The sequence below is a fragment of the Aquila chrysaetos genome, chromosome Z, assembly GCF_900496995.4.
Source record: "Aquila chrysaetos chrysaetos chromosome Z, bAquChr1.4, whole genome shotgun sequence".
NCBI classification, from domain to species: domain Eukaryota; kingdom Metazoa; phylum Chordata; class Aves; order Accipitriformes; family Accipitridae; genus Aquila; species Aquila chrysaetos.
This window is the reverse complement of record NC_044030.1, coordinates 24,950,786-25,194,578: the sequence shown is the minus strand read 5'-3', so window position 1 is coordinate 25,194,578 and position 243,793 is coordinate 24,950,786. Positions and strand designations below refer to the sequence as shown.

The following is a 243,793-nucleotide window of genomic DNA, read 5'->3' as shown; positions in this document are numbered from 1 at the left end:
ATGTTTCTTTAGCAATAAATTTCCTTTTTCTTATTATCAAAAAAAGTCTTTAGAAGGGGGAAGAGATATTCTCAAGGTCTCTGCAGAACAAACAGATATAGGGAAGTATTTTCGATGAATTTTTCCTACATTTCTAAAATTTATCCTCAGTTTTGCAGAATACTGTTTTTTTTACAAAAATATAAACCTGGAATGTCACTTTTCCCACACAGTACTTAACAATCTTAATATTTTGTAATTTCTCATACCTATGAAACAAAAAGCAAAGGCAAAGAAGGCTAAATTACTAGTTTATTAGATAAAAGTACCTCTAGAGTAGTTTCACAGTTTTGTGTGTAACTTCATTTCACAGTGAAGGGGAATTGATAAGGTGTGAACTAGATCAAGCTTAATAGTGGTAAAGTATATTTTAATATCTATATTTGAGTCTTTTAGGCTTCATTTCTATTTAGATATGGGTTTACAGGTTAAAAGTTAGAAATACTTTAAATATGATTACAGGGAAAGTGAATTTAATTGATCCACCTTAAAAACTACTTGGAGTTCATGAATATGAATAGTTAGTTAGTAAATATAATGAATACTTCTGTAGTTGGCATTGGGTGGCTGCTGAGCTTAGTGCTCTTCCATTTTTATGTTTTTCACACATTGACAGGACTCATGTGAACACCAAATATTACTGTAACCTAGGAAGAACAAAATTATAGGTGTCAAAACTGTAACAGATTTTCTAAGTTATGCAAATGCAGATAGTGGTAAAGTTAAGTAAGTCTGTCTCACTTCACTGGAGAAATGTTCCATTTTTAAAAGATACCAAGCAGTATTCCTAATTTATATTAACTTTACCTGAATCACTGGGCATCTTTCCAGAAGCAAGGCTAGAATGAGACAGACATAAGATGAGCTGTAATTGTAAAGCTTGAGAGAAGAAAGAGACTGTGTGGAACCAAATGATGAATTGTCTGAATTCATCATCCATGCCAAGTACAAACAGATGGGTCTAAGAAGACACCGTGTGACAGTATACAGCACATCATTTAGTGTTCAAGGCACCAATCGCTGCAGTAGAGTTGGAAGTTCTCATAATTTATCTTCATTGCCCTGATAATGGGTTTTAGATTTCCAAAGAATTTTAGAAATCCTCTGCTTTAGATAAATTTAAATGCTTTAGAGAGGTAGACAGAAATTTCAGCCACTGGCAGATGTTTGCTAAGAAGCTTCAAGAAGTTGCCACACACCATGGATGAGCTTCAGCATGCCTGAGTACTGCAGAAATCTCTATTGGTCAGTTAAGTGTAACAAAAGGCTTAATCCTTTTTAATATAATTCTGTAGCAACTATTCAGATCTGATTTTTCACCTTGGGCAAAGGTGATGAGGAGGTTCAAGAGACCTCAGCAGAAGCCCTAATCTCTAGCATAATACAAATTCTTGTGGGTTTTAAGCCACAAGCTTCACCAGTAATACCTGCTGTACTTACTGTAATTGTTCTGTATATTCTGATATTTGGAAAACAATGAATAGGATGTCTAAAAATATCTTGTCAATATCTCTTTTTCAGGTAGATCTCACATTCCTGCTGGTAGAAACTACCTGCTTTTTCAAAAAAAGATGACTAAGCCCATTCGTCAAACAAAAATGCCATCGTGATGAGGTGTAGGATAGGTTTCAAGATAAAAGAATGGAATATTAGAAAATAAACTGATCATCTAAATCACAGTGATGCAGCATTCCTGACTTTCTTTAACATCCTCCTTAATGTGTGTATAAATATCAAGAGATCATGTTTTGCTGAAACCATGTGTTCCTTCAAAATTGGAGAATTCACACACCTGAGTCTCAGAAACAGGCAACTCACCATGTATGGATCCAATTTTTAACTCCTGTTTTGCTACACTTTTAATCGACAGCCAGTCTTACAAGTAGACTTTACATTTAAAAAATGTACCCTGAATTTATAAGCCTTGGTGAGCTCTTCAGTATCCTAGCCCTGTTTAGCAACCAGTAAATAACTACCATGAATGAAAGTAGTCTTAGTTGTGTCTAAGCTTATACTTAGCCAAACTGACAAAGTGGCCTGGCTGGCCTTAACAGAGAAAACAAGCACCAAAAAGGCATAATACTGGACATTTACTCTTACCCCAGAAAATGTGAACAGCAGGTCAAATGAAAGAGAGCGGGGAAAGTTCAGTTTGCCAGTGCCCTTGTTTTCCCAGGTCTGAAGATAAATAAAAACTACTCCATGTAACTCAGTCCTCTTGTCTACTAGTAGGTTTGAGCAATCATTTGATAAATGTTTAAAACCAAAAAGCATGCAAACATAAGTTCATGTTCTTTCACTCCTTCCTCTCAGCTCCATCTCTAAATGTTATCTGAAGGTGAATAGAAAAGCTGTATCTTTTTAGGATCCTGTCACTAATGCCCTGCAATCCCTATTCTACATTGCAGTAAAATAAATCTTACTATATTTTAAATAAAGTTATATAAAGTTTTTCACGAACCTTGTATAAAAGAGCTCACTATTAAGGTGTGGCACACAACTGTTATTAAGGTTGAGTCTACATTTTGTACATAAAATGAAGATCTGGTCTTTTAACTGCCTGTTGCCTAGAGCATATAATCTCCAGCCTCATAGCACCTGCCCTTTGAAATCAGAAAAATTTGGACTGAGATAGGACAAAGAAATCAATGTATTAGATTTATTTTAAGTAAGTTAAAGGGACACTTGTAGTTTATCTGTATCAAATCTTTCTTTGTCCTATTATTCCATAAAAATGGAACAACACAAGCTTTAAAAAACTGACTCATAATTAAAGTGTTGTAAGATTTATGCACAGATGATATACAAAGAAATTCAGTGGTAAGTCTGCTAATGCAGAATTTGATATTTACGAACAACTAAGTCATAGACCAGGCAATTCTTACAGGAAGTCATTATGATAAAGACAATGTGGCCAACTGCATCCTCCTTCCCTCCAATGCTTCTGCAGATTATTTGCATGTTGGTGTTCTGTAATTTTGCATGATATTCCTTCAGTGAGTCAGTGATCTAAAGGAGACCAGACATAACAAATTTTTTTCATTGATATTTTTCTTCATCTAATTGTCCTTGCTTTGTAAAGATTCTGTGACCATGGACACTTTTGGGTACCGTGGGCACGCCTGAAAGGGGATCTCGATGGCATTACTGAGGTTCTTAATGAATATGGATTCAAGGACTGGATTCTCTCTTCATAAAGCAATAAACTTACTAAAAGTCACAGAAACAAATAAAAGCTAGATTTTCTAGCATCCCCTGGACACTGATCTCACATACATTATATAGCTTCAAAAAATCCAGTAGCATACAGGTTTTCAAATGGGCTTATGTCTTGCAAGTTCATTCAAACACCTTGTAAGTTGTAGTTTGATTGTGTGAAATTTAAAGCTATTATACTCACTTTTTGTTTTAAAATTCCCCATTTTAAGATAGATAGAAAGTTTCTTGGTCAGAATTCTTGTATGCGAGGTTCTTGTACAGCACGTTACAAGAATAAGCATTGTACATTGGTGAAGCAGATCATACATAATGTTTCATAGCAAAATTTCTTCCTGATATTTCTAATGCTTACAAAAGCTGTCATAAGATGCAGCATCTTATTTGTATGCTGGATCTGTGGAACCAGCACACAGATTATATATTTATTCCAGTAGGATGCATCCCTTCACAGAGATCAACAATAGCAGCTATCTAAATCTGTCAGATAACAGGTGCTATCCAAGGAAAAATTTTATAATTTTATTTCTGAAGTGTAACATGAGGTATACTGTCCTGAATCTATCAATCAGAGAAATATAAGTTTTGCAAACACACGTCTAGAAAAACAGTACAAATTCTGATAACAGTGGATGAAAAGTACTATTCTTTAAAAAAAAAAAGTTCAGGAGTGGCAGGAAATCTAAAAATTCTCTAGCTACCATAAAATACTGCTAGTTACAGTAAGACAGTGAACCAATAACATCATTAGAGTGCAAGCAAAAAAAAAAAAATTCAGTGGGAATTTAGTACAAATATCAAGCTTGGAAGAAGTGAAGCAAAAGGTAAAAAAAATCCAATAAAGTAGAAAATTAAGCAGAAGTAAGATTTCCATAGAATGATACTTCCATGATATGTCAGTGGCTGGAAAGTTATATTAGCAAAAACCAACAGCATAGGTCTGGGTGTGTTATGCCATCAGCCTGCATGGCCAAACAGCAGATAAATTACAGGAGAAAAATACTCTTATATCATTAACTCTTGGTAATTCTTTGTTCTTCCTTACTTTTCCAATTTATCTTAAAATATTCTTATTTTGTATCAGAATTTGTATTGTAATATGATATTCCTTGCTGGAATTGGCTGTGTGAGAAACCAGAAGGGTTCTTCTTATCTTCAGGGATAAGAGGAATAAAATGAGTATGAAATGAAATGGTATCAGAGACTTTGGCAGTGACATTTTGTCTAATATATTTCCGGTCATGTGCTGTAGTGCAAATTTCAAAGGGAGAATCTGTTCAAGGGTACCATTTTTAAAATGGGGCACAACAATTTGGCCTGACAGCTTATTGTCATTAAAGAATCCCTGACACTTTTTCAAGAGATCCAGTATTAAAAAACACACTAACGAGCTTCCAATTTGGAATACTTGTTACAATCAGATACTCTTTACAATTTTGAATAAACCTATGCAAATTCTTCACTTTTCTTGAAGCATTACTGCTACGTGTAACTCAGCTGTTTATTTTGTTTAAAAGCAGCCACATGCAAGAATTGTCTAAATAATTCATAACTACAGACCTCATTCCCTCAAGTGTAACACAAGAAAAACTTCTGGAATCAGATCCTACTCTGTTAAGGTGGTCTTGGCTAATCTGGTAGCATAAAGAAATCTTAAATTTCCCCTAACCAGACATTTCCAGTGCTATGACACCTTTCTTAACAGTCCCAGTATGTGGCCATGGGAAAAGAGTATTTATGTAGTTCAGCCACTGGCTGCTGGAGCAGTCCATTGGGACTGTGACCCAGAAGTGTCACTGACAAATGAAGGATAGAGGGTAAACCCTGCTGACTCAGCTTTGTCCAGGCAAAACAGCTTATGATCAACTCTGTCTTCGCTGTTAGTATTAGCTGCCCACATTAGAAAGACTGTAACACATCAGAGATCCTGAGCATCATACAGTTTGTGCATGGGTAATGTTTTATGTAATAATTAATATATCAGTATGCAGTCGACATTGGACAAGATGATTTCTGCTGTCTGAGTGATGCTGACATGCTGAAGTTCTTCAGCGGCTGCAGTGTCAGCAAATAATGACAGAGGGCAATGTAGTTAAATCTTAAGGGACTCACAGCCTGGGATATATTTAGGGAATTAGTAGTTTGAAAGTGCTTTTATATTACTCTGCAGAGATCATTCTGACAAGCGGTAAGTTTTAGGTCACTTCATCATGCACAAATCGGTGTCCCTTTTAGAAGAAACATGTGAATGAGAATCCCTCTTCCCTTTCTCCTGCCCTACAGATGAGAATGCACCCTGAAACACCATAGAGGGCTACTGCAGCTGATGCCAAGTATACTCACAGGCTTCATCCACACCAGTAAATTAAATGTGCCAGGGAAGTGTTCCTGAAAATCAACGCTGACTGGCATAAAATGACTGCAGCTATTCTAGTAAAGTCTCTAGGTGGATCTCCAAAAGAGGGGCTGCAAGCAAACTACGTGTCAGAGGGGGAAAGGCCCCCATAAATACTGACTCCCAAATCACACCCGAGGATAATTTTGGGCAATGTTAGGTACAGGACAAAAATATGCCAGGGAATATACTAGGATAGGCATATCCAAAGAGTTTAGTCACCTTAGGATTTAACAGCTGTGAAAGTAACCTTCGTGGATTATCACAGATGACTTCACCCACACATCTGGACTGCATTGCTATTACTGTGAGTTAGGAATAGAAGACTGAGTGCACAGTTTGTATAGCATTTTTTGTTTCTGGGGGATAATCAGTGCTACATAATTTTTGGAGATTTTATTAGTAGGCATTCCAATCCTAAAAGTATTCTAGAAAGCATTACATGATTTATGTAGTCTTAATCAGAGATTTATGCCTGAATTCATAGCTATCACCTAGGAGCTTGAGAAGAAAGTTTAAAAATTTAAAACACAGCTGGAATGTGGGGCATTTATCCTACTAAAATAAGAGGTGAATTCTAAGCTAAATTTCATCGTCTCTTTTCTCAGTAAAAGTGCAGGTGATTTTATGTGAAAATTAAAAGAACTGCTACCAACTAAATGAAAAGAAGCAATTTAGTAGGTGAACAGCTGGACTGTGATGGTCACCTAAGTTGGTAACCATTTTACAGTTTCATGATCTTATTGCCCATTACATCTATACTTACTCTCAATTTGTTAAGTTACAGTTAGGAAAAACACTTATGAGTCTGATGATTATTTTTAATCCAGCTCACAAGATAATAATTTTCAGTTGTAGCCATCTACCAGTTTCTTCCAGGGATAGCATAAGAAAGATAAAACAAAACTCAAATGAATATACCACAAACCTTTGCAGGTCTGCTGGAGAAATTTACAACTTTTACAACAGAGAACGAACTTTTCGGCTTGCTCACTGGTGAGACTCAACATCCATTATCTACGGAAGCCAATTTGTGCCAAGTAAGCAATGAGATTCAAGATGAAAGCAACAAAGGATTTATTCCTGGACTTGACGATAGCTACATCTCTAAGCTATCAAGTGAATTTAGACTTAGGGATGGATATGACTCTGTAGCTTACGCCAAAGTAATACCGGATTCTCTGTAGTGCCATCCTGTGACAGCTGGCCATATGCAGATTTGAAACTGGACTATTAAATATTCATATGGCATTTCAAGATGAATGTGAGAAACATTTTTAGATACTGCTATTGTTTTAAAAAGCTGAAGAGTGGGAAAAAAACCAGAAAAGACACAGCTATTACTACTTATATATAAAATTACAAAATTATTTCTGTACTGCATGAAAAACAATTGCAGGGAAGAGAAGAACTTAGTGAACTTAGTAAAATTTTGTTTAATTGCCTATAAAGACCTATCTTAAAATAAACTCATTAAAGTTGACACATCAAGTACTCTAAGACAAGGAACCAGTCAGTACTGGGGCTGGTACTGTTTAATATCTTCATCAGCAACACAGACATCGAGCACACCCTCAGCAAGTTTGCAGACAACACCAACCTGAGTGGTGCAGTTGACATGCCTGAGGAATGGGATGCCATCCAGAGGGACCTGGACAAGCTCAAGAAGTGGGGCCATGTGAACCTCATGACGTTCAACAAGGCCAAGTGCAAGGTCCTGCACCTGGGTCGGGATAACCCCTCGTGTCAATACAGGCTGAGGGATGAAGGGATTGAGAGCAGCCCTGCAGAGAAGGACTTGGGGGTACCGGTGGATGAAAAGCTGGACATGAGCCGGCAATGTGCGCTCACAGCCCAGAAAGCCAATTGTATCCTGGGCTGCATCAAAAGAAGCTTGGCCAGCAGGTCGAGGAAGGTGATTCTGCCCCTCTACTCCGCTCTGGTGAGACCCCACCTGAGTACTGTGTCCAGCTCTGGAGTCCTCAGTACAAGAAAGACATGGACCTGTTGGAGCGGGTCCAGAGGAGGGCCACAAAAATTATCAGAGTCGGGGTTGTTTAGCCTGGAGAAGAGAAGGCTCTAGGGAGATTTTCAATACTTAAAGGGGGCTTATAAGAAAGATGGGGACAGACATTTTATTAGGGCCTGTAGCGATAGGACAAGGGGTAATGGTTTTAAACTGAAAGAGGGTAGATTCAGACTAGATATAAGGAAGAAATTTTTTATGATGAGGGTGGTGAAACACTGGAACAGGCTGCCAAGAGAGGCGGTAGATGCCCCATCCCTGGAAACTCTCAAGGTCAGGCTGGACAGGGCTCTGAGCAACCTGATCTAGTTGAAGACATCCCTGCTCATTGCAGGGGGGGGTTGACTAGATGACCTTTAAAGGTGCCTTCCAACCCAAATCATTCCATGATTCTATGAAATATCAAGTTCATGATTCTCAGAACTGCTACTTACATGCAAACACAACGTAAGGTCTGCACAACAAAGGCAGGGACAGAATTCAACTCCCTTGAGCAACATTCATTTGTCTTAACCTTTGAATTTTTGAGCTACTTTTTTCTTTTGCAGTTTGCAGCTTTATTCACTGACTATATTGCAAGTCTGGCAAGGTTTTGAACACCCTCTCCTGCAATATTCTTGTATCCAGGTTAGGATGTTACAAATGCAACAACTAACAAACTGGGGAGCAGCTCTGCTGGAAAAGAGCTGGAGGTCCTGGTGTACAGCAAGCTGAGCATGAGTTAGCTGTGTGCCCTGGCAGCGAAGAAGGCCAACAGCATCCTGGTCTGTACTAACACAAGCACAGATTAAGGGAAGTCATTATCCTGCCTTATGCAGCACTGCTAGAGCACCAGTTTTGGATACGCAGTACAAGAAATGTTGACAAACTGGAGCAAGCCAAACAGAAGGCCACTAAGACAGTCTCCATCTTCCTCAAATATCCCTTCTTGGTAATCTCCTGGTAGGGCACTAATCGACCTTAGTGGCCCTAATCAGCCTCATATGGGATCCTTACCCATGTGATGGACTGCCACCCTCCCCCATGGGCACAGGGGCTCCATTTAAGCTCAGCCCTGGGCCTTTGGCCCCTACCTAGGAGTGCTGGTCTCCAGCCACATCTGCCCACAGACCCTACCAATGATGACCTGTGGGCTGACTTCCTGGCTTGATTTTGGACCTGCCCCATCCTCATAGATTTGTGAAAGGCCCTGGACTTGGGGCTGCCCTTGCTTCACCACCACCCCCACCCCAGCACCTGCCTGGCTCCCTTCCTGGGATGGTGAGACTGCTGGTGAGGTCCCTGCCCTGCCCGCCCTGGGGCTTCCCTTGACTCCCTCGGTCTGGAGAGATACCGGTCCTTAGGAAGCAGCTGGCCCTCACTGTGCTCTGGCACCTGGCTAGTCTTGATTACCTTTTGAGGTGGCTAGTTCTCTGCTCTCACTTACAACTCAAATGCTTAAATACAGGTGCCTGGGAACAAGGCATCTAACCTTGTCACATGGTGACAAATACTTCTGGGGTTCACAGTTCTCCTTATTATTATAGAGGGGGTTCAAGACAACAATGCTGCCATGTCTTGCTTGAACTGAGACAGAATAATGTGAGACATTGATACTTACAATTATTTATTTGGGTAATCTATAGAAAAGGTGCCAATGGAATTTTTGGACTATATACTTTATTTGAAGATCTATTTAGTCTTCTGTAAAGGTAAACTCACCATAATGCAGCAAGACCAGTCTTGCTACATTCACTCTTTTCAAGGTTAGGCATGTTGTTGCATTTATAAATTATATAAAAAGAGACTCAGATGAAACAAACAGAATGTGTCTTTAAATGTGCTAGCCTCACTATCTAAAAGGATCGTAATAAATCAGATCAAAACAATATTTCCTACAGTTGAAAAAGATTATTTTTTAGGTAAGCACAAACACTGTTCCAGATATTTAATATAAACTAGCCAAGCAATTTCTGCAATTTGATATTTAACAGTAAGTGAGAAATGCTGATAAGCTGCAGCATTTTATTTTCTTCACTTACATCAACAATTTTAGTGCAGTTTCTACTAAAATATTATTAACATAATCCTAGAATATCTATTAGAGGAGGGAAAAAATCTTGTGTTTTACAAGAAACACTATTTATAATTACATACAATATGAATAAAATAGAGATGGGGTTAACATTTATGAAACAAAGCAAACTGTTTTGATAAACCTTTCCTTTAAAATATCTTTTGCTGACTTTCATATTTAAATAATGAAATTGAATCAAGTCAGAAGCTTCTCTTATCCTCCTTTGGATTCTAGAAGGCACAGGCACAACTGATTTACTGTAGCTGATTAGACAAGGGCAAAAAAGTAAAAACCACTAATCAGCTTGTTACAGCTTCATCTGCAGGTGTTCAAAGATGGAAGATGGATATCTGCCTGTTTTTCAATTGGTGTATATTGCTGCAAGCTGTGGAATTCATAGTCTTGGCTGTTGGATGTGCTCCCACTCCATTGATGTTGATCTACGTTGGCTTCAAGATGTGGGGTATCAGTACCTTACAGGAAAAGCTTCCTGCTATGTGGAATAATGATCGCTGTTGCATAAAACTCTTGTTTGCAAATCCTACTGCTGGTTTCAGTGTGATTCACTGACCAAAGGTCTCATGAAAAAGTGTGCGAGTACTCACCCATCCTTAAAAGATTGTGTAGGCTTGCCAAGGGCTATCTAAACTGTATAAATGTGGTACAATCTGCTAAATACTCATTGAATGTCCAGTGGCACAACATGTTAGATATGGCAGGAAGCACAAGCTTAATTTCCAGGGCTATGAGCTAACCAACTTGCTATAATTTTACCCGTAGTGTGTAGAAGAGTTTGTACTGAAATCTGAGAAAGCTATTGATCCTCTTTCTCTCTCTTTTTATTCCCCAATTCACTTTCTGAGACAATCTACTTGTTAATGTATGTGTGCTTATTCACAGACCTGACTAGCTGGTCTTTCCAGGCAATGATGTGTGAGCTCTTACATAGTTGGAAGAGGTTTGGGATGAACTCTGAGAGACAGAAATTGTGTGGCAGGTAGCTCTGTACCCAGTTATTATTGCTGTGCTGTGTAATACTTAAAAGACAATTTTAGTTGTGAACTAAACTCTGTTTCAAGAAGTCTAAATCTAAATCAATTTCTGATAAGAAGAAATTCCATTTTACAGACCTTCTAAAGAAAGTTCCTCTGTCTCTCCATAAAAGCATCAAAGTAAATAATGACAAAATTGACATTTTTTGCCTTGGGAAGTTCAGTGTTGTCTCTTCCTATATTCTCCTGCTCTGTAGTTTGCAATGACAGGGTGTCCCTCCAGGTACTCTTACTATAGGTGCTGAAAAATTTTGCCAGACAGTACACTTTTGTTATGAAAAGACACGGGATTTTGATAAGATGCTTCTGACATCAGGGCAACAATAATACTTTGGCTCTTTCCTTGAGCTCTATCTAGGTAGCAAAACCAAAATTTTAAGACAAGGGGCAACTCATACCCTACTCAGAAAAAAACCTCTGAAGTATGGAAATGAGAAAGTGAGGAAAAGATTTATACAGGTTTTAATACTGAAATTACCCTAGGCACCAGACAAAGGTTAAAATAAAAGTAGAGTAATTTAATTCCAAAACCAGGTGTGCGCAACTTGTTTGTTAGGTCTAGGGAGAGATTTAGAGGAAGAGTTACATCTGTTGGTACACTAACTCTGAAAAACACCTCTCTTCATCATTCACCTATAAAGATGTCAAGTCACTTATCCAACCATGGTGCTGTGGATACCAATTATACAAACTCTTAATCCTAAAAGCTTTTTCTTAAAGGAAGAACACCACAGAAATGTGTAATCTTATAAACTTTCCCTTCTGTTTCCTGTCTGTCTTCTTGGGAATTTTCAAGTTCATCAAGATGTTGACCTTTATCTTCTGCTGTTGCTTACATTTTAGAAAGACGACTGTCCTTCACCATAGTAGGTATAATCATAACCTGTTCAGATGGATTAAATAATCAACCTGTTCTAAATAACATGCTGATGTCTCAAGGCAAAGGCTGAACTTCTAGATCATGGATTAATAAGTCCTGTCCTAAAGATTTTTTTGTTTGCAGGATTTTATTTATGCTTACCAGTTTTGTTCACAATGTAATCCTACCAACAGTTGTGTCAGCACAGTCTAGGGTAGTAGCATATTGCAGCATGGGAGAAGGAATGTGCGTTGTGGGAGAGTGGCAGGAATGCCTTAAATTGGAATTTGTCCTCAAGGTGTGTTTTTTTTAATAGACTGAGAACTGTTTCATACAAATGTATGCACAGTGAAGGCCATGATTTATTTAAGCATATAAACTAGATTAACATGTGCATTACACTACTGTCTCCTCCTTAAAGTAGACAAGGCAGTGACCAAATGACTGAAAAAGAGGTGGATTTCCTATCCCAGGCTTGGAGGGCTAGTATGACGCCACCAAAGAGGTAATCTCAGCCTGCCGCTTTAGGAATTGTACTCTTTAGGATCAAAGGTAGACTGAGGTATTGCCACAGTCATCGCCCTTCCCTGACTGCTCATACCTGGCCTTGTGTGGCTGAATTGTGCTGGCCCAACCAGTTGTCTGGCTGTGGTGTTACCCAGATTGAGAACATGTCTGGTTTAAAAAAGCATAACAAGACTTACATAAAAAAATAATGTATATTTAAAAATAATAGCAAGACTATTTTTTAAGCTGGGTCATCTCCCTTATCTACTTTGCAGAACAGTTGCATAAACACTTCTGGGGGCAGAAGTTAGGGAATGGCATGCTGAATACCGAGGAGGGGAATACATGATGGCGGAAGGGTGGCAGAGTGAGCAATACAGACTTATGGTATTGCATCCAAAGATGGCACATCATGAATCTACAGTCAGAGAGAAAATATCAACAGAAAGCTCAGTGTACTTTTACTTAGGTAGACCAATGTATGGCTGTCACTCTTTCTTGCAGTTGGAAAATTAGTTTGCCTTAACACTGATGAACCCTTTTAAGGTGGCTTCTGTACCGCGTGAATCGTAAACATTCACAGCTTTCTGCAATTCAGGTAAGTAAGCAGCAAGATACAAATCCCTTGACTTTCAAGGAGAGACATTTAGCTGAGACATTATTATTCCTCAAGCTTAAGAGTAATAACTAGCTCTTCAGTCAGCAACTGAAGGGGAATTGGAAACAAATTTTCACAGAAGATTGCACTTTTTTTTTTACTAGTCAGGAGCATAATATGGATTATATATGGATTAGCAATGCTTGCTCCATAGACCTAGAGGTAAGAAAATGAAAAGTGTGTCAGTCTGTAATGCCATCTGATGTACAGGATAAAACCAGGGCTTGTCCTATTAGGAGTGGGGGCCCAGTGTTTGTAAGGACTTTGCATAAACTCTGTAATTATTTTTTAAATGGGTCTAAGTGCTCAGGAATTTATCTATGGGTCTTCTGTCCCCTCCCTTATCACTAGTTGATGCAGTGCATTGTTTAGATCCAACATTTAGATTACAGTGTGTCTGTTCCAGTACTTGAGCAGCCTGTCCGTGACCACCTATTAGGTTGCAGCCTATGACTTTAATTAATGATAACAGCAGTAAATTTATCAGGAATTTAAATAGTCTTAGGAAATCAGAGATTTGAACGCTTGTACTTAGATTTGGATTATGAGTGGATCCTCCATTACATGCCTGGTTTTTGTATTCAGGCATTAGCAAGTATCAGTAGCTCCTTTTAAGAATGAAACCATGACCTGAATTCCCTCACATCATTGGTAATCTTTCCTTATGTCCGCTGAGTTTTAATTCATTATTTTAAAATTAAATAGGACTCGCTGGCTTCTTTTACTTCTCTAAGAAGTTCTGTGGCACATTCCAGCTTGCAGACAGCTGAAAAACAAATTGTGTATGTGCACATGAACATTTGCCTGCCTATTTGTATCTGTATATACATATATACGTGTGTATATATATATTTTTATATATGGAAAGGCTGACAAATATGCTTCCTTCTGTTAATCCCACCATCTTCTGTTTAGTCACCATGCCCTAGAGAGGCAATTTTTCAAAGTAATGTGAACGGGGATAGAAAAGCAATGGCAGGTACTAGGATTTAGGAATGCCTATCTGCACCATAGCTTATGATTGGGAAAACCCTATCACGTTATTCTAAGGAAATCTCCAGGCACCTTAAACACAAAATGTGTAGTTTTAAATAGCACAGCATAGATCTGAAAATGGTCTGAAGGCAGCACTAGTCAGATCGTGGTGTTGTCATAGCAACAGACATTGAAATTCAAAATATGAAGTACAAAATGGGGGTGGGAGAAAAAGAAGGGTAGAGAAGAGAAAAATAGCAAGTAATAATGAAAATCTGTAAAAAGAATATAAAAATTAGACTTTTATAACCAATGATAGAATAACTAAAATATCCTTACTCTGCATACTATTATTTGCATTTTTTTACCTTTTCCATACAACAATTTGAAAATGCTTTATAAATATTAACAATCTACACCTTCTAACATCCCTCAAAGAAAGTATTGATGTTGCCATTTATAGATAGAAATACTGAGGCAGAGAGAGCTTTGCGTAAGTAGAATGTCTATGGCAGAGGTGAACAGAGAGTTCAGCTGTTTGCTCAGCTCTGTACTTACATGTTCTTTGTTTCATTGCTTTAACATGCCTGAGTTTTATGATGTTATTATCTAGATGTGTAACAGAAGAACCAGAGTAATTTTCATAATAGTGGTAGTAACGGTATTCTGTTTCTGACACAAAAGCTCCAGTGCTTTAATACACAGTTTGTGTAGTTATTTAAACTTTTTACTGTATTTCTTTGCAGTAATGGTGATAGTAAATAGGGAAAGAATGAGTAAAACGGTAAACTGCAATTTTTTTTCCAAAGATGTACAATAGTTTAGAATAAGATACTCATTCTTGCCTAGCTCATCAAGGAACTGCAGTAAATCTGACTCAACAGGCAGGAATTAATATGCCCTTGTTGGGGATCAAGGAACCATACTGTTTGGTCAAAAGCCCGAGATTACTGGGGAATTTTTTTCTCAATTTATTATTTTTATCCCTCACAGACATCTCTTTGCAATCTTTTATTCTGAGTATACCTCTATAATAACTTCTCTATATTACGAACTTGTGTATAATAGAATTCTTTACTATATCCAGGAGATTTTTTTTTTTTTATGTTGGATTTTGCAATGACTCCCATTTTACTTCAGCATTTTGAAGGATTGATAATAAGGAACTTTCCCTCTCTCTCTTTCCTACATTTATATTTCCCCTCCAGGCATGTTATTTAATTTAAAGTTGTTATCATTCTTGAAGTAATATAATGCTACAGTATCTGTCCCCTAAGAATAACTAAGGTTTTTCAACATGAGTGTCAGCAGTATAAAGCAGATAACATGCATGGCACATCCAGGTATTTTAGGCAACGAGCCATAAACAAAGAAATTAGATAAAGGTAGAAAAGAAGCATTCAAAATTATGAAAATGTGCTGACTGAATTATAGACTGGCCGTGTACCAGAAGAATTGCAGCAAACAGAAGAACAAAAAGAAAAGGATTCTTGAAACGTAGAGCTTAAATGAATAGGACAAGAGTTTTACTATTTAAGGAGCAAATCCTCTGGTATTTCCAGGGTCACAATGGTGGGCAAATAGATTATGATAGAAAAATGGAAAATTCTCTGGTAGTTGGGAAGCCAGCAGAAATTAAAGCATGAGCTTACAGAAGACGAGTTATGTGAGAGGACAGACCCAGGATACTAAACTGAATTTTTCAGGTATTTTACTAGACGGCTGCTATTGTTTCAGTTTGTTGAGCCATGAAATGCTCTGCCTGGTAGGTGCTGATGTGTTCCACCACAGAACTTGGCATGTGTCCAGGTGCTTGCTGAGTTCCTTGCAAGGCAATTTTGCAATAACATCTGAAGCAATGCTTAAGTGCCACCGTTGTCCAAACCAGCAGGTTTAAAGTACTGATGTTGATCAGCTTTGGTTTATGATGAAGCTATAGAGTTAATGTGTAGGATTTAATACATAGAGGCAAAGGGGAGAGGCTAGAAGAAAATATGTACAGGGATTGACAGAACGTGCTGAAGCAAAAGCATGTTCATTTTCCTGATCCTTTTTTTCTCCTTTGGATACTTTCAGGACTCAGCCTCTCCATTTCTGGAGTTAAGACGGTGGGCCCTGGGTCAGGCCAGGTAGGAATGGGGCAGAGGAAATCATGTATGGGGCTGAGTGGAGGAATGTGTGCAGAATCGGAAGGCTGGGATAGGGAAGAGATAAAAGGATTAGCACCTGCAGCCTGGTAGAAATAAAGTTGTTAATTTGGCTTTTAGTTGTGCTAACATGCTTTTAAAGCTTTTCATATTCAATTAATAATTGCACTTTCTAAATGAAATTAACAATTTGGTTTTCAAAATAGTTTGCATATGTCTAGCCCATACTGCAGTGACTACAGTATAGGCCAACCCCTTTTTCATCTTTATTTAACAAATATCTGAAAGCTTTGGGAAAAAAACTTACTACAAAGAAGAACAAGGAATCCTTTCTTCCTCAAAAGTCGAGCAGGTTCTTCAGTAAAGTTTAAATTCTAATCAGAAAATGAACAAAGAGAGATTTTTCTACCCTCATACCATTGTCTACCAGTTTTCATCAGGTTCAAGGGTCTCAAGGCCAGCTAAATTGCCAAACCATAGACATAATCATAAAAGATCTTCTTTAGGCATGTGAGCAGCTTGACTGACAAGATATCTGCCCAACAAAATATCTTATGTTTGAATATAGCTGAACCAAGACTGAATCAGGCTGTTTGCACCTGCATTTGTCGTAAAACCCTGTCATTGATGATTTCTTATACTGAATTCAGTATTTGCATCTAAATTAAGTTTTTTTATCCAAAATATAACATTGTTGAAAAGTATCCAAATGTAAATTACATCTTAAAAACCCCCTTTCTACTACAATTAAACAGCTTTTTTAGTAGTATTATGCAAACATGCTTGTAACTGTATATAGGTCTCACCTTGCCACAAGGTGCATATAGATGAGGTACAAAAGAATCTAATTCTTTCTCATCGCATAAACAGGTAAATAAAGGAAATTATTTCTATAAGAAGTTTTGGAAGAAAAAGGCATAAATAGCTTAAATAGAGGTAGAAAACTGCACACAGCAAAGTTTCACTAGTGCTTTTTAAACACCCTGGTCTAAACAATCTGGCCATCGATTGGAATATGATTGATTGCTCTGTATACATCCTGTTTTTTAGACTCCCTCCTAAATACTAGTGAGTGGCAACCCCTTGAGAAAGGGTATTTGTCTGTAACCTGTTATGGGGTTTTTATGTTCTTCTGTATGTACGAAATACATCGTGGTATCAGACTTTGTTATCACTACTTAATTAAATTTAATTTTTAATTTGGTTTAAACATGATCTGTTACAAAAGACAATATAAACCACTTTAATATTCATGAAGTTTCCCCAAACCTGTCAACTTAGTGTCACAATTTTTTCTTGCTTTTTCTTCTCTCTTTTTTTTTCTTTTTCTCCCCCTTAATTTTCCTTTTCTTTTTTTTTTTCCTGCTTCTGACTGCCTGTACCTGACACTGAGTTTGCGAGGTACCAAAATATTCAGACTCCTTGCCTATCTGTCCATAAGCTGCGACGCCTAGCAGTTATTTTCTCAGGATTTGCCATCTTTTGGTCTCATACATTTCTTCTATGTTCGCACCTATGTTTCCATGATCAAGTAATAAACAGCACAGAAATCACACAAATATTTTAAACCCGGTGTACATTGTATCGTAGTGTTGCAATGATGCAAATATTCCTTACCAGTTATTAAACCTTGAATCTAATCCTCTGTGCCCACTCTCCACTAACCCTAAGGTATTTCTAGGCGTGTCTTTTAAAACAAGAAGTTGTGAGGAAAATCGTTGCTGGGAAACGGACTCACCGCGCGCCGGAGGCGGAGCGGGGAGGGGCAGCCTCGCCCCGCCGCGGAGCGCCACGGCTTCCTTCCAATCGCGCCGTCTCTCCGAGCCGGGAGGCGGCAGCGGAGGCGCACCTTCCTTCGCTGACTGGCCTCCAGCTGCAGCGCGTCACCAGGAGGCGGGGAGCGCTCGGATTGGCTGGGAGGGAGCTGGGAGCCTGGCGGCGATTGGCCCGCGCCGGTCACGTGGCGCTGGTGGGGCCGTGACGCCCGCGGTGGCGGAGGGGCTCGGCTTGTCAGGTAGGTAGGTGCCGTGCGCGGCGCGGCGGCGCCGCCCCTGGTGCCCGCGCCCCGGTAGCGGCGCCCGGGCCGGAGGGCGGCCGCCCCCACCCCCTGCCGTGCCCTGCCCTCCCGCCCGCCCAGCAGGCAGCCGGTGCAGGGGAGCGGGTAGGCCCCGCGCGGGGGTTTACCTGCGGGCGGGCAGGGCGGGGCCGGGCCGGGCCGGCAGCACCGGCGCCGCTCGCGCGCTCCTCTGAGGGGGCGGCGGCGGCGGCATCCGGTCGCCGGCGGCGGCGCGGGGAGGCGTCAGGGGCGCCTCTCGCCCAGCGGCGGCTCCGCCCCGGCGGGGCAGGCAGCGCGGCGGGTGCCGATCCCCGCCCCCGGGGCCGCCGTCGGGCCGGGGGCGCGGGGCCCTGCGCGGGGTCGGGGCGGGCCCCTGGGCCGGCGGCGTCCGGGCTGGGGGGGCGAAGGGAGGGAAAGGGCTGACCGGGTCCCGTTCCTGCGGCGCCTCTCCCCGCCGGTGCCCGGCATGTCTGATCCCCTCCTGTGCTCCGGCTGCGCCACGGCACGCTGGCCGGGCTGTAGCTGCTGCGAATAACGGGAGGACGCGCCAGCTGCCGCTTGAAACTCTGCGGTGTGTGCCCGCCCCCCTCCCCAAGAAATGCAGCGCCCCTGGTTTTGTTTAGGTTTTTTTCTCCTGGCCCCCTCCTGTGAGAATGCTGTACAACTGAGCGGCTGCCTTCACTTAAGCATTAGATTTAGAGCCTGCGTTGGTCGGGCCTTGGTGCTCCTGCCCTGGCTTTTTTCTTGTGAGTGTTTACGCTTTGTGTGTTTGTGCGTTTCATGTCTGCGGGGGTCCTGAGTGCTCGCATATTTGGTATTGGAGAATGAAATGTATGGAAGGGCATTAAACATCCCTTTTCATGTTGGCGTATGTTTCTGTTTTGTTTGAATTTACATGAGCGTACAGCCTTGGAAGTGACACATCCTGTGTGAACGGCTAGGGTTTTGTTATGCTTTTAAAAAAGCCAGCTCGTCATCTTTTTCCAAGAAAGCAGCAGTGCTTTCCAAGTAGTTGACATAACTTCTCTCCACTTTGTAACAAACCTGCACAAAGTGACTTTGATGCTCTGCTGTATTTTAATGCAGCTTCTTCTAATAAGTTGCAGTGTAAGAAAAAACTGGATGACATCTGCAACTTTTTGACCAAAATAACTTACTGGGTATTATTTTCAGTTAATTGTACCTACTAAATAATGGGTAATAAAGAGATGACTGATACAGTTTACTACATGTATGTGCTAGTCTTCTGAAGACTCAAGGAGGTGGGACGTTCATACTTTTAATCTGCTCACAATCAGTTGCAAATGATGGACATGTTATAGTTTGAGTTACTGTAGGGATTATTGATGAGACAAAGGTGTGTTCTCTTCTTTTATATATTCCTTTTTAATGCATTGAAGCAAATTGTCAGTGCTGTTGCAACTTTAAAATATACATGCATGGAACGTTAACCCCGGCAGAGTTGAGCTTTGGGGAATTGCTTTGAAGCAGAAGATCAAGTCTCCTGTGTACAATGTTACTTTTTAACTGAGCAAAAGCTCTGTTAACCATCATCAAGATCCTTTCCTGCTTTCCTAGAACTATTAACTTCATGTCACAACTGAATCTTTCAAAAGGAACGTTCTTCTTCAGTTGGTATTTGGATTGCCAGTGCCTAATGTGATCATGTAGAATCATTCTGAGGAGACACTTGAAAATAAAGACAGGCCGAAGAAGGGGCGGGAGGATTTTAAAGTAGAGTGATACAAAGGAAGATGAGACAGGTCTTCTTTAAGAGAGGGGGGGGGAGAGGTAACATTTGCTTCACTGGAATAAAGAGATTTAACATGGGGAAGCAAGATTCAGCTACATGGGGTTGTACCGCAGTTAGGTCACGTAGGATGTATTTCCATACTTTAAAATGTTCAGAGTTCAGTTTAGTTCTTCGTGCAATGGAGAGGAGAGGTGCTTTGCTGATACGAAGTAAGTTTATGCTAGACGCGAGTCGGCCGGTGTGTTCTTTCTCCATGCGGAGACCCCCTCTTCCTGCCCGGCTTGTGCCCTCTGCTCGCTGCCGCTGCTCGGTGTTCTTTCAGCTGGGAAGCAGAGGGATGAAGGAAGGTATGTTGCCGTGTCAGCCTGAAGGCGGAGAAAGCTGGCAGCAAGCCCGGAGTTGCTCAGTACAAGGAGATGGGCTAGCAGCATGAGGTCATAACTTCACAGGGAGGGGTTTTTTTGCAGTGTGTGGGAAGTGGGTCTAGGAAAAGGAAAGGGGATTCTTTTGCTTGGGGGGGAGGAGAAGCAGCAAAGAGAAGAGAGGAAAGCCTAAGTTCATTCCAGCAGGAAATAAACTGCATATATGCTCCTATCGTAAGATAAAACTCTCCACATAGCACTGTCTTAATTATAGTGTTGATGTATTTGCCTTATAAAAATGGATTTTGAAAACTTAGTGGAGGTTTTTTTTATACAGTAGAGAGAGTCTTGGAACTGTTGAGGAGTCACCATTTTGTTAGGGAGTTAAAGGGTTTAAAATACTGTGCATGTAAATACACAGCAGGATTCTGCTGTATAACATTTGTGTTATGTAACTGTAGCATTTCTTTGGACAGATTTATTTTGGAAACTTTTTTTAGTAGTGAATCAGTGGAATTCGTAGCTTTGTTTCCGAAGTTTGAGAGAAGATAGTTACCCTTCTTTTTAAGAGCTACGTGTGTGGTTGCATACAGCGCATAGGAAGTTTTGGAAACGGTTCTTACAATGCAGCAAGGGTGCTTCTAAAATTTTTTTTTGGGGGGGGGGGGGGGTTCTTTTAGGACAACTTCATGGCATGGAGGATTTTGATACCTGTCATCTTGTAGCATGAAATCATATTTGAGAGCATGACTGTAATCTTTTCTAATTCCTCTTGCAAGTTTAAATGTAGAGTTCAGGTTGGTTTTGAGTGTTATGAGTCTGAAGAAATAGGGATTTTTTCAGTCCTATGTGTTTCCCTGATGATGATAAAAATAAATTCCCAATAAATTAAGACTTAATGCCGATATTAATCTGAGTGAATTGTACTTCATAACATCATTGTACTTTGGATCTCAGATTACCATTTGCTCTATAGTCACCAGCGTCCTTTTCATTGCTGCCTTTCTACACTAGAAGGAAAAAGCCAAATGGTTTAACCACATACAATTTCAAACTTTCTTTCCCACATCTGAGCTTGTTACTAACCTGCTTATGACCCACAGATGATGAGTGTCATAGCAGTGTGTAGAGACAGCTCTCCATACTCAGAGTTGTACTGTAGTTCAGTGACTGTTTTCTGGCCAGTTGTACAGGTTTGTCAGAATTCCCAGTCTTTGAAATGTATTAACTGGCTTGTTAGAACACAGCTCTGGCTGCTTAATCTTGCCTGTGTTGTGAACTTGCACCTTGAGCAGCGAGGGTATTTCATTAGGCTTTCTGGTATGGTTGCTCTTATTTTCTGCTGAGGGGAGGGTTACTACTTGGGCCAAATCTTGCCCTTAGGTTGTTGATAGGGTGAATGTGGAATAGCAGCAGTAGTTGTGTTCTGTCAGACATTTCTGTGACGTAGCTCTGTATTAAGAGAATCACATGAAACTTTCGACTATTAAGGGAGAAATAAAAACATTGCATTTGTACCCTTAATCTGTCCTTTAGGTATGCTTTACAGTGTTGCATGCACAATACTGTAGTCCATTTGGAATGCTGTCTTATTAAGTGCTAGTAATGAAAATACTTAATGAATAACTACTTAATAGTTTATAATGTATTAAGCATTTTTCTACATGGTATTCAAATCTTGGTCTCAGGACAGTCCTTTCACAAGCTCCCTTGTAATTGATCTTAGAGTCTCACAACCTTTTTTTCATACTATGGTTTTGGAAGCGATTTATTTTAACATGAGGAGCTGAGACATGAAGAAATTAAGCTTAAGCATCAAAATAAATTACCATAATTAAGACCTAATGAAAAATCAATTACCTTTTAAGTAGGGGCAACCTGTGAAAAGTTTGTGAATTGTTGCATATTATGTAAGCACTCTTTGCCAGAAGCATAAATAGAATCCAAAATAGTGTTAAAGTGTATTAAGCATGAGCCCTTTGTTCCCTGAAATTGCCTGTTTAGAAACTGGGAGGCATACAGTTACAGCAATGAGCATGATAGAGAGGCTTATCTTCATGACTCTGACAGAATGCTGACTCATCCCCAGAGCACTCCATCCTCTGTAATAACTGAGTTAGGCATTTATGGAGAAAAGCACTGTGGAAGTAATTACATGATCACATAATGCATATTCCAAAGAGGGTGGCATTTAGGTTTTCATCCTAAATTTGTGAATCTCTTAATTTCAGTACTTGATATGTCAGCTTTGCTGCTTTTCTCCAACTCTGTTTATGCTTAACTTTTTGCTTTAGGAAAATTGGAAAGTCTTATTCCATACATTGACAGCATATTGTAACTTACATTGTTCATCATCACATTTATACTGTTTGCTGTTTGAACTGAGAATGGCAGTAATAAATTGTTTTTCTCAGTACAAAACAGACTGGAGTGGGAAAGGGCATAGATTTAATGGTTATTTAATAAAGGCAGGAATAACTTTATTGAATATTTGGTGCTGTAATGCTCAGACAAATAATGTATTAATAATGGCCCAGCTGGTGGAGGTTGTTAGCCTCTGGGCTAGAAAAATCACAAAATTCACCCTTGGTGAACCTATAAACCAGTCAGAGTAAGGTCTTAGGATAAACTTTAATCTTTGAATACCTAAAGCTTGTCCTATCTGCTATTAAATTGTATAAGTTTGTTCAAAATCTGTTTACTGTAGCGTACTGCCACTGTGTCTGTTAAAATACAGCTTTTGTGAATTATGCTAAAGCTTTCTTTAATGTTTTGGGTTTCTTTCAGATAGCATCTGTCTTCCTAGTTGTGGCTTCTGCTTTGAAATGTTCATGAATGTAAAATAGTACCCCACAGTATTTGTATCCCAAGTAAGTTTCAGGAATTCCAGATAGGGGTGCAGTCAAGTGAAGTGGCTAAGTTTTAAAAATGTGACAGCTTAAACACTGTAAATAGTGGTATACTAAAACAATTGTGCTATCCCTTCAGCAAAATGTTGTGAGAATTGCTTTTGTAGCCAATTTTAACGAAAATCGTATGACTTTGCAGCATCTTTTTACTAATTAAAAGATACAAAGCATCAAGTCAGAAAAACACACTTGTTTATTGTTGATGTGAGTATATTTCTTGTATATTGATGCTGTGAATTGTGTGTTTTCTCCCAAGGAGAATATCTTTTGCATAATTTTTGTAATACAGTTGTTTACCAGTTCAGCAGATGTGGTAACTGTAGTTCACCAGATAAAAGGAAATTCCTGATTCGCCAAATACAGGAAAATGTTAGCAGTTGAAGTGCGCAGTCAAAAAAGCAAAGAATTGTAAAGAGTTAAAAGGTCTGTAACAAAGGTACAGGAAGGCCTTTTAATACCCAGTTCTGCCTTTTGGATTAGGTGGATGTTGAAATTGGAGTGGGAAATCTGTCATCAGTGAATGTGTTAAGTAAATCTGAAGCTACTATTTTAACAAATTTAAGTGGCATCTAGATCATGTAATTTACCTAAATGATTCTTTTTTATGTGAGGAGGTAATTACACACATCCTTATTGAGGTCAAAATCTCAGTTTGATTCAATCCTTGTCTTCCTCCACAGCCTCTTAGTTTTCCATGCTGCATGCTTTCTAGCTCTGCTTTTCTGGGGCCAGCTGGTATCCTCTGAAAGAAAACCTGCCCACAGCTGACAGGATTGCTTTCTCCAGGCTCTGCTCCAGCCACAATGTGGATGCACACTGCATCAGATTTGTGTCCTATGCAGAACAGTCTTGTGGAGGTATCCTATCCCTGTATGCCTTGTGTCCTCAGACCTAAGGCTTCATGTTTCCACTAAGCATGCAGTGCATACCCTGCATATCATGCTGCTAAAATATGATGCTGATGGGCTGTGATCATGGTGATCTCTTGTGCTCTGGTATTTCACCACCAGAGTCCCCAGAGGCAGACCTGGGAAGCCTAGTAGAGATCTAGGGATTTCCAGTGTGGATGTGGCTAGTCTGCTTTCAGCAGGTGGGAGCTGCTATTTCCAAAGCAGTGATTAAGCAGGTGGTTGTTAACATTTGACTATTCCAATAGGATGGCTTGTGTCCTTCTACAGAATTTTTCTCAGATTAGGTTGGGATTTCAGGTATAAAGATGCAGTCAGTCAAATTCCCTTCAACTGTCTCAGAGTACAGTACAGCAAGAATTCTCAGGGACCTAAATAACCCTTGCCTACAATACAAACATTAATATCATGTCTAATTTTTTTTTTCCCTAAAGAATATGCATGAGTTGTGCTACATCCTGAAGTATATTGGACTCATAAATGAAAAGTTAGCTGCTTGGTATGATTTCTGGAAAGAATACTTTTGATATGCAGAATGAAAAACTTGGGATTAAAAAAAAATTCTGTTGCAATAAAGATCAGTTAGGATGAATTTTATGTATGCAAATAAATTTCCATGTGAAGAGTCCAAGCATACGTTTTTTTGGCTCACGTGCACTTCAGTACCGTTTTCCCAGAGGTCCGGGACGTTAAACATCCACAACTTTTAACTGTTTGTTACAACATCTGTTAATTAAAGCTTGATCCATTTATACATTTTCAAATGAGAATAATACCCTTCAGAGCGAGTGTTCTTTATAATCGGGAAGGCTGATGATACCCAAGCAAAACTGACTGGATCTAAAAAGATAGGGTAGGTTTCTTCATGTATCTTGAAAAGTTAATCCTGGTGTGTATTTGTAAAATGTATGTATTAAAATTTGTTACGTGCTTCAAGTGTTTAAGAAAGTGCAAATGCATAGTTCAGTCATCTGTCTTTCTGGTGACTCTACCTTTATAGTGAGAGTTACTGTATCACATTTAACAGAGGGAGTTACCACAGTGAGTATCTTTTAGGATGTGGAGCATACAAAGGAAAAGTCATTCAGCTCAGGAACAGCAAACAAAGACTTGAGGCAACACGTTTCTGTGAGCCACAAGATATGTTATATTTCCTGCAGTGTAGCAGTCTGGAGTATCAACTGTTGGGAAGAGATAGGACTCCCTTCCTCATGGACCTGTGTTCCTCATGGGCTGGTTTTCTGTACAGAGTACTGTGTAATCATACTACATTAAATGTGATACAGTGGTGCCAAGGAAACAAGTGACCTCAAGAAGACTGAATGAACAGTGAGCTAAGTAGAAGGTTTAATGAACCAGAAGGCTGTAGTTAGTTTAATGAAGGACAGAAGCAGCAACACCCTGATTGCTCTTTGAATTTCTTTTCAAAGAGTGATAAATACTTGGAACTAGATTATGTTTCTTCTGAGGAGACCAGTATTGTCGTATATTACAGACTAAGGGCAGATTTTTAATCTAATTGGTTTTGGCTGCAGCAAGAAATTCTGGCTGATGTTGGGCCATAGGAAGAAATTAAACTGCCTTTACACTTCTAAAAGTATTTCATATCCTGTGGATTTCTGTTTTTCTATGGCAGTCCACAAATCTCAAGAGGTAATACAGTGCTTCTGGAAGAAGCTCCTAGCACTGTTCTGGATTTCTAAGTTGGAACATGCAATGGCAGCAGCTAGAAGAGTTTTGGGACCTGAAATCTTTCCAAGGAGGAATCTTACGTGGTGTATTGTGGTGATGAGAGACCCTCAGTACTGTGTCAGAATTCTTCCCTGCTCTGTCTTCCCCAAAGAGGTATTTCAGTAGATGGCCTTTGGATTGAGGGTTTGTGCTGACTCTTGCTGCCACTTTTCCTAGCAGTTGTTTCCATCTTCCGTATTCATCTAAGACAAATCTCCTGAAGATGCAGTACTTTTGTTGTCTTTCATTGCTCTTGTTTGTTCACAAGTTTCCTTAATACACTATATAATATACACTTTAAATGAGCCTGAGTCACTGAAGTGTGTATTATTTTTTTTTTTTTCAATTTGTGGTCAACTTTTGGTCTCTTTAGCATTATATGTTTCTTTGTAATTCTAGAACGGTCCTGTCCTTTAGCTGGTAGAACTTGTAACAGGGTTGAGATGCTGGAGCACAGTGCCTGCCACATGAGAATAATTTTTACCAGCCTCATCCTTCTCAATCTGTTTTTCTGTTAAGATCTAGTGTGGAAATAAATGTTGCAACACTGCAGAATTGAGAGTTTGGTGAAAATTTATTGGTCAGATACTCTCTATAAAGGCTGTGCTTTTCTTTGGCTTTCCTTGCAGCCTGGAACTTAATATAAGGAAAGTTTAATCCCTGGAAAAGTACAGGAAGGAAAGCTTTCTTTACTTGTAAGCTCGTGGAGGGTAATGGGAAACTAGGTGCATTTACCCTTTGAAAGCAAGGGTGATGTGTGTCTGTTATTTTCTAAGTGGCACTGCCTCTTTCAGAGTTAATAAGAGCACAGCACTGAGTCCTGAGACACAGTGCCAGAGTGTGACTTGTGGCAGCCAGCCTTAGCTCTGCTCTTCCTAACCTGTAGCTGCCTTCAGCTTTTTGTACTTTTCTGCCTGGTCTGCAGCATCTGCCTTGCTATTTATCTGTGACTGTGAGGTAGAAACTTCTACAGGAGGGAAGCAAAACTGGTTGAGTAACAGCACCTAAAGAGCACTTACCACATGGTTCACTAACAAATGGCAGCTCTTCCTGTGGCACATTTTTCACCGGAGGCCTGAGATGATAAAGGGCATGCTGACGAAGTTTTCAGGTCATGGGGAGCTGGGAACAACTGCAGGTGTGGTGGAGAATGAGATTACTATTTAGAGTAATCTTGGCAAATGGGAGACATCATCTAGAACAAAGCAGGGTGTCAGCGAGCACAAAAGCAATGTGCTGTCTGTAGGCTGCGCTGCATGGGTACGATGTGATGGGGGAAGAAAAAGGGTACAGTGCAGTTCTGTGGAAGAGGACCTGGAATTTTTGGATCACAAGCAAAGAAGGACACAGTATCATGCTGTTGGGAAGAGGTTAAAGCAGTTGGGCAGGAGCTCAAAAGTAATTTGAAGTAATCTTTCTGCTCTTTTCACAGTTGGTGGGTCCAACAGTACCCCACTGTTCTAGATTCTGAAATCTGAGTGAGATGGGGACCGACTGGAGGGTGTTCAGAGGACAGCAGTGGCCTAGAAAATTATTTAAAATGAAAGATTGAAAGGATTAGAGTTGCTTAGTCAAAAAACAGGATATTCAGGTTGCAAAGAAGTGGCTATTATCTTCTCTTTATTCCTCAGTCATGGGGTGGGGAAGGTGAGATTTGGTCATTGAGAAACTTTTTCCTCAGGCAAAGGGCAGGGGAATACTGAATCAGATAGCCTGAGAAGACCGAGACTTGACAAAAATCTTTCTGCCATAGGTAGGTATCTGTGGTTCTTTGGTGGAAGGGGAAATAATTATATGGTGTCTTTAGATTATAAGCCTTACACCTACATGTCAGTGACTTTACTTCCATCATGTCTGTTACTACCATTTGCACGTGTGAAAAGAATTCCAACAAGTAAATGAAAACTTTGTTTATCCAAAAAAGGAAGTGTGTCTTGTAATTCTAGGCAGAGGGTCTTAGAGTTGTTTTTTGGGGTTTTCTCTGTTTTGTTTGTTTGTTTGTTTGTTTTGGGTTTTTTTACTACTGACAAATGTAAATCCTATTCTTTGATGGAGATCAATGCTTCTTGTTTGCATGTATTTTTAATAAGGTCACAGCTGCAAGAGCTGCTAGGGAAAATTATGGTCTTCATACAGCTGCAGCGCTAAGAGAGTGAGAGTGCACTGTGTGAGGATGTTTGTATGCAATCAAGTACAGTCCCTCTAGCCCAGTACTTGCTACTGTCAGATAAGAAGGGGCTGCTGGCACAAACGTAGAATAATAGTTCCTGTCCTGCTTTTGCAATTTAGAGACATCTTGAGATGGTCTGCTGTTCAACAGATCTGTTTTTTTCATGAATTTTTATAATAATTTTTGAACCTGTTTGTTTCTTGGTCTCAAAAATGTCTTTAGGCATTGAATTCCCTCATTTAATTATTTACTAGGCAAAGAAGTACTTAAGAGCAACTTTTTAAAATTTCATTTGATGTTCCCATGTTCTTCTGGGAAACACTTCAGGCATCTGACATACCATGTCTCTTTGTGCTATCATGATTTTTTTTTTTTTTTGTACTTTGATCTTGTTACCGAAAAGCTCGGAATGAAGAACCTATCAACACCAATTTAGTGTAGATAAGCAGACACTTCTTTATTGACGGCCGGGTGCGCGGGCGAGTCCTCTCACGAACCACGCACACCTGTCACCAAAACAATAGACCTTATATTAAGACTTATTGATACATATTCATTAGATTTCCAAGAAAAGTTATACATATTCATTAGACTTCCGGAAAATCATTAGCATATGTAAATGTCCTTTACGCAGGCGCAGTGAAGGTCTCTGGTGGTCCTCAGGAGTCCTCTGGTGGTCTTTCATAGTCTTCCTCACTCGTCCGCTTCTTGACCTCTCAGGTGTCTCAAAGCAACAAACTGGTGTCCATAACGGTTTCCTTAGTTTCTAAAACAAACACTACAAGACTACCAATCTTTGTCAAAACTTCTGTGGTTAAATGATTTTGAACAATACTTAAATTCTCATGGTTACACATTATACATTTTCTAAGCTCCTAAGTTCCTAAGGCTACATTTCAAACTTAACACTCCCATACTTATGCTTCACAATTTTCTACTTTTTAGTCAAACCAAACTCTTTTATAATCAGATTTTAATTTCTTTATCTTGTTATCTAAGTTCTGAATGTTCCTACTAGATGATTTTAGCCAATTTCTCCGGCCTTGGTACTGGGCTATACAGGGGATTTCACAGCAGGTACTGGTTGGTGGTTAAATGTATAAAATGCAACATACATATGATCTTGCTAAAATATTAAAATTAAATATGATTAATTCTAACTAATAACAAATCAATGACAAATCAATAACAATCTGACACCCCATCATACTTACCTGTTCTGTGAGCTAAAAAATTCTCTTTACTTTCTTTGTGTAGAAGCTGCTCCATACTCTGATCAATATTACCTATACTTTTTTGATGCTTTACATTTGTCATGAGATAGAATAATTTGAGGGTATAGGCACACCATGAATGCATCAGCAGCATAAGAATATGTTATTTTCTCTCTTCATTAGAAAAAAGTCTGATATTCTGGATGGTTCCTAACCTGCCCAGTTCAAAGCACTGAAAAAATGTTTTTGAAGATGTATGTTCAGAGGCTACCAGACCTTCTTCTGGTAGTGGCATTAAATAACCTGGAGTTCTCTCTCCTAGTGTGTTACATTGGATTTACTGACACGTGACTTCATCTCCTGTTTTATATGCTTGCTCAGTATTCTGGGGTTCTGCAAATTTTTTAATCATGGGTTGGTTTTGGTTGCTCATAATAATTTTGTATAACTTGCAAACTTTAGCACAGGTGATACGTGAAATGACAGATATGCAGGTTACCGTTCTGAACAGCAGTCCAAGTCCTGGCACAGATTCTGGTGAGGCTTCTGACTCTCTCCCCTGTGAGTCTTTCTCTCTTAAATAGTACCCTGGAAGGTCTTCATTTCTGTAACAGCTTCCTGTGAGAGACATCAGCAGAAAATTTTTGGAAGTCTTCTGTTCACTACCACTTCCAGCACCTTTATCCACAGGATCCTTGATTCCTTCAAAGAACTCTTCAAGTTGCGAAGCATCACGTTCCTCTACAAAAGCTGTGGTGTTGTTTTTCTTCCCATTATTCCAGTCTACAGATTCTTCAGTATGGTTTTAACCACCTTGCCTGGTATGGAAGTCAGACTGTCTTTGCTGTGCTTTTCCTGATTGCCTTGTCAAGCTCTGAAAAAATTTGATGTATTTTCCACTCCCCATTCCTCTTTACTTAGGTCACCTTAAGCCTGAGTTTTTGCAGAATTAATAGTTTGGCAGTTTCATATTTGATGCTTTAACACTTCAGCTGAATAGTATCTAGCTCTGGTGAATTCTTACTATTAATTTGATATTTTTAAATGCTCCTCTGATGCTTCATTTAGAGAGATTGCCTTATGTATCCCCAGTCTAAAGAAGACATGGTGTGGGACTGGCTTTGACTGTCTCAGAAGTAATTTCAGAAAACAACAGATCATCTAGGTTTTCTGCTTTATCCATATCTTCTTCTAATTCTTTTATATCTTCATTTTCTAGTGGTTTATTGCATTGAGGTAGCAAGCTGTATCAAATTCTACTATATTTGAGCTCAGAAATAGCAATGGGAATTTTGTAACATTTTATTGCTCTCTTACAGATGGCTGTGTAGTTCACTGGCAAGCTTTTATTATACTTCTGTGTACTAGCTAGCATATGCCTATCAGTTAGACCAGTACTGGATTTGTATTACCAGTTTTAAATTCTACTAATGACCTGTATGCAGATGAAAATATGCATATAGATAAAAATTCAGTAGTAATTGGAATTCTGAAGAAAAGTTGGGTTTGCATTTTATTTTTATATTGACAAACAAAATTCTCCATTTTAACATATGTGATAGAGTAGTTCTTTAAAAAAAAAGGTGTGCTTTTTGTCTGTGTGCAGAGAGCAGAAGACATAGCTTGTCTGTATTTAAGTGGCTCCAGTCTGTTGCTTCATTTAATAAATGGAATTTTCAGAAGGGGTTCGTTTTACCACATGCAATTCTTTAACATCTGCTTGAAATCTGAATGTGCCCAGGTGGTGGTGGTAGCATGTGTTTTACTTTCGTGAGTCCCATTTGAACCAGGAAAGGGGTTAAAAATAATGTTTATGTCCAGTGGTATTCTGGTGTTTCCAACTGGTTTGTATTTGTGATGGGAGGACTGGAGCCAGATTTACTACACTGTTTTGCTCTTGCTTGTAATTTTTTGCTGCTGAAGACTTTCTCTTGGGCTTTGCAACTTTGCAACAAGTATTTTTTGTATCTGTTATTAAAAATGTGGTGAATTTTGTAATGCTTCTAGCCTGCTGCATTTTTTTGCTCCTTTTGTATCTGCTTGCACAGCTGCTGTTTCTTTGCAGTGACTGAATGTAAGCATCATTTGCAGTCTTTTCTATTTTTGGTCATGGAGAATGGAAGTTTTGTATTTATATTAGGCAGCACTTTGTTTCTGGAATGTCACTAAATAACCAGAAAGGAATACCAAATAACATCTGCTTGAATATCAACTAAAACTATCCCTTCATAAGATTTTATAAAAGTGTCCATGATTAGTGCTTTGTTTTAAATAATGGAGATCTTGAAAAAAGTTCTCATTTTTTTACCGTTATACACTGTGTCTGTCTTTCAGTTTTGCTTAATGTGTCTCTTCTTACAAGGGCATTGCTAAACTGATGCTGAATGTTTCATCTAAAGATTTAACTTTAGATGAGACATTCTGCTATGGGATTGTGAGTGAATACTTCACATAGGTCCGGATGTAGCTTATACAGTATACCTTACACTTGTAAGCTATATGCAAAGCCTGTTTCTTCTTATTTTTTGGAGTTTATGTACTTTTTTCTTAATATAAAACCTCAAAGATCCAGCCTAGACTGCAGTCCAGAGTTACAATTTGAAATTTTAGTGCTGCAGTCATCTTAACTTTCTGACCTTTTACTATTCTAGATATTGGAGTAATTAGAGCCATATAAGCAATTTCTGTGTCTTGATTGGTTGCTTTCTCATGTTGCCACTTGTTTTCTTACAGTCTAGTGAAAATACCGCTATGAAGTTTATCTTTCATATAATGAATTTTGGTTTTCATGCTTTCATTTTCCTTACTAATGGGCTTCCTTTTTGTTTTATCAAGGGCAAAGTTCAGAAATAAATTAATTATCTAGTTTTCTGGCTACAGTACACTGCGTCATAAGAAGTTCCAAGAACTTAAAAAAAATAAAAATCTTTGGTCACGTGTAGAGACAAAATTATTTCTTCCCTCAAAATTGTGTGTATGAAGTGATAGCATGCTACTACTTGCAGTTATTTGAGAAGTCTGCTCTTCTGTTTTCTTGAACTCTGTGTCTTATTAAAAAAAAATATCTGTCTTCTGGTAATAATCTGAAACTGCAAAGCAAATTACCTAAGTTTAAGTTTTGCAATGTAGTTTGAAATGCTGAAATAATAATAATAAAAAATGTTTTATCTGTTTTTATTTTACAGAGTCCCCAGAAAATAAAAGTATATTTTAGAAAGTGAGAATCAGAAGAAGTAGCTGCTGACATAAAGGGAAATGTATTAAGGATCATTTCTTAGGGAAAATTTTTTAAGGTATGTGAGCTATGTTTTGCAGAAAAGCTGCTCATTTGGCCTTGAGTGGACTAATATTTCAGACCAGTTTTGAAACAATCAGGCTAGTTTTAGATTACCACTTTGGATGTTTATTGAATGCAGTAGCTCTATGGAAGCATTAATTCAGCTAGTTCGTGTTCCATACATTTCACATCAAATGCATATGTAGATAATATTCTGAATATGTGGTTAGTGTAAACAAATGGTAAATAAAGCATGTGTTTTGTGTTTCATGGTCTTGCACATTCCAGGAATGGATCCTACACTAACAGAAATGTCAGTTGTTTTAACAGTCTATTTTTTATTTAAGGTGTGGATGGAGGGCTGAGAATGATTTATTTCATTGTTTTAATGGAATATAACTACTGTAAGCCTCACATTCAGAAATTGAGATGGACTGTCTAACAAATTGATCACTTGATATACAATTTCTTTTAAATCAGTACAGAAGCCTTGAATTTGAGGATTTGTTTCCTGAATCCAAGTCCTCTTCCTTTTCTGATTTTGCATGATTCTTAATGTTTCTAGAAAGGGTCTGTAAAATATAAGCCATGCTAAGTGATTTGTAGCCCACACAGATTTAGGAGCAAGGGAATTGACAGCAGATCAGGAGTGAGTGTGGTGTTGTCTGCATACTGTGCGCATTCCATATTCCTCCTTCTGGAGGGGCCAGATGTGTGCTGTGCTTTCCTGTTCTGAATTTAACTGGGAGCAGGTGTGCTTCTGGTTTGTGGTTTATCAGTTGCCTGCCTTGTCATTGATATTATGAAACCGCAAGTTCCAACTGATGCATGTGGATCCATCATTATTTTGAGATCAGCAGTTACAGTCTTGGATATATTTCCTGGCAGTATATAACAGAAGACACCAGTTGTTATAAGGGTAGGAGAGCATCCTGGGAAAGTACTGCTATACACATGCTCTGTTCTTCCCCGCTCGTTTGATTTCAGTCCTGTGTAAGACACACAGGACCTTTGATCTGACATGGTATGGCCACTCTTGTGTCAGGGACAGATTGCAATCTTTAAATTAATTGCAGATTGGCTGTGAAAACTACTTTCTTCAGAGTTGTTACTGGAATCCAGGAAGACTACTAATGCTGGAATATGGGCTTTATTTGCTGAGGGGAGTGTTACAGTATTGAGGAATGATGTGACTGTCATTGAAGTTTCTCACTGTCATGCTGACAAAATTTAACATTGATTCATTTGGAATCTGACTGCGCTGCTGTGGTGGTGGTGGCGGAGACAATTCATAAACTGTCTTCAGTAACTATGCTTAAATTTAGAACTGTTCAAGGCCTGGTTGCTCATTCACAGTATATTATTAAATGTACATTGAGTGTTTACTTCCTGTCAGTGATTAGTTATTTTGAGAGTGACTGTAAAAAGAAAGTAAGTCATATTTTCTTGGCATTGGCTCTGAGACATATTTTAACCGTTAAAGCTTACCAAATATTGATTGGCTAATTTGCATATGCAGTAATTTTTATAGTAACATATATCTATCACATTTCAAATAAAAAAATAAACTAGCTGAAACTTATTTGTCCTATTTGATGCCACTAGGATTTTACTACTTTTACAAAACATGCTAGAATTCAGTTTGCGACTTCACTGGCATGTCAAATTATGCAAGCATTGTTCATGTGTGGAAAAAGAGATGAACCTCATGGGTATCTGCCAGAAGTAGGAAAGATCTCTTCACAGTAAGAGTAAGCAATTCCTGAAGGTTTTTTTTTCTGTGTGAATTGAGCATATCATGTGTTTCTTGTCATCAGTTCTCCATCTAGCTACTTTAAAATGTGATGCCATCTCTGTTTTTTTCCTTTGAGATAAAATGTTCTCCCATATTTTTTTTGAGAAAGATCCCCCCCACCCCCCCGCCCCGAATACCTCTCACACTATATTTCCATCTTTTCAACATTGGAGTAGAAAGCATGTTTCTGTCTCAAACTCCCCATGTCTCCTACTGGTTCCACAGTGAATCTTTTCTGGGTTCAGATTTTGTTGCACTACTCAATTTTGCCAGTAGTCTGTGGTTGAAAAATCTGGGTGGGAATCTGTCTTTGTCTTATGTGTTCAGTGTGAGCATTGCAGTGTTGTATGGTAAAGCCAAAAAATGGGACTATTAGTATTTTTTCCTTAATCCAGTAGGTGTGAATATGGGGAAGCACAAGGAGGATCACGCCACAAATAGCAGCCCAACTTGTTTGCTGTCCTTAAATAGCATCTCCTGGTGCCATGGTTGGAGACGGAGTGCTGATCTATATGGATGATTGTGCCCAGATGATCATTGTAGGTCCCTTCCAGCTGAAATATTCTATTCTATTGGTCTGACCCTGTAGGGTCAACTCTTCTGTGCACGCTAAGCAGAGGGATAACCAAACCTGTCTGTATTGGTGCCAGATATTGTCTCTTTGAACGCGAGCCTTTTGAAATGCACTTGTGCTTTTTAAGAGTATTTGAAATACAGATTGCATAGAACACATCTATTCATGTGTTTGGTAATTCTTACAGTTTTGACTTCAAGTAAGCAACTGTGTGATCTGTACTGTTTTCAGTTGTTTGAAGTGTTAAAAAATTGAAAGTGGTTTTAGTTGAAAGTATTATTTTTTAGCTTATTGACAGTTAAGTGGCTTAGGTCTTGGATACTTGTTTACCACTTCTTTGCCTCCACAATATTGGAGCATTTGAGTTTTGCTGAATGTCTTGATTGAACATTTTCTTAATCTACAAGGAAGGTGTACGTAGACTGGCTTACCCAGTTGGGAATCATCAACTCTGAGACTTTATGCTTGTTAGTCTTACTGAATCAGAATTTTATCACTTTTGCAAACCAAATTTTTGCTGTGCTGCATCTGTCATGGTGAATGGAATAAATTAAAACAAAGACCAGAGTCCAGTATGTGCACAATTTTTGCCTACGTACCCAGGGATCTAATAGTGTAATCAGAAAAAAATCTGATTACTACTTAGCAAAAGCAGGCTTAGCAGGCTGGAGTGAGATGTTGTTGGATCTTCTGTTCTGTTGATCTTTGTAATCTTATGGCTCCACAGTGAGTCAGTAGAAGCAGACTGAAATATCATATGCTGAGAATATTTCCTCCCTTCCTTGCCTTCCTGCCTCTCAGTAAAAAGCAAGCAATCCAGCACTTTACTCATAGCACAAGGCCAGACTTCATTCTGAGATTCAGTTCCCGTCTCTTCTGAATCTGGAATGTAAGAAAATAAAAGATACTGTCTTTTCTCATAGCTATGTGCTAGGATATTTAGGTAATGTACTAAAATGTGCTAGGAGAAAAATTAGCTTTGTCACAGAAGTGGATATAGGTCTAAAGGGTGTAAAATAATCATCAATGCAGCTCCAGTCATGTTAATAAGTAGGTGCTCTAAGATTTTTTCTTTCGCTCATCTTACTAAAATACTAGTGGTTTTGCAAGACTGTTTTTAAAACTTAGCTGTGAAAATATTATCAGTAATACAACTAATGACATAGTCCATCCTTTATAAATACAGCCAGCGTGAATTATTTACTGTTCCTCTTTATGATTGAGCTCCTAGCCATCAGCAAGAATTCTGACTAAAATATACAGCTTCAAATTAAAGAGCATATGAAAGCTTGCGGTATTTATGGTTACTCATACAACCTTGACTAGTCTCTATTGTGTAGATGCATAGTAACACAGCACTGTTCTTTCTTTATAGGATCTTTGTTTCTTTCATTACGTAGCATGGTTTGTGTTATGAGAATAACCACATAGTGGATGAGGCTTATTTCCGTAATTTACTGGAAGAGCTAATGGAGGCAGGGAACTGCAGGAAGAGACCTGGGAGTCAGGCTACCCTGGAGATCATGCTATGTTCTGATTTGCAAAACCTTCTGAAATTTTGTGTGGTAACTGAAACCAATAACATCTTTCTTTTTTTTTTTTTTTTTTCCCCTGGGTACTTAATATGCTAAAAATGCTAGGCACTCTGAAAAGTCTGTCTTTAAGACTTGTACATACCAGTATTAGCTAGTACAATGTTGACATTAGTTTATGTGTCTCAGTTCTCAGTGTAAAATATGATTATTAGTCCTGCTTTGCCCCATGGGCTGTGAGGAAGATAAATGTGTTAATGTTTGTAAAACACTCTGCTAATTTAAGTGGCAATTTAAAGCCTATGAACAAATTGGTACTTCTGTGTTCAAAAGAGTTAAGACTTGGCTGGAGTGCAGGAATTGGTGAATAAGCAGTACATAGGCAGTATCTGCACTGCAGTCCGGAACTATAATTGCCATTTATGTAAGTTTATCTTACCTAGTTTGAAGCTGATTAGTATAGGCATAGGTTTTTGGTGTATACACAGAAAAGAGGGTTCAGCCTGCATTACAAAATCTATGCAAGTCTGTGGAAATTACTCCTATGTGTGGGTTCAGGTCTTCCATGATGTGGCCTCGTGCTTATCAGTATCAGATGCTGGTGTTTTAGAGCTAGCTCAAACAGGTGTCTTTGACCTGCAGTTGTGTTATAGGATTTCATAAGGCAGCATTTCTTATCTGTTTATCAAATGATGTCCATTTGGTACGGTAAGACTGGACTGCCTTAGGGGAAGATTGTGTGAAGAAGGACTGCCCTAATTTGTGTCCCAGGGGAGCAATGGACGGTTGCATGGGGAACCTGATTTGGGATATTTTCTGATTTTGGGGACGTTAAATCTGCAAGTTTAATGGCCTGCTAACACAGTGTTTAGGAGCAAACAAGCTTCTAAGTAGTTATCCATTTCCCACAGATGCTGTGCCTGAGACCTGATGTTTTATTTGGATTTTTCTGTGCTCTTAGGACAGTAAACACGACAAACAAATGTTTCGGGTCACCAGGAGTAAAACAGTGTAGTTGGTGGTTCTTGTCTGGAGATACAGTCAGCTATCCTTATTTGATTAAATATGTGGATTGGTCTTTAGTGTCTTTCTTAGATGCTTTTATGTATTCCCTCGTAACTCCAGTTTAAGTTAGGGAGGTTTTTTCCATTTTGCATGTGGAAACTGGAGGACAGTTCTGGGCCTGAGATCTCTACCAGTCATAGATGGGTGTTTGAAAGAGTGCTCTGACCCTCCTTTTGGTTTATTTTGAGGAGGTATATGTAAGTGGTTAATCCCATGGTTAAGTTATTTCAGGGTTTAGACATTAATAGTTGCTCTTTGTCACACGAAGTTTTTCTTTTGATACATGTCTCATTAACCTTGTTCTGCTTTCAGATGTGGTGAAGAGCCTGTATTTTCCCCTGTGTAGTATATAGTGCCTTAAAAAATGGGGTTTGGAGGTGACCTGAAGTATTCTCATGATGCTTTATTAAAACTGCAAGACTGGGAACTACGACTGCTGGAAACGGTGAAGAAATTTATGGTAATGCGAGTAAAAAGTGATAAGGAGTATGCGTCCACTTTACAGAATCTTTGTAATCAAGTAGATAAAGAGAGCACTTGTCAATTGGATTATATCAGCAACGTGTCCAAGGTAAGACTGAAATATTTTGAGTTTGGAATATCCTTGGAAATAACAGTGCTGGGTTTGTTTTTGTTTGGTTTAGTTTAAGTTGGATTCCCGTTCTTTCAGCTTCTTGAGAGTTAATGTTGCCAAAGTATTTTAAATGGGCTCCTTTTAGTTTCTGCATGGAATATGCAGAAGTTGAGGTCCAATCTTGCTTTGAAAATAATAACTGAGCTAGAATCAATCCTGAATTCTGAAATTCAGTATTTTAGGATCCTGGGTTGAGCCTGCTGCTTTGTTTAGTGATGAAAATAGAGTATGCTATAGTAAGCTTTTCTTTTAAGACAGTTAAATAGGAACTATTGTTTATGTTATATAGAATTTGTGACAGAAATAGAAAAATGCCAGGAAACCAAGGCAAAGCCTGGCATTCCAGCTGTTACTCACACTGCAGCATGTATTGTAAAACCAGAACATTAATTCAGGATGTTTCTCATAATTGTGAAGTTATTTTGTATCCAATTTAAAATAGTTTTTATAAAGGTAAGGCTGTCCTTCCCCCAAATTATTAATTTTCAGATTTAAAGCAAGTCCAGTAGAGGTACTGATGAAGCAAACTTCTGTATTTCACTTGTTTGTAAGCTTCACTCCTGACTTGGATTCCTTCCTGACTAGAGAAAACTATTTATTCTGTTTTAATGGCTTATTCAATTCTTGGCCCTTCTGCTGTAGCAGTGGTTACGCAGTCCCTTCAGTCTGGCATGAGTCCTGATCTCCTCTGTGCAGGAAAACACCCTTTTTGGGTCAAGTTAAATTTTAGACAAAGCAGTTTTTATGTAGTGAGTTTATGGGGTGGCTGCTTGAATACTAGCTATGGCATAGCACTAGGAACATGACTGCTCTTTGTGCAGCAGTCTGGATTTATACTAGATTAAAGTGGCAGTGTGTGTGAAAGCTTTGGTGCTATATCTAGCCTGCTTCAGCTGCCCCAAAAGTAGCACTGCACAGTGTTTATCTATAAGAAATTCTGTTGTTGCTTCCTTCCTCCACAATAATTCTTGTCTTGTAAATTGACATACTACCTTTTTTTTTTTTTCATCTGTGTGTTTTGGTGGTGTATTTGAAATGCTTTGCACCCAATTATATGTCTTACACACAGTTCGTTACGGATTTTGCTATTTAAGTTGTAATGATTTCTGTAAATAAACATTAAAGCATTGTCATTAGCCTAAGATTGGCAGAAGTCAGGTATTTTTTTCAGGCTTTCTACTATTGGATCTCAAAGTTTTGTATAGAATTATTGGTGATATGACTAATAATTCTTACTATGCTTGCCCCACTAGAATTGCCCTTATGTGCTAGCTAAACTGTTTTCCAATTCTTTAAGGTGATGAAATGGAGCGGATTAGGGCTAGAGTAGTAAGGGAACATTGGCAATCAGAACATTTAGCATTATAAGGTATAAGCAACCCTTAACCTTCATGTAACTAGTTCAGTCTAGGATGGTTCATGTCAGTGACACAGGCACTTCCTGTGAGCAAATCAATTTTACAAAGCTGAAGATCTGACTTAAGTCATGTTCTTTTGGGGTTGAAGGCAGGCATGTGTGTCACATTTTGAAATCTTCTTTTGGACATAGGCACTCAAGTTGTTCTTTCAGGATTTTTTTTTTTTTTTTTTTTTTTTTCTTTCAAGGAGATGCCATTTTTCTCTCAAGCCCCATCCCTGATCCCTACATCTTTGTATAACAGCAAAAATACTCATATGCTACTGACAGATCTTTTGTGTGGGCTTGTCTTGAAATTTCACTGTGACCTTGGATTTTAAAGTTGTGTAGTGACACATTGTCATATTGGTTTTGGCAGTTAAAATGTCTGAATTATTGATTACTTTACTCACTTCATTCTAATTTACTTTATTATTTCATGATACTTTTTCTCTCTTCCTGACATGTTACAGAATCAAAGTATGAGCCAAATACTATGGGACATAAATCCAGTATCTTACATCTTCTAAGATTTGGAATACCGGCGTATTAAATTTTTGTTATTATGTGGCATCAGAACCAAATACCAAGCTGTCTAATCTTTTATGTTTGTTTGTTTGATTTTCTTGTATGTTTACAGCAAGAGTGAGCACTTTGAGAGAAACGGTGTTTGGGAAAATCTGTCCTATGTTTTTTTCATGCAGAGGCAGCAAACTTGCTGGAAAGCATAGTGGCAGCAGCTGCTAATGCTAGAAAAGCAGTATTTTTAAGTGTTTCCCAACAGCTCTTTTGTGTGTGTATACATCTAAAAAATACTGTTAAAGCAAACAATACTGTATTTTATTGCTTTTGATGGATTGTGGTTATTTTCTGTGAAAGGAAATGCTTTGCCTTTTCTACTATCCCCACCCAGCTGCTTTTCTGTCCCATATAAATCCCAATTTTTGAAGCCTTTCCTCAAGTATAGCTTTTAACTTTAGGTTTTCCTATATAAAATAATAAAATATAATCATAAAAATCACAGAAATCCTGTTTAACTGATGTTATATCAATATGGAAAGAGGGATGTAAAGAACAGGAAAATGTGCAAATTGGTTTTTTTAATAAAAAGGGAAGTTTTTGCTATGTTTCTGGCTTACTCAGGTTCATTTGGTGAATTGTGAGCGAAGTATTTCTTTAGAGTACTTGTCCTGCTGAAAAATGCTTTTGCTGTGATTTTCAGGGTTGACTGAAACAGTACTGCCTCATCAGTAATAAATCAGCCTTAAAGAAAATGGAGAACTCTGACTACATTTTCACCTCTGAGACCACTCTTATAAACTCTTCTATAACCACAAGACCCACTCTTCTCAGACAGATGTTTAATGGTGTTTTTGTCCTGTGCAGCTTTGCATTATGGCTTCTGATGTCATTGGAAAGTGTTCTGTAATGGAGAGGTGAAACAGTTTGCAGCCATACCGGGAAGCTTTAGGCTGTGACCTTTTACACCACCACACTAAGCAGTCTGAGATAGCTCTGTGCCAGTCTGTGGGATATTTATGAACTAAATGAAATGTTGAAGATGGTTTAATATATACAGGAGTTAACTGTCTTTTGTTTCTTTCTCTAGAATCCAGTTTGCATTGCAGCATTATCATGTAGAGATGGAAATATTATGATACATGTTCATATATGAGATGTAAGGAAACCCCAAAGCTACCAAACAAATTAATTTTCTAAGTTGTGATGATCTAAGGTGGATTTCCGTTTTTAGTAAGAGTAAGATAAATGCTAGTAAAACTAGCATACTAGCTGCCTTCAAAACCTGATAATTGTATGGCATGTAGCCATTCTGAAATTTTAGATAGAGCATAGCATTCAATATCAGGGAGTTATCTCTAAGGAATCCAATACTGTTGCCACCAAGAAAGTGTGACAAGGATCTTTAGGTTAACAAAAGCTTTTATTTGAATTGAACTTTAATTGCATGTTCATATCTGTGGTGCATTGGAAGTCTCTCTGTTCATATTACAGTTATTAATCAAAATTCAAAGCACAAATGGCACATTAAGCTGTCCTGAAAACTGACTGACAGAATGGCCAAGGAAGTTATTAAAGTAGGATACAGAAATATGTTGGGTTACTATGACAGACAAGTAACTGCTTGTGTCTCTTAACCTGTTAGCACCTTATGCTTTGATACTGGTGGCCTGACTGATGCTGTCAGTTATGTGAAGCAGCTGACGAATGGTATCCTTTTAAACTGTAACCACTTAAATGCATATTACTGTGAGGTATTTAGACAAGGCCAGAGAAGTCAGCTTGAACAGAGTAACTGTGGCTGGGAAACAGGACAGCAAAGGACACGGGAACATGCTTGACAGGGGTTTTGGGGATGTATTCCAAAAAAGGTTGTAAAGCCTTCATCGGTGTTCAGAAGTACTAGGACAGTGCTGAAGGCTGAACATACAATATTGTATTTTTGTCTCTGGTGCTTTTTTATGATTTTATAAGTAAGTGTGAGGCATGATTCTGCTGTAGCAGGAAGAACTTTATTTTAGAGAATCTCAAGTGCATTTGGGTAAGTTTAAAATACTTTTTTGACTGAATTTTTTTAACAGTGATGTATCTTTTCCCAAAGTTCATGTTCATCATTTGGTTATTTGTAAGCCAGAATAAGTAAGTGCTTTTCTGTTCTGACTTTTTTTTATAGTCTTGGTTGCTTGTGGTACAGCAAACAGAACAGCTGAGCAAAATAATGAAGACACATGCAGAGGATCTTAATTCTGGGCCTTTGCATCGGCTTACAATGATGATCAAAGATAAGCAGCAAGTTAAGAAGAGTTACGTAGGTGTTCATCAACAAATTGAAGCAGAGATGTACAAGGTATTTTATTCAATGGTGCTTTATAAATTTATTATAGTTTTGTATGTTTAAAAAGTAATATATTGAGAGTGGATTATTTTAGTTCCTCTGTTTTTGTTTGTGCTATGGTAAAAGTAGTGATTTGTCGTATGTAGAATGCCTAGTATAAATTTTAGGTATTTGTTCCACATTTTCTCTCCGCTGCTAGCTGACAAGGCAGAGATGGAAACCGTTCTTCTATATGAATTTCTATGGACAGATAGCACTGGAAATGCTCTTGTTCCAGTAAAGGATGATTCTGTGTGACACTTCTCTATTCCATCTCTCTTCCTGTTCTCATTCCACTCTAGACTTCCCTGGGACTAGGGCACTGAAAACTTTTGTTAATGAATGCTCTTGACAGTCCAGACTGTTTTGGGTGGGAACAGGATTCAAGTCCCTGTTCTAAAATATAAATCAAGTGTAAACAAACATTAAGGCTGCAGATGGAGCTCTTCAGGGCCTTTTCTGTTACATGTCGGTTGTCCTGCTTATGTTGAAAACACTGTATTTAGTCAGTAAAGCTGACAGAAATCGCACTTTTATTCAGGTGCTCTGGGGGAAGTTTAACTGCAAGTATCAAAAAAAAGATTGATAGTCTGAAAGGTCTACTGAGAGAAGGAAAAGCACTGTTTCTTCTTTCTTCCAGCAGAGACTTTGAGATTTGGAGTAGTGTAATTAAAATGTAACATCTAAGTAGTACAATACAAAAGTCATGGACTGCCAAGTGGAAGATTCTTGGGCTGGTTATGAGAAGAACTTTAAACTAGTACTATACATATATTAAGTTAAAAATGTTGTCTCTAATAGGACTGCTTCCATAATATGCTAGGATCTTGGCATCTTCCCCAGGTATTGACTATGGGGAGTACATCCTTTTTGATGCATGCTCACTAGGCTGTCTTATCTGATAAAATTTCCAAGCCAAATACTCACTCACAACCACTTATGGATTGTTGTATCTGAAAATAGTCAGGATGGAAGAAGAAGAAAAACTGATAGCGTATGTTAGAAATAATAGAGGTTAAATATAGAGAAAATTGGACAAATGGAGAAAGAAAGAAAGAAACATAAGAAAGAGATGCTAGGTGAAACAAGGCTGCTGGAAGTTCAGGTATACTTTTAAAGACGGTACAAAACATGTTTTTTTCTGTTAATAAGTTAACTCTAATAAAACCGTCTTTTAAAATAAGGCTTTTTCAAAAAATATAGTGCATATTGAGCATTCCCCAAATGATTAATTACAAACCATATTGATTTTAATTAATTATGGGCTGCATAGCCACGCAAATATTTTGCATCCTGATGAATAAGCTTGCATTGTTATTTGGATTTTTTTTTTCCCCCTTCCTGATTTTCCTAAGAAGCATTTGAATAGCATTCTGGCTAGATATGATATGTTCTTTCATTGTTAGCTGACATTGTTTGTTCAAAGGTTTGTGTCACTGGAGCACTTACAGAATGGTTCCCAGAAATCTAAAATACTTCTCATGTTCTGTGGTATTATTTCTGCTTTTGTTACACACAGAAGCAGAATACTTATTATTTCCCAGGACATTATCCAAACCTTGTGAAGATCAGTGTCTGTGCAGTTCATATCTTTAGGATACACTGGCAAAAAAAAGTGTTTTTGTCTAGGTGAAATGCATATATGTCATCCTTTCTTATTCTAGACACCTCTACAGTGAGGAATCTTTTTGAAAAAATCCTAAAGGACAGTGAAATACCATGTCTTTTACACAAATATAGTAAAACTTGTATCTTGTAGATTTATTCCAATTCCCATTAAGATGTTGGATATTTTTTCTTCATGAAATTTGAGGAAAAAAAGTACAATACTATGCTAGTTAGGTGGGCAAGACTTTTTGATATAAAAACTGGCTTTAAGATAATCCTTGACCATCTTAGTTCCTTAATTGTTTGAGGACAGAGGTGCTGTTGGTTTTGTTCTTGTCTATTGGAAGAACACAGTCAGAATCAGTAAAATACATTTTACAATTATTACAAAGGTTTCTTAATACTAGTGGCCGGCTTACCTTTTGTTTTCCAGTTTTCTGTAAGAGAAGCCGTTCCTTGTTATTTATGTCTTAATTGTGTTCACTGCTTCCTAATTTCATCTTTTTCTCCATTTCTTGTGGTGTCTATAATACAAGTTTGTCATGAAGTTATTTTTTCCTGTATCACCTCTATTAGTCTATAATAACAACAGTTGTGAGTATAATTTACAATGTGTAGGAATAGGAGATGAGAATATGGGACTGATGTGGAGAAAAGTTCCTGCCTTTAAATCTTTGCAAATTTGGCCCAGAAATAGAAACTGTAGATAGCACCTTGTTGGCTCTTTGAGGAATTCCATTAAGTTTCCAGATGTTGTTACTGAGGGTGAAAGTAGTGGTATCTGGGCCTTGCCTCATGACAAAAAGGAGAATTGTGAACTCCAGCCTTCCTCATGCCAGCTGCAAGAGGAATGGACTTCCTTTTGTGCACATTCATCGAGGGGAGCACTTCCATTAAATTAAATTCCTCTTCCATGATTTCCCATTGTAAGTGTATTTTTCTTTTTGTCAGTTTTTACTTTTTCTTACTGTATATGCCACCTTTTTGGTATTGTAGGGGCTGGTTTGTTATCAGCTTTTGCTTGCAAATTCATGATTTGTGATTATTTCTGAACAGTGCACTAATTTTTTCACACAATGAATCAAAGTTGGGGATAGAAGAGACTTTTCCTTTTTAGGGATTTAAGTCTTACAACAGATAGATTGGTTCATGCACAGTTGCTGTTTCTAAGCTGTTTGTACAAACTGTAATATCTAAAAATTCTTCTATTTTGGCTTTTTTTTTTTTTTTTTTTTTTTTTTTGGTTCTAAAAGGTTTCTTTCCAATGCATAGAACTTTTTCATCTAGTATGATTTATTAAGCATCTTTTTGGTGCTTTTTTTCCTTTGTCACTGAAATTAAATAGTGTCTGTGATTAGCTGGATTTCCTAAATGTATTTTTCATTACACTGGTGTGGATGGGGATCACTGTTTTAGCCTCTTATTTCATTCCACACATTTATTGATTTTGATTGTTACACCATGTAATATCCTATTAAGATTATCTCAAGGCAATGGAAAGTGGTAGTAACATCCTTATTTTGGAAAATAATCCTGTTAATTCTCTTTCACTGATGCTATGAGGTTTTTTATATGTTGAGGGTAAGTATTTTTAATACTTTTTATATTTCTGTTTTCTTAAAGGTCACAAAGACAGAACTAGAGAAACTAAAATCTAGCTATAGACAACTAATAAAAGAAGTAAATTCTGCCAAAGAAAAGTATAAAGAAGCTGTGGCTAAAGGTATGACTGACTTGTGTTAATTTCGTCTATTTGTTAGTGCCATTTTCAAACTTGCTAAAACTCATACAGTGAAACAGGATAATGTTTTTATTTTGAGCAACTCTATTAAATACAAAAGCTTATTTAGTATCTTAAGTAAGACAGGCTAATTGTCATCATGTGTACTTGGTGGTACTCTTTTTAAAAAATCATAAAATAAGGCATAGCCCTTCTTTTAATATAAATGGTAATCCTTTTAAGTTCTTCTATTATTCCTTCAGTGGATGTATTTGAAATGTAAAATTGCTTAAATGAACTGTTAATATTGGTAAGTGGGTTGCAACTCCATCTCATCCACATTGTAGCTGCAGCCTCCTTGTATCCTGTGACCTACGGTTGCTGCAGTAGCATCAGCATCAGTTCTTGACAGTTAGTATAAAGGATCTGACCTTTGTCAACCTTAAGCAAAAGAGGAAAAGAATTCATTTGCACACTGTGATATTTTTAAGAATTTTGGGGAATGATGTGTCCAAACTGCATGGATTTTGATTCCTGTTCATTTGTGCTAATGATTAGATAAAGGAGAGCCTTTGGTCTATGATGTATTGAAGTATCTTGGTAATAATTGTCCTTATGTGCCTTTCTAAGATTTTTTTCTTTCTTTAGAGAAACTTAATTGGATGGCAGTATGTAAATATAATTCCAAGATTCATCTTCAAGTTTTTGTATGCCTGCCTAAAATGACAGTTATTGTCCTTGGTTCTGTTGAACTATAATTCACAGTGCAATATAGTAGCTATCAGTATCATATAGTAGCTGAGATAAAGATTGTTTCTTTCCAAATTTGTCTAAAATTTGGAGCGGTAGCTGATATGTGAATGACAGAAGAGCATGGGATAAGAGAAGTTATGCTTAGCACTGTTTAGCTTCAGCTTTTTTTTTCTTTTACTGATGTTCGTATTCACTTAAAAATGTAAATACATACTCAGTTGTTCATTTCATCCAGTTCCCCCGCTGTTTTCTACATATAACTTTAATTCTGTTGCTTGGTTTATCCCCAAGTAACTACTTAACATGGGAACATATAGTATGTAACGTGGAAAACAGGAATAGAATGCAAGTCACACAAAGGAATGACTATAGAAATTTCTCTGTTTTGGAAGTGTAGTGATTTTGAAATTTAGTGACTTTGTTTTGTTTTGTTTTGGAATAGCAAAGCCATCTTCTAGTGAGAGAGTAAGTTTACTAGAGCTCTTACTGGAAGAGGTACAAGTGGCTCTCTAGTTTGGGAGGAGAATTATTTCCCTGGTTTTTGGTTGAGTTGTTAAAACTGATATTAAAGTCTGGGCTAAACACACACAGTAGAGGATATTAACTGAAAAGGGTAAAGCCTGGCAAAGTTACAAACAGTGGAAAGTGATCTTCTGCAGTAGTAGTTGTTTTTATGCTTTTCTGCAGTCACAAAGTATTCTCAGGTAAACTGGAATTACTGTGTGTCATACTTTCCACCAGCTAACGGGACAGTCACGTTGAATCAGCATGTTGATGCCCTAATGCAGGGTTACAGCTGTTTTCACTTTTTTCTGAAAACACCAAGAGGGCCTGTGGAAAGAGGAATAAGAGTAAGGGTTAAGCACTGAATAATGATACTTGTTAGTTACAGGTTTTATTTGTGTTAGGGCAATGTGAAGGCAGCTGGTAGGAATTTTTTGATAGTTTCGTAGTGAGGAAAAGGGAACTGCTTTCTAAAGGATGCAGGAGCTTCATCATGGAAGGCTTTGTGCTCTCCAGATCTGAAGAAAGGTGAAAGCGTCTGAGATACTGGCTCAGGAGCTGTGCTGGGGAACCCTCTGCTAGCACTGCTTCTGCTTGGGCATAAGGTAAGCAGTGGGACAGTTGTGTTGCAGAGGGTGCACCAACTAAGCTTTGGCTGCCACTTGGTCCTTAGGCTGGATTGCACTGCCCTGTTGTGGCCACTATTGACTGCATGCTGTCTCAGTCAGAAGTGACTGATTCATCTCGTTTGTTCTAGCCCTTACCCCATTTAGTCATTTGTTGCTGCTCCTTTCTGGACCAGTGATTACCATGGGAATCACAAATGCAGCCTGGTTGCTTGTTCTTGGGCGTGGAGACCCCAGGTGTCAGGCAGTCTGGTTGGTGTTACTTGATTGATAGTTTTTTGCTTTTTTTTCAGTCCTTAATTCTTAGTTTTTTTAATGTATGGTGAGAGAAAGCAAGCTGAGAGGGGATGAAGTCAGCAAGCTGAACTACCCCACTGCATCTCTAATGAGGCATACTTCAGCAACTGGGACTATGGACAAATTGATTCCAATAGTCTCTTCTAGATTGGTAAACTTCAGGGGAAAAAAAAAAAGTAGTATATACTGGGAATGCACAGCATGTTCCTTTGCAGAATTGGGGCATCAGGGTGTGCTGGGTCATAGTGCATACTGCGGTCATTGGAGCAAAATACAAGATAAAAACTTATTAGATAATGAAATGGACAGCCCATTGAAATCTTTTGGATGTGTGATATTGACAAAAATGGTGTAGACTTCTTACAACAGGGGTCCAAAACAACACTCACAGATTGTGTACAACTCTGAGCCTACGATGCTGTGCTGACATCAGTGATGCTGAGTAACAAGGTAAATAGAGTGTGGGATGTTGATGTTGCTGCTGCAGGAAAACACATCAAAACAAAATTTATGCCAAATGAGAAAGACATTGTTTGGCTAAAGAACAAGTCACAAAGCTTCTAAAAAAAAGTTTCATAAATAATGGGTAAAGAACACAAAATAGAAACTGTAGAACAGTTGTAGATATCAAGTGTGATAGCTCATTACAGTTTGAATCTCATTTGGTTGGATAAGTAACTGCTTCTGCTTAAGTTTGCTATTTCCACAATTATTTTTGTTTCTGCAGAATTGTGCATCTTTATTAAATGCAGTTCAGAATGTGTCTGGGGGGGTTGCTGATGTTTTCATCCTCGAGTTTTTTGATTAAATGCTACTTATTGCTATATAAAAAAAGCTTAAATAAGGAAATGATGAGTACATGGAATCATAAACAATAATTTTCTCTTTGCGTTTTTTATAAAAAATTTGAAAAGTATTATTAATTCTTAACAATTTAACAAATAGTAAATATTAAAGCAAAAATATATTGATTCTAAGTATTTAATTTCATAAATTCATTTTATGCTGCTACAGATTTCCCTAGGCTGGCTTGTGTTCCCTGACAACGTTGTGATTTAGAGACTAGAAATACTAATAGTACACCTAGCACATTATACAACATTGCATCTGCTGGAAGAATGTTTTCTGATCCCTGCAACTCTTGTGATTTAGTACTTCAGAACTGATGTGACTTCTGTGGTACATATTGAAGTTGCACGACAGCATAGGCTGTATCTATGATAAATATGGGACCTGTTGAAAAAGCTTTCATTGAATAAAATTATTATCCTACTATTTGTAATAGCTGAGTGGCAGAAAATACTTTTATTAGGTGGCTGGTGCATTCATTCTAAGATGCCTGTAAAATTGTGATTATACTACTACATTTCCTGGTGGCATGTATTGCCTTTAGTTGTTCCTGAGATCAGGGAAACTCCTAGTAGGGTATTTTTTGAGTTTATTTTTAACTGAAACTCTCACATTGTTAAGACAAAACAAGTAACACTGGCTGAACTGGTCGGTCTTACAGACGTCAGCAGGCTGGCTGGATTTCAAATTAATACGCTATTGTAAGCATTTCAACTCATAGACACCACCAATGCTTGTAATGGCTAAGGTTGTTTCTTGTGTGTAAAATATAGCTTCTAGAGCAGGAAACCCTGGGGAGTGCAGAGCCAAAAGATCTTGGTGACTTCTTGTGGAGTGTGGGACCAGCTTGGGCATATTGCTCCCACTCAACATGGACATGCAGCCCCAGGATGTGTTCTTCTCAATCCTCACAGACCAGCACTGAGGTCTGAGAGAATTTACTAGTGGTGCTTATTAGCTCAAACATCTGACAGCAGTTCAAAAGATTGCACTTTAATTTTTGCTATTTTTATACTATATTATTTGTTAATCTTAATAAAGTTATCTGCTTAATGTTGAACTAATTCTTAAATCAGAAGTTTAGGTCTTGTATTTTGTAAATTTGAAGTCTCTAAGTATATACAAATAGTTTTTTCCCATTAGAAAACTATTTGTTATTTGCAGTCATTAATTTGTTGAATAAAGTTTGGGAAAAACTTCTTATCCTCTTCTCAGAAATAAGTTGAGTGGAGGAGGGAGTGGGTGTTTTTATTTGTTGAAGAAACACGTTCATGTAAGCCTCTTCCAAGACATAAAGGGAAAAAAGCCCTTAGAGATTAAAAGCCAAGATCCTATCTTCTTTATGTCTGTCTTTGTGATTTTGGTCTTGTGAAACCTGTGTTAATTAAGAGCACTGCATTTGCATCTCTTGGAGAGTCATGATAAGGCTGGTCACTCGCTAAATTTCAGAGTTTGCTTCCTGAGACATAACTAACATTCAAAGCCATCCTAGTTTAGTTGCAGCAGTTTCTATAAAAAGTACTTTGTAGATCGGTATAAATTGTTTTTAAAGTCTCCTAACTTCTGGACACAAGTGTAACTTGGGAGAGGAGTGGCTGTGGAGCAGCCCTGCAGAAAGGGATCTGGGGTGGTGGTTGACAGCAGGCTCAGCATGAGTCAGCAGTGTGCCCTGGCAGCCAAGAGGGCAAACCACATCTGGGGGAGCATCAAACACAGGATAACCAGCTGTTCAAAAGAGGTGATTATCCTGCTTTATTTACCATTGGTGCGGCCTCACCTTGAATACCGTGTGCAGTTCTGGGCCCCACAATTTAAGGAGGGTGTGAAGGTCCTTGAATGCATCCAGAGGAGGGCAACCAAATTGGTGAAAGGGCTGGAAGGCATGTCCTGTGAGGAGTGGCTGAGGACTTCAGGTTTGTCTAATTTGGAGAAAAGGAGGCTGAGGGGTGACCCCATTGTTCTCTACAGCTTCTGAAGGAGGGGAAGTGGAGAGGGAGGTGCTGAGCTCTTCTCCCTGGGATCCTGTGACAGAACACCTGGGAATGGCTCAAAGCTGCGCCAGGGGAGGTTTAGACTGGATGTGAGGAAGCATTTCTTTACCGAGAGGGTGGTCAAGCACTGGAACAGGCTTCCTAGAGAGGTGGTTGATGCCCCAAGCCTGTCAGTGTTCAGGAGGCATTTGGACAATGCCCTTCAAAATATGCTTTAACTTTTGGTCAGCCCCGAAGTAGTCAGACAGTTGGACTAGGTGATGGTTGTAGGTCCCTTCCAACTGAAATATTCTAGTCTAGTCTAGTCTTAGGGAAGTGAAGCCAGGCTCAGCATGGGAAACAGAATGCTTCAAAAATTGTATCACTGGGTAAAAGTTGTGTCACTGGTGGTTTTCTTGGCATCAATAAGAACTATCATGTGAGGAAATAATTTTCATAATCATCTGTGGTATTTAGACATGCCTAGCATTATATGAAATACTGAGTTCAAGCAGATAACTTGGGTCAGGAAGGTCCCAAAATAATTTAAATGGGTAATACAGAATAATCAGTTATAAAGCAAGTTCTACAAGCTATGTGTTTTCTATTCAGTGACGATGACTTGGGGAATTGAACAAACTATGAGGAAATGCTTAATAGAAGAAATGGAGAAGTTAGAGGGTTGCCTCCAAAAGCAGGGGGCAAGAAATTTTTCTCAAGAATTCACTGTAAATTGTGTAACATATTCTTCAGTTTAGGAATCAATTACCTTGAATATACATAGTTACAGTGGCTTGATATATCACTGTAAGGGTAGTCTTTTTTTCTGTCATATCTAGGTTTTAAAATTACTTGCTTTAATTTAAGAAGTGCTTAGTCCTTATCAAAATTTGCTTAAGACAAAGATAGTGCTGGGGTCCCACTAGTATACCCTCCACTTACCAGTCTGTGGAAGCAGATTTAAGTCGAGCTTTAGGTTTCTTTAATGTAAAAATATTTTATTGCTTTAAAAAAAACATTGTTAGAAGATCTGTTTGAAAGCTTTGGTCATCTCATTCAGGACTACAAAGGATGTGTTCAGTAGAATAGTGCAAAAAAAATAATATAAAGGAATATTCTTTTCTAGGCAAAACGAAATAATGGTCTGTGAAAATGTGTGTCTCCAGAGTTGAAATAAATAAGGAAGTGACTATATGGGAGGTTTGTTATTGATAAACAAACGTGGAGACAGCAAAATGTTCAGAAATTGCCTCTGTTATTGAAAATGCTGAAAAATATGTAGATGAAAAGATAAATGCAGTTCTGGGAAATTATTTGAAAAACTGCTATCATAAACATTGGGAAATGTCTAATAGATCACTATATGCATTGACAACTTTATACTTTAGTACTGAGATTTACAAAAATAAAAGATTCTAAAGCAAACCAAGGAAGAAATGTTTTTTCTGTCTGAAACATTACTATATGCTGGAGAGTTGCATGTTTTCTCAGAGGAGGATTATTGCTTCATTTGGAAAAAAAAATAGAAAAGCGAAAGCCCTGGTACTCCCCCCTTTTTTTTTTCCATTTTAAAATTTCCTGAAATCAAATGCTGTAATACTCTAGTGAGGTTATAATACAGGAAATTATAACACCTCTGAAGCCAAGCTTCTTGGCTTTTCCTGGGACCTTGCATGTCCTCTCTTTAATCCCAACCTATAAGCTCTCTGTTGACTCCTCATCTATCCCCAGGCAGAGCTCCATGCTCTCCAGCTGCTCTGTCATATAAAGGGGAACTCCCTCTGGCTGTCTTCTTGGTCTGTCTTTCCCTAAGAGCCTGTATCTCTCCATTGCAACACTCCAGTCATGGGAGCCATCCCACCATGCCCGACAAGATCATAACCCTGCAACTGCACACAGATCTCTAACTCACCATGCGTATTCCCTATGCTGCATGCAGTAGTATACAGGCACTTAAGCATGGCACCCCAGCATGTTGAGTTCCTGGAGAGGATTTCGGGGGATTTTTCCACAGAGGTGCCTTGTAGGAACCTCCTTGCCCACATGCAGGTGCTGGAGGTGATCCCAGCCAACCCCATTTTGTTTACTTTGTGATCCCTTCTCGTCACACTACGCCATGCCCTTTACTCGGCAATCTCATCCATTGCGCTCTCAGGACTGCGGGTCACCCTCTTCCTCCCCCATGTTTCCTAGTTTAAAGCCTTTCCAATGAGGTCAGCCATCCTATTGGCAAAAATAGTTTTACCATGCTTAGTAAGGTGCTTCCCATCTCCCAAGCAGACAGTGGTCTGCAAACAGGGTCCCATGGTTGTAGAACCCAGAACCCTGTCACCAACACCAGCTCCACAGCTACTTATTGATCTGTACTGTCAGTGCCCTCCTCGCACCCTTTCCCCTCACTGACAGGATTGAGAAGGACACCACCTGGACCTCCATGACCTTGATGGCTGCATTCAAGAGCTCTGTAGTCACTTTTGATACTGTCCAGGTTTCCCCTGGCAGTGTCATTGGTACTCACATTTATTATAACATTGCTTCTGGTGTTTTTCCCTGTATTTACCCATGCTCAGAAATTTGTGTGGTTTTGCTTCTTGCACTTCCTGAACTACAGAGGCAGTTATGTGATTTATTGACATATGTTCTAGTCCTCCAAGTTTCTCTGGCATTGTTAGTCATAGTTTTATTTATGTATGAGGATTTTCTTCCCCCCTATTACTCATGTGTAGATCTTTAGATTGCCACTCTAATTTTCATTTTGTTTGTCCTGTAATTCTGCTGCTTTTCTGTTTCCACAGTTGTAGCATATTTAAGGCTTCTCACTGTTTCTATTGGCAGTCAGGTGTGTCTCTGCCTGCTTTTTAAACTAAATTAAATTCATTGTCAAAACCTGAACTTTCATTATAGAATGATATTCTCCTTTGTCAGATGGACGTTATCTTCATTTGTGTTTCTTCATGGGACAGCATTCTCTGTGCACTGAAGCCAAAGGTCACGTTTCAATGCCAGGAGTTATAAATCCAGAAAGTTAATTCATCTGTTGTGAGCTAAGCCTTTATAACGATCTCTATTCGCTTTTTTATGAACACTTTGTCATAACTTCTTAATGGCTGAATGTCATACCTATCGGTATCACTGAAGTTACCAAGAGTGAGAGGCAGGGGGCAGTCCTTCATGAAATATCTTAACATCGGACTCCAGACAGACTTTTTCCGATATTTCTGAAAATTGGACAAGAAATTCTTTCTACTTGTAAACATTCCAAAATATGCCTAACTCTGACAGATTTATGTTGTTTTCACAAACTATTCAGTATTTCAGTTATGCCTCCTCAAAAAGCAATTATGATACTGTCTTTTAAGAGCAAACACTTAAAAATGCAAAAATTTGAGAGTGCATCTCAGGCATGAATACATGCTTAGACGTTGGCAAGTTTTTAGCTTTCTGTGTCTTCTCAAGTTTTTATTCTTTAATTTTTTTTTCTTCTTTCATGTCCTCAAAGGTCCCAAAGAAACAAATCAAATAAAACCAAAGCAAACTTAAGAACAAAGAGCTTAATAACTGATACTTCCGGGAGGTCTTCTAGACAGTTTTTCTTACCATTGTTGCAAAGCAACACTGAGAGGAAAAAATACAATCTTTCTGTAGAGCAGGATGTCATTGGTATAGGGTTTTGTCTGAGTTGAAAGGCTGATTGTTACATTTGCAATGAAATAAGTTCAGGGCTTATGGTAGCATGTATCCATTGAAGTATACTGTTGAGCTTTTTTGCTAGCAGCTGATTTACAATGTAGACACAAAAAAGTAATTTCTTACTGCATTCAGTGTCAAATTCTTTGTAACATCTTTCTGTAGTTAACCAATCCATAATGTTTGTTTTGATTTTGACGGGAAAGCTTTGTATTTCATTTTAGTCAAACCTGAGATTTTTACTGTATGTTGTTTCTCTTTGAAAAGAATAGATCTTTAAGAAAATTATTTTGTCCTTTGGGCATTTCCTTGCCCATAAGATTTAGCTGAAGGGCTGTAACTAAAGCAGCTTAACTGGAATTTGCAGAAACAACAACAGTGGATGTAGGCCTCAGTCATTAGTGTAACCTATGCTATCGTGAAGCTGGGTTTGAAATCTGAACGGCTAAGCTTGTACCAAATCTTGGCTTGAGTCTTAAATGTCACACTACAGGTAACCTTCAGGAGGTGGTTCCTTGTCCTGTGTGAATTAGTGTGTGCTTTACGCTGTATTCCACAGAGGCAGAATTTTGTTGTTTGAATAGTACATCAAAATCTATAATGCCAATTTGAAGACCTCACAAGTGTTAAATTTTATTGAAATCAGTGATAACTAAATGTAGTGAACAATATAAGGGGATATGAGCCTTGACTTACAATTTTTGACCAACCAGGAGAAGTTGTATGGAGGTAGGTACCTGAACTCTTCAGTATGGTTATTTCTTTTTAATCCAAAATATGTATGAAAATTTTCCGTATTTGTAATACTTATTTTCTGAAAGTCAGTTTCTTTGAGGCAATTGCACTGTACATAGAATCATAGAATGGTTTGGGTTGGAAGGGACCTTAAAGACCATCTAGCTCCAACCCCCCTGCCATGGGCAGGGACACCTTCCACTAGACCAGGTTGCTCAAAGCCCCATCCAACCTGGCCTTGAAGCCTTCCAGGGATGGGGCATCCACAACCTCTCTGAGCAGCCTGTTCCAGTGCCTCACCACTCTCACAGTCAAGAACTTCTTGCTTACATCTAATCTAAATCTACCCTCTTTCAGTTTAAAGCCATTACCCCTTCTCCTATCACTCATGTCCTTGTAAAAAGTTCCTCTCGGGCTTTCTTGTAGGCCCCCTTTAGGTGCTGGAAGGCTGCTGTAAGGTGTCCCCGGAGCCTTCTCTTCTCCAGGCTGAACAACCCCAACTCTCTTGGCCTGTCTTCATAGGAGAGGTGCTCAGCCCTCTGAGTAGAGGGGGAGAATCGCCTCCCTTGACCTGCTAGTCACACTTCTTTTGAGGCAGCCCGGGATACGGTTGGCTTTCTGGGCTGCAGACGCACACTGCAGGGTCGTGTTGAACTCCTTGTCAACGAACACCCCCAAGTCCTGCTCAGGACTGCCCTCAATCCACTCTTTGTCCAGCCTGTATTTGTGCTTGGGATTGCCCTGACCCATGTGCAAGACCTTGCACTTGGCCTTGTTGAACTTCATGATGTTCGGAGGGGCCCACCTCTCAAGCTGGTCAAGGTCCCTCTGAATGGCATCCCTTCCCTCCAGCATGTCAACTGCACCATGCAGCTTGGTGTTGTCGGCAAAGTTGCTGAGGGAGCACTCTATCCCACTGTCCATGTCCCCGACAAAGATGTTAAACAGCGCTGGTCCCAGTACTGACCCCTGAGGAATGCCACTTGTCACTGGTCTCCACTTGGACATTGAGCCATTGACTGCAACTCTTTGAGTGCGACTGTCCAGCCAATTCCTTATCCAGTAAGTGGTCCATCTGTCAAATACATGTCTCTCTCTTAAATAAGCATCATACTGATGCTTATTTAAAAAAAGATGAAGTGAACACTATGACCTGAAATTTTTCTCAGTTGCTCTCAGCTGGTTGTCCTGTCCAGTTTCTGTTCTTCCATTCTAGGTGAATGTTAGGCTACAAGAGACTAATACTTACGATTGTAAGAACTTTGGAGTTTCAAATCTGCCTTTTTAATAGAAAATACCCTAAAACATTTTTTTTTGGATGGCTCTGTTGTACTCTATGTAATAAAATCTTAAAAGAGTTTTTATTAGAAATTGAAGTACTTGACTCTAGAATGTTTTAAAAGGAATGCCAGCCTTTACTTTGCAAATGTCAAACTTTCATAATTGAATTTTGCAAGCTTCATAATACTGTCTATGGCATGACATATTGTATACACAGTCAGGTTCTATAAACATGAAACAGTTTTGTCAACAACTGATGGCAGTAGAATTATAATTAGATCTATTTATGAAATTCATTATACAGATAAAGAAAATTGGATGTTTTCCTCTGTGCTAATTGATATGTAGAACAACTGTGTACTCTGCCTCACTGCATTTTGCTGCTTTAAAAAATAGATTACAATATGGAAATAATACTCTAGCTGTGTTGTATTAATTATAGATCCAAAGGCTGTATTTAAAAGTTGAGTGTATGTGATAATTTGATTTATTTTGCAATTAGTTGAGGTGTTCTGCTGAGGAATAATGTATAGCAAAGGAATTTAGTCCTCAAGGCAGATGGGAAAATGGGATAGTTTAGCCATGAATGAGGTTTCTGAAAGAGAGATAGCATTGATAAGTGTCTAGTTATGTATCATTTTTAATGTAAATTTTCGGTTTAGTTTAACCGCTGAAGGCTGTTTGTTGTCCATAGGTCAGAAGCCTATACTGATGGTACATGGTATAATTTGACATACGCTGATTTTTGCTAAGCTGAAAGCTGATAGGGGATGTATTTTCAAGACATGCATGGACAAGTTGTAGGTTTTAAGATCTTAAATGATGACATATGGATATAATTTTGGATTATGTAATCTAGGGCATGCTTGAGTAGGAGTGGCCAAACATACAATAAACCCAAGAAATAATCCAGCATTTCTGCCTCTGCTAGCACCTTGTCTCCCTCTTCCTGTTTCCCTGGCCATTGTATCTCCCAAGGGAATGGGCCAGGGCAAACAAAACTTGGCGCTTCTAGCTCTGACTTCCAGCTGCCTCGTCCTCTCCTCTTTCATCCGGTCCCTAGACTGTAACTACTACTTGACCTCTTCCCCTCCAAACCTTCTTCAGTCACCTTCTGTTATTTCCCTATGTTCACATTCTCCAGAAAGACCTTATAGTGTATATGTCCTGGTCTGCAGGCGACCAGGTTGACACTGTAGCCTACTGTATTTAGAAACTAAGCATGTATGATACTTCAATTTATTCTGAAATTAGTTGAGGTGTTCTGCTGAAGAATAATGTATGTAGAGAATGAATTTAGTCCTTGAGGCAGATGTGAAAATGGGATTGTATATCATCCCATTATATTGGTACACTGCTGTCAGACATGCATATGTTTGGTGGTATCGTAACTTCTGGGATGTTATTTTGGGCGTGATGTGTTGGATTTTTATTTTTCCTCCAGATGATCTATATTTAATTTAGAAATAAATAATGCAATGTTTTTATGTTAGGGGGAAATAAAAAAAATTAGTCTTCCCATGAAGTTTTGATTGTTTGCCAAAGGTAAAACCTGTTATGTCTGACAAAAGTTTTAGAGAGAGTTGACATTGTTGTATCTCCAAAACAGTTTTACAGAAATTTTGAGAGTGGATTGTTTCATTCATACCTAAATGAAAAATACTTCTCTGGTGACAGCTGTGGAGATGTGTTTTGTCTTTGTTGTGCAGAATAACTTTGTTCATTTAGCTAAACTATAGTGTAAGAAGTCGGTTCCTTCCACATATAAAATTAGGTCAGCAGTTAATTGTTTTCAGTTAAATGACAGACATAATACCCTTTTAAAGTAATTTTTATTACTCTGTGTTTAAAATGTAGCTGATGGTGGTGAGGTAGCAAATGTCTAGAGAGCCCTATGAGGAGAAGCAAATAGGCAGCTGTCTCAACTTCATGGTAATTTGTTACCTAGGGAGTTCCTAAGTCAGAAGTGCTGTCTCTCTTAGTTCTTAGTAGCTCTTCAAGATTTTTTTTTGTGTACACATGTCCATTCACTATTAAACCACATAAGTTTTTCATGCTTACGATAACTTTGACCAAAAGATTGCATAGGTTACCTACAAGCTAGTTGAAGAAGAATGTCCTTTGTTTCTAACAAAGTATATACTATTTCTATATAATGCCTTACAGTGATTACATTGAAAGAGGTTGGGAAGAGGTTGTTAACTGTGTGTCCCGTCTCACATGTTGCTCCTCAGTTTCCTGGTGCTTCAGGAGTTCTCATTTTAGTCAGTCCTTCTGGATTCCTTGTGTTTCTTACCTTTCTGATGCTTGATGCCTTCTCTAAACCTTTTTCATTTCAAGTATGTCCTCCCTGAGGTTAAAGAACTGCATACTGTTTCATGTGGATTTAATCAGTGGCATAATAACGCTGTGTAGTCCTTTGCTAATTAACATCTTTGTTCAACAGCTGCTGAACACTGAGTTAAGATTTCCATCAATCTTTCTGTACTAACCCCAAGATCTCATTCCCGAGTGCATTCAGTAAGCTTACAACAGATTACTAAGCTTGAACAGTTTTTTCCCCGTATGCATCTCTATAAATATTCACACTATAATTTACCATTTTGTAATTTAATCAGTACATCTTAAGGTTTTTTCCCAGTTCTTCACATTTGGTTCCCCTATTTGCTTCCCTCGGACACTGTCTTCATCATCATCACCTCATGTATCAGGACCCAACTGATATTCCTGGGGCACTCCATTGAGTGCCTACTTCCTCCTGTAAAAACTAGTCATAATATTTCAGCTAAAACGTTCTGAAGTTCCTTTAAAGTTCCAAAGCCAAACACCATCCAGTCCTCATAGTTTCTTTTTATTTCATTTATTCTCTAACCTCTCCTTCTGACACCTCAGAAGAGAGAGACTCATTGACTCTTTCACAGAGACATTTCAGCCTGGAAATCTCTGAAGGTCTTTCATAGTGAACACAGATGCAAAAAAATCTTGTTTTCTTTTCCTACCAGCTCCTTTTATATAGTGACTGTCTTTTCCATCTTCTGACAAGCTTGCTGACTCCAATGTATATGAAAGAGGGTTTGTTACTGTTTTACAAGTTTTTCCCTCAGCTTTTTTTGGATGTGCTTTTAACATGTTTCTGTACTTTAATTTATTGGAGTTCACTGTCCTTTGTGTATTCCTCATATGACACAATTTCAGCTTTTCAAGGTCTGCTGTCAAGCTTCTGTTCTGCCACTTAGCTACGAATGCTTCCTTTTTCTTTTTTTTTCAACTACTTTGTTATAAGTGGTAGAAATGTTAAAATACAAATTCTTTTTATCGCTTAAATTATATTAAGACTATAAGAAATGTAGCAATCTGAATGAGACTGCGTTAGTGTATGTTTATCTGTGCAAGTAATTGTGAATCTACACTTGGTAATTGCAGATATAGGATTCATTTAAAATGCCTTTATTTCCTGAAAAAGTAATGAGACAATTCATAAATATCAAGACCATAACATGGATATGAATAAGAGCTTATGTGTCTCAACAAGGAATCATGTCAAAATAATATCATATCCTTTTATGACAAGGGCAGTGTATGACCAAGATGAAAATATTCTAGTAGAGGTACAAAAGTGTTTGCGTAAAGCTGCTTGGAAAAAGGTTGTTAATGATGTCCTGTCAGAATAATGTATCCTGTGGGACATTGCAGGATATATGTTGAGATTAGGTTTGAGTCATCTTTCAGTGTTTCATTACTTTTTTTCAGAGTTTGTTTATTAAATTCCCGGACATCTCTATGCTTTGAAGAGTTTGAAAGTGCAGTGGAGGGGAGCTTGTAGTGTTAAAAATAATTTGATAAACTGAGAGATGAATCTCAAAAAAGTAGTGTTACTTGGCAGGATCAGATGCCAAAGTAAAAGTAATCAGTGATGCCATGTTTGTATGGTATTCAAAAAAGACATGTCCTTCCCTTCCTTGCCCTTGCCCTTGCCCTTGCCCTTCCTCTTCCCCTTCTCCTTCTTTCCCCTTTCCTGTCTTAGCTAGAAGTATCTAGACTGTAAGTTATTCTTTGGCTTTGAGCCTTGACTGAAGTTGCACTTGTGTAAGACTGTGAACCAGTCAACTGCAAAAAGACAACAGGACTTGTAAGGGAAGACCTGTAGGTCCGTTAGTATGAAGTTTAGAAGATTGGGCAGAAGAGGAGAGTATGGAATTTAATGTATAAAAGATAGATTGCAGAGGATGGTAGAATCTGTTTTTCATAGCCATGGCACATAAGAAGTAAGTAGGGGTTTAAATTAAAGCAATAAATATTTACATTGGAGAGTGAAGAGGCAGGGACAATGCTTTCAGCTAGCGTAGCACTAGACCTGAACGGTACTAGGAAGTTGCAAAGTTATCTGTCATTGGAGATCTTGGGAAATCATAAAAACATATGCCACATAGTTGTGCAATTACTGTGGCAAAGAACAGAATAGGTGACTTCTTGATGTACCTTGTAGCTCTCACCTTCAGCACTGAACTGGTCTTGTCAGCATGAAATTGACGACTTCTAGTCTCTAACAGTGTAGAGCTGAGATTCTAGAGCCAACCTCCAGATCATGATACTGACAGTGCTAAGGAAATGTTAAGTTGTAGTAGAGAAGCTGCCCATTTTGGACAGGAGTAGTGTGAGAGTTCAGCTAGTCACATATAGACTGCACCATTGCTTTATTGGGAAGAGATGCAGTAAATTTTTGCTCACAATAAATGACAGATTTTTAATGAATCATGGATCTGACCTAGTAGGACATCTCTTACTTTCTCCATTAAAAACTGTATTTGCTCTGAGGCAAATAAAAGATTAACTTTGTGATAGTCATGTGTATGAGTTTTGTTCTTTATTCTTCATAGTTATTTTTATGCCTGTGTAGATAGTGGTTTTCAAATACTTTTAGGTAAAGGATTCTCACATTTCTGCTCAAAGAAAATACAGCAGTTTTTTCTTACTTAGTCTTTTAATTAGAAAACCAAGACATTTGGTCTTACTAATGACCTTAAAACGGTCAGATTTTACCTTCTTCAGAGAAGTACCTTGAAAAGACTACTGTAGAAAAAGGTGCAAACTTGTAAATCTACTAGATTCATGTCATCTACGAGTTTGTATACTTTTAAATCACCATGTGCATTTTTCTTTTTTTGTTTTCTCTTAGGAAAGGAGACTGAGAAAGCCAAAGATCGGTGTGATAAAGCCACTATGAAGCTTCATATGTTGCATAATCAGTATGTGTTGGCACTGAAAGGAGCACAGTTGCATCAGCACCAATATTATGATACCACGCTTCCTCTGTTACTTGATTCACTACAGAAAATGCAAGAAGAAATGATTAAAGCCCTGTAAGATATATTCTTATGTAGTTTTAACTTGCGGAATTTTATACATGTAGTATTCTAATGAATTTTTAGGATTATTTGAACATAATAAACTGTGATTAATTAATTGTATATCAAGGGATAACGAAAAAAGATGTTTTTGACAACAATTGTGCATAGAAAAGCCTATCCAAATAATGCAGACAGTAGTTTTGAGTGGTTACTTAAACATTCTAGCAAGACACCATCTTCTCATAAAACTGTAAAATCTTACAGATGAACTACAGTGTTTATAGCTGAGCTTGTGCTTTGTCCTTCAGCTGCTATGCTACGGCAAGTTTGTTGCCTCTCTGGTAGCTTTCTACCAGCAACAAATTTGGTTTAAACTGGCCAACTGTCTTGAAAGTCATTGTGGAGGAGGGACAAGCAGATGCATGGTTAATCATATGTGTGGGAGAAGTAACAGGATCATATAAACCTGATCTCACTGTAAGGAATACAACCTTAAAAATACAATTACCTTTTTCCTGAAAGGTCATTTTTTACATCATTACAGATGTACAAACTGATGATCTCTGAGAACAGACAATGAGAAATTTAAGCCCTCTTTTCTGGTTTGTAACCACCATGCTGCCTCTTTGTCTTTCCTGAAGAACAGGAATTGGTTAGGGAGTCCATTCTGTAGGTCTTTTTCTGGGGTGTTATTTAAGTCACTTAGCCTAAAAGAAAGGCCAGTTATTTTTTTTTGTAGGTATTGTTCATTTAGATGTGAGGCACTCTTTAACTCATTGTCGTGGTTTAACCCCAGCCAGCAGCTAAGCACCACGCAGCTGCTCACTGACTCCCCCCCCCACCCAGTGGGATGGGGGAGAAAATCGGGAAAAAGAAGCAGAACTCACAGGTTGAGATAGGAACGGTTTAATAGAACAGAAAAGAAGAAACGAATAATGATAATGATAACACTAATAAAATGACAACAGCAATAATGAAAGGATTGGAATGTACAAATGATGCGCAGTGCAATTGCTCACCACCCACCGACCGGCACCCAGCTAGTCCCCCGAGGGGCGATTCCCCGCCCCCACTTCCCAGTTCCTATACTGGATGGGACGTCACATGGTATGGAATACCCTGTTGGCCAGTTTGGGTCAGGTGCCCTGGCTGTGTCCTGTGCCAACTTCTTGTGCCCCTCCAGCTTTCTCGCTGGCTGGGCATGAGAAGCTGAAAAATCCTTGACATTAGTCTAAACGTTACTTAGCAACAACTGAAAACATCGGTGTTATCAACATTCTTCACATACTGAACTCAAAACATAGCACCGTACCAGCTACTAGGAAGACAGTTAACTCTATCCCAGCTGAAACTAGGACACTCATTTTCTTACCTTCTCTGAAGTCTACGTTCATCTTGACTTCAGCACACAGGAAGTGAGGGAGAGTTGGGGATTTCATGCTTTACATGCTTACGTGGTGCAGACACCATTAACTGCCCTATGCAGAATCATATTAATTCCTTTGATTCTGGTGCAGGTATTGAAATGAAGTAGACCTTTGTAGTAGTCTCTGTACAGTCCTTTTAATCTTAGTTTTGTATGTAAAATCACAGCAAAAGGCTACAGTTAAATTTGTGTGCTGTAATTAAGGTGATTTTTCAGAATTGTAAGCTATGATAATTCACTGAAGAATTTTATGATTGAACAAGAAGCTATTGAACCTGCTCACCTTTGCTATGTCTGGAGTAAAAACCTGTAAAAAAATATTTTTGTCACTACATAGACATTTTTTGTGAGATCTGAATGTATTGGAAAAATTAGTCCTTTCTAGTATCTTTGCTATACAAAAAGATGTGGTGACTTCAGGTGTAGAGCTTGGTGTGGCCATCTCTGTGAAACATTCTTTATAATCCTGATTTTGCAGATGAACTAGTTCGGTAAACTTGAAGAAGTGTAGATTAACATTGCTAATGGTTGGGAGGGGTGTTGGTGGGTTTTGTTTGTTTGTTTGTTTGGTTTTTTTGGAATTGACATAGATTCCCTTTCTCTTCAATATGGCATTGCTGTAGTTGATATTCACCTATCTTTTCACCACACTCTTTGAACTATTTCCTGGAACCTTTTCACACATGTTGTTCATGGGCAAGGCAAGATTCAATGCCTTCCCTTGTCTGTTTTCTCCTCAGAAAAAGCATTGAAAAAATCCAATCACATCACTTTTTTTACAGAGTAAACATAACTTGAGATCTTATCCAGGAAAAATCTATTGATGCCTTTTTTTTTTTTTCATGTTCCTCTGGGCTGGGCAAAATTCATCAGTATTTTAAGAAAGCTGACCATGCTTCAGAGCCTGGCAAGCTATCAAGTTTGTCAAAGATAAAAATGAAATAGGAAATGGTTATGAGGGTTCATTTGTGGAAAGCTAAAAGTTAAAGAGAATAGGAGGGTGTTCTAAGGATGTGTCACTGGATGCTATTAAGAGTAGTGGCACAATATCACCTATTCTTTTACCATTCGCTATTCACTTGGTTTTTCCCACTCTCGGAAGCAGGTAAAGACAAGGCTGGATGGCTTGTACTTTATTACAGGAAATTCATGCTTGATTTTGTTTCTTCTTGTAAATATATGCTAACTTGTGATTTATGCTTGTCTTTGTCTGAATGACAAATCATAAAATAAATATATGAAAGAAGATAGTTAAAACAATAAAGAAAACCAGTTTTTAAAGGAAGTGCACACTATTTTGTGACTTGTTTTGCCTTATACCAGAATATAATTGTTTTGTCAGTCAGAACATAAAAAGCTTTAGTGTAGGCTATAACAAACATGATAAGTCCTTTGTGAAGAAGAACATTATCAATGAGCTGTATACATTCCTTTTCCTTGTAATCTCTACAGTTTTTAGTTTAGCTAAGCTGTGTGTAGATGCACTGAAATCAATACAAGCAGCATGGTCTTAGAGACTTCTCACTCATAGCCAATCTGTAAAGAAAAGGCCACAGTTGATCCGTTACTTCTTTGAGTAACATACTGTCTTATTTTTCCCTTTTTAGCCAGTTGCAACAAGAGTTTGTAGAAACAGCAAATTGAAAGTTTGAAGCATCTTCAATGCCATCTATGCCTTCAGTGCCATGTTATACACTAGAATTTTTTTTCCTCTCTAGAAAAGGAATCTTGGATGAGTATAGCCAGATCACCAGTCTTGTAACAGAAGAGATTGTGAATGTCCATAAAGAGATCCAGACCTCAGTTGAACAGATAGACCCTAACTCTGAGTATAATGACTTCATAGATACTCACAGGTATACATTTTAATCTTAGTGTGCATGTTCATGTTTCTTCTTTGAGAAAACCCTGCATTAAACTGCAACACTGCTTAAGTGATCAGAGTTGAATTTGTTTCTGTTTGGTTCCTTTTACATTGTTACTTGTAAAGCTTTATCCTAGTTTGAAAATTGTTCTACTTGCATGTACGGAAAGCTGGCTGAAAGTCAGGTTTTTAACCTGACTGTTTCTTTAACCATCCATCCATCTTTTTGGCTGGGTCTAGAAAAACAAAATTCCAGTTACTGTTATTACATATGAAGACCCGTAACTTTGGTGCCGACAGCAGACTATACATGACAGTCCAGATTCAGTGTGAGCTAATTTACTGTTTATTTGGATGCAGTCTGCATTCTGGGCTAAATTAAGTTTCTCTGCTTTACTTCTCTTATTGTCCAAATTCTAGTTTAAAGTGAATTCTAGGTATCTCTGTATACTCTGCAGTTATTGCAGGTTGAGCAGTGCCTGAGACTACAGAGTATGCAGATAATGCAAGAAGGTTTTTTACTTCAAAAATGAACTGTATTTGCCATTTATTGAACTGTAACTCTGTATTAGTATGTGCAGAAAAAGACCTAAGACTTCTTGCATTACCTTTTTTGTTGTTGTTTTGTGTGAATTGATAATTGTCACGTGCAGGTTTATAACAGGATTGGCTAAGAGTGGACCCATTCACATTGATACCCCTTGAGAACCTTGGTTATGCTGTGATCTTGATTCAAAGAATTGTATGCCATTTTATTATCTGGTATGATTTTAAGACTATGTTTTTTATTCAAAGGAAAAAGAATACGTATCCAGTCGCTACCTTTCCTTTTATTTCATATGTAATTTTAACTATATATTCCAGTTATTAAAATAATTCAAAACATAATAATTTGCTTTATGATCTACTCAAAGATACATGTTAATTTTGAAAATATAACATTTATTTACTAAATTAGGTCATCAGAAGTTGTTGAACAAGAAATAGAGTTTGATACGTCTTTACTAGAAGAAAATGAAAACCTTCAAGCTAATGAGATCATGTGGAATAATCTAACAGCAGAAAGTTTACAAGTCACGTAAGTCTTTCTTTACAAACGTTTCATCCTTTGGAAGCGCTGTTATACATTGTATCTAGGTTCACTCAGATCATCGCATAGCTGTGTCCTCATTTTTAAGGTCCAGTTTCTAAAAATAATATTTTCACGCTATAGCCTCTTTCCCATTCTGGTTTTGTTGTTCCTTTGCACAAAATACTCCTCCCCAGTTCCCCCAAACACTTGCCAGCATTTTCAATATATGTTCCTCTCCTTGTCATTTAATTTATACAATGCCCCAAATCCATCATGAATCCTCCTTGGAAACATACTGATTCATCTTCCCAAAAGTGTTTCCCCATTCAGTACTCTAGGAAAAATACTGAAATCTTTTGATGAAACTACTCAGTACAGTGGTATAGTCAGTGATTTAAATTGCCATGCAGAAAATTTTCATGAATATATTAATTTTTGCTTGTTTTGTAAGTGTTTGCTTTCATTTTCCAAAGGAAATTCTTATGCATTATTATAACCTTTAAAATACATTAATTTACTAACACAGGTGTAGCTGTTGTATTGCATTTCATGGAGCTTTTAGCTATTCAAGGTGATAAACAACGTCTCTATGTATTTTGTTAATATATTGCCTGGTTAAATCTTTTCATTACTTTTACCAACTTCACCTTTAATAATTTGTTACTGGGGAACAAATCTCCTGCTGAGTTTATTATGTTCTTGTTATATTATCAGCCTCAACTTTTGACATAAAGTGGTCCGAAGCAGTCACTTGTGAGATTGCAACTATTAATTGTACATTTAAATTTTCTTGTATTGATCATAGCAATTTAAAATGGAAAATTCAGAATTTTATTGGTTGATGATGTTTTTGTTGTCTCTACTGTATTTCAGCCTGTGTTTGACTTATTTGAAGTTTTTTTCCTTTAGAAAGCATAACTAATCCAAATACGATATCAGTGGTGTGTTGTGGGTTTTTTTTAAGCTTTTTAAAAATTTTCATCTGTTTAATCAAACTAGGATCCTTATTTCTTGTATGTTTTTCTGAAACCAAAATTGTAGTGAGTCCTAATAGCAGTGAGGTATTTTAAACGTAAACACATTGCAGTGACTTCTGCAGATTATTCTAATCCCTGTGTTTTCTCAACATGACAGAGTCTCCAGATTAATTCCTTTTCAAGGTCATTAATCATCCTCTCTTTTTTCCTGTGCAATCTGATTACTTTTTGTAAATTTATTCCTTAATAGGTATTGAAATAACCTTTTTCATATGAAGTTTCAGCTTCCTTTGTCAGACTCCTTTGTCCTGAAGCAGTTTCATCTTTCTTATGAAAAGATCTCTCGATAATTAAAGGCCCTCCCTTCCCTTTAAACATGTTTCTATTTATAATACATTCTGCATCATTACTAAATTGAGATTAGTCCTGCTTAAACTGTGTAAACGTTGTACATCTAGATATACTTCAGCATGGTAACAGGAAAAATATATATACCAAATCTCCCTTTTCAATAAAGTATTACAATTTTTCAAAGATTCTGCCTTCCATAGTTCAACAAGAGAAATAACTTCTTGTTTGGCTTGTCTTCTGTATCCCATTGTTTAGAAATAAGACATCAGCATGTCCAAGTGAAAGAGATGAAATACTGCTTTTCTAGTAAATTATTCTGATGAAATACATATTTGTGTTTAGAAATGTGTGTCTGCATATTTGCCTACATATATACATTTTCAATACGATTTCGAGTGTGTCATGTTACAAATCTTATATTCACCCACTTTAAATTCCTCTGTGAATTTCAGCGTGAAATTTTATGGTGTGATGTTATTTTTGGAACAGCAATCAAATAGCTCTTTTAAGTGTTGCTGTCTTTGAGGTGTTTGGTTGCTGGTATAGATTTAGGACTCTGAGTGTCCTTTTAAAAAAAGCTTAAGTGTATTAGGTCAGACCAAAGATTGACCTAATAAACTTTCTTCTCTCTTATATTAGCCAACAGAGAAAAGTCTAGGGAGAAGAACAAGAATAGGATGATCATGCAGTGCTGTTTCCTCAGAATGATCTCTCAACCTCCCGTAATTTTCAGCTTAGAAATGTTTTGAGACAGGTGTGGTATTTGTTTATAGTAGCCTTAGAGGTATTTTATCATATTCTTAGAGATATTTTTCTTTTGTGAATTTGTCCAGTCAGTTTCAGTATGTACAAGTTTCTGTTGTCCACAGAATTTTTGGTCAAGGAGTTCCAGAGTTTAACTTCATATTATGTGAACCTGCTGCTACTTAGTTTCATTTTATGGCTCTTAAAGTCTTGTTTTGAAAGAGAATAGGAGCAATCTATTCCCTACCACCTATGATATTGTAAACTTCTGTCATACTCCTACTCTGTGATCTCTTTTTCAGAGCCATCTTTAGCTTTAGTCTGTCCTTCCACAAAACTTACTCATATCCATTATCAAGCTTGTCATCTTTATTTGAATGTTTTCAAGGTTACTGTATTGGTATTGAGATGAATGACCAGAATTGCACAGGTAATCCAGATGCATAGTTTAGAGAGAGGCGTACTGAGGTTTCCTGTGTTCTTGTTCTGCTTTATTTTTAAAAAATCCTAGACAATCATTCTGTTTGATTTTCTGACCACTGCAGTGTTTCAAGCCAGTGTTTTCATGGAATCATCTACTTTAATTCCAAGATGTCATTTCTGAGTGGTAATGGTCAGCTTAGAGCCATTCACTACATAAATAAAGCTTTGGATTGTTTTTCCTCCTGTGTATTTGGCTATTTCAACATGCATTGAAATTAGTTTTCTAAATGACAGTCCAGTTATTGAGTATCATAAGGTCCAGAGTAATCCTTTTGTATTCTTCACGTTCAGACCCTTTGCCCTACCTCAAGTAACATTGTACAGTCAGCATTGTTTTTCACTTTTTAAACCGTCCTTTTATTTGGATTATTATGAACATATTAAGCAATGCAGATTTTTGTGAAGCTCTACTAGCTCCTGGCACTGTAAAAACTGTTTACTTTTATCTTCTTTGTCCTTTTTTTTAAATTGCTTTTTAGCGTGAGTGAGAACCCTTCCTTTTAGGAGTGCTTAGTTCTCTGTAACTGCCTTTGCTCATATACCTTGTTAACTGCATTTTAGGTATATTTTGTTACAGTCTTGCTTTAAAACCACTACAGCGAAAAAAAGCCCACAAGTATTTGCATCAACTTACTATGTATGACTAGAAATTTGCAGATAACATAAGTATATTATATCCTTTATCCATAGATGATGACCTTTTAAAAATCCATTCTGTATGTGCTGAAACAACAGAAATTTGGCTGTTGATCTTTAGTATTGAGATCATGGCCTTGCATCTTCAAAGTACTACGTCATTATGTTTCTGCAGAGGAGAACTACCTTCAGTATCTACCAAATATAATAAATCTAGTACACATAGTGGATTTATTTCACAGACTTTTAATAGATTCAAAGATATATATTGATTCAGAATCAATAATTTTTGGTTGAATCAGTTGTTTTATTGAGTATGTGAGGGAAAAATGACAGCTTTACATACATTACTGTTTAAAGGTTTTCATAAAATATATTTTAAGGAAATACAATGAGAAATCTGGCTCACTTTTACATTTTTAAGTAAGTTTACATTTATGAATAAAGTTTTGACAGAGGGACATACTTAAAAGTCAGTGTTGACTAGATAACCTTTCTAAGTAATGAGAGAGGTATGGTGTCTCCTGATAAATGTTGATGACTGTCACTAGCATTGAGATACTCTGAAAAGCATAACAGAATAAAAGTTTATACTTTGAAGGTGCATGCATTAAAAACTCAGAAGAGGCAACCAGAATGAAGTAAATGTTGATCAGTGGGCATATGAATTAATATCCAAATTAATTTAACAAATCTTCTGAAATATAAGTTCTGTAAGCACAAGCATTTATTTTTACTGATATTTGAGGCAGAATGGTGCTAATGGCTAAAGAAATATGAAAGGCAGCTTTCCAGGTAGCCAGAACCTAGTTTGAAGATGTTTGCTTTCTAGGTTGTTTTTGGTCTCATTTTATGTGTTCTCACACCATTGAAACCTGACAACTTGGGATTGTGTGGTGGTTAAAGCTAATAAGGATTATAGTGACTAACTGGTTAGTAACAAAAACCCTTTTGTAAACTAATTTTATCCAGGAGGCAAATACAAGGCCATAAGAAACTTCCTTTGACAAACCACAACCAGGATGATACAAGGCAGATGCAGAGATGTCAGTTCTAGCCAGTTTGAATGAAAATTATTGTTTAAAAGAAAAAATAGAGCTTGAATACAAGGAGACAAGCCAGTTCAGTGTGTATATGGTTGCTTTGTTTTGTTTTCTCTAAGATAAATACAAACATCCTGAAGTATCTCAGATGTTTTAAAGAACTACATCAACTTTCTGTTTCAATCTGGTGCTGCAATATAAAACCTGATATTTTTGAAATCTGGTGCTGCAATATAAAATGTGATATTTTTGAAATGGTGAAATAGTTTAATATGTTGTTTCTACATGTATACACTCATACCTTCCAGTGATGAACAATCTTATTAATTTGGTTTTAATTTCTTGAATGTTGGTGCTTGATCATTACATGTAATATCTGCTTCTTGTAAATCAATTGTTAAGCCAATACAATGTTGATTAAAATTTTGATTAGAAAGCTGATCAAAAAAGCAGTATCTGCAGTTACAAAATTGGTAATTACTTTTTTAGCAAGGTATGAAAAGAAAAAAAGTTAGTTGATATTAAATTGGAGACGCAGTTTAAGAAAATTGTCATTTCTGAGAAGTTCGGCATACAGATTGTGATAACCTAAAAACAATAAAAATGTTTATTAAAAAGGGAGCTGTGGGGATATTACTTTGAGAGAAATGTTTTAAGTATTTCCCTTATCTCAAAATAAACACATGCAAATGCTTGTTCATTTGGGAAATAAACTTTTATTGTTCACTATATGGCTTTTTTATAGTAATTTAAGTCTTCCAAGATAGGATCCAGGACTGTCTGAGTAAAGAATATATTTAATCAACATTGTATAAAATATATCAGAAGGAGAGAGAACTATTCAATGTTTAGAATCAAATAATTCAGTTTGATATATATGGACATGGAATGTGGCTCCCAGATAATCTACAGTCCATGTAAATTACTCTCAGTTGACCTTCTGTGCCACTCCCCAGTGTGGAATGGTTTTGGGCAATACATCTGTGCGGTGATAAGTACTATATATATTTCGCCTTTGTTCCACTCTTCAATAACTTTTTAGTTGAAATTGGGCTTGAAAATACAGGGGAAACAGAGTAAGGTAGTTAAAGGATAGATGAATGCTGAGAAGGAAGTGAGGTATGCTTATTTATTTATTTATTTATTTATTTAAACAAGTTTTTCTACGTTGTTCACAGTGCAAATGTTATTGTACATTTGTTGACTTTTTGGTTACTAGAATGTTTGCCAGCATAATTGCAGTGTCAGTAATGGTTTTAATATGCAATAAGCTCTTCTCTGTTAGTATTGAGTGTTATTGTACAAGTTTTATCTTTCCTTTGAATTAACCATTACCAAAAGTTGTGAGGCTTTAAAAAAGTTAATTGTAGAGACAAATATACAGATCACTCTTGTAAAAGAAGTGTCAATTTGTATTTTTGTTATTTCTAGAAATGAATACAGCCCAGCTACTGATTCTGTGTGTTTATTTAACATGTACTTCAGGAGTTGGAAGGCTTTTGTCTTTCATAAAGCATCTCATAAATTAGCATTATATTAGGAAGGCATTAATTCACAGAACTCATCACATGTTCTAGAAAAAATTTTCTTGATAGGAGAGCCTGTAGGCAGCAGATCATTCTGTAACCTTGTGTGTAGACAGAGCCTAGTATGGGATCTGTAATAATATGGGTTAATAACATAATATAAAGGTATATCTACAAAAAAAAAGATCACCAAGCACTGAGTAAGATAATTTAAAGAGTAATGCTCCTTTTCATCTTCAGGAGAAAAATTACAATGTTCCGATTGTGTATTCACAACATGGGTTTCTGAAATCTATGTCTTACAGGTTAAAAACAGTAATAGAAGAACTGATTCAGACACAGCAAACCCTTTTGAGCAAAGAGGAACTTGTGTTGGAACTGGAGAAAAAAATAGAAGAGTCGTCTAAGACTTGTGAAAAGAAGTCTGAGTAAGTCAAAATGAAATTTCAAAATATAATAATTTGAGGGAAAAGCATCTATAATGCAATTCCTAAGACTTACATAGGAAATAACCTCCACTAATCTTGTTCTGCTTTTGTGAGAAGTGATTGTTTTGAAAAACAAGAAGTTAGTTTTCCATCTCTAAAATAACCCCTTACCCACTGCAGACCCTAATTCATTGGAGAACTAAGCAGCTCTGTTAGTTTAATATAATTGTCATAGTGTTGGGATGGCTCATGAAGTGGACCTTTGATTAGTATTATAACTCAGATTGGTGGAAGAAGAGGAGTCAGTTCAGATTGCCTCTCTGTTTGACCGAGTTCATTGTGTAGATATAATTTTGTGAAAGACTTTTTCAGAGTCATGTGCAAGACGTACTCTTTCTTGTGAAATAATATGTTTGGAACTCATCAGGTTAAGTTAATTTTTCATTGCATTTTCTTTACAAAACTGAATGTAGTCCTGATACCCTGTAGTACTGCATAGTAAATAATGAAGGTGAGGGATTAATGAGTGTTTTACAGTGCCATAAATAAAACATTATAATAAAGAATCATTCTTGGGCAAGATCTTTAGGTTTTTTTCTGCCTCTGATAAGAAAACTTTTCTTCGGTTATCTCTCTCTGAAAATAGTTCAGACCATCTCTGTGGTTCTTACTGTGGGTAGGCTCCTTTGACTGAGCCCGTAGCAGGTGTTTGTGGTGTTCAGGAGATGATTTCAGTTCAGAGTGCACCAGTACCTGTAGGGTCTTATTGAAAGGCATGAAATCTCGCTTAGATTTCTAGTTGTAAGATAAAAGTTTCCTTGAAATCACTCCAGTTCTGATTTGTCATTGGTCATGGTTCCTCCAACAGACACCGTTTTCACCTTTTTACTGCAGTGCAGAGTGATCAGGATGTTTTTGCATGTACTTATGGTCCCTAGAAGATCTCATCCAACTGTTGCATGTTCTTGACTGCTGTCATAGCATATGGCACTGGCCTCAGTGCTGAAAGACCAGGTGAAGGGTAAAGGTAGTTGAGCAATAAATGAAACCATGCCTGTTGAGCCAGAGGTCATTCTGTTGATGCAATGCAAATCAATTGTCAGGAAAGAAAATGAGGAGGTCCACTCCAGATGCAAGAGCTCTAGACCCTATGTTACTGTTGAGCCTCACCCAAGGTGCTGAGCTTCGTCCTTCAGTGCTGAGGAAATCTACTTGTCTGCTTTATCTGGGCAAAAATGATGGTAAAAGTCTGCAAAACCGTTTTCTGTCTCTTCACTTGAATCAGTTTGGACTTCAGCTCTCTCACTACTTCTTTCTGACACAGCTTCAGTATCACAAGTTCTGAGCTGTTTACTGACTTTGCAGTGGCAGTCTGAGTTGGGGCGTGAAATCATTTCTTGGTGTCTAATTCTGGCAACACTACAAATTGATCTTTGCACTTACTGTATTTTTCATTAGGGCATGTGCAAAAGTGTATCTCCAGGCCTCTGATTTTGTGTTCCTCCTCAATATTTAGCTGTATTGGTACTATTATCCTGGCACCAATATCCCTTCCCACCTTCAAATGATGGTATTTTTTTACTGTCTCTCATGGTATGCTCCTTGAGAAGCTGGCGTCTCATGGCTTAGACAGATGTACTCTTTGCTGGGTGAAAAACTGGCTGGATGGACGAGCCCAAAGGGTTGTGGTGAATGGAGTTAAATCCAGTTGGTGGCCGGTCACAAGTGGTGTTCCCCAGGGCTCAGTATTGGGGCCGGTTCTGTTTTATATCTTTATCAATGATCTGGATGAGGGGATCGAGTGCACCCTCAGCAAGTTTGCAGATGACACCAATTTGGGAGGCAGGGTTGATCTGCTCGAGGGTAGGAAGGCTCTACAGAGGGATCTGGACAGGCTGGATCAATGGGCCGAGGCCAATCCTATGAAGTTCAATAAGGCCAAGTGCCGGGTCCTGCACTTGGGTCACAACAACCCCATGCAGCGCTACAGGCTTGGGGAAGAGTGGCTGGAAAACTGCCCAGCAGAGAAAGACCTGGGTGTGCTGGTTGACAGCTGGCTGAATATGAGCCAGCAGTGTGCCCAGGTGGCCAAGAAGGCCAACGGCATCCTGGCCTGCATCAGAAATAGTGTGGCCAGCAGGAGTGGGGAAGTGATTGTTCCCCTGTACTCAGCACTGGTGAGGCTGCACCTTGAGTGCTGTGTTCAGTTTTGGGCCCCTCACTCCAGGAAGGACATTGAGGTGCTGGAGTGTGTCCAGAGAAGGGCAACCAAGTTGGTGAGGGGCCTGGAGCACAAGTCTTATGAGGAGCGGCTGAGGGAACTGGGGCTGTTCAGTCTGGAGAAAAGGAGGCTGAGGGGAGACCTTATAGGTCTCTACAACTACCTGAAAGGAGGTTGTAGTGAGGTGGGTGTTGGTCTCTTCTGTCAGGTGGCTGGAGATAGGATGAGAGGAAATGGCCTCAAGTTGCAGCAGGGGAGGTTTAGATTGGATATTAGGAAAAATTTCTTTACTGAAAGGGTTGTCAGGCATTGGAACAGGCTGCCCAGGGAAGTGGTGGAGTCACCATCCCTGGAGGTATTCAAAAAGTGCGTAGACAAGGCATGAATGATCATTCTGCTGATTGTATGGAGTTCTGTTCTTTGGTGACTTAGTACAATGCTCATCTATAGGGATACGATTTTTATCTTTTCCTACCAATGAGGATTTTATGACAGATGGTTCCCTTATCACTTTGGAACCTGTTTGATTAGTCATTTGTCTCAGCATAGGTTTGTGAGGGAACAGTCTCAGTATCAATGACTTTTAAATTTCTTTTTTTCTCCAAGGGTAAGGCTTGCAGGAGGGTCTGTCTTCCAGGGATTGTCCTGAAGATACACAGTGACAGAATACTGTGATTTTTCTTTATACTGTCCTCATTCTTCGTAGTTCTGGTCCCTCTACCTCCTTCATCTGTTCTTGCAGACTGTGAGGACTCTGCATCTCATTATAGACTACATGTCACTGGGCTCCAATTAAGTGTTTTTAAGGGTGTCTGTATTGTACTGTGGATGATTCTGTCTCTTAGGCAGCTTCTGTCCATCTTTGGTATTGGCAGCTCCTGGGGATAATAGAGTCATCTAGGTGCCTGTAGATGTTCTAAGTGGTCTGCTTGTCCTTCAGTAATGATTGAATTATGTCTGTCTTGCAATATTCAGGGGTATGAGGGATATTCCGAGGAGAGCCATAAAAATACTCAGAAGGCAAGAAAAAACTGCTTTTAGCTCCTTGTAGAGTTCAATTTCTTTAGCTTCATAAGAATGTTAGACTGCAGTCCAGAAATACTTACTCAGTAGAGGACCTTTCAGTCTAGAATAGACAACAGATATCTCTAACTTGAGACCAGACAAATTTATACTGGATGTAAGGTGAGTTTAACAGTGCAAATTATTATTTCAACAATTATGTGATTTGCAGTGGATTTCTCATCACTGGTAATCATAACCTAAAAGTGTATTTCTTCTCTAAAGGATGGGGAACCTTAGTGTTTTTAACTTCAATCAGAAGTGGATGAAAATAGTAGTTTCATCTATATTTATTACAACATGATTTTTGTGATAGACTGAGAAAAGAGAATGACAAAGTAGGTGTTTGCTTGCCTTGTCTTGTAGCTTTGAAATGAAACAAAGTATGTATTTTAAATCATGTATATTTTTTGATTGAATGCTGTTTTTCTCTGCAGTATTGTACTCTTGCTGAGCCAAAAGCAAGCGCTGGAAGAACTTAAACAAACAGTTCAGCAATTGAGGTGCTCTGAGGCAAAATTTGCAGCCCAGAAAGAACTCCTGGAACAAAAGGTTCAAGAGAATGATGGGAAAGAGCCACCACCTGTAGTGAATTACGAAGAAGATGCCAGATCAGTGACTTCTATGGTAAGTTTCACATCTGTTTTACTGAATTGTGCAGCCTTGCTATTGTACTTTAGTCCTGGGATCAGAGTCTCAAGGTATTCACAGGGATTACTGAAGTGAATAAACTTCACTTTGCATTTGTAGAGATTTGTTTTGAAAAAGAGTTCAATTGTGTGATTTTTTTTTTTTTTTTTTTGGGTTGCAATAACTTGTAACGCCCTATGTATATCTGTGGATTTGGTTGGTCTTCTGGACACTTGATGCTTAGATTCTTATTAGACTGTTTTATAATCAAAAGTGTAAATCCTTAAATAGATTTAATAAACATGACTGAGTATATTGCTAATTTCATTGGCTGTGTTGAAGAAATACATTCACAGTTGTAGATAGAAAACTAACAGTAAAAGCTGTTGGAATCACTGCACACATTGTGTAATTGAGAAATTAATTTTATGTACTGTAACTACTCTTTTCTTTAAACAGAAACAAACACTGGTTTCACTGCAACTATTTTTAAATGTTTACATGCTCTTAATAATCAAAAAGAACTTTTTGTGCTGTGATGAGACCCCATGTAATTTAAATAAGTACTTTGCTAATATTTTGTGTGACTTCTTTTCTCAATTGTATGCAGCTATGTGTAGAGATAGTAGGCCACATAAAAAAGCAAACAAACAGTACCTGTGTACTAAAGGGGCAAGCAGTAGTGTTTGCTTTTATGGATCAGGTTTGAAATACACAAGATGCTTGTGACTTGTTTTCTTTAGAGGTTTAGCCTACCATTTCTTCTGGCCCACAGAGCAGTAGCTCAGTGAAATGGTAATGAAATTGTTGTTTCTGAGAGGAATGCTTTTGTTTTCTTTATCTATTTGTGGAACCAAGTTTGTTTTTTTCCATTCCCATTCTACAGTTACACTTAATTGTCAGTATTCTCTTGCTTCCACTACTGCCGTTTAAAGTTTACGAGGCACTAGCAGGTGGTTGCCATTTTCAGTGGTAGAAAACATTATTTTACAAAGCTTGTGTGCTTGTCATGATCTAGGAGGAGTTGATAAAGCACAAAAAGATGGAGAAGGAGAAAGGACGGATCAGGATAATGATTGTGAAAGATTAGGAGGCTTGGAATCTTTTGGGGGTAGGCTATCTTGTTTGTTATTTCATGTAATATCCTGTAGTAGTGTTAGTGAATATTGTCTGTAAGGGTTAGTTGAGATGATGAGTCTAATCAAGAGATTAGACTCAATTAGATTGTTTCTTCCACCTCAGTTCAAGATTCTGAAAGTCTGTCTTCTGGTGTCCAAATGTCTCTTTCAATGGGTGGGAGAAAATAATCCTTGCGTCTATGTACAATGCACAGTGAAGAACTCTGACCTCTTGATTTCTTTGGAATAAAAGGTATCCATGATAATTTATCTTTTTTTTGCCAGAGAAAGTACATGCTGAGATTTCTACAACGATGCAAGAAATGCATTTTTACATACTTTAAATGTGCTGAGAGTAAGAAAAATGTTGCTGTTTAGGCTTCAGAGGATTTAGTCTTATAATTTATATGCACCACGAAAAATAACAGAATATGTCTTAAGTGCTGGGTGATTTCCCTTGAGTAAGTTATTTAAGACAGGCAAATACCACTTAAGTCTTGCTTAACTATTAAGTTGATATCCTGTTCTAGTAAAATTGACTCAAAAGCAGTAGATACAACTGCAGTCTAAATTAAACTTTTTTCAAGTTGCTGTACCTTGAGAGAGCAGCCTTGACTGTATCTCAGGATGAAAAAATAATACACTGAAGGGCTGTTTGTATAAATAAGCATTCCGGTGATTTTTATAATGGGATTTTTTTTAGTGAAACTCCTTAAAATTACGCAGCTGCTAAATGATCAGAAAAGAAATGTTCTTGCTGCTAGTTGTTCATCCTGGTATCATTCAAGAGGATCATTGTTTCTTCAGCTATAAATCTGTTTAGGCTTCTCCTCTGTATCTAAAAGCAGTTCATCTAAATGTTGTCTGATACTACATTTGAATGTGGTTATTTACCTCTCTTCAGAAATACATCATAAACACTTGTTTTACAAATTCTTCTCCTAAGAATGACAAAATCATAATTGGCTTATGTTGTGAGCATGCACATGAAGTAAATTCACATGTATTCAGTCACAAGTGGATTTTTTTTTGGTAATTTAAAATAAAAAAATATGATATACAAAAGAACTTTGTCAGGTTTCATGTCTCTAAGTATTTATATGGTATCATAAATATAGACAATTTCATAGTGGAATAGTTCTCAAATTGTTTTGTTTTCCATCTCTTACATCAGGTAACAGTAGAATAGAATACTTACAAGGAATGAAATTCTGGAATGCCATTTGGTGTGTTTTTATAGACAGTGTTATGTTACATGTATGTTATAATTTCCTTTGTTTCCATGTTCTTTTTGCCTTTGTTAACTGTAGGAAGTTTCATATTTTGTTAGTGTGTTCAATATAGTTTGGTTTGGTCAATATATTTTACTGTTTGTAAAATGTTAGCTGTGTATTGGTGCTTATGTACACATTTTAAGAAAGAAAGGAAATTGCTGAATGGTTCTGTTCTGTTCAATCATGATAGCATAGCAAAGAATTAAAAAATTCTATTTTTGGCCATTTCTGAACATTGCGTTTAACAATTTTGGCATCATATGTGGAAAAATAAAGTGTATTTTCCTGTTTCTAGCATTTATACCATTCTACTGAGATAACCATGCAAGACAGAGATAATTTTAATGCTGAAGGTGCTACAAGTTTAAAATAATGTCTTTGAGCCCCTTAGAGTTATGCAGTTATGATACTACACGCTGTGCAATTGGGAGAATCATAGTTAACTTTTTTCTTCCATACTTAAAGTAAGGAGATAGATACTAAGAAAAAGCTGGTTATTCCTTGTAAACATCTGTTTTTTTGCCAAAATGTTGTAGTATCCGAAATATATATTATGTTACTTTACAAAAATTAACCAGTAACTGGAAGCTTGAAGTAACTTTTCAGTGTTTAGATGTTCAGTCAATGGATGTATGGCTTGTCATCTGTCCTAAGATACATATGTTATTCTTGCTATTAATATGATCAACAGAGCATGGCAGTAGTCCACCATAATTAAAATAAAGAAAACAACAACAACAAAACTTTTGTATGTCTAATGATCTGATTAGAAATAAAAACATCAGGAATATTTGGAATATTGCAGTGCCAGTTAACCATTTACTCAGGTAATTAAGTACAATGATGCTGGTCTGCATTTCATAGTAAGACTTTAAAATCACAGCATCAGTATTGGCTTGGATATTGTTACAGAATAGGAAAACTTCAGAGAGTGCTTAAGCCTGGCAATAGATTTTGTTAATATAAAATAGTAATTCATTTTGTTTAGCAGTAATACAGTGAAATCTGTATGCCACTTTTAATATGCCTTCTCCTTTTTCCTTACATGGTAAAAACAAATATTATAAAGTTGCAAACCCATTATTTGTAAGAATATGTATTTAAAACTATATGGTTTTCTCGCTATAGAAATGTTTCATATACATTTATTTTGCATACTGCAGCATTGTACTGGAACCACTGTTAAAACTGAGACTTGGTATGCAGGCTCTGCAATACTTGAAAGACTTGTCAGGTGGAGCTCAGTGCCAGATGACTAGTTATGACTGTATAATCAAAATTTTTCATCATTACATATGTTTAAAAATGGCATATGAGACACAGAAATGGGAGGAAAAAATGTGTGTTCTCATCTATCTAACATCTAAATAATCTGAAATGGTGGTTTGGTTTGGTTTTGTCCTGATCTTTTTAAGGCTTTTTTACAAATAATAAAATGCAACTGTAACGTAGAAAGACCCTAATGCGTGGTCTTCAACAGCATGTAAGCCAACTAAAATAACTGTGCAGCTATACTGCTGATGGAGCAACAGTACAAAGTCACTGTTCTTTCTCCATATGCTCCTTAAAGGACTTCCAGTCCAGCTTGGTTGTCAGGATGGAAGGCTCTGGAGTGCAGATGTGTCAGGAAGGAGACCGTAATGTTTCTCGTAACATGAACTCATGAAAGGTACACAGGACAGAAGAAAGCTGGAGCGTCATGGTATCATGATACAGCCAGTGGGATGGATCTAACTATTAACGCACCATTCCAGGAGAGTCCGATGCTTAAAACTGTACACATTTGGGTATTAATAAGAGATTTTACATTTCTGAATTCCAGTTTTATTCTGTGGTAGCAGAATTATCTGAAAGGAAAAATATAAAAGCTCACTGCATATCTAATTGTTTTTACTATTTGTCATTCCTTTCTAAAAGGCTTCAGAGATCCTATTCTCAGTGATTGCTTTAAAAGTAAGATAAGCCAGCTTTTGGTGAAGTTTGTGGTAAATAAGAAAAAAAAGTTCTCAGTGGTTTTGGAAGAAAAAATATTAAGTGCCTGAAACAGTGCTAAAGTGCTAGTTTCATTTTTTGTAAATTATTCTAAAAGTACCTTTTTATTTTCCTAATGTGAATGCTTTATATTTCCATCCCTGCTTTCTAGAATCCATGTACTCAGTGCTTCTTCTAATAGCGTGATCAACAAACCAATAGTCTTAGAGTCTTCCTCTGCAGGTTTCAGTCAAATGTTGTCAGGATTCTCACTAAAATCATAATTGACAAATTTAATCAATTTGTACGTTTCAAATTTTTTAAAGTCAGTTACATAGGTATGAAAGAGCATTTACAGGAGTTGGTTCTGTGATTAAAGATGCTTCATTAAATGCATTTTAGATGATGTATCATAAGGCCCTGAAACATAATCTTCTGAGAGATGTACTTAGACTCTAGGGGGTGTCCTTTTCCCATACTGTCTCAGGCTATATAGGATCTTTATTTTCAAAGAGATGCAGGGAACAGCTTCTGTGACAGCCCATTGCAGCAGTAGCAGAAAGCTTGATGGTAGAGACAAAACTGTTATTTTTTTTCTTACTGACTCAGAAGAATTGAGGCATTGCTATGCTTTGTAATGCATTGCCAAATAGCTCCCTTGTTTATCTGTCCATGTAAGTAATTCTCTACTAATTTGTGGCTCATGACATTTATTTAAAACTAAGATTATATGAGGTCATGTATTATATAGTGGTAGGGGAGCCCTTCACAGTTATTTGATTTATATATTTATAAACCCATCACAGTTATTTGATTTATATATTTATAAACCTGTAGACTTTCATTGTGCTATTCCAAGATTTTAAGTTTCTCGTCAATAGAAACAGGGCCAAAGTAAGTCTGTGCAGCATTGATATCCTTATCCTTTCTCTTATTTTTGTCTCAGCACAGGAAACACTGCCAGTGCAGTCATGTTGTAGAAATTGTGCCTATTAATTCATAACAGACTTGGAAATAAACAGTTGTATTTGTTGGATGCCTGGACAGCTGAAGTTCAACTAAGTGATCTTTGCTTTGGGCCACTTTCCAAGCTTGCTGGCTGGGACCTGTGTTTCTGGCTTACAGCCAAACCTTAACATGGAGCAAAATTGCTTCAAATGTCAGATGCTTCTAGGAGGCGTTGAGGGTGAACTCTGTTTGACTTGCTCTCAGAGTATGTTCTAGCTTCTGTTTCTTCTCTTTGTAAATCTTACTTGCATGACAAGAATATATCAGAGGAAGAACTATCCAAAAGGAGATACTAAGGTAACAGACAGATAAACTCAGTCATACTTTGTCCTGCATGGGTATTACTGACTGGTCCAGAATTTACAAGATGGGAGGTCAATGGAGCTGTCAAGCCTCTTTCCAGTGAACATGCTTAAAAACTTCTGAAGTAAAAGATTAACCTGACAGTAATCTTTTCATAGACTAAGGCTCAGAATTATGTATTTCTTAAGGGTAGCATATTATCTATCAAAAAGTGTTGAGCAATAACCTAGTCTTGGGGAAAGGTGAAATTAGAAGTGTGAGCAAACTTTGAGAGGAATTGAGGGAGGTGGCTCGTTCAGAGTAAACAAAACTCTCAGAATATTTTAAGTGCAGAATTAGTTTACCCTCTGCGTATGAAGGATAAGTATGTATACTTCTCTTGAACTGACAAAAATATTTCAAGAGCTTTCAGTTTTCCTTGAGGAAGAAAGCTTCATCATAGTAGTGTTGCCGCATTGCATACCCACTAGGGATTTGTTATTTCAGTGAAAATCTTCTCTGTGAATTAGGAAAGCTTCACTCAGAAGTTTCCCTTTGAACAGAAATCACACACTGATATCCAGCCTATGTTTCAATATGTGTTGGAATGTTTCTCTGTGTGCTGGGAGGAAAGTAGTAATTCTCTTCCAGAATTATCGCCATTGGCTTCTTGCATCTTTTTCATAGCAATGGGACCAAATTAGTGTGATTATTAACTTCTCATAGCCTCTAGGCAACACACAGGAAATAATGTAATAGAATTTGGCTGCTCTAAATCATCTCTCTCCTTTTCTTTTTTTCTTTTTTAAGTGGCTGGTTAAAAATACCCTTGTTCTTAAAGGCAATTATTATCCTTCTAAAAGTCTTAAAATCAATGGTCTTAAAATTTATGGTTTTAATCTAGTGCCACTGGTAGTTTATCGCCAGATTTGAAGTGTATCATTTATGCTTTGCTTTGTGGCTTCTGCTATTTTCTGCCATGTGGGGAAGCTCTTACCTGCTACAGACTGAGAAACCAGAATGGCAATCTAAGCCATTTTTCAGAGCACTACGCTTAAGATACAGAACAGATCATTTTTTGTTCTCCTTTTTACTTTTCGGTATTTGTGATCTTTAACAGTGGGGTAAATGAAACAGCATATTTCAGATATCACTGATTTTTTTTACTTTGGGTCATCCTGCAGTAAGATAGATGCACAACATTTCTGGTCAACTTGGGATCCAGGTGCCTGAACATCAACACTAATGCCATTTTTAGATTCCTTAAGGTATCCTGCCTGACATCAAGCTGTGACTCATGTCTGCCAGTCCCATGTAGATGTCTTGGATAATGTAACCCATACAGAGTACTAGATATTAATATCCAAACAGGTGAAGCCCACTTTCCAACAGACACTTTGAAGTATTTGTCTTGAAAAAGTCTTTAATGGTAGGAAAAGTGAAAGTCCCATGTGAGGTTTGATAGTCACTATAATCTAGTCAAAAAAATTCCAGGATTACTTATCTCAAATTCTTTTTAGGTAGATACAGAAACAGGCCACAAGAAAGTTATCTTTATTGGGCTGTAGTGTTAGGGTAGTGTGAGAAAGACAATGACATTTGCATCAAGATAATAGATATCCAGGAGTTTCTGAAACTAATGTCCTCATCCTAAGAAGAAGGAAAGCTTGCTGTATCACAGCCAAGATACATGGAAATGTGTCATTCTTGAAAAATGATTGAAGGCCTTTACTTTTGGGGCACTACTGAACTCTGATGAATTACTTCTATTTTTAATCAAATAACATTCCTGATCTGTAAGATTGTGTGCGTCAAAAGCAGGTTTGTCTTCTGGAAGTTACTGCAGAATTTTTCTGCAAGCAAAGTAATGTTTTTAATTGCAGAAAGCAAGAGTTCATTGTCGGGAAACTAGGTTATAGATCTGTACAACTGAAAAAAAAAAAGAAACAAAAAACCTAAATTAAGGATAGAGTAGCTAAGAATGACTTGCTTGCCTCTAAGTTTTCCTTAGTCTCACTTTAATAAAAGACACCTACTAAAAAAAAAAAAAAAAAAAAAAAAAAAAAAAAAAAAGAAAAGATACGTCCTCTTCCAGAATGTGTTATGATTCTTTTGGCTGGAGAGAAAGCAGAGGAGGTTGTTCTGGGGAAAAAAGTTCAAATCTAACATCTGTGAGATGCTGAATTTAGATCATCTCTTTACCAGGTGCTCCTAACATGCCCTTTGGTTCCTAATCAGCATTTACTTGAGCAAGTAAAGTTCTTAGTCAAATAATTTCTTTTTTATTAACCCTTTTAGGGAGTTATTAAAACCAGTTGGAACAGGTATTTCATTTGACTTCTTACTAACATTTGGCAGCTTTATTAAGTTTCATAAACATGACATTTTGAGAGAAATGAGATGACAGGTATTTCCTGTCTCAGTGTATCACAGGAACTTGTCATATACGTGAATCAAATTACAGGGAAAAAGTCTCAATATCTTTCTTTGAGATTTGATTGCACTTTAAGATCTCCTTGCGTAGGCAGTATCCAGAGATATGGTAGGAGACAAGTCCTGAGTGGTTGTTAGGGTGCAGCAAGAGCCAGCTGGCCGAAGAGGATGGGTGATCTAGGAGATGAGGGTGACCCCAGGCTGGGCAGTGCCCTCACTAATGGGGTGCCATCCCACGGGGTCAGAGCACAGTGGCAGAACCAGATGTTAACAGTGTCCATGGGCTGCTCCAGAGACAGCAGAGCAATGAATCATGTTCAGAGTCCAGCTGGGAGTCCAGTCAGGAGCAAAAGGAAAAGGGGTCAGAGACGGGGCTGAAGACAAGGCTGTAACATGGGTCCAAGGTCTGTCTAGGATACAGGACCAAACATAGGACTGGAGAAAGCTACAACATATGTATGAAGGATCCATCCCGGAGGCAGGGCTGGAGACAAAGCTGGAGACGGGTACCTATGATACAGCTCAGGCCAGGAATTGGTGTCCAGGGGTGAGCTGAAATGGGGCTGGTGGGCACATGGGCAGGGGTAGTGTGAATCTCCAAGTGAGACTGGTCAGGGCCACTGAAGCCTATCGGTGCCCTCAGGACACTAATATTCTGATAGGCACTTGCTTGCCTAATGAAAGGACTGCTTTAATTTGTTGATCTGTAGATCAGTTGAATGAGAGGCTGAGCAAATGGAGCCAACTTGACAATTTCAAGATGCATGTGCTATTTTACAGGTTGTCAGTATAATTCTGTCAGAGAGATTTCCATGAGACTGTGGCTTTGCCTTTATCAACACAGATTGCCACAGTGACATGTTGGGTGCTAAATCAAAGCATAAATAGTATAATCAAGAAAAATACAGGATACAAGTGATATAGCCTGCGAATTTAAAGAATTAGGAGCTATATCTGCTAATGTTTGGTTTTGATGTGCTTCAGAATTACTTGTTTTATTTCCAGATCTTGGCTTCAAGTACTAAGATGAAATAAAATCCCTCAATGTTTGGGTTTATAAGTAATATAAACTTCTGTCATTCCCCCTTTAGATTAAATTTACCAAGTTTTGCCAAAACTTTGTGACAGTGCGGACTTTCACAAAGGCTAACGTAACTGACATTTTCTCACTTTGGAAACCTGTATTTAGCATTTACTTAGTGACTGGTAAAAATGAAAACAAAGAACTGTAGGTAGGAGAGAGAGAAATTGAAAACTTGCATACATTGGTGCAGGAGGGCTAAAGGGAGATGCTTTATAGTCTTGACAATTTCTGTATTGTGGTAGCCTGAAGTTTTCATCTTCTGTGCTAGCAGCTGTCTAGAGCAGTTGAACTTGTTAATTGTTACACTGAATTCATTCTGGATGAGCAGAGAATGTTGCAATATAGAAGAAGCTGATGTGACTGAGCAGGCATTACACTGAGGTGACCGTATACCATTGTACTAAAACAGGATGTGAATTTTGTATTATTTTTAAGTGAGGAAAGATACATTCAGAGAGTTCTGCTAAAAAGAAAAAGTTTAAAAGTAACTTCTGTGTTCAAAAAAAACCCAACAACTTTTAGCTGCACAAGTCTCTGGTTAGTCTGAAAGAGAAGTCCCAGTCCTCAAGAGCAATGAAGATTCAGAACAGTTGATATAAATTCAATTTTCTTAGGTTAACTAGTTTGCTGTAAAAGTTAGCTGCTATTATAGCATAAAGGGGAGATGTTGTTACCTCTATGGGGGGGCACAAAAAGACAAACTTGGAGATGGGAATTGTGAGCATTTCCTAACTAATAGGATCTTGTTACAGTGTAATTGTGCTTGTTTAGTGATCGTTGATTCAAGTTCCAGGCTGCAGTAATATGTGACAACTCCATAAGTACCATTAATGGAGGGATGATTTGTCTTCAAGTAATTTTTGTATGGGGCAATGAAGTAGCTTTTTGAAAAATGTGACTGTTTTCTTCTAAGGCCGTTCTTGTTGGGGGAACATCCTCTTTAAAGTCACTAATGTGGTTAGGAAAGCTCTACTGAGAGCCACTGTGGTAGTATCCAAAGCTGTGTCTGTGTATTAGAAGGTGTTGGTCCACTTCAGGTGCTTGCTGCTTTTGTGTAGTTGATCTGTTCAGTCTGTGGGATTTATATATATCATTTGTAAATTAACACTGTTTATATGGAGCATTGTATCTATACTTTGATCTTGGCATTAAAGTGTGTCAGGAACAGTGTGATAATGAAATGTAGCTTTATAATATGTGATGAAAATTAGTGAGGAAATAAGGATTTTCAACCGAGATGACTGAAGTATCATTGCAGTTACCTTCTTCTGTATACTTATTAAGAATTTGATGCAGTGAGTCATATATAACTATACCCATAATCTGTAGAAATTATTGATTCTTTTGGGGCGGTGTGTGTGAAAGAAATTTCTTCTGTAACAGAGAAGGTGGGTCTTTGATTTGACAAGCAGCTTGAGGATGCTTAATTGGTACTACTGCTGAACTTTGAGGAGAGAGGAGAGACCCCTTGGTTGGACAGTCCCCTTTTAATGAGTAATGGCTGAAACATGTGGAAGACTCCTGTTGACTACTGAGCATAATAATTGGAAGTCTTTTTGTAATTCTGCAGGAGAAATGCTACCTAATTTATTTTGCCTCATTGTACTGGATACAATTTATGAGCTTCACCTTGGATAGGATTGAAATCTGTTACTCTCTGGTACCATTACTGAGACTTGCACACTAAGTCTTTTCTCCTTGATATCTGTTTTTTCAGAATAGTCTTGTTTGTATTTATGATTTATACAGCTGTGATCTGAGGTATGACATGAGTTCAGTGAACCATAGGCTTTACTCAGAGTAGAATTTGAACACTGCCTATTTTCTGGGTTTGCATTTTTGTTCTTCTGTTGTTTAAATTGGCAGATACTTGTGGCGTTGTTTACTTAAAGTGTAAAAACATCTAACACTATGTTGGTTTGCTGTTTTCCCTTATTTGAGAAAGTAGTGGGTACTTGTGTATTATGCATGGCTGTTCTGAACAAAAATGTTAGTATATTTCCAGTAGTTATGCCAGTATATATTATTTATAGAAATAAAAGCTTAATTTTAAATTGGCACTCTACAAATATTACTCATTAAGCCTACCTTAGATATGCTGCCAAAGTTATGTGTTGCATCTCTTACAAAGTTGCTCTATCATTTTATCTATTAATATGCAAGCTCATTTTGTTAATAAACTCATCCAGGGATCTGTGAAAACCAAAAGCAAACATCACATTCTGACAGTGCTAGCTGTCAAACAGAAATACCTCATCAAATTTGAATCTAGTTGTACTACAAAATATTTCTGGTTATAAAAGGATCAGTTTTATTCTTTAATACAGCTAGCGTAAATGTGGATCTGGCTAAGAACCTGTTGTGTGCCGTCTGACTGAAGCTGTTCAGGGTTAACTCCGTGAAGCTTCGTTTTACTGTAATAAAACAAATGCATCTTCTCACAACATGATTTTCAGAACAGGATACACTTGCCAGTCCATATTTAATAATGCTATTTATTGGGGGAAGAAAAAGGCTTTACATCCCGTCAGATCACATAACAGTGCATTTCATGTCGCTTGGTGTAGCATTTCCCAGGGTGGCTTCATTAAAGCCAGTCAATGAGTCATAAAAGGGATCTTCATTGGTAGGTGCTAGTTTTTGGGTGGCGGCAGTGTGGAGAGGGCAGAATCCAACAAATATTACCTTAATCCAGTCAGAACAGTATGATAATAAACTTATGCACCTCTGGTGAGTTCATATAGTGGGTGGCTGGGGAGACCAGATTCTTCACAGGCCTCTAGGAACTTCCTTTACGGTTAGGGGAAAACTTGGGGGTTCCCCCCCACCAATAGAGTACTGTCTTCTGTAGGTTGTCTTCTGCTACAGCTGGGTTGCAAGTCCCTGCCTACAGCCTGGGAGTTTGCAGCTGTCAAATATTTAGTTCTTGGTGTTTTCTGAACCCTGGAAGGACTTACAGTTACTTGTGGATTTCAAGGTCATGCAATATAAAGAGGATGTTCTTGTCCTCTGCTCCTTCCTCACATGTTGACTTCTAGCCACTGTTCCCCTAGCAGCTGTTGGCACTTCATGGTATAACTGCTTCAATGCCTCTAATCCTTTTCCAGGGACCAGACTTTCTTGAGCTTATATGCCTCAGATCTGGACTCCACCACTACATTTGTCAGACACATTTCTTTAGCAGGCATTACTGTGTGTATCTGTGACTAAAAAGCAACCAAATCCAAACTACAGCTTTTTAAATATATATTTAGTGAGATCTGGAAAGACTGTTTATCATTCCTTCTGTTACTGAGTAATGCATTCTAATTAAAGTAATTGACCTGTATGCTAAGTGCAGTCACTAACAGCATGCTGTATTCAGTTCATGCTATGTTTATAAATACTGTATTTGATATCTTTTGGGCTGCATAACCCCCAGTTGGCACAGTGCTCTGTTTTGTTAGGTGATGCACAGACTACTTGCTCCCGTTGCTTCAGTTTTCACTTTATGCAGCTGGTACAGCATCCAGTTAGTTGCTTCAGTTGTCTGTCCTTGTCTTCTCCTTTGGATACAAAATGCTGAACTCTAAAGAGATGCAGTCCTCCTTAGAAAATCTCCTTTTGGAGGGAACCTTTGCTTGTGTTGAGGACAGGTGAAACTTTGTTTTCAGTATCTCTAGGAGGAAACCCCAAACTGTTCTCACTGACCCCTTACCTTTGCTCTGTATTCCCTGTATTTTTCTGGAATGTCTTTTGACTAGCCTCCATGGCAGCAATAATTAACCTGCTTGTAGCTCATAGCTGTAATTTTTCTCTTTGCTGCCTTCTAATCACCCCCCTACAAACTGCCAGACAGATTTGCTGTATGAGATCATGTTTCATCAGGATACTGATCCTGTTGTAGTCAGTGGGACCAGAGGAGCTTTGCCTGTGCAGATCAGGAATAAGGATTGAAAACAGTTCATGCTTTGTGCCTTGCTGAAATGTGGCTTGGCTTCCTATCTGGAATTTTTGAGGTTTAAAATAACCAGAAGACAGGTTTTTGCTAGTAATGAGAAAAGAAGAACAGTTTGTGTTTCTCAGTGTGCAGGGTATGTAAGTATACATAGATTTGTGGCAAGCCTATTACTGTTATTTTTAATTTGTATTTAGTAAAGATAATTTCCAGTTTCAGGTGGCATTCTTTGGCATGTACACTGCTCTCCAGGGATTCACCAGCATGCTTCTGGTAGCTGTGGGTGATCTTCATCGTTTCCTTCCTTTAGATACTGACCATTGCAGAGACCGTTAGGAACTGAGGTTTTTTTGCCATTTTGTGCAACACTTTTTATGTTCAACATTCCAGGTCCTCACATAAAAATGCCTGGAAGTTGTGTTTATATCTGCTTAATCTGCTGCGTTCATTGTGTGGTGCACTGTATGTGTAGTTTGGTGCTTCAGCCACCTGCACTGTGAAATTGTTCATGCTTTGTGTGAAATGTAGCCTAGAGGTTCTTCACCTGTGGCTTTGTATTATTAGCCCATATAGACAACTTTCACCAAATTTTGTCTCTGTTAAAACTGCTCTGTTTTGATGGCTCTCGAACGTGGGTCAGCGGGGATAACTCTACCTCTTTTTATTAGGTCAGTGGTTGAAATGAAGTTCTATTAGTCCTTAAGTAATATGTATTAGTTTGAAGAGTTATATGTTAACTTCTTTAAAAGTTAAGCTATCTACTGGCCACCTAAAACTTTAACATTCAATTGAGGAAATGCTATTACAGAATATTGTCATTTGTTAACAAGTGCCAAAACTACTGTCTGCCATTATACTTTTTGTGGAAAAATGAGTGTATGAAAACTTCAGGGCGAAGAATTTATTTTCTACACTAATGTCCAGCTTTGGTGGAGGAAAACTGAGCAGTTGATGTTTTATCACAATTTAGTCAAATAGAGATGAAGTTTTCCAAATACTAGTAATGCAGCATAACACGTGTATTTAAAAGAAATCCATTTCTTCCATTACTTTATCAAGAATTTTCTTTCTAGCTCAGGTTTCAGGTTTTGGTTTTTAACTTGAAAGGGGGATGGCAAGATCAATCTGTGTGTATCTGTGTGTATGCATGTATATAACCAGTTTTAAAACATATTTCACATTGAAGACTTCATCGCTTCAAATGAGAGCTATAGGGTTGATCTTGATTACAACTGTGGGGCAGCAGTTCTAGCGTTACAGGATGTCTCTGTTCTTCCGTAGAATTTGGGTCATGCAGGCCTGAAACTATTTCAGCTGGATGTATACAGTAGTAAAGTACAGAATAAAACTAGCCTCTTTGCATCAAAAATGCTCATAAGAATTGTTAACTTTAAATGATTTGTGGATGCACGTGTATTTCTAGCTAATAAAGCATGTGCTTTTCATAGCCACCTGACAAACTGTAATGTTTAGATGATGGAAATATAAAATTCCCTCACAGTTGGTTTGCTTTGCATGTTTTGTGATCTCTTAACATTTTTTCTCTAACGTATTTTGAGCTTTTTGTTGTTTTTAAATTTATGGTTATATTATTGAATTTCAAGTCACATTCATGAAATCTCACTGATTCACTGATTGCTTGTTCTGATGTTGCTAGTATATGTAACTGCCAAACAATAAATGCTGGTTTCTAGGCTAAAAATTATATCTGGCTTAGGAAGATGAAAATGTTTGGAAACAGGGAGATTATCTGAAGAAATGTAATACATTCCCATTTGATTTGCATACTCTTACCTCACATCCATCCTTGACTGTAGTTCAGGTTGTTTTGGTCACTCCTTGCCTGGAACAGCAGCAGTAGTTCATTCACTGCTCTTTGACTTGCTATGTTCTTGGTTTTCTCAAACAGCAGCAGGGCTTGAATGTTGAGCAAGATGTTGTCCTGGCAGATGGTTACTTTGACTGGTAGCTAGTTCATCATCTTGGTTTTTTTGATGATGAACTGCCAGAGAATGTGAGAAGATGTAGGTTTTCTTGCTTTTGTGAACATTAGGTACTGCAGTACAACTAGGAGCACTCAGTGTAGTCTGTTTTATATTCTTCTGTTGCAACGTCATGAGCTTACACAGAATTATAGCAACAGAGGCCTTGTGTGTATATTTGGGGATCTCTTACTGTGATGTGGCAATAACAACCAAGGAGGAGAAGAATCATGTTATGACCAGGTACTTCCCTTTCAGCTGTAGCAAGTGCTATACAAGAAATCTGATAATTTTTGATTACTTGAAACTAGTAAAGTGATAGTGTAAAAATTAATAAAATATTTGTACATTCATTTAATAATAGTATTATTGATTAATAACAGTGCTCTTGTAATCGATGAAACAATTCATATCTGAACCAGCCTGAGCTTTTTGTAGGTCGGAAGCCTTCTTTTTCCCTATTACATGTTTCCCCAGTTATATAACATAATGGCATTTAAACTTAATTTTTAAAAAATATGTATTCATTCTAAATTTGGCTCTAAGCATTCAGAATTCTGAACTGATTTCTTAAATTGCCTTTATTGAAATCAATTCTCCTTTATTTTGCATCACTTTGCAATCAGTGGATTGAGGTGTGTTAGGATTTAGTGGTGTACAGATATATTCATTTAGCAAAGAAGAAATTCCTTACTGAATTTCAGGGGCCTCTCTATCTGCCTTGCAAAAGCCTTTGTCTGGCTACTTTTTCCTTCCACAAAAATAGCTATTGGACAGGATCTCAGTGCCTCAGCTTAGGTGCAGTACATTAGTCATCTTCTCTAGAGCACAGTTGACATTCTTGATGATAATTAGGTGAAATCAAAATCCTATCTTTTTTAAAAATAAAAAGGCTGTTTAGTATATAATAATTAAAATGTACCATGTCGCTGGAAACATTATTGCTAGCCCCCATTAAGAGGTACTTTACTTCCTTAAAGACCTCTAATACATATTTGTGTGTTTGGAAGATTTACTAATCATTTCAAAGATGAAGGTGACATTTCCCTGACATTTCATATGTAGCTTGAAAAACTGGTCCTCTGAAATTTTAATTAAAACAGAAAACATAGTGCAGACAACTTAACTGTACATTTTGTTCTGATAATCATTCGAAAAGAAAGCAAAGGGTCAATCACAGTATTCATGCTCCTTTTTTGAAAATTAATTTATTTCCACAGAGTGTTTGCTGACATCTGAGGCTTTCCTAAGTCTGCCAAAGGCTTTCAGGTTTTTGTCTCCAAATAGTTCACCAATCTCTTGTTTAATGCTCGCTCTTGCTGCTGTTTCCCTGAGCAAAAAAATTATTTTCCAACCTGTGTTGCACCTTCAAGTTTCTGGAATATAAGTAATCATAGGCACATAAGTAATCACAAGAGCAGAAAACTGTATTTGGAAATAAAATAAATATTTTTTGATAGTAAGCTGAGTGAATTCCTTGACTTATTATAAATTATACATATTATTTCTAACGTTCTTTTTTTTAATGTTAGCGTCATATTGTGTAATTACATTCCTGCAGACCAGATTGTAGTAACAGTACTTGATTTCACATACACCAGTAATGAACTCTCAGTCAAATAAGGTCTAAATGTTCCTGAAGATACCAGGTCACTATTTACTTAGTGATCAAAAGCAAAAAATATGCTAGAAATTTTCAGGAAAGGAACAAAGAATTGACAAAAAAACATCACATCACCGCATAAATTGATGTGCACCTGCTTCCCAAATGCCACAGAACTGCAGAATAATTTAAACTGGAAGAGATCTCAGGGAGGCCATCTGGTCCCACTTCTCGCTCAGAGCAGGGTCATCTTTGATGTTTTATCAGGCTGCACAGTGCCTTGTTGCAGTTGAGGTTCTAGCAGCTCCAGTGACGGAAGTGCTCTGGGCAACCTGTTTCAGTGTTTGATCACCGTCCTCCTTGAGATTTTTTTTTTTTTTTTGTTATGTAACTGGCATTTTTTGCGATGCAAATTGTCTGTTGCTGCTTGTTCTTTTGCTGTGTACCACCTAGAAGAGACTGGCTCTGTGTAACCACTTTTATTTTCAGCTCCCTAAATTACAAAATTGGTGTAGGAGAATTCAGAAAGGCAAAATAATTCTCAGATATGTGGAGGAGCTTCTGTAGAATTAGTGAATAAGTTGATTGGGCTTTTCAGACTTGAAGAAGCACACTAAAGGGAAATGTGATAAGGATGTATACAATGTGTTGGGTGTTGAGTGGCGTGGAGAAAGTGAATAGGGAATAATGGTTGTTCACTCTCTCTTCAGAAGCAAGAAGTAGGGGCCATCAAATAACTATAGTAGACAGATGATTCAAAGCAAGCAGATAAACATGTTGTTCAAAAACATGTAATTGAGTTGTGCGACTCATTGCTACAGCAGTGGGTTGCCATAGTTCACATAGATACAGAAAGCAGCTGAAAAAATTTATGGAAGGAAAATCCTTCCATGACTGTTACATGTAGAAACATTGCATCTTACACTACTAAGGCAGATTGTGTACCCCAGGTCTTCAGAGGACAAAGATAGGCTCTGAAGAATTACCATTCTCCTTTTCTTACAGGCCATTAGGCCACTGGCATGGCCTGGGAGGTGTCTTCGGTCTGAGACAAAATAGATGTTCTTAAATTTCACACCAGTAAATCTTGTTTTTCATGCTACCCCCTGCAATTCAGAAGGTGGAACATTAATTTACATCCAGTGTAGTGTTTACAATATCTGTACGTCAATTATGTGTCATTTCTTCTGCTCTAGAAGGTGTTACTTGTGTTTAAAACAGAAAATGTTACCTTATCAGAAAATGATTTGTGAATAGCTGTGACATTTAACTGGTTTCACAGTGTACTTGAGATATTTCTAATTTGTTTTGAATGTTTTAATTTTTAATAACTCTATGTTACATCTTCATGACTCTGCACAGTGCTGCTCCCAATTCTAGATATCTACAATAGCAAACTAAGAAAATGCATATTATAATTCCTGGGAGGGTGCTCTGAAGGTAGGTGATCTGCTCAGCTCAAACAGTCAGCTCATATTCAGCTGGCAACTCGTTCCGTGTGTGAGTGCCATGTTAATAATTTAAAATACCCTGGGTTTTTTGGTAGATAGCATGATTCTTTATCTGGTTTTCTACGTGTGGTCTTTCTGAGATACCCAGTTCTGTCATGGATGAGGAAAAAAAAAAAAAGCCTTTTACGGTATGAGATCAGTCTTATTTCTGAAATCAAATCATAGACTTCAGGGACATCAGGCATGTTCTACTGTATGTTCAGGCTTTAATATACATCAGCATTTACATCTCCTTTAGTATGTGCTAATACCTATAAAACAGACACACGGAAGATTTTGTGGTTAGTATATCCACTCATCAATAGGCAGGCCAGACTTACTATCATAGTCTAAGTTTATTACATGTTTTTGGGGCCTCTCCTAAATAAGTTTTAATCTCCACTGCTGAAGTGACTAATGCAGAGGATCATTTTCAGAAAATTATTTTCTCTAAAGCTTGTTTGAAGAATTCTTGCTTATGAATCACAAAACTCCATTCTCATGCCAGACATCTATAGCTTTCTAAAAGCAAAAATTTTCCTTGTTCTCCCCATTATCTAAATTTGAAGTCTTAAGATGAATGTCGTTCTTGCACCTTTTTCATCAGGGGAATCATATCTTCAAACCCAAAATGAAGCTAGCATTCACTTTATGAAAAGGAGAGCATCTTAATTGCTCTGGCAGACACTGTCTGGTATGGGTTTTTTTATCTGTAGGTTCATATCATTTGCAATAACTACCAGGAATTCCTCCCTTCTGGTTTTATATTGGAGCTCTTGTACTGTACTGAAATAGTTTTCATCAAAATCTCTGAGGACTAGTTCCCTAGCCAAATCTCAGAAACAGTACTATCATGCTCATCATTTAGATATCACTGATTATGTTCTTCTAACTGAAATCTCCTTTTCTTCTGACAGTGTTTTCTCTTTCAGTTGGAGAGTCTTCATCATATTTCTTCTAAATTTCCTGTGAAGGTTCTCTAATTTCATTTGCCAGCCCACATTCAACTTCTGTGTCGATGCTGATGGTTTGTATCTGACTCATTAGACAGTGTTTCTTTGAATGGAATAATATTAATTTATTGGCCTATTTATATCGCCTATATCTACATGTCTGGCTAGTGTTTTTAGCACTATTCAATATGAGCTGCATTGTCCATTGTCCCTCTTATTGCTAATCTTCTACTGTTTGATCAGTGTTTGATAGTGTTACTATTTGCCTGTCCCTCAGAATCATTAATTCTGTTTTATCTTTGATCTCTTTCTAGTTTCTTGCTTCCTTGCTTTTCTAAAAAGAGTACAGATTATTTTTCTTTTGTAATAACTTCTAAGATACAGCCTTTTTTCTACATTTATACAGCTAATAAGCTCTTCTGGCTTTTACATTATGCAGTTCAATTTAAGCAAAATCTCTTGCCCTGTTGCTTTGTCTTGCTCACATTCATTCAAAATTCCATTGTGAATATGATTGTTAGGCCTGTCATTTTGATTGTGTCACACTTCTGTGTTTGCTGTATTATTTTTCATGTACTCTAAGATCTGTGGTTATTTTGCCCAGTGACAAACTGTATGTCTGGCTGTCCTGGTTTCTGCTGGGATAGAGTTAATTTTCTTCTAGTAGCTGGTATAGTGTTATGTTCTGGGTTCCGTATGATAATAATGTTGATAACACACTGATGTTTTCAGTTGTTGCTAAGTAGCATTTATACTAAGTCAAGGATTTTTCAGCATCTCATGCTCAGCCATGAAGAAGCCTGGAGGGGCAGAAGAAGTTGGGAGGGGACACAGCCAGGAAGGCTGACCCAAACTGGCTGAAGGGGTATTCCATACCATGAGACATCATGCCCAGTATATAAACTGGGAGGAGTTGGCCAGGGTGGGGCAGATCGCTGCTCAGGAACTAACTGGGCATTGGTCGGCAAGTGGTGAGCAGTTGCATTGTGCATCGCTTGTCTTGTATATTCCAATTCTTTTATTATTGTTGTTATTGTTGTTGTCATATTATTATTATCATCATCATCATCATAATTTTCTTCCTTTCTGTCCTATTAAACTGTCCTTATGTCAACCTGTGGCGGAAAAAGACTTAACTGCAAGGTTCAAGCAAACAACTTGAACTTCACTCACAGACTTAACTGCAAGGTTCAGGCAAATGATTTATTTGAACTTCACTCACAGACTTAACTGCAAGGTTCAGGCAAATGGTTTATTTGAACTTCACTTACAGAGTTAACACGCCACTATTGCAGGTTTTACAGATACAATGGAGGAATGCACTATTGCAGTTTTTAAGGCAAGAGTAGTACACTATTACAACCACAAGCAATTCACAGACAACCACCAGCACACACGTGTTTACAAACTTAAAGCATAAACAATATTCACTTACCCCTCCAGGTAAGGGTTCTCAATCCCAGGGAAGCTACCTTGACCGGCGTCCCGATCAGAGGGGGGAAGGGTTTCGTTCACAAGCCAACTGTATAGTTGGAGAAGTGACTCCCCCATTTCCAACCTGAATCTTACCGTTTTTGTCCCCTGACTCGTAGAATGGTGTGTATGACTATGTCTTAGTGGATTATGATATATGCCTAAACGTATTATGTATATCTGAGTGGAGTTTCCCCTTATCTTTCCTTTGCTGGTCTGTGATTGTTTAAATACACCAGGTTGTCACTTGAAACTGAAGCTGAAACCCTCCAGTTCTTTTTGTTTTTTATCTTGCTTCCTCAGGCAACTGAATAGTGGTTGGACTGAGACTCAGGGCACACTATTTGTTAAGGGATTTCAAAGCTCAGTTTGGTTCTTTGAATGGTGCAGCCACCGCCCTGTTTAGTTTAGGGTTTATCAGACAACCCAGGGCTAAGCTGTCTGCCCAGCTCCCCAAGAGTCATCTCTGCAGAGAGACAGGGCCTGAAGGCAATCCAAGGCTGGGTCGCTTTTGTAACCCCGCCATGTGTCCCCTGTGTGCACTAGACATGGTGAAACTTGTTTGTGAACTATGAGCTGGACAATCCACACACAACCCACGAGTTTTACTTTTTTTTTTTCCTGATTCTCTACCCCATCCCACTGTGCGGGGGAGTGAGTGAGTGGCTGCATGGGGCTTTGTTGCCAGTTGGGGTTAAACCATGACACTGGCGAAAGGGAGGTTTTCGTCCACAAGACCCTGACAGTTGTAGTGCATGACATAGAATGTAAATTCTAGTGGAAAATCCATTAAAATGGACAGGAACTCATGTTGTACAAGATCCCCCAAAGTGAACGTACAAAACACAGAACCGTGGCTTTCTGTGTATCATATATAAAGATGCACCCGAGGGAATCCTCAAGCAAAACAGGGAGTACTTCACTTGCGTTTTTCAAGTGGCCTGAATCCTGTGCTTCTTTTGGGGTTTTTTTGCTTTATTTTTCCTCTCTGCATCTTGTCAGAAGAGAAAAATGGAAAGTAAAATTAAGAGTGCCAGAGTGGTTGTCTTCTGCTGTGACGTGTCTTGAAAAGAGCTGAGGTAATTGTTTCAAGTATTAAAAAGGAAAAAGAGAACTGGAACGAAAAGGCTGGCTAGGTGTATACAACTGGGAACAGGGTTTCAGCATTCCTTGTTTTGTGGCAGAAGGGTTATAACACTGCTGCATCCAAAACCGGTTGCTTGTAAAATATGACAGAGCACTCTAATCTGTTGGTTACAAGTAGTTGCTGTCAAATAGTTTCTCAATAAAAGAGTTATTTGTCTTAGTAAATCCTTTCTATATTATTTGGAAATAAAAGCATTAGTGCTTTGCATTATTTACCAAAGAGGATAATGACAAGAAGTCCCACCCATAAAACAGCTGTTTGTATTCCATATAGAAGTTCATCAGTCTTGTATCATTCTCGGGTACATAGTTGGATTTTCAGCAGTTTGCTAGGTGTAATTGTCCAATGGATAGAAAATTTATGACCTATTCTAAGTGTCAGTCCCAAGTCTGGTGGAGATTCATTTTAATGTATTCTGGAAAGTGATTAGAAATATGGCTAGTCCCAAAAGGGAAATATCAGTCAATGCATTTTTCATAATTCCTTGTATGATGTGCTCTCGTGCCACAGGTACATTTAAACACAGTAAAAGAAGTAGATTAAAAATGTTCTCTAATGACAGTATATATTTTCATACATATATAGCTTCTTAATGGTAAACTACAATTTATTCTGCAGTAATTGAGTTACTGCATAAAATATTATAGCCCACAGAGAGTTTGTTTTTTTTTTCTCTAATGAAATTGGTGTAGTATAAAATAAAGGAAGTGACAAATCATGCTACCATTTTGCTAATATCTCTGGAAGTAATTAATTTAAACCAAAATGAAACTGAATCAGCTAATATGTTTTAGTAGCTGCATCGTGTATGCTAGCAAGCATACTACTCCATAATGCTCTCTACAGCATCCCTGATGCAGAACTCCTAATTCCTTTCCAGTGTTCTGCGCAAGTTTGTTAGTCAAATAGTAACATGTCTTACAAGTTTGTCTGAAGTGTATGTGGTAATTACATAGCCAGCATGGTTGTGCTGCTTGGTCAGATGTCTGATGTTTATTAGAATGAGTATTGTGTGAAATTATAATGAACTTTTCTTCCTGAGGGCACAGAGAGTCTCTGCTCTCTGTTAGCTTTCTTCAGAAATTTTAAATAACGTAATAACCTGAGATAATCCTTTAATCTGCTAAGTCCTTTGCTAAATTGTGAGCGCCTTGGCTGAGAGATACAAAATTTAATGTGGCTAGGGTGGAGATCACTGAAAGACAGCTCTGATGTGGATTTCCTCTTGGTTTGGAAAGCAAACTTAAAATAATACCCTTATTTAGCTAGTAAGACTGTACACATACATACATACATACATCTATCTATCTATCTATCTATCTATCTATCTAAAAAAGAGTGGATGGGCTGTTCTGGGTTGTATTCTTATATTAGTTTAGGTAAACATTTATACCTAATATGCATAAAAAAACCTCTTCACACTGGTGAATATACTATTCCCAGTGAGAACTGGTTTCCTGCAAGATTTAATGGGTCCTTCTAAGGTGGTCTGCAGCTGGGCAGTGGCAAAAAAATTTCTGTAAAAGACCACTGTTGCTGGTCTTCAGTTATTCAGGTTGCCCTAAAAATACTTAGCATAAATAAACTCAGTACAGGCTACAGTTGTGTTTGTTATTTGTTTGATAATGCCTGCTCTGCATACTTATGAGTCTTCATTGCTGTAAGATACAGAGTAGTTTCAGTATGTCAGAGAGAAAGTGCTATGTAAATACTAAGCAGTGTTTATAAATGTATTGCAATTTGAATAGGGCATGCAGTACATTTGGAACAAAGCCGAAGTTTATCCCTTAAATCTGCATTTTAATACTCATGCTATTTAATGTGACTGTTAGCCTCTCTATAATATTTGGTGGTACTTATCAAAGTCCTCTGATGGCCCAGTCCCTGAGTCTTTTTTCTGGTACTTCAAGTCAAAAGAATCTCCTCTTGTTAAAAACATTTTTCAATAAGGAGAAACTGGTGAATGTAGAACCTTACTTGTAGTTTGATGTTGTCATTAGATAAGCACACTATTAGTGTAAAATAGAAAGAAAACTCCTGAATTTCTTTACGGGAAGCACAGTGGAATTCATGCATCTTTTGGTAACTTGTTTTTTCCTGTCATATAAGAAGTGGATATTGAATTGCAGGTAAATCTCATGGCTCACTTCTGAAGAGATATGTGAAATAAGTGGATCACTCCACACCCAGCATGCAAGCAAAATGAGACTCTGTGTCCCCCTATTCTTAATGAGTTGGGATTTTTTTTGTTTGTAGCCAGTTTAATTAATCAATATTATAAAAATAAAAATCAGGACTCTGCACAGAGTTTTTTATTGTAAGAAAATTAGTTGGCATACGATATTACTTGAGTCTGATAAAAGGAATAAAGGAAGCGGGCACATAGTTAATGAGTATTTCAGTGACTAATAAACTCCCTATTAGTGTTTTGACTATTTGACTGGTTTTTGCATTCTTTTGTCACAGCATACAAATTAAAGCACATTGCAGAATTTTGCTACCAAATAAATAAATTTATTTTACTAAGACAATGTTTAACCTATATCCTGCAAACTAAATTGTATTTAGGAGTCATTTTCAAACACTGGTATACTCTGTATACAGAATGAATAGATTTTGTTGCTTATTCAGAAGTCCTGGAATAAACCGAAGCTGCATTTATTAGATTATCAGATTTTCAGTTTCTTCAGTCAAGGGTGTACGTCCAAAACTTGGAAGCAGTTTTTCTTTGTAAGACTAGCAAACAGTTGTAGTCTGTCTCCATTATCAGTTTCTTACAGTTTAGGTAAGCTATAGCTAATTAGAATGAGATTGTTAATGTGTGGTCTTGCTGCTTCAGGTTTAATTACTTTGCAAATACTCATTAAAATATCTTGGCTGTTTCTGAGGGTGATTTACAAGAAATAAACTCAGTTTGTCAGTGTTAAAAATACATTTTTTGTATTTTTTTAAAGATTCTTTGATATTACATTTGAGAGCTGATGATAAGTCAGAGATTAAGAACTATACAGTCTTTGGACTAAGTCAAGTTATGAGCACCTTGGAATTTACATTGACTTATGTTGAACTAGAGATGCGTAAAGGCTGTTTCAGTGTTCCAGTTAGAGCCCTCTTCTTAAAGAATTTAAAATCCAGATGCTGGCTGCACCTACGGTTTATGGTAGTGCCAGAAAACGAATGGATCTTGTAACTCGCACTGGTTGGTACTAGTATTTACAAGTCATGTATTGTTAGAGAAGAACATGTTAATAAAAGGAAAAAAAACACAAAACATGTATTAAGTAAGGATAATGTACATATGTATTTTTGTTTTACTGTGTGGGCTTTTTTTTTATTATATGGTTCCAAATCAATGTCCTTTTAAAATAATAGGTATTTCAGGAGAACTGAGAATTATGTCTTTTGTTTTTAAGGTGCAAAAGAATTTCAGTTCTCTTTACAGTTAACAAGAGTGTTACTTAAACTAATTGTATGAAATATTTAAGGAATTACAGAATTTGTCAGCAGTTAAATTGATATGAGGTAGCTCAATCCCACTGATGTTGACACTTACTGTTTTTTTCAGTAGAGGCTCAGCCCCTATCTTTTATTTAAATAAAATCCAGGAGTCTACATTCCACATTCTCTGGTAATTCAATTATCCTACCAATTTGCTAGTTTTCACTGGAGATATTACTTTTTCTCCTAGGACAAGAAGGACAAAGTCTCAAGATTTGACACTATACGTCATTCCATCGCTGGAATTATAAGGTCTCCAAAATCCATGTTGGGCTCATCGTCGGTAAGTAGTATAAATACTGTAGTGTTGTACTACATACTGTAATTTTTACAGCATAAATAGGAATTTTTTTCTGAAGCATCATGCATTTCCATCTACATGGATAAAAATTACATTAAGATAATGTTACAAAAATGCTGTTCTGATTGATAAGCAGGCATGGTAATATCGTGGCATAATAGTATTGTCAGTACAACTTGTTGCACTTCAGGGAAAAAAAGAATTTGTATGTTCTTTGCAGGTCCCAGGCTCGTGCTATACTTTTAAGAGTACTCTTCCCAGTGAGTCTGATTTACTGAAAATGCAGTGTAGTATGATATTCTGTAGTAGGTCAGATGGTCATGCATGTTTTGCCCATTGTTGCAATAATTATATTCCCCATATCTGTTACAAAGGCACCAGTATATAAGCATATTAGTATTATTAGTATTATTATTACTACTAATGCTACTACTTCCTCAATAACTGGTACTATTTTAAGTAATCAGGTATTATACATCTTGCTTCAATCCCCACTGAAAATGGTTGTTGAGAATCTCTTACTTTTAGTTGGCTTTTGTTCAGGTTCCTTAATGGATGGAGAAACTTTTGTTTCTTTTGCTTTTGTATTACCTCTGATTGATTTCATATAGAAGCTTGCAAGACTAATTAGAATTCTTGAGCACCTACTTAGGGAGGTGTCAGATTTTACTTGAAAACCTTCCTCCTGAAGTGGAACGTGTGATCATACTAACCCTCCCAACAACAAAAAAACCATAAAACCCAACACTCCCCCTGCAAAACCCAAACAAACAAAAAACCCAACTTCCCCCACCCCCCCCCCAAACCCCCCAAAATAAGCCCCCAAAAGCTGGACAGAATTTTTAAAGCTTTTTAAAACTGCCTTTTAATTGTGATCTTGTCACTGAAACATTAGGTCAGAATAGCATTTTTGGAAAAACTTTAGAATGAGTGGGACTTCTAGACTTCTATTTTATGCTGCAGGATTGCATCCAAAGACCCATTAAAGAAACTTTAAGCTAAACAATATTCAAAATGTGTGGAAGAGATTAAAATTGCATATATTTGTATACATACATATGTATACATATATGTTTATATACATGTGTATACATAGGAAAATTGTATATAGTGATAAAGGAATGGAATAATACATATGATAATGAGATAAAATTAGGACAGGAAGGCTTTTCTTATGAAAAATGTGGAAGTTGCATGACATATTTGAAAAGTAGTAGGAAAAACCCTGCTAAAATATTAAACTATCCCTGGAGATAAACAAAATCTCCACATTATCATGATCTTTGGTTTATAAAACTTCTAATTGATGTAAAAATGCAACATTTCATAATAAAAGCATATTAAAATGTAAATTGCTATGACCTCTGTTCTTTGTGTAGGTGAGACATAGCCTTCAACTTTGTCTATTTAAATATGTTATACAACTTGCTATGATTCTTTTTAAAAAATAACAACACTACCTAAAACTGCTTCAGAGAAAAATTGGAAGAGAAAAAATTTTCAAGAGGAGGATCAAGATAAAATATTGAAGATGAAATCAGGGAAAGTCAATGTCAAAATTTTCATTGGCTTTAATTAAAGTGTCATGTTAAGTAACCAATGTGCCTCATTTGATTTTCATTACAATCCATATCACTATTAATTCCATGGAAGTTGGTGTAAACCTGGCTGTAGATACATGGTGGGTAGGCTTGCTGAAGCCTTGGAATATGTTTGGGAGAAGTAAGATCGAAACTGGGTCACCTGAGGCAGGAAGTAAAATCTGAGTAACAAGTGTACTCTTGATTACCTGTCATTTAAATAAGCTTCAAAGTCAGAATATATAAACCTATCAATTTTCAGTTTTGCTTTGTGTTTTGATTTAGCAATTTCTTGTGTGTTAGAAAAGCTAACCGTGCATATACAGCTAAAATTTGCTTCCCAAATTCGTAATTAGCTCTTAATGTGGTCAGCTGCTCAACTTTTTCCTGCTGACAGTTACATAACCATGCTTATTGCTAAATATATAAACTGGCATTTAAAACTTATTATCCATCAATGAAGTACGCTAAGTGATTATTGAAGTTGTATTATAAAATAATAATAACATACATAAAAGAATTTGCTATTTTTTTAAATAGACCAATACAAAAAAGGGTCTTGAAGCAGAGCAGGAAAAGGACCGGTACTGATCCTCTGATGGAGTATAGTCTAAAAATGTGATGTTAACTACGTGTTTTTATATTATATGTTTTAAGTATATTGAAGCTTTAAAAGGAGAGCCATATCTTGGTTTAAATGTAGAGCTATTCTAAAAACACCGTCCCATATTTAATTGGTGGGAGAAGTTTTTTGTGTGTAATTAGAGAAAACAAATTTTTTTTGTGTCATCTGAAGAAAGTCAGAGAGAAACCCTGTACTTCCAAAAGCAGCCGGGACTTTAACTGTTACTTATGTGTTGGGACTTAAATGCTTTACATGTTCTCAGAATGAGAAGGTAAAGGGTAATATAGGGAAAAAGTATATAGTTTGAAAAGAAAACAACAGGGTTAGGGATTCAGGTGGCTTCTCCTGGACAAAATGCAAGCCAGTTTTCTATAATAGCAAGAGACATAAGTTTAATCGAATGAGGAGAGAAAATACAAGAAAAGGGGCAACTTTCGTGTACCTGTAATGCAGTGCTATGAATGAACTGAATGAAGAGTCTGAATGAATTGCATCATGAATGCCAGCTTCTGCCCTTCTGCCTATTTTTTTTGCCACTGAGGCATTTGAACTTGTTACAGATATCTGTTAATGTTTATAGGATAACCTTTTTATTGTTTGTAGGATAATAAGTGGAATTGATGTTGGTTTCATATGGTATATTAGCATGTGGGAATGAGTCAGGTACACTTAGGCTAAGGGCGGGATATTCCACAGGGAATTGTCTCAAATTATCAACCTACATTTATTGCTTTACTTTCTTATCTGTGTCTGTGCCCCTCTTTTACACTGGGAGAGAAAAAATGTCTTGACAAAATGTTTTTTTTTGCTTGAAGATGGAAAATAAGGAAGTATGCAAAGTTTGAGCTCAGAATACATGTGAAAATACAATATTGAGTAAGCTATTAGTGCAATAAAATATCATTCCCATTATTATTTTCTTTTCATTGACAGCATAAGTACAGGAATAATATGTCATCTTTTGGAATTAGAAGTAATACATTTCTGTTTGCTCAGTTTTTCTCTTGAATAAGGGCAGCAGCTGGGGACTGCTTCATTCTACTGTTGGAGGAAAACTGCTGTCTCAATGGATTGTTAAATAGGGAGAGAGAAGGGGGCTCAGACTAAGTAACGAGGACAGTACTACGTCGATGAGGAGCATGATGAAGTATATGAGGGCATTTCCCTCCTCTCAGAAGGAAAAGTGTGATGAAATTTATAAAGGCACACACCCTCCCACCTGCCCCGCCTCCAAATAACCCATGAGCAAAATATGGCAATAAATGGAAATCTTGAAGGAAAAAGAAAAGGAAAAAAAAAAAAAAGAGAGGGCTTGGGAGGGAGAGCAGAAATTCAACAGTATGAGTTCCTTCTGTTTGATTTTGTTAATTGTTTATTTTTAGCTTCCACTCCAATTAAGAACAAAAATCTTAGAAAAATATTTCTTCATTTAAGCTGTTGAATCACTAAGTGCCTCTGTAAGTGTGTACATACAAATGAGCAACAGATCTCATCCCCCAAGTGAAACTGTAAAACATTGAATTGCATCTTGTTCTTTCAGGTATCTTAATAGTCATATTAAGTTGCTTAATGATATTTAAACTCAGTAGAGTTTAAAGAAAAAAGATGGGAATTTAATTTTGTGCTGGTAGCTTTTTTTCCTCTACCTTCCTTAAAGACTAACCTTTCTTGTGTTTAAACCATTTAATTCTAACTGTGAAATGCCATAGAAACATTAGTACTAAGTGATGTAAACTGAGTTGAAATCTATATTAAAATGAATGCATATCTTGCACTTGTACTGTTCTTTCTTGGCTTTCGGCTATTTTTTCTTTCAAAGCCAGTGAGAGTGAAAATTGTATCATACAGAAAATACATTGAAGTCAGAAGACTTGTTCATAAAAATAATGCAATTTTAATAACAATCAAAATGTGAATAATTACCACTTTTTTCATCAGAGAAACCACCTTGATTATGATTGCCCCACAGTATATGATAAAAGTAGAGGTATGTGTAAGGTAGGAGACAATCAGCAGAGGATACTTTGTGGAATTTTCATTGTTTCCTTCACTAGGTTAACCAAATTCAAAAGAAAGTGGAAGATTGCTGTTAGTGGCATAAACAATGCCATAGTTGGCAGTGTCTAAAATGCTCTGTTGTTCTTCCATAAGCTCTTTCTCTGTCATAAAGGCTTTTAAGATGTTTTATTCTGGGATGTGATCATCGTTCTCTGAACAGTGACTCAGACTTGACGCAGTTCAAACATAAGCAGGAGTTATTATCTGGTGGCTTCCTCTTCAGTAAGCTATAAAATGAGTCTCATGTCATATTTTTTATTTTTTTTTAACCTTCCTTTGTGAAGACCATGAACTAGTTTATTGACCCTGAACTGTCCTTTTATGCTTAGAAACATTTCCTCTCAAGTAGAAATGTGTTTCGGTAGCAAAGGCTTTGCTGCTCTGAACCCTTTAACATTTCTTGATAGCATAGCAGAGGTCTGGGTTTTCTGTTGAGTCAAACTTGGCATCTTTGAACAATAAATGTTCAAGTAAATAACATTGTCTAACATCCTGAAAGCTATTTTTTCTTTTAGGAATTTCTGAAAGAGAATGACTTAGTGTCGTTTAACAGTGGTAGACAGCTCTGATCTCAGATGTATTTAACTGTTGATGAAATTGAAATATATGACTGCCTTCTTGGCCAAACAATATCTTGGGCTTTTAGTAGTTCACTGTGCTGATAAACACAGTACCTTGCAGTACATCTTTTGCTTCTAAAAACTCTGACTGTGCACTTTATTTTCAAGCTGTTGTTATTTCTTACATAGTCCTTCCTAGCTCTGAATCTGTAATAGAGCAAAATCTGTAATAGAGCATACTTGCTCTTTCTAGTGATGAGTCTATTGGTTACAGTGTTGGCCTCAAATCTCATGTCTGAAATTATCCTTGATACAGGCCCAGGGCTCTAGATCCCAGTGTTGTTGTCTGAGAATATGAGGCTCTGTCAGGCTCTTAAATACGTCCTCCAGTTTTCCATCAGAATCCTGGACTAAACTAGACCTTTTGAGGTATAACTTAGAAAGGCAGCCAGGAACCCACAGACAAAGGCATTTTTTATACCAGAAACTTTACTGTGAAAGTGCTAAAGAATTACAGATATTTGGAAACAGGAAGTTCTGAGTAGATTCCCTTTCTTGGGTCTACTCATTCCCACTCTGAGAGTCTGAGGTTATTCCTAGTTTTTTTTGGCTAGGTAAGTCATCTTAACCTAAATATCTCCCCAGGAAGACCTTAAATGTGCAGATAGCCTCCACCACGCCCATAGCTGCACCATGTCAAATTTTTCCCTTGCATGCACCAATTGAGTGTTTACGTTCTCTTTCTCCATCCTCATAGGGGAAATATCGTATCATCCTTGATGATACAAAGAAAAACCTGGTTTTTATCAGGGCGGAGTGGTAGGAGAGGTTAATTCAGAATTGCATGCTTTGTTTGTATTTATTGGATTGTGCTTAACTGAGGTGTGGGTCTTCATGCTGTAATCTAAAAGGCAGTTCAGCAGGCTTGCCTGGGACACATGCACCTATCTGTTCAACTCATGATACACTATGCACTGTGTTATTTTGTTCAGAGCTTTAACCACTCTGGCAGTAAGAATTTCTATGAGCTCTGGCACTAACGATTTTGAATGACATACAGCTTAAGTAAGGGCTTGTTTGTCTAGACATAACAAATAAATCTGAAGTGGTCATTAAACAAAATACAAAGTTTTCCTCAGTGTTTTCGTAAACAATGTAAGCTTGTTAAAATTAATATGTGAAAATGTAGGTTAAAACTCATTAAATTCCTTTTATGGCCAGCGAAAATAATTTCTTACAATCTTTGTGCCTTCAGAAACTCTATGCTAAAGTTCATACTTTATACCCAGGTGTATATATTGTGCTACAGTGTAAATGCTAGGAAAAATGTCTCATAGAGCTATTAATTGATTTAGGATACAATTGGTACATTCTGTGAAAACAATTTATCCAATTCAAATGCTTTGTATAAATCAATTTCTTATGTTCTTCTGTCTGAGAAGTTTCTGTCTGTATAAAAAATGGTTCATTTTGAGTTGTTGTTAATAGCACGTCAGAATGTGTGAGAAAGTTTGTCGATATGGCTTAGGAAAAGTAGCAGGCCAAATGAAAAATATTACATACTTTTGTGGACATTTCCATAAACTTCTGCTTTTTATATATTAATTTTTTAGGTAATAGAAAAGAAGGTGATCAGTATGTCTTTTGTGTAAATGTAAAAGCGTTGATTTTGTGTCTTAATAGAAACACATAATTTAGATACAGAAATAGAAATTATTGTTACCATGCTTTTTGTGTAAAAGTAAACTCTAAAAATGTACTATTATAGTAACATTTTTCTTCAATATTTTTCCCAAGTTCTTTGATGTAATTTCAACCACTGAGAAACCATTGGCTGAGCAAGACTGGTATCATGGTGCAATTCCAAGAATAGAAGCCCAGGAGCTGTTAAAACAGCAAGGAGACTTCTTGGTGCGAGAGAGCCACGGGAAACCTGGTGAATATGTCCTTTCTGTGTTTTCAGATGGACAACGGAGACACTTTATCATACAATATGCTGATGTACGTCTCTGATATAGTACTGAATATTCAATGTTAGGAAGTTTATAATTTCAGCTAAACAAATAGGATCTACATAATTTGCTATGGTAAATCCCTTTAGCCTTTATATGAAAATGTGAAAGTTGTTGGCAATATTTCCATCAGTGCTGAAATCAGGGGAAAAGGTCATTTGGGGAAACAAAAGAAAAATATGAAGTGTGACATTATTCAACATCTTTTATCTTGTATTGAAAAGCCAAGATATTTCTGTAAATGTTTTGAAATCCAGAACTTGTTACTACTAATTTATGCACATACATTTTTTTATTTTTAAATCCATTTTCATAGTTGGTGCTAATTAGGCAGGCTACTCTTAATTTAGACTGTAAAGATTCCATTGAATCTTCCTGAAAAATGGAAACATTCACAGAGAAGAAAATAATCTGTGTTGGTTTCTATACAGTTGGGAATTGAAGTCCCTGCTGCACTACAGATGCTTATGTTCTTTTTAGCCCTATGGATATTGTTTTGTTCAGTATAATACAAACACTTCTGGATGTTGCACAGCATATATGCTTCTAAGGACCAGAATTGATCCCCTTGTTGCTCTAACTTAGGAAAAATTGGTCATTTAAAACAATATGTTAATTTTCATGTGCCTTTATCCAATGTATTTCTTTTTATTTTTCTTAATGCATTACTTGGGTTTTTTAATGTATGTATTTTTCTTTTTAACTTTCAGAATTTCAAACTCATTAAAAATATGACAGTTCTCATAACATTACTAGAAATTCTTCTTGAAGTATGACATAGCAGCAAATCATTCTCACTTTTGATTCAGTAATGCTGCCAAAACATATTTCAGTCTCTTGTAATAAAATCTCCCACATACAGAAAAATACACAAATTTAATCGCATAACGATGTTCACACTGAGGGAATTTCCTTGTCTAAATCCCCAGCTGATGTAGCATGCCTGGGGGAAGTCAATATTGTGTACCAGGTTTATGTCTTTTTAATGAGAGGCAGTGATATTTTTCAGACTTCATAGATGTTGGAAGGCTTCTGCGTGATCAGTGATTATGGACACTTGTCCAGCTGCAGTTTTCATTAATTCTCACCTAGAGTTTTCCTTGTACAAGGGAACCTTACACAAAGTCAGTGTTTATTTTATTTTGATTTTATGACCTTAAAGTATTTTGATTTGTCAGAGTGCTGAATGAGAAAATAAGATCAATAAAATTACCTGTACCTGGACACACAGAGTCTTACAAGATGCTTTGGGCTCTCTGATCTGACCCCGCAGAAATAAATGCACATTGTATACTTGGTGTGGCTGAAATAATTTTGTGTAAATCATTGTATGTGGCAAGTAGATCTTCAAAAAATGTAGATTGGACTTTCAAGTCAGTTAAAATAGAGGGTTTTTTTCCTAAGTATTACTGTGAGGCCTACCTGTAAGCTGACTCTTCTTTGTATTGTTTTTTCCACAAAAAAAAAATTCAAAAAGCTATCTTTACTTTCATAATTTCACTACTTTCTCTTAGGAATTACATTTGAAATGTAAGACTGATATTGATTAATATTGCATAGCTTGGACAGTCCGAACATCTTCAGGTCACTAGTTCTGTCTGCTTGTACATTTAGTAATCGGGCATTATGTTCATCTGCTCTTGGGATTCATTTGTGGCAGATTTTCTTGACAATCGTGGAAGTTAAAACTTACTTTCTTAAAGAAATGCAGGACTTCTTATATACTTCTGTGGGGTGAATTTTCTGCATTTATTGTGGAAAAAGCATTGATTGTAAAAAGACAAAAAGCTTTTTAAGCTCTAAAAGGAGTTAGTAGATGGTGGGACTGTTATGGTCATATAACAAGAGGGATTGTATTCATGAACTTTTTGGTAAGGAAGTTTGAGGAGCGTTTGGTGCAAGGGATTTGTTTGTTTGTTTACATTGGTATGAACAATGTGGAATCAGGTCTCTGACTGGTCAAATCACACTCTTGGATCACTGACAGGTCCCCACTTGGTCTCCATATAAAGATTTTCTTCTGAATGAAATAATGGAAGGGCAGAGTGGGACATACACCTGTTTTAACAGTGGTCCTTAAATTGCATAAGTGTTCTCTCTCTGGTTTTACCATTATTTTAAAGGCTAATCTTATAAAACTATGTGTGCGATAAATGAGTTCACCATTCAGCTTTAAGCATCCAAATTAACTGCTGCCATTCAAGGCTACTGTTGTTTCTCACTGCTGCTTATTTGAGGCTGTGCTATTTTCAAATTGTTGTTTGTTAGTGATCTTAATGGTCAGGGTCCTGTGTAAATGCACAGAATCAAAGAAGACTGTCTGCCCTGAAGGTCTTGCATAGATGGCAGCAGATGGGTGCGCAGCTGGGTCTGGGATGAGGACATATAATAGGCAATACTGGTTGTTGTGCTAGGGAGACTCCGGGGACATCAGGTTTTTTGGATCATCGGCACAGAAAGGAGGTTATTTTAAAGGAATGGGAACTAGTGTTACTGGTCAAAGCTGAGTCACTACTTAATAAGTGAATGAAGTTAACCAACAAAATAAACAACAAAAAGTATTCAGAGTATGAAAACGTTTTTATGATAGCCAGGAATGTTAAAAATGTGACATGCGCAAGCTGTCTTTACCAGCAGCGATAACAGATTTCAGGAAGTTAATGCTTTAACCCGTAAGGAAATTCACAATGCATTGTACAAGGAATTTAACCCTGGGGGCTAGAAAGACAAAAGTCTGCATGCCAGTGGTAGAGGTTTTCATTGCCCAGTTGTGTAAATGAGCTTGAATCACCGTCTGTGCTTTGAGCTTTTTTAATTGCAGTACTTTTTTACTGTTGCCATTGTCAGGCTGGCTTATGGCAGTTCTCTCTTGTGGGAAGAATTCACTAACTGTAGATGCTGAGTCTTGTATAGGCACAAGACTTTATCCTGTTTCCCAATCAGCTGCAGTGTATAATTTAAGACATTCAGGAGGAATGAAGACAGAATGTCTTCTTTATTATTTTTTTTTCCCCGTCAAGTGTATGGGCAAAGATAAGTAATGAAAATACATTTTCCCCCCTTAACACCTGAAAGAATGATATGTCATAGCAGTCATTGCTGAGAAAATGTTATGTGCTACTAAGAAAATATTCAGATATGTAATTGTTTCTATTGTGTTCAATTATGTATATAAAATGAAATAAATTCATGAAGTGGGGCCGGGGTGGGGGAGGGGAAATTTTGTCTTGCCCAGCTTCTGTATGAATTATACACATGACCTGCCTTTAGTTTTAGCCACTGTAGAAACTTCTGGTATTAAAGACCAATCATGCATCTTATACTCTGTGCCAGAGATTTATTAATGTTATCAAACGTTGTAAATGGAGTAAGATCTGAGTATGATAATGTTACTTATCTCCTGTTTATTTTATTGTGAGATGTTTATTTTTTAGTTTGTTTCTGTAATTCTTAGAACTTTAAGTAATTAGGAAGTTAGTGTTGTTTTTTCTGGTTTTGAATATTTTTATTTCACTCTGTCAGAGTTTTGAATTTAACTGTCCTATCTTTTTAAATTAAGAGTTTAAAGAAATAGTTTATCATGTTGCCTTAAATGAGTGATGCGGTAATTTTACATTTATTAATTTATCATATTCCTAACTATAATTCCATTTAATTCAGTAGAAATGCTATTAAGTACATCAGGAAAGAAATCTAATTCTGTAAAAGCAAACCTTTCTTTGTTTTGTTACTAGTGAAGGAAGCTTGGTGATGCACTTTTGTAGTTTCTTGTTCAAAATATTCTTATAGAGAAACAATTATTTCCTTTTACCTCCATACAGAATCAGTATCGTTTTGAAGGAACTGGGTTTCCAACTATTCCTCAGCTCATAGAACATCATTACACAACAAAGCAAGTTATTACAAAGAAATCAGGTGTTGTTCTGCTGAATCCTGTTGTGAAGGTAATGCATACATTCCAAGAACTCTATTTAACTGAAAAGAATTGGGGGGAGGATATTGTTTGTTATTTAAAATAGTTCCTACGCAACTTCTCAGAAGATTTTTCATTCTTGTTTTGTGGCTCTCTTTTTCTGAGCTTTTTTGACCTTCTCTGCTCTATGCAACATATTCCTTTAAAATAATGCTCCATCCTGATTCTTGTAATAAATCTTTGCTATCTTAAAAGAATGGCGTTCAACATCTCACAAAATATCCTCCTACTTTTCTTTTTGGTTTCCCATTTGGATTTCACTACTAAGTAATTGAAAGTAGTAGTTCATTGCCCATAAAATTGTGATGAAGAAATTCTTTTCATAAAATGGTGTTCTTTAAGTGGTAAACTTCTCATGAAATTTGGAAGAGTTATGACAACTCCATTTTTGTCTCTATTTTATATCTCAGAAATAAGTTATACAGACATGGAAAAAGGTACTGTCATTCCAGCATCATTGCAAATTTGAAATAAAACTTCCCTTTTTAATGAGTAAGCTATTGCAGAGTCTGTCAGGAGGGAAAGGAAAAGGGATGGAAGTATTAAACTATATCGCTGTTTAGAAAGCTTAAGAGTCTCCTTGGCTTCTTCCAGTAGTTTTGCAGTTAGTATCTACTGAGTTGATACTTCATTCATAAGCCAACTCTTTTCCACTTAAATCTTTGCATTTTAACTATGGGTAAGCCATTTGTTCCTGATTTTTTTTTTTAAAAAGACTAGTTTCAAGCATGTGTAAAGCACCTTCTGTGTTCTACAAAATTTTAGGAAGCATAACAATTTATATTTCAGAGTTAGATTCCTACTCCAAGGTCCTAGTTCTTTTCTTCTAATAATCCAAAGAAATTAAAGTATGTTCCCTATCTCAAAATTAATGTGATTTTTTCCCACTTATCTGTGCTTACCTGTTTTATGTGATTTTTAAATGTAAAGAATGGGTCTTTGTAATTACATCTTATAGGTTAATGTCTTGCTGATTACCAAATTGACACTTTATTGAACATAAAATATTGCTTAAATTCATTTCAGAACATATGAGACAGCTTAGGACATTATTTTTGATGTGTGAATAATTGCATTTTGATATATACTGTTTAAGGTAAAAATAAAGGGCTGTCAAACTCAAAATGAAAACTTTTTGTAGCTGTTTGCAAATTTTTGTCTTTTATAATACCCTACTTGTTTTAAATGTTTAATGCTCTTTCTGTTTTCTGGCTTTTTTTCTGTATAATGTACATACTGTGAGAGCAGCCCTGTTTTAGCAAATGTAAAATTATAGTGCACTATGTTACTATATACCGAATGATAACAGAACTTAAGGTTGAACAGGAAAACATCAACTAGAAAGCATCATCTTTTCATTCTCTGTTGTTTACATTGAAGACAGGGAGTTCCCATATTCCTGACATTTTTGTTTCATTTTGCTATCTTTTTTTAAATAAAGTTTTAATTTATGCATAGTTTTGTGTAACTATGTATAGTCAAATAATTTTTCCAGTACCTATACTATGGAAGAGATATGGTCCCAAATTACTTTCCTGATCATTTCTCCGTTACTGTACTTCATCTCATGGCCTTTGAGGTGTAAATGCACATATGGATAGTCTAATCATCATCCCTTGATGATAAGCATGCAGACATGTATGACTTTGTGGTGGGTCTTTCCAGGACTTGAATCCATACCACTATCGCTACATTCAGATGTGTCATAACCTCCTTACAAAGTGATGGAGGACAATTTTAAAGACAGACTTTTTCGCTTTTCTACTGCCACTGGGTGCAATGTCATGGGCCCACTCCTTTCTGGAGTTCTTGATTTGAGTTAGTCTTAGTATTAACTAAAATTAGTGGAAATATTAGTATTTCCTCTAGGATCATGCTAGTTTTATGACCAGTTGGTAGTTGATTTGAGCTGCAGTGCAAAAGTACTTTGCCTACTCAGGCTTCCCAAAGTACTGCAAATAATCACCATCTATCCATAAAATCCAATCACAGAGGTTCCATTTATTTCGTCGTATGACTGACTTTGTGCTAGTGTGTGTCAGTCTTAATATTCAAGAATATTTCCTTTAGGGTTGATTAACTTTTCAGCTTTCATTCTGATAGGTTACGTAAGGTAATGGAAAGGATGCCCATTAACTGACTGTTAGTGCTAAGAAGAGTATTGGGTGACAGGAAACTTTACTTGTATAGGTTTTTTTAAATATACGTATTACATATACTGTATGTAGGCTTTCAAGAATGTATGAAATACGACCTGAGTGTCTGATAGCTACTTATACTTTGTGTAAGCTAAAACCAATGTGTAGTATACTTTTTGAACCAAGTAAGACAGCATTGAAAAGGGTGTTAGCTAGATGATTTAAATTGCTTCAGAGCAATTTAACAAATATTTAAATTGTTTTGTTTTGTAATACCTTTTCGTCTGAGCTACGATTTTATGATTATTTTAGTTCTCCCATCTGATAAAAACTGGTTGGAAAAAAGTATTTCAGAACTGAGAAAAAGAGCTTTCCTTTTTAATTTGCATGGAGCTCTGGCTTTGATATGGGGAAGTGCAGATATTTTAAGTTATTTTCAGAAATAGCATATGCACTCTGACACCTAGTGTTGGGGGTATTTTATGCATCATGTGCTATTATCAGAATATCTTTGATAATTTCCTTAAAATTCATTTGACATCTGCAAAGACTGCTTTTTCTTTGTTTGTATTATAGCTGCAAAGCTGTCTTTGACGTTTCATGCAATCTGTAATCTTTTTATGCAAATTGTTGTCCCTGTAATAACCTGTTTAGAAAGTGAAAGTTAAATATGACAGAGAAATTCACAGAAAAAAAATTATGCTACGTCGTTTGTTTTTGCTTTCCTTCCTTCCCACAGTCATTCATCCCCCTTTACCACATTAGTAAAATTAGCGTTCACCTTCTGTGTCGATGCCCTTGAAAGGAACAGTCTTAATTGAGTCACAAAAGGCCTGTCCCACATCCCATTTCATGTAGACCAAATCTGCCTGCTTGGAATTTTAATGATACTGTAGTAATAGAATTTAAATTAGAAAAACCTGAGGGCATTAAAAAGATATCTGCAAGTGATTTCTTTAATGGAAAAGTCTCTCATATTTATTTATAATCTTTTAGAAAAAATGCACATTATGTTCTTCAATTTATTATTGATGGAATGACTGGTACGTAAAGCCCCTGAGTAACTTCAATGCATACCCAAGGACTTTATTAGTAGAAATGCCATTTTAACAGTGTTCTTTGACCTCATGTTGTGGAGGTTTTTAAATTTTCTGAAATATATTTTTTACATTTAAGAAATCTGTATTAAGTTGTGGATATGCTTCAGTTTGACTACTAGAAAAGAGAATCATTGAGGAAATAAGGAATACCGTTTTTATTTGGATATATCTGCATTAATGTTTTCACTTGGATCAGAAATACACCTTTGAAGCAAATCTGCCCAGTGCCACTTAGGATGCTATGCTTCCATCATTGAGCAGTCTCCTAGGATTCAAACTTCACTCCTTTCAGCTGAAACAAAATAGGAAGATGCACAACTGCTGATGGGAGGGATTTCAGTCTTCAAAACCAGGAGACATCTAGTCTGAAGCAATGCTTTTCCCCCCAGATGTATTTTTCCGGTCCTCAGCACCAACTGTTTCACTCTGGAGATCTGCTACTTTTTCACTAGTGCTAGTGTAGTCCTAGTCTTTGGATCCTCTGTAGTAAATTCAAATTCTGAGCTCATGAACAAAAATTAACTGCTACTTTGTCAGATGAGTTAGGCTATGTATTTGTTGCCAGTAACTTTCATTTTAAAATTCTGGATCTATTTTGATGAGATATGGCCTCAAACATTCTCTGTATGTGGAAAAATGATGAACTATAAATCATGTTGAGTGAGATGAATGAAAAGTGTTAAAAGAAAAAAAGATGTCTTTTGTAGTAGTGACGTGCGGAAACAGACTCCACAATCAGTGAGATTGTAAAGTAGGTATGTTCATTCAGCGCTGGGCAGCACGGGGGGTAGTCCCACCAAAGTCATGCGTGCCTGACTTGGCAGTTCACTTTAAATTTATACAGTCAAGTGTTACATATACATAGAGTTTCGCAATACGCCTATACATAGGCATTACCTATCCCGCTTCATATTAAAATTAGCTCTAGGAAGTCATTTCCATAGTCTCCTCTCAACTGCGCCTGCGCAGTGCCTCCTTATGGTGGTCGTCGGGTGGTCGTGAAGATGAAGGCTGTATGTCTTCTTCACGGTGAACTCTTAACGTTCTGTCCCTGCGCAGACTCAGTTGTCCCTTGGCATTTGTCCAAATCACAAGGTCGGTCTTGGCTGGTTCTTGGAGTCACTGCTGCTTCTTATCAGGGACTATCTCCTGTCCCAGTCAGCCTCAACAATGCAAACGTTAAACATCACTTCTCATCCCCTTGGGCCATGTCTACCTCTATTGAAACTTCTTTAACTTCATTATAAGCTAGATAATTATTAAACAAGTCCTATCTACATTCATATATCTACTATATCTACTAAGGTTCTTTTGGTTCCCCGTCTCAGTAGTGGTTCTAATGTTGATGAATAAGTTTGCAAATGACATGAGAGTTCTGTGTGGATCTGATGCTGTCTTGCAAGATACGAGTATGTTAATGAGTAAGACATAGAAAGAAATGATGAAGAAATATAAATTTAAGTGAGAACATAAAGGTAGAGAGATTCTTTACAAGAAAATGCACTTTTAAAAATCTGACATGACCCTAATTTTTCAGTCACTGAACCAATTTGAGCTATAGTTTGTATTTAGAAGTCTTTGAGCTCATCTTTCAAAGACGGAAAGCATAACCAATCTATCTGCTCCATGTCGCAGCTTCCTAGCAGTATCACAGAACTAATACTGTCTCCTTTAGCAATTAGTTAACATACACTTAGCCATGCAAAACTAATCAAAAGTTGTTCTCCTGTTTTTTGGCTCCCCTTAGTGTTGACTGGTTTTGCAGGCGTTTGGTTTGGTTTTGCTTTATTTTGGAAAAACAAGCTGAAGTTCACTGTTGTAGACAACATATGTGCTCATGGTGCAGGTGGTGTGTATTTCTCAGGCTGGCAAGAATGGCATGGAGGAATTGAAGGAGGTTGCTAAACAGCCTCACTTTCAGACAAGCCTTCTTAGGCCTGTCACGTCCCAATTCCTCAGGATGATGCCTCAGGTTTGCTGATTCCCAGGTCAGGATTAAGGTGAAACAACACCAGGGATCCTTGAAGTCACAAAATTCAATTTTTATTTGCTCACAACAAGAATTGGCATGGTCACCACCAAAATTGGTATGCTCACCGCAAACCATGAAACCGTGTCAGTAAGCGATGTCACGTGTGCTAACCATGCATCACCAAACATATACTACAGGCCTTGCTTATCTGGGAATCAGTTCAGGGAGGACCATAAGGAGAGCCCTCCCGTTGAGTCAGGAGGTTCAGAGCGGACCCCCTTGCTTTCTCGACTCCGTCTCAGAGAGGAGCCCAGGGGCGGCTGGATCTGCTCCTAGTCCCAGACTTGGTCAACGGTTTATGCCTGAAGGGATGAGGTGTAGGGATTATGGAAAAGGAAAAGGGAGGGGGAGAGAAGAGAAAGATTTCACCGGCCCTGGGTCCAGCGTTGGTCTAGTCGGCCTGCGGCCGTGGGCACGTGGGGCTTCAGTCTGTGTCCTTTTTACCATCTTTTCCCCTCCTTAGGGCGGGCACCCGAACTCATCAGGCCAGTTAGGTGTCCTGATCAGTTTGTGAGCCTTTGGGCTTGGGGGTCGCCTGGGGAGCAACCTCCCCCTCCCTGGAGAAGCGCTCTTTTGCCATGCACGGTGAGCTGCCCTGCTCAGCCTACCCAAAGCGGCGTTCTCGGAACAGGGAGCTGCGCACCCTCCGGCACGGCCTCCCCCTCCTGTTGCTGATGCCCGGTGCTCATCGGCTTCTTCTCACCTGCGGCTCCTTGCTAGGCTGAGTTCCTTGTTATGCAGAGTGAGTCGTTAAGCTTGCCCCTCCACAGTGTTTGAGACATTACCTCTTTCAGTCTCTCACAAGGCCTGCTGAGAGAAGTTGAAGAGAAGCACAAACTTAGCAAGGAGACTTGCAAGTTTGTCACAAAGTAGTCCCATCGCTCAATTAGAGATTCTTATCTTGTGGCAGGAAAGAATTAAGATGCTGAAAAGGGGAGACAACTGCAGTAATGGTGCTGCCTTTTAGGAAGATCATCTTGCATTTATTTGACCTGAGGACAGGTCTTTAGGAGCAGAAATCTCAGCTGAAAGGAAGAAGCAAGCTATAGCAGTGAGCCATTCAGTTACCGCGATTTGTAGGTTTGTAGCTCCAGAAAGGATCCCACTGTGAATTACCTGCATGGTACCCAGGCATCTGGCCAGGCTTGTAGGAATGCTGAGAAGCACCTGGTGGTTGTGGTCTCTGTGTGTTAATTTTTGACCCAAAGCTGTAATTCTCATGAGCATGATTAAAGTCTTGATACATGCATTTTTAAGTGTTAAAATACATCTTTTATTTTCTTTAAGGAAATTAAATCCACAATGAGAAGTGAGGATCTGTAATACGTAAAAGATGTACTTACAGAAAATGACTATATTTATTGCATAAGCATGAAATGAATCTTTTGCCACTTATTTGCCATTCAGTATTATTATGATCACACAGAAGGCCTGATTCATATGTCAGTGAAATTAGCAGTATTTTTTTTAGGATATTTTAGGCAGATTTTTGGTAGGTTCTTTAGTTTAATTCTGGAATCTAAAGAAAAGCCTGCAGCTATTGATATTTTATAAGAGACTTTTGTATCTTAATACTAGAGATGCATTTCAGTTATGTTCCTATTTCCTCAGAGTTTAGACGTGTTACAGGATTTGCTTTCAAGTTTTTTTTAGCAGAGGGGGTGTTGCGTTAAAGCATAACAAAGTTTGGCAGAAAATAAACTCCCTTGCATTCCAGCTTGTCCTCAGATGTCAGAGTGGCTGGGGGTGGCTAGGTTTAAATTCTGAGTGATGTCCAATTCAACGCTGTAAGTCCCGTTGCGTTCAATATGTTGAGCTATCATGATGACGGATGCACTAATAGCGTACTGCACTCTCAGCTTAGTCGCATTCAACACATGAGAATTACCAGACTTGGGGAGTTTGGTTGCGTTAACAAACTATCATGGCTAGATTAATGAGCAGCGCAGTTCATTAAAGCAACAGTACAGGTTCTTTTGGATTGCCGGTGATAAATACACTGTCTGCAGAGCACATGCAAATAATAATACAGTCGACTGTAAGCACACTAAATTATGGCAAAACTCTCTAGAGATTTCTAAGTTTCCTGGGGAAGCACTCGGTATAACCAAGGGTTTGAATCTTACCCAACAGGCGTCCCTATGGCGTGGAAGAGAGGTTCAGCCCGTCAACTGATCCCAGGAGTCAGCGATGTCCTCCCGACTTGTCTATGATGGTGTCTTCCTTAGCATTCCTCCTCTCTTAAGCCCTTTTATATTTCCTTATTTTTTAGGTGGAGCTTGACTGACTCTAGTCATACATACCTTTATTATGATTGCTGTAAAATCTCCTCGCTTTACTTTTAAAGGTATATGCTAAAGAAAATTCTGAGTGCATGCTCAGTGAGGGGTGGTTGCACCTTGCAGGTGGGTAGCTTTTGGGATGGAGGTGTGTTTTGGTATGTTAATGAGATTATAATGAGCAAAGTTCCGTGTCAGTACTCCAGAACAGGGCACTTATGATATAAATCAGAAGTAGGGCAGTAGGTGGACAGAGCCCCCCATTATTTCGCCTCCTCGCTTCAGTGGATTCAGTGCGGGGACCTTCCATTCTTGTTCCTATCGTTCCAGTTCCCCACCCCTGTGATGATATCACAGAGCCTGGCCATGGTGTCTCCACTCCGCTCCACCCTCCGTGTTGTTTCTCTTAGAGTCAGCACACCAAGCTCCCCTGGTGTTGCTAACATCTAAGGTTGCAGGTTATGTTGCTTAGGGAATTATTATGGAACAGATTTTGTGTACATCCACTGCATTCCACCCTGGAGATTTAACTTCCCTTAAGAGGAGGACACACAATAAGTCACCTCCAGCAATCGTTCCGCAGAGGGTTGCAATATTTCTGTCAGGTAACAAAAAGAATACATCCTCCATAATCATGGCCTGTACTTGTCAAGGCGTTGCATCCCGATGAGAAAAGGGAAAAAGGAGAGTAATTTTCTCTTTGTGCTAACAAAGTACTAAACCAAATTTATGTATAATTTCAGTTATCATGACGACTTTTAAAATCTAGAGGATTTTTTTCTCAAAAAATCTCTTAAAAATATGTTGTAATAATGGAGGCACATAAGGCTACCAGAACAGAGAGTAACAAAGATTGTTTTATATCCAGTGATCAAAGTCTTCTGTAACTTTTCTCTAAAGGCCATGGCATTAAAAATCTGCTCTAGTGAATGTTTCTGGTTTAGTCTTGTCTTTATGGTATTTTTTCCACGATCAGGTTTAGAATAAAATTGGAAGATAACACTCTTAAAGCATGTAAGCATTAGCTACACTCAAACCTAGAGAAAAGTGTATTTTATCAACTATATGAATTTCATTTTAGCAAACATAGTGTCATTTTTAAGAAAAATCCCTGTCCTAGAAATATTAAATGTGCACCTCAGCTGCATGTGCATTCCTGCTTTCCGTACATTCATATAAAAAATTAGAGAATGCCATATTACTATGTGGGGTGCAAACTGAGCAAAAGGAATTATCTCAAACACAACTGAAAGAGTAGGAAGTAGGAAAAAGAACTCAAATTTATGAAGCAGGAGATGGCAGTAAGCCATTCTTACTAAAAAGTATGTTGTTAGGAGGAAAAAAAAGTATTAAATGGAAGATTTCAGAGGAAGGGGTTTTTGACAAAAACTGATAAACAGGAGAATAAACTACTTCAAATGAAGCATCCTTCAGCAAAGATTTTTTGGATTTACCAGATTTTATTGCTAACATTTTGTATATACATGTGAAAATCAAATGATCGACTGTGTTCTGTAGTATTCTGGGTGTAAGTCATACCTTTATGTTGTAAAGCCCCACTTGTAAAAACTGGGGCTTTGCACTGCGGCTTTTCAGTGTCTTTATCAGATGTTAATGTAGCATGGTAATAAAATTTTATAAAAATAGGGTAGGATTGCAGTAGTAAATTCCTTTTCTGCTGAAGTAACATCCTGTTTTTTTTATGGATTCTGACTGTTTCACCAGATTTGGAATTCCAGTGTTCTATAATAATTATTTTTTATAAACTTGTGAGTTACAAACTTTGTGTAGGTATCTAATTATATTCTTCTTGTTGTTTTCACTAGTGCAGTCACTGTGACTTTAATACAAATAATGTTTTGATTTTACAGTATTTTTGTAGGATGTGGCTGACAAGTATAAAACCTTACTTGAACATAGGCTCTGCCAGGTCAAAAAATACAGCACAGATTAAGAGTAAGTCTGTGCGCTTAAATAACTGTGTAGAATTAGAGTTGCGCACAATGACGTACTGTGAAGTAGGTTGTGATTGCCTCCAACTATTTTAGCCTCCGCCAGCTTAAGTAGAATAAAATGTTAAAAAGGAATGAAATGTTGTAAAGAGGAACCAGGGAGAGTGGACCTCTATTGGTTATCAGTGAATTAAAAGTCAAAGCTACTGTAAATTTTAAATAGTCATGAGATTGTAACTTTTTCCACAATGATACTGCAGCAGAAATTCATAGAGCATTTTTCCTCTCTCTAAGGAAAATAAGATAATTGGTGTGTTATCTTTATATGTGTTTTACCAGAGGTGAATAATAGCAGCATATGGTCCATGCACATATTGTCCACACCGTGCAAATTATTCTGGAAGAAAGAAGAGACATTATTCCTTAGTGTTTTGAAACAACTTTTTATTTAGAGGCTCAAAAGAATGGCCAAGAAATGTTTCTAATTCTGATGATGAAGAGATGATTAATATGGACAAATTCTTTCTACAGATCAGCTGAAGACATACATAGTATGCAAGCTAGGCTTTTTGCTTTTCTTTTCCTTTTATAATGTGAATGGAACATACCAGGAAAGCACAGGATTGTTGGCAAAGGTGCTAGTAAGAAATACAACATGCGTTTTGATTCCATTTTATTTTTTCAGACTGTTTTGTCATTAAGTATTTGCCTTTCTTATCTGTTCTTTTTTGGTACCAGATGCCTTCATCTTTGTATCTGACGTTGTAGAGGTACTTAAACTTACTAAAAGAAAAGCAGTCTTAATTTAGCTACAGATTTTAAATGCAGGTTTGTGGTTTGGCATGGGTTTTTGTTGTTGTTGTTAATTAGGAATGTAATTTTATATAGGTTTTATCAATAAGTAAATATTTATGTTGAAGTAGCTTACGCCGTGTGTGACATAAAAATCTGCCAGATGCTTAAGCAATGTGTCATTGTGTTTCTACCTGGGCAGAGGAAAAGCCCTGAGCAGTTGTTTTTCCTGCCACTAGAGCTGTTAAAGTTGTTTCTTATAGTAAATTTATGCTTAGGTTGACATTGTTAAAGTTGAACCATTTTGGTATTAAATGCTTACTACCTCCCTACATGAAAGTAGATTAGTTTGTGTGGAGCTTCATGTGATTTCAGCAAATCAGGTGTCTGCTATAGTAGGTGGCTCCTTTGGAATTTGTACTGATTTACATACATGTATCTTCACAGATTATCTCAGAAGCACCAGAGGTTTCCACCAGTATATATTGGAAGAATAGAATAATGATAGTTACATGGTTTGCAAACTAAAAATGCTGGATATAAATTGGACCAGCAATTCCAGTATCTATATCACAAACATAACACGTTATTCAGAGCAAGTACGTTTTCTCTCGGGAAGATCACCCTAACCTAACATAAAAAGATCCTGCAGTAAAAAGAACACGTGCAGAAGCCAGCACGTGTTCCTGTGGAATGATAGGAAGTGCATGTGGTTCATGGATTCCCATCAAAGTCGTTTCCAAGAAACTTGCATGGAAATTGGTGGCATCACAGCAAACTTCTTTTTCTTGTGGATTTCCTGAGTAGGAGAGAATAAGAGAATAGATGTCTGTTCTTTCTGTAGCTGCAAACTTTAGTGTACCTACACCTTCCATGGAGTTACTAGAAAATATGTACCACTGCCCTGTGGCATGTCATTGTGTTCTTTAGATGCAAACTGTCTTCTCTATTGACATATATGGAAGGAAACCTCATGAATATGTAGTTTTTACTTTTATATGTGTGTGGGGGGGGGGGGCGTGTAGAAGGGAGGTGGACTTACGGCTTGTCTGTTTTAAGCATTATGAAGCATCTTACTATTGAGTTAGATTTCATACACGGACCACCAAGAATAAACGTATCTAAAGCTTACTACTAAAATAAACATTATGGTGATCAAAACATGTTTAGCAGTGTATGTTAAGACTGGAAGGTGTTTTCTCTATGTGTACCATATACGTCTGTTTGCTTCCATAATGGGCAGCCTAATGTTAAGGTTTAAACGTGGAGCATGCAAGTAGGTCAAGTTGAAACTGAGTTTTGAAGTGAAGGGGTGTGTCCTGTTATTAACCACTCCAGACGTGGAATGATCTTGTGTAAATGTGGAAAACATCATAAAAATAATTGATTCTTTATTGACATGTCACAGCAGTAATTTTGTATTCATTTTTAATGGTCCATTTAGTTTTGGGCTTCATTTTCCAGCAGAACTTTAAAGAACAGATTGATTCCTTTAGATGTTTATGTGCATGTGTTTTATTTATTTTATTAAGAAAAGATAGTTGGATAATACAAACTGCAGGACAGACTTTTTAATTAAAGAGTAGGAGTTTAAGGGTGTGAGTTATGCACAAATCTCTAGTGCATGTTGGTTTTTGGCATAGGGCAGATCATTTTTGGTAGAAGATTCCCTTGAGCTGGATTCCTATCTACAGTATTTTTCAGTAAGTGGAGCAAGTCATGGATGTACATGAAATACTTTAGGAGTCCTCCAACAGAAACCTCTAGAAGCACAATTTATTCTTATCACAGCTATTCTGATTACGGTATGTATATGCTAAAATGTGCATATGTTACCATAGATTTCAAAAGGCTGTTTTAAAGAAACAGTCTTAACAAGCTTTGGAAGTTAAAGGTTATTGTATCTGATCCTGAGAGAAATTATTTGCTAGTAACTGGGGCTGTTGTCAGTGTACTGTCCATTGTGTGTCCTTAAGGTTCCTCAGATGGTTGAGCTGTGGGGTTTTTTTGTCCTAGCCTTCTGTACATAGTCTGTGTGCATGTCACCTTCCTCACATTCTTTGCTCAGGGAATACTGGGTACATATGCTTTCCTTTCTTTGGTGTTCTTTCCCAACCTTTGGTTGCTGGAGTCTCCAACAGAGCAAAAAGTAAGCGGCAAGTAATATGAGTATAAGGATGCGAGAGCCCCCAAAAAACTACCAGTAAATGTTGTTGTATAGTGTTTATTTTTATACCTGTTGCACTGCAAGTGATTTCAAAGTGAGCAGTTCAGTTGGAAATAGCTCTTGAATTCCTAAATAAATAGCTACTGTTTATCAAACAAAACAAGCTCTTCCATAAGTATCTACAATGGCATATGGCTTGTTACAGATGCATGTGGATCTCCAGGAGCTATCTTGTAGTTGCTGCCAAAAATACAATTACTCTTTCAGAATTGCTTGCACTTAAGTTTCTTGGCAGCTCATCACAGAGATATTATATTATTCTACAAGATCAAGCCACAAAAGAATTAAACTTATTTGGTGAAGCCCATTGTCTTCTGACATTTCAGCTGTGAAGAAGCTACATGCTAAGAAGGGTAGGGCTTTTCTTGCATCAGGTGTGTGCTTCAGGTATGTGTAATAGTGCCTGAATTCTCAAGAAGATAGATCTGTTTGAGAGAGGTATTTAAATGTTGATTAAGGAGGAATTAAGCAGCCAAATTAGGTAGCACTTCAGAATGCCTTATTTACATAGTAAATACTGTATTTAGTGTACTATTTAGGGTAGTGCATGGATCTCATCATCAGTTCATAATGAAGTAACTGCTGTTACTAGCTCTGTCTTTCAGTCAGTTGGAATCCTAAAATGGTTGCCAATGATTTACATAGTGTGTCCACTGTGATTACTAAGCTAAAGATCACCCCCAGAGGGTGGTGATCAGTGGCACAAGTCTAGCTGGAGGCCAATGACTACTGGTGTACCCCAGGGGTCAATACTGGGTGCAATCCTGTTTAACATCTTCATTAATGAACTGGATGTTGGGGCAGAGTGCACCCAACTTTGCTGATGACATGGAACTGGGAGGAGGGGCTGATAGACCAGAGGGTCCTCCTGCTGTCCAGAGGGACCTGGGCAGGTTGGAGAAATGGGCTGACAGGAACCTCATGAAGTTCGACAAGGGGAAGTGCAAAGTGCTGCACCTGGGGAGGAACAACCCCAGGCACCAGTACATGCTGGGGACTGCCCAGCTGGAAAGCAGCTTTTCAGAAAAGGCCTTGGGAGTCCTGGTGGACACCAAATTGAACACACAGCAGCAACATGCCCTTGCGGCAAAGAAGGAAGAATCCTGGACTGCGTTAAACAAAGTACTGCCAGCAAGTCAAGGGAGATGATCTGTCCCCTCTGCTCAGTGCTGGTGAGGCCACACCTGGAGTACTGTGTCCAGTGCTGGGCTTTCCAGTACAAGAGAGACATGGACGGACTGGAGAGAATCCCATGAAGGGCCAGCAAGATGATGAAGGGACTGGAGCAGCTCTCACATGAGGACAGGCTGAGGGAGCTGGGACTGTTCAGCCTGGAGAAGAGAAGGCTCAGGGGGATCTCATCAATGCATATAAATACCTGCAGGGAGGGTGCCAAGAGGACGGAGCCAGGCTCTTGTCAGTGGTGCCCAGTGACAGGACCAGAGGCAATGGGCACAGACTGTGAGGGTGACTGAGCGCTGCCATAGGTTTCCCAGAGAGGTGGTGGAGTCTCCCTCCTTGGAAGTATTCACGAGCCACCTGGACATGGCCCTGGGCACCCAGCTCCAGGTGGCCCTGCTTGAGCAGAGGCTTGGACCAGATGACCTCCAGAGGTCCTTGCGGACCTCAGCCATTCTGTGATTCTGTGAAAGCACATTGAAGGACTAGATCTGTGTGAGGGTAACGTGCTTGTGAAATTTTAAACACTGCTTTCAATGGATTTCTCTCTACAAATGAACGAAGTAAAAAGGGGTGATTCTTTCTAAGTTAGGGTGTTTCACAGAATGGCCGGCAGAAAAACTTGTAGACTTACAATACTTTTCAAGTAACAAAAGCAAGGTAAAGAAGTTAAATGGCAGACATAGATGTTTTTCCCCTATCTCACTGTGTTCATGTTTTAAATTAAAAAGTATGAATAGTAAGTTTGTTTGCTTAATTATAGGCCTGTTTGTTCAAAAGGAGTTCTGAGACATTGAGGAGGACACTGCATGATTAATTCTCAGACTTTTGCATTTTAGAAAAAGATAAAAAAGATACAGTAGGGTGCAAGAAAGAGTAGATTGCCGTAGACCACATAGGAAGATTTTGGTAAGCTAAAGTCATTAATATTGGAGAAAAAAAATATTTGCTGAATACAGCATTCAGAAGAGTACATGAGTAATAATAGAAGCTCCTAACATTTAGCAGAGCCACTTGGTATGTGTGTACATTTTCCCTCTGTGTGTCCTTCATTGACTGGCTCTTTTTCTGCCACCGGAGATTTCCCAGCGCTTTTGCTATTCTGAATAATGAGTTAGTGGTATGTGAGAAGCTAGCAATGTCTTGTTAAAGAGCAATGTGTATCTGATGTAAAAAACTTAATGCAACATGCTTCATTTAAACTACTGGCATTTATGTAATATTGTATGACTTCTGATTCAGAGCCATCATCTGTCTCGCTTGGAAAGCAGGCGGAGTTTAGTGGTACTCACACTGAAAAAAAATCTCATAAATTCATAAATTAAGGCTGCAGTTTCATCTTATAGCTGAGTCAAGTGAACAGGTTGCTGGTGCCAGAAAGGTGTGTATGTGTGGGAGGGGTGGGTGTTCTCACTTCCTTTTCCTTTCTATGTGGCTTTGCCTTTTTCCTGCTCTTTCCCAATCACAAATTAAGCTAATAGTTTAATTCAGATTTTGCCCAGTTAATTCTATTCCATTTCAGTGGTTTTAACATGTTATCTGAAGATTATGAAAGCCACTGCAAGATGAGCAGATGTGGCTAGGAAGGGGTAGGATGAAGGATCTTAGGCTTTTGTTTTGAACAGAATAGTAACTTGGTGGAAGCTCTAATGTGGAACTGCAGCTCTGTGAAAGGTATTGCATACTAACCACTATAATTTAGAAATTTTTTTGGAAGGACTGTTGGATATATAAAGGAACATTCATGCAGAGAGTATACTGTAGTGTGTGGATGTTGCCAAAAGAATGAGTTAAATGTTTTATTTCCTGGGGAAAAGAAACCATCTAACTAGAAATGGCTGGATGTTTTGAAGTTAAGTCAGGATGGGACTAACTAAGTATGTGGCTAAGTATCTCACATAGTTCAAGGAGACTCTCTTGGACATTTTTATATTAATCTGTAGTCCCCCAACCCCAGCTGTACATACCTCTTCATGCACATGGGTGGAAGTAAAAATGTGTTTGTGCATATGTGAAAATATTTTAGCCTATTTTAAGCATTTGAGTGTATTTATTTATGCATGCATAATATGACTGTGCTTGTATATTCCTCTCTCTGAATCATACAGAATGTTTAAAAGAAAAACTACGTTATCACACAGTTTTGTTTGCCTTTGAGCGTACAGAAGACTGTCACTGTTTTAGATGGTGTATCTGATAAAGGACAGATAATTTCTCTGTTTGCATGTATTTGGTTAATAGCTGATTCAGAGTACTTTGGTTTGGGAGCTGAATTTACTGTATTAAGTAGAGAGGAATGCTATAAGTTTCCTTAATGTGTTTGAAATATAATGGTTTTGACATAAACTTGACTTTCCTGTTCTGGTGTTTAAGGATTTCACATTCTATGTCTTGTTCCTTCTCAGTTTTGTTTTTTTTTTCTCCTTTATTTTTCTTTATTTCCTGTATTTTTCCTGAAAGATCCTTAGCATCTTTCTAGTCCTTTGATGAATAAGAGAATATAAACTTAGGGAAATACTGCACATCCTTCTCAAAAAAAGTGAAGAAAACTGGTTTTGTATGTTGACTTCTACAGTCATTTTGTCTATTGATCTTCAAGAAAGAATGCTCAAACAAAAGCCATGCAGTTAATCTGAGGTCACTTTTGCAGTTTATATGCTGCACAGTAGCTTTTGCAAATCTCAATTCAACCCTCTTGGTTTATGGCCATTTAGAATTTGGTTTAGCAGAAAGGTTGAACTTCACAGTGGGTTTTTATGGAACAATAACAAGTCAGATGAAATAGTACTTTTTCCAAGGAGGTAAACCTATCTGCACTATTATTCTGTTTTACAACTCACATTGAGTTTCATCCGGGTGGATTAATACAGTGGTGATAATAATGCAAAACAGCTTCTATAACAATTTTTACAGCTCATGAATCTTTATTCTGAAACAGTTTTAAAGAAGTTGTCAGTGGCATTTTTCAAAACCCTTCTTGTAAAACTCGCTTGTTCTTATGAAAAATCTTTTCCACTAGCTACCTTTATTTCTGTACTTAATCTGAAGGCCTTGAAACACATAATTTATGATTCATGAAATTGATATGCATGTTAGGTCTACTGGCATAGGTGGTGTCAAAAATAGTACTTCTCTAAGAAGATCGTTTCTCATTTCCACATTGATAGACCATTCCACATGTACACAACTGTTAACTTTCTTGTTTTTTCTTTGGTTCATCAAGTTCTGATAAGTGATATTTTAATACACCTGTGATGAAAAATTATCTGCAATTATGATTTTCTTAGCCATTAAAAAGAATCTTAGTCTATTTATCCTTAATACTGAAAATGAAAGATTGACTTTCCATTTTTGTTGTTGTAGAACGTACTATTGATATTTTCTATTTCATTTGGAAGAAGGAGAGCAAATACTACTTTCCAAGATACTTTTCTGAATACAACATAAAAACACAGGCATAATGCATGTTTATGCACCGTACTCATGAGATGCTGACAATATCCCTCTATTTTATGGGGGGTGTTAGAGGAATGTTAATGAAAAATTTACTGGGCTGGGGGAAAGGGGAGGGATATTTAGCCTTTTGGTAAATTCCCCATGCTGTGTTCAGATAGATTCTTAGGTTGGGAAGTCTTATGTTTTCAGTTCTCTTCAAGCAATATGTTTTGCTTCTGATTGAGTCATTTTGGTGTTCCCTAAATCAACTAAGATTTCCAATTTCTAGAGGGTTTTAGCCTTTTTGCTTTCATTACATCTACTGTTAAGATGAAAGCAGTGGCAGACTTTGCTATAGATCCTACTTTCGTTAGTGTGATGGCATCTAGCTTTATGATTTTAATGTGGTCTCAACTAGCCAGAGTAAGTAATGTGACAGAGAACATGAGGTAAGTAGATAACAGTGATGATAACATAGAAGTCTTATTTATTCATACTGCGATGGAACCTTATCAGGATTTGCTCACTCTTCCTCTTTTACAAGTCTTGCTTTGGAGTCTGGGTAAGAATCTTGTTTTTGTTTGATCATACTCTGACACTGAATACAAGGACAGGTGGCATTTTCATTTTATCCCTTTTTCTCTCTCCTATTAGAAATGGTAACATCTTTAAAACCAAGTGTTTAAGCTGAGGCTCATAAATTCTTATCTAATTCCCCAAATGTCTGTTTTTAAAATGTTTAGTATCTAATTGCCTTACTGCTGGTTGTTAATTTGAAACAGTACCATTTTAGAGTTCTTCATGATTGAAATTGTTAACGAAAATTATAGAAAAATAATGCTAGGGGAATTTGAGCACCAAGTATTCGTTCTGGGTTATGTTTTCCATTTTATTGAAAGCTGTTATAATTTACTGCAACTAATTTGTGAGCCTTCTTCCTGGCATAATAATTTGTGATTTCTTTGATGTGGTTTCTGCTAATGAAGGGAGATAGGCAGGAGGAAAACTGCACTTCAGACTTGAGCTTACATGCTTGGAAGAAATTTAGGGTAATAGTGATAACATTTCAGTCTCATAGCTCTGAAAAAATAAAATGAGGTTGCATCTTGTACAGTGACCATCTGCTGTTCATACTGTGGCCTCAGTGGCCTTGCATACAACTCCAGTACCTGCATCTCCACTGAAGAAAGGACCGATGCACAATTGATTCCTTGCTGATTGCTCAAGGCTGGAAACTTATCATGGTCCAGGGAACCATGAAACTTACTAACATCTTCTCATGTCTGGAATACTTTATTTTACAAATAAAAAGAGAAATTTCTGATTATTTTTGAAGTATTCTTTTTCTCAGTTGAAGGTTTTATTTGTTTAATTACTGGTTTGTTGGGGGGGGGGAGAGTGTAAGTTACAGTTAACTCTTGAAATAACTCTCCTCTTTGAAAATGCTTATCTTTGTTGAAAACAAACAAGTATTGTGGATAGCTGCAGAAAGTCTGCAAAGGTACTCATTACCAAACTGTTTTTTATATAAAGCTTCAGTATGGTGACTGTTGGCTAGTACCTGACCATTGGGGAATGGCAGCAGTGTCGAGGCTGACCAAGTTCTCCACTGTGTGAACTGCCTAGCTGACAACTTTTTTCTCAGTGTTTGGCCAACTGATCTAGCAATATCTCCAAAGGTTAGATACAGTGATAGGACTCCAAACGTGTTATTAATAAACAGCTAGCTCAGTAAGGGCCCTGAGAGCATGCTCCCTCCTGGCCAGGGCTCTGGACCATCACGGGATAATGCAGCTGCTGCCCCTTCCAGCCAGTGACTTTGGGGTGAGGGCCCCAGGCAGGGCCGAACCCTGTCCCACGGGAGCCGCTTTCGGCTGAGGCTTTACTGCTCAGCCCCAGCCAAGCCCCGGCTCCTGCCGCCTCGCAGCCCTGCCTGTGCCTGGCCACGCACCCTGTTCGCCCGGTCCTGGACCCTGACCCCGGGCCGGCTTGTCACTACGAACCTGCCCACCGGTCGTGGGGCTGTGTCTGATGGTGGTTCCCCTCGCTGGCCTTCACCCTGACCCCGATCAGCAGGCTGACTTCCCAGCTTGACCCTGGACCTGCTTTATCTCTGCAGACTTGGCTGATCTGAACTTGGGGCTGCCCCCCTGGCCTGCCCTGCTCCCTCGTGAAGGGCAGCAGGGGGCGTCCTGGCTGGTGAGCCTCAGCCCTGCTGGCCAGGGGTCCCCTGCGGCTGCTCAGCCCCAGGGAGCAACCAGCCCTCACTACACGGTGTTGCTCCAGCTGCCCAATAACTAACGAGGAAGAATAAGCAGGGAACAGTAACACCATTGAACAAAATAGGTGGGAGGATGTGGCTTCAGAAGACGGTAATGCCTTTCCCAGCCAGGGAACAAGGAACCCCTTTCCCTGGTGTGGAAACAACTGTGTACTAACCAGAGCAGTCTCAGTAGGGTTCTTGCTCGTCTTTCATTTTCCTCCCAAGAAGTGTCCACCTTGAGGCGTTTCCTTCCTATCCTTTACGTATCTTGTAATTTCCCTGGTATTCTTCCATAGAGAATCTTGAGAGCATGCTTTTGCCAAGTAGCTCCTCATGTCTGATAAAGGGTTATCTCCCAAGAGGCACTGAAGCTCTATCTGAGCTGAGCTAAGTTAGTTACTGTGCTTGGCTAAGAAGTATGGCATTGATACAATTCAGTTTCCCCTCCTGGGGGAAACCAGAGGACATAAATAAAGTAGAACGTGGTAAAGTTTTTGGATTTCATAAGTAATTCCATTTGGAAATAAGGTATATCATTAAGATAACAAACACATGTGCTCAAGCACTAATTTCTGTAAGTGGATTTGTCTAAAGTGCTTAGTCTGTGGTCCAAGATTAACGATAGAAAAATCTGAACAAGCATGAGGTAAAGAGAAATTTGTAGTGGTGTTACAAGAAGATGGCTACATCATAAGCAGGTTCCTTCTGGGGGGAATAGTAATGGCATTAATAATCTCAAGAGTTCCGTCCTTCTGTCTCGTTCAGATTAGTTTATGATTAGGTACAGAAATGTGGTGGATTTGCTCTATTTGATTTAGAAGCAACTCTGTTGAAATGAAAATTTCTGAGACTTGGACTGATGGGCATTGCAGTGTCTTTACCTACACTAAAGATTATTTTTTATTTCCCATTTTGCTGTCACATTTCTTCTGTAACTTTCAGTATCTTTTGCATGCATGATTAATCTGTAGAGTAATAACATTTAACAACTGGAGAAATACTTGCATTCTATTCACAATCAGAATTAAGCACTTACAGAAGATCATGAAGTTTATGATCACACAGAAAAAAGACATGACTTTATTTCTAACTTTTGTTTATGATATGCTGCTATGCATCCATTCCTTTGTGTGCTTAATTGATTTATTTAATTATTGGCAGCTATCCAAAAATATTGAATGATGACATATGCAACTCAGTGCAATTTGAACAAAATTAGTGAGACGACATACTTGCAGTAGAAACAGTCTTGTCCTTGTTACTGTCCACCTTGCAGTGCTGTTCAGATTATAGTTTATTAATTAAAGGTAATTATCTGAACAGTGACACTGTGATTTGAAACAGTATTTAAATGGATATCTAACACTTTTCAAATTAGAAAATTGGGTTTGTTTCTTTTTTAATGCCAGAATTGTACACTGGTATGATATAGATGACAGCATCTCTTCCTTTAGATTCTTTTTTACTATCTGCTGAAGAACCTACTTTGGTGCAGTTTAACAGGGGTTATATCACTCCACAAGTGCCTTAAGATACTAGATAAAACAGTAATGCATGTGAAGGTCCAGCCTTTTTTAACTTAATAGTTCTACCTGAAATGCTTTCTTCAACTTGACTAGTGCTGTGGGACAGAGGGATCATGTGCAGCTTCAGAGTTGAATTCACAGACGGACTTAGGGACCATAGTTGGAAGAGCTTCACTACCATCACAGAACACAAAGCCCTGAGTTGGGTTTCTAGCCTCTCTTCTCAGTGCATGAGGAGTTATGTACTTTAGGAGGAAATTACACTCTTAGGAGAAAATTACAGGCTTAGCTAGTGGTAGGGCTTAGGCACTTTGCTCTGCATAGGGTTTACAGTGTTAAATGTGTCCTGCAGCACCTGAACTTTGTCTCCTCTTTCAAAAAGTAATCTCAGGTGAATTCATTTCCTTTTCAAATAGAGGAATGGAATGTAGTATGAAGGCTGCCATCTTTTTGTCCAGAAGCTCAATGATAACACACAAAGTGAAGGCTATATAAGAGGCATGGTAAGGAGGGGAGGAAAGTTGTGTTTTGATACTTCCTAGTGTGAAAAAAATTACTGTTTTCATAGTCCTTAAGGCTTTCACTAAACCTGAGAGAGAGAAACCAGGAGGAAGGAGTGTAACAGAAAAGCTTATGGGTGAGGGAAGAGAAATTAGATAGATAGAGGTTCTGGGTTACAATTTCTGTTCTTTTAGTAGTGTTACAGTATGTATCTTCTGCTAATCTCACATGGATTGTCTGACAAATATTCCTGGTGTCAGGTTCCATTGTAACTGCACAAGTTAAAAGACTAAATAAATGATGAGAAGTACAATCAAAAAGAATACAGTATGCCAAGGGTTGCCTCATTTTCTTTAGCTGTCTGCTTTTGAGGTCTGTGCAGGTGGTGCCTGATGAGTAGGGAAAGAACAGTTTTGAAGAGATTCCAGCTAGAAGCAGAAAGAATCACTGAAGCAGCACCTGCCTCCTTTTCAGTCTGCTGGCTTAGCCAAATAGCCACAGGAGTGACACATATGATGAGTCTTCTAAATTTAAGATGTATTTTGTATACCTACAAAAGTAATTAAATATTTCCATTCATAGGAAACTCTCATAACAGCAAACTGTCAATTTGTGTACCATTGAGATGAATATTCACTTATTGATACCTTGTGAAGCTGATATTAGTGGGGCAGCACAATTTGCATATGCTCATCAATAAAGATTTCTTTTCTAAACCAACAACAAGAACTTCAGTAACAAAGCTGATCAGACTTTGAATAATCCTTCGGTTGTGAAAAACCTGGCAGAACCATGATAATTTAATGAACGGGTTACACTAGTTTAATAAATGACCGAAAGTTTTCATAAAGAGAAGAGTACAGGCAGTGATTAATGTATTGATACAGTGATAACAAATACTTCAACAGATCATTTGATTCCAGTTTATGGTGCCTTTTTCTTTAATTAGTCCTCTGAAGGATTATGCATCAGATTTTGTCTTCATAAACAAGCCTCTGAAATGCCATGTTGTCAATATTTTCAAAAAGTCATTCACTGAAGTACTGAATCCTTGGAATTAAGTGGTAAAAAATCCATTAAATTTTAATTCTATAACTTTTTGGCTTTTACAGCACTTATTTCAATGTTTAAAACCATTATGTTAATAACTCCAAGTAGTCATTTTTGTGGGTTTTTTCTTTACAGCTTTCTTTGCAAATTGTTTTCTCAAACTTGAGTTTTACTGGTAGGGAAAGTGTGCAGTTTGATGGCACTACAAACTACCTGTTTGTAGTGTAACAGCTTCTGAATGAGGCATCCCATCAACAAAAAATATCTAGAAAATCTTCAATGAACAGAACATTTACAATTTTTAGGAAAATCAAAAGGAGGAGATGAAGGACGTATGTTACTTATGATGTCTGATCAGTGAGGCAGTAGTTTTAGTCAAGAATCTTGTTTGTAGGAGAAGAATCAATTGATGGTTATTGAGAATTTCCTCACAAGTCTCCCAGTGCCCCACCCAGGGAAGAGGAATGGCAAAGCATGGATCCCATCACACATCATGGTGGTGTGGTACAGGAATTCAAGTGATGGGGCTGACCGGAGTTGTGTGCTGGAAGTTTGGTTGAATAGAGGCATTCAGAGAGTCTCTAGAATGTGCATTGAGCACAGCTTGCAAGAGCAATGGTCTGTGTGATATTTGTGACATTATATATGAGAAAAAAAGCATGAAAATGGCACCACCACCCCTTTTTTTTCTGTGCTGAATTCATGTCAGTCAAAAAATGTGGAGGATAGTAATGAGTAGACACCTTCCCAGCAAGGTGCACTGTGCAGCATAATTCTCCTGTAGTCTTTTCATTCTTCCAGTTACCCAGCACGTCTCTGGATTACCTGCTGAATGGTTTTCTGCTTGTAAAAAGAGGGAGACATAGTCAGTACAAGCCTCCACCTTCCTTAGGAGTTGACAGCAGACTTTACTGGTTGTGTAGGTGAAATGAAATAGTGCTGATTCACAGTGCTGCCTGTTAAAGATTTAGCCCCCATCTGAAGAAGAAAAATTTTCACAGTTTGGAAAATATATATATGTATTTCACCTTCTTTTAAGATGATCTCAAGCTTTATGTTACAAAAAGGTCATTCATGAAGCATTGTACTCAGGTTGTACTCATTGTTCTGTACTAGAGACATAGAATTCAGTCATAGCAGGGGGCAGATAGATATGATTTTTAAAATGGCTTTCTTACCTAGGGAGTCAAAATTTCCCTTTTTTATTATCTTTATCACTAATAACTAAAAAAATAATACTATATATTCTATATATTCTTTTAAATATGAAAATGCGTTAAAGGCAGTGATGACTGTTGCAATGGAATGTTAGGAATCACTCTTCGGCAGAAAATTTTTTCATGTAATACCTGGTTCTCGGCCGTTAACATGGCTTGACCTGGCAAATTTCAGGCAAGTTGCTCCTATAACAAGAGAGCAAATTCCCAGCACAACATCCTTGTTGCTAAATTGGAGAGAGATGGGTTTGATGGATAGGGAATAGGCTGGATGGATAAATCCAACGAATTATAGTCAATGGCTCGATGCCCAAATGGAGATCAGTAACAAGTGGTGTCCCCTCAGGGTTCTGTATTGGGGCTGGTAGTGTTTGATATCGTTATTAATGACATAGTGGGATTGAGTGCCCTCAGCAAGTTTGCAGATGACACCAAACTGAGTGGTGCAGTTGATACTCTAGACAGAAGGTATGCCATCTAGAGGGACCTTAACAGGCTTGAGGAGAAGGCCCATGTAAACCTCATGAAGGTCAACAAGACCAAGTGCAAGGTCCTGTGCCTGCGTTGGGGCAATGCGCAGTATCAAGACAGACTGGGGGATGAAGGGATTGAGAGCAGCCCTGTGGAGAAGGACTTGGGGGTACTGGTGGATGAAAAATTGGGCATGAGCCAGCAAGGTGTGTTTGCAGCCCAGAAAGCCAACTGTATCCTGGGTTGCATCAAAAGAAGTGTGGCCAGCAGGGTGAGCGAGGTGATTCTGCCCCTCTACTCTGCTTTCATGAGACCCCACCTGGAGCACTGTGTCCATGTCTGGTATCCCCAGTGCAAGACAGACATGGCCCTGTTAGAACGGGTCCAGAGGAGGGCCACAAAAATTATCAGAGGGCTGGCACACCTCTGCTATGAAGACAGGCTGAGAGAGTTGGGGTTGTTCACCCTGAAGAAGTGAAAGCCTCAGGGAGACCTTATTGTAGCCTTTCACTATTTAAAGGGGACTTACAAGAAAGACGGAGAGAGGCTTCTTGCCACGGCCTGTAGTGAAAGGACAAGGGGAAACAGTTTTAAACTGAATTAGGGTAGGTTTAGATGGGATACAAGGAAGAAATTTTTTAGAGTGTGGGTGGCAAGACCCTGGACAGGTTGCCCAGGGAAGTTGTGGATACCCCATCATTGGAAGTGTTCAAGGTCAGGATGGATGGGGCTTTGAGCAACCTGGTCTAGTGAAAGATGTCCCTGCCCATGGCAGGAGAGTTGGACTAGATGATCTTTAAAGGTCCCTTCTAACCCAAACCATTCTCTGAGTCTATGGTCTATTTCCATACAGAAGGTTTTTCTCTTTTTTTGAATCACAGTCTCATTTAGGTTGGAGGGGTATTCTTGAGATTCTCTAGTGCAACCCCCCTACTCAGGCAGGTTCAACTACTGTGGGTTTCCCAGGACTGTGTCCAGTTGAGGTTTGAATGTCTCCACAGATGAAGACTCCAAAATCTCTCTGGGTAGTCTGTTCTGGTGTTTGACTACCCCCTCACTAAAAATGTGTTTCCTCATGTTCAGAACAAATTTCCTGTTTTCTGATTTGTGCCCATTGCCTCTTGTCCTGTCACTGAGCACCACTGAGAAAACTCTGGCTCCCTTTTCTTCATTCCCTGCCACGAGCTATTTCTACACATTGTAAAGATCCCATTTTGCACCAGGAGGTGCTCTTATGATCCCAGTATGAAAGGCACTCAGATTCTGTAAGGTATCATTTAAAATACTATCTATTAGAGCTAACACTGTAAGGAGAGAATAGTACAGGCAGTCTTGCATCCCTTTAGACAGTGGGAGCCCCAGGTGGTGTAGCATTGAATGGGCCACTGATCCACATGCAGCATGCTGGGCAGTCCCTGCCTGTAGCAGAGATTCTCACATTTTGGTCATTTGAGCTATAACAGAACTTTCTTCCGAGGAAACAACTCTGTTCATTATTTCTGCTGGCAAACAGAAAGGATGTCCACATGAGAACTTCTCGGAGCACTTATAGATAAAGGCAAGGCCACGCAAGTGGCGTAATTGCTGGTACCCCGTGGGAGCTGCCTGCGGGTTCTGTTGCCATGTGCTGGCTGAGTTCATCCTGCGGCCAAGGGAGTTTTGCCACGCAACCCAGGCTTGGGCTCACTCCAGTTAGCTGTTGTGTGGATCACTAACACTTTGAGGTACAACAGTCTTCCATTGAGGATCACTGCAGGTCCTCCATGGTCCAGAAAACCTGGTAATCTGATTTATTAGGTGTACTTCAAAGCCAGCGTGCTTGGCTTGGTTTTCTGTGAGCTTTAATGAGAAATTATTTAATGCATTGGCATATGCTTGTTTAGATATTTGCCTTTTTTATTTAGTAATAAACAATGCTTAGGACCTTACCACTAACATGAGGAGCAGTAATAGTGTTTGTGAGGTAAAAAATAGATGAGGTGCTAACAGAGAAATGGGAAAATAGTAAATATGGGTTAGACATGAAGTATCCTACTTGTAACATTTTAGCTAAGTATTTATTAAATATGTCTGTGTAGCAAGGAGTTTATAATTATTTTTTATATGTCTTTAGGCTGTCACGCAGTATTCATAGTGTCGGTCATCAACACTGAACAGATACTTTAACTGGCGTTTGTTACTTTTTTTTTTCAAGTAGATGCTTGTAATATTTTAAAGTACCACACAAGATATAAAAGATGCAAATATGTGTCTTGTTAATAAGTAGAAAAATCAGTTCTTTTTCATGTACACTGAGGAGAAAAATGGTTTTTTTGATCTAGCAATAAGTTATTTCATATAGTAAAATTAAGTTTTCTTATCTGATTTTGACTCAGGTAATTGTTAAAAACAGGGTGCTAGATATCATTTCCAGAGCTTGTGTGAAAATTTGCATAGTCCTCTATTTACATACATACTGTCATGTTGTAGGCTTAATCTTCTGATGGAAATTTGCTATATGGTATATTCAATATTTTATTATATAGAAAGTCTTTTAAACTCTGTTTTATAAACACTTAGATTTAAAACTTCGTGGCATGCTTTTGATTGAGCGATCTGAATATAATGCTTCTTTAGCTCCATTTCTGCTGAAATGTATCTTAATAGAAACTGTATCTTACATATTTGCACAGACTGACAATTCTTTTTTCCTTTCCTTTCCATAGGATAAGAAATGGGTTCTCAATCATGAAGATGTCACACTGGGAGAATTACTGGGCAAAGTAAGTAATCAAGTGAGCTAAATAACATTTAAATAAGTATATATTAATCATTAAGCCTATATATTTCCTGTTTGCCTTATTGTTTAAATTACTGTGGCATGTGATTTTTATATCTATTATTTTACTTTAATACACAAGACAGCATTGTGCTTTAAATAAATGTAAATCACATTTACTAGTAAATTATATAACATGAGTGCTGAAAGTCTTTAACTAGCATTTTCTCTTTTGGAAGGCTTTTTAAGCTAACTAGATTTCTATAAAGCATGATGTGGCTGGTTTACTTTGTGTGGCCTTACAAAAAATGTTGCAAAATATAAATAAAAACATAAACATTTATATTTATGTATTTATATAAAAATTATGTATAAAATTTAATATAAGATTATTAAATCAGTGTTGAAACAAATGTTTGTTGCTTTTGTATGATTTACTGAATGTTAGGTAACTTCACAATCATATATGTAATAAATTAATTCTTGTATAGTGTAGTTTATACTACAAATTCTACTTAGGAGCTGTAAGTCTTTAAAATCAGGTAAGCCCTGTACCTCACTTACATTTTTAGCACCTTTGTACCTACAAAAACAGTTGCAAGTGGCACTCTGGACACAATGTTCCAAAGGATTTCCCAAACCCCCAAAATAGGCTTAAATTGGGAGGAGACAAAGGAAAGCAATAGTTGCCTTCTTACTATGATACACACTAAAAGAATTGATAAACTGTTCAAGAAATGGTGGAATTAAATACTGACAGAAAATACTGTTACCCAGGATAAAATCTCTTTGGCAGCATAAGACGACAAAAAGTATTATCTACTGGTAGGCAGAGCTGTGTCTGCATAAAATACAGGTACTGTGACAGCTTCACATTCTTAAAGAGAATAGTTTCAAGGGAGAAAAATAAAGATGTTTCAGGCTGTGATGGGTTGACCCTGGCTGGACGCCAGGTGCCCACCAAAGCCGTTCTATCACTCCCCCTCCTCAACTGGACAGGGGAGAGAAAATATAACAAAGAGCTTGTGGGTCGAGATAAGGACAGGAGAGAGATCACTCACCACTTACTGTCACGGGCAAAACAGACTCAAACTTGGGGAAAATTAACTCACTTTATTACAAATCAACCAGAGTAGGGTAATGAGAAATAAAACCAAATCTCAGAACACCTTCCCTCCACCCCTCCCTTCTTCCCGGGCACAACTTCACTCCCAGATTCTCTACTAACCCCCGCAGCGGCACAGGGGGACGGGGAATGGGGTTTACGGTCAGTCCATCACACGTTATTTTCTGCTGCTTCATCCTCCTCAGGGGCAGGACTCATCACACTCTTCCCTGCTCCAGCGTGGGGTCCCACCCACAGGAGACAGTCCTCCACGAACTTTTCCAATGTGGGCCATTCCCACGGGCTGCAGTTCTTCACGAACTGCTCCAGCATGGGTCCTTTCCACGGCGTGCAGTCCTTCAGGAGCACGCTGCTCCAGCGTGGGTCCCCCACGGGGTCACAAGTCCTGCCAGAAAACCTGCTCCGTGGGCTCCTCTCTCCACAGATCCGCAGGTCCTGCCGGGAGCCTGCTCCAGCGTGGGGTTCCCACGGGGTCACAGCCTCCTTCAGGAACCCACCTGCTCCGGCGTGGGGTCCTCCATGGGCTACAGGTGGATATCTGCTCCAGCGTGGACCTCCATGGGCTGCAGGGGGACAGCCTGCCTCACCATGGTCTTCCCCACGGGCTGCAGGGGAATCTCTGCTCCGGAAGACAAAAATGCCTCCCCTTCCATCTCCCTTTACTTAGCTTTTATATCTGAGCTGACGTCATATGGTATGGAATATCTGTTTGGTTAGTTTAGGTCAGCTGTCCTGGCTATGTCCCCTCCCAAGATCTTGCCCTGCCCCAGCCTGCCATTGAGGGAGGGGGCAAAAATGTGTGGGAGACAGCCTTGATGCTGTGCCAGCGCTGCTCAGCAGTAGCCAAAACACTGGTGTGTTATCAACACCTTTCTAGCTACTGATGCAGAGCACAGTTCTGTGAGGGCTGCTATGGGGACTATTAACTCCATCTCAGCCAGACCCAATACACAGGCATTAAAAAAGCTCTGTCATGCTAAAAAATAAATATGAATTAGCCTTGATGAGTAAAGACAGTTAAAGCAATCTGAAAATTTATTAATTTAGTAAACTGAATTTACAAGTGCATTGCGTGTTTTTGGCACAAAGCATTTTTAACATTCAGTAAAGACAACTTAGTTCTTAAAAGTGATTATAGAAGGATATGTTCTTTAAAAAATACAGGTTAAAAACTTTCTTGGAACACAGTATAAATCTGTTACGCATCCAACTCTAAAAAGGTATAGTCAAACTAGAAAAGGTAAGAGTGACAGGACCATCAGCATCTGTATGACAAAATTAAATAAACTACAGCTGTTCACCATGGAAGTGAGGAGTCTGAGGGTCTATAAAATCTTGAGTGGCCTGGAAAAAAAGAGGACGAAAATAATGAAAGCTTAATGCATAAAGGGATGCAGACTTTAGAAAAGAGAAAGATTTTCCTTCACCTCAGGAGTGAATGGTCTGTTTATTTACTCAGTATTAATTCTATAATACCCCACAAAATGCAAGTGATATGAAAGGAACATGTTATATTAAAAATCATGTCTCTAATAATAATTGAATATTTTAAATAAAGAAAAAAAGCTTTTTCAATACTTAAATAGTCCTTAAGGTGGGTTCAGCTTTCACTGTTAAATACTTGTGACCAGAAGACTAGAGGAAAAGTGTGTTGGGAGTGACTCAGCTTCTTACCATTGGGTACCTCGTGCCATTTTAGATATTGGAGGTAGTGTCCTGGCTTTAGAAGTGCTCTTTTAGAAGGGCAGATTGCTGTCACAGATCCTATGCCTTGCTTGCCAGCTATATTTTCCTTACCCTAGGATATGTAAAATAATACTGGAAACCTGTGTTTAGGCCTAAATTTCTTCCCTTGTTACTAGCAGCACATTACTATTTTCCATCTTTTTTCCCTTTTCTGTCTTCTTCCTTTGGCAATACTGTATTCAAATGCATGATGTAATGAAATCTTCATCACACAGGAAAGAAAAGAAAACATTTCCAGCAGAGTTTGTTGGTTTTTGAAGTCACGTGCAGCCCCAGATACCAGGACACAGAAGTGGAATTCATGTGGAAATTTATCAGACATAGATTTAAAACTGAGTTGTATTTATTCTTTGGAAAATACAAAACTTAACTAAAAGTACAAAATCTTCAGTTTTCATTCTTTCTCTTCTCTTGGTTTTTTTCACTGATACCAGTGTTTTGTTATATACCCCACAATTTCCTTCTTCCTTCAATTTGTGTCCTAATTAATTTTTCTTTGTTTTTATTTAAGTAAAAAATACATCTGATGGAGATTATTTTATGGTCTTTATTATTTCAGTTTTCTTCTATGAAAGGTAAAAAAATAAACAACTTACCCTGGGGGTTTGTTGTTGAAGACCTAAAAAATCTGATTGTATAAGGAGCTGCTTCCTAAAGTCTTGTCCAAATGTGAGGCCTTACATACTTGCCTCTATAGAGCAGCACTGAGCTTAGCTTTTAAAAATATTGCAGATCACATAACTTTTTCAGGGCAGACATGACCATACCTTTTTTTGCTGTGGTTTTAATTTATTATCAAAATTAATATTAAGTGTTTTCATTTTTCTTATTTTGCATATTTTCTTTATGTGAGAATGTTTATGTTATTTTGATATGTTTTCTCCTAGTTTCAAAGATCATCTTTTGGTCTCTTACAGACTGCAAGTTAAAAGTTACTGATAAAATACAATAGTGTGAAAATGAAAGAGTACAGTAGTAAGAATAAGAAAAAAAGTACTACTATCAGTGTCTGACTTTACTAAGAGGTTTTATGAGAAAATTATAATTACACAATTAATGTTTTTTTTTCTCTTTCAGTAAGGTTAAAGTAGAACTCATATGCTGTGTCTGTATATTAGATGTACTATGTCTGTGTGAACTACATTGTGTTGGGGCAGATACTGGAAGAAAACCTCATTTGGCTTCATAAAAACATTTCAAATTTCTGTTCCAGTTACATTAGCTGTCTGCATTATTTTTCTGGGGATTTGTGAAGATTTTGTTTACTTAGACTATTTTTTTCCCCGATTCAGGGTAATTTTGGTGAGGTGTATAAGGGAACATTAAAGGATAAAACTCCTGTTGCTGTAAAAACTTGTAAAGAAGATCTTCCTCAGGAACTGAAAATAAAATTCCTGTCAGAAGCCAGGTAGGTTCTCTAAATTTAATTGAAAGATATACTTGTTGTGGGGGTTTTTTTGAGTTTTATTATTAGATGGATTTACAAAATCTGACCTTCAGAAAAATTCAAATAAGCAGTAGTCAAACTTTTTCCTTCTTTTCTCTCCCTCAGTCCATTCCACAACTGTTGCCCTAACTAAACGTAGGCATTTTTAATGTGTGAATGCAATAGCATCTGCACTTGCTGAAACTACCTCTTTGTCAAAGCAAGCTATGCCTATGAAACACAACTTTGTTGTTGTAAGTGCTTCCATTTAGAACTTCTTCTGAGATGTGCCATGAGGATTGGGTTAAGAAGACTGGAAGATGCTGTTAATTTAAATGTGATTATAGCAGTTGTAAATCCTATCTTACATGCATGACTAATAGAGCTGATCAAACGTGGCTAGGTTACTGTATAGACCCGGTTTAGTAATTTTCTCTTTGTAAGAAGAGTTTACTCCAATAGAGATATTTTATGCTGTGTCAGGCAGCATGTGATTGCACACTTATTTTTCAAATGACAATCACGCCACAATATGCTACATATTCTGAATGTAGGCTGATGTAGATAGGTCGATTCTGAGACCTCAGGGTAGAGGGATGTATTGAGATAATTTCACAGTTGTTTAAATTAACTTGCTGCCTCTTGCTAAGAAGCTTCATGTGTTTTCATTTTCACTCCCAAACTAGTATGATCAATATGGAGAAGTAAAAGATACTATCTACATTTAGAGAATGAAAATCAGCCACCGTTATCTTTTGAATAATTTTAAACAGCTCGTAACTTGGCAACTGCAGAGATGTTTCATTTGTTAAGCAGCCTGCCACTAATGGAGTAGTGTTAGTCTGGAAAAAAAAAAAAAGTGTTCTCACTAAATATGTATGTACCAGGTAGGTTAGTATTTTATTCTTGATCCTAGGAGAAAAAGGAGAAGGAGGAGATCCTTTAAGTCAGCAAATAGTAGAAGAAACATTTAAGTTACAGTGTCTCTGTAGAATTCTTCCTTGCCCTTCATTTCACTTACAAATCATAGCGTGCTGGTTTAGGCTGCAAATATTCTTATTAAAGTACTATGTAAGAAGATGTAAATGTTTTCATTTAATTCCCAAAATTAAAATTGCTGTCTTTATATTCGTCTAAAACTTATTGTATTAATTAATCTCTTAAAGTAAAATTGGAATGAGTGTGCTTTTGAGAAGTGCAGCAGGGAAGTGTAGAGGCATGCTGTGCATGCTTTTTTGATGTAAGTCTGCTTCAGGTCCACCACTGAAATGCTGTTTAATTACAAGAGTTCTTGAGAAACTGCGAACCTGTCAGGCCATTTTTCAGTTATATAAACAAATGTTATGTAGACAAATGGTAAAATTATGGTAAGAATAATATAGTGTTCAATCTTGATTTATTAGTGAATTGGTATGCCCTTCGTTTCAAACAATGATGATTGATGTGTTACATTGATTTTTTTTCTTTATGATAACAGTAATGACATGTTCCATTAAAATAACAGTAAGGGTTTAAGATATTTTCATACAATATTTAATCAGTTTGTAAATAAAGTTTATTAATATAATAAACTTACTGTGTGTTTTGCAGAATACTCAAACAGTATGATCATCCTAATATTGTAAAACTTATAGGAGTTTGCACACAACGACAACCTATTTATATTGTTATGGAACTTGTTCCAGGTAATTTTTTTCCTTTTTTTGCAGCATGCTTTCATAGGTATTGTTTCCATAATGTAAAATGTATTGTTTTCTATTTGTCTTTATCTGTATTCTTATGACTGATCTCAAAAGTCACCCGTGTTGTGAATCTTTGGAAATATTAGGTTCTGCTAGCTTTGGAATGGAGTGAGCTCCACAAATCTGTTGTTTTTCTGTAGCCATTCAAGACAACAGAATTTGCTGAACTTAGCTCTATCTTCATTTACCTCCTGACAAGATATTACATGGTACGTCCTTTAACAACAGAGTTATATAGTGAATGTTAAGATGCTTGTATTTAAAGTAATTTCACACCCGGGTAATGTTTCAATTTTAATAACTCGGATTTTGGTCATCTTTGGTAATATAAGAGGTTTTTTCTTTACCAGAATATATCATTTAGTTTATGGGTTGCTATTAATTTATTTTTGGAATCTTGAACTGATGTTATTCATCAATGGCTGGAGAGAATTTCAGATTGTTGGGATGATATCAGCTTTTGGGCAATTTTACCTTTTTGTTGGTTTTCTCAGCAGCTGGAAAATGTGGCGGTTTGGTAGCCTCCAGTACTGCTTAATATGAAACAGTGTATTTGTTTTATATACCACTGGATTTGTCTTCAAAATTATACAGCAAGCTGTTTTAAGAGCTGTTTTATTCATGAAGACTTAGATTGTTTGTAGCTCTTGAGTACTGGCTTTAGTACAAGAGCACTGATGAAATCTTTGACCTATTGGAATTTTCTGCCTTTATTCAATTAGATTATATTAGATTATTTTATTTGTACGTATGATTAACTTTATTAAAATGAAGGCTAAAAGCAGTGTCCTGGGTTTTAAGGCATACTTTGGTAATCAACTTCTCCAGACATCTCTGAAGATAAAAATAAATCCTGATCTTTTAACACCTTTATCATTCTGGTTCAGGGTTTTCAGAGCCTAGGACAAGTTGTTGAAACATACTAATACAATTCAAGGAGGAATTAGTGAGAACCTTTCTCTGATTCTCATACCTATTTTGCAGTCCAAGTCTATCCAAAAATTCTTCTGTCTCCTGGCTTTGAATTTGCAAGAAACTTCTTCATTCTTATCCTGTTTTGCTGCTCTGTAAATTCTCTGGCTAGCTTCCGTGCCTGCCTGCCTGCCCTCATAAACACTGTAGTATGCTCAAGCCATCACATTTTTCCGTATTCTTTTACACCTTGGCTAACACACCATGAGACTGACCAAATCAGCTAGAAATGATGAGGATGGCAACTCTGAAGAAGTTGGCAGAGGAAAGACAAAACACTTACTTAGATCAGTTCAGAGAAGCTGTGATTCTGATGTTACTGGTTTTCTGTTTTCTAATGGCAAGTTTGGATGAGATTACCTAAAATAAGAATTAGTGCTCTGATTTGGTATTTAATGCTGCTGTTTGAAGAATGGAGTAGTGGTAGGCTTGTTGATGTGCACTCAACACTTAACTTTCTCAGTACCTGCTTTGTCTGTGTTTTGTCTTAAATGGGTTCATGCTTGAAGGTGTTTAAGCAGTTTAACTCTGACATTCTTTTTAATAACTAAAAATGACATGTTTTAGCTTAGAATTGTATCCTGTAAATGTATGGCTGAGAAGGCATATAATTAATAAATGTCTGACAGGTTTTTCCCTGAGGAAAAAATTAGAAACATCTCCATAAAATATGGAATTTCTCCTGTGTTTTCTGAGTTCTGTTTAATGTTTGCACTTTTTCTACTGGTTTTATATCCCAAATACATGTAAGCTGTACACTTGCTATGTCTTTTGAGACCACTACGGTGTGGCTCAGTAGCAGCTAGTTCTGCTTTTCATTCCAGATTCAGATTTCAATTCAGATTCTTAATTTGTTCAGGTATTAAAAATGTATTTTGAAACTTAGCACTTTATGTGGAAAGGTGCTACTCTGTTAGTGATTCTGTCATAAACTGTCTCTGCAGAGAAATCTTTTTCCTCTGTTGCAAATGTAAATGGGATTAAAAACTATGCAACTGGATAAAGTAATCAGTGAAAACAATAGAGAAGGTGGCAGATGCATATTTAAGCATCTGTGCATCCATTGTTACATGCAAAAATAACCCAGATGTTGCCAAGAGATAACAAGGAAATAAAGCAAGTTGTCAAAGACAATTATCCTTGGTAGGTAGATCCCTCTTCTTGGTGTGTATGTTAACATAACAAGTGACACATGTCCTAAAGTAAGAATCACACTGATAAAGAAATTTCAAGATGGGTGATGTAGCAAGGATTAACTGAAATAATAAATAAGGTAGCAGAGCATGTTGCAGATTCATAGGCAAAGTGAAAAGGTAGATGAGAAATTATATATGTTAATGAAAAAGAACCGTCATTTACTTTCTATTCACTTATTTGCTGTTGGTCATACTGATCTCACTGTCTATGTCCACCCAGTGTCAATCCATCATAGATTACTCCAGTACAGAAAGACTTGATTATCTTTTTCACAATTCACCACCTGTCAAAAAATGAGGGAAACATCTTAATGTAATGCGTATCTGTATGATACAAATCCTCTTTAAGGGTTGCATATGTGGAAAAATACATCCTATCTCCCTGCCATTGGCTGGGTTGCTAGGGGCCCAGTCTCTTCTCTTCTCAGTCTTGTCCTACAGGTCTTTCTGCAGGAACCTCTACAGGTGGGAAGGGGAGGAACGTCCTGTAAGCAGAATGTGGCATCTTTTTCTAGAGTTAGTTGGGACAAGGTTACTCCAGTCCTTCTAGCTTCTTGGACAACATCTAATGAGAAAAACAGTCCTTTAAACTGAGAAAGGAGAAGGCTTGAAAAGACAGACCTTGTCTTAAACGTGTTCATGCTTGAACACAAAAACTTACAGTTTTTGTTACTGTAACCGTATTTTTATGATGATAGCATTGATGATGACGAACTTAGGATGCTTTATCCACCAGATTGAAAAAATAGGAGTAAGAGTCTTAATGATTTTTAAAAATTAAGCTGCGCACGATTCTTATATTTTAACAAAGATGTGTTTTACAGTTGTCTAACGAAATATGCCCAGTGACCATCACAACATAAGCTTCTTTCTTGCATTTTAAAGAACATTTATCAGGCAACTTGCATTTTAATATAGTAAAAAAGCTACTGGAATATTTTTTAAAGAGCTGAGTGCTCCTGTTTTACAGGTAAGCAACTGGTACTATTGCTCAAGACATTTAATAAATAATTTCTCTGAATACAGAGGAGCTTATTCTGCTAACTGTTTATTCTTTGTGACACACATACCACAAATAAAAATCTCAGTAAGTTGTGGTGGCTACCTCCTAATAAGAAACCCCAATCAGTGTTCTAAAGCGCATTATTTGGGAGGTATGTGCTTCTGTTTTGTGTAGGACAGTATTTATTTACTGTATAATTTAGATTTATTATTGCTTCCTAAAAGCTATTATTCTAATTGATAAAAAACAAACTAATTAAAATATTCTCTGTCATATATAAACAGAAGCTAAAATGCATGCAGCAACAATATCCTTCATATATATATGGAAAGTTACATGTATAGAAGGGATGTGACATAAAACTGCCATTCAGGAATTTAGAATCAGAGTTACCAAAAAATAAAATTAATGATTTTTGAAATCCTAAGCAAATTGTTCTGCCTCTGCTCCCCTCAACTTCCCAAAATTGCTAAGATAGCCATTGAAATTGAGTCAATGAGTCCTTAATTTTTTTTCTTATAAATATTTTATATATTTGAAAGTTAACAGAGTTCTATAGAAAAATCTTACTTGCAGGCTTAAGTTATGCTAGCTAGCTGCTGTGAAAAAGCAATTTAGCAAAGTAGGTGGTTTCAAAATGTTGATTTGTGATTGCATAATGGATAAATTTGTAATAAACTTTAAAGCACTCTTGCAAATAATTAATTTTATTCTTTTTTACCTAAATGACACTGAAATATTAACTAAAAATAATTAGTGCCCAGATCCTTACAAGGGCCCAATGCTGAAATTGCTGTGTGGCTTCTCAACTACCATGTAATAAAAATTAACCTGAATTTTACAGTGGCAAAGTTTTTTTTCTGTGAATTTTTTAGTAGACTAGGAACAGAGAAAACAACTCTCTTTGGAAATGATCTTTGTTACAACATTTTGTTAATGGAGAACTTCTCACAGAGATTTCCTCTTCTTGTTTGGTAGTTATGACTTTTTCTCTGTGACAACTGTAGTTACCAGTTTGAAAATATTAAGACTGCTAGAAAGATAGAAAATTTGAGGAGCGCAATACTGATGCATTTATATGCTGATTTTTTGCATGCATTTTGTGTTCCTGATAGAAATTGGACTTCTATTTCTTTTTTGCTGTACACTTACCTTTGCTCATATTTTCCGATTTCATGTTGCTAGCTTCTACTCTTCACATTCTATTAGGACTCTTTATTTAGGATGGGCCTGAACAATGTATATGCGCATGCCTTCTGCACTCATGTGGTAAGTCAGATGTGCTGGTTTCTAGGTACAGACCCTCAAGTAATCTCAGCTCCCTAGGCACGTGGTCTTGAGCCAGAGAGCACATGGTATGACATCCAGAATTAGTGTAATTTCGTGTAGAGTTCTCTGCACAGTGAGCCACACCATCTAATTTGTTGAGCATTTGCTGATCTTCTGCGTAGCATATGCACAGTAAGTAGGATGCATCCAGTGGAAGACTGTGTTCTAATAGTAAGCTGTTATTCAGATAAGGAGCCTGTAAACTTGGTTTATGACCCCGGGCTTTACCTTGCAGCAATACTTGGAGAGAATACAGCATGTAAAGTCTCCCTACTGATTCTGACTCCAGTGAGGCTACTGAATAAAGAAAAAGAGTATTTGACTGCCAGTTTCTTCTTCTGTCTCCACTGCCCAGGAGCAAATTTCAGATGCTGTGTTAGCACATGGCTGATGAGAACTCCATGCCAAAAAGGCATGTTTTATTTTACAATACAGTGAAGTAAATCTTACTGTAATTGCAGTAAATGCAGGGAGTTTTAAATCCTGCATTGAAGGAATAGAAATTATTCAGATCAGCTCCAGGAGAAGCAGAGTACAACTCTCAACCAGATGTATACTGCCCAAGTACTTTCAAAAGTTCTGCTTAGAAAAATTATACTATTGGAACCTGTTAGTATTATGAAGAACTCTGATAATCGTATAGGTTGCTATTCTTCCTTTTTTTCGTACTACTTTATATTGAAATTTTGGCTAAGATGGTTTGATAAGGTTTGTTGCAAAGGTGGTATTTGATGGAGTTTTTTTTTCTGGTATCTTCTGATCTAAAAATATGAATACTGCATTATTTCATGACATAATACAGTAACTTTTTAATAATCTGCTGTGATACATTTAGAGTGTTCAGGTTATCCTAAGAAAGACAGAAGAAGTTAAAGTGAGAATTGCTAATGAATTGCAGGAAAAGAAACCCCATATGTTGTGATTTGAAAAATGCTTGATGTTAGTATAGAGCCATGAGTTTGTATTGTCATATGGACTTGACCAACCTGATGGAAAAGTAATGCGGTAAAGGTGGGATACTGGTCTTAAAATTGTTCGGTGAGGGTTGCTGCATATTCGAGACTGTGAATGCAGTCCTTCACCACAGGAATTTGGTAAAGCAGATAAGCCTTTGTCAGGGATGGTTGCCAAAAGGAGGAACAGCAGAACTTTGTGTAAAAGTATGGTTTGTAGTACAGTGTAAGGAAGCATGTAACTTTCTGTGATGCCACATCAATCTAAAAAACTGAGCATTTTACTCATCTTTTCTGGGTTAATTTATTCATTTTTCTTTGCTCTGTGCCTCTTTTCCCAGTGGATTTTTTGTGCTTTATCCTGTGTTGTTGACCTTAAAACTGAAGAAACGGAGGTAATTATGAGGAGCTGCTTTGGTATTCAGAACAGGAAAAGAACAATTTGCTGGTGTCTCTTAAGGCCACACAAGGCATAAAGGAGTTTTCATAACAGTTCTTTTTTAGCAAATTTAGATGATGATCAGAGAGACTGCCTGGAACACTGCTAGCATTATCTGTAAGCTGGCCAGAGCCCAGACTGATAACCTGAGACAAATGGATGCTGGATTTTGATAGGGTGTAGAGAAGATTATCAGGAAAATGGTGAAGGCCTTGACAAAACCTGCTTCCTGTTCTTTTCTCCTTTCAGAGTGAGCTCAGCATCTTTTCATGGAAAAAGACAGGAAAAGAAGAAACTAGAATACCCTTCTCTTTTACCCTTCCTCACTATATCTTTCTGGTCCCAACTTCTCTCTTAGTGATCATGGATCTTATTATCATATTTCTATTTTGAGAATAAGGGATTTTAATTCACTGAAACACTCCGGATCACTTAACTGTGTTTTCATCTGCTCTTAATTTATCATGCAGTCTCCCATGTAGTCAAAAACAAATTGCGGGAGTCCCTTTAAACTTTGAATGTTTTTTTCTCATGCTAGGTTTAGGGGAAAAAACAAATCAAAATCAAATGTAATCTGTAAGATGCAAAAAGCAATCCCAAGCCACAAAATACTTTCTTCTTCTTTATGTTCATTTCAATCAACTTGAATTTTAGCTTGCCCTGAAAGGAGAATTTAATCTAGATGTAGGAACTTGGCATGTTCATGAACTGTGTGTTCTATAGTGGGGCGTTTTGAAGATAGATGTGTAATCCTGTGGTGCAGTTACCACTTCATGCAACTATTTCAGCAGTTTATCTTGTAGAACCTTCAAAGGTACCTGTGTCCCTCCAGCAGAAAGAGTCTGCACAGGTTGTCAAGATAAGCACCATCATCACGCCTGCACCACATCTCTCGGGAAGGATTTGTCCAATTGACAGTAGATGCAAAAATCTGTAGATGTTCCAATGATTGATTCAAGGTAGTAGAAGGAAACTTGTAGTCACATTTTTTGTGACCTAATCCTTTTAGCTGTTGGACTTTTTATTCACAAGCTGATAGCCTACTTTCTGTTTCAGGTTTCTATATATTTAAACATTTTTATAATCAACATAATTAAAAATACATCTCCAGAAATATTTTGAAATCATTTTCTTTTTGCTAAGTCAGGCATTCAAAAATAAGCAATTAGAGAATCTGGCTTATCTGTTGAGTCTTAATTTAGCTTCCTCTAGCATATATGTTATGATAATATAATAAATTATGAGGATATTACATATTACAATATTATGAAAACTAGATCTCCTTTCTGTACCAGATCCTTACTTCATAGAGTTCTGAACAGTTTTCCAGGAGTTGTTTCTTGTTTCCAAATCCATTCTGTGGCCATAGACCTTATTTAGTCTATTCTATCAGTGATCTGCTCTGAGTGTGGTTCCCACACCCCCTCCCCAGTAGGCATTTCTGGACATTTTTTATTCTAATACTAAATTTGATAATGGATACATGGTTGCAAAAAAAGCAACTCCCTACTTAATTGGACACAGTTTGTGTTCCTTGTTTTATTTAGGCTTATGCTGACATACTTTAGAGTAGATTTGCTGAACACTTGCAGCTGGAAACAGGTTGAGCTATGCTTGTACATATAAGCAGCTATGAAACATCCAGTAATCTAATAGTATGGGAAGGTTGTCTGAATTAGGTTTCAACTATGTATGTTTGGCTTCATATGTCACATCTAGACATATGTAGCTACCTTTCAGAGTGGAGTTCAGCAAGGTCGTAATATCCATCTTTGCAACTGGATAAGGTAACCTGTTCAGATTTGTGCTGAATCATTTGGGATGCAAATTGCCTATGCCATTGATGCAGAAACAATTCAGAGGTGACAGGTTTTATTAGCTCAGGTGCAGCACTGCTTGATTTCAGCCACACTGGCTCCCAGGCACGTTCAGAAAGAGTATAGCCATTTCTGTAGTGCCTGTAACAGGATCTGATAAGCCATTCTTAACCCAAGCTCTGGGGTTACCTCTGCATCCTGTTCATGCTATCCTGCCTGCAGTTGGGTTTGGTCCAGCTTGGCTTACTCACGCCATCTCTTCTGAAATTAAGGTGACTCCATTGCTACTTTCTGTATGCTACAGCACTTTTTACTTCCACAGGGCATATTAGATCAGAAGCATTTGCCAATAAAGCCCAGTATTGTGCCTGACCTATCAGGCCCTCTTTTTGGCCTTTGTTGGAAAAGATGGCTACACAGCATGAAGTGGAGGAACACCTACAGATCCGTTATAGCTGGTGCTAAGGTAGAGCTGGTACAACCTTCTGTATCTTAACTGACTTTTATGGAATTACTCTTATTTTCTGTATGTAGTGATACTTTAGGGTATAGCACCAAACCACAGCTGACTCCATGTACTTCTGCTGTTAGTTGCACCAAAGCCAACAAGCACATTTATAACCAAAGTCTCAGTGCTGAGACTGAGGTATGTATAATTTTTTTTTTGATGTGATGTATGATATCCATATTATCTGAACTTTTCTGCTAAATGAATTATCATCTTGAATAAAGGAGAGTTGATGCTAAGACTAGCTGAAGTATGTGTATGCTATGGCTTACCTGAGCCTAAGGTTAGCCCTGCTGTCTCTGAGGTGCAGCTGTTTTCATACACAGTCCTGGAATGCTGATCGATGCTGAAAAAAATGTTAACTTTTAGTTTCACATTATGGGATTCAGCTGCTGTGTTTTCTACTTTGTATCATGGGTTTTTTTCTGTTTCCTTCTTCTAGAGGTAGTGAGATCTCTACAGAGACCATTCAGGTTTTTTTCCAATTGCTTCTCTTCAGAGATGCCTTAAAACTTTATTAAAGTTTTGCATGATCTGCCGCATTGGTTGTATTGTGCATCCTCAGTAGCTGACTTTTGCCAGCAAATTTCAGACCTGTGTCCTATCTTATAGTCACATCCTGAATGTTTACTGCATGCTGTCAAAAGTCAGTGCAACCAAAAAAAAACCAGTCAGTCACATTATAGACAAATTCAAATTAGAGATAAGGTGCAGATTTTTAACAGTGATAGTGACTGTCTGGCTTTGTGTTCCATTCAATTCTTCTTTTTTTGTCTAGTCAGATAAGTTATCTGGCTCAATACCCAGCTGTTGCTAAAGCCACCTTCTGTCTACCCTACTGTTTCTCTTCAAACAAATATGTCCCCTGTCTGTTTCTCTAGTTTTTGTCTTTTACTTTATCCTTTCCTCTTGCATTCAGCTAAGCTTCCAGCTTCCATTTTTCTTTGTCTCTGCTTCTCTGCAATGTGCCATGCTTCTGCCTCTGCCACCTCTCTCTTGTTGGGCACATCACCTTATGAACCCGATAGACACCATCCCATGGATTCCTTCTCTCCATATATATGTCCAGCTTCACCCTCTCCCTCCCAGCCCTCTTGTAGTACACATGCACATGCACACATACAGACCCCATTTCTTCTTCCCCTCTTCCCTTCTTCTTAGTCTTGTACATTCATGTGTGCCTCTGCTGCCCTATTTGCTACGTGGTTCCCAGCTGTGAGGATATTGGGAGAAGAGGGGGAACTGTCAGATTCTTTCGTTGGGGTGCGGGTGGTGGTGATTAAAAATTCCTTTTACCTTAGAGCTTCTCTATTTGATAAAACAAGACCAAAGCTCCACTATACATTTTTCTTTTATTGTAACATTTGATTTTATCTTTTCAAATATTTTAGGCTTTGATGATACTGTATTTTGTATCAAAATTGTACAAAAATAAATCAGCAAGTAGATGGAACTAGAAAATCTGTTTGAAAACTGAATAAAAACAACCAAACATAAAAAGTCAGCAAAGTGTTTTGGTAGCTGCAAGAACTTCTGTATGCATCTTACTTCTTTAGTTTTATTTGTTCATATTCCTTCACATTATTATTTTTGCTTTACCTAGAACAACTTTCAAGTTAAATATCTATTATTTAATGTGTCTGCATTTAAAAAATGTTCATTGTTTTTCTTTAGATTAAAAAACCCGTATTCTTTATGTATGTTCTGTTTCACATGGGCTATCACGACTTTGGAATCCTTTTCAAGGCTAGTGATTATTGTTTTTTAAGCATAGTACAATTATAGGATTTAATGAAACAAAACTGAATGGAAGACTTCCTGGGGGAAGATGATTCTCCTTTTAGTTAATTTCTGAAGTAGGTTGTATCTATCCACTCATAATCCTATGTCCTCATAGCCACAATACCAAAACAGAGTCCAAGTAGTCTGGGCAGGATTATTTTGTGCAGCACACAGGACAAGGGATGCTGGCTATTGATGTCTCGCTATGATTTCTGGTTTCTTCTTGAGAGATCATAGAATCATAGAATCATAGAATCATTTAGGTTGGAAAAGACCTTCAAGATCATCGAGTCCAACCATCAACCATGCCCACTAAACCATGTCCTGAAGTACCCCATCTGCTCGCTTTTTTATTACCTCCAGGGATGGTGACTCAACCATCCCTTGTCTCAACTTGAGGCCATTTCCTGTCGTCCTATCTCCAGCCACCTGACAGAAGAGACCAACACCCACCTCACTACAACCCCCCCTTCAGGTAGTTGTAGAGAGAGATAAGGTCTCCCCTCAGCCTCCTCTTCTCTAGACTAAACACGCCCAGCTCCCTCAGCTGCTCCTCATAAGACTTATGCTCCAGGCCCCTCACCAACTTGGTTGCCCTGATGATCACAGACTTGATTTTGGACAGGCTTTTATGCCATTTGGGAATAAGTAGTTAATGTGGTAGGATCACTGACTGCACACTCTAGCTTGTTTGATCCACCTTAAATCTAAGGCGAAGTTGCTAACCATTGTCAGTATTTTCCTCATGTTGAATATCACGTCCATAGTCTGCCATCCCGTTAAAAGGAGGTGAAATAGTACATATAATGTGTTGTAACCTTCATCTCAACTTCATTTTATAGTAGTTATTGTGCTAGTGAGTCATCTCCATTGTGGTCTACTCACAGGTCTTCTGCTAAAAAGTCATCTGCATTGCAGTCCCAGTGCAAGCAACATCTTCTCTGTGTTTACCTGTTTGTTGCTGTTTATCATGTCCTTGGCTGTCAATGCACGCCATTCTTTTAACTCTTGGGTTTTTCTTTGATCTTTTGTTTTCAAATACATGCATTTCCACTGATACTTCATTACTACCTTTGTTAATATTACTATAGCAAAACTTTGCATGATTATAGCAACTTTTGTTTGCTTTGCTTAACAGAAATAATGAAGTTCTAACTGGATTTCACATTAGTACTCTGTAGGCAGTTGAAAAACCTTGGGCTTACTTACAGTTTCTGTTACTACCTATATAAAATTAAAAAAAAATAAAAAAGTGAAAGCTCTGCATTGCATACATACAAATGATCCATTAGTTGAAAAGTGAAGGCACACTATTTTAAGGAAAATGAGTGCTTCAGCATTTCTAAACCCTTACATTTTTAATAGTTTGTCAAATAGCTGCTTACTTTCTTAAAAAACTATCTTCTAGAATTGCTACAAAGGCATGTTTACTATTTTAAATTCATAGTTTTAAGTAGATGTCTTTGGGTTCATTTTGTTGATAATGTATATGGGATTGAGATACTGGGCAAGAAAGAAACTCTAAATTTCTTTCTGTATGTTAGTCAAAAGACTGACCATATGAATCCTCAAATTTATAAATACTTAAATACAGGTGCAGATAAAGGTCATTTAAATAATATTATAATAGCTTGTAAAATAATTATGAATATTGAATCATGGAGCTCATCTCTGTTAGGTGACCATTAAGTGGTGTGGCCAGAAGCATGCTGCATCTGCATGATTAATATGTGTATAAATATAAGAACAATTAAGTGGACTCTTTAAACAAACTGCTACCTAACAAGACTGTTTAGTAAAGGAAATTCTCCCACTTTATTAAAACTTGTATGTAAATAATAATATATATAATTCCATATCATTCTTAATAATTGCTATTATGTTAACACATTTATTAATATTTGTATGATTATTGTTTATAACATTAAAATGGTGTGATACTATATAGATATAATATATAAATAACGTGTGTCTATATATGTAGATTTCAATAAGGGGGAGATTTCCCACCATAATTTCAAAACTATATTTTAGTTATGTTCAGTGTCAATACTTATTATCAAAATAATGCCAAGAGTGCCTAGAACAAGTAGGTAGGTACCATTTTGGGCACCAGCTCAGGAGAACACTGAAGTATGTACTCACAGTTGATTGTAAATGCCATTAAAGTCAGAGATTGCCATAATTAAATATTTTGTAAATGGATTTAACATATTTCATTGCTATTTCTTCTATTCTGATTTCTTCTCATAGATCACAGATAGTTGTTTTTTCTCTTGCAAAACATTAGCTTACTTTGTGTGTGCCATTAAGTGAACTGTTATATTGCCATAAGATACTACTTAACATACAGCATAAAGTTTATGCTATAAAATATGGCCAACACTAGGAGATGCTGCTATGTGGTATTTTCGCCCTCTTAAAACTTCTGCATGTAATGAGAAATAGTTCACATTCACATGAAGGACTGTTTTCAGGAATCCAATTATAGCAGGCTACTCTCATAGAGCTTCTGCTTATGTATACATTTTATCATCTACTTAGTAAAATAATTCCATCATATTAGGCAGACACTCCAGTACTGTTATTTATCCTCCTGTAAACCCAAAACAGGGAGTCGATTTCTGCTTGGTGATAATACTATAATGGTCTAATTATTTCTGTAGTACTTAGAGTGGTTGGACCAAACCTCATTTCCTGCTGCTGTTGTGTGCCATTAACTGGAGTAACAAGTAGCCCTGTAGAACACAATGGAAATTCCACATATAAGAGAAAGCATTACTTACTATTGTGTACTCATCTAGTTTTGTTTCAGTTGTTTCATAGCCTTAATTGGTCTGTTTATTTCATTTCTATCAACAGCTATTATATTGGAGATAATGCTCTGACACTATATGCTGCAAATAGTAAATTAGGGTGTTTTATATTTAAACTTGTTTTAAGAAGCACATTAAAATATTATGTAGCCCCAGTTCTATGCTGAAGGGTTTGTAGTGAAATCCTCTTTAACTCAGCTTTGAAGGTATTCATGTGGATTCTTTCCTGTGAAGATGAATAGCTGGAACATTGGCCACAGTAGACAGTAAAAGTCAGAATTTACTAGTAATTCTGTTAGTTAAAGGACAGACACTTAAGCCTATGTTGGTATCACAATGATGAGGATAATCAGATTTAACCTGAAGTTACATATCTTGCACAGAATGAGATGTATATCACTATGCTCTTGTATTTTGTCTGCAACTAACAGTGCTTTCAAATCAATGTTGAACAGAGTATTTAAAAGACTTTTTTGTCATCTCTATGCAAAGACAGATACAAGAAAACAGAACTGCTAGTGAAAACATATCTTTGCTGACTTTTTTCACTATTGAGACTCTGAGACAGATTAAGATAATTTTAATAAAACTGTGTTTTGATGACAGGCATAAAATACACTGTATACAGCTCGAGTATACTGTGCTGGTTTTGCTCAAAACTCTAGAAGTTCATACCGTACATGCCAAACACTGAAAATTAGCAGGTCTAAATCACTTCCTGATGGTATGATTGCATTGGGAAGTTACAGGCTTGTGCTCTGCGAGTTTCACATACTCTGATGTAAGGAACTGAGCAGCTTTTAATCCTGTCCAGAAATGAACTGATGAAAATTAGGATCTTAATCTGATTGCCTGAGCGTATTAGAAACACATTTATAACATGTATTGTTTCTAAATTTTTTAATGGATATGGTTAGCTTTTCTTTTGATACCTTGTTATCTTTAGTGGCTTGTTATTTGAGAACAGATTTTTTACTCTTGATTGTGGAGAGCAGTAACTCATTTGTAGAAAGAGTTTATACAAATTGTGAGGAATATGAATTTAGACTCACACCGATGTTGTTATAACGCTTTCTATAAATAGACCTTTCTTATTTAGAACTTGTTCCTTCACTTTTAGTATGGCTGCATGAGAAGGTATCTTGGTGGGTTTTTTTTTAATGTATCAAACTGAGCTTATCTGTCTTTTCAGTTCTTCCTGCAGTAAGTTGTTAGAAATTCTCAGTCTTCAATTTTGGAACATTGGTTGATCAAGGGTAGGGTTTTTTTTGGATGGTCTTATATGTTTTTTCTGTAAGCTTCCTTGATTTACTGTTCTCATTAAAGTAATGCCACAATTTATCAAGATTGGAAGACTTTCACATTTATAAAGGCATATAATCATACTTACTAATTAAAAGATGATTCCTATGTACAGAGCAGTGAGTTCTCAATATATAAACAAAATGATTTTCATCAGCTTGTTTTTATGTGTTGGAGGGGGGAATTGCTTCAAAATTATTGTTAACTGTCTGCTATAACCAGAATAATTCTGTTTACATGTGTAAGAAATGACACATATTTCAATGGAGTGTTTATCTTCCTTCTCCCTAGCAATATCTATTTTTTGCCAGTTACCAGACTATGTCAGTAACCTCTCAGATTAAAGGAAAGGTGATTGTTACCCAGTCCAGTTTGCAATAGTATTCTGTTCTTTTAAGATTCATCAGAATTTAAAATTCAGTACCCCAAGATACACCCAGTCAGGCTTTGGAGATTTAATGTGTGTAACTACCTTTTGTAAAACAGAAGGTATTTCAAACTGGCTTTAGAGTCAAGGGCATCCAGTCAGCTCTTGATTTTCTATCTGTGTGTTACCCAGCATAGGAGTAAAGGGCGTTGTGGGCTCCGTGCATGCCAGCAGCACTATTGGTGTACTTGGGATGCAGTATTTGCTTGCTCACCTGAGGAGTTCTGGTTGGCCCAACATGAGAGCATTCACTGCTTTGTGAGTAAAAAAGATCACTCACCTTTGCTTTCATCATTGCACTTTAACAATGTGTTCTGGCAGTCTAATTTTAAGTACGTAGATGATCCATAGTTTTGGATTATGTGGTTTATACAAACCCTTTGTAACTCTTACAAATTGAAAATAGACAGTATATGCCCTAAACACACTCTGGTTTGCTGTTACATGCACTGCTTTTTAAAAACTGCCAGAAATTTGTCACTGAAGAAAGAATGTATTGGACAATTTTATTCAGCTATTTAATTAGAATCAGAACATTAAGAAAATTGGAGGTCCGTATCTAGTGATGTACCCCAGGGGTCAATACTGGGTCCAATACTGTTTCACATCTTCATTAGTGATCTGGATGGTGGGGCAGAGTGCACTTTCAGAGTACTTGCTGATGACACAAAACTGGGAGGAAGGGCCGATACATCAGTCATGCTGCCACCGAGAGGGACCTGGGCAGGTTGGAGAAATGGGCTGACAGGAACCTCATGAAGTTCAACAAGGGGAAGTGCAAAGTGCTGCACCTGGGGAGGAAAAACCCCAGGCACCAGTACATGCTGGGGACTGCCCAGCTGGAAAGCAGCTTGGCAGATAAGGACCTGGGGGTCCTGGTGGACACCAAGTTGAACATGCACCAGCAATGTGTCCTTGCAGCAAAGAGGGTTAATGGTATCCTGGACTGCATTAGAAGTGTTGCCAGCAGATCAAGGGAGGTGATTCTTCCCCTCTACTCAGCACAGTTGAGGCTACACTTGGAGTACTGTGTCCGGTTCTGGTCTCCCAGTACAAGAGAGACGTGGACATACTGGAGAGAGTCCCACAAAGGGCCACCAAGATGGTGAAGGGACTGGAGCATCTCTCATATGGGGAAAGGCTGAGGGAGCTGGGACTGTTCAGCCTGGAGAAGAGAAGGCTCGGGGGGATCTCATCAATGCATATAAATACCTGCAGGGAGGGTGACAAGAGGACGGAGCCAGGCTCTTGTCAGTGGTGCCCAGTGACAGGACCAGAGGCAATGGGCACAGACTGAAACACAGGAGGTTCCCTCTGAACATCTGGAAACACCCTTTCACTGTGAGGGTGACCAAGCTCTGGCACAGGTTGCCCAGGGAGGTTGTGGAATCTCCCTCCTTGGAGATATGCAAAAGCCATCTGGGAATGGTCCTGGGCACCCAGCTCTAGGTGATCCTGCTTGAGCAGGGCGTTGGAGCAGATGACATCCAGAGGTCCCTGTCAACCTCAACTATTATATGATTCTGTGAAAATAGAGGGTTTTCTGGCTTTCATGTAAAATTACTGTGTTTACAAAAAAAAGGAATCAAGCAAAAATAGAATCAGTGGGTTTTATTTATCGTTTATCAGGTGTTTATTTTCTGGGAGTTTTCATTAAGGGACGCCCTATAAAGCCATCATATCCAGATCGTTTGTACTAAAAGCAAGATGAATAAACAAAGCAGTTAGCCGTTAAAGTGCTAATCCAGTTTACAATTACTCCAACTTAATATTTGAAGGGTATTGGAGTTACACTTCATAACCGCAGACCTTTTTCTTTAATATTCTCTTATTTTATTTCTTACACTATGAAATATAAATAGAAATGGCCTCCTAAGAAAATCCCATATGAAACTTTTAATATATAGTGTCTTCTCACACTGCTAAGAAAGGCAGTACATAAAATTGTGTAACAGTATATTATTTGCAAAGTTACAAGAAACAAAGACCGGAGCAATGGCTGGCTACACATTAGCAAATAAATACTCTTATGTGGTAAGCTCCACCACGTTGATTTTTTGTCCTTGCCTGCAACAATAAAATACATTTTAGAAAAAATCTTCATTAATAGAGTTACATCAATCAGAATGTGGCATCGCAGTGTTTATATAATGTCTGTTCTGCTTTGTCCTAAATCAGTTCTTCAGAAACTTTTTTTACAAACACAAATTCCCTTTTGGAAATCCTCCACACTGACCCTTTCCCCTCCTCAGACAACAGGACAGCAACTTTGTTCCTCCAAGGAAAAAGCCTGTGAAGTCACAGTAATAGTTGTTTACGTTCAACTGCCAGTGTCTAATACGCAGTTAACATTGCCCAAGAAGTAAAACACTTCGTTACCCCTCCAAACACATGAGTGTAGAATTTAAGAAACACCACTGCAAATGATCAATTAAAAATTAATTACTCTCATGTAACTAATAGGACCTAACCTCTTTATTCACAATTTTTATAAACACCTACAGCAACCATTCTGTGATTAGAGAAATATATTTACCACAAATTATCAATTATTTTTGTCAACAATTTCATATAAGTCTGTATTTAATGTACACTGGTGAAGATTTTGGGTGTATCAAAAACATGGTGTGCAGCTTTCACTTTTAAGCACCTCGTATTTAAGGGGAGTTAGGGAAACTGCATTTTGAAAGGTGAGTTCCTTCCTTTTTCTTAGGCTAGCCTCAAACTGACAGGTTGAGGAGAGCAGCTAATAGCTGCATTTTGTTTGGTCTCATACCCCTAATGAGAGATAAATGTGAGTATCCTGTCTGTTGTGTCTTACTGTCCATCTGTCTGTTTTTCTAGGAGGTGATTTCCTGTCCTTTTTACGAAAAAAGAAGGATGAGCTAAAAACCAAACAGCTGGTAAAATTTTCATTAGATGCTGCTTCTGGTATGGCATATCTTGAATCTAAAAACTGTATACATAGGTAAGGAAGATTTTTTTTTCTCACTATTGCAATTTGAATCATTGGAAATGCTAGCTCTTAAGTGTATATGGTGCTTATTATCAACAGGAGTGACCCCTACAATTTTAAAAAAAAGACTACACTTTTTCTGAAAAGGTCATTATTGCTTGTCTAATTCAAAACTGTTCTGTTCATTTGGGTAAAAATAAGTACTACATTATTCGATCTGTATAGTTTGTTGCTATTAATGCGAGTTAAAAATTATTTTTTTTCACCATAATAATTTGCATTATAAGGAGCATAATTCGTATGGTGACAATGTATCATGGCAAAAAGCAATCTGTGAGGCTTATAGCCTGTCTGAAATTTACACATACTTGCATGGCCAACAAAGAAGTTAAGTTACATTTGGTGTGTGTTTCAGAGGAATCCACTGGTTTCTCGTATAATAAAGGGAGAAAAACTAGAATTCTGTATGTTAAAATATTAATTGCCTGGACTGCTTTCTCTAAAATATAGAAGATTATCAGGCATTATGCTCTTGGAGTACCTTATTTCTGTTCCTACCATTCCTTTTTGTTGTTTCTTATCCAGTTTGATTGTGCCATGGCGCTGCTTAGACTCAGTTTGTGTCAAAGGAAACATACTTAATTTCCACCTATTTTTCTCTCAGAATATCACAGTATATACCCTGCTACAATGATATAGCTGAAATATGAGAAATAAACATGATGATAACCCACTTTACAGGAAAATTATGAAGAACAAGTTTTCATTTGTAATATTGATGACTTCCGCTTTGTGTTGTAGAACATTTGTAGGTGAACTGTGTGCCACTTCACTTACATAATCAGGCCATTTGATATTTAGCACTGTTCTGATGAATGCTGTTATTGGAGTCCTGAGTGGCATTTCTCTTAGATTTTTATCAACAGTGAATTGTTCAGCTGCAGTCATGCAGGTCAAGGAGTAGATTTATCTTTAAAAACATTCTTTCAACAAGAGTAAGCTCAAAACCTATTTATAAAATCCTACAGTATTGTTGTAAGTGTCATTTATGTATCTTTTGCTCTTTTTTGTGTTCAACTTGATATAAGGAAGCTTAAATGGAATAGTAATCTTATGCTGTTTCCAAAACGTGGAAAATTATTCTGAAACATTAATTGAAACACTTCTGCAAGATCATGATATATAAGAAACATGGAATTAAAAAACCTAACTCACAGTATAAAACTATGGAATATTCCTTTGGGGAAATCCCAGACAAGTATTGTAAGCACCATGGGGAAAAATAGGATTAAGGTCCCAGCATTCTGTCATGGTAGAATGTGTTTCAGCCTGGCTCTGTTTGCCAAGAAAATAACAGCATAAAAATCAGAGCAAGTAACAGCATTAGTGATTTACACTAGCCTCATAAATGCTCTGGTGCTTAATAATTTCTGTAACTGTCAGATCAATGTTAAATCAGAAATACCTGTTTACAACTCCTGTGTTCTTAGAAAATAAAACCAAGGGGAAAAGTAATAGCTGAATAACTAAAATTTACTATTATTATTGTGTAATGTCTTAGCTGGTAATTGCAATTACTGAAAAAGAATATGGTATTTATCCTTTAAATGCTAGTGTGATGCCTGCAAAATAAAAATTTTAGAAACAATTATTTTTGGAGAAGTGCTCTCTCCACCCCCCCTTTTTCTTTTTTTTTTAACTCTGGAAAAAAGGGTATCCTTGCTCATCTATGCGTATTAGTACTGTTCTAACTACTATAGATGAAAATGTGGCTTCAGTGTATCTCAGGGCTGGCGGCTAGCGGTGAATAGGAACAACTATTCTTAAGGTGTGTTTAGAAAGCTAATGGTGATTCAAAGAATGTATTTCAGTGAGAAGATACATGTAGCTATGTCTTACCATATGAAGATTTCATTGTTTCATTGTTTTCAGTTAGAAAGCTGAATACAAATGTCATATAGATCTCAAGTCAGGAAAAAGAGCTGTAATCTGATGTGTTTTGTTAGTGCCATAGACTTGCCAATGCACACAAGCCTGGGTTACACATACTACGGTACAAATAGTGAGAAAACTTCTTTCCCGCTATTTACTTTCTGACTTTCAAAATCTTCACAAAATGTGTTTATTATTATCACAGATTGTCACAGGAGGTTATCAGAGAGTGCTACCACTTTCCTTAAAGGCAGAAACAAAATTTTTAGTAAACCTATCCTGAAGAAGACTACCGTTTTAAAGTGCAACAAGTAAGCAAACAGTATCTTCAGGAAAACCGCTTACTTTTATGAAACACACAGGTTAATAAATCAAAATATGCATTTCCAGTATTATTTTACCAATCTTATTTTCTGGGATATTCAAGATCATTTTTGCATTTATGTGGTTGGCCATAATATGTGCTTACTATATTTGTGAGATAATTCTTCTGAATTTGGTAGGTAAATGAAATAATGAAAATTTCTGGATCAGGACAACAACCAACCAAGTTTAGTGATTTTAGCAGTAATGATAGAGGGACTTCTGGGTGGGGCTTTTTGAGTTAGTAATACAGGTTAATTGGCAAATGCTTACTCTAAGAAAGTAGCCCATGAAGTTTTAAAATGTGTTTTACCAAAGGCTAAACTGCATTTTAGTAGGATTAGCATACATAAAATCTTTCTAGGTCTATTCTCTGTTTGAGGAGTTTGAGCATTTATCCAAAATTTCTGGGCACCCTGGGGGATGGCTGGAGATACATTTGTCTGGAAACCCTGTCTGCCACAGGACCACAGAGCGTCTGTTGCTTGCTGGGTACTTTGAACCTGCTGCACACTAGCAGGCGCAACACTCTTGGTGCTGTGCTGCAGGTACACTAAAGAAGGGAATGACAGGCTAGCGAGGAAAAGTCAAACTGTCTTGTGCTTTGTAAGCAAGCCTTTAGGTGTTCAGGACTCAGAACCCCACTGGAGTTTCAGCCCCTCCTTGCCCAAGCACTGAAGGTGCAGCTATGTGACTGCATGGTCTGTACAAGGAATTTGGGAGCCCTTGTTCCCTCCTTTTTAGGTCAGGTAAGACAAATTAGTCATGGCTAAAGTTAAAGTTGAGAGCATGTAGATTAGAATGGAACAATTTACTTCATTGTAAGAAGAAGTTTTAGCACTATGTAAAAAAATAGTAATTTTTTTGAAAGAGCAATAAACGTGTTCTTTTTTGTCAGAAACTTCATCAACTATAAGTGGTTCTCAGATAAAAAAAAGGTAAGAAAATTAACTAGAGAGAAAACTAAGCAGCGTAATGTTTTTTATTTTGTTTAAAAGTCCATAGGCTTTGATTACTACTGCTTAAGAAGGATCAGTAATATATAATTAGAAATAGTTTCTATTATGTAGAAATTGTTGAAAATTCTGGTTGAAAAACCAGAATTGTTTTGCTTCATGCTATTGTTTTTCTGTAGTATTCTATTTGTTGTCTTAAAGATCTGTTCAGAATCCTCACATTTTTTTAGCAATTTAGGTGACCATGATTTAGTACCATATGTATTTGACTTGATGTTAATGTCAAACTAAAGGCTTCTCAGCAGTTTATTAAAATTTTTTCTTAAAGCCACTTTGTAGTTGTAACTGCACTAGCTATACTTAGCCTTATTATTTTAAAATTCTACATAAATCTGTACTGGCTTTCTGAAATTGCTATTTGAGTCATACTTTGACTTAGCCTTTCAGTACTGAGGCCAGTGCAACAACTAATCTGCTCTTTTGTTTTCTATTTTTGTGTGTGCTATGGTGTTTCAGTAGGTGCAAATATAAAGGTAAAATTTGTCAGACTTAGAATGCTTAATGCATGTGAGTGATTATTTGATCTGCATTTTTATCTCCTCTAGCATCCAGATGTCACTTGCTCTTTGCTCTCTCTTTGTTCTGTTAAAAGAGCAGAAATGAGTGGGCTTAAAGAGAAAAAAAAGAAAAAAAGCTGCATGGAAAGATGTTATTAAAAGAAATAAGAAGAGTGGCTGAACATATACAGGAGAATGTAGTCATTTCATCTCCATTTATTTAACATGAGGTTGGAGAATTGTTTCTTGCTTTTCATTTTTACCATATGCTATTGTTTAGATAGTTCCATTTTTTCTGTTAATTAGAAATACAAGATAAGGATGGAGATGTGAAAATTTCAGTTGGTTCAATAAGCATTTATGAGTGGTCTTCTTTTCCAGTATTTGATTTGCATGTGATGAATGCATTTTTACCATAATTTATTTTTAGTTTCCAAACCAGTCCTGTGGGAGTATAGGAGAGAAGCTGCAACTACCCAATTCAGAGAATTTGGACATGCCTATTATTTGTTTTATTTTCCCCTCTCTTTACCGCCATCATTTTGTAATGAAAATAATTCAAATTATGGTAGAATTCAGTTGGAAAAATATTTTAATACTGAGAGAAGCAATTATGTGTAGGATTTCCTCCGTTTTTTATCATTTCATGGTCAGTACAACCTTTCAAAATCAGAGACAGGTCTTTAAAATATTTCTGTGTGGAAAATTGTGTACAAGTAATACATATATAATTCTAACTGAAACTAGCAGAATTTTTTTTTTTTTTCAGTTAGCTACTGTGCTCCTTGATAGTGTTCTGCACAGTTTCACTGCTTTACTTGAGAACTAGATTGATTTTTACCTTAAGAGCTTTTACAAATACATTAAGAACCAGTTTATTTTTTTAGATCATTTAATGTGAACCTCATGAGGTTCAACAAGGCCAAGTGCAACGTCCTGCACATGGGTCAGGGCAACCCCCGGTATCAATTCAGGCTGAGAAACGAAGGGATTGAGAGCAGAGGAGAAGGACTTGAGGGTGGTGGTGGATGAAAAGCTGGACATGAGCCGGCAATGTGCACTTGCAGTCCAGAAAGCTGATTGTATCCTGGGCTGCATCAAAAGAAGAGTTACCAGCAGGTTGAGACAGGTGATTCTCCCCCTCTGCTTTGCTCTGGTGAGACCCCGCGTGGAGTACTGTGTTCAGCTCTGAGGCCCCCAGCATAAGAAGGACACGGACCTGTTGGAGTGAGTCCAGAGGAGGGCCACAAAAATGATCAGAGGGTTGGAGCACCTCTCCTATGAAGAAAGGCTGAGAGAGGTGGGGTTGTTCAGCCTAGAGAAGAGAAGGCTCCGGGGAGACCTTATTGTGGCTTTTTGCTATATGAAGAGGGCTTATAAGAAAGAGGGACAAATACTTTTTTACCTGTAGTGGCAGGCAGCAACAGGACAAGGGGCAGTGGTTTTAAACTAAAAGGAGTTTATATTGAACGTAAGGAAGAAGTTTTTTACAGTGAGGTTGGTGAGACCCTGGCACAGGTTGCCCAGAGAGGTTGTGGATCCCCCATCCCTGGAAGAGTTCAAGGCCAGGTTGGGTGGGGCTTTGAGCAACCTGGTCTAGTGGAAATTGTCCCTGCCCATGGCAGTGGGGGTGGAACTAGAGGATCTGGAAGGTGCCTTCCAACCCAAACCATTCTGTGATTGAACAAATTTGAAGATGGAATATTAGGAGAGAGCTATAATAAAAGTTAGAATCTTAAAAGTGATCAATTAATAAACATTCCCTATGTCAGTTTTTCACTAAAGTTACCAGCAGTAGCCTTCAACTATGTATCTGCCAAATGTAGCGTAAGGTTGGTATTCGATTCAAATGACTTATTTTCAATATGTGCACTATGTGTGTGAGAAGATATGGACTATCTGCATTCAAGGCATTTTCCTTAGACAAATTTTCCTTTGCATTTATGTTCTGGAAGTCTCCCATGTTCTGAATTAAAGAAGATGAGTTCATTTGTAAGGTGATCATGTTCTGTGGTCCAGCTCTTCCATTTTTAGTCATATTACTACTGCTTCTTTTTACCTTAGTTTTCTAGCCCTTACAAACCCCACATGAAATTAGAAGTCGCTGTTTTGGCTTCATGCTATGAAATACTGGCTCTGTTGATGTTAATTCTGGATTTCTATAGTTTTCATTAGATATATACCATTTATATTAATTACATATAAATTACTAGGAAATACTTGCTTCCCTGTTACTAACCGAGTTTACATGATCTACTCTGCTCCCAGAACTATTTTTCATCTTCAGTCTGGTAACTGCTAATGTAAAGAATTTTGGGAAGAGGTGTCAGAACTCTTTCATAACCATGAATGCCGTAAGAACTATACTAAATATTTAAGTTAGTCTTTCCTTTCTTGTGAATCTTCTGTTTCTTCCTGGGACAATAGTTCAGCTACCACAAAAAAGATGAAAAGCAATCCTATTCAATTTAGCATAGGTGCTGTTCAGTTTAGTGTGTCAGTAGTGATTCAAGTCTCCTGGGAGCAAGAGAGTGATGGTTTAGCTTCAAAACCGAGCAGGTCTCCTTCCTAAGGAGAGGGAAGAACCTGCCTGCTTGATTTCTCTACCTAAATCCAGTGGAAGACAGGAGGTAAATACTTGTCTGTGCCTGCTTTTGGCTGGCTCCAAGCAATTCAGTGCTCAGTGGAATGGCTGCTTTGGTTGTGTTCCAAAGGAGCTTATTCTCCTTGAGCACAACACGTTTCTCTGAATACTGTGTTTCCTCCTGGGCAATTGCAATACCTAGGACCTCTATTGTAGTTCCTGTAATTTTCTGTGCTGGTGATGACTTATGAAGAAAGACTACATTTCAATTGAATGAGTTTGCCTTTCTGTAAACTAGGTGGACTGTAGTGCAAGGATTAATTTCCCATTATTAATTCGCTTTTTATGATTCATTCAGAACTGCATGTATAAAATTAAGTGATGATGCGAGATTCCATTGCTATAGCTTTCTTTCACAGAAAATACTTAATCAATTATTACTGAATCAAAAAATTCTGTACTGTTGTGTCAATAATAATCATGCTTCAATGAATAAGTCTTTCAGAGAATTATTGTCAATAGTATAGTTGAAATGCCACATAAATGTAATGAATAATCATAATTTCAAGCCTTATTTGTAAGATGATGTTTCTGCTTTATATAGAAGGATGTTTCCAAGCATGTTTTTTACAATACGAACATTAGAAATACTTCTATTCTATTTAAAGTTAAAACCACAAATGGGAACTTTGATGAAGAACTGTTAGCTTCTGCAGGCCACTTCATATAGGTATGTTGTTAGTGTTAAAAAAAGCCACCAAAATTTATTCTGTCATATCTATAAAATAATTTTTAGTCAAACTTTGAATTTGATTGGCACATTACAGTACCATGTATTGAGCTTTTATTTCTTGATATGGACGTGCTTTATGCAACCTTCCATGTTGCCTCTTGAATAGCAAGCTTTTTTCCACTAAAACCAGTATTTCCACTGACTATATTAGATTATAAAGATACTGTGCAGTTATAGCATCGTGGGTTTTATACGGGTTATTGATTATTTTTATTTGGTCTACTGCTCAGAAGAGGTACTAATGGAAGAACCATTACAAATGCATAGCATTTATTTGGACAGATTATCCAGATTGCAATTATACAGGAAAACTGCAGAAGCCTTCCTTCTCCCAGCTCTGTTGTGGGTAGCTGAAGATCTGACTGCTGACTGTTTCCAAAAAACTTAAGTTCAAAGAGCAGCTCTTGGGAGTCCTCTTTGTGGCTAAGCAAATTAAGGAAATGCTGACTGTTGCCAAAACAGTGCTGCTGGTCCTCTTGCAGCGCTGCTTGGCACTCTGCTTTTACTGCAGGCAGGGAATGTTGCACCCGTCTTAAGGCTGCGGTGTTTGCTGATGCTCTGCTAATGCTGTACCAAGGCACTTGGAGTCTTCAGCCTGTCTCTGTGCTCCAAGGGTGCAATGCTGTTGAAGAAGTCAGCCTGCACAAGATCCTTTTTTCATCAGTAACCATTAAAACTGCATTCCAGACCATAAAGTAGGAGTAGCCTGCACATGGGTCAGGGCAATCCCAAGTACAAATACAGACTGGGGGATGAGTGAATTGAGAGCAGCCATGAAGAGAAGGACTTGGGTGTGTTGGTTGACGAGAAGCTCAACGTCACATGGCAGTGTGTGCTTGCAGCCCAGAAAGCCAACCATATCCTGGGCTGCATCAAAAGAAGTGTGATCAGCAGGTTGAGGGAGGTGATTCTCCCCCCTCTACTCTGCTCTGCTTTCCTGAGACTCCACCTGGAGTACTGTGTTCAGCTCTGACACCCCCAACATAAGAAGAACATGGACCTGTTGGAGCAAGACCAGAGCAGGGACACAAAGGTGATCAGAGGGCTGGAGCATCTTCCCTACGAAGACAGGCTGAGAGAGTTGGGGTTGTTCAGCCTGGAGAAGAGAAGTCTCTGGGGACACCTTACAGCAGCCTTCTAGTACATAAAGGGGGCCTACAAGAAAGCCCGAGAGGGACTTTTTACAAGGGCATGTAGTGATAGGAGAAGGGGTAACAGCTTTAAACTGAAAGAGGGTAGATTTAGCTTAGATGTAAGCAAGAAGTTCTTGACTATGAGGGTGGTGAGGCAGTGGAACAGGCTGCTCAGAGAGGTTGTGAATCCCCCCTCCCTGGAAGGCTTCAAGGCCAGGTTGGATGGGGCTTTGAGCAACCTGGTCTAGTGGAAATTGTCCCTGCCCATGGCAGGGGCGGTGGAACTGGAGGATCTGGAAGGTCCCTTCCAACCCAAACCATTCTATGATTCTATGAACATTTATCAATATAAATGTGTCGGTGCTTTTAAATGCTTGAGGAAATTATTTTTTATAGTTTTCACACTACTGTGTTTCTTCAAAATGTGGTATTCCCAACCCTAAAGTAACTAATACAGTGCTCTTCAACTGCTGTCATCTGGAGGAGAGACCAGTGAACACTGCTACGTTTCACTCCACTTGCCATATAGGAATAGATTAGAGTATTATGTACCAGGTTTTAGCTTTTAAAAATAGATTTTCAAGGGGTTTTTTTCTGCAATTCGCAGTTGTCTCCACTGTCACATTGCTAAATGTGGTTTGATCCTAGGGAAATGGATTTACAAGTAAAGTTGAATCAGTTTTGAATTGGTACTTCTGGTTGTCTGAAATGTTATTTGAGTAACATGATTATTTTGTTCTTTAATGAGCTTATATGGTTCTGATCTGAAAGTATTAAGGAAAAAAACAGTGAAAATGTTAAATATCCAAACTCATTAAATTAGATATTATAGATATTGTATACTTTAAGCTCATTATAATAAATTAGAGAGATTATTGAATTCTAAGTATGCTGTAATGTAAGTGGATGTGAACTATGATGAAGAGCTGCTTCTGAATAAAAAGTGAGCTTCCTTCTAATCTATAATCTGTTTCCTTAAGCTATTGAATTCTGTCATGGCTGAATAACAAAAGATTTTAAAAGGGGGAGGAATACAATTTTTCCTTGAGGACTCTGTGTATTTGTTGTAGAGGTTGATACTGCTTCCCCTTGTGTGCTTTATTTGAAATTCACCCCAACCTCTATTAAAAGCAAATTAGCGATCTCAGATTTAGCTCTGCTGCAGCTGCAGAAGGCTTGTAATTAGAGTAACAGATGCATGGATTCGAATGGTTAGAGGATGATAGAAGAAATGTCTGAATACATTTTTGTTTACTGTAAATCTCAACATATCATGCTATCTCAATAAGGCCATGCTGTCTTTCATATATTCCTGAATTATGCTCAGTGCAGTCCTGTTACCAGAGGTGTCAGTGGTGACAGTATGTAGGAAATTCATATTTGAATTGTGGTTTCCTAGTGTTATTGTGTTACATAGATAAGCAGTAGATTACACATGTGATTATATTAACCTAATGATTGGCACATTAATGATAGAACTGGAAGTTATGTTGTCTTTTTTTTTTTTTATAAGAATAACATATTGCTTCATTCAGCTGCTGTTAGGACAGATTTTGTTTGCCATTGGGAATTTCCAGCACCAATTATTTCTACCATTTTCTACTCTTCTTTTTAAATATTAAATTCTAAGGCATCTATTAATACAAGTGCAAAACAAAGTTGTTGTTTAACTGTGGTCTTTCTGAGGGTAATATTAATAATTAATAGTTCCCAGAGGCCAGTTTACTGTAGGATATTAGATTCTGCTGTTTCTCAGTGTGGAATGGTGAATTGAAGTTTCTTCATATGAAATAAATAAAGAAAAATTAACTTTTTCTTTCCATGATTGTATTTTCTTTTGATAAGGCAGTTATAACATTTCATCTTATTTAGCTGAAATTTCCTTTAGATTTCATCTTATATCTAACCAATACACAATCTGTGTATCAGCTGAATGGCTTCAGAGGTAATCCTGTATAATCAGCCAAAGATAGTTCTTTATATTAAAGTTTTGAAGTGTCTCTTAAAGGTTTCAAGGAGGTTGATATTTGCATTTTACGGTAAACTTTCCCTAGTGCTTCCTATTCAGCTTGTGCTTGAATATCATCCTTTATGTGTTCCCATAAAATGGCAAAAATACCAAATTATTTCAGATCTCTGAGGTTTCAGTATGTCACTTTTCCTAGGATGATGATTTAAAATGTCATGTAAAGTTAAACTAAAGATAGTAATAGATAAATTGTTTGGCATGTTACTGCAGAATTATTATGTAGACGTAGCTATTTTAAAAAAATGCAATGCCCATACTGACAATAAACTATTGTAATGAAAATACATGTAGTGATGGAATTCACCAATAACTGCTAATACAGAGGAAGCTGAAAATGCATTACTTTTCACAATAGCTAGAAAAGTATATCAAGTTCCATTTTTGCTTTCTGTTTTGGTACATCTCATCTTTCAGTTAGCAGTTAGAGGTTAGATTTACCATTAGAAGGTAACTTCTTCATTCTGATCAACTGATTCTCTATTTTTATTTTTAAGGAACTGTGAGCGTTTCATGTATTTATGTATAATTTATATGTGACCTGAGACCTTAATTTAACACTTGCAGATTTTGTGCTTCAGAGAGAAAATAATATAGCAGCCTTGGTGAATGAAATCCTATGACTAGGGATGAGAGCAGAACAAAGTTTCCATTCATTCAGACTGCCCATGCCAGCCCACCCCAACTGATGTCTTGTCTTGTCCTGCCAAAGATTTCCTTAGATTTCAGGGCTTCCGTGGTCACTAGAGTTTCTTGGCCTCTCTGCTCTTGTCTTTTCATTAAAGAAACCATAATACATTGTTTACCATGTGGAAAGTGGAAATGACACTCACTGAATTTATATTGAATGGAAGTTATTATATTAACTGGGAATATCCTTTTGCCTCTTTCTGAACTGGTCTGCATTGAAATGAGCAACCTTCCAGAGGTGGTATCTGTAGCTGAAAACATCTGTTTTTTACTACCAAACCCCATTCTCATTTTCTTGAAAGTCCATGGTACTAACTCAGGTTTTGTTATGAGGGGTGGGGGGGGACGGGGAAGGTCATGGCTTGGGTTTTCCATTCAGTGCATTCATGAGCACACTGCCAGACCAAAATTTACTTAACATAACTTGATATGATTAATGAAAATAAGAGTAATAATATTGAATTAATAACATAAGTATTAGCACAGTATCCAAGTTCATTTGTAAATTAAATATTTTGCAGTATTAACTAATTTTAAAGAATTACATCCATATAATCCACATCCTTGTTCTAATGAATAGGCCAGTTTCCTTGTTCAAGAACCTTAATGCCTGAATGATAACATGACTCAAAATAACTGAGATATAAGCTCTATAATCAGAATATTTGGGGGGAGGGAGCTGTAGGAGTAGTTTACAGATGAGAGATGATGGTAACTCTCCAGGCATTTACCCAATCATTTGTGTGAAGGAATGAGGCTGAGCATGGATATGGGTATCTGGGCGCACAGAACGCGAAGATGATTTGGCATCACAAACGAAGGACATGAGAAATCCTTGCTAAGGAACATACATTCTATACAAATATAAAAGGAAATGTGCCATTTTTAGGATAATATTTTGTAAAAAAGTGAGGCTAAACACCCTTTTTAAAGTTCTTTTACTTTCTGATGGTCCAGGGCTTCTAGTTCTGAGATTTCATACATTTCCTTTCCATTGTCCCTACCCTTCCAGGTTTTACTGCATAATTGGCTAAGATGTGAATGAGAAAAAAAAAATTGCAAAAGGAAACTTTCTTAGGAAGAAAGTTATTATTTGTTCTTGTTACAGCATAGAAAAAACACAACTGTTAACTAGCTAGCTGGTATTTCTTCTCTTACATGTTTGAGTGAGTAACAGTGAATCCTTTCCCAGAAATCTCAGATAATTGGTCTTTCTGCCATGCTGAATTCATGTTTGGGTCCCAAGGCTCATCAGAGGGTCCAAAAGGACAACATAAAATATGTGTTCAGAATACTGTGAGATACTGTAGTAAAATATTGTATATGATGCATATAGTTATGTGATCTGTTTTTTCAGAAGGGTATCTATTTTATTCTTGTGAGACAGCTGTTCTTGTGTGTAAAACCAAAATAAATTTCTTGCATTAGAAAACAGTGTTTTATTGACAGTGGGGAGAAAAGTTAAGTGTCAAAAGCTAATTATAGAACGGTTGGTATTTATTGTAAGAAATCAGAAGAAATTCTTAGGTTATAAACAATTCATAAGAAATTGCAGAGGAGGTTTAGATTCTTTTCTTGTTATAGAAGATGCATATTATGAAAAATATTTATTTTTTTGCCTTTGTGGAGTTGAGTCAGTGTATCTTTTTCTCATGAGATATCCCTGATACAGAAAATTCCCTCTTAGAAAATGAGTAAGTTTTGCTAGAAATAAAGCAAATGGGCTTGAAGGAAATGTAAGTAAATTTTCTCAGACTCCATCATTCTATTTAACAGGCTGTAGCATTTTGAGTGTTGTGGTATTGTGCTAGGGTTGTTTTTATTTAACTGCAGCACCACTTTCTTGTTGATAAATACTACGAATTTAGAAGTGTTATTCAGACAAAATCATTTGAATAACATCTTTCTAGAATAGTAAGTCTACTCACCACATGAGAGTGACAGGCTCTCTCTCTAAGAAGGGAAAAGTAAAAAATGAGACTACAGGGTATTGAAACTAAGATAAAAATAACATACAGCTAGTGTTTGTGAAAGCTATTGTAGTGATCATAAAGTCTTATAGCTTACCTACATAGTATAATACTCTCTAATCTCATAGTCCTGTTGCAACAGAGAATAGTGGGTGAAATGTAATTACTTTCTGTGGTAAATGTAAAAAGTTTAGTGACATCTACTATTTAGAGAAATAACAAGATTTAAGTTCACAGTCTGTGAATTTCTGTCTTGTTTTATACAAGGTCAATAAAAGCATGTACTCTGGAACTATTGTCAAGGACATACTATATACTTTATGCAGAAGCAAGTACAGAAAAGAGAATATTACACTTTTGATATGTGTGCAACACTGATTAGGTTGCTATCATCTACACCATCTAGACATTTCAACCTCATATCTTCATTTTAGTTTCAGGGGATTCATTTTTAACAGTTCCACGTTCTCTTAGCTTTCACTACTTTCAACAAGAATTTTAATTTCTGTAACTTACTATTTCCTTTTTTTTTATTGAACAAGAAGTTCCAGTATGCTATCAGACATGTTTCTCCAGGTTTGCTACTTTGTGTAGACTTGTTTCTTTGAGTAGGAAAATACATAATTTGCAAATAACTTTGAAATTCCCTAATGTCTTCCAGAGAGGAAAAATGCAACCTAATGTTGAATATAAACATTTACACACTCTTTCAGGAATAGCTCTTTTACCCACTTTCTTGAAGTATCTATCTATTCCTTGAACAATGTTTCTTGAGTGGATTTAAAAGTGAAGTTTGGACAACATAGTAGCTTTAATAATAATAATTAGGATTAAATGGTAAGGTGTGAATCTGAAAGCATCAGGAGATATCAAGGAAAATCATTATTCAACCAAGGCTCCTAACCTCCCACTGAACTTCAGTAGTAAATGAAAAGCTGCAACTTCTACAGACAGATGAACTTCTATTCCATGAATTAGAAGTAAATTAATTTGCTGTTCTCACTGGCTATCTTGTTATTTAAAATAAAATACTGGTTTGCTTGCCGTCTTTGAAGTAGGAATTTCACTATTAAATTGTAGTGAAAAATGAACTGATCCCACAGAACAAAGTCTTAAGTGCAGGAGACATTGCAAAACCAGTGTTGTGTTTACCTAAGTGCAGTAAATACAACTTGCCATGCTAAAATCAACAGAAAAATTGTCATTGAATTCAATTGGAAAAGAAGTAGGGCCTTAGATGATAATGACTGCTTTTGCTGTGCTTCAATACATGTTATTTAACAAGGTGCTGTAGTCATTGCCATGAAAATACAGCAGTAATTCTCCACGCTGTATTTTGGAATTCAAAGTTTCATATTAAAACTGCTCAGAAAGTTCAGACACCCCCTTGTGAGATACTCCCAGATACCAAGTACTTCACAACCAGGAGATGCATATAGTGGCTGACTATTATTTCTGACACTGATGGTGTTTCCACAGAATTTTTGAATTGTCTTTGATAATCTGTACCAAAAAGAAAGATGGACTGCAGGACTTTGTTTTTGCAGTGGGTAAAGGAGGTGTTAGTGGTAGCTGATAAACAATGAATTATATGATAGGATAAGGCAAAAGCAGAAGATGATAGATTGGGGAGGAGAGGAAGAATGCAGTCAACTAAATGCTAGTCACCTCAGAAATGAGGTACAAGGTTGTTCTTTGAGCATAGATCATTGACTAGAGGGTAAGCATGTGTGTCAATGTTTGTTTCGTAAAGCCAAAACATGCTTTTGCTTATACTGTTTTCTTTAGGATGTAGAACTTTTCCTGTTTTATTTCTTACAGCAGAAAATTGTAATTAGTGTTTCTAGAAAAGGATATATATGTTGCACTAAGATAAAATGTATTGGTTCGATAATTTATTGGCTTCCTGATACCGATTCTTGACATTCCAAAGAGGAATATACCCCAGTTGTCTCAGACAGAAAACTACCTTCATTTTAATAAATTCTTAGGCTGTATGTCAATGGTAATGTGTAGCAGTGCTACATATCAAGGTGCCGCGATTAGATCACTGGTCGGCCTGGACCAGGGAAGAGACAGATAACACACATGGTGTGAGTGCCAACTCCGTCCTTTATTGCGCAGTTAATTCCTTTTATACTAACAACGGTAGGTGGGATTACTGATATGTCATAGGGAGGCGACGACTAGCCTTCTACCTTTCCGTGACATCGCGAGATCTTCCGAACGGTGTTCCCTACATCTCCCCCTCCTCATGTCCAACTAGCTCCCATTGGTTACACACACTATTCATGCACTGTCCACGCGTCCAGTTGCACTCAATGATTGGCTGCATCAACACTGCACACGCGCATAAACATAAAATATAATTGGTCATACTAACTAAACATACGAGACTTATCTCAGTCTAATTGGTCAAGATAAACTGCCGAATTGAGGTTGTTTGTGCCAAGTTCTCTTTATCGTGGAATATGCACCTGTGTTTTTCTAATTGGTATCTTTCTTATTTTTGTCTTCTTGTTTATTCTGTTCAAGGCCTTCTAAAGGCGTCTGGAATGCTCTTGTGACCGTTAGCTAAATATGTTCCCACAACAATTCCCCCTCCCTTTTTCTATTAGAAGAGCATTAGCAGATCTAGTCACCACCATCCGCGAACTCAGGCCAGCAATCGGTAGGTGCCAGCTTTACGTGGGTGTCCCCACAGAGGCAACGATGGCCTTGCCGTACACCAGCCCGATGCTCTTCGGAAGATCCCGGTATTTGTACATTTGCAGAGGAACAGATTTTAGCACACGTGGCCAGCGGGTGCTAAAATTCGCCTCAGTTGAAACATAGGGAGCCTATGGCACATGCGGTCGCTGGCCAGACGTGCCGCACGAGTCATAGCCATCCTGTCTATTGGTTCACAGGCTTTGTGATGTAGTTGCAGTGCACAGAGAATCTTGACCTGTTATGTTGGCTAAGGTGACCTACAAGATATATGAACACAATTAATTAAACACAGTAAAAGCAACATTATACCTAATAAAATACACAAGAATAAAAGAAACCCTGATTTTTAACAAAGATACAAACCAACTCCTAAGTCCCCATCCCACAGCTAAATGCTCCAAGCCAAAATGACATTTTTCTTAATTGCTATAAAGGTCTTGCAGCGCCTTATTGTCTCTGAAGTTCTGTTGTCTTACTCATTAAGTGGTGTAGTGTCAGAAATTCGCAGCAGATACCCCAAGGCGTCATAAGCCAGGAAAGGATAACAGTAATCTGTAAAGAAAAAACACTCAAAACACTATGAGGTTAGGACAGGACGAACCATGCGACTAGGGACCCATTTCAGTAGCCCTTCAGGTGTCTGCACACAGGCGTACCCCCGCCTGAGGCAACGCAGCTCAAACGGTCCGTCCCATTGGCGTGTCTGGGGATCACGCACACGGACCAACGGGTAGGGGCCTTTCTCTTCCGTAGCCGTAAAATGTCGTTGCGCCGTCATCTGGTCCAGGTCCCCCCGAATTGTCTGATTTAATGAAGTTAACGCAGTTAACAGGAGACGCTGTGCACGGAGAACAGGTGAATTATCCCGTAAGCAGGAGGGCTCCGCCTGGTCCCCCTCCCTAAGACGATCTAGCAGGGCGTTCTACAATGGCCTGCCCGGTGCTGTTATAAGGAATGCCATGTACAAGGGCTATATCCCAGATTGCACAAAATCGTTTCACCTTTTCCGCAGTATAAGCTGTACCATTATTCGTCTTGATCTGTCGTGGAATCCCAGTTGGGCTATGCAAGCACGCCAGTGTTGTACAACCGCCAAGCTATTCTGCTTCCTGTGCGCTGTAGCGAGAATATATTTACTATAGGTGTCTACGGTAACATGCAAATACTGTAGTGGCTTAAAGGGAGCGTACTCCGGTCCACTCATGTTGACTGCGGGCTACTTATGCTAACTCTAAATAATCAGGCTCAAAGAAATGTTCCCCCATTTTCTATGAAATCTCCCACAATTTCCTTTTTTTTTTTTTTTTTTTTTTTTCCTTGCAAGATTCCCTTTATTTCACAAAAGAATCCAACTTATATATGTTTCAACAAAGATCCAGAAAGTACTAACGACTCACAGCCAATACTACTAACACAGGAGGGCATATCTGACCCAGCTGGGATGTTTGCCAGTCCTCAGAACAGTTAAAGATAAAAACATTCCATAGACATACTCGTGACTGTCTTCAGCCACATCTTCCCAGGCCTACACAAGGCCATCCTCCAACCTGACCTTGTAAAACTAGTTCTTCAAGGCTTGGCAAACATGCAGCACAACAAATTCTAACGGTCACTCTTGAAAACAAATGCCAGGTGTTCCGAGCTGCTCCCACATCGCCCCCTTTTTTGTTTAGGAACATCAGATTCACGAGGAAGGCAGCGAGGACTCTAGCTTCGAACTGACGCAATCCTCGTACTGCTGCTCAGGTGATTCTGATTGCTGCAAACACACAAATGATTAATAATTCTCCAATAGCAATATAAATTCAGATATACAAATTTAAACCTTCAAATCATGTTTTTGGATTTAAGCATTCAACAGTATTAGACAATTCTTTGAAAAACACCTTATTCTGCTAATTTCGTATATTTCCCATTTGATCTTGTAATATCTGTGCAAGGTCTTAGGTCTCTCCTGCAATATTAGTAGCAAACGCACCTTGCAAATGTGCCTTCACCTAATTCCAATCACATACACTTTCATTCCCTTGTAAAGGAGTTACACAGAGTCCTTGTTTTTGAAATTCCCAATTGCAATGTAATTTCATTCTATTTTACAATGCATTTTGTCTATGTGATGAGTTGATCCTGGCTGGACACCAGTTACCTACCATAGCTATCCTATCACTCTCTCCTCCCACAGCTGGACAGGGGAACGGGAAATGAGGTTTTTGCGGTTAGTTCATCACACATTATCTCTATCACTTCATCCTCCTCAGTGGCAGCACTCATCGCACTCTTCCCCTGTTCCAGCGTGGGATCTCTCCCACGGGAGACAGTCCTCCACGAAGATCTTCAGCATGGGTCCCCTCCCCAGCGTGCAGTCCTTCAGGAGCACACTGCTCCACCATGGACCTCCATAGACCGCAGGGGAACGACCCGTCTCACCATGGTCTTCACCACGGGCTGCAGGGGAATCTCTGCTCCGGTGCCTGGAGCATCTCCTCCCCCTCCTTCTTCACTGACCTTGGTGTCTGCAGGGTTATTGTCTTAGATGTTCTCACTCTTCAGCTGCCATGTCTGTGTGTTCCGCAACCGCATCTCTCTTCCCCCTCTCCAGCCGTTTGTTTTCATTAATTTAATTTTTTTTTCTGTCTCTTCCTCTCTCTCTCTCTTTTTTTTTTTTCCCAATTATTTTATGCAAGCCAAGTTACATGAAATGCTTTTGCAATCATACGTTCAACTATTTTATGATACGTAGTACAATCATTACAACTGCTAATATTACAATTAAAATAACTAAGCCATGCATAAGCAAATCTTTTAATCATCCCGCAATTCCCAAACTTGTTAGCCATCCAGTTAAACCTGTGTCAGTTATCGTGAGCCTTTTACTGTGAATCATATTAATATCGGGTGTTAGTAACGTAAGTTGTCCGAGGCTACATGGCCTCCTGTTAAGTTTTCGATGGAATTCCTCTCCCACGCTCTATTCCCACAAATTAAAAACATCCGCGTAGGTAAAGCAGCTGGAATAGAAAAAGAGTGTGATATTCTGGAATAGATATAGTTACACCAAGCTGTAGCATTTCTATATACAGGCAAAATAGCATTTACATTCTGACCCTTTTGAGTGGTGTTATGGGTGTAATTAAACATCACACAGGGATTCATGATGACTGATCCTAAGAACTCTAACTCTTGAGGTTCTTGCATTTCTTGAGGCAGGTGTGCATACAACAGGAAAAGTAAACATGGTAATCTCCTTGCTGTAGAGCTTTTCCTCGACAGCATTGCATCAAACTATGTGTATTTTTTCCCAAATCATTAAGTGAATCGTCATGGATTAGACAGAGGCACAGAGTTAGAGGGATTAGCAGGAGAAGGAGATACAGGTAGTGTAGTAAAGTTAGGTTCTGTTTTAAGTTCTGCAGACCCTGGAGAGAGGGAGTACCAGGCGATTGGGGGGGGGGGGGTGGGGGCCGGCGGCGGCACGGCAGCGGTCCCGGCCGCGCAGAGGCCGCGGGAGGCAGCGGCGGGACGGCCGCGGCAGGCAGCGGTGGAGGTAATGAGGGATATAAATCCGGCTCTTTTTCAGAGTCCACCCTGCCTGATACAAAAGAATAATTATCAGAATCAGAATCCTGCTCGTTAGCGGCCTGCTTACAGACTGCCTCCTCAAAAGCAGTATCAGGCTGTACCCGCCTGCAAACTTGTTGCAAGGCCGCCACTATCGGACGCGCTTCTTGTGTTGCTCTCTCTCCAGTACATGGCGTATCATGTTACCTAGGGACGAACCCGCTGGCAAATGAGAGACAAGCGCTGCGCTCTGTGGGTTAGCTTGAGCCCTAGCACATTCAAGCACAATCGCCTCTTTAGCCGCCTCCGGGAGGTTTGCCGCCTACACAGCAAGCTGAAGCCGATCTAAAAAGGCAGTGGACCTCTCGGCAATCCCCTGCGGAACTTTCACGCAAGGGGGGTCCGCTCTATCCATGGCCGCGACACGCCCAAGTGCGGCCAAGGCAGTTGTTGCAAGTGCCGTAAAGTCACGGCCCGCGTATGCCCTGTGCCTGTGCCTGAGGCGTTGCAAACCGTCCCTCCCCATGAGCTGCCGAACCACCCGCCGCAACTCCTCTCGTGGATACTGGGGGGGGGGGCGCATCAGGTCCCGCTGGTGCCGCGTCTGCAGGAAAAACCTCCGTCTCCGCCGCACCCTCCGTGCCCATGTCCGCAATCAAAGACGGCCCACTCTGCGAGCCCCGCTCCACGGCCGCCCGCTCCGTCTGAGTCCGACCCGCTGTCCCCGAGGGCGCTGTCCCCGCTGTCCCCGAGGGCGCTGTCCCCGCTGCTCCCGAGGCGGCGCTGCACCCGCAGGACGCAGCAGCTCGCGCCGCCAGCCAGCACGCCTCAGCCTCCCGTCCCGCCGCGACCACCTGCTCCACCTTCCCCCAACTCTGCGATCGTTCAGCAGCTCCGCGCTCGGATCGGAGCAAGGACTCCCGAATCTCTCCCCAGTTTGGGGGGCTCAAAACTTATCTAGGAAACTCAATGTCCCCCCCGGCGCAGCATCCATTGGATGCATTCGCCCGTGGGGCCCCTCCTAATCGAACCGCGGGCACCCACCTCATAAGCTAACACCTTTAATACCTTAATCGCTTGCGCAAGCCCCATCGTCGCCTGTGCGGCCGATCACGTCGGGGTCACCACTATGTAGCAGTGCTACATATCAAGGTGCCGCGATTAGATCACTGGTCGGCCTGGACCAGGGAAGAGACAGATAACACACATGGTGTGAGTGCCAACTCCGTCCTTTATTGCGCAGTTAATTCCTTTTATACTAACAACGGTAGGTGGGATTACTGATATGTCATAGGGAGGCGACGACTAGCCTTCTAACTTTCCGTGACATCGCGAGATCTTCCGAACGGTGTTCCCTACAGTAATGAACAATAAATTCCCAAATTGCTTTCCAGAGAAAAATAAATATATTTTCCTTTTCTATTTTTTATACACACATATATATATTTCTATATGCATACTAAGTTACACCTGTTTTGTGGATTTGACAAAATGTTTATCCACTGTCTTTTTTCATATAACCTTACTCTAATGTAGTTCTTCCCAGTGCCTCAGGAGATTTTTCAGAAGTCCTTCCAAGCTTTACATTGCTGTAGTTTTATCACTGAGTTATTACATTCTGCGTAGATGTGTGGCTGTGTGCATAGTGAAAAACAGAAGAAGGAAGAATGTAACAGGGGTTTTAGTGTGCCTTCATGAAAGAAGTCAGTTTTAAAGTTCATGCAACTGAAAAACATTTTGGTTTAGAGAATATATTACTTCTGCATGGTCATAGATGGCATATAGTTCTACATATCAAATAATGAAGAAAATGCTGTTTTCTAGCTTACTGTGATCTTTCTTTGAGAGTCAAGGTATTTTTCTCATATAGCTGAGAGAAACTTAGGTGAAGTTATGCATGTTCAGCTCAGTTCAAAGGTAAATTCAGTTCCAATACATACTGCTCACAAAAAGATTCTGAAAAAATTGAATGCATCTTAAAGGAATCACAGTTGCTGAGAATAAGTAAAATAAAACAGACAGTAAGCTAAGTGCATGTTACATTCTCTCACTTTTTGTCATTGCTCTGTAGTTCTCGGCCTCTTTCTATCTCATTTGGCAGAATTATAGTGCAGGGATATGGTCTTATGATACATTTTTATATCACTGTAAGTATTGATTGAAATAGGGACTTTCTCCTCATCAAAGGGTATTTCAAAATCCCTTATGCAAGGCAGTAGGCAGTGAAGAAAGCCTTATCGGCATGTTAACTAATTTGGAAGATTGAGGGAGATCATCAAGGTACATGGAGCTGTAAGAACTGTTGAATCAATGTTACAGTATTTTGTTGTTCGCAGATTTAAGCTGAGTCACTCAAGCCTGACAGAAAAAGCTTCTGGCAAAGCTGTATGTCAGATACTTCATCAAGTCTCATGGGTTGTGGGAAATAAAAATAGACCAGTGAAATAAGGGCCATGTCCCAGTTTTAAAAAACTATCTATAGGAGTTAGGATGGCAGAATAAGTAAAAATACTTGATTCGAAAGGCTTCCTGGTTTTGGAGTAATTTCTGGGCAGGATTTCAGAGATCAGTATGATGAATAAGCTTACAAATGCTTAAACAAGGAATTTTCAAACTTTCCTGCTATTAATATTGCTTCTTAATAGTTAGTTGGTTATAAACATCTCCATTCCCATTCACTAACAAATGGATTGACTGTCCTTCCTATTTGGTATCATAGATCTTCCTGACTTTTCATTGACTTCCAGGAAGCCACCCTTTCTTCCCATTATTGCTTGTGCAGACTGTCCTCTCTTGCACGTGATTATCTGGACTAGTTTCTTATTCTCCTTGCAGGGTCATGGATGGAATCATGAAGTCCCACTCCATCCTCATTTTCTTTTACTGAGACCACCCTTGACTCCCTTTCATATTACAGATAAACCTTGTGGGAGCTAGCATAACTGCCTAGATAAAAAGCTAGTCATAGATACGAGTTTAATATCTCTCTAGCTTGAAATGATCAGGGGTTAGCATGTTCCTGAATGGAAATTCTCAATATCATAAACGGAGAGCAAAATTGAGATTACAGTATCTCCCATGTTGCTATTGTCTTATATTAGCTGAACTCAAGTGTGAAATAGTATTATTGTGGTTACAGATTTATTTATTTATTTATCCTGGTTATTTATTAATGTATTTTAATTTCAAAGGGTTTATTTAACTTCTTTATATCATTATTCTTCTATAACACAGTTGGGCTTCAGTTGTAAACTGAAAGTAGTTGTTTATAAGTTCGTAAGTAAATCACCATCCTTCCTACCACAAGAGAGCATTGTAACCTTCAGAGAGAGTCAGGCAAACAGAACTCTTAGGAGACTGTAGAAGTTACGGAAGGTTTTTCTATGTCAAAATATGAAGACATATTTTTTCCTTAAATGGGCAGTTGCTTTTTTTTAACTATTAAGTAGCTATTAAATTGAAGTGCTTCAGCTTCCTTTTCAGGGGTATTTTATAGCAACTGATACTGTGCTTGGTAATCTTTTAGACTTGACAGTGAGCCAGTATTTTTCTATGATAGTTTTAACCTATTCTTTAAAACTACACAGTTCACCTCTACTGTTTTTTTGAGCCCCTTGCAGTAGAAGTTGTCTAAACCTGGAGCTGGAAGGTAGAACAGTCATCAGGTACCATGACATAACTCAAAAATGCTATGAGGATGAGCAGAAATAATGGGGGATTCTTCTGTGAGCAATAATAGCAGGGGCTCTGATGTGCCACTGTTGTGCTGCTGACATTGGCATGGGATAGGGGAAAGGACAAAATGGTGCTCCCTAAAGAAGCCTGAAGTTGAGAAAGCCAAAATTTGTATGTTAGCTTTGTTGCACGCAGTGTGGGACCATGTTTGGCACTTGAAACAAGACTACATCTAATGCCAAATAAACCTCTGTAACTGCATGTAATGGAGATCTGAGGAGCCTCAGCACCAGCTACTTCAGTCTGTTAATCTGTTTCTCTTGCACTGAATTATTTGCTAATGTAGACGTACGTGCTGGACACAATTCAAATCCCCGTGGACTGTTACTAACTGCAGCTACTGATTTAATATTTAAAAAACACCTTGAAATATTGTTCAAGTATTTCCCTTAAGATTCCGGGCTATATACACAACTTTCATTTCACTGACGAATTGTATGCTTCCTTTATATTCTGATATGTATATTCAAGACAAATTCATTTCATATCTAGTATATTGTATCATTTGTGTCTCTCTTGCAGAGATACTAAAAGAGGTGCAATAGTTGTCCATGTACTAGAAATAGGTAGAGAAAAGAAAAAACATGCCAGTCTGTAAGGGAGCAGAGAGATACACTGAACAGAACACTACATGCAGCTCTGAACACTGATATTAGAAAGTGGCAAATAAAGTAGTAACTCAGAAAAAAGCAAAAGTATAGGCAAAACTGATGGACAGAGAAAACTGAGTAATAAAAATGCAAAGGATAAAAAGTGCTTGATTTAAATTATCCAATAAAGGTAACAAATGGCATTATGAATAAAAGTAAGAAAGGTAAAATAGACTGATTATTGGTTGATGTAATAAAAATATTTTGAAAACAGCTGAAAATTCTATTACTTAGTGTCTGTATTTGTGTATATATGGGAGGGAGTGCATTAAGTAAACATGAGCCAATTTAGGCAAAACTAGCATTTAGATTTGATGAACGTGTTTCTTTTCTTACGATGCTAGTTGCCATAGTTTCTGTGGTTGCAGCTGACAAACATTAACTATATGCTTCTAAAGGAAGCTGATAGGGTTTTTTTTTTTTTTTTATGGGAAAAGGGAATTTACTTTGTCCTGTCACCAAGACAATTCTTGGGTCCCACTTTTCTATGTGTCACTCCTCTGTGTTAATTCATATGCAGAGCAATTTTGCAGAATTTCTCTCAAGACACTGTATCTGCTTTTAGAAAAACTAAACAAAGTTGGATAAAACATTAGTCAAATGTTTTGAACAAATTCAGCTTAAAAACCATAGTTGAAATCCTAATTCCATTAAGTTAGTTAACTTTACTAGAACCAGGATTTCACGCTTTGGCTCGTATTTACAGGAAATAGCTAGTTAAGAAACAGGCATTGACTGTTTTTAACTATACACAAAGTACTTTTTTGGGGTTTTTTGTTTATATGTAGGAAGATTTGACTCACAATGCCAACTTAATTATCTGTTCATATTCCAGCGTCATCTATTCCAGACTTTCTTCTCTGTAGTGAGCTAGAGACTGGTCAGTTTCTTCCTGGGAGTTTGTTTTCATCAATAAATCCAGCTTTAATGATGGCTTAAGCTATCTGACTTACAGTTGTCTTGCATATCCAAGTGACATAGAACTTTAGTCCTGTGGAAATTGTGTATTGCAAAGACTATTCCACACACTTCATGGTGCAGCAGCCACAGCTGCTGTTCACCCTTCTTTCCCCTAAATATTCCATGTATTCTAGCTAAACATTTTTCACAGAAACAGAGGTCCAGGAGAAGCAAGCAAATCTTTTCACCAGTAATGTGATTATAAAGTCCAAAAAAGGCTAGAAGGGCAAAATTAAAAAGTAGAAATGCAAGAAAGCTGTCTCCAGATCTTTTGATTTGCAGCTTGATAGCTGCAGTCAGGGAAGGCTTCCTTTAATGTCAGTAGACGGTGGAAGTGATCTCAGGCTTTCCAGTAGGACACCCCCCACCACCACAAGATTATAAGCTTTAAAACACATGGAAGAAAAGGTAATCAGAAGATTGCAAGGTGTACCATGGAAAGGAAGTCTCCGTATTCCAGTAGTCCTCTGGGTCACTTTGACAAATGCCCGGTTTCTGTAGTGAGAAAATGAAAGGGAAAGTACTTCATGGGGTCATATGGAACTGTAGGATCAACTGAACTCTCAAAATTGATGAATTATCAATTCATTACAAATCAAAAGCCCAAATTTTTACAGAGAAAAAAGTAAATAAAAAGGATTTTAAGTGAATGCAATACCATCTTCTACCTTGTTAGGTATAATAGGCTAAAATTTGATCTCTGGTCCCTATTAAAATTGCTGTTGTCCTTCTAAATGTCACAGGCATTGAACATAGTAGATAGTTGTGGAAGTGTTTATGGTTTTGTACATAAAAGCTAGTGCTGGGGTGAATGAAAAGAGGAATTCCTGTAACTTCTTCAGTTTATGATTCAGTTCTATTTCATTTCAATAGGTAGAGTTTAGAGCTTTTGTACATATATACACCTTTCATATTATGTTGAACTGCAATGCTAGGTGACATAAATGCCTTGATAACACAAAGGAGATAAACATTTAAAAATCATGCATGACAAGATTACCTAATATGCTTTCCAAATTACCTAGCCTATATTTCTTTTCAGTTTAATATACATACCTCTATGAACGTGGTCTTACTCTTCTTACCTTTAAGAAACAGTAGTGAATGCTATTTATCTGATTCCACAGTGTGACTAACATACTTTTAAAGCCTATGGAGAAATACTGAAAACATATATTGTCATTTCAAGTTCATAGTTGTACCCTTCTTATTGTTCTGAATAATTTAATTTGTTATTTCTTTTGTTTCTTGCCTTCTAAATAGCTTCATAATAACAATAATACTCTGGACTTCCTGCTTTTAAGTTGTACTTACTTACTCGATTTTTACCATTAGTGCTGCCGTTCCTTTTATCTTCTGTAAATTTTTTTCTATTGTTGTTTGTTTTGCTTTCTCTTACTGTGGAAGACCTGAGACCTCTGCTGTTTATACATAGACTAATTGTAGGAAATGGTGCTAGTGAGCAGGAGAAAGTCATGTTCCCAACTCAAAGCTATAACTAATTATGATTACCTTTGATGATACTGTATTACTACAGTTACTTTGTCACAGTTAAGATTGCAGACATGCTTAGTTACAACAGTAGGGCAAAATATTTCTTACCTTCTTCTGTAAGTCCTCTGTTCAGGAGTATGTAAACTTTTTACATTGGAAAAGAAGTCAGCAGAACTAAGCCATGTAGAGGAAAGGAACATTTGCTACCAGTAAGAAACTGCTAAGAAGTTACTGCTTTGCTTGGTGAGAGGAGCTATAACAAACTTGCTGAGAGTGCACTCTGCCCTGTTATCAAGATCATTAATGAAGATGTTAAATAAGATTGAACCCAGTATTGACCCTTGGGGTGCACCAGTAGTTACTGGCCTCCAACTAGACTTTGTGCCACTGACCAACTCCCTCTGGGACCACCCTGTCAGCCAGTTTTCAGTCCACCTCACTGTCACCTCATCCAGCCCTTCTTTGTGAGGATTTTACAGCAGGCAGTGTTGAAAGCCTTACTTAGGCTACTGAGGTAGACAATATCCACTGCTCTCCCCTCACCTACCAAGCCAGTCATTTCATCATAGAAGGTGATCAGGTTGGTCAAGCATGACTTCCCCTTGGCAAATCCATGCTGACTACTCCTGATGACTTTCTTGTCCTTCATGTGCCTGGAAATTGTTTCCAGGTTAGCTGCTCCATCACCTTCCCAGGGATCAAGGTGAGGCTGGCCAGCCTGTAGTTCCCTGGATCCTCCTTGAAGGCAGGAGTGACATTTGCTTTACTTTAGTCCGCAGGCACTTCTCCCAGTCACCGTGATGGATGAAAGATTATTGAGAGTGGCTTTGCAGTGACATCAGCCAACTCCCTCAGCTCTCATGGGTACATCCCATCAGGGCCTGTGGACTTACATAAGTCCATTTTGCTTAAGTATTCCCTGACCAGATCCTTTTCCACCAAGTGTGCATCTTCCTTGCTCCAGACTTTCTCCCTGGTCTCTGAGGCCTGGGATTCCTGAAGGCAGGTCTTGCTAGTTAAGACTGAGGTGAAAGCGGCATTCATCCTGTCCCATCACCCCAGGCCCTTTGCTCACCCATTCTATTTATCGTTCTGTCACAGCATGGCTGGTCACTCTCTTCCTCCTTTATTCCTAGCTGAAAGCTCTCCTTACCAGGTCAGCCATCCTATTCTCAAATCCAGCTTTGCCCCGCCTAGCGAGGTGGATCCCATCTCTCCTGAGCAGACACTGATTTGTAAACATGGTCCCATGGTCATAAAGCCCAAAACTCTGCCGCCAGCACCAGCTCCACAGCCAATTATTGACCTGTACTATCAGTACCCTCCTCCTTATACCCTTTTCCCTCACCAGCAGGATTGAGGACACCACCTGGGCCCCCATGCCATTGACTACTGCCCCCAGAGCTCTGTAGTCACTTTTGATACTCTCCAGGTAGCCTGTGGCAGTATCAGTCCAGGCCACATGGAAGAACAACAAGAAGTAGCAGTCAGATGGTTGAACAAGCTTTGACAGTCCCTCCACAACATCCTGGATCAGGCCCACGGCAGGCAGCAAACCTCTCAGTGAAAGGTCAGGTCAGCAGACAGGTGCCCAGAGCAGGCAGTTGCCCATTACAGTCACTCACCACTTCTTCCTGGTGGTCTTGCATGGTTCAGGGTCAGGTGGCCCAGATCCTTTACTTGAAGGCACATCTGGCTTCTCTTCCACTTTGAGGCTGGTGACTGTATTTTGTTGTTGTAAGCCCTTAGGTAGGGCGGGAGTATTCCTGTTGGAGGCAGAAGTCATGAGCTTCATCTTCTCCAGAGGCTGCCCTTACCTTAGTACTAGGTGTAGACACTGCTTACATCTCTACTGCAGCTGGAATCTGGGGCTCTTTAAGCTACTGTGTCTCAGAGAAGATCCTGTCTGTCTCCCTTTTATCTTCTCTGGGGCTGTGTAGCCCGCTCACTTCCTCCTGTAACTCCTCCACTTGGTGGCACAGCTCCTCCAGGACAGCACTGAAGGACAGAGGGACATCGCTCCTGGCATCAGAAGCACCATCCCCAGAAGCACCCCACAGCCTGGGGCTTGGAGGGCTGCGTCCACCATCCGAATATCTGTCTGTCTGGAACCTTTTACTTTAAGAATTAAGGTGTCTCTCTTGTCCAATAATATCAATGACCTCTTGAACATGTCTTGGTATTAAATATTTTAGATTAAGACCCAAAATAATTAAAATTAAAACCTCCATCTTTCAAGTTCCTGTTTCATCACCTCCTTGCAAATGATGCTGTGGGCAGCTCATGATGAGATCTTGGCAGTCTCTGATGTGCTACAAGGACTGTATATGTTTGGCACACATTGAATCATTGATTGTCAGTACACACTTTCTGAACTTACTGTAGGTTATGGTCAGTATTGTATTCAAGTTGACAGTGGAAATTCACAAAATTACAAGCATGTTGCTTGGCAGCTTTTTTAGAATTGTCTAGAGATTTTAGTATTTATGCTGAGATTCCATAAATGGCATGCTTCTGGTAGCAGCAAAGTTCACACCAGCTCAATACTTTGAATGGAGGGACTGCATTACAGTAAAGATGCAGTGGATACAAGCTTTGATGCAAATAATATAGGCAATGTAGCAGTGATTTAAAATTCAGACATCTGACTTTGTAGGAACCTACCTGTACCCAGCTGGCAACATCTGTAGTACTGTACTGTACAGAAATGAGCAGTTTGTGTCATGAATTGCATTTGAAATTTTGTTGGTTTGCTCATTATTAAACTTATTTTAAAAGCTTTTTTCAAAAAAATCCTGCTCTCTGGTTATCAGTTACTAGATTAGCAGCTAGCAAGCAATTACCTGATTTATTTTATTATACGATACCAAAATGCCATCTTAAATTTGCCTATACCAGTTTCTGTGCATTCTACTTTAAACTGAAATAAACATACAGTAAAAATAAATCTGTAGAGCTGTTTTGCTGTGAGCTGCTGGGAATTCATGTTATAAGTGGAAAAAAATCTATACTTCAGACCTTTTTTATACAGACTTTGCGTGTATGTGACTGGTTGAAAAAGTCATATTTTCATATATGATAAAATGAACAAATGCACTTATTCAGAAAATGAATGCTTCTTGGGATCATTCCTACTTTGACTGCTACCTTTTTGTTGTGTACTATATACCTGATAGTATAACAGATTCCAGGGCATCTGACAATTCAAATGTTTATTTTAAATCAATAAAAAGTTGTATTAGCTTATTTAGTTGTGATGGGTTGACTCTGGCTGGTTGCCAGGTGCCCACCAAAGCCGTTCTATCACTCCCCCTCCTCAGCTGGACAGGGGAGAGAAAATATAACAAAGAGCTTGTGGGTTGAGATAAGGACAGGAGAGATCACTCACCACTTACCGTCACGGGCAAAACAGACTCAACTTGGGGAAAATTAACTCACTTTATTACAAATCAACCAGAGTAGGGTAATGAGAAATAAAACCAAATCTCAGAACACCTTCCCTCCACCCCTCCCTTCTTCCCGGGCACAACTTCACTCCCGGCTTCTCTACCAACCCCCCCCCCAGCGGCACAGGGGGACGGGGAATGGGGTTTACGGTCAGTTCATCACACGTTGTTTTCTGCCGCTTCATCCTCCTCAGGGGCAGGACTCATCACACTCTTCCCTGCTCCAGCGTGGGGTCCCTCCCACGGGAGACAGTCCTCCACGAACTTCTCCAACGTGGGCCCTTCCCACAGGCTGCAGTTCTTCACGAACTGCTCCAGCATGGGTCCTTTCCACGGCGTGCAGTCCTTCAGGAGCACACTGCTCCAGCGTGGGTCCCCCACGGGGTCACAAGTCCTGCCAGAAAACCTGCTCCGTGGGCTCCTCTCTCCACAGATCCGCAGGTCCTGCCGGGAGCCTGCTCCAGTGTGGGGTTCCCACAGAGTCACAGCCTCCTTCGGGAAACCCACCTGCTCCGGCGTGGGGTCCTCCATGGGCTGCAGGTGGATATCTGCTCCACCGTGGACCTCCATGGACTGCAGGGGGACAGCCTGCCTCACCATGGTCTTCACCACGGGCTGCAGGGGAATCTCTGCTCCGGCGCCTGGAGCATCTCCTCCCCCTCCTTCTTCACTGACCTGGATATCCGCAGGGTTGTTTCTCTTACATGTTCTCACTCCTCTCTCCAGCTGCCGTTTTCTGTCTGTCCCAACCTTTTTTTCCTTCTTAAAAATGTTATCACAGAGGCGTTACCACTATCGCTGATTGGCTCGGCCTTGGCCGGCGGCGGGTCCGTCTTAGAGCCGGCTGGTATTGGCTCTCTCTCGAACACAGGGGAAGCTTCCAGCAACTTCTTACAGAAGCCACCCCTGTAACACCCCCCCCCCTACCAAAACCTTGCCACACAAAACCAATACATTAGTCCATCTCTTTGACACTGACATTGGTCTGTACACCTCTTTAACTGGTTTTGGTTTTTTGAGTAACTGCATTAATAAAATAGAAATTCTTAATTTTCCAAGGCAGCTTTCTCACAATCTAGTACATAATGAGCTTTTATTTTCTGATGCTCAGTTTAATTCCATTACTTGTATTTAATCGGAGCCCATACCTGGTTTGTTTCTCTTTTCTGTCCACATGATTGCATAGTAGTATTTGTATTTTACTGAATGTCTGTATTAAGGCTTACTTTTTCAAAATACAGTAATTTCTGTTTTACAGGTTAAGTGTAATTTTGTTGTTTCCAACAGACATTTCTCTATCCTTTCTTTCTTTCTTCCTTTCTTTCTTTCTTTCTTTCTTTCATTCTTTTTATTTCTTTGCCCTTACTGTTGTTTGCAGCAGCTCCTAATTTGATATCATCTGGAAATTTAATTAAATTGCTGTTTGACTTTTCCTTCAGATCATTAACAAAGCTGCTAAATGAAAACAGGCAACTTCAGTGCATTGCTATGTATTGTAACACTTTCTCGTCTTTTAAGAAATTTTGTACCCACAATCTCTTTGTGCAGGCACATTTTAGGAGTTTAGCAAATGATTAGCTAAACTTTGGTTATTTTATAACCTTTGCCCACAGCAAATGCTAAAATAAATGTAACATTAAATAGCAAAGAGGATCCTGTGTATCTAGTGTAGTGCTAGGATGGTTTTATGTGTGGATATAGCCAGGTATAGTAAATCCATAGCTTTGCAATAGTTTTATAATAGTTCATTCTATTCCTGTCTTTAGATTAAGCACAGGAAAGGATTTCCTGCGCCTGCAACAAACTTCTGAGTCCCCAGAGGACATGGGAGCACTCCAGATCCATAGGCAATCAACACTATACATGAGTGAGCATGCTTCAACAGAGACAGATAACAGCCAGAGGCAGGGTGGCTTCTTCTACGTACAGAAGTCTGGATTTTTGAGGGGAAGGACAGTCTTGTAACACATGACTTCATGCGACAGCATGAAGTTTTAATAAGAGAAAAAGGATGGAGTTCAGTAGGTGATGAATTCAGAGCCCATGGGCTTATTAACATGTATTCCTTTACTCTTCCCAGCTATAAAATCTTACCATGATGAACATGCATGTACATGTCAGTTCTTCCAGTTTCCAAAAGCTATGGCAGTCCTGTCACATCTGCTGCTATCAATATGAGATGTAAACATGATCCTTAATCAATGAACTGTCATCTCCTGTTTCCTCCACATTTCCTACTTCAGGTACCCCACCCAAATTGTCAAAATCCCATCACTTCCTTCTTCCCCTTGTGACCAAAAAAGTGCAAAGTTTTTTCTTCCACCTTTATGTTTTATTTTTGGGTAGGAAACCTATTGTAGATTTTAAGTAATAGCCTCAAAAAGGGGGAGAGAGGTTCAATTTATTTCCTAGCTTGTTAATTTACAGAAAATGAGTAGGTTATTTTATTCCTTGTGATTTCTAGATATAATTTTCTACCATATATTAGCCACATAAAATTTCCTATGTATTTCTGTAAGCTAACTGCAAATCTTACTTAGCTGTCTAGGACAAACAGTAAATTATTACTCATCTTCATTTTCATTCATGTTTGCTTTAGATAGTTTTATGGCAGTTACAAAGCAGACTATTTTTAGAATACTGATATATCTTAACATGCCAGTAATAATTTGTTGATAATTTTTGATTGAAAGTAGAGAGATATTGTAAGGTACAAATTACAAAATGTTTTTTACTCCCATCAGAAAATTATGAATTAGTAAACTATTATTATGTATTTTTGTCAAACTGGTTTCCATTGCTATGAATGCTTAGCTAGCATATGCTACCTGTGCCACCCATTTAAATTTTTTCCTTCTAAGAAACACCCACAGTGTAATAATTGCTTTAAATTGTTGTTGATTCTTCTCTCTCTCTTTGTTACTGGTTTTCTTTATGACTTTCTCTTAAAAATTCAAGAGGTTGGAGGTTTTTACATATTCTAGCTGCAAAGCTTGGGATTACAAACATAACCCTCCTGTCTAGCACTATTTGATTCTACTAGTTCTCTGCTCTGTGTTTTGCTCCTGAGTTGTAATCAGACCTGATTTATTTGGTTTCTTTCTTATTCCTTGTGTATTATTTTCATGAATATGAGGTCTCTTGTACCTTAATTATGCTTCATTTCTTTGTACCCTGATTATTAGCTTTTCATTTTTTAACTTCATTAAATAGTGTCTTGGGATCTAGTGCCTATATAATACTTTATCTACTAAAAAACTATGAACTTTAGTCCATACTTATCTGTTACTTTTGAAATCTTAATCCATGCCTGTCTGCTGGTAGGGGCAGAAGTAGATTTAGGTGATAGGAATGCATTTAAAGCTAACTTGAACTATTCCAGAATACAACATTGTTGATGATAGCTGTTGAAGAAGCAGTAGTGACTAAACTTGTCACCTGCCTCACCTGAACTTTGATATACACCAGCTGTAATTCTAACCTGAGAAGAGAGATGAAGGTTTGAAAATATTTCCTTTTTTACTGAGACCTGAAAAGCCCTGCAAATACTATACTATTGTGCTAGTTTGTTTTATTCTAATGAAAAAGGTGGAAGAGACTAACCTGTATTAGAATTATGCTTATGAATTTCTTGGTTCCTTGGGCACTTGCAGTGATTTTCATGTATTTCTTATGCTCTGCTTTTCATTGTTAGCCTTCAACTGTTTTTTAAACTTAATGAAATACATAATAATATTAACACTAGAAAATGGCTTTGTTTAATAAAATGAGAAATTTATTTTCTAAAAATCTTCATCATCAGAGAGTCAGCACTAGAAGCTACTCTGCTTTAGACATTTTCTTTAAATTCAGCATGCAAGCTTTTCTGTCACTGATGTGTAATGGACAAGTGAATATGATCTTTGACCATATCTGGTGTGCCTCTTCAGATGTTGCCAAGTTTGTAAACAAGTTAAACCAATATGTAATGCCTCTGTACAGAGAAATCAATGATATTTTGACTACTGCTGCAGTTATTGCAGCAAGTTTTGTGTTATCACACAGGTTGAATAATGTCATGATACTATCACAAAAAAATATGCTTGGTAGTACAGTTGTATAGTCTATTGTGTTTCATTTTAGTTGCTTCTGTGAATGATACAGTACTTGTGGAAATTTTTGCTTGAAAATGGTATTTGCCTTACTATGAATAGTGCAGTCTACTTGTATGACTGATTTTGGAAATGGGACACGTCTGTGATTGTGAATTAAGTCCACTGCAACTTTCTCAAGCACAAAATGTAAACTTAAGTTCTGGTCCATCTTGGATAATTACTTTTTGGACACTTAATTTCCCTTATAATTCAGTCAATATCCAATAGAATTTTAAGCAATACTAAAAATCTTATGGCTATCATAAATGTATCCATATTTGTGCTTCTTATGTTCTGTAATGTTTCGATCAAAAACTTCAAGAGCATAGGATTGGTTGCTTGGGATCCAGCAGTGGTATTATTCTCCTGTGTGTCGCGTTGTTTGGTATTTCTGCAAGGTGTTTTCCCCTTTCCAGTTGCCCTAATATTGTAGGATTTTCATAAAGTTACTTATCATCCAGTCCTAGGGCTATCCAGGCCCTTAGTTTCCACTAAGGCTATCAGTAGGATTGCTTTTTGTAAATTTTTTTTTCTAGAGTTCACTCTCATGGTGTAAACCATTACTCTATGAGAAGTGAGGCGGCTGGATAGGTTACTGTGCAGTCGTACAAACTTAATTTGTAAAGGGCTTTCTCATAGCTATAAAATGTATGCTATGTAAATCTTTGATTCCCATAACTTTAGAAAGGAAAAAACAGCTACCTCTAGAAGATTGAGTATTAGTGTAAAATTGCAGAGAGTAATAATGTCCTCTGTTAAGCTATTCACATTGGACAAAGACAAGGTAGGCTTTCCTGCCAAACAAATGAAATAAATAGGCACACAAAAGAAATTGAATTGCAAACCTTTGTTTCAAGATATAAATGAAGTACTAGGGGAAAAAAACCCCAAACATTAGCCATTTGTAAGTTTCACATTTTGCTCAGCACATTACATGTAATGAGCAGTGCACAGGAAAAATGGGTTATAAAAATCTACAGGGATATCAATGCAAAAAGACGACTATTATAGACTAAAATTACTATGATGCAGTTTTCATCAAAATAATTGTTCAGAAAAATTCAGACGATAACTATCAAGTTCTAAAAAAGTTGAGAAAAAATGCAGATGAAAAACATTTAGATAGGAATGCTGATAGGAATGTTTCTGTCCCAGAAGCAGGCATTGTGAAGAAAACCTCAGAAACAGGAAAAAGCTGGGAGGAATAGATTATGCCTCGATTAATTGCTTCATTTCGCTCTTCATAGTCTAGTGCTTTGATTCAGGAACTGCTCATTGTCTACTATGCCCATCTTTATCTCTTTTGAAATAGCTGGTACAGAGATCTTGTCCTACTAGGAAAATGGAGGACATGTAGTAACTTACCTGAATAAAACTCAAAAGAAGATAAAAGTTTTATAATGTGTCAGTAGATCTGTATAGTCCCTTGAGCCATCTCTGGGCTGTAAACACTAAGTTTACAATTGCTTAATTTTCCTCTGTTATTACCTCTGTAGGTGACAAGCGCCTTACAATGTGTGACAGCAACCTGGGTTTCTTCCTAGTAAAAATGTACCCAAAGCAGAAGGTGAGAAGGCTCCAAGATGCAGGAGTGACCTTGTCGTGCTTCAAGCAGGAGTCTGAATCAGCTCAACTCTCTTCTATATAGAATTACCAATCTTGTTATTTAAAAAAATACTGCATCACTTAAAAATGCAAAACAGTCAGAAAATAGGAAGCTTGGGTTTCTTTTTATTCCTCTTTTATCTCCAAACTAATTTCCAGTCTCTTCTTCACAGTCATCCATCTTAAACAGTTTCTTTTTTGATGAAAATTGAGATTCATACTTAATGCAGTTATTCAACTCCAAGAACTAGACTTCTTTATATCAAACACCAAGTATTAGGAGACCAAAACTACAACTGTGAGAAGTGATAACATTATATATATATAGCATTTGTGCTTCCCTTTTATACCTCCAAAGGGGCACTTTATGCCCTTTGAGGTATGAGTGATCTCTGTCATGGTCAAGAAGTAAAACAGAAAGTTTGACTCTGAAACATAAATGTATTGGGGAAAGTATTCTGTTCAAAATCCTAAAGTCAGTACTGCTCTCCTCTACAAAAATAATTAAATAATGTATCTAACTTAATATGCCCAATATTTGTACCTACCTCAAAGTATACCTTACTGTAATTGTGTAGTTACTCATTAGCAATTGACCATTTTGCAGACTATAAAAATGAATATAATCCACTGATTCTCATACAATATTTGTTCATCAGAAATGACTGTACAATAAGTAAACTTTTAATCTGACATATCTTAATTTTATTTTCAAGTATGTGTACGTGAAGGCATTTGCAGTAATGAACACTGGTACAGAAAATGTGAATATATTTTTCTGTACAGCAGTTCATTAAGAAGTTTCTTCTTGCTGTATTTGTACAGTCCAGGACAGCTGTCACTTTTGCAAAAAATGTAGCCATAGGAATGTAAATAGCATGAAGGTTTGTGGGGTGGGACTGAGGGTTAAGTTCTCTGCAAGCGGTGGTTTCCTTACTGAGCTATACAGTCCTCAACAGACGAAGAGATATGCTTTATCCTTGTGAACCAAATGCATTCCACTCTGCAGTTTTGAATGGGATGCTGTAGCTTTCCATCATCTACTACTGTGACCCTTGCCACAATCTATCACATATTGAGCAAAGCACTTTGAGAAAATCAGAAACATAGCAGTTACCAAGTACGTTTTTTGAGGGTGGGGATGGCAATAATAATGCATAGATGTTTGGAATTTTGAATAGGAACACTGTGATCCTCAACAGCACATTTATCCTTACAGCATTTTTAAAAACCCTTACAACTGCTCCTAGTATCTAAGGAGCATATTTTGTATTTGAATGTAGTTTTGTTATTTTGGAGAAATCTGACATGTATGAATAGATTCTTTGTTTACCAACTTACCAGCCAATTTTTAGTTAGACTATGTTACAGTGTATTAAAGTAATTTAGATGCTTCAGCTTTATTGGGCTTTTATATTTTCTTTTGATTAATGTGATCTCACTAACCTTAGTTAGTGAGGAATAGGAATATGTTCACCAAGTTGCTATAAAGCATTTTATGTGATAGCTGTTAGTATCATGACAATGAGAGTGAGCAGTGCAATGCAGACTATTTCTGGAGTGTAGGATACGTTTACTCTTACAGGTGGAGGAAGTAAAGGTTCTGTGGAAAACAGGCATTTTTAGATACAGTGCTTGTGTTCAGCTACTGAATGCAATTATTGGGGGGTTTGTTACTTTTTTTCTTTTGAGTTCTTTTTGCAAAAACTTTTAAGTCCATATGAAAATTGCAGAGTGCTTTAGAGGGAGTAGTTGAATGTCCCTAATGCTATGAAGTGGGAAAATTTACTCATTTTATAGTTGAGAAGAACTGAGCAGTATCCAAAACTATGGATAGCAAGCAGAACACCTTACCTTATTGAGAAAACACTACTACATCTAACTTGGGTTTTCTCTGGTTTCCTAGCACTGTTCATCCGTGAAGATGGACTTGGCATTATATGAGGAACTGAGAGAAATTATTAGCATTGTAGTTAATATTGCTCCATTAGTATTCATGATGTGATAGCTTAAAATAATACGAAGAAATAAGTAAAACAAAGTGTAAAGGGGGAATACAACATAGAATACATGGAAAGATGTGCTTCTGACCCTCTAATATTTTCCCAGTCTCTTATTAGGCATATACTATTTGCTCTGTTCACCACATGTAGCAAAAGTAGCAGCATATGCCTATCAAGAAAGTTCTGAAATAGGTGTGTTTTGATTTAGACACCACTGGAAATTGCCTCAGGTGTTTGAAGGAGACGTAGTCTCTTATAGTCCATGAAAGCAACAGTTTCACTTACATGCTTGCACCCCTTTCTTTTTTGATCAGGTAATAGACTGTTTTCATTGAATTAAATGTGCAGAGGATCTAAACTGATCCTGTTCACTAATTAATTACTTGCTTTTATCACCTAAGAGTATTTTAACTGCATGATCCAGGGAGGGTGTATAAAATGACTAATTAGTTCAGTGAGGCAATCTGTCGTGCTGGTTTAGTAATGAGGAGTTTACTCTCTTGCTTTGATTTGCTTTAATTTGTGGAATTCCATTGAAATACTAGGTATTATTTGCTGTGTAGTTCTTTTGGGGTGGTGGAATGAAGTAGGTAGGGGGTATAAGAGTGTCCTTAGAGAAAAGTTTATGAGGTTTATGTCTTTACTGACAGACATGAATCGAGGTGGTAACAACTCCCAGCACAGAGAAATTGCCTCTACTTCCTCTTTAACTGGCTATTGGATTTTTAGCAAAAGTCTTATGAGCTATCTCTTGCAGTTTCAGTATATTCAAGCCATATTAGTTATTCCTAGTCAATGCCGTTTTTGTGTTTATAGGAACTGTACAACAGTGATTAAAAACAAAATTTCCAATTTGCCTATTAATTTTTATTCCTTAGTATTTGGGGGGAGGGTGCTTTGTTTCTAATAGCACTAGGAACTTACATAATCTTGGTATTAAATAGTGAGAGTCAGCTTTTCTTTTACTAAGAACTTGTTCTGTAGCAGCTCAGTGTAATTTGTGCCCAATTTATACAGCTTTCACAATGTGAAATAAAGAATCTTTTCTTGGATTCTGTGTTAAATATAAATACTGATTTTAGGGGATTACTGCAGCAAGTACCAAACGCTGTATGAGAAGAAAAAACAATGGCCCAAGCAGAGAGAGACCCCTAATTCCATGCGACTATATCGGTACTTCTTGTGGATGTTAGCTTTCAGGAACATTAAGGGGAAGGAAGAGAAAACAAATAGAACATACTTTGTTTTTAGAGAAAAGAAGACAAGTAGAGCACAGCTGATTTTGGTTTAAAAAAGGCCATCTAGAAATTGTCATGTTTTACTACAAATATTTAACACTGAAGTTATCTGTAATAATAAATCCTCGTAGTTGTTTTCGGTCATCAACCCTATATATTTATATTTTCTTGTTTTCCCTCACTCATGTCATCTATCATCCATACTTGAATGAAACACCATTGTGTATATTTCATATGGAAAGTTAAGATGTAAAGGGTTTTTTATAAGCCACTTAACACTATTGTACTAGAGCTCTTTCCTTTTATCTGTAGCAAAGTGAAATGAATGAGAATCCTGGAAACTGGAAGAAAATTAAAGCTGTTAGTTATTAATTTAAAGCCATGGAAGTAATACTTTTTGATGCCCTTTTTTTCAGATTCTGACTATAAATTCTGTAATAAAACACAGTGACCAAAATGCTTTTTTTGTAATTTTCTCTTGTATCTAGACTGAAAAATATGAACATCCTTTTAAAGAAGACTGTCAGACATGAGGAGAAACAGTGAAGAAAGTGTTTGAAAAATGTTGAAAAATCTTAACCAAACCCTCAGAATAATAATAAAAAGCTTGATGTAGCTATAGCCTTCAGTGTAACAATGTTTTTAAAAATGCTTTTAAGTATGCAAATACATATAGGGGAATCTGGAAAATTCAGCAACAAATCACTTAGGATATGAAACAGATGTAAAATGACAGCAGAAATACTAACAAGATACTGTAACTTTCAGGACATTTATAAGCCTGAGGAATTAAATAATAAAAGTTAGTCAAATAGACACTGTGAAGAAATTACAAGTAGGAGAACAGGGGAAAAAAGAACCTGAAAAATACATCTACAGTGGATGTAACTGCAGAATCTGAAGTGGCTGGTGGTGGAACAATGAGAACGAAATTGTACTCATACTGTGCAAAGTAACAGAACTTTTGGCGGGATTTAGCATGATTGTAAATATCACTGGATCTGCTAAACATTGTTGGTTTCTATGTACTCCAAGAACAAACTCGTCACAAGAATTGTGAAAAGAAAACTTAAGTGCCTGAGAGGGGAATTACAAAAGTCCTTTAAAAAAGGCTATGACTGAAGTGGAGAAAAGGGGGGGGGGGGGGGGGGGGGGATCACATAAAAAGTATTTTCTAAATATGTGAGAGAGCCTGCCTTACACATGAGAAAGGAAAAAAGCAGATTTGCTTAAGTCAGAAGTAAACATATTAAGTGCTCAAAAGGCTTTATGAACACAAATGATGTATTAAAAGTAATACATAGTATTATAGCTTCAAAAATAGAGTTTTAGCTAGAAGCAGAAAGAAGTATTAATACTGTGAGACTCATAACCAGCACTGCTACATTTACTTTGCTCTTTGTAGCTTTCTTCGTAAGTTAAGTTTTATCATGATGCATCCTTTTCTATCTTATTGTTAATAGCTTGGCACTCACTATTTCATAAAATTTTATTGAAACTCTGTGGAAGTTAGCAATGAAAATACTTCTCTATTCGATACAAACTGAAACAAAAAGAAAGAAGCAATTTGCCTGGAAAGATTGATGGCAGACTTGACAGATGTGTCCACCCGCACAAGTTGTGGGCCATTAGCTAACCACTGGCCCATGATTCCTCCCTTGGCACTTGTGTGCGGCATGGTAGCTTGAATTCTGCGACCTGCTGCCAACTAATAAATAGCTTGAAAACCACTGTTTCATGAAGCAAAGACATTGTGTGTCTGTGGTCTTTCAGAATATCTAGTGCTAATTTACATATAACCTGAACATATCCTGAACAATCTTTACCAACTTTCTCAAGTACCAGTTTGATTTTCATAGAAGTGTTTTTGTAAATCTTCAGTAATGATGAAAAACAATTCCTCTAGATGAGTCTGAAAGAAAAAGAAAACTGTCACATACAAAACAGACAAAAATTATGTGAACTGAGTATGATCTCTGTTTACAAGCATCATACTGTGTACTGTTTACAATATATATTCCCTAATAATCAGACTTATGTATGAGGAATGAATCTAAGACAGCTCAGTATATAGCTTTTTCTTAATCTGACCCAGAACTTGTTCAAATGCTAGGTAGGAAGATGTCTGTGATTTTAATGAACTCTGTAAATTTTCTTTGAGATATGACCTCATTACTTTTTCCACTCCTTATGTGCATCTGTCACAAAATCTAGACTATATTGAGTAAAACAATAAAAAAACTAACTACTAAAGTACAATTGGAACCTAAGCCCTAAATTCTTGAAGTTTCATGGTGATACTTTTTACAGACTTGAGTATAAGCAGTAACAATTTGATTTTGGTTTGCAGCTCTCTTACTTTCACCAAACAATACCACATGCTAACATCTATGTAACATAGTGCATATTGAGCTGTTTCATACATTTGTGCTTATCTTCAGCTGGACACTGTGACTTCAGACTTGTTTTTAAGTGGTCCATCTTCTCTAACTGCAAGAATAACTGCATTTGTATTACCGTAGCATGAAGCTCAAGAGCAATAAATGTTCTTAGTGGCAGAAAAGTTGTGTGAGTCAAATACGTTAAAATTCTTAAATCAAGCTACAGTATTTATGCTCAAACACAGGCTCTGTCTACATACCAAATAATGTACTGCAATATCAGTATGGATTAGTTGGTCAAAGGAATTGTAGATATATAAGCTTTAACATCCTTGTATGTGGCTCAAGACTTTCACTTTAGACTAAATATAGTTCAATCCTTTGTCATAAATGTCCTCACCATGCATAGGGTTTGAAGCTGTTTGTCATTGGTTCAGAGCCTTCTTACTGCATTAGCTGTAGAAACAAATTTTGTGCACACCATGGGCAGAGTTCTAGGTTAGTTACTTCCAAGGGTAATCTAGTTTGCATGCACCAAAATAATTTTTCCAAACCAATGAATGTGCATTAAGTGCTCAGGGGATTCACTTCAAAACTATGCTACAGGTCCAATCCAAAACATTTAAGCTAGTATAGTTATTCTGGAATATCCATGTAAGACAAGCCATTTGTGAGCATATTAGCAATTTAAGCAGAAAACAAACATTGTAAATTTAGTTTAAAAATACTTTGCCCATGATGGTCCTAATGTTATAGATTTAATTCTGTTGCTTAACATTTTTCCCCCTTCAAAAATTTCTTGTATTTTATTACATTAAGATGGGAATAATAAAATATATTTTATTATGTAGTATCTTAATACATTGTGAAAACATTAAATGTAATATAGTATGTTAATAATATATTATTAGCATATATTATTATTCCAAATGTATGCTGTAGAGAAGGCACAGTAGGTCTTTTATCAGGTATTACTACAGGCTGTCTCCTAATCTATAAAAAGATGTTTGAGATGGAGGGAGGGAAAGGAAGGCTGTTGATTTTCTGAACTTCTTGCATATCACTGAGCCAAAATTCCTTTTCCTGTAATACTGAGTAGCTTTTTGGTTTTGATGGAAACTCTAATGCTAAGATAATATGAGCAGAGAGAAGGTGGAGCCAGTTCTCTGGTTTTCACTGTCTTTCATTACTATGGGAACATGTTTCAGGGTGCTTCTTCAAATTCTGTTTCATTTTGCGTAAAATCTGATTTGTTAATCTGCAGGTTTATTTCTGTCACCTCAGAGGGCAGTTGTGGTCGGCTGACTTTGGCTGGCTGCCAGATGCCCAGCCAGCCACTCTCTCACTCACCCTCCTCAACAGGACAGGGGAGAAAATAAGACAGAAAACTCGAGGTTCAGGATAAAGACAGGGAGATCATTCACCAATTACTGTCACAGCAAAACAGACTCAACTTGGGGAACATTAATTTAAATTGCCAATTAAAATAGAGTTGGATGGTGAGAAATAAAGACAAAAACTGCAATACCTTTCCGCCACCCATCCATTCTTCTGAGAGTCACCTTCACTCCTTCATTCCTGACTCCTCCACTTCCTCCCCCTGCCGAGGGGCACAGGGGGGATGGGGAATGGGGGTTGCAGTCAGTCCATAACAGCTCCTCTCTGCTGCTCCTTCTTCGTCATACTGTTCCCCTGCTCCAGTGTAGGTTCTTCCCAGGGGATACAGTCTTTCACAAGCTGCTCCAGTGTGGGTCCTTCCAAAGGCTGCAGGGGAATCTCTGCTGTAGTGGCTGGAGCACCTACAGCATCTCCAGCACCTCCTCCCTCCGCTCCTTCACTGACCTTGGTGTTCACAGGATTATTTTGCACAATATTTTTTTTCCTCTCTCACTCCTCTTTTCCACAACTGCTATGCAGCATTTTTACCCTTTCTTAAATATGTTGTCTGAGAGGTGCCACCATCTTGGCTGAGGGGCTCAGCCATTTTAAATGGCTTTTAGTACTTTCAAATGTGTAAAAATATGTGGGTTTATTTCTTGTTCTTAGAGACCTGGCTGCAAGGAACTGCTTGGTAGGTGAAAGCAACATTTTGAAAATAAGCGATTTTGGAATGTCCCGGCAAGAGGATGATGGCGTGTACTCATCATCGGGCCTAAAGCAGATTCCTATCAAGTGGACTGCTCCAGAAGCTCTCAACTATGGTAAGGACATAGTTGTATATTCTTGGAGAAGAAAAAAGTAAAAATCAAAAGTAGCATAAGGAGCACCAGGACTACACTGTGGGCAATATTTGAGTATATATACATATTTCTAGTTCCCAGTTCAAATCAATAATATTTAAAATAATTTTAATATTTCAGTATTATTTAAGTTAAGTATAAAATACTGATTTGACTTCAAAAATAATAAGGCAGCAACATCAAAATTGCTATTATGCAGCAATAAGATAATGCTTTGGTTATGTTGCTGACTCATTCTAGTAGACTACCTAGGCAGTCATGTAAATCATAATCATTAGCAAAATGAATGGCAAGTTCTGCATATTTATGGCAGTGATTGTTCTAGCACCTCTTTGAAAACAGTATGAAGTGTTAACATACTAGAACACTCTTAGATAAATCATTGTACCAGAGAAAAGTACAGTCACTGTTTTATATTTTTAACTGCTGCTTTTTTTAACCTGCATTTTTATATATTGCTAGGCTATTATATTGGGGGAGAAAATCCATTATTTCTGATTGAGGGAAGTGGTCCACACTACATGGGGTAATAATTCCAGAACAGGGACAGAAGGTGCTATATTTAGCTTTTTAACTTACATGAAACTGAAAAAATAAGTTCTTCTAAGTAAAGTGGTCTGTGAAGAAGCAGCATATTAAAGGAACAATGCCATGTTTTGGATTTAGTTCTCTTAACCAGTTCTTTAGTTGAGTACTTAGAAAAAAATTGTTTTAAATTCTTCATTTGAAGTGTCTTTTCTGCCATCTCTTAAAGCTTTTTTTTTTTTTTAAATCATACGTTGGAAATCATGAGTTTGTGACTTATGATTGATAGCAAAATGCTTCATCTCATTAGCGCTTTTGCATGAGTTAATGACGTAACACAATAAAGCAGATCTTCTCTTTGGAAGGCTAATAATAAATTTAGTTACAGTAATTGATCCTGCATTATCAGTTATTCTAAGATGTGTTAGTGTTGCTAGCGTTCACTTGGGAACACACTTTTCTATTTTGGGTGTTTGTTCCACAATAAAAGGTGTTTTGAATTTTTATTTTTGATATTTCAGAAATGCATACAGTTTATTTGGTATGTAATGGAAGCCTATCCTTCATAGCCACATGCAGTCCAGCAGACTACATGAAAGCAGGGAACAGGCTTTTGTGACAACACCTTCACTTTGTATTTTTGAGTCTTTTTTCTGCGTAGTACAGGAGAGGAGAGGATAGTTGATTAACATTTACTTATTTTGTGTTTCCTAAAATGCATACATACTGAAACAGCTTTAAGTGATTTTCTGTAGTGTTTGGAAAATAAGCTCTCTCAAACATTTGTTAATGTGTTCAGCAGTCTAACATTCAACTTTCAAAATGTCATAGAAGTTTTCTGTGTGGTTTTGAAGGATCATTTTTTCCATTCCCTTGAAAGATGTGAGTAAAAATAATTGTTCATGTTTTTCTATTTACCGTCCTAATAATACGGTCATCGGTATTGCATTAATTTGTACAGGTAAGGCTGAAGGTATTTAAGGATGTTAGAGTGAAATAGAACTAAATCTGCAATATTTCAAAACTAGTTGGCAACCACTGTCCACGTCAGTTCGTAATGGCAAGATTTAAGGGTGGGAAGAAAAGGAGGGATAGGGTCGTTTGGCTATTACATGAATAATACAGTGCTTAAGAAACTATGTAAAAGGTCATTTTTTCAGTCATTTCTGGATTCACTGTATATGACAAATTAATAGCAGTCACAAAAAGATTTTTGAATTAAAAAACCCGCAAGTTGTGAAGTCTAGAAACAAGATTAGGGCAAATGGAGGTGTTAGGGAGTTGTATCTGAAGTCATAAGTGAAATCCTGATGCTACTAGAGCTTGTGGGAGATTGAATCTTTGGTTCAGTAGGTGCTGTTCAGTGCCATTCCATACTGTTATCTTTGCTTGGAGCTATACGATTTCCATCACTTCCAGGAAGTGGAAAAAAATGTTTGAAAAGCTCCTAATAAAATCACATCTTTCGGCCAAGTGTAGGGTATTTTTGCTTCCTGTTCTCTGAAAATTAACATATGCATTTAATATGTATGTTTTTCCAGTACAACATTTTTGCGTTGTTTGTCATGTTAATAAATCACTGTGGAGGGGTTTTTTTGTGAATGAACAGGCCTTTTTTTTGCCCAGATAATGTCATAGTGGAAAACATAATTAACTGTGCAGAACTTGTACTTTCATTAAAAAAACCTAATCACCTATCTTGTATCTACTGAATGATTTCAGTGAAAAATGTTAAATTACTGGATGGCAAACTCTGAAGAGAGTTGATACATAGACAAGAAAACTAATCTTACTACAGAGAGCATGGTGAATGTCCATAATTGCCATCTACAAGGCACACAAGCTGATGTAGCGCAGCTGGAAGTGATACTTCGTTTAACAGTAAACTGAACTTTCTGATGTCAGAACAGTTGTCATATCACCCAACTGTCACTGTAATTTACATGTATTTTCCTTTTTTCTAGTCAGAAGTGGCTTTGTTTGTTTTGTTTAATGATTAGAGATGAACAAATAATACATTCACAAGCATGTGTGTGTTTTAAAGAATAAAGACACACATATACAATGTAATAGTATGGAACAAACTAAAACGGTCATGAAAAATGTTGAAAGTAATGTTGAAAATGGTTTTTTAAGATAGCATTTTCACAGATCCTGCTGCAAAGAGCTGGGACCCTTAACTTTCTGATTTGAATCGTCCTTCTTAATGTGAATCCATCAGGGACAATAGAAATATCTGCTCCAAGATCTATCCTTCTCCTATAATACTAAGCTTTCATTACACAAAGATGTTTGGAATTCAATTATCTATCAATTATCTATTTTGCTATCTCTGAAGCATAGTTGAAGATAATGGAACGAGCAGGCCAGATTTTTTTTTCTTTTTCTTTAACTGATTGGGTGCCTCAGTTCTTCAGGGTCCAAATTAAACAAGTTGAAGCAACTGTAGTTTCATTTTCAGAGAACAGCTTCTCAAAGTGTGAAAACCAGGCCCTGTTTGCAGTTCCAAACTATGTTGATGGTAGCTCCTCTCAAAATACTCATTGCCATGCTATATTAGGGAACTGGGAAAGGTAATTTTTTTAAAAGTATCTTTTGAATTGAAAGTGATAATAAAAAAGGGAGGAAACTGACATTTTTCTGTCCTTTTATATTAAAAGAAAAAAAACATTTGTATATTAAGAAGGAAGGCTATTCTTAACTTGCATGAAAAATAACTGACATGGTAAGGTCTGTTGAATAGTAGAACTTTATGTTAGCTTGTATTATTCCTAGGTATTGACCTTAAGATAATATGTTTATTATTTGAAATACAGGAGACTATGATATCTGCAGAATGTATTATTAGTAGCTACAGCTTTGTTCTGCTTAAAGCTATCCAATGTAACACTTTACAGAAAATTTGGGGCCATAATTATCTGAAACATTAATTTCTCTGTACATTAAGCCAAGGCTTTTCTCTCCTTTTCTTAGGGAGATACACATCTGAGAGTGATGTATGGAGCTTTGGAATCCTTTTGTGGGAGACCTTCAGTTTAGGAGTATGTCCGTACCCTGGAATGACCAACCAACAAGCACGAGAACAAGTCGAGAAAGGTAGTTATTCATAGGGAATGAAAGAAATACTGTATAGATCCATAAGGATGTAGTACATACAGTATAAAATAGCAAAGAAATAACATACGAGTTATCCAGCAACATTAGCAAAAATATTATGAGATTTTTTAATTGCTGAATCTAGCTTTCTGGGAGGGGTAGTGTGATATATATGTGTCTTGAAAAAAGGAATATACTGACCAGTATAGGACAGAAGACTTACAGCATGCTGACTTTCATTATTGCAGAACGAAAAAGGTGGGATGGAGAGGAAGGATTTACTGCTGTGCAAAGTAGAGGCTTGCCCAGAATGAATTATTTAAGATTATGCTAATGCAGGTATAAATATTCTAAACTGCCAGAATTAAAAATCTGTATCATTCCATCTTCTCTATTAAAGCACTTCAGGCAAAAATTTAGCAATTATGGTGGGGAATGGTAAGCTAGTTTAGCGTTGAAAGCCACATTTCTCTTTTACAAAATAATCAAAAGGCTTTTATTTAAAGTAGCAAATAACTGTGTGCAGGATTTCAGGACTTTGATTTATTTTCATCATCTTCAGCGGCGTTTCAGAACTGTTCCTCCTCTACGGAGTACTGCTGTGTAATTCATAAACAGGTTCTAAGCTAGTAAAACTGCTAAATGATTTAAAAAAACCCCAAACAACTAGTTTGCTAATTTATACAAATTGCCAGTGTTTGTTATAAGCACTGTAAATTACCATCAAAGTTTCTCCTTAAAAGGCCAAATCAAAAAATCCAGTGATTTCCAGACCAGAGGAGTGTTTGTAAAAACAAGTCTTACTACCTAAGTAGTGAGATTCTGTTTTAATCCACTGAGAATAATAATCTCTTGCAACTGATAAAATTCAAAGGTTTAGAAGTATGGTCATGCTTTTTCTGCTATTTATACTGTGGGGAAAATAGTCCTGTCACCCATCAGCAATTCTTTTTCTTTTTTTTTTTTTTAAATGGAATTTCCATTTCTTTTATCAGCCTGTTTTCTTGGTTTTCAGTATGTAATAGCTCTTCTGTTAGAATAGTCAGCTAAGACACTCCAGATTTTCTTCCTGATCTTATCTATCTCAATTACTTAATCAGCAAGAGCCTTCAGTGAATTAAGTCACTTGAATGCTTGCTTTAAACCAGGATAATTTCAATTCTAAATAACTATATAGAATCACTTCACTTGAAGGACAAAAAGTAGTTGCTGCTGTCACTGTTTTGAAGAACTAGTTTCTAGGGGAAACTTTGTGAAGGAAAGGATTTTTACATAGTTTCGTGTCCTAGAGTCCAGCCGTTCTCCTTTGAAGTTACATGCATTAATCTGGCACCTAGAGCAGATGCATGCAATATAACAAAGGAAAAATATTGCACAGATTTACCTGTTGTATGAGGCCAGTGTCATTTATACTCTGCTTTAGAAGGAGAAATGCAGACATGCAGAGACCTGTGCAGTAAGTCTGGAGTCACGGAGCTGCATTTAGCTGTATAGTCCTATGTGCCAACTTACTTTATGGTCCACTGCCTATCATTTGTTCAGAGACCTACACAGGGTAAACAGTTCATAGAATCACAGTCACAGAATGACTGAGGTCTGTGGGAACCTCTGGATGTCATCTGGTCCAACCCTTCTGCTCAAGCAGGATCACGCAGAGCTGGGTGCCCAGAACCATTCCCAGATGGCTTTTGCATATCTCCAGGAAGGGAGATTATACAACCTCCCTGGGCTACCTGTGCCAGAGCTTGGTCACCATGACAGTGAAAGCGTGTTTCCTGATGTTCAGAGGGAACCCCCTGTGTTTCAGTCTGTGCCCATTGCCTCTGGTCCTGTCACTGGGCACCACTGACAAGAGCCTGGCTCCGTCCTCTTGGCACCCTCCCTGCAGGTGTTTATATGCATTGATGAGATCTCCCCGAGCCTTCTCTTCTCCAGGCTGAACAGTCCCAGCTCTCTCAGCCTTTCCTCACAGGAGAGATGCTCCAGTCCCTTCATCGTCTTGCTGGCCCTTCATGGGATTCTCTCCAGTGCTTTCTTGTACTGGGGAGCCCAGCACTGGACACAGTACTCCAGGTGTGGCCTCACCAGTGCTGAGCAGAGGGGACAGATCATCACCCTCGACCTGCTGGTAAGACTTCCTTTAATGTAGCCCAGGATACAATTAGCCTTCTTTGCCACAAGGACACATTGCTCGTGCATGTTCAACTCTTGGTGTCCACGAGGATCCCCCTTCTGCTAGGCTGCTTTCCAGCTGGGCAGTCCCCAGCATGTACTGGTGCCTGGGGTTGTTCCTCCCCAGGTGCAGCACTTTGCAATTCCCCTTGTTAAACTGCATGAGGTTCCTGTCAGCCCATTTCTCCAACCTGCCCAGGTCCCTCTGGACAGCAGGAGGACCCTCTGGTGTACCGGCCCCTCCTCAGAGTTTGCTGACATCTGCAGACTTGCTGAGAGTGCACTCTGCCCTGTTATCAAGATCATTAATGAAGATGTTAAATAAGATTGAACCCAGTATTGACCCTTGGGGTGCACCAGTAGTTACTGGCCTCCAACTAGACTTTGTGCCACTGACCAACTCCCTCTGGGACCACCCTGTCAGCCAGTTTTCAGTCCACCTCACTGTCACCTCATCCAGCCCTTCTTTGTGAGGATTTTACAGCAGGCAGTGTTGAAAGCCTTACTTAGGCTACTGAGGTAGACAATATCCACTGCTCTCCCCTCACCTACCAAGCCAGTCATTTCATCATAGAAGGTGATCAGGTTGGTCAAGCATGACTTCCCCTTGGCAAATCCATGCTGACTACTCCTGATGACTTTCTTGTCCTTCATGTGCCTGGAAATTGTTTCCAGGTTAGCTGCTCCATCACCTTCCCAGGGATCAAGGTGAGGCTGGCCAGCCTGTAGTTCCCTGGATCCTCCTTGAAGGCAGGAGTGACATTTGCTTTACTTTAGTCCGCAGGCACTTCTCCCAGTCACCGTGATGGATGAAAGATTATTGAGAGTGGCTTTGCAGTGACATCAGCCAACTCCCTCAGCTCTCATGGGTACATCCCATCAGGGCCTGTGGACTTACATAAGTCCATTTTGCTTAAGTATTCCCTGACCAGATCCTTTTCCACCAAGTGTGCATCTTCCTTGCTCCAGACTTTCTCCCTGGTCTCTGAGGCCTGGGATTCCTGAAGGCAGGTCTTGCTAGTTAAGACTGAGGTGAAAGCGGCATTCGGTACCTCAGCCTTTTCCATGTCCTGTGTCACCAGGTGCTCTACCTCATTCAGCAGTGTGCCCACATTGTCCCTAGACTTTCTTTCATCACCTATGTACTTACAGAAGTCCTTCTTGTTGTCTTTGACATCCCTGGCTAGATTCAATCCCATTTGGGCTTTAGCTTTCCTAACTTCATCTCTGGATGCCCAGACAATGTTTCTGTATTCCTCCCACATTACCTGTTTTTGTGTTTGAATTTGTCCAGGCACTCCTTGTTCATCCGTGCAGTCCTCCTGGCATTTTTGCCCAACTTCCTACTCATTGGGAAGTTGCCTTCATTGCTGTGAGTACATCTCTTTGATCCAGGGTATGGACAATATGCTGGAACAGCCACTTATCTGTGTCTTCTGAATGATTAGCTGCTAATTTACTTAACTGATTGCTCATTCTCCAGCTTATCACCAAGTCAGAGACCTCCTTCAGTTGATGGCAGCAGAGAGCTGTGGAAGGCCAATGCCTATGTTAGCAAACCAGAAGAGTAAGAGAGTTAAGATGATGGAAAATATAAAAGTTAAGAAAACAGGAGGAAGGAAGAATAAATGGATAAAATGCAAGTGGGAAGGGAACTTCTTAAGGAGACAAAAAAGGGAAGAGGCATGAGAATACAAGTTGATCCATTTTGAGAAAGAGAAAAGAAATTTACTCCCCTCTTAATATTTATTATTGATTTCCTCAGTGGGGGAAAAATGGGAACAGGATTAAAACTTAGAGAGTAGCTACTTCCTAAGATGGGAAACAAATCTGTGAAGGGTTGCTGCCCTTAGGGATGACAAGTGTACTGACAATTTACCATGCCCAACTTAAGTGTCATTGGTACCTGAGCTTTGATTAGTTTAATAATTATTTTTCTTGTATAGGTTATGCATTGAAGACTTTCCTCATATTACCCTGAAGATCTTTTTTAATGCAATGATCTTGAACTTCGCTTGTATCTTTTTAGATTTGTCAATATGCATCAGTTTTCAATGCTAAACATTTTCCCCCTTTTTTTGTGTACCAGGCTACCGAATGTCAGCACCGCAAAAATGTCCAGAAGAAGTATATAAAATAATGCAGAGGTGCTGGGACTACAAACCAGAAAACCGGCCAAAATTCAGTGAGATTCAGAAAGAGCTGTCTTCAATCAAAAAGAAAGTGACATAGTGATAAACAAGTGCCAAACTCAATGTGTGGGACTTCATTTTCCAGTGAAGTATTTTTTTCCCCTCAAACACTACGCGTTTATAAAACATTATTTGCAATATTCTTCTAGGATTACTTTGAAATTAATTGGGTTTTTTATATACATGTGTACCATCTTGAATGATGCCTACACCTGCATTAAAAACATATGCTGCGAAATGCTATATATCCAGTCACAGTAATATTGTCATTTAGGTTACATGTAAATAGAAAAGCACATACTATAGATTTAAGGGACTGTGGCTTTTATCTGTTTTACAGCAAGTAACTGCTAGTGACATTTTTGAGGTTTTCTACTTTAAGCTGTGTTCTCACTCGGCTATGCCTGTCCCGTATGTCAACACCAGCAGCACTCTAATGTGGTGATTATCAATCATACATGTTGACCTTAAAACTGAAGACAGTTTTGACAAGTATTTCAACTATAAACTTTTATATTTTTTAAATTCCTTCTGCAACTGATATTTTTAAGCGATACTTTAAGGATGAAGGTCAGTTAGATTCTGGATGGAAATGTGCTTACTGAACAGTGAAATCCAGAATTTTCTTGTGTAGAAAATTGAGTTACTTGTGCATTTCTTACCATACTGTAGTAAATACTTCTGACTTTTGATGTGACTTACTTAAGCGACACCTTTTCTTCCTAGAAAGCCATCAGAATTCAGTAATATGTCTCCTTTACGATGACCTATGTTTGTTTAAGAAACAAAAACACCAGTATCAAGTCTTGACTACACATGTTAAGAAATACTGCAAATCATCTGCCTTCCAAAGAGTATGTAAAAGCAGCAGGCCAACAGAAAGAGGTTTACGAATGACAGCAGCAGATAACAGCAGCAGATAACAAATATTGTTGATCTTAGAGGAGTTAAAGAATGTGAATTGCTTGATTTCCTTTTGATCCAGATTTTTTTACTTAAATTGGTAATAAATCTCAGAATGCAGCTGGAGTCTACAAAAGTTTATGCTAAGCAAGAGTACATTCCATGCTTAGTGTCCAAAGAAAAATACTGCTTCTGTATGGCATAAGGAAATTGTTCAAGAAACCAAAAAAAAGAAGTATGTTTAAAGTCTCTGACAGGCTGGGCAAGGCAGAGTAGAAATACTGACTTCTAACTTTTTTAAGTCATTGCAATCAGATTTCAAAACACTGGGGACAGGCAAGTTTTAAATGCCACCAGGAGTAAAAACCTTGTATATATAAAAAAAAATTCCACCAGAAAGAGTAAAAACTTACTAGATAGGGGGTGAGAGGAAAGGCACAGTTTGTTACTCTGGCTCTGGGTCCTCTTTGCAGCTGGAATTATTTTCTAGGGCCCTACATAGAAACAGGAACAAGTTACAGTATCCTGGTCTGAGTTCCAGAGTTAAGTTGCTTAAAATTTTTCAGATCAAGGGATGCCAGTTGCTGCTAATGCAAATAAGAAACAAGGATTGTAAGTAACACAGCATCTGGAATGTTAATTAGCCCTATATTTTTATTATTACAGTTGGATTGAGATGTAGTGAAGCCAGTGGCTACCTTACATTTTTATTTCTGTTAAGGTGACTATTGTCCACAACACTTTTGCTCTCTAAAGTGTATTTATAGTAGTACTGAGTGGTAATGTTTAAGGGCTATGTGTGACCAAAATATCTGTTGTCTAGAAGAGTTTGTCTGTTACATTGGAGTTAGAGTCCAAATAAAACAACGAATTATCGTGCTGGAGCACATCACCTGCATTTGAGGTGGAACTGTCAGCATCCAAGTGTAAGGAATGGTGAGTGCTTCTGGCATTTCTTAAGTGATTTTTTTTCTTGGAGCTAAGGAAGCATATACATACCCATGAAGCTATAGTGCTTGGAAGACTTGGTGGCATAAATTTAAACTTCCTTATAAGCATACTGGATATATTTACTTCTGTACTTCCAAGTAGCCCAAAGATATTTTTCAAGAGCAATGGGAAATATTCTTGTTAGTTTGTATGCTTTTAAGTAGTACACAGAGTTTGTGCCTTAATTTGCTAGTATGCTAATGCAAATGCAAGCGTACTAAGATTTAAGGAATGTTCCACAATCATTTGGAAAAATCCAAGATTCATCCAACTGCAGGTCCTTATGTATGCATCACTGAAGTCTGCAAGTAAGGATAACAGTGTCTCCTCTGTCAGCATTCATAGCTTCTCTGGAGAGTTAATATTCTTCTTCTATTAAAGAGATAAACTGTTTCTTTGCTATATGCCCTTTTGACAGCAAAGAAATACTGGTTTATTTTTATAAAATAAAAAACTGTTTTATTTGTCTTAAATTAACCAGTCATCTTGACTCTCACATAAAGATAAAAATTGTACTCATGTTTTATTCTGAAATAGTTAACATTCATAATTCATACCACACTTCTGTTTAAATTCAAAGACTTTTTAAAACACGCGATTTCTACAGCAGCAAGAAAATTTATTATTATTCCTGAAGTAGGCATCAGGTCAGTTCAAAAATAATAACTCTCTGGGAGAGTACCAGAATGAGTTTATAAGTATAGAATAAATCTAAACACAGGTACATGTCTCTTCAATTATTTAAACTGTTTTCTTATCATTAATTTGGCAGTTTGTGGCAGAACTTGTTCATCATGTCTCACTTGTAATTATTGCAATTATGCAATTTAGGAAGTGGAATCCATACCTATAGATACTGTGTTTAAGTTTTTGTAAACTTCTCACAGGGGAGTTCACAAACAAACCTGCCATACAATGAAATTTAGAAGAAAGATGTGGTATTCAAGAACCAAAGCTGCCATATCTGCTTTCTGTGGACTTCTGATGACTCAGTCTTACATTATTCATAGGTTAGCCAGATACTGGTCATTTGGCTCATGTACTGTGTTTATCCTGGAGAACCTACAAAAAAGTTAAAACTCAGTCTCTTTTGCAAGTGTAGTGTTTCAGGTAGGTTCTTACACCAGCACTGTCCCAACAGGGCACCCTGAGGGAATGCTCAATTTTTTACGCTGTTAAATGGGAGATGCTCTAAATATTGTTAAGGGTCAAGTAGAGATACCTCAGCCTGTTACGTGAGATTGAATTCAACAGGTTATCTGTTATTTTCATCTTTTTCCAAGAAATTGCATTCATCATTTTAAGAAAGATTGTTTTGAGGGAAAAAAATGCATCGTTAGTTTATTATCAGTAGAAATTAAGCATGCATATTAGCTTCAGAGTCCAGCCATCATTGAAGTCATGAGGATTCCTAAGCTTTTCAATTTTATGGAAAGTAAAATAGTGAAAAGTGTCTTGTCTGACAACACACCTTGCTTCAGCACAGTGTGATCTTGTAGAGTCAGCATCCCACAAAGACATTCTCTTTGAAATGCACATTTTCATTAGTTTCTAATTAAACCAATGAACTAGTTTTTCATTTAGCAACTACAGTTATATTGCATTTCTTCTTAACAAGAATCTGCCTTTTTGCAGAGTTGCCTAATATTTTTATTGGAAGTTGTTATTGGAACATGCATCACCAGAAGGCTGTCAGTAAGAACTGCAGTTTGTAAAGTAAGCCTGATCTTCTTGATGAGAAACTGAAAACTGGTTAAGGAAATATTGGGTTATTCATACTTCAGTATTTTTTCATCTATGTCTTTGACCACCTGTTATGCTTCCTCAAATCCTACAAGCACATCACTAAAACTTAATGCACATCACTAAAACTATGAAGTTATCCATTTGTTATCTCTTATAACTATTTAGTTATCCCTTTTGCACCCTTCATAGAGATTCTAAAGAAAAAAACACTTTCTTGAGGTTACAGAGTAACCAACTCTCAGAAGCATTTAGAAATGTCTCCCCCCTCCCCAAATTTTTCCAAATGTGCTACTGCATGGGTATTAGCAATAGTGATTAACTAGTAGCCCTGTTTCCATTATTCTTGCTGTCATATCCTCTAAATGGCAGTGCCACTGACTCACTTGAAACAGTGCAATATTTGAAGACATGAGTTAGTGTGTAAACAGTGTCATCAAATACGATATTCAAGAGCAGTAGCTCTGAAAATGGCTGGTTGTCACAAATAATGATAACTCATTATAAAAATGGAATAAAAAGAAAGAGGCTAATTGAGAAAATCCACTTCCTATAACAGCTGTCCTGTTTGTAGGCAACAGAAATGTTTGTTATGCCAGTGCACTTTGATTTGTAACATTTTTATGACTGAGCATAAAATAGTTTGCTATTAAAAGAAGAGTTCACCAATTAATTTTTTTTCCCTAAAGCACAAAAGGACATGTGGTATTGTTGGAAGCATTCTTGCTAGGCAAGTCAAGATATGTGGAGGGAAGAATACAGAGGGAAGAATACCCTTACTACTAACCGAGGTACATATTTTTTCTTCTTAGAATCATATTCATGCAGTCCTTCCCTTTCAGGAATACAGGACTTTAATTAGTAATTAGAAAGTACCAAGCAACTCCAGTATTCCTGAAGTTCCAAACAGCCATGAGTTTTTAAGAGTAATCTGGTAAATTTGGAACATCAACTCTATTAAAAATATTTTCTTCTAGTGTCCTTCTGCAGATTCACTGTAAAAAAAGCAGTCCTTAAACAATCATCAGTAACAACTTAGAAGAAAAATGCATCAAGCTTCTTTAAGAGTAACTTCAGGAAAGAATATTTTTTGTAATCTTGTACTAGAATTCCCCCAGGATAGCTTTCCTTTCTAAAAAACTGAAAAAAATCTTACAAAGCTGAAAGCTTCAAGTTGAAACAGAAGAATCCTTTCACTTGTCACATTCTGAACAGTCTTTCAAGTATTGCCACAGTTTCCTGAAACTGATAATGCACATGTGATTTCCAGCTCTTTCTTACATACTTTTCAGCATTGTATATTAATGCATTATTAACACCCAACTTTACTTTCAGACCAAGGAAGGGAATTCTCCCTCACGGAACAGTCCAGCAAGTTCTGCCTGGTAGTTCCCACATTTTCCTTAACTTCCACATTCGGTTATCAGAGTCATTGTGTTCATTATAATAAGCACCACATAGAACAGGAGCTGGAAGCTAGACATTGTCTTTAAATCAGCAGCTAATCCCCCAACATTTCACAGCGTTGACTCTAGAAGCCAACTTGGTTTTGGTTCTCTGTCAAATAAGGAAAAGCAATTTCTGTATTTCAGCCTTACTACTAATCTAAAAAACAGGAAGGTTCAGAGGTATTTTTGCTGTTACCTTCACCAATAACTGTAAGTTACCCTTAAGTCCCTGTTATGTCACTCTGTCTCTTTGACATAAAATTCTGACTGGAGTGTATGTCCAGGTATAGAACTTGGGTGTTAACTCTGAGTTGTTTCATTTTCAGGAAGTTGTATATTATTAGCTGTTTTAGAACACCATTTTATCAGACATCATCTAGGCAGGACTTAAATTAGAATGTTCAGATGGTTTGGGTTTTTTTTTTCTGTGAGATGAAGGACTAATTAGATTGTTAGCTACATGCATTGTTATTTTGCAGCTGTTCCAGATTATAGCAATGAGAGGGTCATTCATTTATAGATCTCAGATTATGTATGCCTTTTCTAAATCAAAAACTGTTAGCCACACTTACAAAAAATGGATAAATAAAGCCTTCAAATATAGTTGACAGAGGTCATAAAGTGAAAACACAGAAGAGCCATGAACTACATTCTTTCTTCCTCTATCCTCCCAGAATTGAATGCTTTGTAAATAAAACTTGTAATAACTGGCTTTATGTTTATAGATAAATACGACCTGTGAACCACTATGATAACCTAGGACTCACATTGCTACTAGCAAAGAAGGCTTGGAAAAAAGTGTTCCTAAATTGCTACTATTTGGAGTTGTCATCTAGTTTTAGAACTATAAATGTTTATAGATAAGTACATAACTTAAGTTTTCTGTGTACAGTAAGAGAGACAGTGCACGCTTCTCCATTGAAACCCTTCACCAATTTAAGGCAACTATGCTTTTTAAAAGAAAAATCAGATTGATCAGTGATTCCTTGTTGATTACACATGTTGAAAGTATGAGCCAGAAGTTTCCACAACTAAAAAAAAAGATTCACACTACTGTCTTTGTATACAGTCAGCTCAGTCTTCCTCAACATATAAAGAATTCCATAATTAAATGCAGTAGTAATACAAAATTGTTGGATTACTGATATGTAAACTACTTCACTCTGATCTTTTGCTTCAATTCCTGAAGAATCTTTCTGCTCTTTAAAAAGGGCTGCAGTAAGCTTACAGTTCTAGCCGAGCTCTGCTGTAATAATCTGGCCTTTGCATCTCCCAAACATTCCCTAATTATGATGGCTCCATGTATCACAAATGGTGCCCTTCCACTTACTTCCAAAAAGTTACTCTTGTGACAGAAGAGTTCAAATATATCCCTGCTTATGTTTGACTCAAAAATATTGTAGTGATGTTATATCTTGATATCTGTGGCAACGTGTTTGTATGGAAATTGAAGTAACTGTGGATCAAGGTGAAGCACATTGTTCAGATCATGTTTTTAATCAAGTTAAAAACCCCTAAGTATATCGTGAATTGTCCACATTGTAAAAGACATCAGAAAAACAACATTCCTGACTTCCTGTTTACAATACAGAACATCCTGCTCCTACTAGGGAACAATATAAAGGTAAATACATTCCTTGGAAAAGGAATGATTTTGCTGTCAGACCAGATCCAAACAATATCTTTAAAAGCAGTGACTTAATTCCAACTAAGCCTCCTTGTAAACTTCCTTCTTCTGAACAGACCTTTCCAAACAGTGTTAATTTTCATTACTGTCATCCATTTTGCTGTTGGAAATTTGACTTCTGTACATCACGTAACATTTACTTATACTGATAATTATACCCCCCCCACCACCATGAAGTGCTGAGACTTGCAGCTTCAGAAGATGAGCATTGCTAAGTTAGTAAAAGTCTACAGGGAACTGATCTTTCACTAGGTGTCTGAGTTGATATGGCTTAATACATTTTAAATGTCACTAAAGTAATTGTTTCGATTAAAACCTGTTATACAGTTTGAACAGCAGTATTCCTTGCTCAAGATATCTCTGCAGTAGTAATATTTGTATTTGGCTTGAACTCAATAGGAAGGTAGAACTGCACCTTCCCTTCTCTCTAGTTTATCAGGGAAGGGAACTGCTGAGTTCAAGTAGCCAATTCAGGTGCTGTCAGCGATTCTGATACGTAGCATGGATGCAGCCAGGATGCCATAGAGAAGGCCTTGCAGTCTGCATGGCCCCTCTTTATAATATGCCTGCACTCGCTGTAAGTCACTAATAAATCCACCGGAGACTGGAAGTTTCCTATATCTCTGAGTGTGGCTAATTCCTTAAATCACCTGAAGTTGTAGTGCTTAAGGAGAAATAGTGAATTTTTTTTCTTTGTCATGAAATGCAGAAATGCAATATGCAATGGGGATTCTCTGCATTATTTTCCTTCCTTCCACCTCCTACTTGGTTATGGCACAGATTCAAAGTCTTCAGTAGATTGAACAACTAGAATAAAAGTATCTGTTTCTGCTGTTAATTGTATCATTACCTGTAACTGACAAGTTAACTTGTTTTTTCCACCAAGCTTCCCACCTAATTTTCACTAAAATGCTAAAAACATGTAATAGGAAAAAAGTCATGATACAGGCTCATCACACAGGACACAAAAGGCAGGCAGACTCCTACAAAGAAATTTTGAGGACTGAAAGCCAACAATAAACATCTCTCATCCCTTCTGTTAAAGGAGTGTGTAGTTACATGCATGTTCAAATGACTTCCAGAGATGAAACTTGGACTGCTGTTTTTTCAGTTGCATGTGTTGCTTTTCCTTTGTGTAACTGTAGGCAGCTGGAGATGGAGGAGGGGTGCTGGGGAAGGAGGAAAGGTTGGTTCACTGACCTGCTAGCACACGCAAAGCTCTTGACACCAGTAACCTTGGGTGGGCACATATACTGTTTGCAAATGTGTTTAGATTTGTATTCAATTTTGTGCCAAAGTATGCACCAGCAAGTTTAATAACAGGTAAAGCACCTTTTATACTCTTTATTGTTTAAAAATAATATATTTGTGAAACAGATCGATAATACATAACACTGGAAATGGGTGCTTCTTCCCAAAAGTACACATGTAAAAAAAAAAAAGGAAACAACATTTGTGAGTTTATCTGGCTTTTAAGCAAGTCTGGAAATTATAACTATGTAATACACTTCCCAGTTGTCTGTCCTTTATAATTTTAAATAGATCTGCATTTTAACTTTATTTATTTGCCAATTTTTTATATACTTTAAAGTTACAGTTTTGAACTCAAGCTAACTTTTTATTTTCCTAGGCTGTTACAAAACAGAATTTCAGTATTCCTGTAAACTGCAGACCTTTTTTGAATAGTCCTTTGTCTTTTCCTATGGACCAGTTACCACTAATGAGTCTGCAGTCCCCTTTTTACTGTACTCTTCCAATAAACGTAAAATATTTGTATCAAGCTCTCTCATTTTATTTGGTATTTACAGGTTGTGCTTATTCACTTGCTTCTGTAATCAAGTGGAAGATCAATTCTAGTAACATTGCTCTTAGGAATAGCTACAATTCAAAATACAATTTTACAAGAAAAAAATCAATTTTATTTGAATTTTTTTGGCAATTTCTGGAGTTAATATCTCTGTGATCCTCACTCACAGTTTGGCTGTCACTTTTGTTTACCTTTGGTATATCAGAAGGTATTGAAAGAAGGAGTAACATAGTGGATAGAAGGGAAAGGACAAGTTGAAACAGGCTGAGAACTTCAGAGCTAGAGCTCTGCAGTTTTGAGGATGTTACACCACACGTTTCTCTTGAAGCCAGAATTGTGTTAAGAAGCTAGGCAATGAAAAGCAAACATGCCTATTCTGCACGCCAACAGCAAAGCAAAATCTACAAGCATTTCCAGTTGAGAGCAATGCAGGAATCTAAAGGCATATGCAAGCTTTATACTGTTTCTTTTACATGATCTAGGGCTCTGTTCCCTTTATATTAAAAAAAAAATATTACATTCTAAATACAAGTTGCATTTTAAAGCAGATAGTATAAAGCTACTTTATGCTTTACTTTGAATGAAACCAATCTCTGTAATAAGTGCCATTTTCACCAGACTTTGATGCAATTTCTTCGATTTCTGTAATCCTTTCTTAATGTAAAGACTGTTATACCAAAATTATGACTGAAGTAAAAAATCAGAATTACACCTTAAAAAATTTTAAACTAATCTTTTGAGATCTCGTGGCTAATGTGAAGTATGAATACCCCACTGAAAAACTCCTTCCACTGCCTTATGCTCCCTGCAGATGCACTTTGTTTAAACACCCAACAACGGGTAGGAAGACAGGTTTTTGTGTACCTGCACCTTTGCACAGTGTTATTAAGCACACAGCGTGCTGGCACAGCACTGCGATTTGCAAGGCTTGGTGCCTGACTGAAGAAGGAGTTGGCAAAGAAGCAAATTTATGGCACTGGTCCATAAGTGGGACAGAGGTGCCTTGGTTTTGGGTTGGGTTTTTTTTTAATAAACTACTATTGTTCCTTCTTACAAACTCTTTGAGGTAGTTTTCCCCACCATGTCCCAATAATCATGAATGGGAGAGATTAAGTCCAAAGCTCATACCCTGAATTTACCAGTGTGTGTTGAAACAGAAGACAACACAGTATGGGATTACACATAGCTCTGGTAGAATTCTGCTGAGACTAATTTATTAGCAGGGTAATTTTAGAAAAGGTAACTGCAACTAAATCTGTTCTGCTCAGTGATGCCTGGCCTCCAAATAATAAAAACATGTTTGAAAACCTGCTACTGCCAAATATTGAGCAGCATAGGATCATCAAACTTCCTCATCTGAAGTGTCACAGCAATTAATTAGGAATGAGGCTAAAGAAAGGAGCCTTCAAGGTGATCAAGGCCTTTGTACAGTCCTACATTAGAAGTAGATTTAAAGGACTTGGAGTTCAAAAGATTAAGTTGGTAAGACTTCTCAGAAGATCCCAAAAGACATTAGGCACCTAAAGACGACTTTAAATGGCAGATCACAGCATTCCATATTCTTGAGATGCCCGATTTAACCATGCAGTCACATCTTCCCCTAACAAACCTAACAGTCTGCAGTAGCAAAATGGTCTCATGCAGGAGAACATATGCCCCAATTCCAACAAAACCACAACACCATATTTCATATTTCAGTTCAAGATTTCCACTTGGGACTTTTCCTGCCTAGCTGACTTGTGAGCCCTAACCTTACAGGTACTGTACAACTGGCAAAACTCCACACAGAAGACATTTGGGCGCAGAAGTATTGATCCTGGATAGCAGTGCTTGCATTCATCCAATTTTTTCTAATCGCCCAATGTTTGCATGTCAAAGCTAGGTCAGTTCCTTCTCTCAGGAAGTGGCAAACATACCTCCCTCCCTTTTAGATCTAGATCCTGCACATGCAAAGATGTTTTGATACTCGGGTACAAAAACTCCCTTGAAGTTTGGCAGAAATACTGGTTTTGTTAAATGAGGGAGAGACACTAATCTTGCTCAGAGACACAGAAGAGGCTCACGGCCGAGGACTCCAAGCAGAATTATGTGCCTGCCTTCAGCCTGATGTAAGGGATTTGGGAAGTTAGTAGAAGAGCAGAGAGGGGGAGAGTTGTTTTGGGCAGTGGATTTTTTCCTTTCCAGCCTATTCAATTTAGCGGCACACTGGGTCTGCTGAGTTCTGTGAATGTTGCTCCTGGGTCCCTAAGTCTCCACCACCTCTACACTGTGGGAGCTTAACTTGGGCCAAGAACCACAGAGGGCTCGAAAGCCAAGTATTCTCGTATTTAAGATGTTTGGTGGATCTACCCCCCAAAACCAAATAGGTCTGAGGAAACCTGCGATAAGTCACACTTGCTTAGTGTGGAGCCTGAGGACCATCACGGATCATTGAGTATGAAGTTCCAGCAGTGCCAGAATTACAACTTTCTGATATGAAAATGGTTTGAAGGACTGTGTAGTCTCCATCACACACATTCAATGAGGCTACTCTGCAGCTGGATTTCAGTCCTCCTTCAAGTCATGTTCTAGTCATAAGAAAAGCAAAAATACAGTAACATCCCTGATATGGTCTGAATTGCAGCTGTACACTTTTCACCTCAAAGGACATAATACAGATAACTACAGAGAAAATGCAAGCCAATGACATGTGCACGTACCACTAATGCTGCAACGCACAGAGCTCTTCTTTAATGCAGTTTCATCAGTATTCATCTCCTCCTCCCTCCCCCTCAGTTCTTTGCAAGTCTGCCACACTAAAAGTACTGCTGCTAAACAGTCTGCAGAAATGCATCTGGACTAAAGAAATAGCTCTGTGTTGAGAATACAGAATAATGAGATACTGTGCTCTAATTTTCTTATAACTAAGCTCCCACAGCTTTTGATGACCTAATATTCTGCAAACAGAAGTCAGGGAAGACTAAAATCAAACTACTAGCTAGCTTTGAATCCTCAAAAGAACAGACTGGCATTTGACCATGCTGTAATGGAAAGAAATATCCATCTTTGACACACATTTTCGACTTGTGATGTATTCTTTCTCTGACAGCTGAAGGAAAAATGAGATTGCATTAGCAACAGCTGGAGTATATTGAAATATTTTTCTACTTACTCTCTTAAAAGCTTGCATTGCTAAGTGTAAGTCACTAAAGAAAAGGCACAGAGAAAGGTAAGTAGGATGATCCAATTGCTAAAATTTAGTTTGTGCAATCAGCAGCTATGAGAGCCCATCCTGTTAACACTAACACATAGAAGTCAGCCACTCTAAGTAAAGTTAGACCAACACAAACTAAGCCCTTAAATAAAAATTTTGACTCCTAAAGACCCTTGCTCATCTAAACTTACAGCCCTGTGGATTCAAAAAATCCTTTCCAATACACTGTAACCCTGTGTTTGACATGAAAAAAATGCAGTGACCTAGATCTATCTAGATATAATTAGAACACCTTCTGATATCATGAAGCTAGATAGGTAGTTTCCATTTCACTCTCAGCATGGACCCAGAGGGTCAAGTCTCTAATGTCTGGGCCTGAGTAGGGGTCATTTTTGTGCTATGCAGCTGATTTATTGAGAGATACCTTGACTTTCTGTCTTTCCCAGACTTCAGGTGGACCTGACCTGGGGGGTGGGACCTGGTGGACCAGGGGTGGTCAAGTCCACCTACAGTCTGGGGAAAGAGAGAAAGTCAGTCCCTCAATCAGCTGCATAGCACAAAAATAGGACTATTTGCAGAAAAGCAGGTGCAAAAAAATCCATCAACAAGTGATACAAATGAGGCAATTCCAAGTTTTTACCCATTTATGGCTTGGTTGTAGTCTAAACTATATGCAAAGACTGAATTTTACTTGACATGGGGACTGAAACCAAACTGCTCCCCCACTTAGAAGTCTCAGTGGTTGATTTTGCATTTGGAGCAGAAGCTGTTTTTTATATAAATCCAAATTTGCAGATTTAGTCCTTGCATCTGACCTTACCCAGTCTACTGCATGCAGATTTTCCACTGGTGGAGGTACAGCAAGCCATCTAGGTTTTCATTTTTCTGTCCTTCCCAGACCCTCCCAGTGCTTCTGAGATGAGACATGTCCCTGTATCTCTCACCTTCAGGGCTAAACCCAGAGGTGTCTTCAGAGCACACCTCCTGAGCAAGCACCATCCAAAACACTGTCGGGGACATGACTTCTCTCTCCTGCTGCCACATGCATGGCCCAGCGTCACCTGCTAGCCTTTCCCTTATGAAACCTGCCCTGATTTTGGGTCGAGGGCTGGGTCTGCCACACTGTGGGGCTGCCAGCATCCCTCCCCAGCTGTGGACATTCGGGAACAAAGTCTCCAAAACTCAAAAATCACAGTCTGTTTCACACCAGTGTGTTCGCTGGGCTTAAAATCAAGCCAGCATGAAGTCCGGGGTGCGAGGTGAGGAATATTTTCACTGTGCTCATTTCGGAAGTCTGTGTGGTTTTAGAGCGGCTCTTTCATTCTAAGTCACAGCAAGTGCACCGTCCAAACGCCCTCTTGTGACCACGGCAATGCCTTCCTCCTCTCTGCAGTATAAAGCCCTCACTTGGCATTGACAGTAAATGGGGAGGGCAGCGAGCACTGCCGTTACATCAAGTTAGAAGGCATTTGGAGAACTTCATCACAAACAGGCAATCCATGCACTTCAGACATACTTGAATCAGTAGCAACAGGCCTAACCCCAAAACCTCTTTTTATTTTTAAAAATAGGAGAGCTTCCCAGCTGGTCCCCCATTACACTGCTGTCCCAGCGGGGTTTCTTATAGCACCGTAAGAGACAGACAATTTTGCTTTCTTGCTGTGACGTATATATATAGCAGGATTCCTGTTTGATACCTGCTTCAGCCAGCTCAGACTCAGCAGTTCTGTCAAGCTTAGGATGCCTTTTTTTTTTTTTTAACAGCCATGTTTAAGGAGGAAAACTATGAAACGCCCCTGCTATTAGAAGCAGTTGGCCAGCTTTGAAGAGGCTTTCAGCCATGTCTGCCTTTTCCTACAGTATTTGAAATTTCAGATACAAGTGATGCTTTTAATAGTCTGGAAAAAAGAGTTTCAATTGTTATTTGTACAAGCTAGCATGTTTCATCTCCACTTTTCCTTTACAGGATAATAGGTTTGCCTTGCATTTCAGGACAGAAAATAATTTCCATTGAACCTGTGTCTACACACCTGTCTTTTGATCCTGTCAGATTCACTCTTCATAGTCATTTATATGAGACTCCTGGAACAACAAATGCATTTTTCTGACAAGTGTTCGACATGTTAGGGTAACCAATTATGAGGTTTCCTGAACGAGCTGAGCAGTGGAGAGTTATCCACCAACACTGCCAAAACTCACCAGCTTCTGTCCCCACCAATTACACTTGTACATAAAGAGCCTGCAGAGCAGGGGCTGAGTATGGCACAACAACCTCTTCCTTGTAACCGCTTGACAGACTCAATTAAAAAAAAAATATCCAGGGCAAGGAAACTTTGAAACTGTTTGGCGTTATAAAACATGGTGAGCTAATCCAGGCAGGAACAGAGCTGTTGGCATCTGCCCACCCCTTTTTTTATTTTTGGGGAGGTTGGTCCCTTCAAAATGTATGCCAGCCTCTGCTTGACAGGCCTTCAACACAGGGCACAAGGAGAAATTTTTAAATATGAGGCATTGCACATGAAGCTCCTTAGGGTGGATCTCGCTACAGCAATCACACTTTCACACTGTGGCCCCATGAACCTGAAATTGTCCTGTGTTGTGAAAGAGCTGCAGATGTGCTGGCTGAAAGCAGCAGAGGGCAGGGTCATTCCTCAGCGGTGGAGGGATAAGGGCAGCGTGGACTGCTCTCCCAGGGTAAGCATCCTGTAGGTGTTTACATTAAACAGTCATTGGAGTAAAACACAAAAATGCTAAACATTCCTGGGACCCTTACTGAGCCTCAAGGTTAGCTAGTCCTCCCACAAGCACTGGAATTCCTCTTCGGAGGCCCAGACACAAACAGTTCTCTCCTCTGGCCCCATGAAGCTTTTGTTTTCACAAGGGAGAGGCAGGTGGGGAGAAAAATCCTTGCCAGGCAACTGTGACTTTGGCTTTCTCAGCCTCCACAGCTGCAAGGGAAGCTTTACGAAGGCCTTGTGAACAAAGTAAATTGCTGCTCCCTGCACACCCAATTCCAGCTATGGCTATTGAATTGGGGAAAGCATCAAGCCCCATTTTGGGGCTCCCACATGGGATTCACCTAGAAACATGTGCGAGACACTTGGCTAACATGGAGGTAGCACCGTATCTTCCCCTGGCAGGGCTCAACCTCCCCCTTCAACAACCGATGTCTATAGCTACCAGCAGCCTGCATACTGCTGCCTTGGACCTTGGTGGCTCCCAGCCAGCATCCTGCATCCTTCTACTCATCTGTCCTGCTCTCTTCTGAGCTGAAAGACACCACTTGAAAGCAGCTCCTGAAAGCCAGAGACTATAGATGACTTTGGAAAGCGTAAACAGCATATGCCACCATCTGTCACTCAGAGATTATTAGGTTTATTGCTAGAACTCCTCTAATTACAAGATAACTGTGAAATACAAGATTTAAGTGAAGTTAAAACTAGGAAATGGGAAAAATCCATGCAGCCTTTTAATTTTTCTGCAGTTTCTTCATGACCAAGTTGTAAGCAGTATCTGCTTTGCAGTCTGATGTTCACCTACACTGATTTACAGGAGCTTTTATTGGCGGGGGGGAGAATGGTTCATCAAGGATATGTTTCAGAAAAAAACTGTGCCATACAATTGCAGAAAAGCCAATGTTCAGGCAGTTTTATGCCCAGCCATTTGATATTATAGAAAGAATACTAGACTGCTGGATCTTGTCTTTCATACAGTGTTATCACCGCCAATTTGTAAGGCATTTTAAGTCCTGATGGTTATCTGCAAATACACCATCCATCTCTTAAAGCCCAATTTCCACACTCAGTCCTAACATTGACTGGAAGAGGGGCTGGGAGCCTGGTCTATGTCAGAGGTGCTTGCAGCACTGCCAGGTTCTCCTCCCATCTTCCTTCCAGTCTCTTTTCATCAGAGAAAGATGATGTGCACACCCAGCTCAAAAGCTGCAGTGACAGCCGGGCAGGGGAGGACACCCCTGCGCCCGGTATGAGCCCCTGGCACCCAGAGACAGGCAGCTCAGTGGCTTCCAATGCAGCTCATGGTCAAGTGCTGCCCACCGTCCTCAGCTTTGCCTGCAACATCTCCCCCTCACCCAGGACTTCACACCTAAAAGGAAGTGCCTTACACAGAGCAAGGTGAATGTTCCTTCCCCTCCGTCTCCATTTTACACTTCATGGGGCTGATGGTGAAGTCAGACTGAAGCAACAGAATCAAAGAAGAGCCAATATTCTATTACTTGCACCAAGCACCTGATTATTACAGGGAAAAAAAATTTAAAGAAGCATAATTGTTACCTTCTTTCACAATAAAAGGAGCCTTGACTCTCCAAGACATCTTGGGGTGCTCCTGCTGCGAGGTTAATGGCAGCTTACATGCCAGAAACACATTTCCCTATAACTTTCTGAAGCAAGCAAAATTTGACAAACATCAAAAATCAGAATATAGCCTGTCTTTCTTTTATTTTTGGTTATTATTAATATTCTTCAGCCACAGGGATATCAAAGTCTTTGGCGGCGATGGATGCAATTTAGCTGCTCCCTAGAGATGGCTTTAGAGAATGTGTAATCAATTTTATAAATGAGCAGCTGGCCTGCACAGCAAGGTGCACTCTGCATTTCACCAAAATGAATAATGAATTGCATATACTCTGCATTAAGAAGATTGGCATTCCTCTTAGAAACTGTTTACAGTAAGTCTCATTTCTTTCACATGTTAAAAGACAAACTAATGCCTGGTTGCTGTTTAATGTACCCAGCTTTTACACACACTGCCTGTGCCCAAGCAACATCAGAGATAGCACATCTGAGGGGTCACTCCCAGACATGGCCATGGTCAGGCGCCCAAGTCAGAAGCAGCTTGTGAATATCAGTCTGCCCAGACACTGTGGAGCCTTCAGTGGTGACAGCCATGAGTCAGTCCAAGGCTCCAGCCTTGGACTTGGTCCTTTACTGGCCAAAAAAATTGATAATCTCAGCAAAATGGCAAGTATTTATTTTTATATTGAACAAAAGTATTTCACTGCAGGAGCAGAAAAACAAATTCCAATGCCATGTCTATTTCTTTCAAACGTAGTGATCTCTGTGATCCAGGACAAAAGTTTGCTGAGGCCCAAGGCTGTTTTGTTGACTTTCCACTGGCCTTTCAGTCTATAATGTGATTTCTCAGGTCTCTGTGTGGAAATGATTTGTGACTCTCATATTCCCATTGAGAATAACCCATCCATTATATAGCCTCCAGCAAAAACTGCACCGTGACAGGTCTTTTGAGGTCAGATAGGCTACTGTAATGCTTCAAATGGGCAGGCATGTCATACTTACATTTCTTGTGGTTCCTCACAAAGCAGAGAAAGCAAGCAGAAAAGAAAGGAAGAAAACGTGGAAACTATAAGACCAAGCACCCACCCTCTTTAGAGTGGCACATTCACACTCAGATGTACATTTTCTTCTGTCAACACAGTCTCTGAATAAATCTCACTTCAGCTGCCCTCCTTCTTCCCCTAGGAAATGTTGTCCTTCCCCCACCAAATGCCAGGAAGCCTTTCCTGAGGTTCCTAGCTGTGCCTGATCAGATTTCACTGGCATTTACATTTTGATTTCTTATTACCAGACACGCTTGGAAGACAGCAGGAAGGGAATGAGAGTGGCATCATTGCTCAGAGCTGGTGCAAAGATATCTGTGGGTTTTGTTTTTTCTGATAGCATTGGTTTCATTTAGGAGAGAGCTGTGGCATGAGTGATGGAGGCTGTGTGGACTATATTCAGCAACAACATAAGCTAGGAGAAGAAGTGCACTTTTGGGACCATATAGAAATACTGCTAGGCTTCATGCTCCGTGTGTGCTGCAGGAATTCAGCACACAGCCCCAAGCCTCATGACATTGCTGTAGGCCTGTTGTGTCCCTGCACTTTTTAATGGGTTCAGCAAGACACCGATAATTGTCTCTCCACAGGTTTTAACACACAACCACTTTTTTGGGCACTTCAAGCTTCTAATGCTAGAGAGATGCAAAATTAAATGCAGCACCTAACAGTCCTATTATATCACTGTTCATGTTGTGACTTCCCTCTTTTCACTAAATGGGATGTGATAAAGTCAGTGAAGACCTGGAGCATCACATCGGTATATAAGCCAAAGAAGACCATGCAGAGGTCTTGGCACCTAGTTCTGTTTCCAGCACTAAGGCCATAGATGGCACCACCGTGTGGAATAACACTGCCTTTTTCAGGTCTTCCCAACACTTGAGCAGCCTTCTAGTACAGTAGTTAATGATCCTGGCTGTTGCCAAGAGCTGGCAAGACCCTGCTGGGAAACAGAGCTTCATGCTACTGACATACCTACAGCTGTAATCCCAAGCCAGCACAGCAGCTGTGCTAGTGGCAGTTCCCAAACTGGCAATGACAATCACTGCAGCACTGCCCTCCACCTGGCAGCGATCCCAGATAGCATGGCCAAACAGGGGTAAAAAGGCCTGCTTTTTACCTCTGAGCATCCCTTTTCTTCCTATTGGTGCCCTAGGTGTGAAGACAAGGGACTCAGGATCCGAACGTGGGGTTTAGCAGTTGCTCCTCTCAGAAGGCATCAGAGTTCAGTTCTGTGCATTCAAAGCAATGCTTGGATATCATTTGCATCATTGTACTGAGAGCAACACAGAGGTGCTCATCACACTGGGTAGGCCCTTCACTTCTGCATTCTGCTTCTTGATTATTCAGCTGTGCTTGTCTTCTGTTCTCAGATCATCTACCAATTTTAGACTAACTAACTGACATTTAGACTTCACAAAAATGTCATGAAGTACTTAATTTCTAAATTTCTAAACAAGCTCATTCCATGCCTACTAAGTAATCGGTCTTAAAATATATTTTTGAAAGGAGTTGTAGACAAGAACCAATCTGTTGCTAAAGCTTAAGGATTTTTCTTCATGTGGGAAGCTTGCTTTCCCTCAAAAATAATACCACAGCCTCATTAGGAATGAGCCTGTTCTTGCTGTGTTTTCTGCTGAGCCTCTGGAGAAATGCTTCGTAATCTAGGTTCAAGGAGGCCATTATGGTACTTACGTGGCACTGACACAACATATGCAGCAACCAGACAGATATTTGCATCCTCCCTTTTGAAAGCAAGGTTGTTTTCCCAAGGGAGACCAATTTGTATTTCAGAAAACACCTTTCCAAGTTTTACTCATTTGCTGTTGCTTCTGAGAATAGACAGTACACTGCAGCATGTCAAGTGGAAAAATTACAGGAGGCTGATGTGCTGTGCCATTTGGATCAGGTCACATCACACTGACTTGGCTGTGGCAGCACTGCCAAAGGGAATGGCTCACTAGCAAAGCCAGGACCTTGCTGAGCCAGAGAAAGGAGATCGAGTCATCAGAAGAAAGGACAGAATTATTCAATGGCTAGGGATACCTGTGGACTGGTGCCTGGCTAGTCCTCTGATCAAAATGCTTTCCTGTGTGGTTTTTATTCCTGTCTTTAACAAGGAGCCTGAATAGCTGGTACTAGTCCTTAATACTTATTTAGGGAGCAAACTAGTGCAAGGTAGTAAAAGGCATTATGCAGGACCTGAAAAGTAACACCAACCTTACCTTCCCAGCAAAATCTGAAAACAGCTGCTCTTTCATCATTCTCTCTGACAGCGACTGGTGTCATGAACAAAAGACTTTGTAGCCTCCCATATTCTTCTCCAACTATGCAAATACAACTACTCACACATAAAACAAAAAGCTAAAAAGATGTTAAATTTTCAGACATTTGAGATGTTTACTGCTTTTACTTGCTTTGAAGAAGGACCCATGACATGCCTACGCTTGTTTATTTGCCCATCTATGCAAATTCTGAGAAGCAAGTAACAGCTACCAACTTTCAAACTTTTGGATAGTTTTAAAATACAACTTTATTTTTATAAGTAAATGAAAGAGTCTATAGACAGGCAGCTTGGGCACAAATACAGCTTTAAAGACAAAGGGCTGGTAGGGTAAGTAATTTACAGTGCACAGGCAAGCTGAGTGCTACACAGGACTGTGAGCCACGGGATGCCTTATGAGAGCTGCTGTTCAAACCCAATTTCCACCTGCACAGCTAGTCTATGTTGTAGGGATGGCAGGGCAGAGGGAAGGAAAACCCACATGTGGCACCTTGCCTTCCCAGGCAGCAGACCCATTTTACACCAAACGCATCAAGAAGCTCATAGTTAAGCACCCAAGAAAAGCTCCTGACTACCCTGCTTGCACATGCAGGAGGTCAGCTGTACTCTGCTACCTTTGGTGGGTGGTCTGCTGTACTACATGTGTTCAAGGATTCAGATGGCTCTGTAGCAAATGTTTGTGGTAAAAGCTAAGGGAAAATATTTTAGCAACATGAGAAAACAGAGCATTACAATAAGGACCCACATCCCACTTCTTCAAGATGGCATCTTGATGCTTCTGTTAATATTTAGGTCTTCTCCTCAGAAGTCTGCCTGTGTCCATGACCAAATCTTTTCCTCCCTAATCAGCAAGAGGTGTAACCAATTGCAAGTAGGAATTAATATTTTGCATTACTGAGAGCTTTCTTTTACCATGCACACACTTCCTCTTTTTTTTTTTTTTTAAGGCAGTCACCAATGTACATGACTGTGAGAGGAAATAAAGGAGTGAAATGAAAGTGAAACGCTGTATTGAGTTGTAGTATTTCTAATAGTTTCTTTATTTTTCCTAATAAAAATGTAAATGTTTTATGGTAGGAAATATGACCAACTGCCAAGTTAAGGCAGCATGTATTACTTATGCATTAGCAAAGATTATTCCACAATTCAGTGCAATCCTCACAGGCAGTCTTCAAATCGAGGGTGAATACAAGACAATGTAGTTTTTTCTAGATGAAAAACACATCAGCAGAGCTCTCATTAGAACTACAATCACAAGAGACACACTTGACAAACTGCATCCTAACTGTGCTGCCCAAGGGATTTACCGTTGGCTTCTGTGCAAACATTATTCAATCAGGCATTTTTCTTCTGTGGGCGTCCTGTAGGCAAGCACAGCCAGGGGGGACAGGAGGCCAGGGGTGTTACAGCCATTACCTTTGCTTTCCTTCCCATAACTCCTTTCCCCCTTGTCACTGCATGCAGGTTGAATTTTCTTGTTATTGATGACATAGTAAGCAATATATCGAAGGTTTTTCATTGCTGTCTGTGAGCTCAGTGACTACTGGAGCTGAAAAGGAAGGCAATTAAGTTTCATGAGGGTAGATGGGGGGCGGTTATCAGCGCCAGAGCACAGCCCCCTGAAGCTCAGCCCTTCTCAAAGCCTGCAACAGAACAAGTCTGAAAGCGCCCCTGCAACGTTGTGTTGATGTCCCACCCTGCTTCCATAAATACTCCCTGTCTCAACTGCCTCCTCGCATCTCCTCGTGTTACAAAAAATACATGAACACTTAGTAGAAAATATTATTCAAATCTTCAAATGCAACGATTTTTGTCTATTTTTCTTTCCCAAAACACAGGCACTGCTTCTCTCAGAAAGAGATTTCACTTCAATCTCCAAGTTTGTTTATTCTATATGCATTTTTTCCTGAAACTCCTCTTTCAGTCTCTGCTACAGTGCTTGAGCCCTGTGACAGCTTATTATTTCTGTCTGAGAGAAATCCCACTCACACAGAGCATGGCTGTCATCTTGCTCCATATCCAGTTTTAAAAAAAGGCATAGAGCAAATTATTAATAGAGGTGAGCAAGAGGAGACAGAGCTTCTCTAATACCCTCCTGTCCAAACACTAACATTTTAAATCAAGCTCAGATGATTGGACTGTGCCTCAGTGACACTGAACATGGATAGCAGAAAAAAAGCATAACAATATAAAGTTGTTTTTTTTTTAAAGAAATAATAGTATCTTCCCTGTAAATTCGTACTTCCTGCCTTAATTAAGCTAGGCATGAACAGCGCTGTTACTAGCAGTATCCAACCAAACAGTGATGCCATTGGACGAGCAGCACACCCCAAGTCAAGGCAACTGATGGCAGAACCTGTACCTTGGGTTGCTCCAGGCAGGGGGCTCAGCCTTCCACAAGGCAGACCCCTGTCTGTGGGCTGCTCAGGGCCCTTGGAGGAGAGGCCAGCCTGCAGGGCAGGTGGGCTTAGCAGGCAGCCAGCTCTCGCCCATCAAGGCCACCCTGGCTCAGAGCAATGAGGTGGCAGCTTGCTCTCCAGACAGTCTCGTGGCTTCATTCATCACTCTTCAGTGTACACACCTCACCCATTTGTAAAACTTGTGGGTACAGATTTTACAGTTGTCCAACTTCAGCTGCAGTAAAATGGGGCTCCAAAGAGTAGCGAAACACTTGCAGAAAACCAAACTTAACCAGGAAGAAGTTTTACAGTAAGTGCCCTCAGTGTCTTCTTTTTTTAATTTCTTGTTCATGAAGATAAAAGTTTTATCTGAAGAAAGCACTTCATTTGAGTTTCTTAGTCAGCTCTGCTTCAGAGATGCATTAAAAAAAAGTCAGGGGGAGGAGAGGGAAGGTGCAACTCTGTTATTGCTTCTGTGTCACCATTAAATCCATAGGGACTAGTTCAAATATGGACTAGTTCCCACCCTGAAACAACGTTCATTCTCTGGTGCTGCAAGCTAAAGACACAACTCTTCCACAAAAAGATGCCGTTACAGTTTAATTGCATTTGAATTTAGGAAAGGGTAAATTTTGTACCATGTTCAAATGCAGTAGCACCCAGGAATTAGGGAGGGTCCTCAAAGGGTGCTGTCGCCAAGCTGGTTCAGGTGAAAGTGGTGCTGTTAGCAGGGAGCCCCGGCCAGGCTGCCTCTCAGCCGGTGTCTCTCGCTGCCGCTGGTGCCAACACAGCAGCTGAGGTTAGGTGGATTGCAGAGGGCTGGTTTACACTAGAAGTCTGCTTTGAATCATGCAGAGCATTCAAACACAGCGTATCTGGTGACTGCAAGAGTAAAGTAACTGGGTGGTCTTCTGCCTCCAGGATCCTTTGCCCCTTGCTGTTGCTGGAATTGGCCTGGCTGTTGATGGCCTCTATGTTCAATGCCTCTATTGCCTTCAGCCTCATATTACAAGCCTGGCAAGTACATTACAGGTTCCTCTTAGAGCCCAGGCAAGGCAGGGCTCTGATTTGGCAAGGACTCTTCAAAGCACTTGATTTGTCCCTACCCCTGTAACTCCCCACATAGACAGATACCCAAAAGACACAGAAGTTTTAAATATCATTTTTTCAAATGGATATGGATACCATCAGCAAGTGCTAACTTTCAGAACCATACCTTGCTTCAGCACTATTCAAAAGCTCTCAGATCCCACAAAACAAAATTGAAAAAAGCACATTTACACTTCTGAGACTAGTGAGAATCTACTGAGAAAACCACTTTAAAATACAAAACAACACCCAAACCACAGTGTATTCTCTCTTTCATCCCTCCTCTTATGACAGGGCTACCACAGATAAGGTATTAAAATTCTTTCTGAGTATTTGTTTAAACACTGCTTATAGTGTTTACTGTATTCATTATGAAAATTATCATGTCCTTATGTTCATAGTTTCAAGTCCTGCACAATTAGGATATATCCATCAACACCACCATAAAATATACACCTGCACTATAATCAAATCCAAATATAAACCCTCCAACAAATCTCCAACAATCCCCCCCAACAAAATATTATTATGTACAGTTTGGAAATTTTAAAAGGACACACCAGTCTTAAAACCTCTGCACTGAAAGCACAAAGAAGAAAAAAAATTGAGGGCCCTCCTGACTCTGATTTTCAGCTCCCACATACATGAAACATTAGTATGGTTCATAAAGATGTCTCTTAAAAAATAAACACTCTTAAACACCTCACTATTCATCTTGGAAATTTGTTTCTGAACCTGCTGCTCTGATTAGAAGGTGCTTCCTAGCTGTTCCCCAAGTCACCCTCTTTAATTTTTGTGCTAGTATTTTCTTTCATCTGAAAAAGTTCCTCTCCTCCAACCCTGGCCAGTTTCCTTCAACAGAGTTTGATCCAGCATCATTAAACGGCCAATCAAGAATAGCAGAGAACAGTAGCTAAAGCTCCCACATAGGTAATATATTTCTGCAATATACACATTGCACAGGTTGTAAGAATAAATGACTTCTGGTACCTTTAACACCTGTTCCCTAAAAGCCATGCCAAGCCTGTAGCATCAGAGCTACGTCAGTGGACAGGATAGAGGGCAGGCCCATCCCTGCTCTCCTTCACAGTGAGACTGAGGTTTCTTCTCCTGCGAGCCCATCTGAACAGGCATCCCACCACTCCCCCTTCTACCGGTTAAATGGACACAGAATAGCAAGCTGGTGAAAGCAGCAGGTCAGCAATCTTGCTTAATTCTTTTGCATCTCAACAACAAACCTTTTTCCTTTTACAGGATATATTTTTTTTAAACAGAATTATTTTATGTGACTTCAGACACCTCATGTAACAACAGATTAAAACAGATCTTATAGACAAAAAAAAGTTTTCAGACCCACTGAAATGGAATTCTTGAAGGTTCAGGGCAAGAACCCTGTTACTTCCCAGGGGTAATTGTTGCCCAGTGAAAAAATTGGAGCAATGCTTTATAGTAAAGAGAGAAAAAGTGGCTCTTTTGTCTGCCATGTTTCTTCCTTACCAACTAGTCTTCTTTCTCCTCGCTACACACAACTTACAGCAAAATGGAGTGGTATTTTAAGGGTGCTGCATTACTGTGATATGCATACTTGGTAACACCTACCATCCAGTTTTTGAAAGAAGAAAATGATGAAATATGCAAGAGCCTCAAGAAGGTTTGCTATAAATGTATGCAGCACTTCAAAAGTACTGAGACAACTTAAACCTCCTCTGCACCCCAGTGCACCACACAATCATCTTTCCCATGTACACCTAAAGGTCCTTGTGTAACACTGCCTGTAAAAGCAACATGTATAGACCATTGAACTGCCAAAGACTCTGGCTGACAAATGTGGAGCACTGGTTTTCCTTGGACTTTTGCTGTAGCATGCAAGAGGCAGTATAACAGCCAAAATGAGCGAGAAGAGAGGGAAAAGAACATGAGAAATTCTACTTTCTTGCATTGTAAAATATAAATTGTCTGGAATGTATTAAATTATTCTATTCACCCAACTTCTGTTCAGTCTATATTTATGGCCACAGTTGGCAAGCAACTTAGAAAAAGGAAAAACTATTCAAGTTTTCTAGCATAAAATGCCACCTTTCTAGGTGCAAAGTATCATAAGTCACAAAATTGCAGAAACACATGTACTCTAGAAAGGCATGCTGCTGGCTTCTCCAAAACTCAAAGCAACATTGGTTTTGTCCCATGTAAATCATATAATCCCAATTCCTGCCAGGTTAGTTTTGTGCCTGTAGAAATTCACACTAATTCAAGACAATAATTAGATCCACACCTTTTAATTGTTTTGTTTTTTTTTTTTTTTCTGCATGGGGTTAAAAGGGCTAGAATTTCTGCATTCTTGTTGGGAGGGAAAAGAAAGTGGAAACCAAGTAAAAGCCTACCCTAAGAGATCTGTCACTTGCCTCTCCAGTGTAAGCCACATTCCTGCTCTTACGGTCTTGTTCTGGGCCCAGTGAAGAAATCGTTCCCGTGTGATTTGGGAGTCACAGAAGACAGATCCCCTTATCAGCCCTCCTATGCCCACAGAGCAGTAGGGAGAGAAGCCACCACAGCTCTGGATTTGCTTGCCGCTGTTGGGAAGAGGAGAATGCTGTATATGCAGAACCAGGCAGCAGATGCAAACCAATGTACGACCCCCTTTCTGCTGTACCAAATCCCCCTGCCTGCTTTCTCAGGGAGGAAAAGTAAACATCATAATAAAGATTAAGCCTAGTGAAGGAGAAAGTAAGGGAGAGGTGGAAGGCAGGGCAAGTAAAATGGGGAGGGCACAAGAAAGATGAAAGTTTAAAGAGGGAGGAAAAGAAAAGGAGGGGCAAATAACCACCCAAATTCAGGTGGGAACACAGGCAGAAAAACTGCACTGTAGTCACCGTTATGCAGGTATGACTGATTTAGCACTATGTTAGCTGATTGACACAGGTAAAACTTGCAGTCCAGCTACAGTAGCATGGGGCAAAGTTAGTCACTGCTGAACTGAACATCCCCACTGAAAGTCAAAGGTGTCCAGTGCCTGACACAGGGGCCTGAAGACTCCAGCAGGAACTGAGGAATAAAACAGCTTTAATGCTACAGATTTCCAGGAAAGACTGAGACACTTTTAGGCAGGGAGAGAGCAGAGAACATTTCAAGCCAACAGATCTTTGAGAAAGGTTTAAGTAACCAACGAGACAGACAAACAAGTCCTGCCCAGTGGTAGATGAAATTCAAAAGGAAAAAAACAAAATGAAACAAAACACACTTGATCAGCTGAAGTTCGTTTTTAGACATGACATAAGAGGGTTTTCAGATGTTCTCCACCCCTGGTAAATAAAAATGATGCACTTAAAAGTGAGCCATAGACTTGCCCTTGTTATAGAAAATAACTTGCAACTTGTGTGCACTTACACTGTTTTTACATTAACTTCTCCCACCTCAGTGTCCTGCCTGGGGCCCTCAACAGCTTGTTTGGTCCACCACTGCCTACGTTCTTATTGAGAAGGTTACATCTATATGCGTACATACCACATCCAGAATAGTGGGACATTAGCACTAGGTACTGAAATAGGAAGAAAACAATATTCCACACGTGAAAAGAAATAAGGAAATCTACCTACATAAAAACTTGTCAAATTCATAATATAAGTAGGCTGAAATAAATTTCATGCAATCTTGTCTAGTTCTTTGGGATGATCCTTGTAAGAACATGAGAAAGTAGTTCCAGGAAGCCAAGCCTTGAAATTGATGTTACAGTAAGTACAATCTAACTGATCTACTAAAGGTCTATTTTATGTGAAGAAGGAATAAAGCAGTTGATTTTTTTTCCTTTATTTGAACCAGGGAAAAACATCCCCTGCTGTTGTTGAAACATTCCCAACTTTTCTCCATAGCCCACTACATGTTTTTCAGAGCATGTTTCACCTCTCCCTGCTCCTGCAGCATATCCAGGAGAGGGCAACTCTGGCTACCTGGAACATTTCAGTTGTCACCTCCTCACTTTTGCAAATTAGCAATGAAAATATTTTGCTCAGCAAGTTATTTGCATGCCAGTTGACAAAGTTATTTGCCACTTGTCTTCCACATTCTCTTTTCTGGTCATGCATTTCCACATTTCCACCTTCCAACAGGGACAGAACAGATCAGTAGAGAAAAAAAGCATCACTTAAGTAAAATGCTGCTTGCCTGAAAACAAAACAAAACAAAACAACCAGAGGTACAATCCCTTGTAACCAACACAGTATTGTAAAAACAACCTTCATCCCTCCCTGAAAGCTAAAGCATCCCTTATTCTGGACATAGTTGCTGTACACTGCAGATAAATGTAGCAATTTTTCCCCAGAAATATACAGGAGCACCCTGGGCAAACCCATTGCCTGTCTTACAAAATTAATCAAAGGGCACATGTTCTCCGAACTGCAGCACAAGTTCTGATAAAAAACAAATTTCTCTGCTAATTGTTTCCTGTGTAAGAACAAGCATCCAAACTATATTTATAGCCAGCTTAAATTCTAGCTCTGCAACTCAGTGAGCAATCCTATGGAGGATTTAGGAACAAGACTTTAAAGTGCTGTATTGGCTTTGTATGGCAAGGTTTTTGGGGGGGGGGGGGGGGTTACAGGGGTGGCTTCTGTAAGAAGCTGCTGGAAGCTTCCCCTGTGTCTGAGAGAGCCAATACCAGCCGGCTCTAAGACCGACCCACCGCCAGTCAAGGCCGAGCCAATCAGCGATAGTGTTAACACCTCTGTGATAACATTTTTAAGAAGGGGAAAAAAGTTGGGACAGATGGAAAATGGCAGCCGGAGAGAGGAGTGAGAACATGTAAGAGAAACAGCCCTGCAGACCCCCAGGTCAGTGCAGAAGGAGGGAGAGGAGGTGCTCCAGGCGCCAGAGCAGAGATTCCCCTGCAGCCCGTGGGGAAGAACATGGTGAGGCAGGCTGTCCCCCTGCAGCCCATGATGGTCCACGGTGGAGCAGATATCCACCTGCAGCCCCGGGAGGACCCCACGCCAGAGCAGGTGGGTGCCCGAAGGAGGCTGTGACCCCATGGGAAGCCCACGCTGGAGCAGGCTCCCGGCAGGACCTGCGGATCTGTGGAGAGAGGAGCCCACGCTGGAGCAGGTTTTCTGGCAGGACTTGTGACCCCGTGGGGGACCCACGCTGGAGCAGCGTGCTCCTGAAGGACTGCACACCGTGGAAAGGACCCATGCTGGAGAAGTTTGTGAAGAACTGCAGCCCGTGGGAAGGACCCACGTTGGAGAAGTTCATGGAGGACTGTCTCCTGTGGGAGGGACCCCACGCTGGAGCAGGGGAAGAGTGTGATGAGTCCTGCCCCTGAGGAGGATGAAGCGGCAGAAAATAACGTGTGATGAACTGACTGTAAACCCCATTCCCCGTCCCGCTGAGCCACTGGGGGGGTTGGTAGAGAATCCGGGAGTGAAGTTGTGCCCAGGAAGAAGGGAGGGGTTGAGGGAAGGTGTTCTGAGATTTGGTTTTATTTCCCATTACCCTACTCTGGTTGATTTGTAATAAATTGAGTTAATTTTCCCCAAGCTGAGTCCATTTTGCCCGTGACGATAATTGGTGAGTGATCTCTCCTGTCCTTATCTCGACCCACAAGCTCTTTGTTATATTTTCTCTCCCCTGTCCAGCTGAGGAGGGGGAGTGATAGAACGGCTTTGGTGGGCACCTGGCGTCCAGCCAGGGTCAACCCACCACAAGTGCAAAATAAGAAGGAAGAGCGAAAAGCATAGCTTTCGCTATGCTTTGTGAGTGCTAGCTCACCTGGGAAAAGAAGTTCCTGTTTTGGGTGCTACAAAGCACTAAACAAAGAAGATCCAGGGAAGCCTAGAAGGCTGGAAGAAGTAAAGTGCATGTTCAGAAGCACAGCCTCTTAACTTTATCCAATAATAAGTATAATTTGTGCTTAATATTGCGATACTACCTTTTCAATGTCCCTAGCACCTCTTTGAAGTAGAGCTGTACCTCCCAAGGACATGTAGCACCGTCTGTTGTCATGAATCGTTGCTGTCCTACGTCTTTGCTGTCCCTTGCTCTAGCTACATCAGTGCTACTACTGTTACAGCAGGACAAAAGCATTAAGGAAGGGTAGCATGATGTACCTGTGTTAGAGGTCAATATCCTGTTCTAAAAGTTGTAGTTGAATATTTAGGAGATATGGCTAAGATAAGAGATACATAAGCACCCATATGTCTGAGGGCAAGATCAAGTTAGTGAATACAGATTTGTTTTGCGTTGCCTCTTGATACCATTATTTGATCCAGATACGTGACAGCTATGCTACACAGGATGTTTACAGGAAAGTTCCAGAACAATTTTTCCTCCTCCTCATAAAGTATTACTGGTTTCTCTGGCTGTGATGGATGTCCTCTGTTTTTGTTTTCCATTGATCGTAGATTGTAAAGGAACAGTAAAACAGCCTCTTTGTTGCATTTACATCATCCAATGACACATGCCTGAAGTGTTGAATGAGGATTTCAGGTACACTTTGTAGCCTAGGGTTTGCCACATCAGTATAGGAACTTGCTGCATCAAATAACTCAATTGCTCATTTTCTTGCCTCTTAGAAATTGCTTTTGTCAACTTATCCTCAAATGAAGGCTATTCCATTATTAGACAGAGCAAGTGGGTGGTCTGCTGGAAAGCACTGCACAGGGAGGCTGTACAGAAAGATCTCTGCTAAACATCACTCCTAGGCAGCCTGCAATGACTGGCAGCATCACAGCTGCTAGGGTGCAGTTCAACTTCAATCAATGAACTTTTTGGTATTGGTTTGATGCTGACTGGAATGCTGGGGAAAACAAAAATTGCACTGTATGAGGACATTATTGTTGTTTTGCTTTGGAAAACAACCTCTTACGCATATTCCAGGACTTAAAACTGTGGAGTAAGTGT

The 243,793-nt window shown here is 38.2% G+C and overlaps 1 protein-coding gene across 19 annotated transcripts; it reads left to right on the top strand.

Moving 5' to 3' along the window:
* The first annotated feature begins 17,856 nt into the window (after positions 1 to 17,856).
* Positions 17,857 to 222,553, top strand: FER (FER tyrosine kinase). 19 transcript variants are annotated; one of them, XM_030003736.2, is made up of 20 exons: positions 17,857 to 17,944; positions 32,219 to 32,326; positions 37,589 to 37,847; positions 41,999 to 42,172; positions 45,431 to 45,530; positions 61,406 to 61,589; positions 64,722 to 64,859; positions 65,826 to 65,945; positions 72,005 to 72,127; positions 75,848 to 76,037; positions 101,484 to 101,576; positions 108,215 to 108,418; positions 112,251 to 112,373; positions 139,270 to 139,326; positions 143,487 to 143,602; positions 145,211 to 145,305; positions 162,751 to 162,874; positions 205,828 to 205,982; positions 209,520 to 209,642; positions 213,904 to 222,553. In XM_030003736.2, exons 3-20 carry the CDS (start codon positions 37,641 to 37,643, stop codon positions 214,044 to 214,046), a joined length of 2,469 nt encoding a protein of 822 aa, XP_029859596.1. In that variant the 5' UTR covers positions 17,857 to 17,944; positions 32,219 to 32,326; positions 37,589 to 37,640; the 3' UTR covers positions 214,047 to 222,553. The 19 variants fall into 19 exon arrangements, 17 of the variants coding, with proteins under 17 accessions (XP_029859596.1, XP_029859603.1, XP_040976578.1 ...); XM_041120640.1 differs by having other exon boundaries at positions 17,928 to 17,948; XM_030003739.2 differs by lacking the exon at positions 17,857 to 17,944 and adding an exon at positions 18,329 to 18,557.
* The last annotated feature ends 21,240 nt before the right edge of the window (positions 222,554 to 243,793 follow it).

Bases quoted from the DNA above. Each gene is read 5' to 3' on its own strand.
- FER (XM_030003736.2), top strand. From the start codon at position 37,641: ATGGGGTTTGGAGGTGACCTGAAGTATTCTCATGATGCTTTATTAAAA. The intron at 108,419-112,250 runs GTACGTCTCTGA...ACCTCCATACAG, and splicing joins TTATCATACAATATGCTGAT to AATCAGTATCGTTTTGAAGG. The intron at 143,603-145,210 runs GTAGGTTCTCTA...TGTGTTTTGCAG, and splicing joins AAATTCCTGTCAGAAGCCAG to AATACTCAAACAGTATGATC.